The 283,449-nt window shown below is 38.5% G+C and overlaps 2 protein-coding genes and 1 pseudogene across 3 annotated transcripts; 2 read left to right on the top strand and 1 right to left on the bottom strand.

Annotated features, from left to right (window-relative positions):
• The first annotated feature begins 51,594 nt into the window (after nucleotides 1–51,594).
• Nucleotides 51,595–131,939, top strand: TBC1D15 (TBC1 domain family member 15). Of its 2 annotated transcripts, XM_030819981.1 has the most exons (18): nucleotides 51,630–51,682; nucleotides 66,626–66,698; nucleotides 81,827–81,925; nucleotides 82,667–82,741; nucleotides 90,204–90,342; nucleotides 94,551–94,761; nucleotides 102,699–102,801; nucleotides 104,178–104,375; nucleotides 105,414–105,542; nucleotides 106,128–106,231; nucleotides 107,301–107,395; nucleotides 116,440–116,556; nucleotides 121,425–121,525; nucleotides 125,318–125,417; nucleotides 126,071–126,168; nucleotides 128,335–128,451; nucleotides 128,973–129,059; nucleotides 130,610–131,936. In XM_030819981.1, the coding sequence occupies exons 5-18, from the start codon at nucleotides 90,297–90,299 to the stop codon at nucleotides 130,829–130,831; spliced, it is 1,728 nt and encodes a 575-aa protein (XP_030675841.1). In that variant the 5' UTR covers nucleotides 51,630–51,682; nucleotides 66,626–66,698; nucleotides 81,827–81,925; nucleotides 82,667–82,741; nucleotides 90,204–90,296; the 3' UTR covers nucleotides 130,832–131,936. The 2 variants fall into 2 exon arrangements, with proteins under 2 accessions (XP_003259599.1, XP_030675841.1); XM_003259551.4 differs by lacking the exon at nucleotides 66,626–66,698 and having other exon boundaries at nucleotides 51,595–51,682; nucleotides 130,610–131,939.
• On the bottom strand, nucleotides 61,078–81,246 carry LOC115836923 (annotated as a pseudogene).
• A 7,804-nt stretch (nucleotides 131,940–139,743) lies between the features above and the next one.
• Nucleotides 139,744–233,037, top strand: TPH2 (tryptophan hydroxylase 2). Its single transcript, XM_003259553.2, has 11 exons — nucleotides 139,744–139,994; nucleotides 142,501–142,650; nucleotides 145,218–145,401; nucleotides 145,510–145,610; nucleotides 150,500–150,567; nucleotides 172,745–172,941; nucleotides 179,561–179,696; nucleotides 194,988–195,114; nucleotides 223,025–223,120; nucleotides 231,855–231,988; nucleotides 232,116–233,037. The coding sequence occupies exons 1-11, from the start codon at nucleotides 139,890–139,892 to the stop codon at nucleotides 232,288–232,290; spliced, it is 1,473 nt and encodes a 490-aa protein (XP_003259601.1). The 5' UTR covers nucleotides 139,744–139,889; the 3' UTR covers nucleotides 232,291–233,037.
• The last annotated feature ends 50,412 nt before the right edge of the window (nucleotides 233,038–283,449 follow it).

The following is a 283,449-nucleotide window of genomic DNA, read 5'->3' as shown; positions in this document are numbered from 1 at the left end:
TTGACTTTAAATGAAAATTCGGAAAGCAGGTTAAGCATATATGTGAGTTTAATAATTGTTTCTGTATTGTCTTTTAAAAAATTTTAAAACATTCAGCTTTTTATGACTTTGGTTAGTTTCACTCATTTGTTGAGTGCCTTCTGTATGCCCAGTGCACAAACTGCTGTGTGCCCAGTGTACGTACGTGGGAGAACCAGATAGCCAAAGTGCCTTCCTTTATCGTTGGAACCTAGAGATGAGGAGTTGATACCTGTTGCCCATAGTCCAAGATATAAGTAATTTATCTGGGGATATAAGGTCACCCGTGCACACATGTTCACATCCTGTATTTGATCAGGTATGTACTTGCCAAACTTCTGGAGTGAGGTAATTAGAAGGACAGTAGTCGAAGCTGACAGTGAATTTGAGGTAAAGCTGGAAAGAATGTTTTTGAATTTTGCAAATAATACATTTTCAAGCCAGATTAAAATTGAATAACTTACTTTCTAGCTTCAAGGGAGTAATTAAGTGATCCTGTAACCCAAATTGCTTTTCCAAATTTTGTGGTAGCAGTGAATAAACTGATGCCTTCTGCTTATTTAGACAGCTGCCATTTTTGTTTGATTTGGTTTTGTTTTGCGGTGATTTTTTTTTTAACCTAGAGAAAATACAATTTAAAAAGCAATCATATTGTTTTCTTTGCCTTTGACAGATGTGGCCTTGTCACCACGCAGTAAGCCAGAACACAATCCATTCCTGAGTCATAGTAGGATAGTTTGTGTAATTCTAAATGCACTGTCCAGTTTGAGAGTGTGGGTCCCTTTTTTCCTATCTGAAATTGGAGATATAGGTCAGAAAGATAGTTTAATGAATATGAATTTTCTAAACATCTTTTCAGTGTCTTTTAAGGATATTTTTGATATTACAATATAATAAATCATCTAGTCCTCCTGGCCCTTCTGGGCCGAAAATAGAGCGAAATGAAAAAACACACATGCACACACACACACACACACACACAACTATCCCATTAGTTGGTTATAAACAAGTAACTTTACTTGCATTCTTACTAGTTCACAAAAGGTGAGTAAATTTAGTGATTTAATGAGTTCTTCAAAACATAAAACTCCTGTAAAGGAAAAGCTAGAGGACGTGAGAGGAGTAATTCCTCCCCATCAAAAGATTTTAGCCAATAGTAGTGGCATAAGAAATTAATTTATGTGAAAGACATAATTTTGGGTGAACTTTCTTGAAGATGGTCAGAAAGGGCATTGTTAAAGGAAGGAGATGGTAGATTTGGGGTTCTAGGTTCTAGGCTAATAATTTACTACTTATCTTTGGTATGTTGCCTTGAGGCTGACATTTGCTGCTCTGCTAAGACTAAAGTTGGCCCTTTCCAGTCAAAAATGTTAAAAGCTGGCCAGGAGCCATGGCTCATGCCTGTAATCCCAGCACTTTGGGAGGCTGAGGTGGGTGGATGGATCCCTTAAACCCAGGAATTCAAGACCAGCGTGGACAACATGGCGAAACCCCATCTCTATCCAAAAATATACAAAAATTAGCCAGGTGTGGTGGTGTGTGCCTGTAGTCTCAGCTACTCAGGAGGCTGAGATGGGAGGATTGCTTGAGCCTGGGAGTCAGAGGATGCAATGAGCTGAGGTCGCACCACTGCACTCCAGCCTGGAAGACAGTGAAGCCCTGTCTCAAAAAAAAAAAAAAAAAAAAAAAAAAAAGTTAAAAGTTGTGGCCAGGCACGGCGACTCACGCCTGTAATCCCAGCACTTTGGGAGGCTGAGGCAGGTGGACCACCTGAGGTCAGGAGTTCGAGACCAGCCTGGCCAACATAGTGAAACCCCATCTCTACTAAAAACAAAACAAAACATATATATATATTTTTATATATATTTATATATTTTTTATATATATTTATATATATATATAAAATTACCCGGGCATGGTGGTGAGCACCTGTAATACCAGCTACTTGGGAGGCTGAGGCAGGAGAATTGCTTGAACCCAGGAGACGGAGGTTGCAGTGAGTGGACATAGTGCCACTGGACTCCAGCCTCAGTGACAGAGTGAGACTCTGTCTCAAAAAAAAAAAGTTAAAAGTTGTTAACTGGATGTCGAATTATTTGCATAGTAATCACCATGTGTAAGCAATTCTCATCTGTGGAATGTTTGACAGGGATAAGATTATTAAAAATTGGAGGGAATTTTCTTAAATATGGAACTAAGAGCTAAAGCTTAAGAGTTCGATGTTGATTCAGACCACTAATCTGGCAAGTGACTTTTATTTGTCCTTTTCTATTGATAATAAATTCTAAGAATATGGATGGATTTCATTAGAGAAATAAAAATGGGCAAGATTTATGATTCAGAATATTAAAAGTTAAGAATCCATAAATATCCCCTTAAAAAATATTGTCAAAGCATCATGGTATTTGTAGTGGTGCTTAAAAAAGCAGCAGCAGCAGCTGTTCTAAGCCAAGCACTGCTTGAAAACAAAACAAAACAGAACAAAACCTTATATTTAATAAAATGGAGAAATTTGGGAATGTCCCTAGCATAATAATGCCTTCTGCTGACATTATTTAAAGTCAGCTTAAACATCATTAGGGAAGACTAAGACTGTTTCTATGACCTCTAGTCACAAATTTAACTAATTTAAGGTTAACTAATACCTCTTTCAGAGTTGGCCAAAAGAAAAAAAAAAGGTTTTATTTGTGATCAGTAAATTATAAATTACACAGAAGCTTCCAGCTACCTGGTATTTGCATGAAGAATTCTAAATTTTGTATATGCCATGATTTTTAGTAATGCTGTCCTTGAATTCACTGACATCTCTGCTCTGGTTTTTTGAAGCTCATGAGGTTGATGCCTGTCATCTCTTGGAAACACTGGAACTAGAGAACTGGAGGTGTTCACCCCCATTTTTTGCTACACTGTTGAAAACTGAGTAGAATTTCGTGTCCAAAAATCCTTAGTCTGTGATGGGATTTTTTTTTTTTTTTTTTGAGATGGAGTCTCGCTCTGTCGCCCAGGCTGGAGTGCAGTGGCGCAATCTCGGCTCACTGCAAGCTCCGCCTCCCGGGTTCACGCCATTCTCCTGCCTCAGCCTCTCCGAGTAGCTGGGACTACAGGCGCCCGCCACCACGGCCGGCTAATTTTTTGTATTTTTAGTAGAGACGGGGTTTCACCGTAGTCTCGATCTCCTGACCTCGTGATCCGCCCGCCTCGGCCTCCCAAAGTGCTGGGATTACAAGCGTGAGCCACCGCGCCCGGCCTGTGATGGAATTTTTTAAAGTATATGTGAAGTTTTTCACTTCTTCAGTTTTTCAAGATAATTTTGCTGTTTTTGCTTTTTATTTATTTGCAACTAGAAATTGCATGTGCCGGTTACTTAATTTAATACCTCTAATGGGAGATTCAAAGCAAACCATTAAAACTACCATATAAACTCAAATGAAATTTTATGACATTGTAATGTACATACTCGCCAAGAAATGCTACAAGGAGCCTCTCTGCAAATGCCTGATAGGGCACTCTGAGAATTAAACAGGAAATGGACAGGAAAAGAGGCAAAGCATAGAATAGTCTGTATGGTATACACACAGACAATATAAAATCCAAGAAATATAAGGTCCAAGGAAGAATTGGTTATTGAAGTAGAGAAAGAACCTCATCATGAGATTTGAGAATAGCTTTAGAGTCACTCTTGGGATAGTGTCTCATGGCCCTGTGAGGGAACTCTACAAATTTTATCCATTTTGCTGGGCAGTTTTAAGAGCTACTTTTTGTCTGTACTTTCCTTAATTTTCATATTATTTCTAGCTTTTACTTCATCTTATGAAAGATTAACTTAGAGGTTAGAATGCTTACATTTGCAAATAGCCTGAGGAATAAACACATGCTTTATCAAAGTGGAACTTCTGATTTTCTGTAATATTAAGATGGACATGTGACTGGCTTATCCTTTCTATCTAGGAAACTGGTATCGTTTGGAAATATGTTAACATAAGATCCCTGACTATAAAGTAAGACTTATTATCTTGTATAGTTTGTAGCATTTAATCTTCTATTTCAGTGGTTGGTTTGGATCTATTTAATTTTAAGCTTTACTTGTCATTTGTCCCCCTTACATTATACCTAATATGTGTGTAGTTTTTAAATGAAATCATACATAATTTCAAGGAAACTGCTAGAAACAATGTTGAGTATCATCAAGAACATTTAATCAAACCTGTTGACTAAGAACTTTAGTTTGGCTTACAATTTCATATGTAAATCCAAGAAAAAAGACTTGTAAGCTAAAAGGCCTGTTTTGTTCGGAAAAAAAGTACATAACATTTTAAAGATTTGTGAGAGGAAAAAAGCATTAGATGGGATGGAATGGATTAATCTCTTTTTAGAAGTAAATTAGTTTTGGCTTCATTTGTAGGTGGTATTGACAAAAGTGGTAGAAATAAATAAATTGAGCAGATTCAGAATTTGATAGACACTTCGTGTTTCCATTTTCATAATGGGGGTTACTCATAAACCACTCTATGTGGAGCATTTTACAAGGGCTCTGAAAGGTATACAAAATCTACTGCTATAATTAATGTCCTCAAGGAACTTAAAAACCTAGGGAAGATTTATTTAACAGAGGTGAGAGAATTTAGATCCATTAAAAATGGAGGAAAAGGTAAAGTTAGTATTTGTAGATAATAATGCAAAGCTTAAAAGAGTCAACTGAAAGTCTCTTAAAACTAATACAGTCACTGGGTATAAAATTCATCCCAGAAATAAAAAGCTTTCATTTATAAAAACAACAGCCAGTTAGAAGATGTAATAGAAGAAAAGGCCCCATTTAAAGTAAGACAGAGGAGAGAAGATACCTAGGAATAAACAAGTTATATGCGTGACCACAAAACCAAAACTTTGTATTTCACCTGAAAATAAATTCAAACACATGGAGATGCATATCATATTCTTGGATAAGAAGACAACATACACATTCCAGTTCTCTAAATTGAATGCAATCCCAATAAAAATATAAGGATTAAAAAAAAAAAAAACTAGATCGCTGATTCCAAAGTTTCTTTGAAAAAAAAAAAAAAGCAAGACTAGCCAGGAAAACTGAAAAAACAATGAGGAAATACTGGCCTTATGAAATATTTAAACAAGAGAGCTCCAACAATTAAAACAGTTTGGAACTGGCATATGACTAGACAGATCATTCAAACAGAAGGAAAATGAACCCAGATATGGGAATTTGGTGGAGGAGAAAGTTGACATTTCAACTCAGTGGGGAAAATATGGTTTATTAATTAAAGGTAGTAGGACACCTGGGTAGCTATAGAGAGCAAAGCTGGATTCATACCTCATATACCAAAATGAATTCCAGTTTAAATATGAAAACTGAAACATTTAAAGTACCCAGAGAGGTTGTCAGAGAATTTTTAAAGATTTTAGTGTGGTAAAGGCTTTCCTGAATTTGATATAAAATTTGGAATAAAATTTACAATAAGAGATGATAATGTTTTCACTATAAATTTGTAACAATAAATTATTATTATTATTATCATTTTTGAGACGGAGTCTCACTCTATTGCCCAGGCTAGAGGGCAGTGGCACGATCTTGGCTCACTGCAACCTCTGCCTCCCGGGTTCAAGCAATTATTCCTACCTTAGCCTCCCAAGTAGCTGGGACTACAGGTGTGCACCACCACACCTGGCTAATTTTTGTATTTTTAGTAGAGACAGGGTTTCACAATGTTGGCCAGGCTGGTCTCAAACTCCTGACCTCAAGTGATCTGCCCACCTCGGCCTGCCAAAATGCTGGGATTATAGGTGTGAGGCACCACGCCCAACATATAACAATTATAAATTAGATCACCATATAAAATAAATTCCTCACAGCAAAAAACCACCATAAGCATAGTCTAAAGAAAAATGACAAATTTGGAAAAAATATTTTCAAATCATATCAGGCATTGCTTAATTTATAAAGAACACCAAGAAATGAAAAAGTCCAACGATCCAAAAAGAAAAAGGTGCAAAATTGTAAACAGTTTTCACAGAAAAGAATAAAATGATTCAAGCCGGAAAAAAAGTTCAACTTTACTATTAAGGGAAGTATAAGATAAAACTATACTGAGATACCAGTTTTTTAACCTATTAATCAAGGAAGATTTTTTCGTTTTATAAAACATTGTAATATGTAATATAGATATTATTGGTAAGAATGGAGGGAACAAGTATTTTTGCTGATAGAGGGGTAAACTGGAACAACCACTAAGGATGACAGTGAATTCTGGATTTATTCACCCAATGTACTCTTCAAGTTGTAGAGGCTGAGAAATTATTAAACTGTTACCCAGAACTTTTTATGCAGATGGGGGGCAGTCTGAATGTTAATTAAGTTTTCTCAACTATATGCTCTCTCCTCATGATTTGAAAGGCAAAAGTGAGGCAGAGGCCAAGGCCAAGTTTTTGAAGTTCTTGAATGTTACAAGGTAGTGAAGAACGTTTCCATGCAGCAGTGATCAAGTGTCGATCGTTCAGCTTCCTGAATATGGAGAGGCTGTGGTGGTGGCAGCAGCTTCTTAATCTGACATTCCAACTCCTAGATTGTGGTGTTACATCTTCTTTCTCCAGCTTCCCAGGAGTGAGAGGTTGTAGTGGCTGGCATCTGGCTCCCAGCAGGGCTCCATGGTGACCAGAGGTTGTGGTTCCCCCAGTGAATCATGTTTGTGTCACTGTGGGATTCATTCCCACAGGCTCAACCTAGATTCCTAAACCCTGCTTCTTCAACCCTTCCAGTAACTTTATAAGCACCAACTTCCATTTAAAAAGTGCCTTCCTGTTTAAAATATCTATAATGGCTTCTATTTCCTGCATTGAAAACTGACTGATCTGGAGGGCAATTTGGCAACAGCAATCAAAATCGTCTTTTCTTTTGACCTAGCAGTTTCACTTCTTGGACTATATCCTGTGAATATGCTTACGTATGAAGGAAATGAGTTTGTACAACATTTTTCAATGCAGTATTGTTTGTAAATTGACATCAGTAGGGGAATAGTAAAATCAATTATTATGCACGTATATAATAGAATTTTAGGTAGCTATAAAAAAGAGAATGAGAAAGCTTTGTATATTTAAAAGAAACCACCAACAGGAATATTAAGTTTTTAAAAAAAGCCAGGGCAGAACAGTCTGCATACTGTATATTTTAAAATTGAATAAGTATAGTAGACAAAATTAATTGACGTATAGTAAAGATAAAATTAATTGCACAGGCCAGGCACAGTGGTTCACACCTGTAATCCCAGCACTTTGGGAGGCCAAGATGGGCAGATCATTTGAGGTCAGGAGTTCAGGACCAGCCTGACAAATATAGAGAAATCCCATCTCTACTAAAAATACAAAAATTAGCCGGGTGTGGTGGCAAGCAGCTATAATCCTAACTACTTGGGAGGCTGAGGCAGGAGAATTGTTTGAACCCGGGGGGCGGAGGTTGCAGTGAGCCAAGATCATGCTGCTGTACTCCGGCCTCAGCAACAGAGTGAGACTCCATCTCAAAAAAAAAAAATTAATTGCACATAAAGTGTACAAGTTCGATCTGTGAAACCACCATCACAGTGAAGATAATTAACACATCCATCATTGCACAAAATTTCCTTACACTTTCTTGTAATCCCTTCTCCCTCCCATTCCTACTTTCTTTAAACTATAGATTAGTTTGAATTTTCTATAATTTTATATAAATAAAATCATATAACATGTATACTTTTGAGTCTGCCTTCTTTCATTCTGCATGACTATATTAAGGTTCACCCATGTTGTTGTTTGTATCGATAGTTCATTCCTTTTCATTGCCAAGTAATATTCCTTTGTATAGATTAACTACATTTTGTGTATTTATTCACTTGTTGATAGACATTTGTATTATTTCCCATTTGGGGCTATTACAAATAAAGCTACTGTAAACTTTTACATGCCCACATCTTTATAAAGACAGATGCTTTTACTTCTCTTTATTAATCAGGTGAATGGCTGGATTATTTGGTAGGTATATGTTTAAATTTTTGACAAACAGCCAGACTGTTTTCCAAAGTAGTTGTACCATTTTACATTTCCACCAGCAGTATATGAGTGTTTCAGTTCCTCCACGTTCTCATCAACACTTAATATGATCAGTCTTTTCAGTTACAATCATTCTAATAGTTGCATTTATCATTGTGGTTTTAATTGGCATTTTCCTAATGATATATTATGTGAAGCATTTTTTTAAATGTGCTTCTTTGACTTCTGTATATCTTCTTAGTGACATGTCTGTTCAAATATTTGTGCATTTATTAGGCTTTTTAAAATTTAGTTTTGAGAGTTCTTTATATATTTTAGGTATAAATCCTTTATCACATATATGATTTGCAAATATTTCTTTCTTGTCTGGCTTGTCTTTTTATTCTCTCAGTGTCTTTCTTTCTTTCTTTTTGTAAGACAGAGTTTTGCCCATGGAGTGCAGTGGCCACTATCTCTGCTCACTGGAATTTCCGCCTCCCGGGTTCAAGCGATTCTCCTGCCTCAGCCTCCTGAGTAGCTGAGATTACAGGCACCTGCCACTACACCTGGCTAATTTATGTATTTTTACTAGAAATAGGGTTTCACCATATTGGCCAGGCTGGTCTCGAACTCCTGGGCTCAAATGATCCGCCCGCCTTGGCCTCCTGAAGTGTTGGGATTACAGGTGTGAACCACAGCAACTGGCTTTCCAGTGTCTTTTGAAGAACAAAAGTTTTTAATTCAGTTGAAGTCCAACTAAATCTTTTTCTTTCTGAATTGTGTTTTGGTGGTGTTTCTAAGAAATTTCTGCTTAGCTCATGGTCACAAAGATTTTCTCCTATGTATTCTAAAAGTTTTATCGTTTTAGGTTTTACATTTAGGTTTATGATTCATTTGGAATTACTTTTTGCATGTGGTACAAGGTAAGAATTGCACTCCATTTTTTCTGTTCCAGCACTAGTTGTTGAAAAGACTATCCTTTCTCCATTGCAATGCTTTGCCCTTTTTTTTTTTTTTTTTTTTTTTTTTTTTGCGACAGAGCCTTACTCTATGGCCCAGGTTGGAATGCAGTGGTGCAATCTTTGCTCACTGTAGCCTCCATCCGCCTCCTGGGTTCAAGTGATCCTCCCTCCTCAGCCTCCTAAGTAGCTGGGACTACAAGCATGCACCACCATGCCTGGCTAATTTTTTTATTTTTTATAAAGATAAGGTCTCTCTATGTTGCCCAGGCTGGTCTCAAACTCCTGGGCTCAAGTGATTCACCTGCCTCAACCTCCCAAAGTAGTGGCATTATGGGTGTGAATGACTGTGCCAAGCCTGCTTTTACACCTTTAAAAAAAAGAGTTGTTTGTCTCTGAGTGGTTATATTTTGAACACTATTCTGTTCCACCGATTTGTCTATTTTGATGCCAATACCACCACACTGTGCTGATTACTGTAGCTTTATAGTCTTAATATCAAATTGTGCTAACCCTCCACCTTTGTTCTTTTCCAAACTGTTTTTTATTATTATTGTAGGTTCTTTGCATTTTCATATGAATTTTAGAATCAGCTTGTTAATTTTTATAAAATAATAAAAAAGCCAGGCATGGTGGCTCATATCTGAACCATGGTGGTGAGAAATTGAGTGTGATAGGGGAAAGGGTGGGAAGCAAACTTCTATTAATAACTGGATACCTGTTTGTATTTTTTTTGGGGGAGAGGGATGGAGTCTAACTCTGTCGCCCAGGCTGGAATGCAGTGGTGCAATCTCGGTTCACTGCAACTCACTTGAATTCTCAGATTCAAACAATATTCTTGCCTCAGTCTCCTGAGTAGCTGGGATTACAGGCACCTGCCACCATGCCTGGCTAATTTTTGTATTTTTAGTAGAGATGGGGTTTCACCATGTTGGTCAGGCTGGTCTCGAACTCCTGACCTCGTGATCTGCCCACCTTGGCCTCCCAAAGTGCTGGGATTACAGGCATGAGCCACTGTGCCTGGCCCTGTTTGTATTTTTTTTTTTAAGTAGAAGCCATGCAATATATTGTCTATTCCACAAAAATAAATAAATAAAAGACATATATAAATAAATAAATAAAAATAAAACTTAAACAAAGATTAGGTGTAAACAGTGTATACTAAAAAACAGTATTTTTGCAAAGAAAACAAGAAACATGGGATAAAGGAAATGACAAAGTAATGAATTAACAAAGATAAATTTAATCATTTAAGAATACTTGGTATTTGCAATGGACTTTGAAAGAAGAGAAACATGGATCAAGGGTAACATTTTAAGAGGAGTAACATTTTAAGAGGAGAATATATGCAAAGACATAGAAATGGGAAACAGCAAATTTTAACTAGCAAATTAATTCAGCTGGGTCACTGGGCTTGGTAAGGGAAATAAAAAGGAAAGGTGAGTGGGTGCTTTGCAGGAGAATCAAGATTAACCTAAATGGCAATTTCATATGGTTCAACCCAATACCTCAGGCGCATATTTACCTTCAACTTTCTTAATTTGGCCAACAGATATTTGAAAAGTGCTCGTTAATCATCAGGTCGAGTGTTGGGTGCTGCATGTGTTCACAGTGGTAAACCAAATGGACCTGATCCCTGTCTTAATAGAGCTTTTAGTCTAGTGGGCATTTCTGGGCCTCAGGAAAATGAGCAAACTTGATGTTCCTTTTTGTTCCAAAATTCTGGCTATATATTCAGTCTGACATTCTCTGAAAATCCCTAACCCTTTGTCTATTCTTACCTTCGTCTATGTAAAATTCAAGGTAGTCTTTAAACTCTTTGAACCCCCTCTTCCTCACCTTTCTCTCTTATCAATATACAGTAGGGATTGAGACTATGGACTTAAAGGCCAGATGCCTGGGTTTGAAATATTACTTACATTTTTCTGTGTGATGTGGACAATTAACTTTCTGTGTCTCAGTTTCTTCACTTATAAAATGGGGATAATAATGTACCTCATAAGGTTTCTCATAATAAATGAGTTATTACATATAAAGTGCTTAGAATACTCTGACACATGGTAAATTTCAAATAAATATTAGCAATTATTGCTATTAGCAGAAGATCTTGCTTATATCATTCTTTCCCTCCAGGGCTGACACTCTCCACTACCTGTATCCCACCGCTTTCTACCTGGTGGTCTTTTTATAGATTATCCCGTTTTCCCCACAGTATATTGAACAAACATTCTCTTTACTGGCCCTTTCTCTAGAATTATAAACATGATCAGTTCCTTCCACAAAATTCATCTTTGTGAACCTCTCTTCTTTCCTATGAAAGTTCACACTGTTGTTTCCATGTTCTCCTGTTCTCTTCTCAACCTACCACAATTTTTGACTTGATCGCATAACTCCACTAAATTGCTTTTACCTAGGTCGATTACAACGTTCTTCATGATCTCTTGTGTCATCCCACTGAACCCCATAACTTCCTGTTCACCCTTCTTAAAATTATAATTTCTTCAACACTTCCTATTCCCTCTAACATAGTGTACTTTTTAGTCATTCTTTTATGTCTGTTTTCCCTGGTTGGAAGATAAAATCAGGAAGTGATATGTACAGGAGGCAGGGAGATACTGGGTAGAAGGGGGCGGTTCCTTGGCAAAGACCCCACCCTGAAGTCTGGAAACCCATGGCCCTAAATGGGAACATGCATTTCTGTTTTCAGGCCCAAATGTTGTCTTTCGGTCTGCCACACCCCCCTCTCCTGTACCCAAATAAACCCTAAACCCTGGGCTCCATGAGCAGAAGAACAGAGTAGTCAGAAGAGCAGTGCAGCAAAGAAGGAGAGATGAGAAGGAGTGTCTGAACGTTGAGAGGAGTTCGGCTGGGGACGGTCGGAGAGATTGGTGACGGGATGGCCAAACTCTAGGGAAAGGTCATCTTGCCACTCCATTCCCTTTCCAGCTCCCCAGTTATCCTGCTGAGAGCTACCTCTATCTGGCAATAAAGTCCCGTACATTTACCATCCTTCAATTTGTCTCTATGACCTGATTCTTCCTGGATGCTGGACAAGAACCCAGGTATCAAGAGGGTACTGAGCTGGTTAACACTTAAGCTGTCTGTGGAGAGCACAGCTAAAAGAGCACCATAACACGCCCACTGGGGCTTCGGGAATTGCAGGCACTCACCCCTAGATGCTACCATGGGGCCCGAGCCAAAAGCACTCTCATCGGCTCCTGCACCTGCCCATCTACCTTCTCCCCCTTCTTGCAAGGGGTTTGAGCAGGACAAGCCACATCCCTGTGCACATCCTGCGAAGAGGGTCAGGGAACTCTCCTGCTTCAGGACAGTGATTTTGTCCACGTTGTTCACTGCTGTATCCTTAGCATCTAGAATAATACCTGGCACATCCTAGACTGTCACAAAATATTTGCTGAATAAATATTGAATTGTGATGATCTGTTTTCTTCTAAATTAGAGTAGGAACTTCTTTGAAGACTGGAACTGCTGTTCTTATCTCTTTATTAGTCCTGTTGGCTCAGTGCCTGGCTGCAGGTGAATGTGACAGTGACGAGTGCATGGGGAGTCATTATGGTACCAGTATTTTTTTTATTTCAATAGTGTTTGGGGTAGAGGTGATTTCTGGGTGCAGGGATAAGTTCTTTAGTGGTGAATTCTGAGATTTTAGTGCACCTGTCACCTGAGCAGTGTACACTGTACTCAGTATGTAGTCTTTTATCCCTCACCCTTCTTCCAACCTCCCACCTCGAGTCCCCAAAGTCCATCATATCACTCTGCATGTGTTTGCATCCTCATAGTTTAGCTCCCACTTACAAATGAGAACCTATGGTATTTGGCTTTTCACTCCTGAGTTACTTCACTTGGTACCAGCATTTTTGTAAATGCTTCTGGATGATACTCAAAGACCTGAAAAAGTAGTTTTTAAATTCTACTCTACTTTTGAGATCTCCAAAGAGGTGATAATTAGGATTTTGCAAGCAATGGTGATTTAAGTTGCCTAAAAAAACTGTTTATCCCTTTCAATTCTATTATTTATTGAGATTTCTTTGAATTAATTCTATGCTAAAGTAAGTTTGAAATTACGGGTTTAAATTAAAGAGAGGGGAAGGAAAGAAGTACAAAGAAAGAACAGAAGGCATAGTTCTCAATACTGAGTGCATATTAGAATCATTTAGGCGAGTTTCTATACTGATATCAGGACTGCACTCCCCCGATATTATTTAGGGCTAGGGGCTGAGCATAGACATATATATATATTTTAACTCTTTGGATGATTCTAATGTGCAACCAGGGTTGAGAACCACTGGAATAGGTAATTCTTGAGGAATAGGGCAGGCCACAAGGGAAAATGAAAGCAAATGCAGTGAGAGAGGCAGACTGTCCCCAACAATTGCTTAAGGTCCTCTTTAGTAATACGGGACCGTAAACAGTCCCTGTTATTGTTATTTTGTAGTTGTGACCACTAATTGGATCCAGACACTTGAGGGGACATAAGAGCGAGACCAAGTACTTAATGGTTAGTTTATGGGACACTAAAACAACTAAAAAAGTAAAAAAAAAATTCTTCCTTGAAGCTTTCTAAAAGGTTAATTATCAACCAGTTCTTTCAACCCTTAAATTACTTTCTGAGAGTAAATTAGAAAGAGGGGCATGAATTCTGTTAGGAGATTGTGGTACCACTGTAGATTAATTCTTCTTATTAAACGGTATCCTGTTGTTCATTTTTCACCACAAAGAGGCTAACTTAATCCTTATTCTGAGCTTGGATATTGGGCAATTCTGGATAATTGCATGTAGAATGATAACCTTTATAACAGGCACAATTCAATGCAAAGAAAAGTTTGTTCTTGGAATGCAATTTAAAATTCATAAAGTGAAACTTAATATCTTGGAAAGAGAGTATATGAGTTTCATGGTATAGTATTATTATTCCTAAAGGAAATTTCCAATATTCTGTGATTCAATATAGCCTCAGGATAAATATATTTTACTGGCACTACCTCAGGCATGCTAACAACTTAGCCACATTTGACCCATTTGAAGATAAGTGTGGTTAATCAAAGGTTATATAATTTTGGTCACAGGCACCTTGTTTTGTTAATATTCTCTTTATGAAGAATACATTTCAATTGCAAAAACTCTCCATATAAAAAGGACATGTTATAATCCAATTCTTTGTAAAGAGTAAGGCTATTTTCATGGGATTGGAAGCATTTTTTTTTCCTTCAAATTAACTGGTTTTTGTGAGTAAATTTGATGAAATGGTTTACACAAGAATTGCCTTTTAAATTCCAAAACAAAAGCATTAAACACAAGTTGACTTTAACAGAAATGGATGTTGCATTATTTCTTTTGCAAGTGCCTGTACGTTTTATGTTGTAATGATTTATGTTCCCTGATATGCTTTATCTCATGCTTGACTGATTACAAGTGTGAAGGAGGGTTAAATGTATTTGCTGCTGGCAATTTAGCATTAATTGTAATACGCCGTAATCCAAATTACAATCTGTCATTTCCAGTCAAATTGTGAAACACTGTAATTGTATTTTAGAGTTCCACTGCCGTTGATTATAGCTACCTCATCTGTGTTTTAATATACCATGACGAATTTGTGAATGGAAATATAATCTTGTAACAAGCCAGGAAACAAGTATTGTTCTTTCTTCTTATTACAACAGCAATAGAATTATTCCTTAACAAATGAAAAGAGAAGGTGATGATAAGACAGTAAAGAGAATTCATTTAAAAATGAAAAAGACACAAAAAGATTTCAATTTTCTAGCAATGCATAAACATAAGCCATGGATTTTCGGAAAACATTTTGAAACAAAATATTACAAAAATATTTTTAAAGTTAACTTTATTTTTGAAATCTGTTCATACTCATACAAATTGCTCTTGTTCATTCATCTGACAGCCATATAATAGTCTGCAGCTTATTTATTTCCATTCTTCCCTTGATGGTCATTCAGATTGTTTTTAAGAATTTATTATTACAAATAATGCTTCAGTGGATATTCTTGTACATTACCCTTATGGATATAGAACACTCACTAGGGAATATACGTAGAAGTGATAATTCTGGGTTGTAGTGTATACACATCCTCTGTTTTACTTGATGTTGCCAATTTGTTCCTCAAAATTGTTATACCAACTTATACTTCTGTTATAGGTAGATGGATAGACATGAGCAGGGCAGGAGAGGGCTTTCCCCCCACCCATTAGAAATGCTGGGTGATGGTTTGGCAATTACCATATTGCCTCTCTAAAAATAATAATTTGACAGCCAGGGAGAGACAATCCTCTGAGGGTCCACACCTGTTAACGTTAAAATTGTTAATTGAATGCAGGTCCCAGGACGAAATAGCTTATTGGGCATGCGAGTTAAGAGACAAAATGGTAAAGTATGATGTTCCAGGGGCACCTGCCACTTGAAAAAGGAAAAAAGCCTCAGATGGGCATGCGTATAGCTCCCTAAATACATTGTGGCATACTCAATTCCAAAGGGTAAGGAAACGACAGCATGCGGGAAGCCCACCCTAGGGGAAGAATTTTGGGGAAGGGACAAGCCTAGAAAGTCCTAGGATCAAGGTTACAGGCCCTTTCTTTCCTGCTGTCTTCTCCTCTCTCTTGGAGAGGTGTGCCCTTCTCTTCAGGTGCCCGTGTGAGTCTCTCCCAAGAGAATTTTCCTTTCTTTCCTGTTCTAAAGCCTTTTAAAGTAAACTTCCACTCCTGCTCTGAAACTTGCCTGGGTCTCTTTTTCTGTTTTATGTCCTTCAGTTGAATTCTTTCTTCTGAGGAGGCAAGGACTGAAGTTGCTATGGACCGGTAGGTATATGGCACCAGTGACTGGAGGTCTCTTGGCTCTCTTCCACTGCTAACACTTCAATCGGAAGTATAATTCACTTCTCTACATCCTTGCTTTAGTCAGATTTAAAAATTTTGCCTATTTGGTGGATGCAAATGGCATCTAATTTTGGGTTTAAGTTTTTTTTGCCTAGTTACTAATGAGTATGAACGTATTTTCATACATTTATTGGCCATTTGGATCTCCTGTGAATTGCCTATTTATATTTTTCCCACTTTTTTCTGTTAAATTGTTTATCTTTTTAATTAGTGAGAGTCTGTTATACAGACTCATTGGTTTTGTGTATTTCAATTGTATATCTATTCATTCAAATCATCTATTGTGCTTACTACTGTCTGCCAGGCACCGATTTAGATGCTGGGGACACAGCAATTACAGAAAACAAATGAACAGACAAAATCTCTGCCCATATGCAGTCTTTAATCTCAATGAAGTGACAAACTGTGAGCAAATAGAAATACAACATGTCAGATAAATGGTATGAAGAAAAATCAACCAGATTAAAGGCAATTCCAAGTGGTAAAGTTTCCCCTGAATACAGTAAGAGAATTAGCTATTCTATCTGAGGGAGGAGGCTTGTAGGCAGAAGGAACAGCAAGTTTCAAGGCAAGAGTTGGGACCATACTTGACATATTTGAGGAACAATGTGGTTTTCAACCAGAAAATAAGAGGAAGAGTGATAGGAGATGAATTTGGAGAGCGAGATCATTTAAGGCCATAGTAAGAATTTAGGGCTTTATTTAAGTAGAATGGGAAGTCTTTGGAGATTTTTGAGCAAAGGCGTTACAATATTTGTCAAACATCTTAAAAGGACCACTCTGGCCATATGTGGAAAATAGGCTTTAGGTAGGCAAACCTGAAAACAAAGCAGCAACAGCTGTAGTACAGGTGAGAGATTATGGTGGCTTGGATTAGGATGGTGGTGATAGAAGTGGTGATTTCAAATATATTTGGTAGTAGAGATGAGATTTTCTGATTAGAGGATTAGGATTAGGACATGAGAGAAACAGAAATGTAGGATGACTACAAGGTTTTTGGCCTGAGCGGTGGAGTGAGTGAATGTTAGCTCTGGAAATAAACCTTATTTCATCAGTTCGAAGACATACGTATGATCTTAGAAGTTAGGAGGCATCTTCTGATTATAATTCACCATCATTGAGATAGTAATGTAATTTCATTGACTATTTATAAATTGGTCATAGTTGCTATCTTGTCATCATTTCAACTGAATTGTGTATATTATTGGTATTACACATGTTGATTTTAATTTCCACTAAGTAGATTTTTAAAAGTACACTATGATTTATCAGTGAAACTGAAATTAACTTGCTGTTTAGAAAGGCTCAAACAAATCAATTAAGCAAAAAATCAATATCATTGAATAGATATTTGCTCTTAGAGGATCAATCATAATTCCATATTTTTCCACAAAGCAACAACTAGGGACTTTACAGTGATCTCAGAGATCAAGATACCCACAAGTGGATGAAGCTATGCACTGAAATATGTGCACTGAGATATATGCCCAATTGCCTATCACATGCCAGGTCATACAACTGAAGGTGGGAGAAATTAACAAATTGCCTGGAGCAGATGAGGGAAATGTCAAAACACAAGGGTGGTGTAACTGATTTACTCATCATGCAGAATTATCATTAAGGCATTAAGTTATTAATTGGCAGCATTCTTTCCTTTCCTAGTTTTAAGTAAAGTGATGGTGAGATTTAACGACTAATGACTTCTTACATTTGATAAGATGCAGTACACTTAGGAAATTTCAGAATGTACAGATAGTCAAGTCATAGGACTAGATGAGATTCCCTTAGAAAGGAATGTAGTTAGAAAAGAGCACTAGAGATTCACTGGGAAATTCCAGCATTTGGGCATTGGGAAAAGGAATGCATCTGGTGAAGATACTAAGGGAATGGGTAGTTGGGTGGGAAGAAAAATGGGAGAGTGGGGTGCTCTGGGAAACCAAAAGAAGACAGTGTTTCAAGGAGAAAGGAATAATCAATTGAATCAAATGTTATTGATAGGTTGAGTAACATGAGGATTGAGAATTGGCCACTTAATTTGGCAATATGGAAGTTATTGATGAATTTGACAAAAGTGAAACAAAGTCTGGGTTGGGAGAGAGCATGGCAAATTCAAGGTTTCTGTATCTGAGAAACCAGATCTTCTGGACTTACCACTTTTAAATTTTACTAATCAAGATCTCTCAGGGTCGAAATAGGCCTCAGAGATCATAACCCTTAATATTCTATAGCTGAATTAGTCTGGAATCTTTGATTTGTTCTGAATCTAATCACTCCAAAGTTTTCCTGGGTCCACTGCTGCTCATGTTCTGTTGCAATGGCTATTTAGTAGAACTTTTCTGGAAATAGGACATTCATACTATTAATTTGGGCAGTCTGAAAAATATGTCCTGCTTAATTAATTTTAATGTTTAGGGCACATTCAAGGATATTATTAGTAAATAAAAGGAAACCCCAAGTAAATGAAACACTGTACCTAAAAGAGCCTTGTTCTTCTTCATATTCGGAGTTCATAAGATGTAGCAGTGAAATTAGAGGAGCACGTTGCTCTGCATAAAACTGAGGATAATCTTTCAAAAGCCATGGCAAGTCTTTTCCTCTTCTTAAAATAGCCAAAAATATAGGTAAAGAGGTTTTAACATTTTGAGGCTTCATAATCATGTTATATTATTTTAGAGATTATCCCAATGAGTCACATCAAGAGGGTTAATCAAGCTAGATCATGGTGCTAGAATATTATGCCTAGGATCTGGGCAAGGTACAGAAGGAAATGAAAGGATATAATTCTTCAAAGAGCATATGTGCTGAATTACAGAGCTTCCTTTTGGTAGATAAATGATATATAAAAATGACATCACATGAAGGTTACTACCCTCTAATTCCGTGGGCAAAGTCTCCAATTTCCTGATTCATCATTATGACTAGAATTATGAAAACATTCAGATCATGTTTTACTTAACCAGTTTTTTAATCAGTCCTATGAAAAATGTGACTGTGACTACAGAAACAAGAAAAATAGTTGAAGATTAATAGATTATGTGTTTTAATATTAGTATCATTTATTCAAAACCTGACACAAGACAGATAATGTTCGTGGAAAACCCCTTTTTGTGAGTAACAACAGGTCAATTAGTAAAATAATAACAACAGCAACAAAAATTTGTTATTTAGATTTCATTATAAGAAGACAAATTTAGAAAACTTCATTATGTATTAGAGTTGTAATAAACAAAAATAAATTAATAAAAATATATTTAGTTTACTGAAGGCCCCAGTGGAAGAAGTATTTATAATCTCGTGATCAACATTAATTGAATGCTATGTAAACACAATGCTAGGCATTAGTGGTATTAAACATTTTTCTACTATCAGCCCGGCGTGATGGCTCACGCCTGTAATCTCAGCACTTTGGGAGGCCAAGGCGGGTGGATTGCTTGAGGCCAGGAGTTGGAGACCAGCCTGGGCAACATGATGAAACCCCATCTCTGCTAAAATCACAAAAATTAGCCTGGCATGTTGGGCACACCTGTAATCCCAGCTACTCGGGAGGATGAGGCAGGAGAATTGCTTGAACCAAGGAGGCGAAGGTTGCATTAAGCCGAGATCTTGCCACTGTATGCTAACCTAGGCAACAGAGCAAGACTCTGTCTTAAAAGAAAAAAAAAAATTCTACTATTGAATGGTTTACAAACTGAATAAAATTTAAAGATTTTAGACATGTATCTCATTTGGCAAGTGCAATAAAACTCAAAGTTTGAAAGAGGTAGTTCTATCTTTTTCTATTTAGTGATCAAGGTATTTATGAGCTTTGAAACCAATTTATGAGAGGTGATATTGTTGCTCTCCTTATGATACTGAAACAGCAACCAAACAAGATTGCTCACGTCCACTAACAGGAAAAAAATTTCCACATCAATCTATAAGAAATGATAATATTCAATAGAATTTCTATGAGAACGATCTTTACCTACTGCTTTGGAGCGATCTCCAGGATATATTATTAAGTGAAAAAGAGCAAGTTTTAGAATTGTACATATAGCATGTTTTATTTTCTCATTTTATTATCATATTATTTATTTATGTATTTATTTATTTTTGAGATGGAGTTTCTCTCTTGCTGCCCAGGCTGGAGTGCATGGTGCGACCTCAGCTCATGGCAACCTCCACCTCCTGGGTTCAAGTGATTCTCCTGCCTCAGCCTCCCAAGTAGCTGGGATTACAGACGCCCGCCATCACACCTGGCTAAATTTTGTATTTTTAGTAGAGACGGGTTTCACTATACTGACCAGACTAGTTTGGAACTCCTGACCTCAAGTGATCTGCCCGCCTCAGCCTCCCAAAGTGCTGGGATTATAGGCATGAGCCGCCGCGTCCAACCTATTTTATTATTATTTTTTTAAGACAGAGTTTTGCTCTGTTGCCCGGGCTGGGGTGTAATGGCGTGATCTTGGCTCACTGCAGCCTCTGCCTCCCGGGTTCAAGTGATTCTCCTGCATTAGCCTCCCCAGTAGGTGGGATTACAGGCTCACCCACCACTCCTGGCTAATTTTTTTATTTTTAATGGAGACGGGGTTTCACCATGTTGGCCAGGTTGGTTTCGAGCTCCTGATCTCAAGTGATCCGCCTGCCTTGGCCTCCGAAAGTACTGGGATTACAGGCATTTAAGCCGAAGTTTTAATAATGAGAGAGAGCCTGTCATGAGATGAGCCAAAGAAGGAAAACTCCAGTTAGTACAAACATCAAGTACAAAGACTTCAAGGTGGGAACAAATAACTGAAAGAATAACAGAGCAATGGTAGGAAATTTTAATTTATTCTAAGTGCAATACATAGCCACTGGAGGGTTTTAAGTAGGGGAAGATAATAATCTTGTTTATATTTTTAAAAGACCAGCTTTGCAGTTGTGTACAGAATGGATTGGATGGGAGCAAAAATACATTTTGGAGACAGGAAACAATTGCAGGCTTTCAGGCAAGAGATGTGAATGGCTTCAACTGGGATGGTAGCAGTGGAGATAGGGAGAAGTAAATAGAATCAAGACATATATTAGAGATAGATGTGACTTGATAATGGATTTGACTGGGGAAGGGAAGGGAAAAGGGTCCTCTATTTCCTAGAGAACTTCTAGGCTTTATTAAGTTGATGCACGGCAATATCCCTGTAGACGGAATTTTGTAACTTAGGCCTTCATAGTACATTAGGTTTGTGTTTACAGAACGTGTTGTAAAGGTTATTTCATAAAAGTTATTTCATGAAAAGGAAATTTTATTTAATGATAAATTTGATTTATCCTAAGGTTCATTTACCCTACCAACATACAGCAAGTGCTACAAAGAAGCTCCAGGACACTGAAACTCCTTCCAATAAAGGCAAAATGAATTATGAAGATAAAAAGGAAAGAACCTATCCCTGCTCCTCATCTGCCCTTTTCCTCTCGCCACTTCATGTTTGACATTCACTGCAGATGTTTCACAATAATCATTCTCAAAGCTGTTGACAAAACCTGCAGCATTCCTTCAAGAAACCCAGAACACACTCCTTAGAAAGCTTTGCAGTCTTATGAGGAAAAATCTTTTTTTTTTTAAAAAGATGAACTTGGAGGACATTATTCATCTTTTTTTTTTTTAAAAAGATGAATATGGATGAACTTGGAGGACATTATGTTAAGTGTAATAAGCCAGGCACAGAAAAACCAGCTGGGCACAGTGGCTCACGCCTGTAATCCCAGCACTTTGGGAGGCCGAGGTGGGTGCATCACCTGAAGTCAGGAGTTCAAGACCAGTCAAAATTTTGCTGAGTATGGTGGTGGGTGTCTGTCATCTCAGCTACTGAGGAGGCTGAGGCGGGAGGATCACCTGAGCCCAGGAGGCAGAGGTTGCAGTGAGCTGAGATTGTGTCCCTGCATTCCAGCCTGAATGAGAGTGACCCTGTCTCAAAAAAAAAAAAAAGGAAAAGGCCAGCCACAGTGGCTCACGCCTGTAATTCCAGCACTTTAGGAGGCTGAGGCAGGCCTTGCTGTATTACACAGATCAGGATCATGAAGTCAGGAATTCGAGACCAGCCTGACCAACATGGCGAAACCCCATCTCTACTAAAAATACAAAAATTAGTCAGGCGTGGTGGCGGGCACCTGTAATCCCAGCTACTTGGGAGGCTGAGGCAGGAGAATTGCCTGAATCCGGGAGGCGGAGGTTGCAGTGAGCTGAGATCATGCCACTGTACTCCAGCCTGGGCGACAGAGCAAGACCCTGTCTCAAAAAAAAAAAAAAAAGGGAAAAACAAATACTGTGTGATCTCACTCACGTATAGAATCTAAAAAAGTTGAACTCATACAAGTAGAGAGAAGAATGGTAGTTACTAGGGTTGGGGGAAAGGGTACTGTGGAGATATTGGCCAAAGGGTACAAAATTCCAGTTAGATAGGAGGAATAAGTTTAAGTGATCTATTGTACATCATGACTATAATCAATAATGTAATGTATTTTGAAAATCCCTGAGAGTAGATTTTAAGAGTTCTTACCACAAAAAAATAAGTATGTGAGATAATACGTATGTTCATTAACTCAATTGAACCATTCCACAATGTACACATATTTCAAAACATCATGTTGTACGCCATGAATATATACAACTTTCTGTTTCTCAATTAAAAAATAAACCAATTTCCTAAATAATTTTTTAAAAAGCTTGTATTCTTACTCCCTTAGTTTGCCCATGTCCTATCTTACTTTCCTTTATATCGTCTTGACCTTCAGAGATCAGAGATAGTGAGTGTTCTAATTGCCTGCAAGCCTAAGGAGGACAAGAAAACTGTTAGAAGGAAAAAGATTGACTACATTTCTCAGCAACTTTTCACATCAGGGAAAGTTAGTAGAGCACTATTAAACCAGCAATGCTGTTAAACAGGGACTTGAAAGTTTACAAGGTACACTGATGTGTAAAGGATGCACAAACTGCCATAAAGTGGCTAAGGTATACATTACTGTCACCTCTGGGCATCTGACAGATCCAAATGTAAGATTGCCGCAATCATTTCTGTTCTATAAAACTGGCATTTTAGTTCAAATGCCATTCTATAAAATGAGATTTTGCTATGAATTTTATGAGAAAATCTTAATGATACTAAGTGTTCCAAGTAGCAAAACTTTTAGAGCACTTGGCAAGTGAATAACCGTCCCTTTATTTCTGTTCAGTTGTCACCAAACTCTGGACATCACAAAAGATGATCACGAAAAAAAATCCATGAGCTGGGCGCAGTGGCTCACGCCTGTAATCCCAGCACTTTGGGAGGCCGAGGCGGGCAGATCACGAGGTCAGGAGATCGAGACCTTCCTGGCCAACATGGTGAAACCCCGTCGCTACTAAAAATACAAAAAATTAGCCGGGCGTGGTGGCAGGTGTCTGTAATCCCAGCTACTCGGGAGGCTGAGGCAGGAGAATCACTTGAACCAGGGAGTTGGAGGCTGCAGTGAGCTGAGATTACACCAATGCACTCCAGCCTGGTGACAGAGTGAGACTCCATCTAAAAAAAAAAAGAAAGAAAAAAGGAATATATGAAGAAAATCACAGAACAATGTAGTTCAGTGTTCTTATTTTACAAAATAAAAAACAAAGACCTAGAGAAATTAAGCTCTTTGGTCAAGCCTTCTTGGCTTTGATTCCCTATTCAAACCTTTTTTGAAGTAATACATAAAAACCTATGAATAGCCACCCTTCTAGGAGGTGGCAGAACTGGAACTAGGATTCAGATTTCCTTGTCCAAGAGTAAGACTCTTTGTATAACTTCATAGAAAACCACTCTGGCTGTTAAAGCTCCCATGCCCTAAAAGTAACTACACATCAATAATGAAATCTTCCGTAGACTCTCCTGCTGTATTACACTCATAAATGAGTAGACAAATTCCATGGCCAAGAAATAACATGGCTGAAGCAAATGTAATTTGAGTTGTTTTATAATTTCCTTACTGTATTGCCTAGGATTCCTTGGTTCCAGTTGGAAAAAAATCTCAAACTCACTTAAAATGTATATAATTTATAGGTTTATATAACTGAGAAGTCCAATGTCCCCAGGACCTTGCTCTATCTGCCAAGTCTACCCACCATTTGACTTTATTCTTGGACTCAGTAACGAGGTAGTGGTTAGCAGTTCTGACCCAACATTCCAACAGACTCAAATCCAGCAGAGAAGGTGATGGATTTTCCTGGTTTCTGTTACATCAGGTCCCAATTTTGCCTCTGATTGGGCAAAATTTGTTATAACATGTCATTCCTCTATTCAAAATCCTTCAATAATAGCTCCTTATCTTCCTGAGAATGAAAGCTGAAATTCCTATAGTGGCCTACAAGGTCCTACACAGTCTGGTCCCAAATATTCTCTGAAGAAACCTCCTTCTGTTCACCCCTTGCTCATTCTACTCAGTCACATTTGATCCCTTGCTATCACTTGGACACACCACACATAATCCCACTTTAGGCCTTTGCACTGACTTCCCTCTGTGTGGCATATTCTTTTTTTTAATCCAAGGAAACATTTTATCCTGGAAATAAAGAATTTCCACATGCATAAAAGATCAGAAAACATCTACTAGGACAAGGTAGATCTAATGCTTTCTTACCAGGTATCCTGGGAAGGCTTTTGATTTTGCACCCCACCACACACACCAAAGCTTTACTAAGGTGTACTTGACGAATAAAAATAGTATATAATCAAGGTGTGCAAGGTAATGATTTGGTACATGTATGCATTGCGAAATGATTACCACAATCAAGTTAATTAACATATCTTTCACCTGACATAGTTACTATCTCTGTGTGTGTGTGTGTGTGTGGTGAGGACACTTCATATCTACTCAGCAAATTTCAAGTATACAATGGAGTACTATTGACTATAGTCACTATGCTGTACATTAGATCCCTAGAACTTATTTCTCTTATAACTGTAAGTTTGTACCCTTTGGCCAATATCTCTCCAACCCCACTCCCCACCCCTAGCCCCTGGAAGTCACCATTCTACTCTTGGCTTCTATGAGTTTGACTTTTTTAGATTCCACATGTATGTAAACCATGTAGTATTTGTCTTTCTGTGTTTGTCTTATTTCACTTAGCATAATGTCCTGCAGGTCCAGTCATGTTGTTGCAAATGGCAGGATTTCCTTCTTTTTTTACGGCTGAATAACATTTCATTGTGTGTGTGTGTGTGTGTGTGTGTGTGTGTGTGTATCTATCTATCTATCTACCTATCTATCATCTGTGTAGATGGATAGATAAAACATTTTCATTATTCCTTCATCTGTTGACAGAACTCTTAGGTTACTTTCATCTCTGGTTATTGTGAATAATGCTGCAATGGACATGGGAGAGCAGATATCTCCTTGAGATACCGATTTCATTTTCTTTGATTATATTCCCAGAAGAGGGACTACAAATTATATGGTAGTTCTATTTTTAAATTTTTGAGGAACCCATAGTGTTTTCCATAATGGCTGTGCCAATTTACATTCCCACCAACAGTGTACAAAGTTCTTTTCCATTTTTTCATACCCTTGCCGACACTTGTTATCTCTGGGGTCTTTTTTTTATCATAGCCATCCTAATTGGTGTGAGGGTATACTCTTCTTCTAAATATCCATGTGACTGTATCTCACCTCCTTCAAGTCACTGTCTTAGGCACTTGGCCATAAAATAGACACCTTTTCACTTTTCTTTATTGTCTTAGTCTTTCTTCCAGGCTCCTGTGTTCAATCCGCCAGGCCCCGTGCCTGTCAGACAGATTCTTGAATTTTGGTGAGTAGGTCAAGGAGGTTTTTTTCCTATATGTGTGTATAATAGGCATGTTCATGAGCCACTGCCTAGCCTGGGGTCTTGAATTTGCTCAGTTCAAGGCCCCCTATACTCCTCATGACCTTGTTAGGTATCTGGGTCATAAGGGAGGTCCTCATATGGGATGGACTAAGAGTAGGACAAAATCGAATTATCTGACTCGGCAATCAGCCAGTGCTTCTCTATGTGGAGCAGATTTCTCTAAAAGGCGCAGACTGAAGACTAGGCTGATTCTCTAGGCTCTGGATACAGCAATGGCAGACTTTTACTCATCCACAGGCCAGGATTTCAACAAAATAGCACACTTTACCTGGCACTTTTTAGGCAATGTAAGCCCTTTGTCTTGGGCAATTCTGTAGGATCTGTTTCCACATCTAACTATCTCCATCCATGTATCCACTCACCTATACATCAGTTTTCACCTGAGTTCTTGCCATAAAACTTTCATATTTTTATCCTACATCACAAAATTCATATTATTTATTTATTTATTTATTTATTTTTTGAGACAGAGTCTCGCTCTGACACCCAGGCTGGAGTGCAGTGGCATGATCTTGGCTCACTGAAATCTCCACCTCCCAGGTTCAAGTGATTCTTCTGCCTCAGCTTCCCGAGTAGCTGGGATTACAGGCACCTGCCACCATGCCTGGCTATTTTTTTGTATTTTTAGTAGAGATGGGGTTTCACCATGTTGGCCAGGCTGGTCTCGAACTCCTGACCTCAGGGTGATCCACTGCCTCGGCCTCCCGAAGTGCTGGGATTACAGGCCTGAGCCACTATGCCCGGCACTTGCAATCTTTTTAAATATTTGGTTTTTATCTGTATTCTACAAATGGGAGGTAACATACCTTGTGAGATTTTTAAGTGTTCTTGGGCCAGGTGCAGTGGCTCATGCCAGCACTTTGGAAGGCCAAGGTGGATGGATCACTTGAGGTCAAGAGTTCGAGACCAGCCCAGCCATCATGGTAAAACCCCATGTCTACTAAAAATACAAAAATTAGCCGGGTGTGGTGGGGCAGGCCTGTAATCCCAGCTACTCAGGAGGCTGAGGCAGGAGAATTGCTTGAACCCGGGAGGTGGAGGCAGAGGTTGCAGTGAGCCAAGATTGGGCCACGGCACTCCAGCTTGGGTGACAGAGTGAGACTCTGTCTAAAAGAAAAAAAAGAACCAGATAGTTAAAAGATCTTTAAGGTCCAGTCCTTTAAAGGCAGCATCCTCATGATGCTTTTTCCTCATTTGTCCTATTAGTGATATTTACCCTATGTAGAAGAGTTGTCAAGAAATATCAACTTCCTCACACATTGGACCGGGGGTAACACATTTTATCAGCAACATAATACATATTTTCCATTATTCTTTTACACTGGCATTTGTCAAAATGCATTTATGGAACTCTTGTCCTATGGGACACCGAGAGATCTAAAGGCTAGTCCATGAAGCTACTCAGGAGAAATCGTGAGTAGAATTTCTCAGGACAATAACGTGCTAATTTTCATAGTAAATCTCTGGGACAGTAATAGTATAATAAGAATTTCCCAAATTTATTTGACTACCAAACATTAGTGTTGGTGAAATACGTTATGAGAATATGTGTTTTCTCCAGATAAAGACTCAATATTTAGGTAAAGTGCTTTGTACCTAACACTTAACGCTCAACATAATCCCGTTCATACAATAACTGTTTCTGTTAGTTGAGCTAATTCAATCTTGGCCATCATTACAAGTATGGATATTGAAGGGAAAAATCAAGGATTCAGAAGGGCTAGAATTAGGCCTGGAATTACCAGGTGCAATAAATGGCCATTCAGATTTAGTTCTAAAAAAATAACTAAGGCTATAAATAGTTTTACTTATCATCAGGTTTTCCTAGACCTTACACAGTTATCCTCAAGCAACGAATAGCAAGGCGCTTTTAGGACATAAAGAAATATTAGAAATTTCATTATACTTACACTTTAAAATTTGAAATATTTTTATAAACATTTTACAAAAATTATGTGTTATTTCTTTGGACTTAGTCCTATTTCTCTCAAGCTCTTAAAATGGACTAACTTCCAGATTTATTTGTACTTCATTGGTTATTTTTTAGAAATAACTGGGAAATTTCACTCACCGTATCAAGAAAGATTAGGGATCCTTGCACTTCACAACTAGACACTGACTAAACTATACAATTTGAGGCATTGCCGATCACATAGAAGGTACGTGAGTTCTCCAGGAGCATCCACTTTCACAGACTAACAAACACACCTGAGTTGTGTTTACAGTAGCTAAGACAGGCTGGGTCTGGAGAATCAGGACTGCAGGAAAGGAAATCAAGATGCAGCAGCAGTAAGTCTGACTAGCAGGTAATCTACCTAAAAGAGCAAAAAGTTAAGGGCCATGGTTGCTGTGTCCATATACCAACATTGCTGTGGAATACTGAATCTGGGAATGCTGAACCACAGACTCTAGCACCAGCCCAAAATGTCAAGAGCAGCCTGTAGGGGTCCTGACTGGTGCACTCTAACTATAGGCAAAATTAACTTCCTGGAAGGAAGCTTTCTAAAGTTTCTTGTGAGATTACAAGGTATTTGCTATGGTCTGACTGTGCCCTCCGAAATTAATATATTGGAATTATATATATATGCACATTTTTTTTTCTGAGACAGAGTCTTGCTCTGTTGCCCAGGCTGGAGTGCAATGGCATGATCTCGGCTCACTGCAACCTCCGCCTCCCAGGTTCAAACAATTGTCCTGCCTCAGCCTCTTGAGTAGCTGGGATTACAGGTGCGCACCACCACGCCTGGCTATGTTTTTTGTATTTTTAGTAGAGAAGGGAGTTCACCCTGTTGGTTAGGCTGGTCTCCAACTCCTGACTTCGTGATCTGCCCACCTTGGCCTCACAAAGTGTTGAGATTACAGGTGTGAGCCACCGTGCCCATCCCAATATGTTGGAATACTAACCCCCAAGGTGACAGTGTTAGGAGGTGTTGCCTTTGGGAGGTGATCATATCATGACGATGGAGCCCTCATGAATTCGGGATTAATGTTCTTATAAAAGAGGTGTGGGGCCGGGCGTGGTGGCTCACGCCTGTAATCCCAGCACTTTGGGAGGCCGAGGTGGGCGGATCACGAGGTCAGGAGATCGAGACCATCCTGGCTAACATGGTGAAACCCCGTCTCTACTAAAAAAAAATACAAAACAATTAGCCAGGTGTGGTGGCGGGTGCCTGTAGTCCCAGCCACTTGGGAGGCTGAGGCAGGAGAATGGCGTGAACCCAGGAGGCAGAGCTTGCAGTGAGCCGAGTTTGCGCCACTGCATTCCAGCCTGGGCGATAGAGCAAGACTCCATCTCAGAAAAAAAAAAAAAGAGGTGTGAGGGAACTTGTTTGCACCTTCTGCCATGTGAGATGCAGTGAAAAGGCACCATTTATGAGAAACAGTGCCTCACTGGACACTGAATCTGCCTGCCACCTTCATATTGGGTTTTCCAGGTCCGAGAGCTCTGAGAAATAAATGTTTTCTGTTTAGAATCCCCCAGGTTATGGTATTTTGGTTATAGCAGCCAGAATAGACTAAGACAACATTTAACAGTAGGTTCACAGACAGAAAATACCAAATACACTAAAAGTCAATCCATTTTGAGATAGAGAACAGATTTAGACTCATAGATTTTTGATGTTGGAACTGTCAGATACAGGTTGTTGCTTATTAGTTAACAAATGTTTAAAAAATATAGAATGCAGTGACAATGATGAATGTCCATAAGAAATTATCTTATAAAAAATTTAAAAATTTTTAAATTAATATATATACCATTACAAACAAATGATATGTACATGAAAAATACATAATTGTTGAAATAAAAATCACAATGTATGACTTTTTTTAAAAGTAGGTGAGACATATTGAAGACAAGCTTAGTAAGCCATAAGTAGAGCCACATAGAAGCCAAAAGAAAGAGAGAAATGAAAAATACGGATAAGCGACTTGGAGACACGAAGATTAAAATGAGGTGTAATATAGACAATGGTTATAAATTTTCCAGAACTGAAGAACAACACGAATTCACAAATCCCTGAGGCACAAAATATCCCAAATAGGATAAATAAGAAGATATTTATTTCTGGACAAATATTTTTGAATGTTGTTGTTTTATTTTGCTCTTCTGTTTTTTTACAAAACAGCATTATTGAAGCGTAATTTACATACCATACAATTCATCTATTTAAAATGTACAATTCAATGGTTTTAGTATATGGATTTTTTTAAAAATTAGATTTTGTTTTTTAAGTATTGAAAGAAAACAAACTTTTAATTGAGGCTTACATACTCTACAAAAATACTATGCAAGAATGAAACCAAAATGCCAAATCAAGCCATAAAACTCCCAAATAACAACAAAGAAATTACAAGCAAAATAAAAGAACAGGTTAGAAAAATGCTTGCAACTGTTATCACAGACTAAGATTTAATACGTATACGCTGTTGTAAAAATTCTAACAAAGGCGAACCCTACTTCAAAAAGTGGACAGACAGGTTGAATAGGAAGATCACAGAAAAAGAAATACAAATGGCTCTTAAACATATTAGAAAATGTTAAATCTCATTCATAACAGAAGAAGTACAAATTGTAATAAACTGAAGTACTAGTTCTTATATATCAGATTGGCATAAACCCAAGGTTGACAAGTATATTAGATAGGGTTCTACCAGAAAAACAGACAAGTAGGGTATAAACATAAACAGAAATAGAAACAATACACACATTCCACAGACATACATACATAGATAGATTTATTGCGAGGAATAGGTTTATGTGATTGTGGGGACTAGCTGGGCAAATTCAAAATCTATTTTGGCAGGTCATCAGGAAAAGCAAGCTGGAAACTTTGGGGCAGGAGCTGACACTGCAGTTTACAGGTAGAATATCTTCTTTCTAGAGAAAATGCCAATTCTGGTCTTAAGATCTTTCCAGTGGTTAGATCAGGCCCACCCAGATTATCCAGGATGATGTTATTTACATTAAAGTAAAGTGATTTTAGATACTAATCATATCTACAAAATACCTTTGAAGCAACATCTAGACTGATATTTGATTGCATAACTGAGTACTACAGCCTTGCCAAATTGACACAAAAAACGAGCCAACACAATACACTCTGTTGGCAAAGTTATGGGAAAACAGACACTCTCATATATTATTGGTAGAAACACAAAATGCTAATATCCTTATGAAGGGGAATTTGGCTATATCTAGCAAAATTACACAACATTTACCCTTCAATCTAATATTCCCACTTCTAAGGTTATATATCAAAAACATGCTGAAGAAAATGTAAAAAGATGTGAGCAGAAGCCTATTTATTGCAAAGCTATATATAATAGCAAAACACTGAAGTCAACTCAAATATACATCAATAGAAGACTGGCTGAATAAATAATGATAAATAATGGTAACTACAATATAAATTATAAGATGATGATGATGTTGTCTTAGGGTTAAAATAATGTCTTATGGATTAAAAAAAGAAACAGAGCTGAAATATTCGTGAAAAATATGTAAATTTGGTGTGGGAAGGCTGAAGTGAAATTTTTCTGAAATTACTATAATATTTGTTTATTCTGTTAAATTAAGTTTGCATGGTACAGTTTTAATGATAATCAATAAAAAAGTAAAATGTAAATCTCAAACCAGTAGAGACAGTGTAAAGAAAGGCAAAAAAGAGAGAGAAAAAGAAATGCAGAACAAATAGAATTTAGAAAGTAAAGCAGTAGAAAAATAGACAAACCTTGCCAGTTAAAAGACAAAGATTGCCAAATTAATTTTTTCTTAAAAAGCCATATTTCAATGACAAGATACACATTTAAAGCATAACACAAAAAAGTCAAAAGTAAAAGGATGGGAAAATATATATCTAGCAAACACTGACCAAAATAAAACTGGTATCAGTATGCTATTATTATAACAAATAACTTTTAATATGAAGCACTTGATACAGAAGATCATTATATATTGGTAAAATAGGTAATTAATCAAGAATATATAGGCTGGGCATGGTGGCTCATGCCTGTAATCCCAGCACTTTGGGAGGCTGAGGCAGGAGGATCACTTGAGCTCAGGAATTTGAGACCAGCCTGGGCAACACAGGGAAACCCCATCTCTACAAAAAATTTAAAAATTCCAACTCTTTGCTATTGTGAATAGTGCCGCAATAAACATATGTGTGCATGTGTCTTTATAGCAGCATGATTTATAGTCCTTTGGGTATATACCCAGTAATGGGATGGCTGGGTCAAATGGTATTTCTAGTTCTAGATCCCTGAGGAATCGCCACACTGACTTCCACAATGGTTGAACTAGTTTACAGTCCCACCAACAGTGTAAAAGTGTTCCTATTTCTCCACATCCTCTCCAGCACCTGTTGTTTCCTGCTTTTTTAATGATGGCCATTCTAACTGGTGTGAGATGGTATCTCACTGTGGTTTTGATTTGCATTTCTCTGATGGCCAGTGATGATGAGCATTTCTTCATGTGTTTTTTGGCTGCATAAATGTCTTCTTTTGAGAAGTGTCTGTTCATGTCCTTTGCCCACTTTTTGATGGGGTTATGTCCAACAACAATAGACTGGATTAAGAAAATGTGGCACATATACACCATGGAATACTATGCAGCCATAAAAAATGATGAGTTCGTGTCCTTTGTAGGGACATGGATGAAACTGGAAAACATCATTCTCAGTAAACTATCGCAAGGACAAAAAACCAAACACCGCATGTTCTCACTCATAGGTGGGAATTGAACAATGAGAACTCATGGACACAGGAAGGGGAACATCACACTCCGGGGACTGTTGTGGGGTGGGGGGAGCGGGGAGGGACAGCATTAGGAGATATACCTAATGCTAAATGACGAGTTAATGGGTGCAGGAAATCAACATGGCACATGGATACATATGTAACAAACCTGCACATTGTGCACATGTACCCTAAAACCTAAAGTATAATAATTAAAAAAAAAAAATTTAAAAATTATTCTGAAGGTGGAAGTGGGAGAACTGCTTGATCCCTGGAGGTTGAGGCTGCAGTGAGGCATGGTTGTGCCACTGTACTCCAGCCTGTGCAACAAAGTGAGACTCTGTCTCAAATAATAATAATAATAATAAAATTAACACTTTTAAACATAGGTGCATACCTATTAAGATAATTTCAAGATACATAAATAAAAACATTATTAGAGCTATAAAGGTAAATTGACAAACTTACTACCACAAGGTGATGCTTAAATTATTGATATGTCAAGCAGACATAAAAATATAAACAAAGATTACACAATTAATATACTTGATCTAATGAAATGATACAGAATTCTGCATAATTAGATAATACACATTTACCTCAAACATACAAAGAACATTTACAAAAATTGATTATGTACTAGTCAACCAATTTCAAAGAATATGTTTCAAAGACACCATATTTTTTACTATAACACAATTCAATTAAATTAGATGTTATTAGCAAAGGTAATATTTAAAAATGTTTCAAAATATGAAAAATTTAAAAACACACAAAATAACTCATGGGCCAAAGAAGAAATCATACTAAACTAAAAAACACTTAGAACTGGGTAATAAATGAAAACACTATGATACCAAAACTTGTGAGATGCAGCGAAAGTGGACTTTTTGGGAATTTATAGATTTAAAGTTTGTATTAGAAAAGAAGAAAGGAAGACTATTAATGAGTTTACTTATAAAAATTAGAAAAAGAACACCAGAATAACCCCCCAAAAAAGTACAAGGAAGGAGATAGTGAAAATAAAAGCAGAAATCAATAAAAGAGAAAATCTTAACAAACAATAGAGGAAAGTAAGTTCAGAGACTGGTCCTATAAAAATATTAACAAAATGAATTTAAAAATTTTTTCAAGGGGAAAAAAGCACAAATAAGCAATATAACAAATGGGAAAGAAAACATAACTATAGTTACCCTTAGAAATGAAAAAGATAATTAAAACAACTTTTCAACAACTATATGCCCATACAGTTGAAATAGTTTAAGAACTGAGAATATCTTCAATAAGACTATAGATTACCTACATCAACTTGACTTAGCTGTTTGTTCAAGAAAATTTTACCTAGAAAGCATTATGTTGTAAACAATAAATAACTTCACTGCTTCAGAAAATTCCCACAGATCAATTTTTCTGAGACATTAGACTGCTCACTTTGGCAATTGGCTTGCCAGTATCATCAACAGTTTACTTATCAAGAGTCACTCCAAGACCCTCTCTTCTCTGTGTCCACCAATCCTAAATGATTATATCTCAAATTTGCCCAATCCCAATCAGTTCCCTGCCTTAAAAGACTTTGACTCAAAAACTGTATCAATATTCCACTTCTGACTTCCCCTTCTGAGACAGTGCTGAAATTCCGTCAAGGCAGTGTTCTCTTTCATTGCAGTAAGTTCTAGCAACAGCTTTGCTCATATATATATATATATCTTTTTTTTTTAATGGAGTTTTGCTCTTTTTGCATAGACTGCAGTGCAATGGCGTGATCTCAGCTCACTGCAACCTCTGCCTCCCAGGTTTAAGTAATTCTCCTGCTTCAGCCTCCCAAGTAGCTGGGACTATAGGCGCCCGCCACCATGCCTAGCTAATTTTTGCATTTTTAGTAGAGATTGGGTTTCACCATATTGGCCGTGGCTGGTCTCAAACTCCTGACCTCAAGTGATCCACCCACCTCAGCCTCGCAAAGTGCTGGGATTACAGGCGTGAGCTACCGTGCCTGGCCCAGCTTTGCTCTTTAGTAACAGGTTTGGTGATGTTTGGGGAGTTCAAAAGGATATATTTCCTCTTTTTGTGAAACTCTTGATATAAAAAATAAAGATCCTAAAGGCTTCCAAATTTCCCCACATATTTACCTTTTCTAGTGCTCTTCATTCTTTCTGATACATTCTATGTGGCAAAGCAAGTCACAAGGACTGCCTGGTTCAAGGAGTAAGGAAATATTAATAAACATCACCTCTTGATTCAGGAAGCTGTAAAATCAGTTTGCAAAGAGGCATGCATGTTGGAAGGCATGAAGAAGCATGGGTATTTTTGCAATCTACTGCAGGGATGAGAAAATCATCTAACTCAATCCCTGGCTTTCAGTTATGAGGAAACCAATATACCTACGTTAGAGGCTAGTTGATTTGCCAAAGGTTACACAACAGTTAAGTGGTAGCACTTTCCTTGAATCTGTTTCTAGATGTTCTTCTTCAGGGCCTCTCTCAGGTGTTTCTGATTCTCACAGTTTGTAGTGCAGTATATTGATACAGTAGATATTTAGCAAATACAGCATTAATGGATAGCTACATTTTAAAGGGAAGAGCTAAACCAATTTTTAGAATATTTTACTCTGATATTCCACTCTTCAAGCGAAATATTCAGATTTATTTGTATAGAATAAATGGTGTGAGGGTTTGGGGGCTTGAATCCCTTGATTCTCCTCATAAAAGAAGATACAGAAAGAATCACCAAGTGTAATGTCTTTAAAATATTCTGATTATTTTATGATTTGAAAGTAATAGAGAGTCAGTGCCATAGGAGACTTTCTCCAGATTGTTCTTTTTTTTTTTTTTTTTGAGACGGTGTCTTGCTCTGTTGCCCAGGCTGTAGTGCAGTGGCACGATCTCGGCTCACTGCAAGCTCTGCCTCCCAGGTTCACACCATTCTCCTGCCTCAGCCTCCTCAGTAGCTGGGGCTACAGGCACCCACCACCACACCCGGCTAATTTTTGTATTTTTAGTAGAGACGGGGTTTCACTGTGTTAGCCAGGAAGGTCTCGATCTCCTGACCTGGTGATCTGCCCGCCTCAGCCTCCCAAACTGCTGGGATTACAGGTGTGAGCCACTGTGCCCAGCCTCTCCAGATTCTTCTTAACCTCTGACCTTATGGGAGCCTTGTGGGTTTCCTGGAGGAAAAGCCCAGGGTGGAGCGGGTAGGGGGAGACCTCCCTTTATGGGACCCTCCAGCAGCTTCGCATTCTGGAGCTGGCCTCTGGTTGGCCTCCAGGAATTCATCAAGATTTCTGGTTTGAACTTCCTGGTGGCTGTGCCCCTGTTAAGATGCTGGCCTCCTGACTCATAAGAATGTAAGTTCAGGAGCATATAAACCATCACATTTGAAGACGAAGCTTCTGATAGACTGAGGAAACAAATATCAGAAGATCAAGTTTCTTGCCCAGCATCATATTAGTTCTTGTTGTCCAATGGGTTCTTGTTGCCTGCTGCCCTGAAAAAAGCCAGTAAGAGCAGCAGGTGTTGCAGCAAAGAAAGAGTTTGATAATCGCAGGGCCAGCCAAGCGAGGAAAACAAGAGAAACTTCTCAAACCAGTATCTCCAAGAATTCAGAGGCTAGGATTTTTTTTTTTTTTTTTTTTTTAACTACTTTGGTGGGCAGGGGGCTGGGGAACTGAAACAATTGATTGGCTGGGTATGAAATCACAGGATTGTCTAAAACTGTCTTTGTGTAGCTGAGTCAGTTCCTGGGATGGGATCTCGGAACCAGGTGGTGTCTCTTGGTCTGCTGAAATGCTAAGTCTGAAAAATATCGCAAAGACCAGTTTCTTAGGTTTCACAATAGTAATGTTATGTATATGAGTAGTTGGGGAAGTTATAAATCTTGAGACCCCCGGTTACGTGATTCTGGGGCAGTAAGCGACTTAGAGAAAAATAAATTAAGCAATGGCAGGTCGTTGTTTAGCTATGCCTATTCTTTAGCAAAGTTCCAGCCCTTACCATAATTCTAACCCGGTCTCATGAATGCAGCTTCAGTCTCTGAACAAGGACAGGGTTAAGTTTTACTTGTCTCAAAGTTTATAAACTAAATTCTTCTCATAGTTATCTTGGCCTCTGCCCTAGACTAAGAAAAAAAAGAAATTTAGCCTATAAAGTTAGAAGCAAGATGGAGTCCGTTATGTTAGATTTTTCTCATTACTTATAATTCTGCAAAGATGGTTTCAATATTGCTGGTAAGGATTCACACAAGATTGTCTCCAGATACCACCCGCCACTGCCAAGAAGGAATCTGACTTCAGTATAATACAATGAAAAATTGTCTCACAATAGAAAAGCAATATAGACTGATGGTTAAAGTTTCACACAACATAAATTGCCGACGGAGTGGAATTCCTCAGTCCTAGGAGCTTGATGTTTGGTATAGAATCTACTACGCTGCAAACACTTAGGGCTTTTCATTTTTTCTCTTTTATCATATTATGCCCCTAACTTGTAAGGAAATAAAAATAGTTTACTTAAGTCATTGCTCCCATGCATTCTTAAATTCCAATAACAGGTTTAAACGGCGTAATTCTCAAATCTTATCAGCTAATTGAATCAGGTTCCTTGTTTACTGTATATCTTCTCTTAATGTTTAATATTAACTCAACGTTGGGGATGTGGAATGGGGAAACTACACAAATTATGCATGCACATGCTGTTACGTAGGGAACATTCATACAATGCTTAAATAGCCTTTTTCAGGAAATATAACCCCTTAAACTTTGTATGGAGTAATTAGACTGTAACAGCTATTATTTTCAAGGGTTCAGCTTACGCAAATATTTGAATTTGCTAGTTTTGTCTTCTCTTAGCATTATTAGAGGACAAAATGCTGTAGATTCATGCTAATATAAATTTAAATGATTACATTGATATTCTGTTTTATCCTAAAATAGCTTTTAAATTTCCCTTTTCCTTTTTTTCTTTCTTCATTTTATACAAAGTTTAAAAGAAGCTTTTAACATAAGGCTTCATGACATACTAAAGGAGAGAAAGATGTGAGTGGGTAAGCAATAAAGTTGAAAAGGAAAAATTTGATACTGGAGAATATGTGCTTGATAAAGAAAACAAGAATACCTTCTCAGGCTTGAAGAATAACTCTATTTCTCAATAGTTAGCTATGGTATGATTCAGAGATAGTGAAGCAAAACAGTTCATATATAATCAGCAGTTTTGGAAGCTATTTTTAAAAAACTATTTGTCTAATAGGTCTTTCATTTCCAAAACAGCATAGCGTCAGACAAAAAAAACATGGTATGTATAGGCTGTCACTGAGATACAAACAATTGACATTCAAAAATTCGCTACTTATCATCATGCCTTGGGTTTGAAGTTTTTGTTTGTTACTTTTTCAATAAATCTTTATTGCTTCCATAGCTAACTCCTACCATTCTATCAGTGGAGATTCTTTTGCTAGTTACTACTGTAATGAAATAATAGTGTAGGATGGAATTTCTTTCTTCTTTTGAAAAGGACAGTGAAGATAATAAAGGGATTTTTTTTTCTTTAAAATCACATTTCCAGGCCGGGTGCGGTGGCTCACGCCTGTAATCCCAGCACTTTGGGAGGCTGAGGCGGGTGGATCACAAGGTCAGGAGTTCAAGACCAGCCTGACCAAGATGGTGAAACCCCGTCTCTACCAAAAATACAAAAATTAGCTGGGGGAGGTGGCAGACGCCTGTAATCCCAGCTACTCGAGAGGCTGAGGCAGGAGAATCGCTTGAACCCAGGCGGCAGAGGTTGCAGTGAGCCAAGATCATGCCACTGCACTCCAGCCTGGGCAACAGAGTGGGACTCCATCTCAAAAAATAAAAATAAATAAATAAATAAATATAAATCACATTTCCAGTTTTTACATCTTATTCCAGTCTTCCACTTATTTTTTAAATAGCTATTGACTACTTACTGTGTGGTTGATATTAGGATCAGAAATCACCACCCTGAAGGACAGCAATGTCTATATAGCAGAGATATAGAGACAGATTTTCAAATTAATTGAAAATATCCAGCCCTAGTTAGAAATGTGGACATTTGCATTTATATATTTAATTCTACAATAATTTGTATTTATTTTTCAATTTGAAAGTTTTATAACTTAACTTTTAAGGGACAGTGATTTTATTTCAGAGGTTTTTTGGAATATTGAGAAACTCGAATATTTGCAGTCTACAATGTTTGTTTTACTGGAGAGACCACAAATATTGGGTGTATTCACTTCCTTACTGGACACCTGACAACCTTAAAAGAAATAGGCACGGGCACGGCGGTGGTTGTGAGGAGGAGCACCTGATACTTTCTGGGGACTATGTCACCAGAAGCCTTCCAGGAGAAAGACTGAATGTCTGGGCTGATTCTTAAAGAATGAGGAATAATTTCCCAGTTGAAAAGGGTAGGTTTGGGAGTGGAAAGCAAGGGCATGCTAGGCTGAAGGAACCTCATAAGCAAAGAAACAAAGAACACAGAATTCCAAGAACCATAAACAGTTTAGGGTCATTAGCGCATAGAGTCCTGCAGAGGATGGTGGAAAATAGACTGAAGAGTTAGGCTGAAGGAGCCTGGACTTCATGAGTCAGTGGTGACAGAGAAGTAGGAAATGATCTTAAGGGGTTAATGGTTAATGACATGGTCAGATTTGTGATTTAGATAATTTTTTTAAAAGCGTAAAAAGACCACTGTGTTTCATTGTGCAGAAAGAATTAGAAAGGAACAATATTTTAGCCAGGAATTACAAGGAAGCTGCTGCTGTTGTTCATGGGAGACATGATAGTGGCCTGAAGTATGATGGATAACTGTAGAGCTATTATTTTTCAGTTGCATTAAGGGTTAAACAAACTTTTGAATCCCAGCTGTTTATATGGTGTTGAAGACATATAGATTGTTTACCCAATAATCACTTTGCACTCATTTTTATTATTTTTTATTTTTTTGCTAACTATTCCCTGGTATTAAGTGCCCATCTGCTTCAGGAGATACTGGACATCCTCTCCAGCCACAGGGGGGCAGGGGTAAATCTTGATTAGTTGAAGCAAATAATGATATTTCCATTCCTAGAGGTGTACTAAATTTGAGTATGAGAATGAGATGCAATTCTGGCCAATAAAGATTTGAGGAAAAGACTCCTGAGGGTTTTTCATTAGTCTTAAAAAGGAACTGTCTCTTCTGGATGTTGAACAGTTTTGTAGATGTGGTGAATGGGGATGCTGCAACTATTTTGACAAGAGTGGACAATTTTAGGACAAAAGCCAACATTCCGGAAATGAAAGAGTGGAAATACAATGTGAAGCTGGGTCTTTGATTACTATGTTGAAGTGGTGAATTATTCAACCCTAAAACTGCCCTATCTCTTGAATTGTTATGTGACACAAAAACATCCACTTATTATTTAATTCATTTTATTTGGATTGTCTGCAACCTTTAGCCAAAGGCATTCTAACTGATACAAATGTGAAAAGATGTAGCTGAATTTCAAACATATCCAACGTATAAGTAAGCACTGGAAAGCTGCAAAAAAAAAAAAAAAAAAATGTACAGGGAGATCCCATGTAGCTTCAACCAGTTTTTCCCAGTGAAAGCATCTTAGATAATGATAGTACAATATCAAAACCAAGAAATTAACATTCGTACAATCCAAAGAATTTACTCAGATTTTAAAAGTTTTATATGCACTTGTGTGTGTTTGTGTGTGTGTAGTGTGTAGAGTATGCAATTTTATCACATATGTAGATTCATGTAACCATAGTTATAATTAAGATACAGAACTGTCCCATCACTATAAGGCTCCTTTGTGCTCTCCCTTTATGGCCACACCCACCCTCTTTTCCTTGATCCCCAATCCCTAACTCTTGGAACCACAAATCTGTTCTCTATGTCCATAATTTTGCTATTTTGAGAATATTATACAAATAGAATCATATAGCATGTAACCTTTGGGATTTTCTTTTTCACTCAGGATCTTTCCCTTGAGATCTGTCCAAGTTGTTGTATGTAGCAACAGTTCATTCCTTTTTATTGCTATGTGATATTCTGTGGTAAGGATATACCACAGTTTATTTAATCATCCGTCTGTTAGAGGATGTTTGGGCTATTTCAAGTTGTGGCTACTATAAGTAAGGTTTCCATAAGTATTCATGATTAGTTTGTGTGTGAACATAGTTTTCACTTCTCTGAATAAACGCCTAAGGGTACAATTGCTGGTGCATGTTGATGTTTAGTTCCGCAAGACGCTGCCAAACTATTTTCCAGAGTGGCTGTACCATGTTTCATTCTCACCACAACGCATTATTGATTCAGTTTCTTATATCCTTGCCAGCATTTGGGGTTATTATTGCTATTTTTGATTTTAGACATTCTGATAGTGTACAATTCAGTGTCATTAAGTGCAGTCACATTGTTGTGTAACCATCTCCAGAACTTTTAAATTATCTCTAGAACTATTACCAATTTCTAGAAGTTTTTCATTATCTCAAACAGAAATGATAGAGTCAAACAACAACTCTCCATGCACCCAGGCCCTGGTAACCACTATTCTTTCTGTCTCTATGAATTTGACTTTTCTATGCACCTCAGATGAGGAATCATACAATATTTTTACTTTCGTGTTTGGCTTCACTTAGCATAATTTTTTTTTTTTTTGAGACAGAGTCTCGCCCTGTCGCCCAGGCTAGAGGAGAGTTGTGTGACTTTGACTCGCTGCAAGCTCCGCCTCCTGGGTTCAAGCGATTCTCCTGCCTCAGCCTCCCGAGTAGCTGGGATTACAGGCACGCACCACCATGCCCGGCTAAAATTTTTTGTATCTTTTGTAGAGACGGGGTTTCACCATGTTGGCCAGGCTGGTCTCCAACTCCTGACCTCGTGATCCACCCACCTCAGCCTCCCAAAGTGCTGGAATTACAGGCATGAGCCACTGTGCCCGGCCAGCATAATGTTTTTAAGGTTAATCCATGTTGTAGATTGTATAAAAATTTCATTCCTTTTAAAAGCTAAATAATATTCTGTTGTACGTGCATACTACATTTTGCTTATCCATCTGTCAATGGTCACTTAGCTTACTTGCACATTTTAGCTATTGGGAATAGTGCTATGAACATGGGTATATGAATAATCCTGCTTTCAATTATTTTGGGTATATATTCAGAAGTGGAATTGCTGAATTATATGGTAAATTCTAGTTTTAATTTTTGAGGAATCACCATACTGCTTTCCACAGTGGCCATACCACTATTTTACATTCCCAGCAACACTGCCCAAGGGTTCCCATTTCTTCACATCCTCGCCAACACTTGATATTTTCTTTCTTTTTTTTTTTTTTTGGTAGTAGCAATTCTAATGAGTGATAATATCTCTAATGAGATAATATTTTGTGGAGGTTTTAATTTACATTTCCTTAATGATTAGTAATGCTGACTATCTTTTATATGCTTTTGGCCATTTGTATATTTTCTTTGGAGAAACATATATTCAAATCCTTTGCCCATTTTTGAATGTTGGCTTGGTGTTGTTGAGTTTTAGGAGTTCTTTATATACTCTAGATATTAATTCCTTACCAAATATATGATTGCAAATATTTTCTCTCATTCTGTAGGCTGCATTTTAACTGTTGATAGTGTCTTTTGATACACAAAAATTTTAAATTTTTGTGATATCCAATTTGTGTATTTTTGCTTTCGTTGTCTGTGCCTTTGGTGTTATAGCTAAGAAATCATTGCAAAATTCAATGTTGTGAAGCTTTTGCCCTATGTTTTCTTCTAAGAACTTTATAATTTTAGCTATGTTTAGATCTTTGGTCCATTTTGAGTTAATTTTTTTTAATTTATTTTATTTTATTTATTTATTTATTTATTTGAGATGGAGTCTCCCTCTGTCACCAGGCTGGAGTGCAGTGGCGCGATCTTGACTCACCACAACTTCCACTTCCTGGGTTCAAGCGATTCTCCTGCCTCAGCCACCTGAGTAACTGGGACTACAGGCACGTGCCACCATGCCCAGCTAATTTTTGTATTTTTAGTAGAGATGGGGTTTCACTATGTTGGCCAGGCCGGTCTCAAACTCCTGGCCTCATGATCCGCCTGCCTCATTCTTCCAAAGTGCTGGGATTACAGGTGTGAGCCACCGCGCCCAGCCCATTTTGAGTTAATTTTTATATGATATAAGTTAAGGGCCCAATTTCATTCTTCGCATGTGGATAGCCAGTTTTTCCAGCATCATTTGTTGAAAAGATTGTTCTTCCCCCACTGAGTAGTATTGGCACCCTTGTCAAAAATCACTTGATCATATATGCAAAGGTCTATTTTTAGGCTATCTACTGTATTCCATTGGTCTATATATCTGTCTTTATGCCAATTCTATGCTGGTTTGATTACCGTAGATTTGTACTGTGTTTTGAAATCAGAAAATGTGAGTCTTCCAACTTTGTTCTTCTTTTTCAAGACTGTATTGGTTATCTGGGGTCCTTTGAGATGCCATATGAATTGTAGAATGGGTTTTTCTATTTCTGCCAAAAACGTCATTGAAATTTTGATATGGATATGGATTGCATTCTATCTGTAGCTTGTTTTGGGTGGTATTGATATCTTAACAAATATTAAGTCTTCCAACCCATGAACACAGGATATCTTTCCATTTATTTACGTCTTTAATTTCTTTCAGCAACATTTTATAATTTCCAGTGTACAACTCTTTTAAGTCTACTTTTAAGTTTTTAATTTATTTTATTTTATTTTATTTTTTGAGATGGAGTCTCGCTTTGTTGCCAGGCTGGAGTGCAGTGGCGTGGTTTCGGCTCACCACAACCTCCGCCTCCTGGGTTCAAGTGATTCTCCTGCCTCAGCCTCCCAAGTAGCTGGGATTACAGGCATGTGTCACCACGCCTGGCTAATTTTTGTATTTTTAGTAGAGATGGGGTTTCACCATGTTGGCCAGGCTAGTCTTGAACGTCTGACCTCACGATCCACCCACCTCAGCCTCCCAAAGTGCTGGGATTACAGACGTGAGCCACCGCACCCAGCCAAGTATTTTATTTTTTGATGCTATTGTAAATTGAATTGTTTTCTTAATTCCCTTTTCAGATTGTTCATTGATAGTGTATAGAAATGCAACTGATGTTTGAATGTTGATCTTGTATCCTCAAACTTGCCAAATTTGTTTATTCTTTCTAACAGTAGTTTTGTGTGTGTGTGTGTGTGTATGTGTGTGCAGTTAGGATTTTCTAAATATAAAATCATATAATGTTAAAACAGAGATAATTTTACTTCTTCCATTTAAATTTGGATACCCTTTATTTCATTTTCTTGCCTAATTCCTCTGACTAGAACCCCCAATACTATGTTGAATAGAAGTGGCAAAAGCAGGCATCCTTATTTTGTTCTTGATGTCGGGGAAAAGCTTTCAGACTTTTACTATCGAGTATGATATTAGCTATGGGTTTTTTCATATGTGGTCCTTATCATGTTGAGGTAGTTTTCATCTAGTCCTAGTTTGTTCGGTGTTTCTTTAAATCATAAAAGGATGTTTAAATTTATCAAATGCTTTTTCTTTATCAATTAAAATGATAACATGGTTTATTCATTCATTCCGTTAAAGTGGTGTCTTAACGTTGATTAATTTTTTTAGGTTGAAACATTTTTGCATTTTTCCAAGAATAAATCCCACTTGGTCATGGTGTATAATCCTTTGAATATGCTGCTGAATTCGGTTTGCTAGTATTTTTTGCAAATACTAGGATGTTTGCATCAATATTCATAAGTGATATTGATCCACAGTTTTCTTGTAGTATTTTTGGCTATGTGTATTAGGGTAATGCTGGCTTCATAGAATGAGTTTTGAGGTGTTTCCTCCTTTTTTATTTTTTGAAAGAGTTTGAAAAGAATCTTTATTAGCACTTCCTTAAATGTTTGGTAGCGTTCTTCATCTGGTCCTGGGCTTTTCTTTGTTGGGAGGGTTTTGATTACTGGTTCAATCTCCTTATTAATTATAGATCTATTCAGATTTTCTAGTTCTTCATGATTCAGTATTAGTAGCTTGTGTGTTTCTAGGAATTTGTCCGTTTCATCCAGGTTATCCGATTTGTTGGCATATAATTGTTTATAGTACTCTCTTATCCTTTTCATTTCTGTAAAATCAGTAGTAATGTCCATATTTTTATGTCTGATTTTAGTAATCTGAGCCTTCTCTATTTTTTTCTTAGTCAATTAAAGTTTTGTCAATGTTATTATTTTTAAAGAATCAACCCTTTGTTTCGCTGATTTTCTCTATTGTTTTTCTATTTTCTCTCTCTTCTGATCTTTATTATTTCTTTTCTTCTGCTAGCTTTGGGTTTAGTTTGCTCTTCTTTTTCTAGTTCCTTAGGTGTAAAGTTAAGTTGTTGAAACGGCTTATCTGTAAATTGAATTTTGATTTTATTTTTTATTATTTTTATTTTTTCTGAGACGGAGTCTCGCTCTGGCGCCCAGGCTGCAGTGCAGTGGCGTGGTCTTTGCTCACTGCAAGCTCCGCCTTCGGGTCCACGCCATTCTCCTGCCTCAGCCGCCCAATTAGCTGGGACTACAGGCTCTGGCCACCACGCCCAGCTAATTTTTTTGTATTTTTAGTAGAGACGGGGTTTCACCATGTTAGCCAGGATGGTCTCCATCTCTCGACCTCGTGATCTGCCCGCCTCGGCCTCCCAAAGTGCTGGGATTACAGGCGTGAGCCACCAAGCCCGGCCTTGAATTTTGATTTTTATCAAGGGTTGTGTATGTTTGGGTGTGTGTATTTCATAGATTCTAAGACATACCTTTTCATGTTATAATCTTTGAAGTCTGGATTGTTTTACAATTGAAGTGAAAGAAAATATGTCTTCATTTAATTGGCAGAATTTTATTTCTTAGACTATCATTAAAATAATAGTATAATAAAATAATAATATACCTTTCAACTGTGGCATCTTAGATTTGATAAATACAACAGCTATATGAAGCTTATCATGAAAAAGATCAGTCATAAGCTTTTCTCTTTCCACTCTGGTTTCTGCTCATCAGGGGCAATCACTTATAAGTTGTTTTGCTGCTAGTTCTACTTATCTCCAGACTTCCAAATGACATCATCATACTTGTTATTTCTTGATTTCTCAGTTATCCATTGACAGTGGAAGATTATTTAGGTCTTTTATTTTCACAACCCTACTATATAGATGCATTCTCTCCTTTCAGTGTATTTGCTATACATTTTTATTAGACCAATATTTGGTGTTTATGCCATTATGACTATGGTAATATTGTTCACAGCTGAGACTTGGTGCATATTACAAAAACATTCTTTTCTTTTTTGTTTTCCCTGTAGTTAAAGTTGTCTTGGTTTTGTTTTGCTCAGTTTTTGGTGTACATATCACCAATTCATCTATAGACTCCACCAAAAGTGTAAATATCTCAGTATACTCAAATTAATTAAGTAATCTGTCTCTATTTTCCCCCTTGGTGACATCCTTCTTGGAATCCCACATTCCTGATCCAATTTGAACTAGCTTCTTTCTATGCCTGCTGCACAGCTGTCACCCAGGGATTTCCCTCTGCTATTATCTTTGGTGCAGAGAAAAGTTAAAATTTAATTCACCAATTTTCTTTTTTCCCTTATGTCTGTAACTTTGTCTTCTTGCTCTAATTTATGGAAAATTTTCTGTTTACCTTCCAATCCATTTAGGAATTTTTCATATATATTATGTTTTTTGTTTGTTTGTTTTTTGAGGCAGAGTCTTGCTCTGTTGCCTGGGCTGGAGTGCAGTGGGGCAATCACAGCTCACTGCAACCTCCACCTCCCGAGTTCAAGTGATTCTGTTGCCTCAATCACCCGAGTAGCTGGGATTACAGGTGCATGCCACCACACCTGGCTAATTTTTGTAGTTTTAGTAGAGTTGGGGTTTTGCCATGTTGGTCAGGCTGGTCTTGAACTCCTGACCTCAAGTGATCCACCCACCTTGGCCTCTGAAAGTGCTAGAATTACAGGCATGAACCACTGCACCCAGCCTATTATCATTTGTTTTTTCAAGAGTCAAAGCAGAAGTTTATTAAAATTCATTTATATAGTGTTTTACAGAAAAAAGTAGTCTTCAACATTCAGGTAATGACCTCTATTTTCAGAAGCACTTCATGAGAAGATGAATTTCTTTGCCTTCCCCACAGTAAGATATTTCTGTTTATACTCCTAAAAATGATGCCTTTAATTACACCACCTGCATAAGAACAATCCCTTTGTGATCCCAAAATCTCTGCAGAGAGTAAAAAGAGATAAACAGAACCTTTTCTAAAATGCAAGTCCTCATGACAGAGGTGTAATGCAAGAGATTTATAAAATGGCAGCTCTTCAGGGGAGTGTGTGGGCACCCAGCAGGTAGGCCACTGGGCAGCCCTTAGCTGCAGAGTGTAACCAGCCAGGACTGCATGGGCTCCAGAGCCTCTTCTTCCTCCATGTCCTCCGAGGTGGCCATCACTCTTGAAGATTCTGGCTCTAGAAGGACATCAGTCACTTTGCTTTGCCCAAGACCCCTGCTGTAATTTCAGATGAGATCAGATGCATTCAGGGTGGTATGGCCGTAGACCCCTGATGTAATTTCAAACAGCATTTTGTCAATTTCCATTTCTGCTTCTTCCTCTATTTCCTACTGATCATCTATGCTTTCAAAAGTGCCCTCTAACATCTCCTCTATGATCCCAGCCTTCAACATTTCCTTGGACAGCTCCTGCATGGTGGCCTGGACTTCTGTAATCTTCACAAGACTTAGCATCATATTTTTAATTTCTAACAGCTTACTTTTGTTCTCTGAATATTCTTGTTTCATGGAAGCAAAATCTTCTCTTATCTCTCTAAAGACATTTATCGTAGTTAAAAAGCTTTCTTCTTCTGTTCTCTGCATTGTTAATTTGCTTTGAATCACCTTTTTTGTTTGTTTTGGTCCCTGATTTTCAAATTAAAGATTTTCTTAAATGTGGAATGATCTATGGTTAGATGTTCATGTTTAATAGTTGGGCACCTCAACTTCTTCTGCTCTGAAAAAAAAAGTTGGGTACTAGAGGCTGACTGGAAGTTTTGGATATAAAGGCGGGAACTTTGATCTTTAGTATGATGTGGTTGTGTCATTTCTCTCTCTCTCTCTTTTTTTTTTTTTGAGACAGTCTTGCTCTGTCACCCAGGCTGGAGTACAGTGGTGTGATCTCGGCTCACTGCAACCTCTGCCTCCCAGGTTCAAGCAATTCTCCTGCCTCAGCCTCCTGAGTAGCTGGGATTACAGGCACATGCCACCACGTTCGGCTAATTTTTGTATTTTTAGTAGAGACGGGGTTTCATCAGGTTGGTCAGGTGGGTCTTGAACTCCTGACCTCATGATTCACCCGCCTTGGACTCCCAAAGTGCTGGGATTACAGGTGTGTGCCCGCAGCTGGCCAGTTGTGTCATTTCAGTGAGGACACCCAACTGTTAGTAACTAAAGGTCTGATTTCCTCAGCTGGTCAATTTCTCCAGAAATGAATCTTGTAATCACTTGGCTGTCATCAAAACCCATGTTGTCTCCATGGTACTATCTTGATTAATTAAGCACTAAAAGTCTGTAGTCTAACTGTTATAATAATTCAGGAGCGGTAGAGATCAATTAGTGGAAACGCTGGGGAAAACTTAATAGATGAAGTGGGACATGGGATAAGCTCAAAAGACAAATAGGCCAGCCAGAAACTGAGGTGAGAGAGAATCGAAGTGAACAGTAATAAAATGCTGTAGTTCAGAAATAGGAATAATCACTTTTAGCTGATAATGTAGCACAGCTAAATAAGACATGTATATGGAATGAAGTCTCTATTCAGCCGTGAAGCAGCTTGTGACTTCTGCAAGGTATTACTCTGAGACACTCAATTTCTTCACTTGAAAAACTTGGGGAGATTATCTTCAAAGTCCTCCCTAGGCCTAAGGTTTCTTTATGGCATTTACTATCAAGATTTTTTTGCATTATGTAACTTTTCCAGTAATAAATTACAGTTAGTGAGTGACTATATAGTTTACAGGAGTGAATCTAGGAGCTTTGAAATTACTGTCATGAAAACATTAATTTATAGGGAACTTAAGGACTTTATTTACATTAAATCTCATATGCTTTAAATCTCGTATCTCATACTGCTTTAAAACAATCTGTCCGCTTGCTATATGTAAGTGTACTCTGATTATTCCCTCTAATAAAGTAAAAAATTAAAACCTGAAATTAACCCCTTCTGAAATCCTGACCTTGTTTCTTCCCTTTGCATATAGACAGAGGATATCATTGAAGAAGGAAAATAGGTCTATTTCCTCTATTAATATATAACTGTGCCATTCCTAAATGGGAGAATTGATTCAAATTAATTTGTAACACATGACAGCAACACTTCTTGAGAAATTGTGTTCTAGCTACATCTCTTGTTCAGCAAAGTGTACTAATTTTCAGAGAACAAAAGCAAAACAAAGTTTCACTTAAGAGTATGCATCTCAAAGTTTAATGTACATACAAATCAGGGCTCTTGTTAAAATGCAGATTTTTCTGTAGTTCTGGGGTGGGATCTGAGATTCTGCTTTTCTTTTCTTTTCTTTTCTTTTTAGACAGAGTCTAGCTCTGTTGCCCAGGCTGGAGTGCAGTGGCATGATCTTGGCTCCTGGCAACCTCCACCTCTGCCTCCCAGGTTCAAGCGATTCTCCTGGCTCAGCCTCCTGAGCAGCTGGGACTACCAGCATGCACCAACACGCCAGGCTAATTTTTGTATTTTTAGAAGAGACAGGGTTTTACCATGTTGGCCAGGCTGGTCTTGAACGGCTGGCCTCAAATAATCCGCTTGCCTTGGCCTCCCAAAGTGCTGGGATTACAGGCATGAGCCACCGTGCCCAGTTAGATTCTGCATTTCTAACAAGCTTTCAACTGACGCTGGTGCTGCTGGTCTGTACACGTACACTTTGAGTAGTAAAGGCTTACACTTTTTTGACGTATGATTAGGTAATTCAAGTCAGAAGTCCAGTGGCAGTGGACACAGGGATTAGAGTTTAGGAAAGAGAGACTTGGGCTGGGAATATTTGGGAGTCATCAGCACATAGGAGATTTTGATGCCAGAATATGAGGATAATGGCCCAGGAATAGTGTTTGGAGAAAAAGGAAGACAGGCCCAAGGCTAGCCCATGGGTAGCGCCATTATTTAAGGTGCACTTGTAGGATGAAATGTGAGAAGGTCAAGAAGTAGCAGATGAACCTGAGATGCCATTGAGGCTTTTCAATGAGAAGCCTGTAGTTCTCAAACTTATTATATTAAAATATAAGTAATAACTACCATTTATTGAGCCTTTTATTCCTGGCACTGTGCTAAGGGCTTCAAATTTTCTCTAAAACACAGGGTGTAAGAAATGTGACGTCACATTAAAATTTTTCTCTAACCACATCCCAATGCTCTGAGCTGGTGGAAAATGTAATTTGGGTCATTAGCAGGATTTTCCACTCCACACCCAAGATTATATGAAGGTTCTAGGGGTCTTAGTCTCAGTCCAGTACATTTGGAAAAGGCCTTCTAGTCTTCACTCAATGCTGATTACTGCTAATATTCTCATTTTCCCACCTCATTCATCCCTTGTAGGTGACCTGCTTTCTTGATTCACTGCCAAGCTTGGGCATAAGGATCTTGGTCATGGTTGGGATCTCAGATACCTAGCACGCAATCTCCCTAATACGCTACACATTCATTCCCACCTAAGGTTCCACCACTTCCCTCACCTATTAGGTTCCTGATAGTCACATAACCGGCAACTCTCCTTTTCTGTGGTTCAGCTAGTTGCCACCTACCTCAGCCAAACTCAAAAGCCCCTAACCTCTCTCCACTGTGTGAAGACGGAAGTACCTCAATGGGCAAAAGTGTTTTTGGTGAAAGGGACTTTTTATTCTGCCCTGGAGCCAGGGAAATCCCAGATCTGTGCCAGAGTTATCAAGGGGGTAGTATACAATCATTCTCTGCATTCTTTTACAGCACTGAGAACAAGTAAAATTCTTACCTTAGTATCTTTACAAATCATTTTACCACACATGTATTGTCCTATGAAATCCCTACAACCACTCCATGCAGGAGTAATTCCCAGTTTACATCCTGAAGCTTTGATAAATTTAGAAACCTGCTTTAAGTCACAGAGCTAATAAGTAATGTGTAGGTGCTATAAACTATGTGCCTTGGACTCTGCAGCTATGAGGGCGTGGTATTATCACAGTTCCTATCGAAATACCTTGCTGGAGGTCATGTGTGAGTGGCAGTGACCAGACAAATAGAGAGACCTCATACACAGAGGGGAAAAGTCTCCATGTATAGTGCCTGGAATATCTCCGTGTTAGTGCTGGGCTTTCTTGGATCTTCACCGCAACGCCATTATCTCGATTTTACTATAAGAAACTGAGGTTTCGAGGGCATTGGTGATTTGCCTACTGCCACAAAACCAGGCTAATGGGCTGTGCGCGGTGGCTCAATTCTGTAATTACAGCACTTTGGGCAAAGGCTGAAGCGGGCGGATCACCTGAAGTCAGGAGTTCGAGACCAGCCTGGCCAACATCGATGAAATCCCCTAATAAAAATTAAAAAATTAGCTGGGCGTTTGACGCGCGCCTGTAATCCCAGCTACCCGGGAGGCTGAGGCTCGAGCATCGCTTGAACCGAGTGGCGGAGGCTGCAATGAGCCGAGATCGCGCCACTGCACTCCAGCCTGCGCGACGGAGCGAGACTCCTTTTCTACAACAACAAAAAACCAGGACAAATCTTGCTGGCTTCCAGTATGGTATTCGTTTCATCTCCCCAAACTGGCGTGGCCTGCGCTAGCTTCAGAGTCTCGACAAACTCCAACACAAGTAAGATACACATTATTTTAGCAGTCTTCCTTGGGGGAACGTGGGGCAAGCACAAGCGTAGCGTTACGCCTGAGACTCCACCCCAGCCGCCTCTGAGCCCAGCTCAGCACGCACGCGTCAGGCGGCTTTTTTCCGCCCGGCCCCTTTCCTCCACTCCCTTCCCGCCATGCCCCGCCCCTTTCCCGCCCGGATGTTATTCTAGTTTTGCCGGATGTTGTTGTATGTCCGAGAGACACGTGAGATTCTGCTACGTCATTACCAGGCACGCGCAGGAAACATGGCGGCGGCGGGTGTTGTGAGCGGGAAGGTAGGTAACGGCCTCCAGGAAGACCTCGGCTTTTCTCTGGGAGGGGGATGTTTTTGCTCCTTTGGCAGCTGGTTGGGGGAGGGACACGAGGGACTTTCTGTGTCCGGACAACCCGTGACGTCTGTAGGAGAAGACTGGGTGGTACCAGCTGGTTTCCCGAGAATGCCATTTGAGCCGCGGAGTTACAGAGCCGGCTCCTGCTCCAAGGCCAGCTAGGCCTCGGCGCTCTTCTGCCCCAGAGCAGAGAGGCTTTTATTCGTATTACCTTTACTAAGGGACAGGTGGCTCTCTAGTTCCTTTTTTCCCCCGATTCACTCTTTCTTGACTCTAGTTCTTTATGTCTACTCTTCTGACTCCAACGTCTTTTCTGTCTTTGAAGCGTTAACCCGACTTGCCTCTGTCTTCTTTGCTACACTCTGGTGAAGATGTTTATGCTTCCTTCGGGAGGAGCTGAATAGGTGCTAGGCAGCTAGCTGTGCGCTTGGAAGAAACGAGTGTTTTGGGTCTGTTTTTACCAAGCTGCTGAGTTGGTTGGTTGTGAGCAGCAGGACGTGTTTCCTGAGAGAAATGGAGATTTACACCATCCTGTGCTTGTCTAGGAAGGCGTCCGTTCAAATATTTATTTCCTAGGCAGTTCAGTAGGAGTATTGGTCATGCTGGTTTACGGAGGTGGTCAGTGACACTCCTGATTTCGTTGGCAACTAGGATTACGTGCGGAGATTTCGTCTAATAGTGCCTATTCGCGTTCCTAGGGCACATCTTATGCATAGTTAGGGCTATCAGCTTTATGATGTGCCACCGGTAGTATTTCCCAGTGCAAGAGTATTTCATAAACAGCTGGAATCAACTGAAGTGACTCATCTAACACTAATGGTTGTTTACTCATTGCAGATAGCGTCCTCTGTTCCTTGAGTTTCACTCATGTCTCCCTGTTGCCTTCCCTACCCCATTTTGAATTATTTGACAGCGTTTGTGGTTTGGTGTTTGGAGTATTAGACTAGGCGGCTGAATGACAAATATGGGCTTGGTTTTGCTGTTAATCTGAAGTATAACCTTGGAAAATTGGGCAATTGTGACTTGTGTCTTTCACGTTCTTTATCTGCAGAATGGAGGAGATGCCAATCATTATTACTTGTATTGGAGTTGTTAGGGTTATATGAATTTTTTTTTTAAAAAAACATAAAATTACATACTTGTACGTACTGGCTCTTTTAAAGGATAGGTGGGCATCCTTTTTTGGATTATTTGTGCTCCTTGGTTGTCTTGTCAGTTTTTTACTTTTTATATTCAGGGTGGATGCTGATATACTGCTTGACTTACTGCATATTTGAAGGTCCTGTTTGATTTTCCATCTAAATTGATCCAGGCTGGGACTTTGCAAGAGGGGATCCCTTCCGTTTAAACATCTCCCTCTTTCAGGTTTGGATTGATTTTGAAAGAATCCTTGTGGCAATGCAGCAGAGTTGTGAAATGAAAAACATTTTTCACTCTTTGCAGCCACTACCTTTCATAGTCTGACTTCTTAAAATGAGACTTATATTTAGTAATTCTACTTCATAACCTCATTTATTCTCGTTCACTGCAAATTCACACCTGTTGCCATCACTCCACTGAAACTAGTTTTCCATGCCAAAAGCTGCTCCTCTCCCAAGTAATACTATCATGACCAACAAAACCCACTTGTTCTTCTCTCAGTAAGTTCAGATCTGGTTTAATGGCATCATCTTTCACCTGGTTGCATGTTAAACATACTTGGAGGCATTCATTCCTGTAACACTCTAATCAATAACCATGTCCTACCAGTTTTACCTTAAGAGGTTTCTTAAATTTACTGCATCTTCTTTACTATCAGTGCATAGTTCAGGCTTTTAGTCTGCTTCCATTCTTGATTTCTTGGCTGATTTTACTGCTTTTCTACAGTCTCTGCCCTTAATCTTCTCTACACCACAACTGGAGTTATTTTTGTAATGCGCAGACCTGATAATCTCTTGATTTAAAAAGCAAATGAAAACTCTTCACTTTTTTATCGTCAGCATAATAATAATGAAAGCTGGTTAATGAACATAAAAAGACATGTTACCTTTATGTTTCCCTACTTCCTAATCTTTTTACTTTAGGAAAGGGGATGGGGAGAAAATGTGTGTGTATGTTTATTTATTCATCTCCCCTCTCCCTTCAAGTTTTAGCTAAGAGTTCTAGTTTAGAAATCCAGGGGAGTGAATGTTAACCAAGGCTCACAAAAATCACTTGTGACACTTTTTAATAAAAGTACAGATAGTGGGCTACCAGCTCTGTTGAATTAGAATCTCTCAGTGTCTCCACCTAGGATGTAACTTTTCTTACAACTCTACTTGCTTTGAACTTGGAGTTTCGGAAAGTGATGGAGGAAGTTAATCTCTGTCTTGTAGGGAAGCAGCAAAAGGTAATGGTTAAGAGCTTGGTCTCTGAAGCCAAACTAGTTTCAGAAATTATCTTCACACATTTACAAGCGACTTCAGTAAAATTACTTAACCTCTCTGTGCTTCAGTATCCTCATCTGTGATATGATAACAGTACCTACTTTATGCTTGGTATGGGGATTAATGAGTAAATATATTAGAAACTGTAGACTGAACTAATCATCATGAGGTCAGATCCTGAAATGTTTTATCTGCACCTAACGTACATTCTGGCACATAATAGGTATTCAGTAAAGAGGAAGAAGCAAGAAGGTAGGAGAAAATGAGGAACCAGGTGCCGTGGCTCAGGCCTGTAATCCCAGCACTTTGGGAGGCTGAGGTGGGAGGATCACTTGAGCTCAGGAGTTCAAGACCAGCTTGGGCAACGTAACTAGACCCTGTCTCTATGAAAAATAAAAAAATTAGCTGGTTGTGGTGACATGTGCCTGTTGTCACAGCTACTTGGGAGGCTGAGGTGGGAGGATTCCCTGAGCCTGGGACTTGGAGGCTGCAGTGAGCTATAATGGTGCTACTGCACTCCAGCTTGGGTGACAGACCAAGACCCTGTCTCAAAAAAAAAAAAAAAAAAAAAAAAGAAAAGAAAAAGAAAATGAGGAGGGATTAGAGTGGGAGAAATGGGTCCATTAATAGCTCTTTTGTTTCAAAGTTGTAAAATCCTGTTGTAGTACACTTCCATTCACTCTAGATTTTCCTGTTAGTGTATTAGAATTTTTTTCTATTGAAAATTACTGGCCGGGCACGGTGGCTCACGCTTGTAATCCTCATCACTTTGGGAGGCTGAGGTGGGTGAATTACTTGAGGTCAGGAGTTTGAGACCAGCCTGGCCAGCATGGTGAAACCCTATCTTTACTAAAAATACAAAAGCCGGGCATGGTGGTACACGCCTGTAGTCCCGGGTACTCAGGAGGCTAAGGCAGGAGAATCGCTTGAAACCAGTGCAGTGAGCTGAGATGGTGCCACTTGTTCAGACTGGGCGACAGGCAGACTCTGTTTCAAAAAATGAAAAAGAAAATTACTTGAAACAATGGGGAAATCAGCTGTTTTTTTTTCTTAGTTAGAATTTGTGATGTCATTTTTAGTAAGAATTTATTTTGTAGCTTAAAATTGGCCCTAACCAATTCTTTTTAAATATGCTCATAGTCCTATAAAATTTTTGTGCTTTAGAAAGATGAATATTCTTAGTATCTAGATTTTCCTGGAGACTTGTTTTCCTAGACTAGATCTTTTAACATGGTAGTTAACTAGCGTATAATAGGAGTATGTCTTATTTTTAAATTTTTCTGGCATTCTTTAGTTCAACAAACGTTTTAGTACCTGCCATGTGCTGAGTTCTTTGGATACAAGGGTGGTTAAACACAGACTTGTATTATTATTGTTAATTTTATTTTTGGGACAGTCTTGCTCTGTCACCCAGGCTGGAGTGCAGTGGTGTGATCATGGTTCGTTGCAGCCCTGACTGTGTATCTCCTCCAACTCCTAAATTATTCGTGTCTCCTATCTGACTTCGCTTGGCACACCAATATCCTTGAGAAGCAATAATAGTTCTGCCAGTTGCTCTTCCTTGAGAGTTGTACCATTCTCTATATCTCAAAGCGTTCTTCACTTCAGACTATCCGTGATGTATTGCCCCACAACCACCTGTATTGTGCATTTTTTTTAGTTCCATAGTCATTACTCATTAACACATCCCAAATAAAACTCAGTTTGCTTTCTTCTTTCTGTTCTCCCTCTCAGTAAACAACCTCATCTACACAGTTTTGTCATTGACTGTTCTCCCCTTCACCTCTCACATCTAATCAGTCATGAAGTCTTGTCATTTTGATCTTCTAAATATCTTTCTAAGCCATCTGCCTTTCCTCATCCCCACTACCATTGCCTTAGTTCAAGCAAACCATGAGTCTCTCCCTCCCTGGATTACTGCAGCTGTTCGTTCTTGGCCCTGCAGCCACTTTATTGGCTTAGAAAAGGCAAATTTCTAGTTGCTTTTGTCTGTCTTCAGGATAAATTTCAAACTCTTAAATTCTTTAGCATGGCTTATGCAGCCCTTTATGATCTGATCTGGTCTCTGTTTTTGTTTCTAAACTATTTAGACTCTACTCTCTGGTATTTGGGTTTCAATCATGCAGTGAACTACTGCTCTGTATAAAACATACCCTCTGCTAAGAACGTATATCCTCTGCTTCCCTATACCCTCTACTAATTAAAATTGCCATTATTTAGATCTCAGTTTATATGTCGCTCTAAGTAAGTTTTCCTGATTCTCACTCTGCCTGAGCCTCCTAAATCTAGGTAAGATAGCATTTATTAGGGCTTGCTATGGCAGCCTGTTGGTACAATTACATGTTGTAATTGTCTGTTTTCTTGTCATCCCGTTAGATTGTAACTGCTGTGGAGGCAGTGACTGAATCTTACTGATTTACACCTAGTAGCTTGCTCTGTACCTGGCACATGGTAGGCGTTTACTGTATATTTATTGAAGAAGTAACTGAAAATGGTATCTCATTCGGGATTCTCTGCATTCCTCTATTACACTCTACCATATACATTGATTTACTGGCTTACATAATACTGCTAGTTTAGTCAGACACTTTTCCTTGTGTGTGTTTTTTCCACTGACACCTTTTATTTCCAGCATGTGGTTGGTGCTCATAAATGGGCTGAGTGCGTGAGTAAAGAAACTCTAAATCAGATTAAGTGGAATGGGGAGTAGTTCAAAGAATTTAGGCAGGCTATTGCTTATGTTCTTTTTTGAAGGATTTAGTAGAAGTTATTTGCAGAGAGAAAGGATAAAAGGGTGTGTTCCAGGTAGATGGAACAGAATACACCTGAAAAAAGGCACAAAGTTTTCGGGTAACAGAGTTCACAATGGCCCAAGGCAGAAATGTTTTAGGTGTTGGGGAGTATCAGGAAGTATAGCCTGTTGGGGAGTATCAGGAAGTATAGCCTCACTGTAGAGGTAAAGGGTGAAGTCAGAAGATTTTTAAGCCCCTGTGTGGTATAACCAGATGGACATTTTGTAAAGGTTAGTTTGGGCAGTGGTTATACATTATGCACCTTAGACAGATTATTGGAAGGTGACTAGATCAGAAGAAGAGAGATCAGAATGTTATTTTAGTGACTTAGGCTAGAAATGTTAAGGGGCCAGTGTCAGAGGAGAAGGTTTGAGGGACTTAGGATATAGGGTCTGGATGGTGAAAGAAGCATTTAGGATAACTGGGTGGATGACATATCTTTGACAGAATTGGGAATATCGAAGAAGAGCAGGTTTAGATAGAACACATTGAGTTTAAGATGCCTTATTGAAATGGAGATACCAAGTAGGTGCTTAGATATTTGGGTGGAGCCCGTTAGGATGCTCAGTCTCGCATTTCCTGGGGATGCTTTCTGGAACCATATGCTCAAATTATCATCTGTATGCCAAATAGTTTTGAAAGAAACTGAACTTTTGAAACTTTTTTCGTTGTTATATTAGCCTATAAGTTCACATAATTGCTAAAGAATGTATGTTGTGTATGATAGGTGATGGGTTTTCAAGTTTGGAGAATGATTTAGGGCAATAATTTTACCCTAAACTTACTGCTACATTTAAAATATTTGGGTTGAATTTTTCCTTTATCTTCCATTTTTGGAAATAAATAAAAATTATAATAATCATAATGTAAGTAAAAATTCAGTCTTAAGTGTAGGGACAGTATAAAAAATTACTACTTTTTTTTATGCTTCCTTATTTTTTCCAGCTCTTTGTGTCAGGAAGGATGTTCTTGAGTTGGATTGTGCAAAAGTTCATTCTGTCTAAAAGCTGAATTTATCTGTTTTTCTGCCTCATTTTTGCTTTTTAATTAAAACTTTTGCTAAATTAGAGGTGAGAAAATTTATTCTAAAATGTTTGCTCTGGTAACCAGAACTCTTTTAATAAGTTGTATCTGACATAGCTCCTTTGCTAGAGGAGAAAAACAAAATGCAGTTTCTGTTGCTTTCAGCAGGCCATCATTGGAAGTTTTATAAATGTACTTATCTGCTTGGGCATCTGAGCAAATATTTAAGAATAAGTAAGAGCCTGGAGGGCATGAGACATTTTTATCCTGAAAGGAAAACTTTCCTCCTTTTTTTAATAGTATTTTTACACTTAGAATATTCCTTCTTTACCTTTTTAATAATTTTGCCAGGTACAGACAAGCAAGGAACTCTAATACCTTTTAATCTCTCTGTTCTTTATGATGTCTGGCACATAATTGCTTCATAGAAGTTTGTTGAATTGAGTTTTATACAGTCAGTTTAGCACCACCAAGTGGCAAGTCTTTGAATGCTCTTGATATATTTTGCTTCCTGTGGACACCTGATTCCCAATTAAGTGCGGGTATGATTGTTAATTTTTTTCTGAGGCAGGACTAATTTCTTTCTTTTTAGTGAGAATGTCCTCATATATGTATGTATTTATTTTTAAGTAGGTTTTTACTGTTTACAACAATAGACTTTCTATGTAAATTATTTTTTATACAGATTTTTTTTTTTTTGCCCCAAGATGTGGCCTTGGTCCATGGCCCAGGCTGGAGTGCAGTGTGTGATCTCGGCTTACTGCAGCCTCCACCTCCTGGGCTCTAGTGATCCTCCCGCTTCAGCCTCCTGAGTAGCTGGGACTAAAGGCATGCACCATCACACCCAGCTAGTTTTTGTATTTTTTGTAGAGACGGGGTGTTGCCATGTTGCTCCATCTGGTTAGAACTCTTGGCCTCAATTGATCTGCTCACCTCGGCCTCCTAAAGAGCTGGAATTACAGGTGAGGCACCGTACCTGGCCTATACAGCTATTTTTGAGATACAATTGATATGATAGGCCACATATATTTAGAGTATACAACTTTGACATTTGTGTACACCATGAACCCATGAACACAATTAAGATAATGATGTTTTCACCACCTCTGTTAGTTTTCTCGTGACTCACTGTACTCCATCACTCCATGTGTCCTCAGGCAACCACTGAGCATTTTTTTGGTCACTATAAATTAGTTTTAATTTTCTAGAACTTTATATAAATGGAATTATATAGTATATACTCTGTTTTTGTATGGCTTTCTTTATTCAGGATAATTATTTTGAAATTCATTCATGTTGTTGTATGTATCATTAGTTTTATTTATTTATTTATTTCCAAATAATATCCATTGGGCCAGGCACGGTGGCTCACGCCTGTAATCCCAGCACTTTGAGAGGCTGAGGCAGGTGGATCACGAGGTAAGGAGTTCGAGACCAGCCTGACCAACATAGTGAAACCTTGTCTCTACTAAAAATACAAAAATTAGCTGGGTGTGGTGATATGTGTCTGTAATTCCAGCTACTCGGGAGGCTGAGGCAGGAGAATTGCTTGAACATGGGAGGCAGAGGTTGCAGTGAGCCGAGATTGTGCCACTGCATTCCAGCCTGGGTGACAGAGCAAGACTGTCTCGAGAAAAAAAACCCACAAATAATATTCATTGTATGGGTGTACCACATTTTGTTTATCTAGTCATGTGTTTGATAGACATTTGGGTTATTTCCACTTTGACTGTTACAAATAAAGCTGCTCCTAGGCCGGGTGCCATGGCTCACACCTGTAATCCCAGCACATTGGGAGGCCAAGGTGGGTGGATCACCTGAGGCCAGGAGTTCAAGACCAGCCTGACCAACATGGAGAAACCCTGTCTCTACTAAAAATACAAAAGTAGCTGGGCATGGTGGTGCATGCCTGTAATCCCAGCTACTCGGGAGGCTGAGGCAGGAGAATCGCTTGAATCCGGGAGGCGGAGGTTGTGGTGAGCCGAGATCTTGCCACTGCACGCCAGCCTGGGCAACAAGAGCTCGTCTCGAAAAAAAATAATAAAACAAACAAATAAAATAAAATAAAGCTGCTCTGAGCATTGGCATATGTCTTTTATGAAAATATGCTTTCATTTTTCTTGATTGGATACCTGGGAATGGAGTGGCTGGATCATATATATTAGTTGTGTGTGTAGCATTTTAACACACTGCCAAATTGTTTTCCAAAGTAGGTGTAGTGTTTTATATTTCCACTGGCAGTGTGTGAAAGTTCCAGTTGCTTCATATTTTTGCCCATATTTAATATCAGTCATTTTAATTATAGCCATTCTAATAGATGTGTAATAGTGTTTCATTATGGTTTCAGTTTACATTTCTGTAACGACTAATGGTGTTGAGTATTTTTCCATGTGCTTATTTGCTGTCCTTGTATCTTCTTTGATGAAGTATCTGTTTAAATCTTCTGCTTATTTTTTTTCAAACTGTTTTTTTTGTTGTTGTTGTTACTGAGTTTTTAGTGTTCTTTTTATGTCCTGGATTTTATATTCTGGATACAAATCCTTTTAATACAAGTTCAGTTGGGTCCTTTTAAAAAAATTATTTCTTTTTATTCATCTTATATAAAAGGGGGGCCAAATCTAAGAAAATAATGTTATGTCAAAGTTTGCTTTTTAAAGCACAAACTTTCAGAGTTTGTTTTAAGGTTAATACATAGAGTGCTAGCTTTTTAGTCACCTGAGAATCAGGAAATTCACATAGACATAATTCCCTGTGGTGACAAAGAACTATGGCTTCCTATGGGTTTGTCAAGCTCCTAGGCTTCATTCAGCCTGAAATTGTACTTTTCTTGTTATGTATAAATTAAATAAAATCTATACAATGGTCTGTTCTTGTGTTGTCTCACATCATGTCTATAAAAACAGCATTTAAAGTTTGCAGGAAATAGAATTTTGGCCTGTTACAAAGCAAACACTTTGTTTCTTTAACTCAGAATTCTGGAAATGCAATCAAGTTCTAGTATTGTGACTGCCAAAATATTTTGTCATCAGATACTAATTTTTTTCAAGTGTCTGATTCCATACAAGAAAGTAATAAAAGTATCAGAAGTTACCGGTGATTATAAAAAAAAAAAAAAAAAACTTCAGTGTCCATAGGGTTGTTCCTCATGGTTTGTTAGGATACTCCTGCCTGATCCAAGTGCATCAGGTCTGAGGCTGTTTTTCGTTCAACGCTTCTATCTGCCAGAAGAATCTTTTTAGGTAAGGAGGCCATCATAGGAGGCAATGGAGCTTCTAGCTGTCTTCCAAGGAATGAAAGCAGGCGCCTCCAGCTGAGCCACTTCCCATGAACATAATTCCTGTAATCAGTCAGAACACTCCATGGGCCTCTTCAAGGGAGGATTCCAAACTCATTCCAAAAGCAACTCCCGTTACTCCAAAGAGCGAAAGAGAGAAGGTTCTTATGGTCAGCTATAGATTCAACTTCATTATCACGTTACAGTGGCTGTCCAGATTGATGAAAATAATACTTTGTGAATCATCAGTCAGTTCCCTAAGCTCCTAAGCTGCATTGGAGACATCGTCAGCTAGTTGGTAGTAGTTTTCCATCAGCAACTCCATCTCCTCTGCATGGTCAGTCCCAGTACTGCTCTTTTCAAAGACTCGTGGGTCACTCCATTTTGATAGAGCTCTTCTAGCAACTCTTCCTCATCCAAGATCTCCAAAATTGACTCTGAAAATTTTAGTATCTGTTTCTAACTCTAATAGACTTTTGCCATTCTGTAGTAAAATGTGGAGTTTGCTTCTGTCTACAGAAGAATGTTTGGGGTCCACCAAAGCTTCCAACGTCTCGAGGATCAGTGGCTGGAAAATGCTAAGTTTCCCCTGAAGGGTGTTGATCCAGTATTGCAGGAGTGCTTCTATAGCTCTAAACTCAAAGAATTAAAGGGTTTGTAACAAGTTGACCCTCTCCAGACAATTGTGAAGAGAGTTCCCGGAACAGCCATTGCTGTGAGTTTAAATTATGATAATCTAATATCAGAAGACACTCTGGAGTTATCTCAGCTTCCAAATACTCCATTCTCATGATAATCCTATTATTTCTGGCTGTGATACTCATTACATAGTGAAGTCTCAAATCTCTGGCTTGAAGACCTAACTCTTGGTATAACTCAGTTTTCTTCCTTTCAAAAGAAGTAACATTTCTCTGTAAAATTTTGTCATGGTAAATACTGGGGCTACACTGGCTAGAGTGGTTTGAAAGACATCAGAAGTTCTAAGCCAGTGCATTTCACCTGCCATGCAGAGCCGGCGGGGTTCGCACAGTGGGCGACCCAGCTCCTTCTGAGCAGGTTGGCTGCACAGCCACAGGCAGCCGCAGAGTTTTTGTTCTGTTGCCCAGGCTGAAGTGCAGTGATATGATCATAGCTCACTACAACCTTGAATTCCTGGGCTCAAGTAATCCTTCCGCGTCAGCCTCCCAGGTAGCTAGGACTACAGGCATGTGCCACCATGCCTGGCTAATTTTTTTGTTTTGTAGACATGGGGTCTAGCTGTGTTGCCGAGGCTGGTCTTGAACTCCTGCCCTCAAGGCGATCCTCCTGCCTGGGCCTCTTTGTTAGTCAGTTTTCACACTGCTATAAAGAAATACCTGAGGCCGGGCTCAGTGGCTCATGCCTGTAATCCTAGCACTTTGGGAGACCGAGATGGGCAGATCATGAGGTCAGGAGATTGAGACCATCCTCGCCAACATGGTGAAACCCTGTCTCTACCAAAAATACAAAAATTAGCCAGGTGTGGTGCGCACCTGTAGTCCCAGCTACTTGGGAGGCTAAGGCAGGAGAATTGCTTGAACCCGGGAGGCAGAGCTTGCGGTGAGCCAAGATTTTGCCACTGCACTCAGCCTGGTGACAGAGCAACACTCTGTTTCAAAAAAAAAAAAAAAAGCCCTGAGACTCGGTCATTTATAGAGAAAAGAGGTTTAATTGGCTCCTGGTTCTACAGGCTGTACAGGAAGCATGATGCTGGCATCTGCTCAGCTTCTGGGAGGCCTCAGGAAACTTACAGTCATGGTGGAAGGCAAAGAACAAGCCAACACGTCACATAGAGCAGGAGGAAGGGGGAGGGGGAGGTGCTACACACTTTTAAACAACCAGATCTCATTGGAACTCACTATAGTGATGATAGCGTCAAGAGTGGATGGTGTGAAGCCATGAGAAACCACCTCCACTATTACCTCCCCCCAGGCCCCACCTCCAACGTTGGGTATTATAATTCAACATGAGATTTGGGTGGGGACACAGATCCAAACCATATCATTCCTCTTCTGGCCCCTCCCAAATCTCCATGTCCTTATCACATTTCAGAATAGAATCATACTTTCCCAGTAGTCCCTCAAAGTCTTAACTCATTTCCAGCATTAACTCAGAAGTCCAAAGTCTCATCTGAGACAAGGCTAGTCCTTTCCACCTATGAGGCTGTAAAATGAAAAACAAGTTAGTTACTCCCAAGATTCAGTGGGGTTATAGGCATTGGGTAAATACTCCCATTCCAAAAGGGAAAAATCGGCCAAAAGAAAGGGGCTACAGGCACATGCAAGCCTGAAACTCAGCAGGGCAGTCATTAAATCTTAAAGCTCCAAAATAATCTCTTTTGACTTCATGTCCCACACCCAGGGCACACTGATGCAAGGGGTGGGCACCCAAGGCCTTGGACAGCTCTGCCCTGTGGCGTTGCAGGGCTCAGCCCCTGTGGCTGCTCTCAAGGGCTGGCATCATGTGCCTGTGGCTTTTCTAGGCTAAGAGTGCAAGCTCTTGGTGGATTTATCATTCTGGGGTCTGAAGGACAGTGGCCCTCTTCTCACAGCTCCACTAGGCAATGCCCTTGTGGAGGCACCAATCCTACATTTCTCCTCCTCACTGCCCTAGTAGAGGTTCTTCATGAGGACTCTGCCCCTGCAGCAGGGTTCTGCTTGGACTACCAGGCTTTTCCATACATCCTCTGAATTCTAGGCAGAGACTCTCAAGCTTCAACTGTTGCATTCTGTGCACCTGCAGGCTTAACATCATGTGGAAACTGCTAGGGCTTATAGCTTGCACCTTGTGAAGCAGCAGCCTGAGCTTTACCTGGGCCCTTTTGAGTCACGGCTGGAGCTGGAGTGTCTGGGATGCAGGGAGCAGTGTCCTGAGGTTGTGCAGGGCAGCAGGGCCCTGGGCCTGGCCAAGGAAACCATTTTTCCCTCCTATGCCTTGGTCCTGTGATGGGAATGGCTGCTGCAAAGGTCTCTGAAATGCCTTCAAGGCCTTTTCCCCATTGTCTTGGCTATCAGCACTTGCCTTTCTGGTAGTTATGCAAATTTCTGCTGTGGGCTTGAATTCCTCTCCTGAAAATGGGCTTTTCTTTATTGCCACATGGCCAGGCTGCAAATTTTCTAAACTTCTATGTCTGCTTACCTTTTAAATATAAGTTCCAGTTTCAGGTCATTTCTTTGCATACGCATATGAGCATAGGTTGTTAGCAACAGCCAGGCCACATCTTGAAGACTTTGCTGCTTAGAAATTTCTTCCACTGGATACCCTAAATCATCCATCTCAAGTTCCAAGTTCCACAGATCCCTAGAGCAGGGGCACAGTGCAGCCAGGCTGTTTGCTAAGACATAGCAAAAGTGACTTTTACTCCAGTTCCCAGTAGTTCCTCATTTCCATCTGAGACCTCCTCAGCCTGGCCTTCGCTGTCCGTATCACTGCCAGTATTTTGGTCACAACCGTTCAAGCAGTCTCTAGGAAATTCCAAACTTTCCCTCATCATCCTATCTTCTGAGCCCTCCACACTCTTCTGACCTCTGTTAGCCAGATCCAAAGCTGCACCCACATTTTAAGGTGTCTTTATGGCAATGCCCATTCCTGGTACCAATTTTCTGTATTAGTCAATTCTCACTCCCTGCTATAAAGAAATACCTGAGACTAGGCAATTTATAGAGAAAAGAGATTTAATTGGCTCACAGTTCTTCAAATTGTAAAGGAAGTGTGGTGCTGGCATCTGCTCAGGTTCTAGGGAGGCCTCAGGAAACTTACAATCATGGTGGAAGGCAAAGAGCGAGCCAACACTTCACATAGAGCAGGAGGAATAGAGAGAGGGGAGGTGCCACATAACTTTTAAACAAAGTCAGATCTCAGGAGAACTCATTATTGACAGGACAGCACCAAGGGGGATGGTGCTAAACCGTGAGAAACTGCCCCCATAATTCCATTACCTCCCACCAGGCCCTGCCTCCAACATAGGGGATTACAATTTAACATGAAATTTGGGCTAGGGACACAGATCCAAACCATACCACCCTCCCAGAGTGCTGGGATTACGGGCGTGAGCCACTGCACCTGGCCGAGTCTTGAACACATGGGATACACTTAAAATAATACTTTAATATCCTTCACTACTGATTATTTGTGTTGTTTTGTGGTCAATTGTAATTGATTATTTTTTTTGTTATAGGTCATATTTTCCTGGCTGTTAGCATGCCTTAGTGGTAAATTTTTTACTGGATGTCAGATATGTTGAATTCTCTTTTTGGATGCTAGATATTTTTGTGTTCTGTGAAATACTATTGAGCTTTGTGTTAGAAGGCACTTAAGTTGCTTGGAGTCAGTTGGGTACTTTTGGGTCTTGCTTTTAAACTTTGCTAAATGGTATCAGCACAGCATTTAGTATAGAACTAATTTTGCCTCACTGATGAGGCAAGGGAGTGCTTTGTGAATTATGAGATTTCCCACTCTGACTGCTGCAAACAGTTATGTGAGCCTGCAGATAGTTTCTTCTAATAGTTTCCCTCTCTCCTTGAGGAGTTTACTGACAAACACGCACTGTTCCATACTCTGCTGAATACTCGAGGAAGACTGCAGATTTCTTGAGTTCCCTATGTGTTCTTCTCTTTGGTACTTTCTCCTGTGAACTCTAGCTGTATTGGCATCCCCTATTTCCCACATCCCTCTCCTCACTGGACACCTTCTGAGTTTTCTCTCCCTTTCCCATAGCTGGGAACTCACAACAGTAAGCTAGACAATTGTATTGCTCACTTCATTTGGTTCCTTTCTCTCAGTAGTCACTATCCTTCATTGTTTGATGGGGAGTATCGTGAAAACCATTGTTTCATAGGTTGGTCAGTATTTTTAGTTTAGTTTATTATTATTATTTTTCTGGTGGGAGGTTAAATCCAGCCTGTCATTCCATCTTGGCCAGAAGTGGAAGTTTTTATATAGGGTTTCTTTTTCCTTTCTGTTTTTGGTGGAATTAATACCTATCTCTTCTGTACATCTTTTTTCCCCTTCAATCGTAGGCTGAATGTTTGTGTTCCAAATTTGTTCCCTTTGTTGTTATGAACTCTTAAGATGGTTTTTTTCTCCCAAGATTTTACCATTTCCTTCTTGTTGGTCTGCATTAATTCTCTTTTCTGTTCTGTACCTTCTGACAGGCAACATTATCAGCAAGATATTCAAGAATTTTAACAGATGGTATGTATTTAGAGAATGTGCCAGTAGATGTTTGGGTAGCTGAAGGTCATCATCATATACATAGAGTGGTTTTATACCAGTTTGTAATTTGTATTAAAGTGTCTTTTTTCTTCCTTCTCATTGATAGTCTGTATAATCTTCCAAAACAATAGCATTCCTCTCCCTCCCACCTTTTCTTTTGCAGATTCACTTGGTGACAGGTGGTGCTACTTCCTCAAATCTCTGCTTGATCTGTTCTTCCCTTTCTTTTTCTCAAGGTATATTTTTTCATTATTGAATTTGTGTCATGTTTTCCATCAGACAAAATTCCTTCAGTACCCTTGAGATTTGATTTAGATCCTATTTAAGACTTTACATTTTGTGTATTAGTTCGTTTTCACACTGCTATAAAGAAATACCTGAGACTAGGTATTTTATAAAGGAAAGAGGTTTAATTGACTCACAGTTTTGCATGGCTAGGGAGGCCTCAGGAAACTTCATGGCAGAAGGCGAAGGGGAAGCAAGGCATGTCTTACCTGGCGGCAGGAGAGAGTCCTCGGGGGAAACTGCCACTTTTAAACCATAAGACCATGTGAGAACTTCCTCACTATCATGAGAACAGCATGGGGGAAACAGTCCTTACGATCCAGTCACCTCCCACTGGGTTCCTCCCTCGACATGTGGGGATTACAATTTGAGATGAGATTTGGGTGGGGGTACAGTCAAACCATAGCATTTTGTGTTTATCACCAGTAATTTTTAGCGTTTTTGTTGTAAAAATTCATATAGTGAAAATCACATTTAACATATAGCTGAAAGAGTCATAAGGCAAACTTTCTTGTAATCACAGCTTAGGTTAAAAAATAGACCTTTGCCAGGAGATTGAGACCATCCTGGCTAACACGGTGAAACCCTGTCTCTACTAAAAATACAAAAAAATTAGCCAGGCGTGTTGGTGGGTGCCTGTAGTCCCAGCTACTCGGGAGGCTGAGGCAGGAGAATGGCGTGAACCCGGGAGGCGGAGCTTGCAGTGGGCCAAGATCGCACCACTGCACTCCAGCCTGGGTGACAGAGCGAGACTCCATCTCAAAAAAAAAAAAAAAAAAGACGTTTGCCAATAACTCCAGATGACCTTCCACGTACCACCCCTTGTCTACAAAGAAACCATTATCCTAACTTATCATAATCACTTTCTTGCATTTCTTCATTAGTAGTAGTATTAAAACATAGCTATTGTGTCTTTTTAAAAAAATGGTCTTCCATATCTTCTACTTAGTATTACTGGGTACTTAAGAGTTTTGTTTTTCTTAATCAGTTGCACCTTTTGTCTTGTTATTGTATGTGATTTTTTTTTGGGGGGGGGGGATCTTGTTATTCAAATTTCAATTTAAATTCATTTAATCAAATACATTATTTCTTGATTTTAAAAGATTGGACAATACAGAAATTATGGTTCACCCTGCCCCCACACTGCCAGACCACCCAAGTCTTGATTTTGACACTATGTATCCTTTGAGCAGTTTTCATATTCATTGTTCTCTGCCAGATGAACTGGAAGATGAAATGAAAACATCATTTATATCCCCATTAGAGATGTATTTTAGATAAGTTTTTGCCATATAATTTGTTCCCTTGTAAAATATCTCAAATTAGTAAGTTGTTAGGCTTGGGGATCTTATATAGACTTTTAGTAATATCTCAGATATGGTCTGGGAAACTGATTAGGCTATTCTGTTTTTACATATTGATGCCTCTGTATCCCTAAGGTAAGAGTCATGAGAATGTATTTCCTTCTTTTGCTATTTGAGATGCATGGTGCTGATTCTTTGTAGAATTTGGCTTCTTATGGGAGGAGTCTTCAACATGTTGCATATCTCTGGTAGTGTAGACTTTTGTTTCAGTCTTTTTCTTCTTTTAGCCTTCAATTTGCCAGATTCCTGATTGTAATTTCCATTGACCTTTACCTTCTTGGGATATATATATTTTTCTTTTTTTTCCTGACATTTTTTTTTCTACTGTTCCTGTGAGCTCTTCATTTTCTCTCAAATCTTAGGTAGTAGAAAGAAAGGGACTGCTGATGCTTTTTCTTTGCTTCCTGTATTACAGAGGACCTATTCATGTTCACAGCACTGGTAGTTGGTGAATACTACAGATTGGGATGCAAACAGCATGTAGGATATTGGAACAGTTTTGTCAGTGTCCATATATGCTGAGCCTTAAGTTGATAGCCTTTTTTCATTATGTACTCTTTGGGCAAATAAAACTTGTAGAGTAGACCTTCGAGTCTCAGCCCCAGAGTAGTGGAAGAACCTTGAGCAAATCACTTGATTTTCTTGCAGTTTTTTCAGTTACAAGGTGGGAATGATAATATCTATCTAACTGAATTTTGAGGGTCAGATGTGATAATGTAGAAATGTTTTTGTAAAGGCGTAATAAAAATATTACATAGCAGATAAAAGCATTTGAAGCTTTCTTTTAAAATTTTTTTAATTTAATTTTTTAAATTTATTTTTTTTTTCTTAAGAGATGGGGGTGGAGGGGCGTCTTGCTTTACTGCCCAGGATGGCCCTGAACTCCTGGCCTCAAGTGATCTTCCTGCCTTATCCTCTCAGTGTCCTGGGATTACAGGTGTGAGACACTGCAGCTGCCCAGAACCTTTTAGTTTTTGCATTAGAGATCATGAATAAAACCAGTGAAGACATTGAAAGCTTATTCTACTAACAAATGTTATCTGAGATGAAATTATTCACATCATAATTGTTCCCTGTAGCAAAATAATTTTTTTGTGACAAATATGCGTGGAGATAGCTTTTTCAAATGTCAGTTATTATAATCGATAAACATAAGAAGCAGAATGTTCTATGGCAGGATGATACTACTCAGGAATCAATTCATGATAGAGTAATTAAGAAATATCTTCATTATATATTATTGAAGTTTTAATTGGACTTTTAAAAATCTAGATTTTGCTTTTATTTTTAATTGGCAGATAATAATTGTACATATTTATGGGGTACAGTGTGATAATCTGATATATGTATATAATGTGTAATCAAATCTTAGTATATCTATCACTTAGAACATTTATTCTTTGTGTTAGAAGCATTCACGATCTGCTCTATTTGAGAATATACAATAAATTGTTAATTATATCATGTGATGGTGCTGTAGAACATTAGAATTTATTCTTCCTGTCTAGCTGTACTTTAGTATTCATTAACCAACCTTTGTCTATTCACCTTTCCACAACCCTTCTCTGCCTGTAGTAACTGCTGTTCTACTTTCTACTTCGATGAAGCCAACTGTTTTAGCTTCCACATAAGAGTTAGAACATGTGGTATTTATCTTTCTGTGGCTGGTGTATTTTACTTAACATATATCCTCAATGCTCATCCATGTTACTGCAAATGACAGGATTTTCTTCATTTTTATGGCTTAATAGTATACCATTGTGCATATATGCCACATTTTCTTTCTTTCTTTTTTTTTTTGAGATGGAGTTTCGCTCTTCTTGCCCAGGCTGGAGTGCAATGGCGTGACCTCAGCCCACCGCAGCCTCCACCACCCGGGTTCAAGCGATTCTCCTGCCTTAGCCTCCTGAGTAGCTGGAATTACTGGCATGTGCCACCATGCCTGGCTAATTTTGTATTTTTAGTAGAGATGGGGGTTTCTCCATGTTGGTCAGGCTGGTCTCGAACTCCCAGCCTCAAGTATCTGCCCACCTCGGTCTCCCAAAGTGGTGGGATTACAGGGGTGAGCCACCATGCCTGGCCACCACATTTTCTTTATCCAGTCATCTGTTGATGGACTCTTAGATTGACTCCGTATCTTGGCTATTGTGAATAGTGCTGCAGTAAACTTGGGAGTGCTTCTTTGACATACTGATTTTCTTTTTTTTTTTTGAAATATAGTCAAAAGTGGGATTACTGGATCATATGGTAATTTTTTTTTCTTTTTTTTTTTTGAGATAGAGTCTCGTTGCTCAAGCTGGAGTACAGTGATGCAATCTTGCCTCATTGCAACCTCCCAATTTCTGGGTTCAGGCAGTCCTCCTACCTCAGCCTCCTGAATAGCTGGGACTACAAGCACGTGCCACCATGCCCGGCTAATTATTTTTATATTTTTGTAGAGATAGGGTTTCACCATGTTGCCCAGGCTGGTCTTGAACTCCTGAGCTCAAGCTGTCTGCCCGCCTTGGTCTCCCAAAGTGTTGGGATTACAGACATGAGCCATCATGCCTGGCCACTGTCATACTGAACTTTCATACTGTTTTCTGTAGTGCTTGTACCAATTTACATTCCCACCAGCAGTGTATAAGAGTTATCTTTTCTCCATATCCTCACTAGCATTTTTTTTTTTTTTTTTTGTAGTTTTGATGACAAAAAATTAGTCATCAGTTAATTAGCCTTTCTGGGATGAGGTGGTATGTCATTGAGGTTTTGATTTGTATTTTCTTGCTAATTAGTGATGTTGAACATTTTTTTCAAATACCTGTTAGCCATTTGTATGTTTTTTTTGTCATTGTCATTTTTAAATGTAGATATAGTTTATTTGGGCCAAGATTGAGGATTGCAATCTAGTAGCATAGATTCAAGTTGCTCTGAATGTAAACTTTCTGTATGTCTTCTTTTGAGAGATACCTATTTAGCTTATTTGTCCATTTTGAAATTGGAGTATTTTTTTTTTCTGTTGAGGTTTTTGACTTTCTTGTAACTTCTGGATATTAAACCCTTGTTGGATATATAGTTTGCAGGTATTTTCTCCCATTCTACAGCTTGTATCTTCATTTTGTTGATTGTTTCCTATGCTGTGCAGAAGTTATTTTGATGTAATCCTGTTTGTCTGTTTTTGCTCTTGTTGCCAGTGCTTTTGCATTCTTCTCTGTAAAATCTTTGTCCTGACCAGTGCCCTGTATAATTTCCTCTAGTAGTTTTTGAAGCATTTTCTTGTAGTAGTTTCAGAGTTTTGGATCTTACATTTAAGCCTTCAATCGTTTTTTTTTTTGGGGGGGATGGAGTCTCGCTATGTAGCCCAGGCTGGAGTGTAGTGGCACGATCTCAACTCACTGCACCTTTGCTTCCCAGGTTCAAGGGATTCTTCTGCCTCAGCCTCCCGAGTAGTTGGGATTACAGGCACCCACCACCATGCCCAGCTGATTTTTTTTGTATTTTTATTTTATTTTATTTTATTATTATTATACTTTTAAGTTTTAGGGTACATGTGCACAATGTGCAGGTTTGTTACATATGTATACATGTGCAATGTTGTGCTGCACCCATTAACTCATCATTGAGCATTAGGTATATCTCCTAATGCTATCCCTCCCCAAACCCCCCACCCCACAACAGTCCCCAGAGTGTGATGTTCCCCTTCCTGTATCCATGTGTTCTCATTGTTCAATTCCCACCTATGAGTGAGAACATGCGGTGTTTGGTTTTTTGTCCTTGCGATAGTTTACTGAGAATGATGATTTCCAGTTTCATCCATGTCCCTACAAAGGACATGAACTCATCATTTTTTATGGCTGCATAGTATTCCATGGTGTATATCTGCCACATTTTCTTAATCCAGTCTATCGTTGTTGGACATTTGGGTTGGTTCCAAGTCTTTGCTATTGTGAATAGTGCCACAATAAACATACGTGTGCATGTGTCTTTATAGCAGCATGATTTACAGTCCTTTGGGTATATACCCAGTAATGGGATGGCTGGGTCAAATGGTATTTCTAGTTCTAGATCCCTGAGGAATCGCCACACTGACTTCCACAATGGTTGAACTAGTTTACAGTCCCACCAACAGTGTAAAAGTGTTCCTATTTCTCCACATCCTCTCCAGCACCTGTTGTTTCCTGACTTTTTAATGATGGCCATTCTAACTGGTGTGAGATGGTATCTCATTGGGTTTTGATTTGCATTTCTCTGATGGCCAGTGATGATGAGCATTTCTTCATGTGTTTTTTGACTGCATAAATGTCTTCTTTTGAGAAGTGTCTGTTCATGTCCTTCGCCCACTTTTTGATGGGGTTGTTTTTTTCTTGTAAATTTGTTTGAGTTCATTGTAGATTCTGGATATTAGCCCTTTGTCAGATGAGTAGGTTGCAAAAATTTTCCCATTCTGTTGGTTGCCTGTTCACTCTGATGGTAGTTTCTTTTGCTGTGCAGAAGCTCTTTAGTTTAATTAGATCCCATTTGTCAATTTTGGCTTTTGTTGCCATTGCTTTTGGTGTTTTAGACATGAAGTCCTTGCCCACACCTATGTCCTGAATGGTATTGCCTAGATTTTCTTGCAGGATTTTAATGGTTTTAGGTCTAACATGTAAGTCTTTAATCCATCTTGAATTAATTTTTGTATAAGGTGTAAGGAAGGGATCCAGTTTCAGCTTTCTACATATGGCTAGCCAGTTTTCCCAGCACCATTTATTAAATAGGGAATCCTTTCCCCATTTCTTGTTTTTGTCAGGTTTGTCAAAGATCAAATAGTTGTAGAAATGTGGCATCATTTCTGAGGGCTCTGTTCTGTTCCATTGATCTATGTCTCTGTTGTGGTACCAGTACCATGCTGTTTTGGTTACTGTAGCTTTGTAGTATAGTTTGAAGTCAGGTAGTGTGATGCCTCCAGATTTGTTTTTTTGGCTTAGGATTGACTTGGCGATGCGGGCTCTTTTTTGGTTCCATATGAACTTTAAAGTAGTTTTTTCCAATTCCGTGAAGAAAGTCATAGGTAGCTTGATGGGGATGGCATTGAATCTATAAATTACCTTGGGCAGTATAGCCATTTTCATGATATTGATTCTTACTGCCCATGAGCATGGAATGTTCTTCCATTTGTTTGTATCCTCTTTTATTTCATTGAGCAGTGGTTTGTAGTTCTCCTTGAAGAGGTCCTTCACATCCCTTGTAAGTTGGATTCCTAGGTATTTTATTCTCTTTGAAGCAATTGTGAATGGGAGTTCACTCATGATTTGGCTCTCTGTTTGTCTGTGATTGGTGTGCAAGAATGCTTGTGATTTTTGTACATTGATTTTGTATCCTGAGACTTTGCTGAAGTTGCTAATCAGCTTAAGGAGATTTTGGGCTGAGACAGTGGGGTTTTCTAGATATACAATCATGCCATCTGCAAACAGGGATAATTTGACTTCCTCTTTTTCCTAATCGAATACCCTTTATTTCCTTCTCCTGCCTGATTGCTGTGGCCAGAACTTCCAGCACTATGTTGAATAGGAGTGGTGAGAGAGGGCATCCTGTCTTGTGCCAGTTTTCAAAGGGAATGCTTCCAGTTTTTGCCCATTCAGTATGATATTGGCTGTGGGTTTGTCATAGATAGCACTTATTATTTTGAGATACGTCCCATCAACACCTAAGTTATTGAGAGTTTTTAGCATGAAGGGTTGTTGAATTTTGTCAAAGGCCTTTTCTGCATCTATTGAGATAATCGTGGTTTTTGTCTTTGGTTCTGTTTATATGCTGGATTACATTTATTGATTTGCATATGTTGAACCAGCCTTGCATCCCAGGGATGAAGCCCACTTGATCATGGTGGATAAGCTTTTTGATGTGCTGCTGGATTTGGTTTGCCAGTATTTTATTGAGGATTTTTGCATCAATGTTCATCAAGGATATTGGTCTGAAATTCTCTTTTTTGGTTGTGTCTCTGCCAGGCTTTGTTATCAGGACGATGCTGGCTTCATAAAATGTGTTAGGGAGGATTCCCTGTTTTTCTATCGATTGGAATAGTTTGAGAAGGAATGGTAGCAGTTCCTCCTTGTACCTCTGGTAGAATTCAGCTGTGAATCCATCAGGTCCTGGACTCTTTTGGTTGGTAAGCTATTGATTATTGCCGCAATTTCAGAGCCTGTTATTGGTCTGTTTAGAGATTCAACCTCTTCCTGGTTTAGTCTTGGGAGGGTGTATTTGTCAAGGAATTTATCCATTTCTTCTAGATTTTCTAGTTATTTGCATAGAGGTGTTTGTAGTATTCTCTGATGGTAGATTGTATTTCTGTGGGATTAGTGGTGATATCCCCTTTTTCATTTTTTATTGCATCTATTTGATTCTTCTCTCTTTTCTTCTTTATTAGTCTTGCTAGTGGTCTGTCAATTTTGTTGATCTTTTCAAAGAATCAGCTCCTGGATTCATTAATTTTTTGAAGGGTTTTTTTGTGTCTCTATTTCCTTCAGTTCTGCTCTGATTTTAGTTATTTCTAGCCTTCTGCTAGCTTTTGAATGTGTTTGCTCTTGCTTTTCTAGTTCTTTTAATTGTGATGTTAGGGTGTCAATTTCGGATCTTTCCTGCTTTCTCTTGTGGGCGTTTAGTGCTATAAATTTCCCTCTACACACTGCTTTGAATGTGTCCCAGAGATTCTGGTATGTTGTGTCTTTGTTCTCGTTGGTTTCAAAGAACATCTTTATTTCTGCCTTCATTTCATTATGTACCCAATAGTCATTCAGGAGCAGGTTGTTCAGTTTCCATGTAGTTGAGTGGTTTTGAGTGAGTTTCTTAATCCTGAGTTCTAGTTTGATTGCACTGTGGTCTGAGAGACAGTTTGTTATAATTTCTGTTCTTTTACATTTGCTGAGGAGAGCTTTACTTCCAACTATGTGGTCAATTTTGGAATAGGTGTGGTGTGATGCTGAAAAAAATGTATATTCTGTTGATTTGGGGTGGAGAGTTCTGTAGATGTCTATTAGGTCCACTTTGTTTAGAGCTGAGTTCAATTCCTGGATATCCTTGTTAACTTTCTGTCTCGTTGATCTGTCTAATGTTGACAGTGGGGTGTTAAAATCTCCCATTATTATTGTGTGGGAGTTTAAGTCCCTTTGTAGGTCACTAAGGACTTGCTTTATGAATCTGGGTGCTCCTGTGTTGGGTGCATATATATTTAGGATAGTTAGCTCTTCTTGTTGAATTGATCCCTTTACCATTATGTAATGGCCTTCTTTGTCTCTTTTGATCTTTGTTGGTTTAAAGTCTATTTTATCAGAGACTAGGATTGCAACCCCTGCCTTTTTTTTGTTTTCCATTTGCTTGATAGATCTTCCTCCATCCCTTTATTTTGAGTCTATGTGTGTCTCTGCACATGAGATGGGTTTCCTGAATACAGCACACTGATGGGTCCTGACTCCTTATCCAGTTTGCCAGTCTGTGTCTTTTAATTGGAGCATTTAGCCCATTTACATTTAAAGTTAATATTGTTATGTGTGAATCTGATCCTGTCATTATGATGTTAGGTGGTTATTTTGCTCATTAGTTGATGCAGTTTCTTCGTAGCCTCGATGGTCTTTACAATTTGGCCTGTTTTTGCAGGGGCTGGTACCGGTTGTTCCTTTCCATGTTTAGTGCTTCCTTCAGGAGTTCTTTTAGGGCAGGCCTGGTGGTGACAAAATCACTCAGCGTTTGCTTGTCTGTAAAGTATTTTCTTTCTCCTTCACTTATGAAGCTTAGTTTGGCTGGATATGAAATTCTGGATTGAAAATTCTTTAAGAATGTTGAATATCGGCCCCCACTCTCTTCTGGCTTGTAGAGTTTCTGCTGAGAGATCAGCTGTTAGTCTGATGGGCTTCCCTTTGTGGGTAACCCGACCTTTCTCTCTGGCTGCCCTTAACATTTTTTCCTTCATTTCAACTTTGGTGAATCTGACAATTATGTGTCTTGGAGTTGCTCTTCTCAAGGAGTATCTTTGTGGCGTTCTCTGTATTTCCTGAATCTGAATGTTGGCCTGCCTTGCTAGATTGGGGAAGTTCTCCTGGATAATATCTTGCAGAGTGTTTTCCAACTTGGTTCCATTCTCCCCGTCATTTTCAGGTACACCAATCAGACGTAGGTTTGGTCTTTTCACATAGTCCCAAATTTCTTGGAGGCTTTGTTTGTTTCTTTTTATTCTTTTTTCTCTAAACTTCCCTTCTTGCTTCATTTCATTCATTTCATCTTCCATCACTGATACCCTTTCTTCCAGTTGATCCCATCCGCTACCGAGGCTTCTGCAATCTTCGCGTAGTTCTCGAAACTTGGCTTTCAGCTCCATCAGCTCCTTTAAGCCCTTCTCTCCATTGGTTATTCTAGTTATCCATTCTTCTAATTTTTTTTCAAAGTTTTTAACTTCTTTGCTATTGTTTTGAATTTCCTCCCGTAGCTTGGAGTAGTCTGATCGTCTGAAGCCTTCTTCTCTCAACTCGTCAAAGTCATTCTCTGTCCAGCTTTGTTCCGTTGCTGGTGAGGAACTGCGTTCCTTTGGAGGAGGAGAGGTGCTCTGCTTTTTAGAGTTTCCAGTTTTTCTACTCTGTTTTTTCCCCATCTTTGTGGTTTTATCTACTTTTGGTCTTTGATGATGGTGATGTACAGATGGGTTTTTGATGTGGATGTCCTTTCTGTTTGTTAGTTTTCCTTCTACCAGACAGGACCCTCAGCTGCAGGTCTGTTGGAGTTTACTAGAGGTCCACTCCAGACCCTGTTTGGCTGGGTGTCAGCAGCGGTGGCTGCAGAACAGTGGATTTTCGTGAGACCACAAATTCAGCTGTCTGATAGTTCCTCTGGAAGTTTTGTCTCAGAGGAGTACCTGGCTGAGTGAGGTGTCAGTCTGTCCCTACTGGGGGGTGCCTCCCAGTTAGGCTGCTCGGGGGTCAGGGACCCACTTTAGGAGGCAGTCTGTCCGTTCTCAGATCTCCAGCTGCGTGCTGGGAGAACCACTACTCTCTTCAAAGCTGTCAGTCAGACAGGGACATTTAAGTCTGCAGAGGTTCCTGCTGAATTTTTGTCTGTGTCCTGCCCCCAGAGGTGGAGCCTACAGAGGCAGGCAGGCCTCCTTGAGCTGTGGTTTGCTCCACCCAGTTGGAGTTTCCTGGCCGCTTTGTTTACCTAAGCAAGCCTGGGCAATGGCGGGCGCCCCTCCCCCAGCCTCGCTGCCACCTTGCAGTTGGATCTCAGACTGCTGTGCTAGCAATCAGCGAGACTCCGTGGGCATAGCACCCTCCGAGCCAGGTGCGGGACACAATCTCCTGGTGTGCCGTTTTCCAGGCCCGTTGGAAAAGCGCAGTATTAGGGTGGGACTGACCCGATTTTCCAGGTGCCGTCTGTTACCCCTTTCTTTGACTAGGTAAGGGAACTCCCTGACCCCTTGCGCTTCCCGAGTGAGACAATGCCTTGCCCTGCTTCGGCTCGCGCACAGTGTGCTTCACCAACTGTCCTGCATCCGCTGTTTGGCACTCCCTAGTGAGATGAAACTGGTACCTCAAACAGAAATGCAGAAATCACCTGTCTTCTGTGTCGCTCAGGCTGACCGGATCTGCTCCTGTTCGGCCATCTTGGCTCCACCCCCTGACTCCAAATCGAGAACCGCCCTTAAGTCTTATAAAGTATAAGACTTTGTAAGATTTAGTAGCTATTACAAATTAATAAATTTATTTTATTTGCCATTTCTGGCAGAACTATTACTTTGTATCAGTTAACATCACACCCTTCAAAATTAGAAAGCTAAACATGACTGCTTTCTGAAGACAGTATAAATGTGGTTTGGAATTAGGAGTTTTGGGATGTATAATTTGTTCCTCAAAAAGGGCTGAAGAGTTGAGGAACACAGAATATGGAATGAGTGCAGCTTTGACTTTTTTTTTTTTGTTTTCACTTGAAACAGAGTCTTGCTCTGTCTCCCAGGCTGGAGGGCAGTAGTGCGATCTCAGCTCACTGCAAGCTCCCCCTCCTGGGTTCACACCATTCTCCGGCCTCAGCCTCCCGAGTAGCTGGGACTACAGGCACCCACCACCAGGCCTGTCTAATTTTTTCTATTTTTTAGTAGAGACGAGTTTTCACCATGTTAGTCAGGACGGTCTCGATCTCCTCACCTCGTAATCCACCCACCTTGGCCTCCCAAAGTGCTGGGATTACAGGCGTGAGCCACCGCGCCCGGCCAGCTTTGAGTTTTTTGTAAGGTGTCTGTCACTTTAATTCTTATTGTGTTCCCAGCTAAACTACTTAGGAAACTCTCAACTTTTTCTTAAGTGAAAAAAAATAGGCAACACTTAACCAACAAATGTAAGAGGAAGAGTTGCTTAATGTGCCTAAATAAGGTAAAGTGTTTTGTTTGATTGTATAGGGTTCACCTCATTAAGGTTCTAGAATCTCTTTAGTGTCAATGGTATCATAGAACCTTAGATTGCATTGTTAATGATAGCAAGCTTTTCTTGCCAAATTAGTGTCTCTTTTTCCACTATGAGAATTAGGAAGTTCCCGACTATTCTACTAGCTGAGTCTTATGTGAAAATATGCTAAAGTGTTATTTCTGAGTATGTCTCTGATCCATTTGTCACAAAAACTTGAGAATATTTTTTCTCAATATCTTTTTTAAAATAAATTTTATTACATTTGAGGTTTACAACATATTATGGGATACATACAGATAGTAAAATGGTTACTATAGTGAATTAGATTAACATATTTGTCATCTCACATAGTTACTTTTTTGTGACAACAGCAGCTAAAATCTACTTATTTAACTGGAGGATAGCATTATGCTACATGAAATAAGCAGATACGGAAGGAAAAATAATCGTAGGATTTCACTTATATGTGGAATATGTATAATAAAAACTCAGGGCTGGGTGCTGTGGCTCATGCCTGTAATCCCAGCACTTTGGGAGGCCAAGGTGGGCAGATCACCTGAGGTCAGGAGTTTGAGACCAGCCTGGCCAACATGGTGAAACCCCATCTCTACTAAAAACACAAAAATTAGTCGGGCATGATGGTGCGTGCTTGTAATCCCAGCTACTCGGGAGGCTGAGGCAGGAGAATCACTTGAACCGGGGAGGCGAAGGTTCCAGTGAGCTGAGATCATGCCACTGCACTCCAGCCTGGGCGACAGAGCAAAACTCTGTCTCAAAAAAAAAACAACTCAAGTACAGAGAATTAAACAGTGGTTACCACTAGTCAGGGTTGCTAGGAAATGGAGAGATGTAGGTCAAAGGATAGAAAATAGATACATATGATGAACAAGTCTAGAGATTTAATGTACAACATACAGACTAAAGTTAATAAAATTATATTGCAAAAGGTGGAGATTTTAAGGGATTTCTTTTCCATAACCTTTTCATTTTTTTTTTTTTTTTTTGTTCCTAGGTATGATCATCTGGTTCACTCTCCTGTTTTATAAATTGATAAACTGAAGTCTAGCAAATTTAGTTTATACTTCTGGACTTTCCTTTTTTCATGTCACTCTTTAAAATTATTTTTAAATATATGACTATATTTTCACTTTGAAATATTCAAATAAATCAGAGGCATTAACATAGAAAGTTAACAGTTCCTGTTTCAGCCTTTTCTCATCATACTCTCCCGAAGTAGTCTTTGTTAATAGCTTAAAGTATCCTCCCAGAATTTGTTCTGTATATTTCACACAGATAGAAACTTTATAAAAGTGTAAATGTCAGCATACTATATATACATGATGATTTTTCTGTGTGCATTGTCTGTTTCCCCATCCATTTAATCAGCCTCATCCTTTAACTCCTGAATAGTATCCCCCAAGGAATGGATATCCCAGGATATATTTGATAATTTTCCTATTTGTGGATGTTTAGATGCATACCCTCCCTTTCCTCCTCCCCTTCTCCTTCTCCTCCCTCTAAAATTATAAATAATACTGCTGTGAATATTCTTATGCATATTTTGTGCATATATCTATAGGCTTTAAAATTTTTCATCTCTGTACAAACAGTATAGAATTGTCTCCCACCCTTTCTCAGCTCATCCTATCCCCATGTAAGCTGTTTACATGCTGGTCTGATGCTTAGCAACTATTTCAGTAAAGGCCATCTTACTTAGGTTTTTGAAATCAAAACTTCCCTGGTGATCTTAATTACTTAAAAGACTCTTTCCTGACATAAGTCTATATCACAGTTGATTAACATAACAAACCCAAGAGAGAGGCAGTAAAAGTAATGTGGAACCTTTATATTGTAGTGGCTAAGAGCACAGTTTTCTGTTGTCAGACTCCCTGGGTTTCAGTTTCATCACCACCGGTTATTATTTGCCTCATTTGGGCAGTTATTTCACCACTTTCAGTTTTCTTATTCACACAAATGGGCTTCTCATCCCAATGATGCAGTCGAATGTGGTTATATAATCTGTGGTTTAGGGTGGTTGTAAGGATTAAGTTACAACATAAGGAGTTCCTAGTGTATAAGTTTTCCGTAAATGTTAGCTAAAAACAGGAAGATACATACCTCTTTACATTTATGAATGAAGGAGTGATAGACTCTGATAGTGCTTGTCTTGCATTGCTGGCCCATGATATTCTGAAGACTAATATTAATAAAAGGTCTACAGAAATAGAATAATATACTCTATTGACCAGACTTATATATGTCAAAAGTTCTTAGGTCTAGAAGTGACTGTTTTTTACTTATTTTCATAATTAAAAAAATTTTAAATGGTTTGAAATTGGTCTCAAGAATGGAATCTCAATTTATAACATTATGTCTATGAAAAATGAGGCTTAACCTTAAATGTTTAAACTTACTTAGGAGTTAACTTAAGTCTCCCCTATATTCCCATAGGAATTTATTCAAGGATCATGTCTTTATCATCTTCATGTACTTTTAGTCTTTTATGTGCTTTTTACATACAGAAGCACTCAGTTAATATTGTGAAATTGAATTAGTTTAGTCATTTCTAGGAGTCTCCATCACTACTATGTTTATTTTTGTTCTCATCACTACTCTTTAAAATTCCTGTATTATTTCCCGAATTTCTATGCCATGGTGTTTCAAAAACACGCCAAAATGATCTTACAGTAAAAATGTGCTATTATGGGAATAGTTAGAAAGGATTGATTCCTCATTGTGTTTCATTTGTTCTTCTTCTTAGATATTTTCAAGTGCATTCTCAGTTCGAGCTCAGTATTTTCCTTAATGCCCATGAAAAAAAATACTAATTTTTTTGATTTTTTAGAGAGATGAGTTCTTGCAGTATTGTCCAGGCTGGAGTGCAGTGGCTATTCACAGGTGCAATCATAGCACCCTACAACCTTGAACTCTTGGGCTCAAGCCCAGCCTCCCAAGTAGTTGGGGCTACTGGCATGTGCCACTGCATCTGGCGAAAAATATAAATTTTAAGTGGAATTTAAATATTGAGACTTGTTGCAGTTAGTCTGACATCTTTGTTTAAGTGGAGGATCAAGATTGTGATTATCACAAATCTGATAAACTTTCATACATTAACAAAGCAGAATTAATTCCAGTTTATGTTTGCTTGATTGAAGTGCTGTTAACTCTGAGAGGTATTTTTTTAAATAATACATTTATTTATGAAATAATCAGAAACTTGGCCAAGTATGATAAGAAAATATATCTTAATATTTTAACATGTTAACATAGTACTCAACAGAAATTATGTGATTAACTTTATTTTTACTGTTTTAGATTATATATGAACAAGAAGGAGTATATATTCACTCATCTTGTGGAAAGACCAATGACCAAGACAGCTTGATTTCAGGAATATTATGTGTTTTAGAAAAGGTAAGTTTCTAGTAAATGATTTTATTTAATAATAGTTTCTGGTAGTGATTCATCTTTGGAGAATTATCAGAAAGTTTGAATTTCATGTGTAAGTTACAATTATGTAATTGAACAGTAATTGTAAATTTAATACCAAAATGATATAATAGTCAAACACACTCCTTGACTTATGATGGGGTTATGTCTTGATAAACCCATCATAAATTGAAGATATTGTTTATCAAAAATGCATTTAATACACCTAACTTACTGGACATCATAGCTTAATTTCCTTAAATGTGTTCAGAACACTTACATTAGCCTACAGTTGGGCAAAATTATCTAACATAAAGCCTGTTTTATAATCAAGTATCATGGAGTATATTGAATACTGTGCTGAAAGTGAAAAACAATGTTTCTGTGGTTACTTGAAGTATGATTTCTACTGCATGTGCATTGCTTTTATGCCATCCTATTACAAAAAAATCCTGAGTCAAACCATCATGAGTCAGGAACCGTCTGTACTTTAGATAAAATGACATGGAATATTCTAAAACTTACGTAGAAGTTGTAGCAATATAAATTTTTCATAATGAAAAGTAGGCAGAATTTGAAAAATCTATAACATTTTTGATTTACATATGACATTAGCATATTTAAAAAGTAGATATTTAAGAGTCTGAAATTTTATTTTGGGTTCAGGGAATAAAATAAGAATAACATTGCTGAATATTAAATATAGTTCATAATTTCTTTTTCTAGGATGCTGAAGTAATAGTGGACTGGAGACCATTGGATGATGCATTAGATTCCTCTAGTATTCTCTATGCTAGAAAGGTATTTAAGAAAAAAATGTGTTACTAAGGGAATGCCATTTAAAAAATAACAGTATTATTCGTATATAATTCACATACCATAAAATGCATCCTTTTAAAGCATACAATTCAGTGGTTTTTAGTATATTTACAGAGTTGTGCAGCCATCCACCAGTATCTAATTTTAGAACATTTTCATCACCCTCCAGAACTCTTATCAGCAGTTACCCCTCATTTCACTTACTTTCAGTCACTGGCAATCACTAATCTACTTTCTATCTCTAAGGATTTGCCTATTCTAGACATTTCATATAAATGGAGTCATGTAATAATGTAGTTTGTTTTTTGTGACTGGCTTCTTTCACTTTGCATAAGGTTTTCAAGGTTCATCCGTGTTATATAGCATGTATGGTCCTTTTGTTTTTGATGAATAATATTGTGTATACTGTTGTATTGTATAATAGTGTATATATCACAGTTTTATTCGTCAGTTGATGGACATTTGGGTTGTTTTCACTTTGGGGCTAATATATATAATGCTGCTGTGAGCATTTATGTGCAGGTTTTTGTGTGAACATGTTTTTATTTCTCTTGAGTATATACCTAGGAGTAGAATTACTGGGTTTCATAATTCTGTGTTTAACATTTGGGGGAACTGCCAAACTTTTTCAGAGCAGCTGCATCATTTTCTAATCCAGCAATATATGAGGATTCCAATTTCTCTATATCCTCATCAACACTTGTTATTATCTTTTTAATTTTAGCAAACCTAGTGGATTTGAAGTTCTGTTTGCTTCCTAGGGCTACTGTAAACAAATCATCGCAAACTGGGTGGCTTAGAACAGTCTTAATTTATTGTCTCTCAGTTCTGGAGACTAGAAGTCAGCAATCAAGGTATTTAGCAGGATTGGTTTCTTCTGAGGGCTGTTAGGGAGAATCTGTTTGTTCCCTGTCTACTAATTTCTAGTAGCCTCAGACATTCCTTGGTTTGTAGATAGTGTCCTCTGTGTGTTTTCACATCATCTTCCATCTGTTCATGTCTATCTCTCTGTTAATCCCCTTTTTATAAGGACATTAGTCATATTGGATGAGGGCCTATCCTGATAATCTCATTTTAACTTGATTACTTGTGTTAAGACCCTATTTCCATTAGGTTGGTACAAAGGTAATTGAGGTCTTTGACATTGCTTTAATGGCAAAGACCACAATTGCTTTTGCACCAGCCTAACAAATCGGGTCACATTCTGAGGTAATGGGAGTTAGGATGTTAATTTATCTTTTTGGGAGGGGGCAGCACAATTCAAACCATAACTGAAGTTGTATGTCGTTGTGGTTTTAGTTTATATTTTCCTAATGACTAATGATGTTGAACATCTTTTCATGGGATTATTGGCCATGTGGTGTATACACTGTCCTTTGGTATCTGTGGGGTATTGGTTCTATTCGATGTAGCATAGTACTTGGTGCATAGCAAATTTGAGTTTTACCTTTTGGAAGTTTGTGGAATTTTTTTTTCCTGAATATTTTAGATTCCAGGTTTGTTGAATCCACAGGTACAGAACCCATGGCTATTGGAGGGCCAACTGTATCTTCTTTGGAGAAATGCCTGTTCTAAATCTTTTGCCCATTTATTTATTTATTTTTACTTTTTTTTTTTTTTTTGAGACGGAGTCTTTCTCTGTCGCCCAGGCTGGAGTGCAGTGGTGCGATCTCAGCTCATTGTAGCCTCTACCTCCCAGGTTCAAGCAATTCTCATGCCTCAGCCTTCCAAGTAGCTGGGATTACAGGTTCCTGCCACCATGCCCAGGTAAGTTTTGTATTTTTAGTAGAGATGGAGTTTCACCATGTTGGCCAGGCTGGTCTCGAACTCCTGACCTGAGGTGATCTGCCCGCCTCTGCCTCCCAAAGTGCTGAGATTACAGGCTTGAGCCACTGTGCCTGTCCTTGCCCATGTAGTTATATGTCTTTTCTTTTATTTTTGAGACAGGGTCTTGCTCTGTTGCCCAGGCTGGAGTGCATGGTGTGATCTCGGCTCACTGCAACCTCTGCCTCCTGGCCCAAGCGATCCGCCTGCCTCAGCCTCCCGAATAACTGGGACTACAGGCGCATGCCACCATGCCCGGCTAATTTTTATATTTTTTTGTAGAGACAGGGTTTCAGCATGTTGGCCAGGCTGGTCTCAAACTCCTGAGCTCAAGCAATCTGCCCGCCTTGGCCTCCCAAATTGCTGGCATTAAAGGGTAGTTACTTGTCTTTTTATTGTTGAGTTGTAAGAATTCTTTATATATTCTGGATATAAATTTCTCATCAGATGTGTAATTTGCGGACATTTTTTCCCGTATGGTGGACTGTTTTTTCACTTTCTTTTTGGTGTGCTTTGAAGCACAAACAGTTTTAATTTTCATGAAGTCAAGTTTATCTATTTTTTTCTTTTGTTGCCTGTGCTTTCGGCGTGTCATATCCAGGAAACCAGTGCCTAACTCAGGATTATAAAGATACTGCTGTTCTTCTGAGTTTTATAGTTTTAGCTCTTATGTTTAGATTGGCGATTTGTTTTTTTTTCTTTCTTCTTCCCTTTCCCTCCCTTCTCGCTTCCACATCAAGTCTCCATCACCTGAGTAATGTACATTATACCCATTAAGTAATTTCTCATGTATGGTCCATTTTGAGTTAATTTTTGTGTTATGATGTAAGATAAGGAATCATTTGAACAGATTTTTTAATTAAATGGTTGTACTTCTAATTCTGTTATGTTTTTGTGCTTTTCATATGTGTCTGTTCAATATTTTCTCATAACTTTTTATTAAAGGTTTTATTTTTATTTATTTATTTATTTATTTTTGAGGCAGAGTCTCACTCTGTCACCCAGGCTGGAGTGCCGTGGCATGATCTTGGCTCACTGCAATCTCCACCTCCTGGGTTCAAGCGATTTTTCTGCCTCAGCCTCTCGAGTAGCTGGGACTACAGGCGTGCGTCTCCACACCTGGCTAATTTTTTGTATTTTCAGGAGAGACGGGGTTTCACCATATTGCTGGTCTCGATCTCCTGACCTTGTGATCCGCCTGCCTCGGCCTCCCAAAGTGCAGGGATTACAGGCGTGAGACACTACACCTAGCCCTAAAGATTTTATTATTTATAAAATTCATTCTAATTCAAATTACACATTTTCCTACATAAATTCTGGGTTTTAGAAGGTTTATTATGGAAAACAGAGGTATTTCACTTTTCCACCAAATTTTCCATCTCCCAAGGCAATCATAAACCTTGTAGCTGTTTTTTTGATTAGTTATAGCCCTGTGTCTAAATAACATTCTTCTAACACTACTATTTTTTTTTCCAATTTACACATTGTGTGTTGACTCCTCACTGTGGAAGGTAGGGAGTTAGCTCTGTTTTATCTATAAATCACCTTGAAACTCTTGCTCAGTTGTCTACATTTCTTCTCAGAATATTTAAACACATAGATTGTCTTCTAATTTCGTTTTCTTAGATACTCTTATCCTAGAGCCTTCTCACAGGCTTATCCTGGACTGATTGCTCTCTTAGTTTGCAGTGCAGCAGCTTTCCTGGGGGTTCTTTTTTGCCTCTTTTCCATATTTTAATCCCTCTGTTTTCTGTATCCCATGCCAACCTCTGTTTTGATTTATTCCTTGTTTTGGTGCAGCTCCAGGGCTTCCTGAGAAAAAGAGTGCATGGGAACAAAAACATTTCTTTCTTTTTTTTTTTTTTTAAAGACTTGGCCTTATTCTGAATTGGCCTGGCAGGCCAAGAATTACAGTTTGAAAGTAAATTTTCCCGTGGATTTTTTTTTTTTTGAAGTTTTTTTGTTTTGTTTTTTTAAGACAGAGTCTCTCTCTGTCTCCCAGGCTGGAGTGCAGTGGTAAGATCTCCGCTCACTGCAACCTCTGCCTCCTGGATTCAAGTGATTCTCTTGCCTCAGCCTCCGGAGTAGCTGGGACTACAGGTGTGTGCCACCACACCCGAGTAGTTTTTGTATTTTTAGTAGAGGCAAGGTTTCACCATGTTGGCCAGGCTGGTCTCGAATCCCTGACGTCAAGTGATCTGCCCACCTCAGCCTCCCAAAGTGCTGGGATTACAGACGTGAGCCACTGCGCCTGGCTGTTTTTGAAGTTTTGCCCCAGGTTTTCTACTTTCCTTTATTGATGTTAAGTCTAATGCATTCTAATTCCTGATCCCATGTTATGTGTGTTTATTTGTTTTTTTGTTTTAAACCTCTGTAGAAGCTTTTAATTATTGTCTTTTTGTTTCTGGTTTTACGTTCTGGTTATGTGCCTTTGTGGATTTGTTTTTATAATACATTGTGCTGGGTACTTGATGAGCTCTTTTAATATGGAAACTTCTGTCTTTTTTTTTTAATTCTGGAAAATATTTTTGATTTATTTTAGTGATGATTTCTTCCCCATTTTCTGTTTTCTTTCTTTCTGGAACTCTACAATTTCTGGACTGGTCCTGTAATTTTAAAATCTTTTCTTTCCTATTTTCTTTCTTTCTCTTTCTTTCTTTCTTTCTTTCTTTCTTTCTTTCTTTCTTTCTTTTTTTCTTTCTTTTCTTTCTTTTCTTTCTTTTTTTCTTTCTTATTTATTTATTGGTCTCTACTATTTTCTAGGAAATTCACTTTTCTATTGCCTTTTTCATTTTTTGCTATGATTTCATTACTAAGACATCTTTCTTGTTCTGAGTGTCCTCGTGTCCCCTTTTAAAGGAATAGCATTAGCATTCTGTTCTTTGTGGTTGTAATATATTTTCTTATTACTGAGGAGTTTAAGGATAGCTAAGTTCTTAGATGTTCTTCATCTCCCTATGTAGTCCATTTCCAACTCTAGTGACCTTTTGCCCCGCCCCCACCTCATTTCATTTGAGCTCTGTTTTCTGTAGATAACTTGTCTTTGATGTTCGTTGCTTATGTAGTGTGGGGCTCATATTTAACAAATTTAAGAGCAGATGCACAACAGTGATATTCTCTGTAGGTGTGGATAGGCCTGGTAATAGTGAGACTCTTCCTGGGGTGCATGGCTAAGCTGTTTCTTTGGAGAATCCCTAATGTCAAAATCCACGTCTTTTTGGGCTAGTAGATTTGAGAAGAATCTGCAGATTCCTGCCTGGAAAGGGTAAGCTTGGATGGCAGTATTCTGGCAAATGAGTGGAGAAAAAGGGCTGGGAGTCTTGCCAACTTCTTTGTATAGGTTGATTTTCAATTAATTCTCCTGATTTCGGTACATCATTCCTTTGCTCATTGTGCTTGATTTTTCCTAATTTAGATATAAGTGATGTTTTCCAAAACTCCAGCCTTTTGGACTTAGTTGTCCTGTCTTCAGGTTGACCTTTAATCCTTATTTCCCTGATTATTGGCATGACCTACCAATTTGAGCCTTTTTGTATGCAGAGTTGGTAGGGGGAAGTAGATAGAAGTCAGAGAGAGAGGTGGGGAACAGAGTACTCTTGTAGATGCTTCTTAGCTTTCCTCACTACTGACGATAGGGTTAATAGGGATGGTGATGAGGGTTTTTTTTTTTTTTTTTCTTCTTTTTTGGAGAAGGAGTCTCTCTCTTTCATCCAGCCTGGAGTGCAGTGGTGCAATCTCGGCTCACTGCAATCTCTGCCTCCTGAGTTCAAGCAATTCTGGTGCCCCAGCCTCCCAAGTAGCTGGGATTACAGGCACCCTCTACCACTCCCAGCTAATTTTTGTATTTTTAGTAGAGACGGGGTTTTGCCATGTTGTGCAGGCTTGTCTCAAACTCCACCTACCTTGGCCTCCCAAAGTGCTGGGATTACAGGCATGAGCTACTGCACCCGGCCTGAGGGTTGATTTAAAAAAAAACTCGTCAAACAAGAAATGACATTTGAGGAAGGAACTGGAAGAAAAAACAATCTATTTTATAATTTCGTTTGTTCAGTTTCCCTACTGTTTTTTAGTCTGTTTCTATTTCTTACATCTTAATTTTTCTTGTGCCTTTATAGTTTCTTTTCATTCTTAATAATTTTCCTTTTCCCTTTTAAAAAAGAATTATACTATCGACACATGAATACAATCCTGTTACAAAAGTTCAAGTAATAGAAAGTTGAAGCTCTGCTTGACTAGAGTCTTTTCCCTTACCTGTCTCTGTCTCTCTCTCTCTCTTTTTTTTTTTTTTTGAGACGCTGTTTTTCTGTTGTCACCCAGGCTGGAGTGCAATGGCGCAATCTTGGCTCACTGCAACCTCTGACTCCTGGGTTCAAGCGATTCTCCTGCCTCAGCCTCTCGAGTAGCTGGGATTACAGGAATGTACCACCTTGTCTGGCTAACTTTTTTCTATTTTTTGTAGAGACAGAGTTTTACCATGTTGGCCAGGCTGGTCTGAAACTCCTGACCTCAGGTGATCCACCCGCTTCGGTCTCCCAAAGTGTTGGGATTACAGGTGTGAGCCACCTCGCTCGGCCTCCCTTACCTGTCTCTGTTTAATGTATATCTTTCCAGACTTTTACCTGTATGCATTTTATTTTTGTGTATGTATATGTTTAGAAAGACCTAGTTTGTCCTCCTGTGTCAGTAGTAATGAGCACTGTCATCAGCAGTGTGAGATGGTCCATTTCCTCACGTTGTCTTCCATATTTGATATTATCTTTTTTAATTGAATGGGGCAAAAAATAGAAATCTGTCAACTTGCTTTTCATTGTTACTGAAGTTGGACATCTTTCTATGTTTATTACATTATATTTCTTCTTCTTTGACTTGCCTATTCATACCATTTGCCTGTTTTTCTGTTTTGATATTGGTCTATTTCTAAATAAATTGATAGGAGTTGTTTTGTAATTTGGATGTTTTTCTTTTGTTATATATTTTAGAAAAATGTTCTAGTTGTGCTATCTTTAGCTTATATATGGTGTCTTTTGTTGTATAGAAATTAAATTTTTGATTTACTCAAACCATATTGCATTTTAGACTTTTGGTTTTATTATCTTTAAAAATGGAAAATTCTAAGAACTACACATGTGAATATGTTGCTTTTAGCTAATTTTGATTGCCTATAAGAAATTATACAACCATTGATGGCTTAAATAGCCACCATTGGGCTCTTTTCTTTAAATAACTAAAAGTTTGGAGGTTGGGAGCTTTTTGCAGTGGTTCTCTTGCTTTTTCCCTATAGTCAGAAGAAGACTATTTTTAGGCAGCATGGTTACATTCAAAGCAGGAAACAGGAAAAAAAGGATGAGGCTTTTATTATGAAAGCAAAGCCATTTTCAGAGTTGACTTCTGCTTATATTTCATTGGCAACTCTGACTGCAGGGGAGTCTAGTCAAGCTTCTCTAGCTTTTTTTTTTGATAAAGATAATCAAGAGAGAAAAGGATAGGAAATGGTGTTCAGTTTTCCCACCAGTGATGTCGTCTGCAGCCTGCCTACAAATATTGAAGCTGAGATGATGTTGTGGATTGAAATGAAATTTGTTTTAGACTTTAAATATTTTATATGTTATAATTATTTTAGGACTCCAGTTCAGTTGTAGAATGGACTCAGGCCCCAAAAGAAAGAGGTCATCGAGGATCAGAACATCTGAACAGTTACGAAGCAGAATGGGACATGGTTAATACAGTTTCATTTAAAAGGAAACCACATACCAATGGAGGTATGAATTAAGTCTTTTGAAATCTTAAACTGATTTGCTACAATATAATATGCTAATAAACAAAAATGCAGAGAAGATTCTTGAATGCTCCTCAGTGAGAAGGATGATTAATTTCTTTGGTTAATATGTATAAATCTCATATTTTAGTTATATTCCCTTTTCATCTCTTTTTTTTGTTTTATTGGTTGTGGCTTCAAAAAAGATTTTAAAATACTTGCTCTATTTTATAGTTATTAATGGCAGAAAATAGAACCACTTTAAAACATTCCTTTGGCTGTCCTTCATGTACATTTTTCTTAATCTAGTAGAATTGTAATAATCATGTTATTTTATCCTAAAGTAACAGGGGGAGGCGGAGTATACTACTAAACCATACCATTCTAATTTCAGCATCTTGCTGGACTCTTCATGGCTCATTGCAGTTTTCCCTTAATATGTGTTCAGTGACTATTCTCCTTTCTACATATATACAATCATGTGCCACATAACAGCATTTCAATGACTGATCGCCTGTATGTCAGTGGTCCCATAAGCCCGTAAGATTATAATGGAGCTGAAAATTTCCTGTCACCTAGTGACATCATAGTCTTTGTATGGTCACAGCGCAGTGCATCACGTTTTCTACGTTTCGACGTGTTTAGATACACAAATACTTAGCATTGTGTTACAGTTGCCTATGGTATTCAGTATAGTAATATTGCTATATAGGTTTGTAGCCCAGAATTTCATAAAAGAAAGAAGCATTACATGGATGAGAAAAGCATAATCTGACAATAAAGATCACTTTATTAGTGGTTCTCAGCCTTGGCTGCACATTGAAATCACCTGGGTAGGTTAGATTTTTTAAAAATACTACCAAAAATCAGACTCTGGAGATATAGCCTGGGCATCTGTGCTTTTTGAAAGGTCTTCAAATGACTTTAATATGTGGTCAGAGTTGAGAACTTCTCTGTAGCTGTGTAGCTTGGCAAAAAACGACTGATGTAATCCTGCTTATGGCTTGACCACAGAGTGGACTTACAAAGTGAACAGACTTTATTTTGTAGTTATTAAAAGTTAAAGGCCGGGTGCGGTGGCTCACTCCTGTAATCCCAACACTTTGGGAGGCCAAGGCAGGCGGATCACGAGATCAGGAGATCGAGACAACCATGGCCAAAATGGTGAAACCCTGTCTCTACTAAAACACACAAAAAAATTAGCCAGGCGTGGTGGCGCATGCCTGTAAGTCCCAGCTACTGGGGAAGCTGAAGCAGGGGAATCGTTTGAACCTGTGAGGCAGAGGTTGCAGTGAGCCGAGATCGTGCCATTGCACTGCAGCCTGGCAACACAGCAAGACTCCGTCTCAAAAAAAAAAGAAAGTTAAGGAGGCATTTTCTAAGCCCATGAGTTCATTTCTAAGCTTGAGAAATTCCAGAGGTTTTAAATGTATTTCATTACAAAACTTTCTTATTTTCTAAAAGTTTTTTTTTCCCCAAAAGAAAAAGCCTTTGTTTTTCTTATCTTTTACGCTTCTCATTTTTAACTTTGTACTTTTTTCTTTTTTGTGTGAGGCACAAAGGCAATTTGGGACAAACCTTTAAAAAATTGACTATCAGACTTATTTAATTTTATATTTCTTAAGAGCATTTTGCTTTACATTTTGTAAGAGTTTCTACTGCTACATCCTTTGTTGTTATATACCAGACAGGTTAAATGTTTTGGAAATATTCCTTCCAAGAACATCAGACTGTCTCATGTTTGTTCTAGAGATCCATCCAAATAAAGTTTGTCCTTAATGTTAATTCTATTCAAGGCATATAGAGACTTACTGAACTGTTCTGCTCTTACAAGAAGAATAGAGCTGTTTGTTCAGTTCTTCTGCCATTATATTTAGTATTCTCATGTTAGTGTGTTGGAGATAGTTTTTACATGTATTTGGTAACATAGTAAATTCATTAGAACTAATTAATTTTCTTTACCTTTGCTTTGAGTAGAAAGATATTTTGAGTTCACTCTTGATTTGTGTTTTCCTTTGCAACCATTTCTATTTCTGGCTAGCTATTTGCAGCAGACTACTTTGCAGTTTAGTTTTATGTTGACTTGATACTAGGTTGTTAATTCACTTATTCAATAGATCTTTCATCTTTGACTGTTTACTGTATGCTAGCCACTCTTCTAGCACTGAGGATATTGAGGATATCGCTGTGAACAAGATAAAGTTCCTGTTCTCATGAAGCTTTTATTCTAATGGAAGGCCTAGAATATTTGTTTGTCAGGGCTTTAAATTTAAATATTTCTTTGTCAGAGCTTTAAATGTGGAAATGTGTGAGGCATTTTCTTTTGTATGTACTATATGTCTCTTCTGTTAATGAGGGAAAAATCTATGTAAAACCTTCACTCTTGAATATGCACAAACTCCTGATAATTCATATAGCATACATACAGTATTTAATATACTTCATATGATTTTCTTGCATTAATTTAGATAAAATACTCTGTGCAACTGAAGAATTTAATTTAAAAAATTGTCCATATGTAGTTTTTTGGGTTTCTTTTTTTCATTGCTGTTTTTCTGTGAAATATTTTTGGTCTTTGCAGATAAGCCAGCAGTATGTATCTGTTCTAGGTAGTCTAAGTACATTCACACTTAAATGATTCATGAATAAGTTGAAATTCTAGAACTGTTCTCACTTAGATATCAGCTTGAAGTGGTCTTATGAGCTCTAAAATATAAATACCAGTGAAACATTATGTAAAGTAGTCAAGTGGGCACATGGCACCTAATTTGGTATATCTTACATGTGAGTTCGCTGTCCAAACTGGTGTGAAAGCTGCTGGTCATTGTATATAGATAAATTACTTTAGCTTCCTTCAAATGATACTTGTTGAAGTGTCCCTGAAATAATGATGGCACATGATTTCCTTGCAGATAGAGGTTTCTGTAAGCTGTAGATTTCTTTTTGTGAGTTCAAGAGATCTTATTGGAGATGATTACAGATAGGAAGGTGATACATCCATGCAGGTCAACACTGATTAATATGTCCTCTGATCTAGTCTTGTAAGCAACTTCCTTCTAAGTAGTTTATCTTTGTGGGATTGGTAGTGTGGGACAGAATTAATAAAGGTCTTGAGTAGCAGGATAGTATGACACTTCTTAAGAAATAACATTTTAGCAAAGGTTTTTTAAAATTTCAGAGACACGACTTGCTTATGTTGTAGTTAAATTGTTAACATGGTGTTTTAGATTAGAAGTGAATTGTAAGTACTAGCATCATTAGTGAGAAGAAATAGTTTTTTCTCTTTCAGTTTTTTGTTTAAATAGTTGATATTTAAGTTGCTTGTTATCAATTACGATAATGTTCACAAACCTGGAATTTTCGCTTCTATAAAGAGGCCACAAACTCAGAACATGCTGTATTTTACATAACTATAATTTGATTTGAACTGAGGTCTTAATTTAGTAGACAGTTAATTTAGCAATTGAATGTATTCATTATTTTTGAAGCATTCACAACTTTTTATCTTTTCATCCTCAATTCCTTGCTGTACTTTGTTTTTCTGCAAATAAAATGTCTGTATATTCACTCCAGTGTTTTTTTTATATCAGTATGCTTACTTCACTGCTAGTGTAGTGTCCTAAAAATAATTACAAAAGGAAATGAAGGAATAAAAGTTTTTGTTTTGTTTTTTGACTCTTCAAGAGAATTAAGCTATTCTTATTTCGGGGGGAGTGGGACAGATAAACATTTACTGAGAATTTTCTGTATACTTGGCTTGTACTAGTAAGTTGAAAAGTATTATCTCCTAATTCTTATTAATAGAATTACAATGGGAGGTAAGTATAATTATCTCCATTTTACAAATGAAGTAACTGAGGCTCAGAGAAATTCAATTTGTCCCAGATCATTCAGTTAGTAAGATGGTAGTGCTGCAATATGAATCCAGTCTGCCTGCTTGCAAAGCCATGATCAGTTTTTTTGGGCAAAGCTTATATTTTACATAGGAATAACATTTAAAACATTTATATGTGGTAGGATAATTATTTTAAAAATCATTTTTTAAAGAACATATAAGTTGCCATATCTAACACAGGTGGAAGCCATAATAATATGAGTGCTGTACTGATTCCCTGGGTTCAACTAATTTATGTTAGGCAGTCATGGAGAGCACTGTCAGTACCTTTTAAAAAGGTGAACAAAAATATTTTGCCCCACTTTCTTGTTTTTAAGATGCTCCAAGTCATAGAAATGGGAAAAGCAAATGGTCATTCCTGTTCAGTTTGACAGACCTGAAATCAATCAAGCAAAACAAAGAGGGTATGGGCTGGTCCTATTTGGTATTCTGTCTAAAGGATGACGTCGTTCTCCCTGCTCTACACTTTCATCAAGGAGATAGCAAACTACTGATTGAATCTCTTGAAAAATATGTGGTATTGTGTGAGTAAGTATCATATTATTTTCTACTTATTGAAACCGGATCATTGTATTAATCCCAAAGCAAACTATTTTTACTTGACCTTGGGCATCAGTGACCTATTTGCATACGAGGACATGAACAGCTTTGTTTTTTCTGGGATACTGATTTCTTTGGAACAATGACTGAATAATATTGTGTTATTTTAGTAATTTGAATCTGAGACTTACCACCTAATTACTGTTACGGAGAAGAGAGTAGTTTAATATTTTTTATACATTTAAATGAATGATAATGCATTAGTAATTTATGGCCTATGTATTTACCTAATTTACCGTTTATTGTGTATTTTCTATTAAATATACAATTTTACTTGTGATATTGCAACTTTAAGTCAGGCAAGTCCTAAGTCCTTTATAAAATTATTTCTCAGTTGGAAGACAAGGCCTTACCACTTTCCAAAAATCTTGTCTCTCATTTAGTTACCTGTGTGCATCTATACACGCACATGCTGCCTCACTGTTACTCTCAGCAAATATTTTTTGGGTATCTATTACATCCCAACACTGTAGTAGTTGCTTGATATTTAGTAGTGAATAAAACAGGGGTGTTCCTGGGTCTTAGAGAATTCATAGTCTTGTGAAGGATGTCAACAAGTAAAATGGCAATTAAAACTGAAGGACTAAGATGAAAGAAGTGTAAGCTGCTTTGGGAGTTCCTGGGAAGGAATGAGGGGCACTTAATTCAGACTGGGAGTAGGGATCAAGGAAGACTTCCTGGAGGAAGAAGCATCTAAGTAGATACCTGAAAAATGAGTGATCACTATAAGGAACGGGAAGGAGATATTTAGAGGGAAGGATGTTTTAGATGAAGGAAAGAGTACGAACATGATGTGGTCACACAACAAATTAATTCAGTATTACAGGTCTGCAAAGTATGAGGAGGGGAGGGTAATACAGTTAAAGATGAAGCCAAAGAGCCAAGTAAAGTCCAAAGCACAAAGCATCTTTTAAGTCGTGTTAGCAGGTTCTTCCAGTTACCCAGGTGAGATTAAAGTGGCCTGAACTGGGATAGTGATAGGAAAGATGGAAGTATTGGAGTATTTAGGATTAGATTTTGTGATGGGTTGGATATATGGAGGTAAGAAGGGAGAAGTTGAGGTTTTGGGCTTGGGGGAACTGCAGGGAATGATTGCTAACCTTCGTTCCTTCCTTCCTTTCCTTCCTTCCATGCAGTGGTGCAATCTTGGCTCACTGCAACCTCTGCCTCGTGGGTTCAGACGGTTCTCCCACCTTAGCCTCCTGAGCAGCTGGGATTACAGGCATGCGCCACCACGCTTGGCTAATTTTTGTATTTTTTTTAGTAGAGACAGGGTTTCACCATATCGGCCAGGCTGGTCTTGAACCCCTGACGTCAGATTATCTGCCTGCCTCTGCCTCCTGAAGTGCTAGGATTACAGGCGTGAGCCACTGCGCCTGGCTGCTAACTTCATTTATAATGTCCTCACTTTATACTAGAATTTAACACCTTGCCTAAATTTAGATTACATAAAGCTAGAAGTGGTACAAAAACTGGAAGATTCTTGACTGTGTATTTTCTGGCATGAGATTCTCCCCTACTATGTTAATCACCTCTGGCCGGCAATAGGCAAGCTGTTCAGTGCCAGTAAGTGTAAGAAAGTCAGACCTGCTTGGTGGTATGTGGATCTTAGATCTCGAAGTGAGAACCTGTGAATAGGTTACCACTGAGAGGATGAGTAGATTTCAGGAGAGACAGTATCATGATTGGAATATAAGGTTATGGTTATTGAGTAGCAGGCATTAAAGACTTGGGAGTTTTAGCACCATAGTAAGCTCGGTATTGGTGTTGTGACGTAACTCACAAATGAGATCATTTGGTCTGAGACTGTTGATTAAAGCGTAATATCTAGGATGAGGGAGGTGGTAGCTCCTCTCTCCTTTTTACTGATTATATTTTGGAGAAGTAGGCTTGAACTGCAAGTAGTAAACACTGCATTTTAAATGTGCTAGACTACCTATTCTGTATTAAAGAGATAACCAGTGTAAGGAAGGGGATCAAAATGGTCCTATGAAAAATATTTCATTGAAGGATGTGGTTTAACTTGAAGAAGAGAAATTTCAATGCAACATTAAATAAAATCCAAACTTCTTCACTGTCATCAACAAGGGCCTGCCCTGTCTTAGCTCTTAAAACTGATGTCATGCCATTGTCTTTTCCATTCTACTCATGCAGATTTCTTTCAGTTCCTAAAACCCTCTAAACTCTTTCTTGTCTTAAGGTCCTTTATGCATACTGTTTTTTCTACTTGGAATATTTTCCTCTCTTTCTGATCCCTGAGGTCTCCATTTAAGGTCACTTCCTCAGAGGGGCTTTCCACGATGCCCTCTTTCCCCATCTAATGTAGTTTTCCTATCTGCTCCTCGCTATCTAATTTTCTTGTTTGCTTCCTTCATGGCATCTAACAGCATACAATAATTTTGTCTATTCTTTTGTGTTTTACTCTAGAATGTATACTTCTGAAGGATAGGGATTGTATCTATCTTGTTTCCATATTCTTCCTAGTTCCTAGCTACAGTGTCTGATACATAATAAATGTGCAATAAATATTAGTTGAATGAATAAATGGTATGATAATTATCAATTTGACAAATAATTTTTGAAAGGTTATTGTGAGAAACAGATTGGAGATTTGCTTTATGTGACTCTAAAAAGAAATTAGAAGACAGGTTTTAGCTCAGGAGATAGAGTTATCTATCCTGGATGGGTTCAAGGATAGTCCTGATAACCACTTAAGCAGTTAATAGGGGTATATGTATCTTGAATGTGTGGTGTTCATGTTTTCGTGAGAGTAGCAAGTGAAAGCTTGTTTCCTTTTCTAAATTTGTAAACAAATGAGAGGTATGAGAATCAGAGATGGGGATGGGCACACTGACCCATGCCTGTAATCCCAGCACTTTGAGGGCTGAGGTGGGCGGATCACTTGAGGTCAGGAGTTCAGACCAGCCTCGCCAACATGGTGAAACCCCGTCTCTACTACAGATACAAAAAAGCCAGCTATAATCCCAGCTACTCGGGAGGCTGAGGCAGGAATATTGCTTGAACCTGGGAGGCAGAGGTTGCAGTCAGCCGAGATCATGTCATTGCACTCCAGCCAAGGCAACAGAGCGAGACTTTGCCTTAAAAAAAAAAAAAAAAAAAAAAAAAAGAATCAGAAATGGTGATGAAAATACTGTTATTAGAGGGGTTTAGACATATGACATTATAATAATTCACCCCAGATTAGTTTTGAACTAAACTGGTTGTTGTTACTTCTTGACACCCACAGGCTTTCCTAATGAGGACAGGCCACTGAGGATGTGAGTGAGAGCAGAATGAAGGCACCTCCTCTGTTGATAGGCAGATCTAAGAGAGAGGGAAAGAGAGAGAGCTTGGAAGGAATTATGCCAAGCATGCACCCTACTCTTTCTCAGTCTCAGCACTTAAGTCCCTGGGAAGGAGAGTTTCTTTAGAAGTGCTTATTTCCTTTTGGAAATGTGAAGCCATGGAACGGTGTTCCTTATACATGTTTTTTTTTTTTTTTCTTCATTTAATTCAAGTATTTTTTTGAATGCCTACTGTGTCTTAGATGCAGTAGTGCTATTTTCTGGAAAGAAAGCAGTAATCAAAAAAGACATGGCCCCTGCCTTAAGTTGCAGCTATAGTAAGTGCCGTGAATAAGACATATGGCAATATAAAAGTATATTAGGATAATATGTAAGTTTTCCGTAAGTGGGAGTGATTGAAACTCTGAGAGAGAATGAAATCAACTAAGGGGAGCATAGAGTTGGAGGAGATGTGAGCCTAAGTAATTAGTTGCACCCTTTAATGATCTGGTAAAAGAGAAAAAGCTTTGTACACTTTGTTCTCTTCTCATTAGACTTAATCATTAAGTTTTTAGTGAACCAGGATGTGGCTGCTCTTCTTGGGGAAGGAGATAGTGTCTAAAGTGACTACTTCAAAAGCTGTTCTTCTAATGTCAGCCACTGCTTTGTGTATTCTCCTGTGACACTGGGAGGGCAATTTACGTTTTGACCCATGAATGGTCTGAAATGTGTAAAAACAGTGCATCAAATATTTATCTCCAAGGCCCCTCCATACTCTAGGCTGAAAATAAGTGCTCCCTCCCTATTCTCCTTCCTGTCACAAATTATGCCCAATTATATTATGCCATGTAGCTCACCATAGATTTTATAGACTCCAAGTAGTAGAATAAAGCTATTCCAAGTAGTAGAATAAAGCTATTCCAAGTAAATATTCACCAGTATTTAAAAAGTCCCAAATTTATATAAGCCATCCCCCACTGTCAGATTCTTTTTTGTTTTAACTTTTATTTTAGGTTCAGGGGTATATGTGCAGGTTTGTTAAGTAGGTAAACTGCATGTCACGGGGTTTTGGTGTACAAATAATTCTGTCACACAGGTAATAAGTATAGTATCTGATAGGTAGTTTTTCTGATCCTCTCTCTCCTCCCACTTTCTACCCTCAAGTAGGCTCTGGTGTCTGTTGTTCTTCTCTTTGTGTCCATGTGTTGTTGTTTAGCTCCCACTTATAAGTGAGAACATGTAGCATTTGACTTTCTATTCCTGCATTAATTTGCTTTAGGAAAATAGCCTCCAGCTCCATCCATGTTGCTGCCAAGGACATGGTCTCGTTCTTTTTATGGCTGCGTAGTATTCCATGGTGTATATATACCACATTGTCTTTATCCAGCCCACCATTGATGGGCGTTTAGGTTTATTTCATACCTTTGCTGTTGTCAATTACAAAATTCTTAAAGAGAAATTTAAAGGCTCTTGTTCTTGTTAGTTAAGATCCAAATAAGTGGAATTCCCAAATTTTTAAGTTAAAGTTCAAATAAATGAAAATTTCTAAATATTATACCCAATTTTTATTCTACTAGGTGTCAGCCCAGGGGGTCTCATTTCCTGTCCCTGGAGCAGTTATCCTAAGTAAAACGATGTTTCCAGAGTCTTATTTCTATGGTCAAATATTGTTTTAGAGACCACAAAGAAGAGTAGTCAAGGAAATCTTGGTTTCAGCCTCATTGGGATGCCAGTGGTCACCCCTCCTGTCTTCTTTTGAGTTCAAAACCAAGAGAATTAGACCAGATAACTTTTTTTATTTTTGATTAAGCTAAATTGAGGAATGTGGCTTGCATTTGTGGCCATGTTGTCTTCTCAATCCACTTCCTAGTGAATTAAGTTTGTCTTCATAAAGAGCTGACCTTCCTTTTACAGGAGCGGGGCCTTACCATATGGACGAGCAGAGATGGCCAGTAATCTAGGAATGGGCAACCTAGATGGCTCACAAGTGCCAGGAAGAGGCTCTGCTAGGCTAGTCATGTGTAGTTCCTTCTTTCAGTCTCAACAATCCGATCTAGTCAGTGCAACATAGGCCATCTTCTTGATGCTTAATATTTTTCAGATAGTTTTCTTGTTTACCAGGAAAACAAATTGTCAAATTTGTTCATGTTTGTAAGTGTTCTTTGATTTATCATCATTTAAAATGTGATATTCACTTGGATAAAAGAATGAGCTACAAATATATTTTTCTTACCTTTCTGAAACCAAGTTGGTTGCTAAGATGTGAATGAGACCTGTTGATTCCATTAAGTTATTTTGTATATTGGGCCATTTTTATATTGATACGCAAATATCCAAGCAGTAAAATATTCCCTTAAAAAGCCAAATTTGTTGTATCGTTAAACAGCACCAACCATTTAAAAGATTAGGTTCTAGATGTAAAATTTTGTTATTGTACCTTTCTATATTTTATTCCCAGTTTTGATTGATAATCTCTGCAATGCTGCTTATTTCTTTAGCCTTACATATTGGTCATTCTCAACAGAAATATAAAATAGTTACTGCTACATTTGGGTATACAAGCATTATTCAGTTTATAATTTCTGAGTTTATTATGAGGTCTTTGGCAGAGGCTCACACCAAAGCCTGGGATATACTTCAGAATTTTCAGGAGATATGCTTCTATAGTTGTGATACTAGACTATAGTTTTCTTCAAATTGTTTAGCAGGCTGTAATAGAATTGCTGGGTTAGCGTCATTAAAAGTTCATCTTACTGCTGCAATGAGTTTGAAAGTCTTGAATAATGTTAGCATGAGAGATCAACTTCCCAGAATATATATTTATAGATTAAATCAGTGTGGTGACCCAGCAGGTGGAAACATTCTGGTAATATTTTGGAATACCAGTCTTCCTTATGGTGAGCTCTGCAATTACCTAGCAGTATAACAGTATACTACTTGTCCCTTGACCGATGTACTTTTTAAGTGTTTTGTTGATTTCCGTTGGGGCAGTCAGGTCTTTAATTTCTTCATATCTTCCCTCCTTCTTAGAGCTTCCTCCACCCCCCATCACAGAGCAATAGTTATGAGAAAAGAAAAGAAGGAATTTCTTTTTAAAAAATATTTGTGGTTGCTTGTTGGTAAGGCAGTCATTTCATCTTCTGATCTCCAGTTTAGTGGCCACTGTTTAAGATATGGAGCCGTAGAGTTATCTGAGCCCAGATAGCTGAAAGTTGCCTGTTGGTTCCTCTTTTATATGTATAGGCAGTGGTTTGACTTTCATGAGCATTTTTTATTTGGGTTTTAAAGAAATAATTTGACTTGATTTATTGTTAGAAACAAAATGATGGCAGTGCCAGCAGCACTGTGCTAGGAATAAAATTTTGTTTCTTTATTAGCTACTTTTCTTTTCTGATGCTGCATTTCAAAGTCCATCATTTAAAAAATGCCTTGTGAGAGAATCTGTAAGTCTGCCTATTAATTATGACCCCTCAAAATATTCAGAAAAGTAAATGTTTTAAAATGTATGTTTTTTTTCCTTCTATATCAAATGACTCAACCTCAGCCCCTTTTAAAAAGCCAAGGGGCTTATTAGCTACTATTGTATATGCAGATCGAGTGCTGTTTCTGACTATGTAAGAATATAAGATCCTGTTTTGGATTTCATATCCACTCTAGCATTACTGTTACATCCTGTTATGTTAGAATTGAGAAGAGATAACTGTTATTAAAGATCTTATCTCAAACATTTATAATAAACAGGAGGTGTATAGCAGCAAAATAACACATTTAATTTTTATTTTAAACATAGAAAAGTTGTAGAGTTATTAGAACTGACTAAGTCATAAAACTCACTAAATAGAAAAAAGACTGGATAATTTGTCAGATGACTAGAAATTAGATGTCTGTTCTGAAAACATGTTGTTAAATTCTGTCATTACTAAGAAATGTGAAGAGACTTGCTTGTAGAGTTTAATAAGCAAGAACTAATAAGCATAGTATTACCCAACCATACATAATAATCTTGTTAAAATATGTTCATATGTGTGTTTGTAATTATGGTTAGCATGATTAATGATCTTTATCAAATAACTAATATAGCTTACGTTTTTAACATTTTATATTGCAGTATTACTAAGCTGTGAATGAAGGTAGAAATCATTTCAAAATAGGACATATTTTCTGTATGTAAATATTACATACTGATGACTCCTAATGTCTGTTTTGGCTTTCTTTAATTTTTATGGTAATAAAGCCAGATATCTTGTAATGGTTTTCTACTATAGTTCTAGAGAAGAATTTAGGTTCATTCCAATTTAATCCTTTTGGCTTTACCTGGAATAAAAATACACTTTATATTTGTTTTATTTATGTTATAAACAGTGTATTTAGTATTTGTTAATTTTGTATTTTATGTTTCATGTAGTTTTGAAGCTCCTTTAAAATAGTTACTAAATATTTGCTAATGTATTAATGGAAAACTGTTAAAATGTTTTGGGTTTTGTTTTTTTTTTTGGTAAGGAACATTTGTGTTAGTAATTGTTCATGTAGTAATTGATACAGTATATTAGTATTTTCTACAAATCCTCTTTTTTATTATAGATCTCCACAGGATAAAAGAACACTTCTTGTGAATTGTCAGAATAAGAGTCTTTCACAGTCTTTTGAAAATCTTCTTGATGAGCCAGCATATGGTTTAATACAAGTATGTTTCTTAGATCTATCCTGTATTATTCTGACTGCATTATTTTATATACCCCGTACTTCTCATCTTCTCAGAGAGTATGCAAAATGAGACAGGTACATATATATACGTATATATACGTGTATATATGTGTGTGTGGGTGTGTGTGTAATCTTTTTGGAACTATTCTCTGTAATTTTACAGAAACAGTAATAAGTTTTCATGTTATTTGCAAGACTCAGAGGCTTCCTTGGTTCTTGGTTACTCATAAGGCAATTTCTCCATTTATTATAATACTAAAATTAGACATCAGTAGATTTGTATCGTAACTTTTATTGATTAGGCCAGGGATCACAGAGTAGGCCAGTTTGAACTCATTAATGATCAGTTTAGCCAAAAATCTGGTTTGAATTTAAGTAGGTTGTTTTGACGTCATGGCAATCTTATTCCCCTAAGAATATTTGAGTACTGTTCTTGCATTTGGCTAAAAATGTGCACTTAATAATAGGCAGAAGTAAATTTAATTATCACTCAGATGACTATGTAAAGTAATGAGATGGTTTATTCATTTATTATTCACTTATTCATTTAACAAATATGTGAGTGCTTGCTGTGTCCCAGCTATTCTTTTCCTGGTTTTGAAGATGTAAAGATTAATAAGGTATAGAGGGAACTTTTTAGGAAAGAGGATGAGAGAGAGAACTAAACACTGTTTAAAATGGAAAATAAGAGGATAATTTTACTTACTGTGAAAAACATTATTTAATAAATAACTATTTTTGCTAAATATGAATGAGCAAATAGTTTGGGCTTCAGAAGTTACCCTAGCACTTAACAGTAGAAAAACCTTTTTCTGTTTTCCAGGGTAGCACGGTCCTAGAATAAATTATTCTTGTTGGCATGATTTACTATTCATATAATTAGATTAAAATGTCAGCTAATGTTTAAATATGACTTTTTAAATTTAGCCATCACATATTTTGTGTCAGAATAGCATGGTAGTACACACTTCAAGACATATTTTTTTTGTATGAAGGCAGGACTGCTAGACAGAAGAAAGCTGTTGTGGGCCATTCACCACTGGAAAGTAAGCACTGCGTATGTTTTCTGATGTATGCAGATTGAGTGAAGCCTGCAAATCATTTGTTTATCTGCAATTCAATCAGTAGCATTAACTTGTCATTTATTATGCTATTTTAACCAAATGAAATGATTGGCTTAGAAAATTTAAATTTTTCTTCCAAGAAAGAAAATACAAATTTAAGATAATCTTAGAACACTCTGTTTTAGTCCTGATTTCTTTTCTTTTAAAAAGCTTTGCTTTTTTGCCCATGATGGAGTATTCGTTTTTCTTTATTTGAATTAATAATGCTAATATTTTTCTTCCTACTACATAGAAAATTAAAAAGGACCCTTATACGGCAACTATGATAGGATTTTCCAAAGTCACAAACTACATTTTTGACAGTTTGAGAGGCAGCGATCCCTCTACACATCAACGACCACCTTCAGAAATGGCAGATTTTCTTAGTGATGCTATTCCAGGTCTAAAGATAAATCAACAAGAAGAACCAGGATTTGAAGTCATCACAAGAGTGAGTAAAGATTAGTATTAATATAGCTCTTATATTTTAACAGGAGAACATGTACTATAATTTTGGTTATATCTGCCTCTTTCCTTACAACTTTTTGCTGGTATATCTGACAATGAGTGCTTGTCCTGCCACTAAATTCTTCATTTGTTCTCTATCTTATACTCTTTCTTGATTAAGGTTGGATCTCTCTTCTTTGATTACCTTTTGATAATAATGAAGTTTGTTTCATTGAGTGCATAGCAGAGTGAAGAGCGAACCTTTCCTATTGCCTCTTAGTTCTGTTCCTTACTTGCATGTTTTCTCATAGCCATCAGAGACAGCTAGTCAGGATACTACTTGTAGGGCTTTTATTCTCATGTAATACTTCCTTTTTTAAGTAAGATGGGTTTTGGCCTGAATTATGGCAGATCTTTATATGTGCTCAGTAAGACTTAAATTTGCTATAATTCCAGGCTTGTACATAGTTAGAAAACTATAAATATCTAAATTTTAGTGCTTAATTAAAGGGTTTATCTTGCAAATAGCATCTTAAAATTACCAACATCTGTTAATTGAATAAAACACTATAGAAAATGCCGAGTGAAGCTAGTGGGTCGTGAATCAATTCTGAGAAATACAAACTTTAGAAGAAAAGCTAATTTTAGAATATGGTTAAGGGAATAATTATATATTCTCTCTTTTTAAATAATACAGCATATCATTTGGTTTGAAGGTTTCTTACAGAATTTACATGTTGAATGTTCTATACTTATGTAATTGAACCCAAAATAGTAAAGAACTTTCTTTTAATAACAAATATTTTTAGTCTGTGGGGTTTCCTGTTTCTGAATTTGTAACTCAGTTTGTTGTGTGTTTAATAGAAGGGAAATACATGTAATGCTAACTATTATAGTTAAACTAAACATGGGAAAATAAGGGACGATCTTAAAAGTATTAGAAGTCATGTCTGAAAAATAGTATTTTAAATTTAGTTTCTATATGCCTTTATTTCATTTCACTGGTTAAGTATGTACTTGTTATTGCTTATCTTATTTTTAGATTGATTTGGGAGAACGGCCTATTGTTCAAAGGAGAGAACCAGTATCACTGGAAGAATGGACTAAGAACATTGATTCTGAAGGAAGAATTTTAAATGTAGATAATATGAAGCAGATGATATTTAGAGGGGTAATTTAAACACTCTAATATGGCTTGTCTTATAAACTCCTAGTATTTAGGGCTTTTGTTGTTATTGTTACTGTTTTGGTGTGTTTTTTTGTTGTTGTTGGTTTTTTTTTGGTGGGGGAAGTAGGGAAGAATGAACTCTGTTATTTCTTTGATGAATGATGCCTTCAAATTCCTGGATTGAGTAGGACAGAGTGAGGCGCTTGTGATGTTCCTGGGGGTTGGGTAGAGGGATACCCTTAACTCTGGGGGAAGAATTCTTCCGTACTTAAAGTTCTGTGGGTTTTGTGAAGGAGGCCTGCATTCCAGTGGCATTTGCCTTATTCTGTAAGATTGGGCTTAGACTCACCAGTCCCACTGTCTGTCTGCTGTAGTCTACTGTATTCTGTGCACTGTTTAAACTTTCTGGCAGCTGCTTACATCTTTTGGATCTAGAAGTAAAAAACAAGATGGCATTTACTGAATTGAACTATTTACATATATAAAACTACCTCTTAAAGATTAGTTTTCCTTTTTAATGCAAGTTTTGTGAATTTACAGTATTACATTCTTTTTCATTCATGTGTTTAATATGCATGCTTTCTTCAGGGACTTAGTCATGCATTGAGAAAGCAAGCATGGAAATTTCTTCTGGGTTATTTTCCCTGGGACAGTACCAAGGAGGAAAGAACCCAATTACAAAAGCAAAAAACGTAAGTAATGGTCTTTTGTACATTTATCAAAGAGATTCAAGTAACCCACTCATACAAATTAGTACAGGGTTTCTAGATGAGGATTTGGAATAGACTGGGGAATGGAAAAACAACTTCATTTTTATTGTTTTAACTTAAAAAATTATGAGCATTCTAATTATTTTAAATCAGAAACACTTATTAGAAGCACCTCGTTGCATTTATTTTTGTGAATATGTAAAAAGAAGATAAACATATTCCCTTATATAAGCCTTGTACAAGCCATTTGCATACTTGAAAGATAACTATATAGACATACACTTAAAAACATCTCTCATTCATCTTGATTCATTTTTATAATTCATTACGAAATTATAAAATTGGCTCATAAGAAATATATTTGCTATTTAGATTAATTACCTTTAAATTACTTTTCTGATACTCTTATAATGGATCCTTCGTTCTTTTTGGAAGAGTATTTCTATTTTAAGTTATTTCTCAGACTTGAAAGGAAACACAGACCAACTTTCCAGGTACAACTTCTTGTTCTCAGTTGTCAGTCTAGCCTTTGATTTAAAGCTATTTTCAGTCATTATGTGCATATTTAAGTTATCTGACAGTCTTCTCTTTTCAGCATGTTTACCAGTTCTTCTAAGACATTTTTACATTAACTAGTTTCTGCAATAAACTGCTTGGAAATGGAACTATAATATCACATTTTTTTTTAAAAAAAAGTCACTTAGATTTGTATTTACAATTATTTGGTAACTTTATAAAATATTTCATGACTAGAATACTTTTAGAGATGATTTTAAGGATGAGATAAATGTTTTTGTAAAAGAATACCTAAAATTATTCTAGTAGTTGAACAAAGTTTATCACATAAACTTTGTGATATGTATAGGTTATTTTTTTCTTTTGTTTTCACTTATTTGTCATAACTTTAAACATTTTGCTATTGTTTTTATAAACTTACATTCCACTAGCATCATAAATGCTTTGATATACTGTTTATAGAAAAACCCAATTAAACAATGTTAAAAATAAAGTTTTCAAATAGCTTTCTTTGGTGTCAAATTGTTTTCTATAGTGATGAATACTTCAGAATGAAACTGCAGTGGAAATCTGTCAGCCAGGAACAAGAGAAAAGAAATTCGAGGTTAAGAGATTATAGAAGTCTTATCGGTAATTTTTTCTTAACAACTTTGGAAATGCAAGAGGGGATTACATTGAAATCTTGATAAGAGTAAAGAAGTGAAGATACATGCTAACAGCACTAGGGCTCAAAAGAGAAATCAGAATAGAAAAGTACATTGCAGTGTGTGTTTAATGTTCTTTGTTGTTCCTCTTCCAATAGGCATATTAATTCAGTAAGTTTATTTATAAGTGTTGATATATTTAATTTTCAGTTCCAAAGTATGAATTTCTAAAAAGGATTGTTTACCTGTATTTGCTTGTTGAATTAATTTCATTTTTAAAAAACTTTATTTTCTTTTTTATTATGAAAGTCTGTTTATTGTAGAAAAATTAACTGTAGATGAGCAAAAAGAGGTAAATAGAAATTATTTTTGTTTCTGTCACCCAGAGCTAATTATGGTTAATAGGTATTGGCTTATATTCCTTTAGAACTTCTTTAAATATACATGTATTTCATTTTTAAAATTAAATAAATGACTCCAGATACAAAGTTTAGCATTTGAAAATAGAGTAGTTACCTGGGGATAACTATTCTCTAAAACACAGAGATGCTTGATAGAATTTTATCATAAAAGCATTAGTTGCATTTCATAATCTCCATTTACAAATGAGAAACTGAAGCGTGGAGAACATAAATGACTTGTCCAAGGTCACATGGTTTAAATAAGTGCAGAGCCCAGTTTAATGTTCTTATTACACTGTCTCTGTAATTTTAGGATAGCATTGGATAGTACTGGAACTTAGTTTTGAAATTCCTATATTGTATCTGGATTTGTATATCTGTGGTTTCATAAAGAATGACAGAGGGATTTGTTACTGCTGTTAACACCCTCCCATGAAAGAAATAATTTTTTAAATTATATTTAGAAAGTCCAACATAACAGGCTGATTTGGTACCATTTATGGACATAAAAACAGGATCTTTTTGGCAGTGATACTTTTGATCCAAAAAGAATTTATTTTTCTGAAATGTAAATTATACCAGAATAAATTTTGTCCTTTCTCTGATTAAGGCAAAAGGTTGGGAGTCCTGAGTTCTGGAGTTATCTAAAGTTTCTAACTGAAGCTTCTTGCTATTTTCATTTTCAGTAGGAAAAACAATAAGGGATTCTGGTGTTTTACTCCTGCTTGAGCATAAAATATTTGAACTGGAAGGGAAGTTAGAGGTCAGCTAAACCTGTGTTTTAAGCCTCTTCTTTCTGCATGCCATATCCTTTTCCCTTTATATCAAGCATCAGTGTTGATGTCTCTGATATTCTCAACCTTTCATGTCCTTTTCTCATCCTTTCCAGGAGACTGGTAAGAAAATTTAGATACTTAAAGTCCCCATAATGTAATTTGAATTGAGACATACTGTAGCCTACTTTGTTCATTTTTAGCAGATAAAATTGAAGCCCAGAAAGGTTAGTCAGTTGTCTTAAGCCGTCTATCTGGTTAGTTTTATAGCTCAGACTCATTCATACTCAGATCTAATTTTAAGTGGCCTTTCGGCTATACAATGCTTTCTGCCAGTAGAAGTGTATAAAATAAGTTAGTTTTAAAGCATTCTTTTTCTATAATGCTTTTTCCCAAATGTATTTTGAGAGTGCTTATCAAAAGCTTTTTGGGTGGTATAAATTTACTTTTGTTAAAAACAAAACTACGCAGTAAGCTTTAGGTCTTGCATACATGCCAATAAGTTGGATTTTACTTTAAGTATGATGAGAATCTATTGGAGCACTTTAAGGAAGAGTATTTTATGTATATTTTAAAATCATTTTTACTGCTTTGTGGAAATTCCATCAAAGTAAGAGTAGGAATAGGGAGACCAGTTAGTGGAAAGTAGAAGTTCAGGCAAGAAATGGTAGCAGAGGAGGTAAAAAGAAGTAGGTGAACCCGGCCATGGTGGCTCACACCTGTAATCCCAGTATTTGGGAGGCTGAGGTAGGAGGATCACTTGAGCCTGTGGAGTTGAGACCACAGTGAGCTGTGATTGTGCCACTACACTCCAGCCTGGGTGACAGAGCGAGACCCCTTCTCAAAAACAAAAAAAACCAAAAAGCAACAACAACAAAAAAAACAAAGTAGGTGGATTCAAGTTATATTTTGGTGATAGAGTTGATAAGACTTTCTGATATATTAAATATGGGGTGTGAAGGGGAAAGAGAAATTAAAAAATAGGACTCAGTTTCTGACTAGAAAACGGGCAGTTAGTGATACCCCTTATGGAGATGAGGAGAAATGGGGTATGGTGAAATTGAATTGTTAAGGTATATATACCTTAAGGTGAAACATACAAATGGAATGTCAAATAGGTAGTTGAATAGTCTGGACTAGTCTGGCAGGAGATAGAAGTTTGGGTATTATCAGTATAAATATCCATGGAAACAGATGTGCCACTTAGTGGAAAAAGAGACTTAGTTGTTAGCATAAATTGGAACACTAAGCTTGTGGGAGTTATTTCTATCCTACTGCTCAAGGTCTGATTTTTCACACACAAAAATTCGCAACCTCTGGCATGAATGGGTTTAAATCACCAAGGGATATTTCTGAAAACCAAATTGATTATTTCAAGCGTTCATACATTCATTCATTCTTTCAATAAGTATTACTTAGTGCCTATTATGTAGTAGGCTGTCCTCTAGGCATTGGGGATTCATCAGTGCACAAAACAGGCAAAATTCTTGCCCTAAAGGAGTTTTCATTCCTGTGGAAGAACAGACAGTAAACAATTTAAGTAAGTAACATATGTGGTATGTTAGTGATACATGCCAAATAGAAAAATAAGGCAAGGAAAAGGGTTAGGATGTTTGTGTGCAATGTTGCCATTTTAACTTGGGCAAGCAGAGACAGCTTTTAGTGGGAAAGTGATATTTGAATAGAAACTTGAAAAAGGGAGGGGGCTCTCTCGCCACTCCTGTTCAGTGTGGTATTGGAAGCCCTAGCCAGAGCAATCAGGCAAGAGAAAGAAATAATAGGCATCCAGATGGGAAGAGAGGAACAGCAACTGCTTGATATAAATGGAAGAGGATATGGCATATGGATATTGCTGGGTTTTTTGTCTTTCAAGAGACAGATTCTTGCTTGTCACCCAGGCTGGAGGGCAGTGGCACAATCATAATTCACTGCAGCTTGGGCTCAAAGGATACTCCAACCTCGGCCTCCCAAGTAGCTGGGGCTACATGCACGCACCATCACACCCGGCTAATTTTTAAATTTTTTTGTACAAATGGGGTCTCACCATGTTTCCCAGGCTGGTCTCCAACTCCTGGCCTCAAGCAATTCTCCCATCTCAGTGTTGCAAAGCATTGGGATTATAGATATGAGCCACTGTGTCCAGCCAATATTGCTGTTTTTTTGTTTTTGTTTTTTACTAAGATGGGAAAAACTGTTAGAGAAGAAAGTTTGGAAGGGAATATTTAGAATTCAGTTTTAGACTTTAATTTTGAGATGCCTATATTGAATGTCCATAAGTTAATATGTTGAGTTGAATGTGGATATATAGGGCTGGAATTCATGGGACTGGAGATAAATTTAGGGGTCATCAACATAGATAGTATGAGATTATATAATACTATGAATTATGAAACTAGATTACCTCAACAAACTAGGCATCAAAGGTACATAACCTCAAAATAATAAGAGCCATCTATCACAGACCCAAAGCCAACATCATACCAAACAGGCAAAAGCTGGAAGCATTCCCCTTGAGAACCAGAACAAGACAAGGATACCCGCTCTGACACTTCTATTCAGCATGGTACTAGAATCAGACAAGAGAAAGAAAAGGCATCCAGATAGGAAGAGAGGAAGTCACCCTCTCTTCACAGGCAATATGATACTATACCTAGAAAACCCCATAGTCTCTGCCCAAAGGCTCCTAGATCTGATAAACAACTTCAGCAAAGTTTCAGTATACAAAATCGATGTGCAAAAATCAGTAGCATTGGTATACACCAACAGCGTCCTAGCTGAGAGCCAAATGAAGGATGTGATCCCATTCACAGTAGGCACAAAAAGAATAAAATACTTAGAAATACAGCTAACCAGGGAGGTGAAAGAACTCTGCAGTGAGAATTATAAAACACTGAATTATAAAACTCTGAAAGGAATCAGAGATAACACAAATAGAAAAACATTCCATACCATGGATTGAAAGAATATTGTTTAAAATGGCCGTACTGCCCAAAGCTATTTATAGATTCAGTGCTATTCCTGTCAAACTACCAGTGACATTTTTCACAGAATTAGAAAAAAGTTCATATGCAACCAAAAAAGAGCCCAAATAGCCAAAGCAATCTTAACGCAAAATGAAGAAAGTTGGAGGCATCATACTACCTGACTTCAAACTATACTGCAAGGCTATAGTAACTAAAACAGCATAGTCCTGGGACAAAAAACAGGCACATAAAGCAACGAAACATGTTAGAGAACCCAGAAATAAAGCCCACACACCTGCAGCCATCTGATCTTCGACAAAGCTGACAAAAACAAGCCACAGGGAAATGACTCCCTATTCAATAAATGTTGCTGGGATAACTGGCTAGCTATATGCAGAGGAATTAAACTGGACCCCTACCTTTCACTGTATACAAAAATCAGTCAAGATGGATTAAAGACTTAAATGTAAAACCTGAAACTATAAAGACCCTAGAAGAAAATCTAGGAAATACCATTGAGGTTATTGACCCAGGCAAAGACTTCATGAAGAAGACTCCAAAGGCAATTACAACCAAAACAGAAATTGACAAGTGGGACCTAATTAAACTAAAGAGCTTCTGTACAGCAAAAGAAACAACAGAGTAAACAGACAACCTACAGAATGGGAGAAAACATTTGCAAAGTATGCGTCTTTCAAAGGTCTAATACCCAGAATCTGTAAGGAACTCAAATCAACAAGCAAAAACAACCCCATTAAAAAATGGACAAAGGACATGAGCAGACTTTTTTTTTTTTTGAGACAGAGTCTTGCTCTATTGCCCAGGCTGGAGTGCAGTAGTGCAATCTCGGTTCACTGCAACCTCTGCCTCCCGGGTTCAAGCAATTCTCTGCCTCAGCCTCCCGGGTAGCTGGGATTGCAGGCGCCCACCACCACAGCGGGCTAATTTTAGAATTTTTTTTTAGTAGAGACAGGGTTTTACCATCTTGGCCAGACTGGTCTTGAACTCCTGGCCTCGTGATCCACCTGCCTTGGCCTCCCAAAGTGCTGGGATTACAGGCGTGAGCTACCATGCTTGGCTGCAGACATGCCTTAAAAGAAGACATACAGCCAACCAACATATGAAAAAATGCTCAATATTACTAGTCATTATGGCAGTACAATTCAAAACAACAATGAGATACCATCTCCTACTAGTCATGATGGCTGTTACTAAAAAGTCAAAAAATAACAGATGCTGGTGAGGTTTTAGAGAAAAGGGAACGCTTATACACTGCTGGTGGGAAAGTAAATTAATTCAGCCACTATGGAAAGCAGTCTAGAAATTTCCCAAAGAACTTAAAATAGAACTACCATTCGACCCAGCAATCCCATTACTGGATATATGTCCAAAGGGATATAAGTCGTTCTACCACAAAGGTAAATGCGCATGTATGTTCATAGCGGCACTATTTGACAACAGAGAAGACATGAAATCAGCCTAGATGCCCATCAGTGGTGGACTGGATAAAGAAAATGTACATATGCACCATAGAACGCTATGCAGCCATAATAAAAAGATCATAGCCTTTGCAGCAACATAGATGGAACTGAAGGCCATAATTCTAAGTGAATTAATGCAGAAAACCAAATACCACATGTTCTCACTACAAGTAGGAGATAAACATTAAGCACACATGGACACAAAAAAGGAAACAGTAGACACTGGGGCTGTTTGAGAGTGAAGGGTGGTAGGAGGGTGAGGACTGAAAAACTACGTGTTGGGTGTTATGCTCATTACCTGGGTGGCAAAGCTATCTATACACCAAACCCCCATGACACACCATTTACCTATGTAACAAACTTGCACATGTACCCCTTGAACCTAAAATACAACTTGGAAGGAAAAAAAAAATAGATTAAATTGCCAAGGGAGTAGTACAGTTATAAAAAAAGAACTGCGCCCTGGGGCACTTTAATTTAAAAGTAGGAAAAATTAGAAGACAGCAGAAGAGACAAGTAAAGAGCCACAGAGAAAGATTGAAAACATGAAAGTCTGATGTCCTAAAAGACAAGTGAAGAAAGTATTTCAAGAAAGGATAATTGGGATGCCAAGTAAGATTATTTAAATTGACCATTGCATAGAGGAATAAGGAGATCACTGGAGATTTTGATTAAAGAAGAATTTTGATGGATTGGTGCATGTGATAACCTGATTAGAGTGAATTGAAGAGAAAATGGAAGAAGACTTGGAGACAATACATACAGCTCTTTCAAGGAGTTTTGCTGTAAGCAGATGTAGATAAAATGAGCTAGCAGAGGGAAAAGTAGGATTAAGAAAGGTTTTTAATGATGTCGAAAGAAATAATATAAGGTTGAATACTATGGGAATGGTCCAGTAGAAAGGAAAAACTGGTAAAACTGAAGAGGGAGGTAATTACTAGAGTAACTAGATAGAAATTACTAGAGTCCTTGGGTAGTCAATAGGGGATGGTTCTCATGCACAAAAGGAGGGGTTGGTCTTTGCCACAGAGTTATGGAAACTCATTTGTAGTGTTAGGAGAGCAGGGAGACTATATAAATTCAAACATGGTTGTGTGGTTAGAATAGTGGGAATCTGTGGAAGTTCTCTAATAGTTTCATTTTCTCAGAAATAGGAAGTAGGGTCCTTATCTGAGTTAGGATGTGGGAGAAGGTGGAGGCTTGAAGAGAAAGGAAGTATAAAATAATTGTATGAATGGGGAGTGAATGGACAAGGGAAATAGAGCAGGATTGCCAAACAGCATTCAGGACCCACTTGATGTTAGTGATGGTGAATATAAAATGGGGTCAGTCAACGTGGTTGTATTTTTCTTCAGCCTTTTTTTAGCTACATCGGATTAGATGGAGAGTTGGATTTAATAAGAGGTTTTTGTTTTTAACTGAAGTACTCCTTTTCAGAAATGGGGTTTCTAGAAATAATTATAAAATAGCATTTTTATATATTATTTTTTATCCCTTTTCTGTTTTTCACCTGTCTTGTCACTATTAAATATTTATACAAGAAGAAATACTGATAGTTCATGAGAATACAAACAACTTTTTTTTACTATGTTTAAAATACGTATTAAGGCAGATATTCTGTGTTGGCATTATGGTAATATAAATTATGCTTGAGTTAATAAACATTAACTTATGAACTTTTATCAACTGTGAAATGAGACAGAAGCAGTTTGACTATTTTTTTTTTTTTTTTTTTTGAGGCAGGGTCTCACTGTGTCGCCCAGGCTGGAGTACAGTGGTGCCATCATGGCTCACTGTAGCCTCAACTTCCTGGGCTCAGATGGTTCTCCAACCTCAGCCTCCTGAGTAGCTGGTACCACAGACAGGCGTCACCATGCCTGGGTAATTTTTGTATTTTTTGTAGAGACAGGGTTTTGCCATGTTGCCCAGGCTGGTCTTGAATTCCTGGGCTTAAGCAGTCCTCCTGTTTTGGCCTCCCAAAGTGCTGAGATTATAGGCATGAGCCACTGTACCTGGCCCATTTTGACATTTTAAATTGCAATTTTATATAAATAGTATGAGTTTTTTGGTATTACTTTTGCTTATTTGAGAAATGTATCCACAATTCTGTATGTATTTGCTTGCTTTTTAAAAATCAAGTGTAGTACATTTTAACAGAAAGCTAAAATATTTGAATAATTTTTTTAAATGCCCTTACAGAATCTAATTAAGCTCAGATCATACCCTGTTGTTAGGTTCAGCTCTGTTGTATCTCCTTATCTTTTTTTTTATTATTACTATTTTTGAGACAGTCTCACTCTGTGACCCATGCTAGAATGCAGTGGTGGGATCTTGGCTCACTGCAACCTCCGCCTCCTGGGTTCAAGCGATTCTCGTGCCTCAGCCTTCTGAGTAGCTGAGATTACAGGTGCACACCAGCATGCCCAGCTAATTTTTGTATTTTTGGTAGAGACCGGGTTTCGCCATGTTGGCCAAGCCGATCTTGAACTCCTGACCTCCGGTGATCCACCTTCTCGGCGTCCCAAAGTGCTGGGATTACAGGTGTGAGCCACCACACCTGACCTCCTCATCTCTTTGTAAAGAGTTTTGAGAAAGTTTTCAGGTTACTCAGTTTAATTGGGGGGAGGCAGTTATCACTTTTAAACAATTGATTCTACAGTAAATTAATCAAGAGTTTGTTTAAGTTACTTCTTCCTGATTTACTGAGAGATTCAAATTTGGAGAATGCCTTGTTGTAAAGTCTCTCACATCGTGATGCACTTAGTAGGCATTAGTGTTTGTGAATTGAATTGTCAGTGCAACTTTGGACACACTGATGATGATGTTTCCAAATCTGTTTCTCATGAAGTCATTTCCAGCTTATAATGATATCTAAAGTAAATGGTGTAGATATGAAAATAAGAAAATAATTTGTCCTAAAGATGATTGAGACATGACAAAGAACTTGATGATACTTCTTATAATAAATGCAGTAATTGTGAATGAAACAAATCTCTTTGATTATGCTTGATTAGGTGGTAGCTTTTTTTTTTTATCAGTTTACAAGTACTAGTATCTATGACATGCATTAATGACTGGCATTTTTGTTGCTAATGCAAATTATTACTTAGTGTTGCTTTTAATTCATTGAAAATGTTTTCCACTATGCAGTTAAAAGGTTTCTATGTTTAGATAAAAATTGAAAAATATTTTAAAATCTGCCCATGAGGAGGAGGACTGATTGTTGAAAAAATTCTGAAACGTTACTTTATTGCATATTTGAAATAGAATTTGATGAATTTTTTCTTCATTAAGTAAAGCTTGGTGAGTGAAATTAATAGCAAGAAAAATGACTCTGTACTTGTAAGATGTGAGCTTTATCACAGTCTGTTTTTTGGAATCTTTTCAAATATGTGATGATTTTCCTCTTCAGAAAAAGATGTTAACAGAACAGATCGAACAAACAAGTTTTATGAAGGCCAAGATAATCCAGGGTTGATTTTGCTTCATGACATTTTGATGACCTACTGTATGTATGATTTTGATTTAGGTAAGTTCTCTGAAGTCCTAATTTTAAAAGATGTAAATATATTTACTTCAGAATTTACATTTTTAATCCAGTTAGACATGGGTAATAGCTTTGTAGGCCTAGTTTTAAGAGAATTTGTTCTCCAGGGGACTGGAAACTTACAAGGCTATGGTTCTCAACCAAGGAGCCCTGGGTTGCTGCAGCAAACTAACAGGAGCACCATGGGATATTTAAAATTTTTAAGGGAACTATAGAGACATCTATAGGACACCACTCTACTAGCTGAAATAGCTAAAGGTTTTAACATTAGATCATTACATTCTTTTTGATGAAGTTATATCTTTGCAAAGCTGGGTTTTTGGCCTTGCTGTGATAAGTACTGTGTAAAAATAAATGATGAAAATAAATGAGGATGGTGATAGCCAGTTGAATTTTAAGGTTTGAGAGGTATTGTAGTGCTCAGTAGGTGATAAGCACATAGGATATGAATACTTATTCAGTTGTTTTGAAACAACTTATTCAGTTGTTTCAGTTTATTAACTGCTTAATAAATGGAGTTGTTATTTCTTTGAGACTTGGGAGTGCCTTGGGAAAAATTGCCGGGATACTAAGGATGAAAACCATGAACTGAGAAAGTTTGCAAACCATTGTTTGATTTGCTTTTCCCGTTGTGAAGAAAAATACTGATTTGATATTTTAGACAAACAGTGCAAAAATTTTCTAGGGCATGTAGAACTTACTCTTTTTTTGGTAAATCTCTTTACCAGAAATTTGTTGTAAGAACTGATGCCGGGGCTGGGTGCGGAGGCTCACGCCTGTAATCCCAGCACTTCGGAAGGTCAAGGCAGGTGGATCACCTGAGGACAGGAGTTCAAGACCAGCCTGGCCAACATGGTGAAACCCCGTCTCTACTAAAAATATGAAAGTTAGCTGGGCTGGGTGGCACACGCCTGTAATTCCAGCTACTCAGGAGGCTGAGTCAGGAGAATCGCTTGAACCTGGGAGATGGAGGTTGCAGTGAGACGAGATCACACCGCATTACACTCCAGCCTGGGTGACAGAGTGAGACTCTGTCTCAAGGAAAAAAAAGAACTGACGGTGGAAGTAGAAGTGTGAAATTACCTGGGGAAGGGACGCTAAGGGGTAGAAAACTTAAGGAACCATTATTTTAAGGGGCAAGAACCAACAGCTTGTCTAACCATCAACCTTTAAATAAGTATAAATACTAGAAGTGTTTGAGTTGCCTGCTATGTGAGTGGCTTCTAGCTAACGGATAGTGGAAATAGATGTTTTCTAGATTAGTAATGCTTGAGACATCCTTTAGAGAAGGTGGTTGGATACTTAGCATATTAAAACTAAATGAACCTTGAATTACGGGCACATTTTCTTCACTGTTCATATGTATGTAAATTTCTCTTGGTTTTCCATATGTAAGTTAGGGGAAGATATAATCTCTGTTTTGATCTTGAGGTATCAGCATCTTTGGTGACAGTAAGTCAAAAGTTGCAGTTTTCTTTAAAATGTAAAATGTAGTCAGTCCTGTCTATGACAACCTATGATGAGCTTCAAATTGAATTGTTGCAAGAATATTAGTAGAGTGCTTTTCAGGTTACAGAGTGCTTTCATACTTGATTTGATTTTTAATTCTCATAGCATCCTTTTGAAAAAGTGGGGAAATAATTCTCACTTTATGAGTAAGGTTATTTTGATTTAGAGTGTGACTTATGGTCACACAAGTAAATAATTGGTCTGGGAGTAGAGACCCAGGTTTTTATTGCAGGCTGGGATTCTTACCTCTACACCTTCAGCGCTTCAAACTCTTGCCGTTTATTTTAGTTTCTGTTACCACTGTAGGGAATAGGACCATTCTCCTTGGGAACAGAAGGCTTTGCTCCATTCTCTCAGATGGTAATTTTGAGATAGAAATTCATATGTATTCTGTAGCAGGAGTTCCTGAATGCCTAATTTTCTTAGGACATTGTCCCAAACCAGCTAACTGGATAACTTACCATCTCCATTTGTTTATACTAATGTCACATTCTTTCTATATAGACATTTCAGTTACCTAAAACATAGTCAAGCTTCCTGTGGATAACTGGCCTTATAGAAGCCAAGATACTTTTTATAAAAGCAATAAACAACATTTCTTACGCTTTACTCATAGCAGAGCAACCTGGACTGTAAATTTACTCTGTCTTGTAGGTGATTTCATTATATGGAGTTTGGCTTCTTAACCCATAGGTGAGGTATAGGTGTATTTGCATTGAATACAGTCTCAGTAGGGAGGAGTGAGACAAAAATTATCAAAAGCAGGCAAAAGAACTTAAGGAAGGGTGATTTTGAGTTAGTGAGTGCAGATACTACAGAAAGTTTCTGTGGGTGGTATCATTGCAGGGTATGTAATGATGATACTGAATAATCAATGAAAGGTTAAATTAGGAGAGTGTCTAATGTTTTTTAAGAATGATTTCTGATCCTCAAGATTTTTGTTCTTTAATTTGATACTCTAAAGGATAAGCTTCAATAACCTGGAAAATTGAACTATATGTTGTTTAAATTTTTCTTTTTGGTGTAAGCAAGTGTACACTAGGATGATTAGGTGTTCATTTCTCACTTCCCCCCCACCCCCTGCACTGAAACAAATTTGCTATGGAAGTAATTTTAGGGAAGTACTTTAGAAATTGTGCTGGTGCTGATTAAGATGTGCATCATTCAGCAGTAGTGCAGACTCTGAGATCACTAAATGCCAATTTAAACATATTTAATTTTCTTTAATTAAAAGGAATTTGTACATTAATTCCACCCCCTACAACCCATGACATACCCCAAAGAACATAATGTATAAAATAAAATAGATTAAAGGCAACCAGAACATGAAGATTAATTTGACAACTTGCTTCAGCTAAGACTTAACAGAAGAAATATGTAGTGATTCCATATGAAAGCTGAAGACTTAAAGGATTAAATTGGCTTCTTAGGAATTTTTATTCATTATAACTTAATAATAAAGCACTTTTTAAGAGAGGAAAGGTGCTTTGTAAATCTTTTGAATAGCACACTTTGAAATATTTCTGATGTAATCATACACAGTCAGACTCAGTAATGTACTCTTGCACTTTGTTGAATTCAGATTAGATTGCCTTCATGCTTTAATTGGTTTAGCCTTTATTATTTGTCATTGATTTCACTGTGTCAGGTAGGAAAGTTCTGATGATAACAATTTAGTCTTCCATCTATCTTATTCTTTTTTAAAAAGTGTACATTATTTTAGAAACCATCTGTGTAAATTTGTAGAAATGATTACATTTAGATATCTTGTTGTATGTCACTTTTGTCTAGCTTTTTTCTCTAAATGTCTTGGTAACTTCATTGTCTGGTACTGTAATAATTGGATGTCCTCCATGAGAACCCAGGTGCCCTTTTGTGCTAAATTGAATAGAGCTGTATTTTCCCACAAGGTGCAGTGTAGACAGAGTGAGGTTAACAGGACTGTGGAAAGATGTGGTGGTAAGATGATTGAACAGAGGCTCACAGCAAATTGAGCTGAAACTTTATCTGTAAGGAGATTCTGAGGTGATCTGACTGTCTCTGTCTGTTGTGTGTTTGATCTGAGTTTTCTCAAGAGATTTAGTTTACCTGCTTTCTGAGATCATTTTTTAAAGTTTTCCTCCAAAACAGAGTAATGCGTAATTATGTATCATTTATATAGCAGAACTATTTCCTCCCTCTTTTATTAAATGTTTACTTTTACATGGCTTCAGTGCAGATAGATTTTGGTGAATAAAAATGTAAGCTTTGGATTTGCAAATGAAAGACTATTTTCCAGACTTCCCAAGCTACCAATAAAGAAATTTCTACATGATTTTAATAAATACACAAAAGTTACCAAAGTTGAATGATAACGTTTAAGTAAAAAGGCTTAGTATAAGCTCGTGTCCCTTCATTGGTTCAAGAACCTCTTAAGTCTGAAAATTTTTCAAGTCTTGAAAATTGTAAAACAAGGATAATTGAGGGTTTTATAAGAGGAAGTAAAAAAGCAAGAAGTTTGACATGTTCAGGTGAAAAAGTAAAACTAACACTTTTTCTTATTTTTAAGTGAGGGATCTGACTCCTTAATTTTCTAGTTTTTCTTTTAATCAAGGGCTCTATTACTGTCACCGTTGAGAAATTATAATAATATCAAGAGATATGTAGGTCAGTGGTCACTTTAGGTACAAAATATTGATTGGATTAAGCCCAGTTGCTGGCATTGGTTGGGTGTAGAGAGTAACAAAAAAAGAAAGAAGGACATAGAGATATGACTATTTAAAAGAGGCTCTTAATTTTGTAACTCCTGTTGTGTGAATCTAAAGGTCTGATTGTTAAAGCAGTTGAACCCAAAGTTCTTGTTTTATGTGGCTTACTCGTGGTAGTTTGGCATTGCTAACCACTCTGGGCTTGCAACTTTCTTCTTGATTTTTGCAACATTCTTCTCCCTTGATTTTTTTCTTTACTTCTATAACTGGTCTTTCTTAAACCTGTCTTTGAGTGTATACTCTTACATTTGATGTTCCTCTGGATTATCTCTTCACCCCTCTTCTTTCTCATGATGCTCTTGCACATTATTTTTAAAAATATTACCCGCTATTGATAGTGTATCTGCACTGAGACACATGCTGGAAGCTATATATTGCTTGACATCTCAATCTAAAACAACTCATCTTTCTTACTTATGACTAGAGTTCCTCCTCTTCATTTATATTCTTTTCTTGGTGAACATCAGTGTCTACCAGTTTCCGAATGCAAAGGAGAAAGATACAATTTTAAGCGAAATGGTGGTGATATGCACAACTTTCAGAAGGATACATAAAACTTGGGTTTTCAGAGACGATTTTTTCTTTTCTTTTTAGGATATGTTCAGGGAATGAGTGATTTACTTTCCCCTCTTTTATATGTGATGGAAAATGAAGTGGATGCCTTTTGGTGCTTTGCCTCTTACATGGACCAAATGGTAAGAACAAAGATTCCTTCCATTAAACTGATTTTGAAAATTTTAGTTGTATAATTTTATAGTATAAGGTTGATTTTTATATTTAGCCAACTATGATGGAACTTAAAAAATTACCTCATGCCTTTTGTTACTTTTTCTTTTTAGTAGCCTTTCAAGGGCTTAGAAATACTGGTGATGTTTTTAATACAGGAAATAGTTTGTGCCTGTAGTATAGGAATAATCAGGATTTAATATCAGTAAATGCTTATGTTCTACTAAAGATCCATGCGTCATTATAGAATATTGATAAAATAGATGAATTCAATTTTATGGAATAGTTGAACTTTTAATATCATCTGTTTCAGAGATAAAGCTTAGTCGTGCCAAGTAATATCCTTACCTTTTGTGAAGATTTTGAATTTTGTCATTATAGTAACTGATTTTTCTCCAGATGCATTTGAACTATTTGTAACTCTGACACTTTCTTAGGAATTCATTGTTATTTTCCCAGAAGTATGTGATTATTAGAATTGAACTGTCTATATATACATGTTAGTACAAAGAACATTTTTGTCTGTTACCATTGTTAAATCTTTGAGACAGAGTTCTAGGATAATAGTGCAGAGAATATTGACAGGGAAATAAAAGAAAAGTCTCTTCAAGCAATCTCTTAGAAAAATAAAAGCAGAAGGGGTGAGACTAGATAAAGGCACATGAAGTCCAAAGACCTGACTACATAGAGGTGCTGTGTTTTTTCAGAATAACACTAACATACTGGATGCTGGGCCTTTATGTTGGATATTGAAATGGCTTGCTTGCAAGGAGATAAACATTTTGAATCTAACCATCTGAAATATTTTCCTGTAATACAGGGTTTAACTCAAGAGTCTCTGGGATATAAATGTGAAATTTGGAAGTGGTACCCTTCTCCTTTTTTCTTTACTTCTATTCTTTCCCTTTTGCTTGCCTATTCTTTCTCCTTCAGATTTTCCCTGCTTGTGCCTATTTCCCCAAATCTCTTGTCCATAGATTCAACTTGTTTTCGCTTCTTTCAGTTTTTTTCTAAATGTATACTTGGTAAGATTTGATAGTTTTAAAATGTTCTTTTACTGTTAAATTCATGAATATTCAAATTGGTTTTTTTTGCCATAAATTAATTTTTTTGATTATTTGGAAGGATTATCAATGCAGTAATTTGGTAATGTCATAGTTTGTCTTCCTTCCTTTTTTGATTGATTGATTTGTCTACCTTCTTAGTTCCATTTACTCCCAAGTGCTCTAGAAACCTGAGGCATTTGTTATAAAGGTCTGTACAGCTGATAATAATTACATAAAAACTGTTGTCTGCCTTCCTTGTGTTTTTGTTGTTTATCCTCTTTTCACCAGAGCTAGTATGTTCCTTGATAAAAGAGATTATATCTTTGTTTCACTGGTAGCATACCAGAATTTTCCTAATGCCTGACATGAGGTTGTTCAACAGGTTTTTGTAGAATAAACATGTGAATCTTTCCCCAGTGATTAGTTTAAATTGCTATAGTAGATATTCTAAAAAAAAAAAAAACAAAAAGCTAAGATGAACATGCTGCATTTAGTAATGTGCAATAAGTTTTCAATAAAACTAGTCCAATATTGGCATGTAAATATATATTGACATATAATGCCACATACATCCATGCATACATACGTGTGTATATAGGTCCCATATGTAAAGACTACCTTCTGAACATGTGTAATAAACACTTTACAGTCCGTCATTTTTTGTGTATGAAGGTTCAATTTCTTTGTCATTTTCACAGTAAATGCTCTCTGTGTTTGCCTTTTGCATTAAGGATGTTCTGGGGATTTTTCTAGTCTTTATTCTAAAAAGATATCTTCTTAGTATATTGTCTGCTAACATTTTTTCTTTCATAATATTTGAATGAGAGGGAAATACATGGCAATCAAAATAACCTGTATGATTGTTTTTCACTGCATTGCCCTTGTTCGATGTCCCCAAATCTGTGCTACTGTTTCTTGATTCTTTGTTTTTTGTTTTATAGCTTTACTTCATGTAAGTTTGTACTACTTTTGTGGTGACTGAACCTAATGTCCATAAATTTACTTTTGTTGATGTTTACTTACATCTAGTATCAGTCTAGGCATAGACTTTGTCTATTATTATGGAAATACAAAGTACAGGTGATCTGATGAACTTTGTTATACCCATCATCCATTTTGCCGTATAGTTTTAATTCCTTTCTCCTCTCCATCTCCCCCTTCCCTGCCCCATACAGACACATTTATTTACAGACATATTTGAAGCCCTTTGTATATCGATTGTTGATCACAGTCTCCCTTCTCCATGAGTAACCACTTTTTCGAATATGGTGTCTGTCATTTATGGACGTGCTTCTTTTTTACAGCAGAGTGGGTAGCAAATGGCTATGCCATGCTGGTATTCCCAAATCAGCTCTAGTCTTTGACTGTGTCACAGCAAAAATGATCCTGTTAATCAGAGTTGATTCTGCCCCTTCTCTATAGATCTCTCTGGTAAATGTGGATGAACTATATCCTAAAGCCTTGAGTTAGTCTATTAATAAACTGGTTTTTAAAATTCATTAAAGAGAAACAGCTTATTGAGAATTAATAGACTTTAATATTTTTTAACTAAAGAATGAATTGTTTCTAATATGATAGTTCTAATAAAGCACTATTGTACTGTAAAAGTGAAAAAGTAAGTGTGAAGGAGGAAATGTGTTTCTAAGGCTTTCACTAGGGTTAGGGCAGTAGGTTACCACAGAGGGATCGGGACATATGAGTTAAAGGGATCCAAATCATTTAAGAAGCCTTTCAGAGCATCAGTTTTGGTGCCTTCTGGCCCCTTGACTCAGGTGTTGGTAGGGAGTCTACTCAACTATGAAGTTTGTTCAAAGCGTATGAATCCCAGCAGTTCTCAAACTTTGTGACCTCAGGGCTGCTTCACACTTTTCAGTATTATTGAAGACCTGAAAGAGTTTTTGTTTATGTGGGTTATATCTGTTGATGTTTATGTGAAAAATTAATACTGAGAAACTTGTATTCATTTATTTATTAATTCATTAAATGACAACACATTCTACCTTAACATAGATTACGTTTTTTTAATGAAAAGTAACTTTTCCTAATGAAAAATTTACTGACACAAGAGATTGTCTTAAATTTTTCATTTTTAAAAATGTGTGGTTTAATAGAAGACAGCTGAATTTTTATATTTGCTTCTGTGTTCAGTCTGTTGCAGTATCACGAATCATACAGCCTTTGCACTTGCGAAGGAATTTAAGTACGAAATCCAGATAATGTTTTAGTATTGTCCTGAAAATGGTTTTGGCTTTACAGATTCTCCAATGTCAGCAAACCTAAGAAGTAATTCTTTAAAATGAAATACATATTAAAACTAAAATTAATTTTGTTATGTATAATTTGAAGGAATCTTTAACAATAGAAAGAATTTGATAAATATTTATTTCCCAAATGTGTGTTTCTTTCACCAAGTCTTTTATGCTGTGTAAGAAATAAATATCTCAGTCAGTCTGCAGTTGCTATGTCTGCATTCTTCTTTATCTAAGTCAAATGAATAGAGGAAAAAATAATCCTTAGTTTTGAGAGCAAGGATTCTTTCTCTTTACCCTCCCTTTTAGTGTTGCGTTAGATTTTTGGTTAGTTACACATTTTTTAAGATAACCAGTGTGGTATAAGTTTAACATTTGTCCTTAGACATCGTGTTTTAGTTATCAGTCATTATGTACTATAAAATATTTATTAAATATTACTTGTAACAATTATTTCCATTTAAAGCATCAGAATTTTGAAGAACAAATGCAAGGCATGAAGACCCAGCTAATTCAGCTGAGTACCTTACTTCGATTGTTAGACAATGGATTTTGCAGTTACTTAGGTAAGTTTAGTGAATCAGAACTATACCCAGCAAATTGTAGAGTAATGCATAGAAAAAAATGTAAAGAACTCTTTAAAGAAGCCAGGTGCAGTGGCTCATGCCTATAATCCCAGCCCTTTGGAAGCCGGGGAGGGAGGATTGCTTGCACCCAGGAGTTTGAGACTAGCCTGGCTAGCACAGTGAGACCCCATCTCTACAAGGAAAAAAAAATGCTGGCTGTGGTGATGCATGCCTGTAGTCCCAGCCACTCAAGAGGCTGAGGTGGGAGGATTACTTGAGCCCAGGAGGTTGAGGCTACAGTGAACTGGGATCACTCCACTGCACTCTGACCTGGGCGACATAGCAAGACACTGTCTCAATAAAAAAGAACTTAAAGATGTATATACTCTACTGCACTTTCTTCGGTTCCATAAAAGTGTGGAACCAAACTCTCTTTGTATAATTCTGCCTTAAACTTGATTCGTAAAATGTATTATTTGTTAGTTTTTAAAAAGAAGTCAGCCTTCAAGTTTGAAATGATTCCTTAACGTAGAAGACAAATGTATAGGGCCTTGAATTGCCTAAGATGCACAGGAAAATTAGAGAAAAGTAACTGTATTCTGACATAATTAGCATAAGGGTAAGTCATATGTGTGTTTTTTTCTTCTGCATAGAATCTCAGGACTCTGGATACCTTTATTTTTGCTTCAGATGGCTTTTAATCAGATTCAAAAGGGAATTTAGTTTTCTAGATATTCTTCGATTATGGGAGGTAAGTCCTTAAATTATTATGCAAATGTGATATTTATTATGAAAAGAAACAATTTATTCTGTAGAGTATAAATGGATTATGATAGCCTTACTGAAATATCTAAGGCAAATATGTTCCAAAATTGTGATGAACTGGTAGCCTCTTCTTAAAAATTGGTCTCACACTGAATATTTGGTCTTTTGGAGCTTCATTCTTCAAATCACAATCTCTGTGAGATTTGGGGCCAAGAGGTATCCCAGAACAAGTGCTCTAGACCATTTGCTGCCTTTGTTCTTCCTTTGAGAGACTTGACTTTATGTGAGGCTTTGCACATCTGTTACAGAGGATATTCTTATGTTTTTGGTGTGCTCCTTTTGTTCCGTTTTTTACCCAAGGCAACTCTTTATTTTTTCAACTTTTAGGTTCAGGGAGTACATGTGCAGGTTTGTTACATAGGTAAATTGCATGTTGCTGAGGTTTGGTGTGTGAATGATTCTATTACCCAGGTAGTGAGCATAGTACCCAATAGGTAATTTTACATCCCATGTTTCCCTTACACCATCCCCCCCATGTGTAATCCCCAGTGTTTATTTTTCCAGGGCAACCTTTAATGAAAAACCAAGTCATTTCACATTTTCTTAATTATTTGTTAATAATAAATCAGTGTTTTTTTTTTTTTTCTTTAAGAGAAGGGGTCTTGCTGTGTTACCTAGACTGATCTCGAACTCCTGGACTCAAGTAATCCTCTTGCCTCAGCCTTATAAGTAGCTGGGACTACAGGTCTACAGGTGTATGCCACTGTGTCCAGCCCAGTGTGCTTTTTCATAGAATGCTGGTATAATGATTGATCATACCTTAGGATAACAGAAATTCTTCCAAGGAAAGAATTGGGAGATAATCCATTTTGATTGTAAATACAACTTTAAACAGTGGAACAGTAGTGGTCTCTGAGGTTTTTACAGCTGGAAATGGATTCCTATACTATTGATGGCTGTGCTACCATTAGACAAGGCATTGTGCTGATTACAAGTTAAAAGTGGATTGCTTTATGCTCCCTTCCTCTGTTCTCAGATTAGAAGTAAAACTCACATGCTCTCTATCTGGAATCATACTTAAATGTTTATCAGTTTCGTTAAATTAGTATCTTAATTTTGGGGTTAAAAATGGGTTAATGCATTTATGCCTAGTGTTCCATTATTGGAACGCTAAGCATGTGGGAGTTGTTTATATCCTACTGCTCAACAAGGTCTGATTGAAAAATTCAAAAAATTGCAACCTCAGGCATAAATGGGTTTTAAAGGATGAATTAAGAATATTATTACCACATAGCTAGAATAACTCCTCAATCTGTGTTTACTAAATAAATTCAAACTTTTAATGAAAGCTTTGAGGTTAATTGCATTGTAATTAAACTTTCAACAATTGGGTTTAGTTTGCAAATTACTCAACTTGATTTACTCCTTTTGAAAGAAGTAAACACATTTCGGGTATGATCTAATGGTATGGTTTGTGTGCGTGTTTTTATCTTTCTGGAAAAGATATTATTAGGTACATGAAGCAGGGAGAAATTAAGACCCTAAATTCGAGGATATTATCTGTATTTAGGAACAGCTGAGCTGTTGATCAAGCGTTTTATGTTTGGTTATAAATTTGGGGCAGTTAATTCAGTTATTGTCACAATCAGGGATAAAATGTGATACAAGGGTTTTACGTATTTAGAATGTAGAGCTACCTCTGGGTGTTTCTCCTTCCATGTACTGTGTAACTGAACCTTTTTTATTTCCAGGACTTAGCTTTAGTCTTTTCTCAGATCGAAGTGAGAAACTGATACTTCAGAAAAATATTGAAAATACATCTAACCCTTACATCTTAACCTTGTGGCTGTAGCTCCTGCATTAATAACATTTATCATACTGGTTAGGCTCAGTAATTTACTTACTGTAGTTACCTTAAAGAGCCACATTTAGACTATATCATATTCATATAATGTTAAACTTGATGATAATTACTTTGTAGCTGAAGGTAAGACTCTCCTTCCCCTCATTTCCTAGCTAGAAAAGCCCTGGGCTACCCTAAACAGGCAACATCTACTTTGCGTAGAAGTCATTCAGTGTTCAGAATTGTATCTGTGAGGAAAATGTTTTAGAATTGATACAGTTTGCAAAATGGTTCTTCTGCCTTCTGTAGGTAATGTGGACCGAACTACCGTGTAAAAATTTCCATCTTCTTCTCTGTTGTGCTATTCTGGAATCAGAAAAGCAGCAAATAATGGAAAAGCATTATGGCTTCAATGAAATACTTAAGGTAGTTATTCCTTTAATTCAGATTTTAGTGTTCTGGCTCTTCTACTTGGTGGTCCTGATACACAGAACCTTTCCTTGGAACATTATTAAATCTCTTGAATAACTTAAATTGTGTCAATAACAGTGCTAGGAATGACTATCTGAGAATGACAGTTGAAATACATATTGGCCAGTTATTTTTACCTGACCAATTAGCAAGAAAAGGAAATTCAACAAGTGCTCTTTTATGTAGTTTAGTTTTTCAAAAATTAATTGTCTTTTGATTATAACTTTGAGATATCAGACTTGGAATAGCTGCTGGATTTAATGTTCCATAAGCTTATTAGCTAGTCTTTAGCTTTAAAACTTGAAATAATCTAAAGAAAGATATATTGAATTTCTTATGTATTTGTAGTATATGAATGTTTTTATTTTAAGGATTTTATCTGCAGTGAACTATAACTGGTAATAAATTGTTTATATAATAGAATATAAGAGTGTATTCAGTTTTGATTATCATTTTATTTTGTTGATACTTTTTAGCATATCAATGAATTGTCCATGAAAATTGATGTGGAAGATATACTATGCAAGGCAGAAGCAATTTCTCTACAGATGGTAAAATGCAAGGTATACAGTGTTTCAAGTAATTGCAAGATTTGTTTGTTTTTGGTGGGTTGAGTTCAAGAAAGATTTTTCTTCTTGGAAATAAAATAGCAACTTTAGTAAGTTGACGGCAGACACAAAGTATTGGCTGGATTTTTGTTTGCTGTTCTACATTTACAGCACTTAATTGAAAACAGTTGACTATGGCAGAGAGGAAACAGCTAATAATAAGGCAAAATGGTAAAAGTAATGAAAATATTTCTATAACAATTAAAGAGGCTGTAGAATTTCGGCAATGATATATTACCCAGTTGAGCTCATGAATACAGAATAGGCTGTCATATTAAATATGCAGAATCTCTAAACAAAAATGAATGCTAATCAGAAATAATTAAATCAATATTATTTAGCCTGTGTCACTCACTTATATTAGTCAAGTTATTATTTTAAAACAAGGCAAATTTGATGTATTATCTGAATTTGAACCAAAGCAGTATACTTTTGATGTGTTTTGGCTTTTTCTTTCTTTCTATTAAGAGAAAGAGCCTTGCTAAGTTGCCCAAGCTGGCCTTGAACTCCTGGGCTCAAGTGATCCTCCTGCCTTAGTTTCTTGAGTAGCTGGGATTACCGGTGCATGCATACCACTGTGCCCACCTCATGACTTTGCTTTTTTTTTTTTGAGATGGAGTCTTGTTCTGTTGCCCAGGCTGGAATGCAGTGGCATGACCTCGGCTCACTGCAACCTTCTCCTCCTGAGTTCAATTGATTCTCCTGCTTCAGCTTCCCGAGTAGCTAGGATTACAGGTGCCTGCTACCATGCCTGGCTAATTTTTGTACTTTTAGCAGAGACGAGGTTTCACCATGTTGGCCAGGTTGGTCTAGAATTCCTGACTTCAGGTGATCCACCCACCTCGGCCTCATGAAGTGCTGGGATTACAGGTGTGAGCCATCACGCCTGGCCATGACTTTCCTTCTTTTTTTTTTTTTTTTTTTTTTAATACTTCAAGTTCTAGGGTACGTGTGCACAACGTGGAGGTTTGTTACATAGGTATACGTGTGCCACATTGGTTTGCTGCACCCATTATGACGTTGCATTTTTATGAAAATTCTTGCTTTGTCCTTGTATCATTTGTTCATGGATCCAAACTGTTACTTGGTTCAGTTGTACAAACATTTATTTGATACCTGTTGTCTTCCAAAGCATGTCAATGAGATACTTCTTGCCTTTGAAGAACTTTGTTTACTGAGAGAGACAGATGGTCTAAGAAAGATATTATTACAAAAAGTAGAAAGAGATAAATGCCAAATATTAGGACATGCTATGTTTGTGGGAATGTGGAGGTGGGATGGAGAGTGACTAATTTGGAAGGTAACCAAGAACCACTTAGGGCGAAAGGTGGTTAGCATTTCATTTGGAGCTGAGAAAAACGTTGTGAGAAGGGTACATGACATTTACACTGTTAGGACAAATGCTCAGATTCTGGAATCAATGTAGTCTTAAACAGAAGTGTTACTTTGTGGTTATTTTTCCTCTGTAGTGAAATATGGTTTTGAGTTTGATTTTTCATATCCAGGAATTGCCACAAGCAGTCTGTGAGATCCTTGGGCTTCAAGACAGTGAAGTTACAACACCAGATTCAGACGTTGGTGAAGACGAAAATGTTGTCATGACTCCTTGTCCTACATCTGCATTTCAAAGTAATGCCTTGCCTACACTCTCCGCCAGTGGAACCAGAGATGACAGCCCAACACAGATACCAGTGTCCTCAGATGTCTGCAGATTAACACCTGCATGATCACTCTTCTTGCTTTTTTGGGAAGAGACACTTTGTTGCAACTCTTTTTCAAGTACTTGAAAGTTGAAAATTTAAAATCTTGGTATTGATCATGCTTTAAGGTTTATGTAAAGAAAGTGTACTGATGTTCTTACATTAAAGCTTTACAGAGATTTAAACTAATTATTTTTGTAGTTACTTCTACCAAATAGCCTTTCCTTTTCGATAACATTCCTGAGTATTTTTATAGCCAAGTACATTTTATTTTCTTGCTGATGAACTGGAATTGGATAAATACTGCAAGTGGATGAGTTGGAAATTATGCACTTTGAAAAACATTCACTTTGTTTAAGTTTATTGGGTTTTGGATTTGATTAAATTAAATGTGGAGGCTTTCTATAGCATTCTAAGCTGAGAAGTAGATTGTTACCCAGTAATGAAATAAAAAATAAAAATAAAAGGATTTTTTTCTCTATTGTTTACGACAGTAGTCAGCTTAAATATTTATGCTGGTCAAATGTGATTTGAATTGGACATTTTCATCAATGCAGTCTAATGTGTAGATAAATAATTATTTCAACCATAATAAGTGGATTGGCAGTATAGTTTTTACATTGAACTTTTCTTCACTTGTATATAAAGATTATATATAAGTATTTATGAGTATAAGAAAGGTTAGGCATATTTTCATTAACTGAATAAATGACTATTGATTTATATAACCTGGTTTATCAAAATTTAACATGGCTTCAGTATGGGATCTTTTTCAAAACTATTTTCTTAAACATTTATTTCATGAGATGTTCAACCCTGTACCTGGTGTAATTTTAAAATTAATTGCTTGTAACCTCACTTTACTAATAACATTTATTATCTTTCCTAATGCATTAACTGATTAATCAAGTGTTTAAATTTTTATAAAATACTCTTGCAAAAATTTTATTTGAAAAATTTCTAGATGCTCTTATGAGTTTCAAAATAATAATTTTTGTATATGAACAAAGCTGTTGTTTTTACCATGCAGTATTGCATGATTTTAAGTTATGTGGAATTAACATAACTGATTTTGTTTTAATTGTAAGTTGTTAACTCCTGTATATATCATTAAAATAAATCTGAAGTTGAAGTAGTGTTTTTAGTTAAATTATACTTAGAAATAGTCTGCATTTTAAAAAATTTTTTTTCTTGAGAAAGAATCTTGCTCTGTCGCCCAGGCTGGAGTGCAGTGGTGCAGTCCTGGCTCACTGCAGCCTCCCCCTTCTGGGTTCAAGCGATTCTCCTGTCTCAGCCTCCCGAGGAGCTGGGACTACAGGCTTGTGCCATCGCGCCTGACTAATTTTTATATTTTGAGTAGAGATGGGGTTTCACCATGTTGGCCAGGCTGGTCTTGAACTCTTGACCTCAAGTGATCCACTCACCTCAGCCTCCCAAAGTGCTGAGATTACAGGTGTGAGCCACTGTGCCCGGCTAATTCTTTAATAGAAGAAAAAACATCCAAGATGGACCTCAATTCATCTCTTATTTTTATGTGATTAAAATGATCATCTGAATAAGTTATGGAAATGAAAAACATCCCTTGTATAACTGAAAAAAAAAATTTTCATTAGCATGGAAATGGGCAGTGTTGCCTTGAAAGATATAGTTATTTGACTCAGTAAAGCAGCTTATTACAACTGATGCTAATAGTGTAAAGAAAAAAGTTGTGCAGTTCTAAAATGGTCTTAGAGATTGACTTTTTTCCCCCAAGAAAGTTAGGGAACAAAACGAACTTTTTTCCTGGTTGAGCATTAACAATCACGATAGTAGAACCATTAGATTTTAGTTTTTAATATTATGTGTGTTATCTTTCATCAGTTAATAATGAGTAAGCCTATTCAGAAAAAGAACATAAACTGATCAAAAACCCAGCATCTCCAGCCTTTCATTTCCTGCTATTCAGGAAATTGCTTAGAACATCTTGATGTCCTCCTTGTTCTTCCTGGACAGTGACTTTTTGGGAGTTTTTTCCTACTGCATAATGTGATACCCACTTCAGATTTTTTTTTTTATCAATACATTCAGTAAGTTGAACTGTCAAGTTTTATTACAAAATTACGTGTTAAAACAATTTTTACTAAACTGCATTTCTATCTAGCATATTTTTGATATGGAAGTGATAGTATGGTATAGTTCCAGAAGAAGTCTTCAATCAGTCCACAGAGTCCAGTTAGCAAATACTATGTCCTATTAAGATTGCTGAAATACACAGTTCAGGTAAATTTACTAGTGTTTTTTAAAGGTTTGTTTGTTTTCACAAGATGCTCTGTCCACACCCTTATAACATGTAAAATATTATGTGCTATATTATGTGGTAAAGTTGTTAAAATTCAGTTTCTAACATTAACTTAAAAGTACAAACAATCTAACATGATGATTTGACTTACAAACTTTCAACTAAATTTATGATGGTTTTAAAGCAGTGCATTGAATAGAAACCATACTTTGAGTACCCATACAGCCATTTTTCACTTTTACTACAATATTCTATAAATTACATGAGATATTTAACACCTTATTATAAAATAGGCTTTGTGTTAGATGATTTTGCCCAAATGTAAACTAATGTAGTGTTCTGAGCATGTTTAAGGTAGGGTAGGCTAAACTATGTTTGGTAGGTTAGATGTCTTAAAAGCATTTTTGATTAATGATATCTTCAATTTATGATGTGTTTATCGGAACATAACCTCAATATAAGTTGAAAAGCATATGTATTTTCAATTCTGGCATGAACCTATGGGAACCTTTTGCATTTAAGAACCTCCCCATTTTAATAATTTCATGGGTCTAAGATTCTTCATCTGTTTATAAGGAACTTTAGTCTTAGTGATTAGAGACTAAATTTTTTTTTGAGCAGTAAGAAAACAGCCTTTTGGGACAGATAATGAGTGATTCTTATGAACTCGACATTGCCAAGAAATTTTACTTCACATAAGAGTTCTTATGTGAAATTCACATAAGCATGCCCAGTATTAAAGACAGTTTGTATCAAGTAACCCTAAATGTTTATTGAAGAACCTACAGCTTCAACTGGCTTACGTGCAGATATGTACCAGGAGAACATTTTAGCTTGGGCATCTTTACTTGGGGTTTTCAGAGGATCCAGGAAACTCACTGTATGCAGAGTCTTGTGGATGTACCTGAATGTTTTTGGAGGCAGGTCACATAGTTTCTGAAAGTGTTCTCTTATTTTCCTCAAATGTAGGGAACCATTGTTACAAGTTGTTTAACAGGAGAATAGTAACAATGTCTAACTTAACGCTAATGATTTTGTGTGCTGAGCTCCCATTAATTAAAATATCTTTAGAGTGCTTGTTTCCAGATCCTTGGTCTGTATTACTAAGATACATGTCCAGGTGCTACTTCAGGCTTACAGAATCAGTCTTTGGAAGTCTCCTTATCTGACAGTATCTCTTTTTATATTTTCCCACTCAATTTTTCGCTTCCTGACTCCTAGCCTCTTTAGCTGCTTGATCCAAGCCAATTCTGTTGGCTCACCTTATGACTATTGATTTCATACTTATCATGAATTATGAGGGCAACCACCTCATTAAAACCTAGATATCCACATCTCTTAAATTTCTGTCAAATACTGCAAACCAATGCTCAATTTTATATTACTCTAGCTTCTGAATCAATGAGGCATAGGGAGATAATTAACACTTTTGAGTGTCGAATATCTGCCAGCCACCATGTTAATCACTTTATACGTATACAATACAATCAGCATAACAGCCCTACAAGGTTTAGATATTATTGCCCTTCTATTACAGAAATGGAGGCTGAAAAATGTGAAGTAACGTGTCCTGATTAAACACAAGTAGGCAAATAGCAGAGCGAAGATTTAAACTTAGTTTTATTTTTAAAAATGCCTTATTTCCATGCAGTATTTATTTATTTGTTTATTTATTTATTTACTTAGAGATGGGGTTTTGCTCTGTCACTCAAGCTAGGGTGCAGTGGCATGACCATAGCTCACTGAAGCCTTGAACTTCTTGACTCAAGCGAGCCTTCTGCTTCAGCCTCCTGAGTAGCTGGGAATACTGCCACATACCATTATACTAGTAATTTTTACTTTTATTTTTTTTCTTTTGTAGAGATGGGGTCTCATTATGTTTCCCAGGCTGGTCTTAAACTCCTGGCCTCAGCAATCATCCTGCCTTGGCCTCCCAAAGTGCTGGGATTATAGGCCTGAGCCATTATGCCCAGCATAATTTATTTTTAAAGTTTATATTTTTGTAATCAATATCACACATGTACATGGTTTTGACAAGACTTTTTGTTATGAGAAACTGTTCCTCTCCTTCTCCCCACCATCCATATCCTCCTACCCTCCTCATCCCCCACCAGTGGCAAGACTTTCAACAGTCAGGTCATGCTTGTGGTATTTACTTCCATATGTCTCAATGCTGTAATATGTGTATGCTGCTACTACTTTGATTTTCAGCTCTAGGCATTAACCATTGATTTTTCATCTTGGAAGACAAGAATCTAGCTGTTTACCCTCTCCCCACAGCCCCTATGATTCACATACACACTTTATTATCGTCTGTCTTCCAATATCATTGATATAATATTGGTTAGGTCAATATTTAGTGCTTATGTTATGACTTTGTAACTAATCCCCAAATGAGACATGCTCCCCTTCAGCCCTAATTTTCATTTTTCTTGGGGAGTTAGTTCTTATCAAGGTTTTTTACTGGCTGATTTTATATATAGTTGTCACTAATCTAACCCCACACTCTGTACCAAATATTTAAATTGAGGCTTGTCAAATGTGAGCTTACCCACAGGGTAATCCGATTGCATTATTTTGTTCAGAGCTTTCAATATTATCTGAGCTTTCAATGTGTTTTAAGATCTTGCCTTTGCCAGATTCTCCAAAGATATTTTTTGTCTTTATTTGGCTGGAGAATAAATGCCTGGCTGTCAGCCTTCTGAGGTTTGGGAGTCTCCATGTCATGATATCATGAGTCTAAATACCTCAATACATTCATTTAATCAGAATGGTACCCCTAGTCTCAACTATGCCTGATGCTCGTAAGTACAGAGACCCTTTGTTTTACCCTTTCCAGAGAGTAACCTTCAATTTTCTACCTGGGGGCAAAAGAGAAGGTGGCTTGGCTATTTAGTCAAGGGGAATATGGAATTTTAACTGCTTTTTAAAAATAAGATAACAGCTTTATTGAGATATGATGTATATGCCAAAAGATTCCCTTCTTTAAAGTGTACAATTTTGTGGTTTTTAGTATATTCACAAAGTTGTGTAAATATCACTAATATTTAATTTTAGGAAATTTTCATACAGAAACTTTGTACCTTTTAGCAGCTATTCCCCACCTCTTCTTTTTTTTCCAGCCCCTGGCAGCCACTAATCTACTTTCTGTGTGTGTCTCTCTCTCTTTTTAAAACGATCTCTTTTTACATCTTCTAGACATTTCATATAAACAAAATCTTACAATACATGCATGGTCTTTTGTGACTGGCTTCTTTCACTTAGCATAATGTTTTCAAGGTTCACCCATATTGTAACATGTATCAGTACCTTACTTCCTTATATTGCTAAATAACATTTTATTTATCATATATCATTTTTTGTTTTTTTCATTAGGTGATAGTATTTGAGTTGTTTCTACTTTTGGCTATTATGAATAATGCTGCTATGAACATTCATGTACAGTTTTTGTGTAGATATATATTTTCATTTTTCTTCGGTGTATACCTAAGAGTGGAATTGCTGAATCATGTAGTAACTCTAGTTTTACCTTTGTAAGGAACCGCCAAACGTTTTTTCAAAGTGACTACACCATTTTACACATACCTAGGAGTGAAATTGTTGAGTCATACAGTAACTTTATGTTTTGCATTTTGAGAAACCACCAAACCGTTTCCCAAGGTGACTGTACCATTTTATAATACCACCAGCAATGTGTGAGTGTTCCACATTTTCTGCTTCCTTACCAACATTTGTTATTGTCTGTCTTTTTGATTTTAGCCATCCTATTCGGTCAGAAGTCATACTGTGTTTTTTGATTTGCATTTCCCTAATGACTATTGGTGTAGAGCACCTTTTCCTGTTTGCACTGGCCATATCTTCTTTGGAGAAATGTCTTTAATTTTTTTTTTTTTGCCCAGCCTGAGCATGATAGCAAGACCCTGCCTTTACAACAGCAACAAAAAATTAGCTGGGTGTGGTGGCCTGTGCTTGTAGTCCCAGATGCTTGGGAGGCTGAGGCAGGAGGATCACTTGAGCCCAGGAGGTTGAGGCTGCCAAGAACTATGATTGTGCCACTGCACTCCAGTGTGGGTAACAGAGCCAGCTGTCTCAAATAAATTTTGTTTCCCAATTAAAAATTGGTCTATTTGTTTTTTTAATTGCTGAGTTGTAAGAATTTTTTATTCTGGATACTGTTTCCTATGAGATATGTGATTTATAAATATTTCCTCCCACATTGTGGGTTGTCTTCGCTTTTCTGAGGGTGTCCTCTGAAGCACAGAAGTTTTTAATTTTGACGAAATCTTATTTTTTTCTTTAGGTACTTATGTTTTTGGTGTCCTATCTAAGAAACAATGGCCTAATCCAAAGTCAAAAACATTTACTCCTATCCTTCTAAGAATTTTAATTTTAGTTCTTACATGTGTATTTGTGATTCATTTTGAGTTAATTTTTGTGTGCAATGTGAAATAGAAGTCCATCTTCATTATTTTGCATGTGGATATCCAAAGTTGTCCCGGGACAGTTTGTTCAAAAGATCACTCTTTCCCCATTAAATTGTCTTGGCACTTTTGTTGAAAATCAATTCCCTCTACATGTAAGGGTTTATTTCTGGACACTCAATTCTATTTCATTTACCTATATATCTGTCCTTAGTACCACACTGTCTTGATTATTGTAACTTTGTTACAAGTTTTGATTTGTCTTACTGCTTCTCACACTTCGAACCACTCTTTTTCAATCTCCTCTACCTTCAATTCCAGAGGTATTTGAGCCTTTAGGGTATTCTGTCATGTAAAGTGCGTTGCTTCTAAGTCTTCTTCATTGATAGCTTAAGGTTCAGCTTTCCCATGACTGCAAAGCCTTTGATCATTTTTTCTTCTTTGAAGCTGCTAATTTTTTGTTGCCGTTGTTTTCCAATTTATGCGACTCGTGTACCTTGAAAAGGAATTTTTTATCTTGTTTTAATAGGGTTTCCAGGGTGAGCAAAAGTAGTTAAATCTTTAATATTCTAAATATATATTATAAATAAATTACTTTTCATATCTTTTTTTTCCCTCACTTCCACATCCAAGCAGGGACACTATCTAGTGGATTTTATCCCTTCACATCTCTGGTTCTTTCATTACATCTCAATAACATTAGCTACTATTATTGTCATTACTTCATTTGTCTTATTTAAACTTGCTTCTCCTATTAGCTGATTAGAGCTGACCCTTACAGAAAATGTAAGCCAAATAATATTTTCAGAATTAGATCAATTAATAATTATGTCCCTTCAAGACTCCAGAAGCAATTAAACTTCAGTCAATATTAGTTCATCCCGACTTGTTTTGAAAATTTTTTTTCTATATAGACAATCAGTGCCAGCACCAGATTTTGTTTAGATTTTCAGTCAAACAAGCACATTTGGTCAAGAGTTTTTCATTCTTCAGGAGGTTGGTAACATTTTCCTGTGGCCTGGTGAATTTCATGACTTTCTAAGGTTTGAATAGTAAGAATATTGATTAATCTATGCATATCAAGTTGCTGGATTTGATCTAGTTGGCATTGATGTTTGACAGTATGTGTAGTCATTAAAAGCTCAAATGTCATAGTACTCTTAACCTCTGTGTCCTCCTCACCACATAACACACAGATCTCATATATTTAGCACTTTTTATATGAAAGGGTCATGTCAAAGATTAAATTTCCATGATTTCCAGTAGAGAGAAAAAATTCAGTAACCATAAGAGTATTAAAATGAATGGCTGATATATGGGAATCTAGTTTCCTTTTATTTCTCATTTAGTAAGGAAGATTCCAGGATTAGTATCTGAGCTATACGTAATCTACATGTAGCTAAATCAAACCCTTACGTTTCCTTTGCAATACATTTTCCTCCATATAACTCTACATAGAGGCATCACAGGATTAAGAAGAAGCCCTTTTATGAAAGCCATTACACATATATACACTCACGTTTGCATGCACAAAATTATAATATGTCAGGTCAGAAAAAGCTTATTAACATAAAATGGAGTTGGTCAATGAGTAAAAAAAATATAGGCTGATAGGAGGGATAAGATCTAGTGTTCGGGAGCACAATAATTTATATTCTTTTGTATTTTAAAATAACTGGAAGAGTGGAATTGGAATGTTTCTAACACAAAGAAATGATAAAAGCTTGAGGCAATGGATATCTTGATTACCTTATTTGATCATTGCACATTGTACACTTGTGTCAGAATATCACATGTACCTTATAAATATGCACAACTATTAGTTATCCATAAAAATTAAAAATTAAAAAATCTGTAAAATGGTTTAAGCATTTAGCAGTGCTGATCTTTCTTAAATTATTTTTCTAATTTTGGAAACAAAGCACAAAATCTTTGAATTCACAGTTGCTTAAAAACTGAGGTTAACTTGCGAGTGGCAGGCTTCAGAGATGAGAGAACTAACGTCAGAGGATAGATGGTTTCTTCTACAAATAACACCCCCTTATGTATTGTTCTCCACCACCCCCGCCCAAAAAGCTACTCGACCTATGAAACAAATCACACCATGAGCACAGATAACCCCAGGCTTCAGGTCTGTAATCTGACTGTGGCCATCGGCAACCAGAAATGAGTTTCTTTCTAATCAGTCTTGCATCAGTCTCCAGTCATTCATATAAAGGAGCCCAGGGATGGGAGGATTCGCATTGCTCTTCAGCACCAGAGTTCTGGACAGCGCCCCAAGCAGGCAGGCAGCTGATCGCACGCCCCTTCCTCTCAATCTCCGCCAGAGCTGCTACTGCCCCTCTAGTCCCCCCTGCTGCAGAGAAAGAATATTACACCGGGATCCATGCAGCCAGCAATGATGATGTTTTCCAGTAAATACTGGGCACGGAGAGGGTTTTCCCTGGATTCAGCAGTGCCCGAAGAGCATCAGCTACTTGGCAGCTCAACAGTGAGTACTACGTACCTGGCACTATGGAGAAGTATTTTCTAGGGTGTGACCATCTTCTCCTCACCATATGAATCCCTTTTGTAGTGTAAGCACGCACACCTCAACTTTCTCCTTCTTTATAATCCGTCTACCCTACTTTCCTCCTGTCTGCCTCCAGTCTTCCTCTTCTCTCCATAAGTAAAGCGAATGTGCCAGTCACTGCGTGCTAAACTTTTTTTCCGCAAAGTTTAGAAGTAGAGTTAAGAAGTTCCTGAACATTAAGAACGAGAGATTGTATGAATCAATGTCTTAAATCTACAACCAAAAAAAAAAAAAAATAGAGTGTGAAGAATTTTGAAAAGCCGTTTATTATGAGGAGGAGGAGTAGGGAGAAAAAATTAAATAAATTTCCACGGTTTTCAGAAGATCATTGTGTCTCCTACACCCCCTTCAGTTTACAAAGCCTGGTCTTTAAACATAGAACTATTATTTTCTGTTCTTAGTTATGGGTGCAGTTTATTGGAATAAAAGAAAGATTGGATTCCTTTCAAAAGTTTTTCTGTGTTCCACATTGCTCAATTTTTTTCAGTTTACTTGATGGAATAATGAAAGCAATACACCACTTGCTATAGTATTTAAGGGAGTTTTATGTTTATAATATCTACAGGATAAAAAAGCAGTATTTGCAGGATTTTAGATCCTGCTTTCAGATAATAGTCATGGGATTTAATAAAAACCATGAAATAAAAATGTATCCAGGTCCTAGTCATTAAAAATATTAAATGGTATTTTATTACTGTACTATCAGAGTTTATCAACCAAATCCAATTCAGTCTGTATCATAGAATAATGTTTTAATATCGTAGCTCCAAATACGTGCCAGAGGGCTGCATTGTACTGACATATTATTACTGATAAAAATGTTGAAAAGTAAACATGACAACTTCTGTAGAATTATTTAAATCAATTTGCAAAAATGAGACCAAAACATAAATAGATTTTCTAACATTTAAATATCATGAATATTTGGATGTGATATTACAATGAAGAATTTTGAGGTCATAATTAACTGCTAGAAGGAAAACAAAGAAAGCTCAGGGTAATGGTTAATGTATGACCCTTTTATATAAAAAATGCTACTTATATATGCGAGATCTGTGTGTTATGTGGTGAGGAGGAGGCAGATGTTAAGAACACTGAGACATTTGAGCTTTTAATGACTAAACATACTGTCAAATGTCAATGTCTGCATAAACTTCTTCCCTCCCTCAAGTCATAAATAATAAAATCTCCATCTCTGTTATCTATAAATCTAGTGAGTAAGGCAATACTGATGTGTGAAAATAAAGCCAGTAGAGAAATCAGAAGAAGACAATGGCAGATAACTATTCACTGGGTTCCAGAGCAAACCTACATTTCTCAGTTTCATGAGGATGTAGTAGATTGGTATGATTGCATTAAATCACCATTTGCCAGGAGTTACTTCTATGTCTGCCCGATGCTGTATTTGCATATAAAGAATATAAAACAGACCATCATAATTTTGCATTGTCTGTCAAATGAAAGTTTCTAGCTTGTTGTTTTTGTTTTGTTTCCTCCCATTCTATTACTAAATAAAGTTTCCAGCTTTTTATTCTGCATCTCTGGCAATGTGACCTGAGTTACTGGAATCCATCATTTTTTTCTTTAGCCAGCAGGACTAATAGACATTACTTCATCAGGCAATATAAAATCTTAAGTGGCTAATGAAGTGTTAATCTTTTTCAGTTTCTCAGATTTTTACTGTTTGCTCCTAATAATTAGCTGGCCAGGTTTCTTTCTTTCTTCCTTCCTTCCTTCCTTCCTTCCTTCCTTCCTTCCTTTTTTCGTTTTATTTGTCGCTGAATTTTAATAGTCACTTTTCAAATATTATCTTCTGACACAGATGGCCTTAGAGTTATACACTTGTCTGTGCTAAACTTTTGCAGGCAGATTCACATTGACAATGTAGATCTAATTGAAGAAAGTAATATTACCCATTAATCTCTGGGCATGTGCTGACATATTTTGGAATGAAATAGATATTTTGTTTTTAAAATTTAATTGAAACTGAAATTATTTTCAAAAATATGTTTGATCTTATTTTTATTATGGTTAGTAATTAATATAGTTTCCATATGATTCAACGAGGCTAAGAGATCAAATTTTGTGATGTAAAATAATCCTAGAAAGGCAGGAATTGTTCATATATGATACTTCAGGCTTTTTGACAGTCAGGTTTTTGATGCTATTAAAGTGAAGCAAATCTGATCCCCTTTTAATTTCAACCACTAGATGATGTCTTAGACCACTGGAAAATAGTGTCTCAGAGTAAATTAGACCAATATTTATGAGTGAAAGTTATGAGTGACATGGTAACTTCACCTTAAGTTTGTATGATTGGTGGAGCTTCCAGCTTATGAATGAAATGTGTGGGAAAAATCTAATTATGGAGGATTCTGGAACCTTAACTAATATTTTGTTTTATTATGCTTCGACATTCCTGAAGCTAAATAAAGCTAACTCTGGCAAAAATGACGACAAAGGCAACGAGGGAAGCAGCAAAAGTGAAACTGCTACCGAAAGTGGCAAGACAGCAGTTGTTTTCTCCTTGAAAAATGAAGTTGGTGGATTGGTAAAAGCACTGAGGCTCTTTCAGGTGAATGTAAAATATCATTACATAATTTTAAAAGTGACTGTGTGCCTGGTTACAAACCTGTTAATCTGCTATGAAACATTACTGAATCAATTTCTGGATAATGCGGTGAAAGATTCAAAGGAACAAAACTTCACGAGGCTTTAAAAGGGGAGTTGTCTGTCAAGCAATGAAATAAGCAGAATTGCATAAGCTGTGGCTTATTAATGCAGAGTTAGCTTGTTAGGAACTCTGAAGACTATTGCCAGGTTAGGAGGTCAGTACTTCAAAAATGTGAGCTTCACACCTGAAAATGAAAACACAAGAGGAGGTAAACAGGGTATCTTAAGTAGCAAGAGCCTGCAGCTTGATTTGATTTGTTCAAATTTGAATTTACACATGTCCTAGGAGCACGTTTATTATGAAAAGCTGAGATACACGAGTATAGGCACTCGGTATTCCCCTAAGCCTCGTTGTTTATGTGTCTTAATGTATCTTTTTGCGAAGATGAGTCACTCTCCTTATATTATATATTGTTGGGCTAGCTCTTCCCTTATAGAAATGTTCATAGCATCTTCTCAGGTCCAAATCTGTAGTTTGAACCTTCAAGAAAGATCCTGGTTAGGGATGAGGCTGGAAAAGCCAAGAAAAGCTGTTGTGTTCTTGCCAGCATATACCTAATGGTTTCTCTACCCTTCAGCAGACACCCTCCCTTACAAATGCATTTTGTTTGGGGGCAGTGGCTGTTGATGAAAGCTGTTAAGATAAGGAGCCTAGCTCTGCATGACGCCTTGGGCTGCTAGTGCAGTGGAAAGATAGCTGGAATTGTAGTCAGGGGATTCAGACCTGTGTTCTCCTGGCTTGGCTAAACACTAGCTGCTTCTTAGGTTCAATTTCTTTATTTGTAAAATTGCAATAATAATTCCTACCTAACAGGATTGCTGGGATGACATAATATGAGTGAAAGTGCTTTGTAAAGTGTACAACTATGAGGCATTATTATGATGCCTCTATGATGATTATAGCAGGAGAATTAGAAGCCTGATTTGGCAAATAATTTCTTGTTCTCTTTTGACCTTGAAGAAAGGATCAGGCACCATAAACGGTGGTAATGGAAATCCGAGGAAATATTTTACAGATAATTATGTCATCCAAGGCTGTGTCCATACAGTGCCAAAGGCAGGCCAATTCAATTAGACAGCTGGGTACAGTGGATAAATTCCTGGAGAAGGAGTTAGCAGCCCTGAGTTTTCACTCTGCCATCAGCTAGTCATGGGGCCTTAGCTAAGCCATTTAACCCATCTGGAACTCAGTGCCCCTAAAAACATCTACTCTGCTTCAACCAAAGGTCATTAAAAGCCCAACGTGACACAATGTATGTGAAGTCTATTGGGCCTTGAACTTAATCTTAATATTATTATCAGCCAACTGAAAAAACATGCATGATATTATTGTAAAGGTTAATAAAAACAGAAATAGGATGTTTAGTTTCCCCGTCACAAGACTAGTTTCTTTATATAGGAGAGGGTGCTGTTTGATTTGATACTATTCTGGCACTGGAAACTACCTATCCTGTTCCTATGTTGAAAATTCTGAGATCATCTAGGATTGTATCAGGAATTGTGTTGGTAATCACAGTGTATCATCTGGAGTGAGAAGATGTCTGCTTATTTGGAGGTGGGTTGGGATGGAGATAACAGAGTCTTCAATTAACTTAGAGGAAATGAAGAACACATCACTGGGGGAAATTCTAACCTGATTTTTAAATATTAAATCACTGCCCTTATCTCTGAGATCCATCATAGAGTGATAGTTGCAGCAACACATCCTTGGTTGAAGCTAGTTTGAAGATTGCCAAAAAAGAACAATTATTAAATGATCCCATTTAGGGGGGTTTTTATCATTATTTTTTTTACCTTTTTTTCACCCTCCTTGCAATCGCCTAAGTTGTTTGTTTTCCTTTTGCCTTCAAAGATCCTCTCTTGACTACTTATCTTGCTCCTATTTCTTTTTCTACCATATGGATTACAGTTTGGCTAGTGTTTCCCAAACCTCAGTCATTTTCATGCCACCTCCCCAATTTCTGCTTGCCATTTGTACTGTTTACTTATAAAAAGATTATAAAAGGTTATTTCGAAAAGATTATTTTAAAACTTTGCTTATTTTAAAAGAAAACTTTATATTAGGGGTTTGAGTTTTAGTTATGTTTTTCAGAAACATTTAAATCTGGATATTACATGATAATAGAATAAATAATTTTTTCCCCAAATAATCATGTGCCACCTGTGGGATGTGTACCACTCTCTGGGAAATGATGATGTTCATTTTATAGGGCCATTTTATATTTTAAATGCCCCTTCTATTTTTTTATGAGGCAGGACAACCTATACACAGAAGTATAAATATATAGATTTTTTATTAATGGAAATAATGGTTGGAAACATTTCCAAGTTTTATTCAAAGAACAAAGAGATTGTCTCTTCCTCTTGTGTGGGTACTTGGCACCTTGCTTAAGATGTGAACAATAAAAGCTCATGGCATTTCTTTTACTGTCCCCTGAAGGTGATTTTCAGATGCTCATGTTTCCACAGGAAAAACGTGTCAACATGGTTCATATTGAATCCAGGAAATCTCGGCGAAGAAGTTCTGAGGTTGAAATCTTTGTGGACTGTGAGTGTGGGAAAACAGAATTCAATGAGCTCATTCAGTTGCTGAAATTTCAAACCACTATTGTGACGCTGAATCCTCCAGAGAATATTTGGACAGAGGAAGAAGGCAAGGGTGGTCTTAGCTTGTCGGGTAATTTTGCAATCTGACAAATATTGCAAAGGGGAAAACACAATCTGTGAACTAATATTTTTGAACCTGCACTGTTTTCAACAGAGCTAGAGGATGTGCCCTGGTTCCCTCGGAAGATCTCTGAGTTAGACAAATGCTCTCACAGAGTTCTCATGTATGGTTCTGAGCTTGATGCCGACCATCCAGTAAGTGTCCAGTAAAATCTATTTCTCACATGCTCTCTCAGCTCCACCCATGTGCCAGGCACTGTGCCATGTTCTGTGCTGCAAAGCTTTATTATAGAACAATTTATTATTTATTCCCCATAACTGAGAGCAGACTTCCAAATGATAAAGCTTCCCTGTACACGTGTTGACTGGAAGCAGGTTAGAAGGATGGTATTTTCACATAGCATTTATTTTTAAAAGGGTTGGAGAGAGGAGGAGACTCTAAACCTTGGAGAATATTTCTGTGGAATTAGGCAGCCTGAAATATACCTGCAGATGGTGACCCTTGGAAAAACGATGAACTGAAATTGATCATGCCTCTGGGAAACTAGGGAGGACTAGGTATTACAGGGCTCAGTGAGAGAATAAAATTCTTCTTGCTATTTTCCTTGACTGGAGGTAGTTAGGAGTAGAGTAATGTAGTTGACTTCAGTCTCAATGGAAAGGTAGAGAGTTTTAGAATAAAGGCTATGATGGAAGACATATCTCTTCCCACATCTACCCTGAATCTAACTACCATCATTCTTTCCTCTACTCCAATAAAAATGACCATCTGTAAAGAAATATGATACTTGGGTAAGCATTTCCCATTATTCTCCCCTTCCCCCCTTTACATCACTTTTTATTTAACACAAGAGACCTGGAACTTCTTTATGGCCAGAGTGAAGTACAGTTAATAGTCTGGGAGAAGTAAGCAATGCACCCATTCATTATGGGCATTTTTTCCCTCCCCCGGCGCCCCTTGTCTAAAAATGGGCAGATAAAAGAGTGAAACCCAAGCAGATCACTAATGCTTGCAGGACGCCTCTGCAGTCTGCAGGTAATAGTTTACAGACATTCCTTGCTGTTTAAACTGAGGAAATCTGGGGGTTTGGCAGTGTGGCTATACTCTGCGCAGTGGCTCTCTAAGTACGACCCCAACATCAGCAGTGTCAGTATCACCTGGGAATTTGTTTTAACAAGCCCACCGTTAAGTTTGAGAACCCCTGTTTTAAAGGAAACTATGACAACTTTAACCCTAGGGAAATTTTCAATTAAACCAGTCATTTGACGTAATATACCAACTCAGACCAATTCAAATATACCATTCAAACAAATGGTCAAACAGACCTAATTCAACTGCATAATTTTCAAAAAGCTGAATTCTCTCAAAGAAACAATGTGTTATATTTGCTAACATAGCCTAAAATTTCAGAATATTTTCCAGTAATTCACATGTAAGGCTTCTGAATATTAGAAAAACATTATAAAATAGCTTTAATAATCATCCATTGTTATCTTTCCCCTCTCTCAACTTCCAGAAGGCATCAGAATTAGCACAGGAACCTGACTTAGGAGCTAAGCAGTACCCGAGCTGCACAGACACCAGCTGTTAACTTGCAGAATGACCTTGGCCAAGTCCCTTTACCTCTGCACCTAAAGTTTTTTTATGTAAAAAGTGGAAATAAAATTGTTATTGACCTCAAAGGGGTGTTTGAAAAGCCTAGTTAATAAAACAACTGGAAAGCATTTGGCAAGAGTAAATGCTTAATTCTAGAAATAGAAATGCTGTATTAAATCATCCAGATCAATGCCTGGACAGTAAAGGATTTTTTGATAACCTCCTATTTCCAAATGCTCCCCTTAGTCTAGTTTGAAAATTACTCAACCTGGAGAAAGGAGTTCAGCCATTTTAATGGAACAACCATAGGAACCACTGACCTTACTGAGAAAAAATTTATTCCAGTACCCAGCATAAATTTTCCTGTGCTTAATTTTATTCCATTACTCCTAATTATACCCACCTTATGATACCTTCTCTTATTTTCTGTGCAGCCACTTGAAATAATTGCAAACACTTAGCAATCCCCTCTCTTGTCATTTTTTAAACCGCATATATTTCTTTTATAAGCACATCAAATGTTCATTATACAGAATGTGATATTGGCAAATTGGTGTTTTTGTAAGTTGTTTGATGAGGATGGAAAAGTTGTCTAAGCACTTTTTATGCCTGGGAATAATCCCAGTCCTGAGACAAACACAGGGACCCTTGTGATCGGATACTTCAGAAGGGGCTTGGAATATAAGAGTAAGGTTGCTGAGGCTCCCTAGAAAGGGTTAAATATCTAGGTCAGTGCCTCTCAAACCTCAAGGGGCAAACTAATCACCTTTGAGATCATTTTTAAATGCAGATAATGAGTCTGTAGGGCCTGGGATTCTGTATTTCTGGTGATCTCCCAGATAAGGCTTTCACCAGAGGGTCTTGGGACCACACTTCGAGGAGCCAGCATCTAGACTGGGAAGGTCTTTCGAAGTGGAGTTCAAGGTTCACTTATACGGTGTTTGTTAAAAATACAATATCTTGATGCTCATCTGAAGCCTACTGAGTCAGAACTTTCAGGGATGGCCCAGGAGTCTGCATTTAAAAGTATCCGCAGGGGATCCTGATGAGATCTAAAATTTGAGAACTAATGTCTTAATTAATGTTCTAGCTCAGTGATTCTCATCCCTAGCTTTCCATTCAAATCACATGTGGAGAATTAAAAAATACTGATGCCAGGGCCTCTGGGAATGTGGCCAGGTTTGATGTATTATTTAAAGCTCCCAGGTGATTCTAATATTCCATCACAGTTGACCTATTTGGGATAGCTACTTGAGTGTCAACATAAATTTAGCTGAGCACTTTAGAGTTCAGGATGGGTCTTCGATTTCCTTTGATTTCAATTGAAAGAGGGAGGGTGGGTACTCTCTGGGTGCTAGGGTTGCCAGAGTTAGCAAATAAATATCTAGGATGCCCAGTTAAATTTGAGTTTCAGATAAATAAGGAGTAGTTTTGTGGTATAAGTATGTCCCATGCAATACTTGGAACATATTTATACTAAAAAGATTATTTGTTGTTTATCTGAAATTCAAATTTAACTGAGTGCCCTGTATTTTATCCGGTAACCCTATCCCTGGCTTCAGTTCAGAATGGATGGCCAAGGAATGCTGTTTCTCTGTCACTACTAGCGCAGCTAGCGTCCCTATTTCACTTTGCCAGTCCATGGTTCAATCCAGGAAGTTCTGGATCGCCCACAACATTTGCGTAATCACTGCCACACTAAGCTAATGAGGCATGATGAGTAAATCACTCTCTTGCGTCCTTGGAAAAGGTGCAGGTGTTTGCAGAAGAGACGCAGTTGAGATTCTTCAGGAGGCCCAGCAGATTATGATGCCGTTACCATGGTGTCCAGTCTGGCAGGAACCGGGGAACAGATGCTGTGCTTTTCACAGGACGTTTTTCCTTTTGTCATGGCCTGTTTTCTTTTTGAATAATAAAGGTGCTTGGAATTCTTTGGTTTTACCATCTCAAGTAGCCTGGTTTTACTAGTGAGTGTTGAAACAAGTACTTTCTAGCATGACTGCATCTACCCTCTACAGCAGGAGACCTTTTTAAAGGGCACAGATCTATTTGTGAATGTAGTAACTGTTTATTTTATTTTATTATTATTATTTTTTACCAAATACCCAAACTTCAAGGACAGTGGTAACTATTTTGTAAGATTTTTTATATAGACATTTTAGGACTTCACAAGCCTGCCTATGAACCTCAGTTTAAAAACTCCCAATTCACAGTAAAAGAAAGTGCTAGTTTCTTGGACAGAGGATACTTGATTTCTACATGGTGTTAAGGTGGTCTCAGGGCATCTTCTCCTCCCCTTAGTAACTCTCTTGTCATTCCTGAAAGAAAAGTTGTTGACAATGGAAGTTCTTCATTTCTGTCCAGCAGACAGCCCCGTGAAGATTTCTAGCCTCGAGGCCAGTTCTCTTCAGCCAGGCAAGAGAGGGGCGATTTGCTAATGAGTTTGAGGCTCCTCTTGAGCAGCGCATCTTGCAGAACTAAGGTTCAGCAGAGGTAGTCTAGGCCTTTGTGGGCCTCACCCTGTTCTTCACTCTCCAATGCTATGATCCCAGTGGCTTGTCTCCTTGCCTGGCCTCCATTCTTAGCAAGCCATTGCTTCCTGGTTATCCTTCCAGGTTGTAGGGCTGTAGCGGTAGGAGTCAAATTGCAATAACTCCTTCTGAGCTTCCAACAGCTAGAAGAAACAACCCTGGAAAGAATTGATTGTCTGAAAGTGCTTAAAGGAAAGGAAAATGGAACGTCTGTTGACAAGAGGAGATATTTTTGAGTAAACCAAGAAGTCCTCTCTGAAGGATTTCACTTGACTGAAAAATGACAGACATAATGTTTAATTTCCCAAGTGGATGATGATGGATAAAAATCTTGAAGTTGGCTAAGACTAACTAGAATTACAAGAAGTCAGAGTGAAATGCTGCTAGGCTTCTGTCCTGTGCATGAATTCCCTAAAATCGATTTTGCCTTATGTGGCTGTAGTCATAAAATACAGCAAAACCTCTTAAATTCATACTAATTTGGGAATGTGTTGATTATTCTAAATGATGGAATTTATAATAAATGTCACATTTATTAGTTATTTATACAAAGCAATTAAAATTAGGTTAAGTTACTGAATAATCATGTTAAAGGGATCTGTTTTAATGAATAGGATAGGATTAATTTGTGATTAAGATCAATTACATGCAAATGATATTTGAAAACCTAAAGGTATTGTTCACAATATCAATTTGCTCAACTAAGCCATTCTGCTTACTTAGTGGAAAGGTAAACTTTAGCCTGAATTGCCACACATCCTAAATTAGTACAGCCCCAATTTAATGAGGTTTTACTGTAAGCACAATTTGTTTCTGTCTGTGTCATCAAGATGGCTGTCCTAGGATAAGATTTACATATGAATTGAACACTCAAACACCACAGTGATTTTCTTTTAGGTCTTCTGCAGCTAATTTTCAGCACTGTGTTAAATAACTTAATCTTTTTTGTGTTTAAGGGATTTAAGGACAATGTCTATCGACAGAGAAGAAAGTATTTCGTGGATGTGGCCATGGGTTATAAATAGTAAGTACCTGTGTAACTCTTTCTTGTCACTGGCTAGTTAGGAAAAACACATGCTGTGTTAAACTAACCTGTCATCTCTTCACTTTAACTTTTGCAGAAGGCAGGCATGAACCATTTTAAGCACTCACCAACTCTGTAGGCTTTAAATGCCAACGTTGATGTTTGACATCTGGGTATAATTGTAAAATAATGAGACCTGCGGGCCACATGACAAGTGCTACATTTACACCATTGTGTTCCCAGCTCCACCAAGACAAAGACCATTTCTGTGCACTCCGCAGGCCTTAGAAACTGTGTTTTAATTTTAATTTTACTTTAGCCTTGACTTTTCAGTAACCCCCTTCAATCTCCTGCTTCCCCAATGAAAGTAGAGGATTCAGCAAGAACAGTGAAAGGGCTCAGTTAAGGAGCCGTAATAGAGAAGACATGTGTTTGCTTTACATGGAGAGGAGAACTTCCTGTAAACTGCAGGGGTTATGAAGGAGTTTCACACCCATTCTCAGATCAGGGTTGGGATGGAAGAGGAGGACCTCACTTCGGGGTGAGGACTGTGCATAGTACATGATGCTAAGTGGCAGTGACAGGATGTGTTTGCGACTGGAAATGGTGTATGTTGACTGCAGGCCATCTTTAGAAAAATGCTGTGGTGGTTAGGCCTGCGTTTGTTCTACTCACGCTAGTATAACTCATAGATCATCACAATGCTATCTTTCCTCTGTCTGGTATGATTGATCAGCTACAGGAAACTTGTCATCAGAACAAAATGTAAATCCATATCTCATAAGGGAAAGATTCGTCCTACCCCAATTGAGAGTAGGTGTGAAACTTGACTGTCCTGAGAGGCAAATTTGTCATTGGTGAAAGTTTAGAACGTTATGTGTGTTATAGAGGGTCTCAGTGTGGGCTTTGTTTATAAAAAGGAATCTGACACACAGGTGCCTAAGACAGATGAGAAGATTCTTCATCCCACCTCTCATTGGGCATCCCTAGCTTCCTTTGATGCTTAGGTGCTCTTCCCTTCATCCTCCCAAGTCCCAGGCATCCTTCATCCTTTCTCCACTACATTTAGGAAAACAATGTTCTTAAAAACCAGGACCACATGGCACATGCCCTTTCACATGTGCCTATTCTCATCTCCTCTGTTCTAAGCAGCTTCTTTCCCCTCTCTACTGTGAGTTTCCACACCTTGCAATGTCAGCATGCACTTGCCCTAGCCCAAGCCCAACCTCAGGCCCCCTTCTTACCCTTAGTACCACTCCCGCTAGCCCCATGTCCCAGTGTTTCCTGATTAAATTGCCAAGAGAGGACTCAGATGGGCTGAGCTCACGTTTTCACCTCAGGCCCTGATGATGGTTGTGAGCCTTATGATTGGCTCCCCCTGGTCCACAGGCTCTGTGGAATCAGGTCATGACTGTAAAGTTGGATCCTTAGAGGTGTAGGCAGGGCAGTTCTTTGTAGCATGACCTGCCAGAAGCTCAATGTCTGGCAGAGCCTTTTCCCTTAGATAAAGTAGATAGCTTTGTCACTCAGTCTGACTCCTGAGTAGCTGGGACTACAGGTGTGTGCCACCATGCCCAGCTAATTTTTAAAATTTACTTTTTGTATTTTTGACAGGGTTTTGCTATGTTGACCTGACTGTTCTCAAACTCCTGGGCTCAAGTGATCCTCCTGCCTTGGCCTCCCAAACTATTGGGATTAAAGGTGTGAGCCATTGTGCTTGGCCAGAAAATGTATTTTATAGGTAGATGCTATATGTTTTATATAAGTGTGTGTGTGTGTGTGTGTGTGTGTGTATAAAATGACATGATTTCGGCCGGGTACAGTGGCTCATGCCTGTAATCTCAGCACTTTGGGAGGCTGAGGCAGGCAGATCACCTGAGGTCGGGAGTTCGAGACCAGCCTGACCAACATGGAGAAACGCTGTCTCTACTGAAAATACAAAATTAACCAGGCGTGGTGGTGCATGCCTGTAATCCCAGCTACTTGGGAGGCTGAGGCAGGAGAATCACTTGAACCTGGGAGGTGGAGGTTGCGGTGAGCCAAGACTAAGGGACTAGCTCAAGTGTTACTTATTTCTTCTTGATAGAATTCAAAAGCTAAACAAAGGCAAGCTGATGTTGTGGTGATACAAGTAGGATATATGAGTCGACCAGTTGCATGGAACTTTGATAATGAGGAGTCATTTGGTTTTAAAGAAAACATTATTTATATGGAGAGGACAGAAAATGAGCATATAGTCAAAATGATGGAGAGCGAGGTTCTCAAAGTGTTAACAAGGGTTTGCGTTTGCCACCTTTGCATAGCTAAAGAGTAAGATGAAGCTGTGATGTCTGTAGAGAAAAAAAGTAGAAATTGGAGAAACTGGTGGACATTTACACAAAAGAGGGCTGGATGGAGCTGGGACATTCCAGGATCTGGTCCCAGTTTGGCGGGCTGGGAAGTGCTAAGGTTCAAGGGGCTTGGCTGTTGGTAACTGAATGTTCAGGAGGCCAAGAGAGCCAGGAAATGGCCAATTCATCATTTTATAGTGAGAAACAACCCTCAGAGGACTCACAAAATGATCCTTATAGTCATGATAGTAGAGGAGGCCAGATTATAACCTTAGGCTACTTGGTGGATGCAGAGTCAAGTCATAAACTCTCTTAGGCAAAGGGTATTTACCTAAGAGAGTTTAGAATCCAGGGAATTATAGCCCTCTCCCCTGGATGGTGCTGAGCCCAGACTGACCAGGCTGGATAACAGCATGCTTAAAAACTGCGGCACTGGACTCCAACAGTCTGGGCTTGTGTGCACTCCTTTGCTCCAAGCCAGATGTGCAACCTCATTGTGCCATGGCTGCTTCATCTGGGAAGTGTGCCCAACAATAGGACCCATTTCACAGGCTTGTAGTAAGGACTAAAACAGAGAATGCATGTGCCGTACCTCACACATTGCCCAACACATGACCAATGATTATAAACGTCACTTATATTATTAGGTTTACTACATCTCCCCCGACCTTTTCCACAGGCTGTCTTCCATTTCCAGTGGACCTACTGTTTTCTTCTTTAGTGATGTTAATACCATTGTTTATGTACCATTTACAAATAATGTAGCTCAAAACATTCTTGGAAGAAACTGTTTAGTTTCCCATTGAAGGGCTGTTGCATATACAGAAGTATTTTCTGTTGACCCACATTCCTCTTTACAGAGAGATTTCATAAAAAGCAGTCATATTCCTCCCCACCCCCTTTTCCCTGCCTTTTTTTTTTTTCTTTTTTTGCACATGGGAAGCTGCCAAAATACAGATTGCCAGTACTTCTTGTGAGTGGATGAACTGAGGAAGGTGCCTACCAAAGGTAGTTAAATCGGGAAAGCACGAACCCAGGACTTGTGGGAAGTAGAGCCAAGGATCATTCCTTAATGCCCCGCATGCTGTCATTGCTAAAGTTTCTCTGAGTATGAATTTGAGGATGGATAAGAGCGAGACAGTCCTGTGTGTCACTTTTGGGCTCATGTGCTTGCTATGGTGCTGGTGGGGGTGGGGCACAGATACTAACAAATTCCAAATGGGCCTTGTCTGTTGTCTCCAGGCTGCCATGTAGCAAGTAAGGTTTCCCTTCAGTTTATAGGAAACAGAGATGCAATTTCTAATTGAAATAGGTATTTTTCTAGTGCTGATGGTTTTCTGAGTACATAAAGGAGAGTGATGTGAATACCATAATTACTTAAAATAATCTCATTTAAGTGTGCAACAACCTGATTTTCCAAACTGACGTTTAGAACCACTTTGTCCAAGGAATAGATCATTTGAGATTGGGGTAGTTTTGAAAAATCTGGCATATGCAGTCCTCGCAAATATAGTTTGGTGATAAAATTAGGGGCCACGCTGGCAGGTGGAGAACAATTCAATTCCCTGTTGATAATTAGTTAAGACTTTCTGGACAATGAGAAGAAGTCAAACATGTGGTCAGAAATACAGAGAAAGATGGAGTATAGATATTTTGGGGTTGTAATAGGGGTTAGCAGGATGTAGTTTGAGGTGTCTAAAGGTAAGGAGAAGAAAAAGAAATGAAATACAGAATAATACATATTGAAACCACAGCCAAGAAGCCCTCTGGGGGATTCGTGTTGAATACTATATTTTCTGTGATATTCTTGAAAGGATAAAGCAGGGGGGAAGAATAAACACAAGCAGAGAAAAATGAAAAAATTCCACTCTATGATGAAAAAACAGCAGGCTCAAATTCTGTATTACCATGAACCCGAAAGAGGAGAGGGAGCGGGAAAGCGCCGGCATGCTGAGAACTGTCAATAGATGCCACTCAGGCGAGCTTCTGATTGACAGTGCTGCCGAGAAACATGATTGATTACCCAGAGGCCCACAGCAGCTTGCAGACATGAGTGTGGGAAGGCCTAATTGCCTCACCAATAATAGCACAGGAAACATTCATTAGTGTAAATATCATTCTTCATAGAAGATCTGAGAATGAACGCCCTGGATCGAGAGGACACTGTTTTTAAAATCATCTGTGAGAGAATGTCTAACATGAAGATCACGCCTCTCCTCCCCCGCCCAAATAAAATAAATTCTAGTATAAACAGGAAAAAAGTACCCCATGATTAGATAATGTAATGTGCATATAGACTTGCAGTTCAGAGGAAATGGAAGTGCGTGGGGGGCAGATAGCATGTGGAGGAAGAGGAAATTATGACTGCGATGTTGTAGCTCTTAGGTTTGTCTGAAACTGTCCAGTTTTCTCTCCTTAGTGCCTTCATATTTGAACCTCAGCATTAACTTTGCTGCATTTCTGTGGACTTCACAATTACTGTATTGTTGGGGGAACAATCAGTGATACATTTTTTCAATTGACTAGAAATAAACATATTTTTCTTTTGGGGGCTGTTACAATGATTATTCCTCAATAATATGCATGCATATTTAATTTAATTATATTTTTCGTGGGGATGGTGGTAGTTATTTCAATCCATCTTATTCTCTTGGAAAGAGGCCCTGAGCTCTGACTTTAATTATGCCACTCTTGTTTGCTTAAATTGATTTTGAATGTTATTGTGATTGTGTTTTATTATGAATGTACTTACTCCTGGTTGAAAGTAAGGTAGCACATGAACCTCATGTTCTTCTCATGGGGCTGCTTCCTCTTTGATTTATTTATTTTTATCCATGGAATCTGAAATGTAAATAGGCAACTACAACTGTCAATAGGTAAGGTAAACAAGAGAGTTTCAACATGTCAGAATTTCCAACTCTAACCTAAATTAGAGTTGGACAATTCCTTAATTTGCCAAAACTCATTTGATTTAAAATTCACAGATTCAAATCATCCCTTAACATTGCTCAGCCTCAGTTTTTCTCCTCTGTAAAATGGAGATAAAAATGTCTCTTCTGCCTCTCCTGGGAGTTTTTTTTAAGGATTAAGTGAAGTAAGTGGGGCATTGCTATACAATGTAATTTATTATCCTTATTAAAACAATAATAAAACAATCTAGACCAAAGGCATGGGGTTTACTCAGACCCCTGACAACATAAAGGCCTTGGCTGCTTTTCTTGTTTTTCTTTAGATCTGAGAGGCAGCGTGTGAAGTTGTTAAGTGTCAGAAGTTGGAGCTGCACTGCCTGGGGTGAATCCCAGCTTTACCATTTACTAACTGAGTGACCTGGGCAAATTGTTGAAATCTTCTGTACCTCAGTTTCCTTATCTGTAAAATGGGGATAACTCTAGTCCTACTTTATAAGATTGTTATGTGGATTACATGAGCGAATATAGTAACAAAACTTAGAACACTACATGTGCTATATAAATGTTTGATAATATTGTTATTTTCTCACTTCAAATGATCTCTTCTTTTTGTCTGTTCTCATGCTCCAAATCATTTTATGACCCTTTGGTTGCCAGTCTTCTCCACTCCCCTTGGCCAAGGCTTTTGTACCATCCTGACTTCTGTCTGATTTTTACACTATATTAGTTATTGCTACATAAAAAATAATCCCCAAATTTAGCACCTTAAAACAACAAACATTTATTATCTCACATAGTTTCTGAGTGTCAAGAATTAGGGAACAGCCTAGCTGGAGGATTCTAGATTAGGGTCTCTCGTAAAGCAAACTGTTGGCCAGGGAAACAATCATCCAGAGGCTTGACTAGGGCCAGAACACCTGCTTCCAATATGGTTACTCATAGGGCTGTTTTGCAGGAGGCCTCAGTGTTTTTAGCAACATGGCCTCTCTACCAGGCAGCCTGAATATCTTCAAGATATTGTAACTGGCTTCTCCAAAATCATGTGATCCAAGAGAGAAGCAAAGCAGAATCTATAATGCCTTTTATAAGCTAGCACTGGAAGTGACACACCATCACTCTTGCTGTATCCGTTAGATTCATAGACCAATTGTGACACATTGTGGGAAGGGATTACACATGGGCATGAATATCAGGAGTCAGGGTTCACTGAGGACCATCTGGGAGGTTGGGTACCACATTCATTTAACTTGTTCCCTCCCTCCCTCTCCTTCCCTCCCTCCTTTCCTCCCTTCCTCCCTCCCTCCCTTCCTCCCTTCCTTCCTTCTCTCCTTCCCTCCTTCCCTCCTTTCCTCCTTCCTTCCCTCCTTCCCTCCTTCCTTCCCTCCTTCTCTCCTTCCTTCCTTTTTTTGAAACAGGGTCTCACGCTGTTGCCTGAGCTGGAGTGCAATGGTATGATTTTAGCTCACTGCAACCTCGACCTACCAGGCTCAGGTGATCCTCCTGACTCAGTCTCCCCAGTAGCTGGGACCACAGGTGCATGCCATCATGCCTGGCTAATTTTTGTATCTTTTCTAGAGATGGGGTTTCCCCATGCTGCCCAGGCTGGTCTCAGACTCTTGGGCTCAAGCAATCTGTCCGCCTTGGCCTCCCAATGTGCTAGGATTACAGGTATGAACCACTGTGGCTGGCCCCATTTCATTTCTTTATGACACTTTTTAACTGCTCTCACACAGTGGGTGCTAATGTGCTATCTGTACAACTAATCTCTATGAAAGAAGAGGTAGCATGGTATAGCCGAAGATGTGGCAGAATGTATAGGCTTTGGAGCTAGACAGAATTAGGTTTGAATTCCCGCTCTACTACTTAAAAGCTCTATGGTTATGGGCAGTGACCTAGTCTCTCTAATTCTCATGCTCTCATCTTAAAATGGGCACAACCTCTACCTTGCATGATTGGGAGGATTAGCAATGATTACAGGACTCAGAATGCTGACTGACACAAGGAGATATTAAATCTATGATAGATACGATTATGTGTCACGTGGTAAATAGCTAATTGTTTCTCAATTTCATATAATCAGTTGTTAGGTCAATGTGTCTCAGCCAGAATAAGGTTGGAAGATAAGCTCGCAACAGGGCTATGTTGGACTCATCCCTGAATGGCTCATGGTGGTAAAAATGTTCATTATGTTGACCTCTCAGCTAACACTTTCATACTGTATTGGGTTCCTTTTCTTAGATCCTGCACTGTGTTAAACGTGTCACTTGATTTTCTGTCATTTAACCACACAACGAGACCTTGAGGTAGGTGCCATTATTGTACGCATTTTGAAGATGAGGAAACTGAACTTCGGAGACATTAAGAAACTTACTAAATGTTACACAGCTGATTGTGCCTCTTGCATGAAACACCAGGTATAGATGCTTAAAATTCCTCTGAAATGGCGCAGTAAATTGAAGAGCAGAACTGAAGCAAATATTTATAGTACCAGGGTCATTTCCTGGATGGCCAGAATAATTTCTGAGTAAGGTCACTTTTAGAGGTTTCAAGAATGCCTCCGGAAGAATCTAAATGTCTGCTCAAAATTCTACACCCTTTTCTTTTTTGTTTTCTGAAGTGGCTTCAGCAACTTCCACTTGACATAGGTGGTTTCATACACAAGTTGGGAATAACAGTGACAGAACTAAGTGACTTGGCATTTGTAAAAGTTATTTGCCTTACAGAATTCTCAGCATATTTGAAATGCGCAGTCCTTGTAAGTATTTAATACACTTAGAACTTTATGGACTCAGAACTCAAACCAGCCCTGTGACACTGCAAAGCCATGCTGTTTCTCGCAGGTTGTTGGGGACATCTGCCAGTGTCTGGCATGGCAGAACCATGTCTCCATTCCGTGTGGTGATTTTTCCCTCTCTCCCAGGCCCCACGCTCTTCTCCTCCTACCCAAAGCCTGACCCTCGTGAGATATAGAATGAATGGAAATAAACACAGCTGGGCTGAGGCTTGAAAATCAATTGCCAGGGATGTGTCACTGGTTTTTACTAGTTGCTAGCTTATTTATTTCTTGATTTTTTTATTTATAAAATTGCACCCTTTGTGATTCATTTGCTCTGAGTGTAAGTACACAGCTAAACAGAGACCCTAAAACAAAACAGCTCCAAAAGAGGACTAGCATATTTGAAAAATGCAATCACCAGCTCAGCAGGCACATTCAATTTGGGTGAGCTTGTGAATATTCCACTCAGCTCTATCAGAGAGGCAGAGAATTTTCTCCTTTTACATGGAGTGGTGTTGATTCTAACCTTCTATTCTCATCAAAGCAGAGAAGGGCATTTTTTTTTTACCCTCCTCTTTCTGCTTATACTGCCAAGCACTACATAATGTCGAAACAAGGCCTTCTGGGACTGAGATTCGGTAATATGCAGTGCATTTTAAGATATTTGAGTAGATACATAAATATGGAATGGATGTGCCTTAGAATGAACATATTGGATTTCCAAGCCAGCATCTCACTTCTTAGGATGTCTTCTCAGTTTCCTCTTTCACTAGATGACTCAGCCATAGGTCTGCAAAGAAAAGGAAAGAGACAGATGATCAGAGACTAATAAGGGTAGATGCAGACTTGGAGTAGAGCTGTTTTGCTGCCCTGCCTCTCGCGTCCTAGTGCTAAGTACTGTGCACACTGGGGCTTCTCCCGCTTGCAGGTAGCTGTGACCGTTTAGCTTTGTGTCTGAGCTAGGGGATTACTGATGCTGAGTTTTTCCTAAGGGGCATTTGCAATTATTGCAACTTACAGAAAAATAACTGGGGTGGCTCTACCTCTCCACCTTTCTAGAAATTTCAGTTGACCTTAGCATTTCTCATTTCATGAGAGAAGAGGCATGATTTATGGATCCTGCTTGGTTTCAGAATGTAGCTTAAAGGAATACATTACAAACAGGAGTTGTGAGTGCCACATTACCTATTTTTAGATAGGCGAATCTTAATTGGAAACATAACAAGTAGAAGGTAGAGGAAGAATGGAAGGGAAGGTTATGCCTTCTTAACAGGGAAAAAAACTTAACTGGGGTGGAGGGCGTTGCAAGTTTTTCTTTTTAATGATGTTTTCCTCATCAATTTCATTGGCAGATGGTCACCTTGATGAATTGTAGGCTCTGCTGTGATGTGAAACCAAGCTTTAATTTTTTTCCTTTCTCTGCCCTTTTGAGAAGAGGCACCTTAGAAGGCAAATATGTTTTCTCCCTGACTGAGCTAATTTTATCCCATTCCATTATCTTCCATTGATTTGCTTTCCCAGGTTTTGAATGAAACTGAGATATATGTGGCTGTTTGGGCACTTTGTGACTCCTGCATAAACACCAGTTGTTGATGCTTTAATTTCTCTGAAATGAAGCGGTAAATTGAAAAGTAGAACAAAACCAAATATTTGTAGTAGTGGGGTCATTTCCCAGATGAGTAGGATAGTTTCTGAGGAAGGTCATATTAGGGATTTTTAGAGTGCTTCTCTTGTTGAATTCAAATATCTTTCTCTGCCCAAGATGCCACATCTTTTCTTTTTTAAAAAATCTGCTTAGCAACTTCCATTTAACATAGGTGGTATCACACACAGGTTGAAAACAAGACCAATAGAATTAAGTGACTTGGGTTTTTATAAAGTTATCCTTCTCTTTACAGAAGTCTTAGCATATTTGAAATGCACAGTTCTTATAAGTATTTAAAATACTTCAGGCTTTATGAGAGAATCATTTTCATGCCAAATGTTTCTCTCTACCTGAAGCGCAGCTCAATGGCTGAAAGGAAGGGAACGTGAGAGTTGCAAAGAAAGACAAAAGGGAAAATTGATTTGGAAAAGGTTTCTCCATTTTGCTTTTTGAGCTTGGTGGGTTTTTTAGATGTGTGTGAATGCCTCAGTAGGATGTTGTCTGATTATAGCATGGCTCCCACAGCTGTGGAAAACATTAACGCAGTATGATCCTGTATCACTTACTGACAAGGACAACAGTTGCACCAAATTCTAATGTGTTTCACAGGGAAAGAGGTATGAGTATTTTTACTTTAAAATGATTTTCATGAATATGAAGGATTCGAATTACTTCCACAAGTCCTGCTTGAGAGGTGAATGGATTTATATGGAACAGTGCTGTTTTGTCCTCTCCAGACCTGTTCCCAACCCTGCAGGGAAGTGATGAAATTTTATTCATTTTTATACACCTGGAGGAAGAGAACCAGCTATATTGAGTACCTATTAGGCACTAGGCACTGGCCAGGATGTTTTACAGATGACCTCTCATTTGATCCTCACAATGTGAGAAGTCTTATTTCCCTCAGTTTCGAATGAGGAAACGGAGGCCAAACCTTGATGCTGGGTACATACTGGGTACTCAGTACCTTGTACTGATGTGTATTGGTCAAGAGTGGGGTATCTAGAGCTAGCCTTCCTACATCTGAGTCTCCACTATTGCACTTACTAGCTGTTTGATCTTGGACAGATTATTACATTTGTAAGCCTCAGTTTCTTCAACAGTTAAGTGAGGACATGAATAGTCATTTAGTCACTCTTTAAGATAAGCATTATATGATATAATCCATGTAATGAACTATTATAGTATTGGTACTGTTACAGTGAAGTGGGTGGGTGAATAAATGAATGCTATTATTAATTTGCGCAGGACCATGAGCTGTAGGATAATCACGCTTCTTCATCTATCACTCTGAAAAAGATCAGGGCCTAGTAGTTAGCTGTGTTCTGTCCCTTTCAAACAACGTGCAAGATGTATCTCATTAAATCTGTGACTCTTAGAGATTCTACCTCTGTGACTCTTCATGCTAGTGGCCCGACTGTTAGCTGCTATTGGTGACTGGGAATTTTAGCTCTTTTCTGTATCAAGTTCTTTGAGCTCAAGCTCCTTGTGTATGTTGAGCATGTACATATTGATGGATGCTAGATCCATTGTTGTTGCTGTTGATATTTAATTTCATGATAGTTTTTGCAGATGAAAATCGCTTCTCTAGAATATGAAGAGGGCTTTCTGCAAGGTGAGAAAATAGTGGGAAGCCCTATCCTGTGGTGCACAGGACAAATAAAAACAAATAATTTCTAGGAGTTAAATCTTTGTTCTCCCTGAGGCTCCCTAGGTGCAGTAGTTTATTTTCATTATGTCTCTTGTAAAGGCAGCACCAATATTAACAATGTGAACAAAACAAACTAACGTTTTTGTTTGCTCCCATCTGAAAGTTCCTTAGGGCCCGTAGACTCATTTACAAAAATTCATGTGCGCAAAACTCATTTGCAAAAGCAAATAAAATATGTGATCGCAAATGCTCTTTACCTGACTGGCCTAGGGGACTAGCTGAAAATGCGTTTATGCTTTTATGTTTACTCTACGGCGTGGCTTAGCAGTCATGGGGCTCCTAATCTCCTCTACAGATGAGTCCCCGTCAAGCCACGTATGTCAGATGACTTGAATGTTTTGAAATTTAGGCATAATTTACATGGTTGTTAAGTTGCTGTACTGATTTGTGAGTTTTTGTTTGTAAAAAAATATTATTAAATCATTGTGCTCTGTAGCTTTGAAAATGTTTTTGAAGTTCATTCATGACAATGTCCAGCCAAGGAAACATCTCTGTATTTAGTTAAGTTTGGACTTTTCTGTCCCTTTGGGTTTACATATGCTGCTTTCTTTCCTGGTGAAGATTTTGGTTACAAGTGTGACTGAGTGATGATGTCTAGACAAGGGTCAGGAAAACTGAACTGAGAAAATTAGAAAAAAGAAACCCTGATATATAAATCGTACATAGGAATAATTGGAAGCTACCAGAAAGTTTGTTAAAATCCTGAATCTTTGCTTTTTGCATAGTAATTGAAATATATGAGGCAAGACAAATACATATCTGCCAGACTCTCTGATGCATAACTATTTTTTCCCCAACATTTAAATCTGTGTTTTGCTTTAGGCTGATTGATTGATTTACTCACTCAACAAATATTATTTTTTTGTTTTGTTTTGTTTTGAGATACAGTATCTGTCATCTAGGCTGAGGTGCAGTGGCACGATCTCAGCTCACTGCAACCTCCGCCTCCTGGGTTCAAGTGATTCTCCTGCCTCAGCCTCTCTAGTAGCTGGAATTACAGGCACACACCACCATGCCTGGTTAATTTTTGTATTTTTAGGAGAGACGGGGTTTCACCATGTTGGCCAGGCTGGTCTTGACCCCCTGACCTCAAGTGATCCGCCCGCCTCAGCCTCCCAGAGTGCCGGGATTACAGATGTGAGCCACCGTGCCTGGCCTGAACACCTCCGCATTCCAGGCTCAACACTGGGTAGCAGGGATACAAAAATGAACAAAGCAACAAAAATCTCTGCCTTCAAAAAGTGTATAGCCTAATAGGGAGACACATTTAGCAGAGTAATATTTTGAATATTTTACTTTTTGCTTTTTTACCCCTGGGCATTACTGATAATATTTTATCATAAATTTCTTGAGTGTCCTTTATGGTCTAAATTCTGAAGTCTAATTTTATCAAATGCAGAACTCCCAGACTTTTCTTATGAATTTTTGGAAGTCAGTAAATAAAAATTACATTTGCCTTCTGGTTAAACCTTAATTAGAATTCATCATCAACTCCATTTAGTGTGTGTATATATATATATAGCCACATATATTATATATATATACTAATACTATGTATTAGTGTATGTATATATATATATATATATATATATATATATATGTACTGCTCAAGAGGCCACGTTTTCTTTTTTAAAAAATCTGCTTAGCGGCTGGGTACAGTGGCTCACACCTGTAATCCCAGCTCTTTGGGAGGCTGAGGTGGGCGGATCGTGAGGTCAGGAGTTCAAGACCAGCCTGGCCAATATGGTGAAACCCTGTCTCTACTAAAAATACAAAAATTAGCCAGGCGTGGTGGCAAGCCCCTATAGTCCCAGCTACTCAGGAGGCTGAGGCAGAAGAATTGCTTGAACCTGGGGGGCAGAAGTTGCAGTGAGTCGAGATTGTGCCACTGCACTCCAGCCTGGGTGACAGAGTGAGACTCTGTCTCAAAGAAAAAAAAAAGAAAGAAAGAAAAAAAAATCTGCTTAGCAACTTCCATTTGACATAGGTGGTATCACACACAGGTTGAAAACAAGACCAATTGAATTAAGTCACTTGGATTTTTAAAAAATTATTCTTCTCTTTACAGAAGTCTCAGCATATTTGAAATGCTGAGACTTCTTGTTGAAACCCACCAAGCCCAAAAAGCAAAAAGGAGAGAAACCATTTCAGAGAAATTAAAGCATCAACAACTGGTGTTTATGCAGGAGTCACAAAGTACCCAAACAGCCACATATATCTCAGTTTCATTCAAAACCTGGGAAAGCAAATCAATGGAAGATAATTGAATGGGATAAAATATATATATATATATATATATATACACACACACATATACATACACACACACATATATACACACACACGCACATACATACTGGCAATATTCTGGGCATATATATACACATATATATATTAGTATATATATGCTTATTATATATTATATATTAGTATATATAGTATTCTGGCAACATTCAGTTGTTTTGTTTTGAAACGGAGTCTCTGTCGTCCAGGCTGAGGTGCAGTGGCGCGATCTCAGCTCACTACAACCTCTGCCTCCTGGGTTCAAGCGATTCTCCTGCCTCAGCCTCTCTAGTCGCTGGAATTATAGGCACACGCCACCATGCCCGGTTAATTTTAGTATTTTTAGTATTTTTGTATTTTTAGTTGATGCAGAATATATACATATATATTCTGGCAATATTTTTCCAGTCTCAGAGGCATAAGCGATCTTCTTGAATACTCATTGAGTATTTGGCTGTACTCTGTAGACACCTGGATGCAAGTGATACTATTTCATGAAGGTGGTACCAACTAATATAGTACTAGGTAACACTATGGTCACTGGCTAAAAATGAGAGTCATCAATTACTGATTGAAATTTCTACACACCTGGTGTGACACCTCAGTTGTGAGACATGCAACAAATGCTTGATAGCAATTAATTATAAATTTTGTGATGATGAATTCTTTTTTTTAACTTTTACTTTAGGTTTAGGGGTACAGGAGAAGGTTTGTTACATAGGTAAACACATGTCATGGGGTTTTGTTGTACATATTATTGCATCACCCAGGTGTTAAGCCTAGTACCCAATAGTTTACATTTCTGCTCCTCACCCTCCTCTCACCCTCCACCCTCCAGGAGACCCCAGTGTCTGTGGTTTCCTTCTTTGTGTTCATAAGTTCTTATCATTTAGCTCCCACTTACAAGCGAGAACATGCAGTGTTTAGTTTTCTGTTCCTGCATTAGTTTGCTAAGGATAATAGCCTCCAGCTCCATCCATGTTCCTGCAAAAGACATTATCTCATTTTTTATGGCTGCATAGTATTCCATCGTGTACATGTACCACATTTTCCTCATCCAGTCTGTCACTGATGGACATGTAGGTTGATTCTGTGTCTTTGCTATTGTAAATAGTGCTGCAGTGAAGTTTTGCATGCATGTGTCTTGATGGTAGAATGATTTATATTCCTCTGGGTATATACTCAGTAATGGGACTGCTAGGTTGAATGGTAATTCTGCTTTTAGCTCTTTGAGGAATGGCCATACTGCTTTCCACAATGGTTGAACTAATGTAAACTCCCACCAACAGTGTATAAGTGTTTCCTTTTCTCTGCAACTTTGCCAGCATCTGTCATTTTTTTGATTTTTAAATAAAAAGCATTCTGACTGGTGTGAGATGGTCTCAGTGTGGTTTTGATTTGCATTTCTCTAATGATCAGTGATGTTGAGCTTTTTTTCATGATTATTGGCTGCATGTATGCCTTCTTTTGAAAAATGCTCATGCCCTTTGCTCACTTTTTAATGAGGTTGTTTTTCTCTTGTGTTAGAAACTGCGATTACTTTTGCACCAATTTAATAAATTGGTTTAAGTTCCTTATAGATGCTGGATATTAGACCTTTGTCAGATGCATAGTTTGCAAATATTTTCTCCTATTCTGTAGGTTGTCCATTTACTCTCTTGGTAGTTCCTTTTGCTGCACAGAAGCACTTAAGTTTAATTAGATCCCACTTGCCAATTTTTGCTTTTGTGGCAATTGCTTTTGGTGTCTTTGTCATGAAATCTTTGCCTGTTCTCATATCCAAGATGGTACTGCCTAGGTTTTCTTCTAGGGTTTTTATAGTGTTGGGTTTTACATTTAGGTCTTTAATGTATCTTGAGCGATGAATTCCTTTAAAAAGTTACATTAGATTGAAAATAAGGTTATTCTTATAATAATAGAATAATGTCAACCTGTCTTCTATATTCTTAGGTGCTTTCTTGAATAAGAAGGAAAGGGGATAAATTTCAAATAGCTTTCTGGAAATTTTGCCAAATTCAGGGTATATTTATTGTGGAGTGCAACAAAGTCATCCCATAAATCAAGAAGGAATAAGAGACCACTAGCCTTGATGTTTCCATAATGTTTCTTCAAAGGCCCTGTCTAAATCTTTTTTTTTTTTTTAAGGATTCTGTGGTTTTATTGATTCAACACCATAAATTACACTTTAGAAATTAAGATATAGTATACATACAGTAAAATTATATATGTATTTTATTATCCTTTAAGTTTTGGGATACATGTGCAGAACATGCCGAGGAGCTGCTAGGAGTTGCAAGGTTGATGCATTTAATCTCTTCTTATTTGTTTTCTGCAACCCCCAGGTAGAGATGTCAATCAAGACAGAAACACCAAAGGTGGGGAAGGAAAGAAAAGATGAGAGGGACAGTCTATTCCAGGCAGATAAACATCTCTTGAATAAGTGAGGCATCTCCTGCCCTAAGGAACATGTAATGAAATAAAATAGTAAATGAGTTCATTCTTAACTGTTTCTATCAGATTCACCCATTCCCTTACCCAATTCTCTGTTATCTTCTGCTCTGTTTGGTTCTTGCCACTGAGAAAATCTGGCTGTTTTCAAAGAACACAATTGGTGTGTGTTTCAGACAGTCTTGCCATCTTGATGTAAATACTATCAATTGCAGCCTGTCACATCTTCCTCCAATGAATAAGTGAATTGCTTCCCCACACTGAAGTTCTTCTAAAGATAACACAAGCTGAGAAACTGCATCTCATATTAGGAATTCCAGCAGCAAGAACTCCAGGAGGCAGCCAGGATATAGCATCAAAATCGAGTATTTTCCAATTCCCCTAATTAAAAAAAATGTGTAAGAAAAATAGCTTGCTGTTGGACCGCTGGAGGAGAAGATCAAATAATAGTTAAATAAAATGAGAGCATTGTTGCTTATTCATCTGGCTGTAGAAAGAACTTCCACAATTTCAGTCTCAGTGGGGCATATGTCCCTGGATTTCTAAGTTAAAAATGTGTTTGTTAAACAACTTTGGTCTAACAAGCTCAGGACTCGCACAGAATAACTATATCTATACCTGCCCTCAATTAGATTTGTCTATGCACTTTCCACTCCCTCTTCTCTGCAGGCACAAGGCTGGTTTTTCAGAATCATCTCCCTTTCTCTAGGAAGAGTGGGGTTTAACCATACAGGCAGACAGATGCCTCCCACAGCCTTCAATATTTTCAAAGAAAGTTCTTAGTCATCTCTGAGTAACATAATCCACCAGGGAGTTTTCCCTGTTTTCAAGTTGACATCCCCATGGTGACCAGTTTAGCCTCTTTATAGTACTGCCATCACTGAACACTGGTTCCCTATCAATGCTCATACAATCTTAGTTTGCCATTCTTTGACAAGAGGGCAGAATCTACAGTGAATGGAAACTACTGAAAGTCCCATTTGTTTTTCTCCAGTAAATTAAGAACCTGTGAATTATAATTTTGGTGGTTGTTGAGAATGCTGTAATCCCAACAAATTCCATATAAATGCAGGAGACTCTCTAGATATCCAATTATAATATTTACATATAATTAGTCTGTTGAGGAGTATCATCTTGTAGCAACATAAAATGGTTTTATTTTTCCCACTCTTCACTTTCAACTGTATTGGGTTGAATTCCACTTTCCTGCTGGGAAGCAAGTTCCTTAGCAACATCTAATTTCCTGTCATTTTCAATTATTAGTATAGTCTCATTTGGGTATTTAAGACCTGGTCTTGTTCATTTAAAAAATATTAATCTCAAACTTGATTCAGAGTGTATCCTCCCTCTCCCGCAGTTATTTGGAGTGAACGTGTGTGGACGTGCATGTGTTTGTTGGGGAGTTCTCTGGTTCTGAGACACTTTTCCTTCCCTTCTGTAAGACCTATTTCTTCTAGAGTTGGGGGCTGCGAGGAGGAAGGGAGGAGGCTGAGGCCCTTTTACATGCTTGCTGGAATGTCAGTGGTGAGTAGGTCTCAGGCCACACTCACCCTGGTTCTGACAAATCGCTTTTGATAGAGTGTTCTCTGCTGAAATCGTGTTAGGCATAGTTTTCTTGGGGGAGACCATTCCCTCACCTCCACAGCTGCAGAAATGTGCTCTGCCTCCCTTGGCCTTGTCAGTGACATAACATAGCTGGGGCAGCCCTCAGAGCTTCTTCATGACGGTGATAGGGACCACTGTGGTGTCTTCTGCCTCCTGAGAACTGAGCAGAACTGGATGGCGTGGGACTTTTCCATCTTTCTCGCAGGCACACCACATTGGGTCCCACATAAATGTCTAGATTTTGCTGGGCATTCGACTTCATGTTCACGTGAACCTCAAATTTCAGAGGACGTATGTGCAGGCTCCCCATGGTACACCATCCTCCCAGGCCTCCAGACACTCTCCCAGGGACTGTCGGTCCCCTGCTCTGCAGTGGTGGCAGCACCTGGGGGCCTGGATCCAGCTGCCCAGTAAGGGTCAGTTGGGAAAGGAAGTGCTCTACTCCACTTCTCGCAGGTGCGCTCTCAGAGGGCAGCCTGCTGTCTTGACTTTGAGAGGAGGAAATAAACTGCCCTTTCCCTCAAACACCGACCTCCTCACAATGCTGAGCATCTCTGATTCCCCAGTAGGCTGGTGGATGAGGTCTGGGGAGAGTGTGGTACAGGTGGTACAGGAGGAGTTTGTTGGTGATAGGGCCATTTGTGCTGCCTCTCACCAAGCCCTGTAAGGAGATGGTTGGCTTCAGCTGCTGGAGAATTTCTCTAGAATGTGGAGTCCTTACGTAACTTTAGTTTTGGACCATCTCTACTAAAAATACAAAAAATTAGCCGGGCGTGGTGGCAGGCGCCTGTAGTCCCAGCTACTCGGGAGGCTGAGGCAGGAGAATGGCGTGAACCCGGGAGGCGGAGCTTGCAGTGAGCAGAGATTGTGCCACTGCACTCCAGCCTGGGTGACAGGGCAAGACTCTGTCTCAAAAAAGAAAGAAAGATACATAATGATATACAGGGATATATCGAAGGCCTTGAAAAGACCAGGGCACCCCTCTGGCTCCCTTCTCATACGTGATTTACAAAAAACCCACTAACCCATAACAAATTCAAAGAAATACAACACATTCTGATTTTCCCCATGACTATGATTTTTTTTCCCAAATGTCAAATTTCAAAGTCCTAAAAAAATGTGAGTGCCTTGCATTCCTGGTGCCCCAAACACATGTTTATTTTGTTGAGGAGCCTTGTAAAACCTCATAGTCTTACTGAGAAGGTTAAATAGTGAATAAAGATGAAAGTACTCTTTGTGATCTACAAATATATCCTAGTATCATGATGACATATAATTGTATATGAGATTCTCTACATATGAATACATATACCTATAAACCTTATTTTAGCTTGGTATGTGAAAAATAAGTTGGGATGTGAAAAATCAATTTTACTCCATCAGTCTGGAGTACAATTTTTCATTTAATTTGTGTATACTAATCCATTAAGATTACAGCCAGTCTTCAGCTAGACTGACTAGGTTTTAAGCCTGAATCCATGATTTTAGACAAGCAGCTTAATTTCTCTGAGCCTCACTTTCCTCATCCATAAAATGAGGGATAATAACAGTATCTACCTCATGGAATTGTGAGAATCAAATGGGTCAATTCATATAAAAACACTTAACCTGAAACATATGCCTGGCACATAGTAAGCTCTCAAATATCAGCTGTTACTGTATGCTTGTATTAACTACATAGAAAAATGGAAAATTTCTTATTTTTTCTGTATTTTGGATATTTTCAACAGACATGAAGTAGATAAAACTAGTATTTACTTTGCGATCAAATTGATTTTTAAATATTTACCTTAAAGAGTTACCTGGGGTGTGGGGTTAGAGTGGTATGAGAAATCTGTCGATATGACTGGAGGCCAACTTACTTGGGTTTAGGGTAGCAGCAGTACATTGCACCAGTTTTTAACTCAAAGAACAGGACAAGTTATCCAGGAGAGACAAACAGAACAGCTGACAACATACACGACCACTCATATTCCCAAGACTGCGAGGCTGGAAGTTCATTATTAAGTAACAGACCTGTATAACTCTTTCTTCCTATCCTAATTTATACTTGATCTCATTCTGCCTCTTGAATATTCAGCTCCCCTTTGAAATGCTGCATGTTTGCAGATTGATGTTGAAGGGAAAAGTTTGACCTAACGATTCTTCTCAAATGGCTTCTCAATATTTCCTTTATTGTCTCAGCCTCATTGCTTTCCTACCTTCTGATAATGCACAGCCCTTATTAGCTTTACTGGCTTACCCATCTCAAACAGACTTAGCTGCATTTTCTCGAACCAGAGGCAGACCATTTATATACTTATTTCCTTACATCTTTTCTATTTTTGTCTTTTCGTTTCAAGCTTTCATTCTAAATTCATCACAGGTGCGAGGTCTTAGAAGCCTTGATCTTCCCAGCAAATATTTGCTAGGTTGTAATTTTTTATTTGTTATCAACAGCCAAATTTAAACAAGGCTAATCGTGTTCTAATTTGGTTTGTGGAAGACCTAGTCTTGGTATTTAGAGAAAGCAAATGCGAGTTTCTGTTTTTTTCTTCAGTATGTGTTATTCCCTCATCCCTCATGTACTGCAATTAATTTTTTTTAAACAAAAATAATTTGGGGGCAGGAGAAACTCCATTTGGACCTGAACTTTAAACAGAAAGTATTTTGCCGAGAACACTGAAATATGTAGAGGGTTGAGGAGAAGGAAGGCAGCTAGGGGATCCGTTTGATAGCCTATTCTTGTTATAGTCCTCTATCTCATTTTTCTCTACCTCAGGGGTGCCCCTGAATGATCCTAGCTCATTGAAGATGCCCCTCTCACTGCAGCAACCCTGAGTGACAGTTGCTGTCTATGCATGGGTTCCTGTAGCGACCACCTGCTATAGGCTGGATTTGTAGATTGCAGGGGTACAACTCCTAGTTTTACATGTATATGTTTGGACTTCCGTATGTTGTACATGTATATTTGCTAATTGCAGAGGCAGAATTTCTGACGCATTGCCAGGGTGGGAAGTGAGGGCGTGCTGCAGGTGGCCGTTGAGTATGTCATGAGAGGTTTTCTCAAATCCTAACTGAGTTTCAGAATAGGTATCTTAATCAGAGGCTAAATTCAGATTCGGGTCCCTCAAGCAATAGCTTACAAAAGCAAATATTTGTATTCTCTTCCGTCTACCCATCCCTGGTTGCATCACGAGGTATGTTCCTTGCCTGTGGCTGCTGGCTGCTATTATATTAGAGCGCCAGTTTCCCCTGACTTTCTTTTTGTCGGAACCTGTAGGTCTTTACCTGGCCAAAAAGTCTCAGCTCAAGTTGTGCCTCCTCCAGGAAGCTCTCTCTGAACACTTCAGTCCAGCACGGTGTCTCAATATTCTAAACCAGTCACTAGCACACTACTGTTTATGGGCCAAATAAAGACAAGTTTTATTAAAATACACCTACATCCATTTGTTACTGTGCATGGTTGCTTTTGAGATATAGTGGCAGAATTGAACAGTTGTGACAGAGACCATATGACCCACAAGCCTAAAATATTTACTTTTTGGCTCTTTACAGAAAAAGTTTGCTGACCTCATCCTAAATTGAGGGGGCTTAATGTGTGTTTCTTTCAGCATGACCTGCAATGAATGCTCCTTATTTTTTGGTTTGCAAAACTTTCACTTTTAAATTCACCATAGTCTTTCAGTATCTCCCAGACATTTTGGACATTGAAGATATAATCTCAGAATTACACTTGAAGATTGGGGTGAGTCTGGGCAAGGGACAAAAAGAACCCATAAAGCAATTTTATTTTTAAGAGACAAAACATTTATTTATTACTGTCGTTAGGTGTTTGCAGAAAATGCTCTCAGAGAATAGTTTTGTACCTAAACCAGTTCCTTCCAACCCGGAACTATTACTTGTTACTGACCTCAGTTTAAGAATATAAATCTTTTTTTTTTTTTGAGACAGAGTCTTGCTCTGTCGCCCAGGCTGGAGTGCAGTGGTGCAATCTCCGCTCACTGCAAGCTCCGCCTCCCGGGCTCACGCCATTCTCCTGCCTCAGCCTCCAGAGTAGCTGGGACTACAGGCGCTCGCCACCACCCCGGAGAATTTTTTGTATTTTTAGTGGAGACGGGGTTTCACTGTGTTAGCCAGGATGGTCTCGATCTCCTGACCTCGTGATCCACCTGCCTCGGCCTCCCAAAGTGCTGGGATTACAGGCGTGAGCCACCGCACCCGGCCAAGAATATAAATCTTATCACATTTCTCTAAGGATGTGTGAAGATATAACTGAATTAAAAAATAATTTATATGGAAATTCAAATACACATGCACAACATTAGAAGGTTAGCATTTGCTTTAAAAAATAATACTTAATGGGATCCTTTCAGAAGCTCATGTGCTCCACTTTGCCAGGGTCTGACTTGCGATAGGTATTGAGGTGAGAAAATACTTAACTCAGTGATTCAAAGCTAGAGTCATTTAGTTTTCTTCTCTTCTGCCTAGTGGTCAGCCCATTCCCAGGGTGGAGTATACTGAAGAAGAAACTAGAACTTGGGGTGTTGTATTCCGAGAGCTCTCCAAACTCTATCCCACTCATGCTTGCCGAGAGTATTTGAAAAACTTCCCTCTGCTGACTAAATACTGTGGCTACAGAGAGGACAATGTGCCTCAACTCGAAGATGTCTCCATGTTTCTGAAAGGTAAGATTTCACACAGACTGCTCTTATTAGTCAATATCCTCAATTGCCTTCCAAGGACACAGGTTGCAGCAATGGCTCTTCTTCCAAAAAAGGAAAAATAGTGATTTAAAAGGTTGTTGGCTTTGAGCCAACAATTACCTGTGGACACCTGTGGGAAGCAGAGCAGCAACTCAGCTGTATTTGCAGCTCAGGGGCTTGCTGAGGCCTCTTTGTGGTTGGCTGTTGTAAATGGTAAGGCCCAAAGGATATTTGCAGGTTCAGCTCTGAGCTTTTTCTGATCCAGGAGCTGCTATGCTGGGCTACATGAGTATGAAATGACCTCCAAAATTGCCTCTTTATTTGCTTTGTTAAAAATTATGTACTGAATGATGATATTTTATGGATAATGTTGAATATTAGTGACTTTCCTGTAGGAGAAATCAGGCAACTGTCAGAGGCGTTTGGACCAGAGCAACTCCATCTTGGATAGGGGCTGGGTAAAATAAGGCTGAGACCTGCTGGTCTGCATTCCCAGGAGGTAAGGCATTCTAAGTCACAGGATGAGCTAGGAGGTCAGCACAAGATACAGGTCATAGAGACCTTGCTGATAAAACAGGTTGCAGTCAAGAAGCCAGCCAAAACCCACCAAAACCAAGATGACAATGAGAGTGACCTCTAGTCATTCTCACTACTCGTTATACACAAATCATAAGGCATTGACGTGCTAAAAGACACTCCCACCAGTGCCGTGACAGTTTACAGATGCCATGGCAATGTCGGGAAATTACCCTATATAGCCTAAAAAGGGGAGAAACCCTCAGTTCTGGGAATTGCCCACCCCTTTCCTGGAAAACTCATGAATAATCCATTCCTTGTTTAGCATATAATCAAGAAATAACCATAAAAATGGGCAACCAGCGATCCATTCCACAGCTCTGCCTATGGAGTAGTATTCTTTTATTCCTTTACTTTCTTAATAAACTTGCTTTCACTTTAATGGACTCACTTTGAATTCTTTGCGTGAGATCCAAGAATCCTCACTTGGGGTCTGGAATGGGACCCCTTTCTGGTCACACAACTAGTCAATCAATCAATCAACTAATTGATCAATACTTTACATTATAATTTGTGTGTCAGGAATTGTACTTGTTGCTGATGTTACACTAGTGAACCCGATGAATCATACAGTGACATCATTTCACACTCTGTGGGTTCCTTCACTGGCAACACCCCCTTGAAACAATAGCTGGGAAATAGGCTTGTGAGGGGTTGGGGGAAGAGGCAAAGTTTCATGGTGGTCCCGCCTCCTCCTCTGTTTTTCCTTGTGCTTAAGTCCTTGGATTCTCTGCCCTTTTCTCTCTCTTCTTTCAAGTGCAATAGTTCCAAAAGCAAAAACTTCATTGCCTGCTCTCTTTCCTGGAACTTGCTTTCTTGCTTGTCTCCCCAGTTTCTATCAGTACTGTTTTTTCTAAACTCATCAGGCTTGCCTCTAAGGACTCCTCTGAATTCCTGCCCACTTTATCCCCCAATCCCATACTCAGTCCTTCTTTGTGTTAGTGTCCAATTATAGCTGTAACACATTACCACAAACTTTGTGACTTAAAACAACACAAGTTATCTAACAGTTCTGGGGCTCAGAAGTCTAAAATCAGGGTGTTGACAGGGCTCATTCTTTCTGGTGGCTTCTGTGCCCTGGCTTTTCCCAGTTTCTAGAGTTCTCCTGCATTCCTTGGCTCATGGACTCTTCTTGCTTCCATTGTCACATCTCCTTCTCTGACTCTGACCCTTCTGCCTCCCTCTTATAAGGACTCTTATGATTATATTGGCCCCACCCAAATAATCTAGGACAGCCTCTCCATCTCAAGATCCTTAAGTTAATAACATCTGCAAAGTCTCTTTTGCCATGTAAGGTCACATACTCACAGATTCAGGGGATTAAGATGTAGGCATCCTTGGGGGGCCATTATTTAGCCTACCACAATCTCCCCCTGTTGCCACTTATGGCTTCATGACATGTGGTAAATCTGTCCTTTTCTTTCCATTCTACTGCTGGCATCCAAATTGAGGTCCTCATCATTTTATAACCTTGATACCTATATTTTCTTCCCTTAACTCTCCTGCCCACTGCCCATAAATGTTACTTTCTAAAACATTACTTTTTTTTCTGACATCTCTGCTTAGAAACTATCATTGGCTCCCTCTTGTTTTCACTGGGACTGGCAAACTTTTTTTGTAAAAGGCCAGATGGTAAATATTTTAGGCTTTTTGGGCCAAGAGGCAAAATCAAGGCTATTATATAGGTACTTCTATAGCCATTTAAATGTGTCTATTAAAAAATATAAAAACTGGCTGGGTGCAGTGGCTCACACCTCAGCACTTTGGGAGGCCAACGCAGGCAGATCACTTGAGGTCAGGAGTTCGAGACCAGCCTGGCCAACATGGCGAAACGCTGTCTCTACTGAAAATACAAAAATTAGCTGGGCATGGTGGTGGGTGCCTGCAGTCCCAGCTACTTGTGGGGCTGAGGCACGAGAATCACTTGAACTTGGGAGGCAGAAGTTGTAGCGAGCTGAGATCACGCCACTGCACTACAGCCTGGGTGACAGAGTGCGATTCTGTCTCAAAACAAACAAACAAACAAACAAGCAAAACTATTCTCACTTTTGGGGTGTACAAAAACAGGCAGTGGGCTGGATTTGGCCTGCAGGTGATAGTTTGCTGATCTCTGTTTTACATGCTCAAGTCTGAACAGCTCAGCCTCAATCTGAGGCCCTGACCCAGGTTTCCAAGTTAGTTTCCTGCTGCAACTGCCCTGTACAAACCCTCTGCCCTTGCTGTGGGCTCTCTTTACCTTTGCTTAAACTCTGTTCCTTACTAGAAAATTTCATCTCTTCTCCACCTACTCACATTCTACCTATTCTTCAGGACTCAGAGCAAGTCCTGCCTCCTTCATGAATCTTGATCATAGCAGCCACCATGATCTCTCCCACTCTGATTTCATTCTGTGTTATGCGTGAACGTTATCTACTGTATTTGTTACTGAGGAAAAGAGATTGAGAACTACTGATCAGTGTCACTTAATTAGCACCTAATTACCTCATGCCTTATGTTGTTGTTTAACTAGACTGTATTCTCCTGTCATCTTCTTCTTTGTTTCCCACAGAGATATGCATATTACCTCTTCACCAAGAGCTCCTTATGTTGAGATGGCTTTTTACTGCATTGTTCCCCAAACCCCAATAGTTAGAATATCACCTCATAAATATTGCTGTATTCACCCCCCAAATTAATATTCTTATGAGAGGCAGTATGGTATAGTGGCTTGGACCATAGACCCTGGATGTAGAATGTCAGGGCTTGAGTCCCCACTCTGCCCCTTCCTAGCTATGTGACCTTAGAAGAGTCACCTTAACCTTTCTGTGTCTGTTTCCCCCTCTGTCAATGGAGATAGTAATTTTATCTACCTCACAAGGTGGTTGAGAGGAGAAATTAATTGATATACCTTAAAGGTCTAATGTGCCTAACACACATTAAGCATAGCAGAGTCTTAGCTATTTCTTTCATTATTGGTTTCCACAACCCTTGGTGAACTGGATATATCGCCTAGTTTGTATCACGCACTGGCATGTAGATAGTATGATGTAAGTATAAGTGTCATTATATCATTTCATTGACTCACTTTTAAAATACCTAATTTATTTAAGACAGAAACTTTTAAAGCAATGGTATCTACAGATTCAAAGTTCTTGATGTTATGGTTTTATATTTTTTCTAATTCACATAAAAATAAAATACATAACTATTAAAAAAAATGTTCCTCTGTGTACTGTTACATATGTCCCACATGTGGGATATACTGGCTTAATTGATGTCATATGGAAAAAGAAGAAAATACACTTATCTTTTTGATATTCACCGGGGAATAATCCAAAGTGAAGGCTTTTGGAATGGACATAGTGCTGTTCGAATTGTGGGTCTGAGGAGGCCTGAGAACAGGTTATTTCCAGGAGGTACCAGAAATCCCAGGATGAGCCTCTTTTATAAGCTTAGTTGGTTCTTGCCTCTTAAGATCATTTTCAACCATTGTGTGGTACTCTTCTAATGAGTTAAAGGAATAGCCTTCCAGGACATTATGCTAAATGAAATAAGCCAGACACAGAAAGAAAAATACTGCATTATCTCATATGTGGAATTTGGAAAAGTTAAATACACAGAAGCAAAGAATAGAACAGCGGTTACAAGGGGCAGGAGGTGGAGTAAGAGGGGAGATATTGGTCAAAGGGTACAAAGTTGCAGTTAGATAGGATGAATAAGTCTAGAGATCTTTTTTTATAATTATTATTTTTTAGATGGAGTCTTGCTCTGTTGCCCAAGCCGGGGTGCAGTGGCGTAAGCTCGGCTCACTGCAACCTCCACCTCCTAGGCTCAAGCAATTCTTGTGCCTCACCTGTATTCCCCGAGTAGCTGGGACTACAGGTGCATGCTGCCTATGCCAGCTAATTTTTTTATTTTTAGTAGATACAAAGTTTTGCCATGTTGCCCAGGTTGGTCTCGAACTTCTGGCTTCAAACCATCCACCCACCTTGGCCTCCTAAAGTACTGGGATTACAGGTGTGAGCCACAGTGCCTGGTAACCTAGAGATTTAATGAACAGCATGAGGACTATAGTTAATAATATCATATTACATAAGGGAAATTTGTTACTAAATTTTATGTGCTCTTACTACATACACACACACACACACACACACACACACACATAGACACCCATACATGCATGTGCACAATAACTATATGAGAAGAAAGATATATTAATGAGCTTGAATGTAGTAATCTTTTCACTATTATAGTAAATCCTCACTTAATGTCATCGATAGGTTCTTGAAAACTGTGGCTTAAACTGAAATGATGTATAACAAAACGAATTTTTCCCCTCATCAACATTATGACAATACAATGTTGAAGGAAATGATGCTGTTCTGGGCACTGCTTTATGTCATTTCACTTAAAGTCACAATTTCCAAGAACCTATCGATGATGTTGAGGACTTACTGTATGTGTGTACCAAAACATAAAGTTATACACCTTAAATATATACAATTTATATTAAAAAATAGAACTGCTCCTGTGAGAAGAGAACAAAACTAAAGCAGCCATTTAAAAATAGTCATGTGCTGGAATACTATGCAGCCATAAAAAATGATGAGTTCATGTCCTTTGTAGGGACATGGATGAAACTGGAAAACATCATTCTCAGTAAACTATCGCAAGGACAAAAAACCAAACACCGCATGTTCTCACTCATAGGTGGGAATTGAACAATAAGAACACATGGACACAGGAAGGGGAACATCACACTCCGGGGACTGTTGTGGGGTGGGGGGAGGGGGGAGGGACAGCATTAGGAGATATACCTAATGCTAAATGACGAGTTAATGGGTGCAGCACACCAACATGGCACATGGATACATATGTAACAAACTTGCACATTGTGCACATGTACCCTAAAACCTAAAGTATAATAATAATAAAAAAAAAATAAAAAATAAAAAATAAAAAATAAAAATAGTCATGTGCTACATATAGACTGGTCAACAATGGACCTCATGCATAATGGTGATCTTATCAGATTATAATACTGTATTTTCACTGTACCTTTTCTATGTTTAGATATGTTTAGAGACACAAATACTTACTAATGTGTTACAGTTGCCTACAGTATTCAGTATAGTAATGTGTTGTACAGATTTGTAGCCTAGGAGTAGGCTGTACCATCTAGGTTTGTGTAAGTACACTCTATGAGATTTACACAACAAAATCACCTAACAATGCATTTCCTAGAATGTATCCCCATTGTTAAGCAATGCACGACTCTATACAACATTTTAATAAAATGCGTATTTGAAAAAAAAAAAAAGAATAGCCCTGCTGTTGTAAGTTTTCTGGGCCTTCCTGAGACGAAAACATTAAGTAGCCCTTAGACTGAGAACACTGATGACTCACAACCTAATTGAATTAGTGGTATAGGGTAGGTTTATAGACTTTATTGCATTCTTGCTTTGTTTCCTCTTACCATAAGCCAATAGAGCATGTAGGGCTTTGGTGTACCTCTTCAAATCATGATAATTGATATAACATCACAGAAAACAATATAGAATGAAGGAGTTAGTGGGTATTGGCAATAGAAAGCCTCAGTGTGAACTGATTTGAAGATGCTAGTGAAGGGGGTGCTTAGCTGTGTGTCACTGAAAACATGCACACAGAAGAGATCCCTAGGTATGTCTCTTAGAAAGATACCAGGTAACATGTGGTAAGCATCACTTTTGATTGTAATCAGTTTATCTGAGATTTCTTATCCTAATTGGGCTTCTGAATTGAAATCTCTAAATACTTTTTTCACCCTTCTTTTCGTTTTCTTGAATGTCTTGTTCTCCTGGAAACCATCATTTGAGAGTGATTTTAGTCATCAGAAGCACCAAACATGATAGCTGTTAACATTATATGTCACTCAGTTGTCAAGAGGTTTATGACCTTGATTACTTTGTTTCTGGATCTTCCTTATAAATAGTAGAAGCTCCTGCTTGGGCCCTCAAGTCTTGCTGGGTTAATATTTAGTTGGCTCTTTCTGTTGCCTTTTTAGAAAGGTCTGGCTTCACGGTGAGGCCAGTGGCTGGATACCTGAGCCCACGAGACTTTCTGGCAGGACTGGCCTACAGAGTGTTCCACTGTACCCAGTACATCCGGCATGGCTCCGATCCCCTCTACACCCCAGAACCGTGAGTACCTACATTAAAGCCCAGGCTGGACAGAGACCACCACACCATAAAGTGGTCAATGATCACTTTACCTGAAAATGACTTAGGCCCTGTTTTACCTCCAAACTAATTTCTTTGAGCTAGTGAGAGTCATGTCACTCACCTAAAGAGAAAAGGGCTCACTGAAGGATCCTCAGCTGGGTCCGTGGGGGCCCCTGATATTCCAGCTCTGGCTCGATGCTCTAGCTTTATCCCAACACTGAGCCATCTGCTTGGCTAGACCTCCATTTCTGATAAGGAAGAGAAGGCACAGAAGTGTAAAGTAGATGCTGACACATGGTCAAAACATGTGAGGCTCTCTCATTACGAGGCCTCTTTCATGTGAAGGAGGTTCATGTACACACACCATAGCAACTCATTACTAATCCCCTCTCATCTCTTTCATCACCTCCAAACTCAAACTCTGTGCTTTGCTCTCCCTGCCATTTTAGTTTCTTGAACACTTCTCTAGTCCTGCCCATCACCTCCAGATATAGATGAGGTTTGTGATTCTTCCCTGGTTCTGTCAGTTTTTCTTTGGGGCTTTTATCCATTCTCTCATGGACAATGGGTAAGCTAGAAGTGGGGAGAGAAGCTAAGAGGTGATGCTATACTGCTCTGACATGGGTAGGAAGCAGGAGTAAGCTGGGAACACCCACATGTTAATCATTTGGCCTAATCACACGTGGGACCGTACAGTCTCCAAGTGTGAAATGCCCTGTATCATATTTCTTCGAGTGTTTTAAAATATGTAACGAGCATTTACTGGGAGACAACTACATGCTTGGATTGTCTGGGAATGAGACAGCATTCCTGCCCTTCCAGGTGAATGGTGAAGACAATGGTTAGCGTACAGACAGACAGACAGGGAATATGGTGTCAGGTGTAAGTGCTTCCGTGAAGTGCTAATAAGTGCTGTGAAGACAAATGGGGAGGAGATGGAGAGTCCTGGGTGCTGTTTTTTTGGATTGGGTCAGGACACCTTCTTGGTAAACAACATCTGAGCAAAGACTTGAATGTGTATATGATGGGGTGGAGAATTTCGGGCCGAGAGAACAGCAAAAGCAAAGACCCTGAGGCTGGGAGCTCTGGGGTTCTTTTGCCTTCCTGAGTTGCATTAAAATGAGTGCCTTGCTTTAATCTTACCCCACCGTTCTTCGGGCCACTCAGGGTATCGCTTTGCTTATGATGCTGCTTTACTTGAATGCACTCGTGGTTAATGGGTTGCCATGGTCTTCACTGGGGAGCAGAGAAGATTTTGAGGTTCAAGCAGTTAAGTAGCTGGTGGTAGTAGAAGTGAGCAAGGGTAAGTCAAGTCCCTGAAGCACCCTTCCTTTTCCTAGGCGGGCATAAGGCTCACAGTCCAGGTAGGTCCCTGTCAGGTCACTACATTTTTTTAAAGCTTTTTTCAGCTTCCCTGAAAGTGTTTTCAGGGTAAACAAAGGTTACTTACAGGACCCCAGACATTTGGAAAAGAAATGCTTCTTTCAGCGGAGTGAGTGCTCAAAGAAGCACTGTCAGAGTTAGAAAGGCAATCTCTAAATCTAGCCCAGAGGGTTTACAAATGGCCCTGTTTACAAATAGAAGGCACTTTGTTAGTTCCCTTTGAATAACTGGCCCTCCTGAGACTGTGATAGCGTGCCAATAGGTATTCGGAGAGAGAGAGAGGCAAATAAATGAGATTTTAGCCACAGAGGATAATGTGTTACATTTTTACCAAAGTACTTTCGGCCAATTCATTCAGCAAACATTTATGTGCAATGCTAGCAGGGCAGTGCAGTGGATTCAGAGATAAATAAAATATAGTAGCTTTTTTTTTATTTTTTATTTTAAAGTAGCTCACATTCTGGCAGTGGAGATAGAAACATAAATAATTAGGAAATAGTGTGGTTAGGGTTATAATTAGTGTGTGTACAAAGTGCTGGAGAGCACAGAGGAAGGCACAGTCCTGAAAGGCCTTTCAGAGAACGTATAACCTGTGTGGGGGTCTGGAAGGATGAGCAGAAATTTCATTTTTGTACAAGGCTGGATGGGGAGGGAAGGGGAGGCTTTGCAAGTCAGGGGAAACAGCAAGTGCAAAGTTGTGGAGACGTGCAAGAGGCATACATGTGCAAGGCTTGTTAGATCAGAATAGCCAGGGTACAGTTTATGTATTAGGGATGAAATGTATCTTCAGGCCATGTTATAAATGATCATTTGTCCAACTAGGACACTTGGACTTAATTCTGTAGGCAACAGGGAGCTATCCACGGTTCTTAGGCATAGTCAGGTAAGTGTATTGGAGAAAAATGCCTGGGGGTGAGGGCTGGGGAATTGTTGAGAATGAACAACATGGAAAACCAGTTGGGGAGCTCACATTCTATGAAGGAATATAGTTCATAAGGTGTGGAGCTAGATGAGGTCAGAGGTATAGTACAAGAGGGCACCTATTTAATGCCCTCTTAACACCATAGAGATGGAAGTAACAATATCCAGTGACTACAATAGGGGTGAGACGAGGGGAGGGCCCCTAAGCTAGGGCTAAGGTTTTTGTTTGGTAAGCTGAGTGGAAAGTCATTTCTAATAATGACTGAGAATATTGGAGGAGGATCAAGCTTGGAGGGAAGAGAAAAGGAAAGAGGGAGGGAAGAGGAGGATTTGGGTTTGGGGTATGGTGTCTGTGAGGTGCCCATGGCTGGAACCTCCAGATGGAGAAGTTTCTGGTGGTTACAAGTAAAGATTATAAGCTCAGAAGTGAATGTAAAGCACCCACAATAGATGGAGTAGTCATTTTTCTTCCAAGTCTCCTATGACTACACAGATAAGAGGAGACTAAGTCAGAGGATGGAAACTTGGGATTCACTAACTTGGGGTTGTTTTTACAAGCCCTTTAGTTTTTGTGGGTTTCATATCATTCGTATTTTTTTTTCTTTTTATAGACAGAGTCTCGCTCTGTCAGGTGTAGTGGTGCAATCTCAGCTCACAGCAACCTCTGCCTCCTGGATTCAAGCAATTCTCCTGCCTCAGCCTCCTCAGTAGCTGGGATTACAGGCGTGTGCCACCATATCCAGCTAATTTTTTTGTGTTTTTAGTAGAGACGGGGTTTTGCTATGTTTGCCAGGCTGGTCTTGAACTCCTGACCTCAGGTGATCCACCTGCCTCGACCTCCCAAAGTGCTGGGATTACAGGCCATTCATTTGGTTTTTAAAATTATTACTTTATGAATAGGTAATACATATGCATAATTCAGAATTTAAAGTGCACTTAAAGGTATATACTGTGAACAGTGAGTTTCTTTCCATCCTCTGTTCCCTTGATACCCAGTGCATCCTCTCCAGAGGCAACCACTGCTACTAGTTTCCATTTCATCCTTCCAGAAATATACCATGCAGACAAAATTCTCTGTAAAGATCTTTTTAATCCTTGTATATTGTGAAGTCCTAAGTCCCTTCTCAGCCACATAGTTTGAATCTATGGGTACTATACTGGGAGGGCTGTTTCCTGCCCAAGCACTTTCACAGGCATTGTCTTTGTAATGAAATCCCATTTCCTCAATTGAAAACCAACTAGAGGGCAGATTCTCCAATTTATGAAGTTCAACTTGGCTACTGTGTTTGGTGCTTGTACTGTGCTTCCAAATAACTGCTTTCAATTGCTGAACTGTTGTAGTGGAGGCTGCGCTAATGAGACAAAGGTGAGCCCTGAAGACCCAGTAGAAATGAGCATGAAGCAACAAAAAATACATTATCTGAAAAGAGAATTTTATTTTCCCTTTCAGTCTGGTAGAACATATTTTGCCATCACAGCTTTCAACACACATTGGATTTTAAACATATCTTCGACTCTTTTTACATTTTACAATTTTAAAGACTCTGGCTTCTCTAAAGCTGGTACACTAGAAACCAAACCTCGCCTTTACACAATATATTCCTGCAACAGATCTGCACATGGACTCCCTGAATCTATAAAAAGAAAAAAAAAGTGATGGCAGATTAGACTGGTTTCCTGGGGGAAAGTTTTCTGGCCTGGAAGACAATAAAGAACTCCTGGCAAACTAGTGACTTCTGGTTTTCCTGGTGGGAGGAGTTGCTTTTCTATGCATTAATGCCTGGATTGAAAGGTCACTGATCTGCTAGAAGAGGAAATGGACTCTTGCTTTTTCTCCCTTTGAGCAGTGCCTGAGGCAATGAATCTGCATTTCAGTATTGCCTGGCCCCATGCTTTGATCGGCTGTGATTGCAATGTTCTCACTAATCGGGTAATAAAGTTTGCAAATGATTTCCTTTAAAAAAAATCAATTGGGCCAAATTCAAAGTTATTCCAATAATACCTTCCCTCTCACTCACTGGAACGAGAGGGAAAGATGCAGAGTTCCAAGTTATGTAGGCATGTGAGCATCGCCTGGCATGTGTACAGTGGCAGAACAAAATCGTGAGAAGTTCTAAATCTCCCTGATCTCGTTTTTGTCTCTCTGGGAAGTCCATTGTGTGCTCTCCCATGCTATGCCCTCCGTCCACCTCATCTTTTAGAACAGGGTTACTTGCAGATCCTAGACAGAGAGGGTGCAGTGTATCAGGAAAGCAGTCCTCCTTCAACCCTGGGTCCTGTGGATCAGGAATGGAGAGTCAGGCAGAAAGAGAGAGAGAGAGAGAGAGACAGACAGACAGACACACAGAGAGAGAGACAGAGATAGAGAGAGAAAGAGAGAGATAGCACAAACCCTGGCAACTAGCAGTGTGTGAGCCCCTTAAGGTTCATGGTCAGATGTTTCAGTGGTCTGTTTAAAAGGCAAAGTGAGGGCCCCGTCTGCTAGGTAGGAACGATAACTCACAGTTCTTATCACTGGCTGCTAGCTTGGGCCATATGGGTGTGGTGTTCTATTTCTAATGCCAAGGCAGCACCCTTTGCTGTGTTGTTCTCATTCCACACATCTCTTCTTTTCTGCCGGCGTCACTTTTCAAATCAAAGAGCAAACTTTCAGCATTGAGGAATAATTCAGGGCACCAGTGACTAATATTGCAACTTATATTGCCATAATACAATGAAATAATTTGTGTTAAGGAACATCTTTTTTGTTGCAGTTGACCAGTTTAGTGGCAATTAATGTTATTTTTAAATATAACTGTTTAAAGGCTTTGCAGTCAGGTGATTTTTCTAATTGCCGCTGTTTAATTTTATAAGAAAAATAAAAGTGAATTATTTCTGACACATTTTTCATCCGTTTCTAAGTAAAGTAAATGAATTTTTTGCTTATTAGGAAAACTTGGTTGCTCCTCTCTTGATTGAACAGATGTCTCTCACTAGGTCCATAATGAGAGGAAAAATATGAATTTTTTCTTTCCCAACTTTTCCTCCTTGTTCCCACTCGAGAGGTTCTGGGACTTGGGCCCTGGCTGTTGTTGGTGTTTTTAATATCAGGCCTTGCTGAAGTCGTCTCAGCATGGTCTTCCTGGTTTAACCTGCATGCCCACGAGCTGTGTTTAGCTTAAATGTGTTCTTTCCCATAGGACATGTGAGCTTGGTGCCAAGCCTCCTGCTCGTGCACCTGGCTTCCTCCATAGCACTATTACCATTCTTGCTGCCCAGGATTGCAGTGCAGCATTATTACCAGTGATTCTTGGAAAATGGCATGTTCCCAGAAAGCTGGTCATCTGGCCTACCTTTCCTGCTTTGTAACTGGTGCATATACCCTCAGTTTGGTAGCCATCCTCTCCCTTAGGAGAAGTCTGGTTTGGCTATACCGAGGGCCAGTTAAGATGTTAGAGGCCCCAAGACCTGAAAATACTTTAATTCCTTCCATCCTTCAGCGTAGATAATCTTGACAGCAACCACAACAGCAGTAGCGACAATACTTTTACTATGAATAGCAAACATGTCTCCTATATATCAACTGGACACAGGTTTACTGTTAATAGCACCAGACACTATTTTAAGTGTTATGTATGGACGAACTCACCTAATACTACAATACTTTGAGTTGTTATTATTATTATTCTGAGTTTATAGATGAGGAAATGAGACACAGAAAGGTTAAGTACATTGCCCAAGGTAACACAGCTGGTAAGTATGTGAGTCAGGGTTTGAGCTTCGTGAGTAATGCCAGCACCTGTGGGCTTAGCCACTATTTTGTTAATCAGTAACACTAAACAAAAATACTCAAAACTTATTTGTAGGCTGAAGCTGAATAGCATTTTTGTTGTTGTTGTTGTTTTCCAATGGCACATTTTGTAGAAGGGATTTGAAAAGGCTACTTTCTTTTTTTTTTTTTTTTTTTGAGACGGAGTCCCACTCTGTTGCCCAGGCTGGGATGCAGTGGTGCGATCTCGGCTCACTGTAACCTCCGCCTCCTGGGTTCAAGCGATCCTCCCGCCCCAGCCTCCTGAGTAGCTGGGATTACAGGGGCCTGCCACTACGCCTGGCTAATTTTTGTATTTTTAGTATAGATGAGGTTTTATCATGTTGGTCAGGCTGGTCTCGAACTCTTGACCTCGTGATCCGCCCACCTTGGACTCCCAAAGTGCTGGGATTACAGGAGTGAGCCACTGTGCCTGGCCTTGAAAGGGATACTTCCTTACTTTTATTTGGTGACCCTGATTTGCCAGAACCCTAAAGACAGTTTATGGCTATTATATAGCTTAGTGCTCTGCTGCCCCATCCAGTCCTTGGCCCAACTTCCAGGCTCCTTAGAGGCCCACCCTCCCCTTTGATCTTCACAAGGTCACAGTTGGTCTGCCCCATTTATCAAGAGGAGGAGACATCTGCTATCTCACTGGGAAAAAGAAGGGGACAGTACCTCTCTACGGTATTGAGCATAGCTTATATGCTAGGCTTTTCTAAGCACCGCAGACCCAAATATGAACATGGCCTAACCTCTGTCCTGGAGAAACTTACTCCTTCTTAAGTGATAAAGTACCTTCTCAAAGGGCAGTAATGCAGATAGGAGACTGTTGTGTCCTCAGGCAGAAGGACCTAAGGACTGCTCGCCCAGAAATGCAGGCCCCACTCTCAGCTCCCAGTGTGACTGTCGGCAAGCCATTTCACCTCCCTGTGTGAGCGATGATGAAATAACACTTTGATCTTTGGAGAGGAAAAAGCTTTATAAAAACACCAAATAAGTCCACCCTTACTCGGCACCTCTTAAATTCATGTGAAGGGCTAATGTGCCTCATAAAATTCCAGTGCGTCCTTAGTTACAAGGCCACATTCCTAAACCTGGACTCCCAAGTTTTCAATTGTAATATTGTGTCTAGTTTTGTGAAGTGCCTAAAGCAAAAATAACCCCTGAGATTTCTTATAGAGCCTTTTGTCTACAGAGCTTAAGCATTCTAACAATATACATTCTATTTTTTAAAAATCCTATACATTATTTAAAATGTGCAGTTTGAAACCAAAATTGTGTCTAAGTGTCTGCTGGAGCCCTGTTTTTGTTCTTTTAGGCTGTTTTCTGTAGTGACTTGGGATAAAGCTTCAATGCTTCAGCCACCCTTCTTTTTTTTTTTTTTAGCGGATTCAAAGCAGGATTCCTTATGTCACTCTCCCCTGCCCCTGCACCCGGTTCTGTTTTCCTTGTGCAGAGCCCATAATCCAAAATTAGCACCTAGAAGCACCTGGCCCAAATCAAAATTTATATTCCTTCAGCACTCTGTAGTCAGGGAGAGGTTCATTATGTATTTTCAGGTGTGGAAGACTGAGATGACCAGGGAGAAATTTTTCCAGGAGTATTTGCATTTTTAAATTGCAAGTTCAGAAGAAGAAATCCAAAATGATTGAATTTTATGCAAGAAAGAGGAATCACTGTTCATACCTCTTTACTACCGTGTAGAGAATTGCGTCTATGGATGGGCACAGAAGCACCACAAGAGAGAAGGAAAGAGGGAGCAGACATTTCCCACACACATTCTGTTTGTCTGGCATCATCCCACTCATCTCTATTAGGTGGACAGGATTGTCACCATTTTACAGATGGCAATTCCAAGGTTCAAAGAAGTCTGGTAATTTCCCTAAGGTTACACAACTAGAAAATAGCGAAACCAAGTTCTGGTCCAAAGCCTTTATGTGACACTGGAAATTAGGAAAACCATACTTGAGTTTCACTTGGATTCACTTCTGTTTGGAGCAACAGAGCCCCATCATCTGCTCTATTCAGTTGAGTTAAAAAAGCAGTTATTGAGCATATCTTATGTGCCAGGCTTTTTTAAGCACTGCAGACCCAAATATGAACATGGCCTAGTCTCTGTCCTGGAGAAACTTACTCCTTTTTAAGTGATAAAGTACCTTCTCAAAGGGCAAAACTTATTCACGTATGATAGGCTTAGGTATAAATACAATTTAATATAATAAGTAATAATACCTAACTTAACGGGAACTAAGATTTTCAATGCATTCTCTTACTACATTGTTTAATAATGTAAGAGATGGCTGGGTGTGGTGGCTCACGCCTGTAATCCTAGCACTTTGGGAGGCTGAGACGGGCAGATCACCTGAGGTCAGGAGTTTGAGACCAGCCTGGCCAACATGGTAAAACCCCGTCTCTACTAAAAACACAAAAAAATTAGCTGGGGGTGGTGGCAGGTGCCTGTAATCCCAGCTACTTGGCGGGCTGAGGCAGGAGAATCGCTTGAACCTGAGAGAGAGGCAGAGCTTGCAGTGAGCCGAGATCAGGCTACTGCACTCCAGCCTGGGCAATAAGAGCGAAACTCCATCTCAATAAAAGAAAAAAGAAAAAATAATGTAAGAGAGAAGAAATCTTACAATCTCCATTTTATAGGTGAGAAAACACTATGTCTGTGCTGTCCAATATGGTAAGATGTGGTTATCTACATTTGTTAATTAAAATTAAATGAAAGTACACATTTGGTTCTTCAGTAGCACTAGCCACATTTCAAGTGTTCAGTAGACACCTGTGTCAAGTGGCTATTATATTGGATGGTGCAGATACAGAACATTTTTATCATTGCAGACAGTCCCATTGGACAGTGCTGCTCTAAGTAATTTGCCTACATGAGAATATGAGAGATGAACTTAGGTCTGACTCTAGGGTATATGCTTTTGACTGTTGTGTTATATTGCTTTCTTAATTACACTGAACTTGGAGAGGTGGAGAGAAAGTTAAATATCTCTTATTTCTTCAAGAAATAAGAAATACTTCAGAAATGGTGGGTGTATTAGGTCATACTTGCATTGCTATAAAAAATACCCGAGACTGGGAAATTTATAAAGAAAAGGGGTTTAATTGGCTCGCAGTTCTGCAGGCTGCACAGGAAGCATAGTGGCATCTTTTGCTGGGGAGACCTCAGGAAGCTTCCAATCATGACGGAAGGCAAAAAAGGAGCACTTCACATGGCGAAAGGAAGAATGAGAGAGAGAGTTGGAGGGGGTGTGCCACACACTTTTAAATGACCAGATCTCGGGAGAACTCACTCACTATTCCGAGGACAGCACCAAGAGGATGGTGCTAAATCATTAATGAGAAATCTACCCCTGTGATCCAGTCACCTCCCACCAGGCCCCACCTTCAACATTGGGGTTTACATTTTAATGTGAGATTTTGGCTGGGTACAAATATCTAAGCTATATCAGTAGGGAGCTAGTGACATACCAACAGAATTTCCATTGCACTCTTTCTGCGGTCCCTCTAAGAACTGGAAATTGTTTCTTTTTATGCATCAGGAAAGTTTGTACTTGCTATTTGATTGCCTTTTTCTGGAACCAGATGGTGACTTTTGCTAGGAGTTATTCTAAGATTATGCCTTAGTTACTTTTAAGCCTCGGTTCCTAATATAGCACCTGGTACAAATAGGCACACAATGAACTAAATTTTAAGAAAGACAACTATAATATCTGCCAGTCTTAAAAGAATTGTAGTAAAGGAGAGAAACATCAGTGCACGTCCTTGTGATTCCTGAGGGGAAAAAGCAAGGAAGATTTTCTCCAGGGCAACATCCAGATTCCTGGCTTTATTAAAAAAAAAAAAAAGGTGACTTTTTGTAGCTATACTGTGATAGGGATATAAGAAGGAGTGATCATAAGAATTGCCTAAAATCTTATCTGGGTCAGATTTTACAGTATGCTATTTTAAATCTAAACTAAAGAAACTCCGTATATGGCTCCAAAACAAGCTCTGAGAAAAAGTTGCCTCACTACCAAGTTAATTCCCCTTATCATCTTATGCAGTGAAAGCAAACTAAGTCACCTGTCTGCAACGCATCCCAGTGTGTTATCCCACATTACTTGCATTTACCCACCAACTGTTGTGTGAAAGCTGAAAAACGCACCCTATTTTGGCTCCCAGCTCATCCTCCTGCTTCCTTTTATTAATGCAAAGTCTTCACCTCTCCCGCTCATCTCCCTTTCCTTCTCTTCGTGATTTAGATAAAGTGTTGGCTTCTGTGTTATTTAGAGCAAACAAAACCTATAGAAATATGTTTTAAAAGACAGTTGTGCAGATTTGGGATGGGAAGCAAATGTTGGATGCTCACTCAATTCCTCGTAAAGGCTTTAATTTACAACAAAAATAAAAAGGAGTTGTTCGACACGTAGTGTGAGGAGTCAGCTTTGAAAACTGATAAGAGGAGAAAAATGCAGACTCATTTTGAATTTGAACTTAACAACCAGAACCCTTATTTCTTCATAGCAAAATGATGGCTACTTTCTTGGACTGAGTTAAGAATTTCCCGGAGACATTTCGCCGAGGCTCCTTTGTGGATCTGTTTCTGCAGGCTTTAGAATCCCCCTAGCAGGGCTTATCAGAGAAGATTCCAATTTAGAGCAGCAAAAGTTTAGTGTCTGATATCAGCTCTTGCTTTTTTTCTTCTTTTTTTAAATAAAAGGAGATATGATGTTTTACAGTGTTAACAGCTTTGAAAGGTCTTGTATTTCCAGTGAACAGAGCACGTTTGTGAAAAGGACTCTAAAAAGCAGTATTCAGGCAAAAATGTATCAAAGGGATGGGAGTTAAAAAGAGAAAAGTTTGCTGATCTAGAGATTGGAGGCAGCATGTACTGACAGGTGCAATTATGGCCAAATAATTGAATCTTTTCGGAGAGATCTGGTGAGATAAGGCAATAGTTGTGAACTCACATCAGAAACCTGTTCATAATTAGATACTCAGGGGTTCGGCTGTGGATGATACAACCAAAGTAGGGATCTCAAACTACTTTACATGCAGGACACAGCACAGTGGTATTTGCACTTTGTAAAATAGAGTTTAATAGCATAATTTCAGCCCAACAGACCTTAATTGGTACAGAGGTTAGAGAGAAGGCTTTGCAGTCTGCATTCTCCTTCAGACTCCCCATAGCCTGGAACCCCTCTCTGCCCCAAAGAATGGAGGTGACTTCAGCTTCTAAGTCCTCTGGTCTCAGAGAATCTAAAAAAATGTGAACTTTTCAAAGTTAATGAATTGCTTTTATTAGTAATGTTAAAAATCTTTGCTCTTTGGTTGAAGAGTTTCCAGTCACTTCAATTTCCTTCGTCTACATGTACCTTAGCCAAATACAGTGGGATAGAGAACCATATGGTGTTTATTTCTGAGAAAGTTTCACCAAAGACATAAAATATAATAAACTTGTTCCTGGTCTTGAAATATAGGTGCTTAAAGCCTTGGCCCCATGACATGCTGTGTCCACACTTTGTTCAGGAATCTGAAGGGAAGTTCTTTCTCAGGGTCTCTGCATGGAAATGGAGCTGAGAAGAGGGCACAAGCTAGCAAAATAGCGCACGATCATTTCTACTTATAACAGAGCAAAGAGTATCTCTGAGGTTCTGTTAATAATTCTGCTAGACATCTCGTTTCAGGCTTTCATTCTTAATGAAATAATATAACTTACTCTGCTGTATTGTATGATTTTTTTTCTTCCAAATTTATAATTTATTTTATCCTCTTCTATGTGTAGTTAGATTACTTGTCATTGTAATGGTATTAAAGGTTCTTAAGTTGGCTAGTGAGTTACAGGTTTCTGATAATGACGTCTTAACACTCAGGTGATAGCTCCTTTTTCTACCATGGAGAACTGACTCCTGAATGTCTTTGGATCTCTAGTATTTTCCTAAGTGCTAACTTTTCACTTTACTTTCTACCAGTAAGCTTTTGGACTCCATTAGTATGTAAGTAGACAGAAGACTGTCTTTTGGATTGGCCTTCTTCAAGTATTTAACAAGTTCAAAGCTAAATTCCATACTGCACCAAGCATCTCCCACCACTGTAGCTTTGACCTACCCTATTCTCTTCTTACATTATGAAGCATTTAGCACAGTGCCTGGCTCATAGTAAGCATTCACTATAATTGTTACTTTAGTTTCTGCTCACCTTGCTTATGTCAATGAGAGAATACTCATCATCTTCAGTATTTTCTTGGAGTTTGATATAGTGACTAATTTAAAATTATTGTTGCCACATCTTCTGCCTGGATCAGTGGGAGTTCTTTAGCATTTACATCATGAGCCACAATGGAGGTTTTCAGATTTTTCCATGGTAGGTTACTTGATCTTAATTCCAATATTGGTGCAGGTGGCCTGACCTTTTAAAAAAATTGATCACAAGAATGAGTCCATGGGGTCCACTCCCGGCTTAGAACTATTGGACTTGTAACTGAATCAAATGCACATGGAGAACGAATTAGTTACCCATCTACCTCTCAGTCACCACCTTTCATTATTCTTCAGTATCATGATGTAATTTTAGTGGAATTAAACTTGAGCAGCTCTAAATAACATAATCACATTCAGATGTAGTTTTAAGTACTAGTTGCTTGAAGCTTGCTAGGAGAGCTCCTAAAGTCATCAGTTATCACAGTGAATCTCAGCCCTGGCTGTATCTTATTATCACCTGGTGAGAGTCTAAAAAAAAAAAATGCTCAGGTTTATCTCAGGGAGCCTGATTGAATTAGTCTAAGGCAGGGCCTAGCCATTCGGTATTTTTAAAATGCTCCTCAAGTGATTTGGAAAGTTGAGAAGCACTGAGTTGGAGGAAAAGAGACTTAGGAAATACTGACTACATTTTTATTTCTGCTAGCTAGCTTGGCTAAACTCTCTTCCTATGGCCTAAGCTATGTACGTCCCAGCCCCTTTCTTGCTTACACCCTATCTACAAATTGAAACAACAGAGAGCAGAAAGAGTGTAGCTTTGGAGTTCAAAAAATTTGATTTCAAACCTTGTCTCTGGGCTGGGTGCAGCGGCTCATGCCTGTAATCCCGGCACTTTGGGAGGCGGAGGTGGAGGATCGCTTGAGGTCAGAAGTCCAAGACCAGCCTAGACAACATTGTGAGGAACCACCCCCCCACCCCTGCCCCTGACATTTCTACAAAAAATTAGCCAGGTGTGGTGGCATGCGCCTATAGTCCCAACTACTTGAGGGGCTGAGGTGAGAGGATCGCTTGAGCCCAGGAGGTCCAGGCTGCGATGAGCTGTGATTGCACTACTGCACTCTAGCCTGGGCAACAAAAGGAGACACTGATTTTAAAAAAAAGGAATTGTCTCTGTCTTTGCCAAAGGTGTGGTAGCCTAGGAAAAGATTCTTAGATTTACTAAATTTTAGCTTCCTCATTTGTTAAATTGGAATAAAAAGTTTCTCTTATTTGCATTTATTATTCCTTTATAAAACATGTAAGGAAAGATTCCGTTACCAACGTGACATGAAAACATTTAGCACAGTACTTAGTACGTAGTAGGAGCTCGGTGTATTCTCTCTCTCTTCTTTATTTTTCATTTCTTCATCTGTAAAATGAAGGGCTTGGATTACATTTAAATGCCCCTATACCCTAAAATCCAGTGAATCTGCTTCTTTGCCATAAGCAATGTGATTGAAGAATAACCACCTCTATTCCTTTTTTTTTAAAAAACAAATTCAGTTCAGTTCATGTACAAAAAAGGAAGTTATTGATACTGTTGACAAGGGATGAATTTGGAGTTTGTTTCAGTATCCTGTCCACTATTCTCAATTGGCTGTCCTTTCAACCTGCTCTCTATGAAGTAACTGGCCAAGGTTGGGGATATGGTTTGAGCTGTGGGAATAAAATTTTTTGATTGAGTGATTGAGTGATGCTATCTGTTTTATGTAGGCATCAATCTTGGCCATTGACCATCATTCATTTGCTTCAACTGTGTGACCATCCAACATATTTTATAATTGTAATAATGGTAGCACCTGGTATTTGTATTCTAGCACCTTTTGAAGTGATGTATTTCAGAGGAGTACAAGTGAAATCAAAAATATCTTTTAATTACTAGCTAGGTAATTGGTGTTTCTTTTAGGTCAATAATTTAAAATGTTCCTGCATCTCAATCCATTCCCAGACAACCATAGGGGAATTCATTCCATTAAAGCTTGGTATCATGGAACGGTTCATTATTCATGGCAATGACTCAGGAAGGCATCTGCCATGTATTGTTGTGAAAGATACCTGTCTTTTGCCCACTTATCTGGCTCCAAATGAAAGCTCAGGCAAATGAGAGAGGTTCCAGCTTCTGTTATTGCCTAGTTCAGGCTAACCAAAGCAGAAAACTGGGAGATTCTTCTAATGTGTTATCACAAGACAGTTGCTTATATTAGAGCTATAAATCATCTACTGGAAAAGCTACTTTGATGATGATGACAATAGAATTCTCTGCCGTTACCCATTACCTGGCAAAGTGTAACAGAGTTGCAGTGCAACTTAAGGGTTAACAGCAAGAGTTTAAAAACATGACAAATTGGATTCCAATTTTGCCTTCCTCACTATCTATAGCAAGAAACAGCAAATTTTTTCTATAAAGTGCCAGCTAGTTAATTATTTTAGCCCTATGATCTCAGTCACAACTACTCAACTCTGCAGTGTGGTCAAAAGAAGCCACAGATAATATACAGATGAATGGGCATGGCTGTATTCCAATAAAACTTTATTTACAAAAACAGGCAATGGACCAGATTTGGACCATGGCTGTTGTTTGCCTATCCCTGATCTACAGGATCCCGTGCTAACAAGTTACTTTAATTCTCTAAGGTTGTTTTGAGAATAAAAGATATAACGTGTACAAGAAAACACTTACCATGTACTTGGTGTATAGTAAGAGCTTGAAAATAGAAGTTGCTTTTATGTTATTAAAATATTGTATATCATATGTTTTAAGTGCTGTTGATTATGAGATACACTGGGATTTCAGACATATTAAAATGATTAAAAAGTCCAAGCATCGATGAACTGTAGTAACTAATTAATTATAGTGACAAGGTCTTATTTAGGATTTTAAGTCTTGTTCTACCAGTGGTAATTTAAAGCTTCTTATATAACACGTCTTTGTGATGTCTTTCTTGTCAGAGACACATGCCATGAACTCTTGGGACATGTTCCACTACTTGCGGATCCTAAGTTTGCTCAGTTTTCACAAGAAATAGGTCTGGCGTCTCTGGGAGCATCAGATGAAGATGTTCAGAAACTAGCCACGGTGAGTTCATTTTCAACTTAAAACCAGTTCTATTTATGTCCATTTGTAAGGTAAAGAAAGCTTCAGGATTATTGACTATGAGTTACAGGTAAATGTTCTGGAGAAAACATGGTGAACTTACCTTTTCCTATGTTGTATTCTTTTGAAGCACAATGAGTTATCAGCTTATTGACCACCAAAAGATTTGTATTTTATCATTCTTGTTCAGGGGTCAGCTAGAGATAAAGGGCTAGATAGTAAACATATTAGGTTTGTGGGTCGTAAGGTCTCTGTCAGAATTACTCAGCTTAGCCACTGTGGTATGAAAGCAGCCACAGACAACAACAAATAAGTAAATAAATGAGTGTGACTTTGTCCCAATAAAACTTTATTTATAAAAGCTGGTGGTGGGCCAGATTTAGCCTGTGTGCTGTGGTTTGCTGACTCTCACAGAAATATTAGTAATAGTAAAAGGTATACATATATTATAAAGTAGGGGTTGCACCTGAAACTCTCTCTGATTATTCTATGGTTGTAGTCAGACATAATTTGAGTCAACAAGCAGTATGACTGAGGCTCAAAAATTATTCTAAATACAAAACCAGGAAAAGATTTAATGGATGTTATAGTATCTTCCTAAAACTGAAGTTCTTCTGAAAACAAGCAATATGAGAGGAAAGGTTTAATGTTGGCTGCTACCTTTAAGATGCTGAAGAGCCAGATCTAGCATGCTCATATGCTGTACCCTAGCTCCCTTTCTAAGGGCCCAGGAAGAGAAAAAGCAGTTTTAGCCAACCCATTACCTACAGGGACCAGTCAGTTAGCCTAGTGATGAAAAATGCGATCTTAAATTGTATGTATTCAGCACAGGTACACCACAGTGGCATATTTGATATGCAGGAATATGCTTCATTTCTGCCCAGAAATAAGTTTTCTCCTAGATTTCTTAAAAACACACAGACCTTTCAGTACATCTTTTGTTTCCTACTTTTGATAAAAATATAGGAACTGGGAGATATTTCTCAACTAAAAGATAAATAGCAATGCAGAAGCCATCTAAATGGCAAGGACCTCTGGGATCCGTTTGGAGATGAATAGGCTCTGGTGGGGGCTGTGGTGGACAAGGACAATCCTCTCATATTGCTTGTTTTCAGAAGAACTTCAGTTTTAGGAAGATACTATAACATCCATTAAATCTTTTCCTGGTTTTGTACTTAGAATAATTTTGTCTCTTGTGTAGCAGGTTCTCAGCTTCTACTGCTTGTTGCCAGAGATGGGATGCAGGACTTTGTGTTGCTAGAGATCTCCTAAATTTTTTAGAGAGACTGGCAATCTAGATTTCTCAATGAAATTTAATGATTTTTAAATGTTGGCTTATTAAAAAAAATCCCACCGTTATGAGCTGAAGAAAATATATTTGTAGACTGAATCTAGATCTTGACTTCCAATTTGTAACTTCTGGTATAAGGATTGTATCTCATTTGTACTGGCTATCCATCACAATATAATAAATTATCTCAAAGCTCAGTAGCTTAAAAAAACAAACATCTATTATATCATAATTTTTATGGTTGGAAATTTGAAAGCAGCTTAGCTGAGTGGTCCTGGCTCAGGGACTCTCAGGAGGTTGTAGTCAAGATGCTGGCTGGGCCTGTAATTGTCTGAAGGTTTGGGAATTGGCTTCCAAAATGGCTCACTCATGTGGCTATTGGCAGGAGGCCTTGGTTCCTCACCGTGTGGGCCTCTCTTTAGGCTACTTATGACATGGACACTGGCTTCCTCCACAAGAGATGAGAGAGAGTGAGAGCAAGGAGAAAGCTGTGATGTCTTTTGTGGCTTGATCAGATGCTGTTCACATTGGCCATATTCCGTTCATTAGAAGGGACTCATTTCAACCCACGCTCAACTGGAGTGGAATTAGTTTTCACCATTTAGAAAAAGGATTGTCAAAGTATTTGTGGATATATTTTAAAACCACCATATCATGAGTTGTTTAGTTCTGAAACCTTGGTTCTGGTTTTAAATGCCTTGTTTTGGAACCTTTTCTGTGTATTTCAAACTTGCCTTGAAATTTTCCGGTTTCAGTCTTTGACTCCCTTCTGCCTATACCCTTGATCATGGAGCAAGATGTATTGCTCAGTTGTCTGACCTTGAATAGCCATAAACTGATACTCAATGGCCGGGCTGTGTGGAGCTGACGTGTGTGTGGGTACGTGCATGTGTGCATGTGAACATGTGCATCTAAATAGAGGAGAAGAAGAAATAAGGCAGGAGTTTATGGATGTAAATGTAGGTGGATCCTCGTGAGTGCTGTTAATCCTTTTTTTAAAACAGTGACATGAATACCGTTTTATTGTCTTTTATTTTTACAGTCCATCAAATTATGACTAATTAATTTCATCATTCAAATTACATTTATAAGGAATATGACATTGTCCTCCTCACTTTTTGGAAATTTATAGCTTATATCAACAAAACAGATTTTTTAAGATGATAGTTTGTATTGAATCTTTAAAGATGAGAAAAGATAGTCAAGTGGAAAAGAGTGAAAGAGGGAATAGAGGAATAGTCTTAGTCAGAATAATCTCTCTGGTTTGGCAGGGATGTGTTCCTTTATGGGGGCTCTGGGGTATGATCCGTTTTGTTGCTTTTTCCACCTTTTTGAGGCCATCTGCATTCCTTGGCTCATGGCTTTCTTCATTCCTCTTTAAAGCCAGCAACGCTGCATCTCTTTGATCTTGTTTCTGTCATCACATCTCTCTCTCTCACTGACCAAGACTGGGAAAGGTCCTGTGCTTCTAAGGGCTTCTATGATTAGATTGGGCCCACCCGGATAATTTATGATAATCTTCCCATCTCACTATGTATGGCCATCATCAACATCTGCAAAGGTAACATATTCACAGGTTCTGGGGATTAGGGCATCAAAATCTTTATAGGATCATTATTCTTTGTTTCTACTTTTACACTTTCTGGAAAAAACAAATACTCATACCTTGAAATCTATTTTACTAGGCCAGCAAATTTGTAGGATGAATAAATTTTCTTTAGGAGCTTACATTCCTTAAGATAATTCCAATACTCTTGGCCTTGGGTTGCTTGAGCTCCAACAGCTAAAAACACTTCCGTCTAGTAGAGAACATTAGGCCATTAATCATGTTTCACCATCTCTTTTTCTCTCCCTCTCTCTTTTATTGTCCTTTCCCTGAAATGTACCTGCTTTTTTGCAAAAGCCAATTTAAACTACCAAGTATTCTTTAAATGGCTAAAGGATCCTAGCTACCATGAGGTAGGGACAGGAGAAAAAAAAAGAGGTGGTAGTTTCTTTAAGAAAGTCACAGTCTAGTACCCCAAAATACAAAAAACCCAGAGTCAGTATTATTTTTTATTTATGTACATGAGTAGTTATGTAGAAGAAATGGATTTAGCTGAATATTCACCATGTGTGAGTGAGTTCTGAGTTCAGTGTTGGAGGCTGGGCTTCAGGATAGGGGGCAGGAGCTAGAAGAGATGGTCTTCTCTATATAGGTCATGGGTAGGAAGGATCAAGTGTCCACCAAGGAGGCCAACCTACCTGCAGTCTTATGATGACTTTGAAAGTTTAAAAAAAAGTGTAAACTTGCAAAGGACTTAACATAAATGCTTTAAATGCAGTGAAAAATTTGGGATGGAGTAGGGGTGAGTGTTTGCCTCACCATGGTTTTGCCTGATTCACTCATTTCTCTTTTCTTGATATTGATTTAGCTCCCACCCCAACTCACTCTGGCTTTCTGTCTCTCGTGAACCTTCCAGTTTCAAATTTTCCCAATTCTATAGACTGCCTATTTACTTCGAATAGTGTTTTGCAGACTAAAGAGAAATTTGGAAGGATTTTTCCGTATGATGTGGAGAGTATGGAGGAGGATAGCCTCACACAGTGTGAGAAGGGTAAGGGAGATTGTTCCTGAAATGATACTAAAACTGCTATTGACTTCAAGAGCCACATACCATCCATCAATTAAAAACAAACTGAATAGAAAATTGCCAGAAGATAGTCTTGAAAAAAAAGACACACAGATTCCAACCAGGCAATTTCAAAGTAAGCCCTGGAATATATAACCTGTTGGACACCAGGCATATTAATGAACCTCAAACCATATACTGAAACTAGAAGGCAAATTTAATGACCCACTTGCAGAAACAAAAATATTAAGAGCTCAGGTCTTACAGGCAGGGATAAAAAGTCCATGGCAGGGGGATAATGGTAGCTAGCAAGGCCAGATGGGAAATAGAGGCATTATTAGCTGATTTCCTCGAAGTTGTTCACATTAAGTCTTCTGAAGAAGTAGAGGAAAATGAGCAATGAGATGCACCAAAGGAGAAAAATCTATAGAGAGGACAAATGGAAAGCCATGGAAATCACTATTTACGCAGAACAATGAGACAGGCCATATTACTCTTTGACTCTAGGTGAGATTTATATTATTAATGATTCTCTTTCTATAGTGCCTGTTTTTCCTTGTTTAGTGAATTTAAGCACTTATGAAAAAGAGAGTCATGCCTAGTGAAAGCAGACACATAATAACTTTCTGTGATGTACTGTCAACAAATCCGTCTAAAGAAGAAAACAACCTCCACTAGGACTAATCGGCACCACCAAACTCTTTGTCCAAAGCAGCTTTTGAACTTCTTGGTCTGATTTCCTGAGGTACTAGACTATATTGCCTATGGCTCTTCTATCTCCTTGCTATATTTCTATGGAATATTTATTTTGACATTTTAATAATGCTCAGTTTTGAGAATAAAGCTGTCTCTGCTGTTTAATGTGGGCAATGGTTTCTATGCCCTGAGAACCATTTAAATGAACTCTTTTGTATCTGAAGAAAGTGATGACAATGCTTAGAAAATGTATTTCAAGTGCATTGTTATACATGTAAATAATTTGCCCTCTGGTGGATAATAAATAAGACCACTGGTTGTGGCAGCATTACTCTTTTTCATACTCATCATAGCTGTCCAAGGTCTGTGTGTGATAGATATGCAAAAATATTCCCAATAAAGGCTGCTTAGAGTGTGTTAGAGTGAGACCAGCTATTTACCACTGTAGCACTAGTGGAAGTGAATTTAATAGATTAGTGTGTATGTTAGGAGTTGTAAACTTAAATGTTACTTCAGTGGCCAGCTAGGTAGCACACACGTGTGAAATAGCCTGATACAAGACAATAAGGAGTATCAGAGCATGTGGACAACTGGAGAATGTACATATTATGCTGAAGGGCTTCAAATTCCAAAACTAAAACAAGACAAAAGATTCTTTGGCTGCAAGTGGTGTCTGCAAAAAGCTGAAACAGAACTACAAGGCTCTCAATTCTCTGTCCTTGTATCTAAAATTAAATTCTACCTTAGACCATACTATCCTTGAGGGACAAGCCCATGGTAGATTCTTCTTTATATCACATTGTACATTCTCAGTTACTGTTTTCTGGACAGCACAATATTTTTCCTAAGAAAAGACAGCTATTACAGTGTTCAGTAGAGATAAGTATCTTACCGCGTTGAGAGGTGGCTGCCTTTGAGTTATAACTTTAAACCTGTTACAAACACGACTCTCATACATATGCACTGAACATGTGTCAAAGATTTATTTAAAACCCATTAACGAGGGAGGGAAAAGCAGGATGGTAAATCTAGTTCAAAGAAGAATTTGATGGACCAAGAATATATAGTCACTGAAGGAAAGAATCTTGAAATAAGATGCAAAATGGTTAATGTTCTACAGGGCAATAAAACCACAACCTTGAGGTTATCTTTTCTACTGGGCAGAAATTATTTGCATGTCTTGTGGACAAAATAATTTGCAATTTATCAATCTTCACAAATTAACATTGAACTTTACAGTCTGTGGACCCTAATCAATAATAAATAGGAAGTCAGACAAAGATTATATCCCCTGGATCAGTGCTTCTCAAACTGTGATGTATACGAAGTAACCTGAGGATTGTGTTAAAATGCAGATTCTGATAGAGTGGGTCTGGAGTGAGGCCTGAGACTTGGCATTCCTGACAGATCTCACATGATGCTGATGCTGCAGGTTCAAGGACCACACTGTGGTAGCAGGAAAGGTGGGTGGCATTTTAGACATGAGGATCCATTAGACAGTAGGAGAGTAGGTCTTTCAAAAGGCACATAGTAATCTTTCATCCTTATTTCCATATTTTGCCTGCTTTTCTAACAACTGGATGAACAGGATATCACCAGATAAATATCACGCAGTATGAGATGAGTGTATTTATGACTTACTCAAGCCCTGAAAACAGACCTTTCATCTATGAGAGCCACGTCATTGCTTCTGTTTTGTGTCTCTGCTCTCATCCTCTTCTGTCTGCTGTTTTTCCATATGACTTACATTATTTATTTTTATACAAATACACAAATAGAAATTTACTGATCAGATGAATTTAGGAACTAGTCCCTGAAATATATTGATTTCCCTTCCCCCAAATGTTAGAAAATGTAAAGGGGCATCTTTCTTCAAACAGTACATCCCATCCTATGATGCAGATGGCTTCAATTCAGTCTATTCATTTCTCATATCATAAAGGCATTTGAAACAGACAAAGCTGTGCATCATCTGTGGGGGAAGCAATCAGTGTGAATACACCACAGATGTTTCCAAAGCAGAATAAATCGGCCTCTGGCCCAGTTGAAATTTTTCCTCCACAAGAGTTTTAGGTGATCCATTCAGTTCTGTCACCCCTGAAACATGTTTACCTTCAGTTTCTGATTGAAAGATTCCTGTTACTGGGTCTCAGTAATGCTGATGAGAGGAGTCTTGGCTAAGGGTAATGAGGGAATAAGGAGTCTTTCCCAGAACCGGTTTCTGGAATGTTAGCCTTATAAAATGGCATTATGAGTTCTGTAAAAGGAGGGACCCATGGGCAAATATATTTGGACAACACTAGCTTAAATAAACAGCTTCGTGTTCTTCTTCTTTTTTTTTTCTTTTCTTTTTTTTTTTTTTGAGATGGAGTTCTCTCTTGTTGCCCAGGCCAAAGTTCAATGGCATGATCTCAGCTCACTGTAACCTCTGCCTTCCAGGTTCAGGTGATTCTCCTGCCTCAGCCCCCCGAGTAGATGGGATTACAGGCATGTGCCCAGCTAATTTTTGTATTTTTAGTAGAGACGGGGTTTTGCCATGTTGGCCAGGCTGGTCTCGAACTCCTAACCTCAGGTGATCCATCCATCTCGGCCTCCCAAAGTGCTGGGATTACAAACTTCTTAGAACCTTTAATAACATAATATGTGGAGTGAATCTCCAAAAGTGATAGAAAGTTATTTTTCTAAACTTACCATATCTCCTTCATTTGAAGGTGCCATTGGTTGTAAACCATATTGTTAATTTAATAGTGGCTCTTTTTTTTAGAGGCAAAAAGATTCAGCTAGCTAAATTTTTGATATTGTAAGGTGAAGCTCCATTTTGGAAATGTTAAAGTACAAAAAAAGTGAACTTGAGAATTGTTGGTCAAAGGGTACAAAGTTTTAGATAGAAGGAATAGGTTTTGAGGTCTATTGCACAGAAGGATGACTATAGTCAATAATAATGTATATTTCAAAATAACTAAGAGAGTAACTTTCAAATGTCTCACCATAAAAATAGTAGGTAGGTAAGTGAGATAAATGGACACGTTAATTAACTTGGTTTAATCATGCATGTCACATACAAATACCAAAGCATCACATTGCATCCCATAAAAATATATACAACCATGATTTGTCCATCAAAAATAATATTAGAAAAAGATAAATACCATGCAAAGAGGGTCTGGCTGTTTATACTCCCAGCCGAGAAAGAAAGGGTGGCCAGTGCTTACAGTTATAAGCAGAACCACAGATGTCACTGGATGGGGGGGGGGGGGGGAGAGACAGAGACAGAGAGAGACAGAAGGGGAAGAGAAAGAGACAGCAAGAGACAGACAGAGAAAATGAGAATACACTGTAATCGTAAATTAGAAATTGGTTCTTTATCTGACCAGGAAAAGGGTGGAAGAACCGTGGCTACATCTGAGCTCCGATAATGGCAAGGCTAGAACCCTAAACATTTAGATACTGATTGCTATGGAGTGCACTTGACAAGTAATACAAATCTTAGAAACAAAACAAAACACAAAAAGGAAGAAAATACATTATATGGTCACAGTGATCTCCTTTTATGAAATGCATATTAGCATCCCAAGCTTTTAGTATTCCAAGAAACACATTTTAGGAGATATAAATCTAGAATTTTTTTGAAAGGGTGAAATTCATTGTGAACATGACCAGACCATCAGCTATTTTATTTTATTTTATTTTTTGCAGGAAGGAAGTGTCAGGAAATTAATAATACAGGGTTCTGTTTGTACTTTCCTTGATTAAAACAAATAATTTATTTGTTCCAAGTAAAAGAATTTGCATTGATTGGGACTTTTGGTGGTCATGAATCACATGTATTTGAATTTTCAGGATAACCAGTACTTTCTCATGCTGAGAGTTGTAATGAAATGTACAGCCAGTCTTAAACTAATAATCAACTATAATTTATATTAGAAGTGTAATTATAAAGGTAACCTTAGTTTATAAATTGCTAATTAATATTTTCCTGCCTGCTGAGGATATTAGCTTGTTTCCTGGTCCCTCTTGTCTTTGCCTACCTGGCTGGGGATGGGGAATCTTTGGATGCTAAAAGACTTATGCACAGCTGTAGTTCTTTCTGAACATGGATGACATTAAAAATGACCACTTTAGTATCTCTACAGAAAGCTTGAAGTAAGCCTCAGGCTTATTTATTCCATGTAGAGTCTTTGAACTAGTTCAGCTGTTTGGATCATTTGATACAAAGCTGACAAAGGGCTGGGAGGAATGCACTTTTATACTTTCTTAATTGAGATGTTTGTGTGGATGATCAGTTTGTGTGTTATTTTTAAGAGTAACTTAATTAAAAGTTAATAATATCTATTCCAAGTCATTACTTTCACTTTTATGTCTGCTGTGCATACAGAAGAGTAGTAGCATCTTGCAAGAAGCACTTGAATTCTTTAACTAGTCACATAGACCTTAACTTCTGTCCTTTTTCACTATTTTCACCACTACCTTTTCTTGGTCTTTTTCTACCTGGGTGCTCTGAGGCCACACTTCCTGCTGACTAATTCTGTCCTGATAACTTTGATATTCAGCCCAGGCTGTTTTGTTCTACTCATATGTGCGTGTTTCCCTTATGATATTTGTTGTTGCCATTATGAGGTGTTTGCCATCTATTTATATTATGATGAGAACACCACAGTCATCTTGAATTGGAAAACAAACAGGAGCTCTGCATTGCCCACTATGTTCAGAAACAAATACATTTGCAATCTGGAATAGTTACATATTTTTGCAGCTCAAATCTTTCTTTGTTATTTAGAACTGTATGCTAGGGCTCTCAGAGAGCCATCATACAATTGCAGATGAGAAACAAAGCATCACAACCCTATTTTAGATATTTGGAAACTCATAAAGATAGTACTACCTTGGTAACTCTTCATTCTCTGTTCGTGTGCTGAGTTGGGTGCTGAACCCACCATGCTCTGCACACACTTCATTTTATCAATGCAGAAGCACCATAGTCAACAGCTGGGATCTCTCAGCACTCATCCGAGCTCAATGAAGATGCAGTCTGGGATGTTTGATGTGCAGTGTGTGGTGTGGTGCAATGTGGTGAAAAGAATCTGAACTTGAAGTTAGCACAGCTGGGTTTGAGTGTTAGATTTGTTACTTCCTAACCTTGTGCTCAGCTTAGGCACAAAGAAACAAATTATATTACCTCTTTTTGTCTCAAATGTCATCCTTCAAATGAAGATATTCTTCTACTGCCCAATGTTGAATAAGGAGTAAAGGAGATGGCATACTTTAGTGATGTACGTATGACATTATCTACATCATACCCAGGCCTGGAAATACTTTTCACCATTACCTAAAAAATTCTAACTGCACCAAAGGAGGTGTGTTATTGGATATATAATTTTTAAGTCATTTTAAGTTCCCCAATTCTCTAGTTTTTCCCATAATTCAAAAGTCCTGACATTGAGGACTTCTTACTTTTTCTTCTCAAAGTAAGCTAGAGTACATTCATCAAGCACAGAAGATTTCTGCAGTCATTTTAATTTCCATAAAGATGTACAAAAGAAAGAGTTTTCTGGTTTAACTACAATGGAGTAGGCTCTCAAAATCTTTGAGTTGTATTAACAGAAATATGTGTGGTGTAATTCCATTTCTAGCAAAAGCAGAAAGAAGATGGTTGGGAATTTTTTATGAGCTAGAATAGCAGAGGTAATGTTATATCAAACTATAGGGATTTAATTACCCCATTCCACAAATGTAGTTTTCAAATGAAGGAGTCAAAAGGATTTCTAAAGCTGTTCTTCTGAACTGTGAAATAAAAACCCAGAATACATTTAGTAGATGTAAAATGTATTACTGTACATTATGAGCCACCACAATGAATGGTATCACAATAAGAAACATGACATGAGATTGAACACACAGTGATTAGAAATCTCTTTGCTCTCTTCTTAGAAATATTGCAATTTGCTTAGAGTTTTATATGCTTGCCACTGTAAGGATGGGCATTTCTGGACTGTTTCTGATGGGTGAATTTCACACTGGGGAAACATCTCCTAGAAAATGGAAATGCTGTCATTTGAGGGCTTAAATCCAGACTAGGGGTAAGTAAGAAATGCTGTTAGGTTTGGGAAGAACAAATCACCTTGTGAGGGGAGTGCTTATCATTTTTTTCAGGATCTAAAAGTCTGTCCTTTAGAATGTCCATAAAAAAATCATCTCTTCAGCAACGAAGAGGAGGCTAATGCAGGGTGACTCAGGGACTTCTTTACGGACGGGACTTTAAAGTCTTTACAAAAACCTTTTTTCCTCTTTCTTATTAAAAAGATAACATATATTTATTGTAGAAAAAATTTAAAACATAGATAAGGAAGGAAAATGAAGATCACTTGCACTATCACAACAGCAATAAACACTCTTAACATTTTGGCATATAGTCTTCTAGCTTTTCTGAAAAGTCATTTTGCCAAGTGAAATAAGAACTTAGTAAATGGAAGTTCTGGCATTGGAAAAAGGAGCATCAAGGTGTGCATCCATTTATCAAACACTTGTGCTGTCAGGAGAGTCTTTATCTTTTATATCCCAAGAGGAAAGAATAAATTGGGTATATTCTAGAAATATGGGGTTTGTGACTTTCACTCAACTAAGTTGCAAAGTGTTTTAGTGAACATTATCTGTGGCGAATGAGTTTTGTTTGCTTTTCCTTCTTTGTTTTGAGAAAAAATTGAGCAGATATCACTTTTTAATTAAAGAATTGTTTTCCATACATATTTCCTCAATCTTCAAATTTTCCTTTAGTTCTGTCCCCATTAGTGAGAGCTATTTTCATCCAGTCTAATCAATACTCACCCCTTTCACTGTTCTCATTTTGAGTTTAGATCATAAACATACGTCTGTCAGTAGCAAAAGTATTCTAAAGCTCCCCCACTGCACTTGGTCCCAGATACTCATACTGTTAGGGTGTAAAAGGGAAACTGGAATCCATAAAACAAGGTTAACTCTACTGTATATGACACTATGCGGTTTTCCTGAGCTGTGCAGCATAGGGACCTGCTAGTGAGGCAGTATAGTATAGTGGGTAATTCAGAGTGCAGGTTTTGGGGTTAACTTACCTGGGTTTATACCCAGGCTCTGTCACTTACTGGCTGGATGAGGTTAAAGAGAAGATTATTCATAACACTTGTTAAAGAATGGTAAGGAAGACTTTATGCAGGACTATCATGATAGGTGCAGAAACCACTGCAATGGGGTTTTGCAGTAGGGAAGAGAGATTGGGTTCAACTCCTGATACAACAAAGAAAAGTAAGAATTTATAGCCAAGGAACAGGGTTGGGGAGGTGGTGGTCAGTGCATGGAGAGTTACTAAGAGGAAACCTCAGGGGCAAGGGAGGATTCTGGCTAAACTGACCTAACAGGACTCTTGTGGAAGGCAGGCCAGGATGATTCAGACATCATCTGGGGAAAGGTAGGGAATGAGGAATCTGATCAGATACTGAGGGTGATCAAATATCAAGGGTGATTCCAGTCAGATATTGAGGGTGATCAGATATCAAGGGTGAGGGATTCTGGCTAAATTAAACAATTTAGTAGGATTCTTGCTAACATCAGGCAATGTAGACATGAGCACAGAAGCACCAAAGTCAAGGTGTTGCTGGAAAAATGTCTCAGAGAAACCTGATTAGAGTTTGGTTAAGATAAAGATCTTTGTCAGTAACCTTGGACAAGTTACTTAACCTCTCTGTGCCCCAGTTTTGTCATCTTTAAAATGAGGCTAATGATACTATACCATCTTGTAGAGCTGTTGTGAGAAGTGACGAGATAATGCATTGCGAAGCTGCTTAGCACAGTGCTAAGCGTTCAAAAAATGCCAGCTAGCATGTTTCACATGACTGTACTCTCAGACTTCTGGGTGGCCATATCAGAAAGCACTCATGTCCAGGAAAGGCCCCTGGAGAGTTTCTTACTTTCTTCTGTGACCTTGGGTAATCCTCTAACTTTCAACAACTCACGTTTCCCCTTCTGAAATGCAGACCATGCAGTTTATATTACAAAATGGTTTTAGATGGAGACAGCATGCTACTTTGCAATGTAAAGTGTTTTAACCACAGATAATAGAGGTAAGGCCTCCCCTAAGAGATGTCGAGCTTCTCCTTGGAGATGGAGGAGGCTTCCCCTGAGTGAATAGCACACCTCCCCGCGAGCATAGAGAAAGGCAAGTCACAGGAAACAGCTTGGGGAAAACAAATGAAAAAATATTGTTTGTGCCAGTGAAGGCCTGTGAAAGATGAATTCCTGACTAAACTTCTTAAGTAGATTAGGAGTGATGCTGTTCATAAGTACATGCAGCCCTCCCTGAAATAAAGCAATAAATTTGGGGTTTCAAATCTTGGCTGCTCCTCCTTATGAGTTCATGCTTCTGAGAACTCCAGCCAGGTGTTTGCAGTTTGGCTGTAAGATGGCTTCATTAATATACAAGTATGCAAAGAAGCCATTGGAAGAGTTCCAAAAGATGTTGTTTGCTCTAGTTTTGATGTATTTTGGATATGTCTTCATGTTTGTACACAGGGGTCCTATGTTGGTGTCTAACTAGCAAGGTTTAAAAGTTCTCTGTAGAAAACAAGGGGATGTACCTTAAAATGACATGCTTTAGAAACATCTAATTGTTTAGCTCTCACAAAAACTTTTTTTTTTGGCTGTTCACTTTTTCCTCTTTCAAATCTAATTAAAGAGTCTTAGTTCTTCCAAGAAAAAAGCCAACGGTATAATAGGCAAGGTAAGGGCATTGGATTTTGCTTCTTTGGAAAGGTGTTCTAGCAAAGGCACACTCTTATTGTATTCCTATTAAATATCTTTTCCACAGCGCTGATAGAATCAGTTATGGCCCATTCATTTATTCATTAAGTAATATTTACTGAGCAACTACTATGTGTCAGGACTTAGGAATTCAATTGTTAAACAGCTAGTCCTACTTTTTGGGAGCTTACAGTCTACCGAGGGATATAGATAAGTGAATAGGGACTTTATAGCTTGTGAAGGCAAAGATAGAAGAAGGAGGGCACTCACATCAGGTTCAAGGAGCAAGATGGCTGATCAAAGGTGGCTTCCTGAGGGGAGGCTTCTCTCAGCAGTCAAATCGGTAAATTTTAATTTGCTGTTACATATGCTTGCTGGTAGAATAGATGTTAATACTTCAGGAAACTTTTGCATCTAATGGGCTATCTCTACATTGGAAAACTCCTTAGGTTGAGATTCAGAAACTGTTGACCTGTAATTAAGGCCATGCTTGCCTAATCACAATGTAATTTCTTTGCAGAATCAGAATCCTGAGATGGGATGAGTCAGCCACACAGACAATGCTGTTCCTTATTGTCCTAGAGCAGGGAATCTTCACCTGAGTTATAGCTCTTACGTTTATTTAGCATCTAACGTATGTTCATTCATGTGAGTCTCACAATGGCACTTCAAGGGAGGCAGGACTCATATTATCCCTTAACACAGTCCTGGTATTCATTCACATGATGCTGCACACACATTTGGTGCCTAATACAACTTTGGTGAGGAAAGGAATCCCCATTTTATAGGTGAATAAAGGGAGGCTCAGACAAGTTAAATGTTGTGCGTAAGACCATAATGCAGAATCATGGCAGGGACTGAGCCATTAGTTTTCTGAGTCCTGGTCCAGTCTAGCAAACTACTTCGCAGGAGTTTAGGGTGTTAGGGTAAGTTGTGACCAGGCGAGACAGCAGAAGCCCTTGTTCATTGTCCTGGAGAGCCAATTTGTTGCTACAAAGTGGATTTCAGGGTCTTTAAATCATGCAATCCTCTAGAAAAGGGATTACAAAGCAGCATCTTCTGGTCTGGCTAATATCTGAGCAGTGTGCATGCGTGTGTGTGTGTGTGGGTGTGTGTGTGTATGCCTGCATCTTGCTTATAGTGTAAAAAATTGCCTATATTTACACATCAGAGGATATCTCATGACATCCAGATTCTTAGCTTCTCTCAAAAACAAAAAGAGAAACAAAAACAAAACCAGCTTCTCTGGCAGTCAGATTGCTTTATACCAGTGGCCAATTGATCAGAGCTGAGTTGCTGTTGTTCCCTTAGATGGGGTTCATGATCCTCCACTGGGAAGTGGAACTTCATCTTCAATCACCTGCCTGTCCTGCCTCTACTGATTGATTAGGGGAAGGGAAAGAGAAGAGAGGGATTGTCATTCTAAGCTTGGCATTGTCATTCTGGCTACCAGCTCTCTTGGTAGCCAAAGCCAGAGAGTAAGTTGGCAAAATAACTTGTCATGAGACACCAGAAATATTTCAAGTCATCATCCTTTATTGTCTCATGAATTTTCACTATCCTTTACCAAATTAATTTTGTGTCCATCAAATAACGCAAACATAAGTAGAATGCTGTAAAGTAATATTACATAGTATTTTGTTTTGTGCTTTGTAATATGGCTTTTTAATAGAGACACAACGTATTATATTTCTAAACTAGCCTCATTGATTGTAATCTCAGCTCTCTTGAGCAGTGCTAATTAGAGTGCCATTTCCAAATGGTGAGACTAAGAGGACTAGTCTTCCTTTTGTGACTTGTTTATAGTGTGTGTTCTTCATTGGCTTTCAACAGGCCTGTGTTATGTTTCTTAGGATATCCAGGAGTCACAAAGGAAATGAAGGCACCTACCCCAGGGCAGGACATGGCAGAATGGCTGCAGGAAAGCTAGACAGACCCCTGTCTTTTCTGGCACACACCAAGCTCAACTATCAAGAACACGATTTAAACATCAATTCTGGGGGCCTGTAATGTTCAGTCACTCTGGGGACAGAAGAAAGATAGTGTGGTATGGTAAAAACAGCATAGTCTTTGGGGGTTAGGCACATTTGATTCCAATCTACTTCTATTACCCTTAAATTTGCAGAAGTTACTCAAGCTGCATCTCAGTTTCCCCATCTTTGAAATGGGGGATTTAGCACTGGCAAATAATAAAACTTCAATAAGTAGTAGTTATTTTATTTTCTCCATTTTACACACAGGGAACCTAAAACTCAGAATGGTTAGATAATATCTCCAAGGTCAAGTAAATGGCAGAGCATGCCCTTGAACCTTGGTCTCTCACTCCAAAGTCAATGCTCAAACTACCACATTACATCATCACTTTCATAATGTCTGCCTCTCAGGGTTGTTGTGAATATGATGTAAAGTGCTCAACACTGTGTCTGGTGGAGTGCAGGCTTCAGTAACTGGCAGTGATTATTATTAGAGATAGGTGAGCTCAACTGAGCTTAAATGCCTTCTAGAGGTTCCATTGCTAAAAGACCCTCAACGTGACAGGGACCCCAGTTCACAGGTATATCTTTTCAGCCCCATTTACACATATAGATGCTTGGTGTCAACTCGAGTATGAGAGATGATGATGCTAGTGGTGATGGTTAGTGACTAGAAAAGAAACATGACTTCATTAATAAAAACTTAAAATAGAAGACTGCTCAGTGCAATGGAGTGGCAAGAATGACTCTCCCTGCCAAACATACCTTTCTCATCAGTTTTCAGACATGAAATCATCTTCCAGGATTCTCTGTCTTGCCCGGAGAGAAACAGGCGAGAAAGTGCAAGCTCCTTAGACCTAATGTCTAGGAGGGAGTTGCGTTTAGTAATGCAGGAATAAAAATAAGATGACCCTCTAAAAGGCAGTGGTGACTACCCACAGCTCATGTGGGAGTCAGTAAAAACCTCATTTTTCATGCTAGCATTCGAGAGCTGACCTTTAAAATCACCACATCTGGGGAGAATGTGTGATTTGATGCAGAACATTTTAGGGCATGCCAAAGGATGAATGGCTGAGAATGCGCTCATCAGTTTTCTTCTTTTTCAAGGAGCTCAGAATTGCTTAGATTATAAAAGTCAGTTCCTGGGCACTGCCAAAGCTATAGCATTTGCATAAGCAGGTCTTCTGTGCAAAGTAGATTAAGCACATATATAAATGGAATGCTGATCCATGCACCTGATATGAAAATGATGTGTACCTGTGTGTGTGTGTCCATGTCCTCACAGTGAAGTTTAGCTATTTCAAGGTAGCTAGTTATGTTAAGTTCAGCAAAGGGTCATTTGGAAAAAGATGGAATTGCTTTAAAAGAAGAGCCAAACTCTGTCAATTGCTTTGTTATGGAGATGTTGCCCTGAGGCTCATGCACTATTTCTAAGGTCCAATGAGCGAGACTGCTGAATATAAAACTAGCTTTTGATTTGTGAAATGCAAAATACCTGCAGGTCCAGAAGGAATAAAGTAAGTCTGTTTGTATTAATAAAACCAATTTTTAAAGAGCCATGGAATTTTGTAAAAAACAGAATTGGATGGATGGACATCTCACAGATTCATCTCCAGGAAAAAATAGCATCTGTCTGATCTTGTGTTTCATCATCTGCTAAATGAAGGTCTGGACAGTGATGCTGACAGAAATTCCTCGTAGCTGCTAATTCTGAGCAGGTTGGGCTGTGAGGCACTTTGGAGCTTGGATCTGTTACAAACTGGTCCATTCTCTGGCATTTTCCCTGGCAACTCTCCAGTTGGCTACAACCTTCAAAAGCAGCAAACTGAAAAGCTTTCCCCCTGACATTTTTGGATGAGAATCCAGATGTCAGAATCAATGGGTCTTCAGAGTTGCTACTTGTAATGAAGGAGACCAGAAACCACTTAACTACAAAACTGCTGCCTGACTTCTATAGGAGCTACCTGCCAACCAACCTTCATCCATGCTCCAAAAGGCGTGTGGTGTCTTAGGGCCTGACTGTGGCAAGGAGGCTGGTTCCACCCTTCCTCACTGACTTGGGGACCACTGGCTATTGTTTAAAGGGAGTAGAGAGAGAGGTCAAAGAGCAGACCTATTTCTAAACCTATAAGTGAAAACCACTTTGATGGCTACTGTAGACTTTTACAAAGTCTGTAATACTGGAAAATTGGCTGAGGTTAGTAATGACTCACTCAGAAGGCTGGCATTGACTCTGTTGGCATGGCCTGCAGGGCAGCTCTTCTTGCTTATCTATTTCCTCCCTCCCTCTCTTCCTTTCTTTCCACCTTAACTATTTGCTGAGTACCTTACGCACGTCAGGCAGGATGATAGAGAGCAGGAATTCAACAACAACAACAACAACAAAGCAACAACAAAAGTCAGACCCTGTTCCTGATTCCAGGAAGCTCAGGGTCTAGTGGAGAGGACAGGCAGGAAGACTGGCAGTTTCTGTGTGGATTCGTATGGGCTACCTTGGGGATGGGAGGAGGGCCACCTAACCTGCCAGATGGACACGAATCAGACAAAGGGGCTGGATAATGACAAGAGCATTCCAAGCAGAGAGAACACAGTGTGCAAAGGCCCAGGTGGAATCTGCAGAGAGCAGGATCAGTCTGTGCAATTGCCACTAGTTCCCCGTGGGGTGGACAATTGGGAGGAACAGGGTTGAGCAATGAAGGTTGAGAGAAAGCGGTGGCTAGACAATGGAGGGCCTTTTCTGCCACATAAAGAAGTTTGGACTTTTACTCTAGAGCAGTGAGACAATGAAGGTTTGTCATTGGGCTACTAGATGGTTGTCATGACCTACCACTGAGTCTTGGAGATGGGAGTATCTTAGATGGATCTTGCCAGAGTCTTAAGTGTGGGCCAACTGCTTGGGTGGCACCAATGTCAAATGGATGCATGACATTCCTGTTAGTCCTTAAGTGAAAGGAAGAGATTGAGGTGTATTTCTTTCTTCTTCTTTTTTTTTATTTTAGAAAATACCTTTAAAGGCTGGTATAGGAAGTAGTGTTAAGTAAGAAGTCAGGTGGCCTTCTTTGCAGTTGAAAATGCTCCCAGATAAGCTGAGGAAGGGGCAATAAAACTGAAATGGCCAGAGTACACTTAAACACAATCATCCATTTATTCTTGAAAGCAACCCAAAAGATATAGGAAGCAATAGTTAAGAAACACACAGAAAAATTCAGACTAAAACAGCGCTGCTGAAAATCGCCTATGTCGACGTATTCTTCAATAAAAGTTGTTTTCTGCTGACACTTTTTTTTTCTTCCTACGGATGTCCCTCTTATATTTGATGATCAATTTTCCACAAGGTTTGCCATAATGTTTCCTCAGAGCTTAGGTTTTTACATTTTCGTTCATTCGATGGCTGTTCTTAACCTAAGACAATGTATGCTGTTTTCACAATTCAGGGTCATCTTTTTCTAGCTGACAAGATGTTTCTCAAATCCCCACTCTTTTCTCCACTTGCTTTTTCCCTCTCTTGTTTTGAGGAGAATCACTGGTAAAAGAGGCCATCTCTGCTGGTCTCAGTGGAGCCTGTGATCTGGTACATTCTGTAATTTGACTGACCTCCACCTTCCTATGTCGTGCCTTTTGGGTTCCCTGAAATCACCCCCACCCCTCCTAATACCTCAGGCCAGTGTCCTGGACCATTTACTTTTCCCAATAACTTCTTTTCTTGCAGTCCTTCTAAGATCCCATTTCTCCTTCAAAATTCGACCCAAGCTTCATATTCTTCACATCCTGAGACAGATAAGCAAAGATGATTTCAAGATAGAATGAGATGTTTGTGGTAGGAGTAAAAACAGGAGAGATTTATTATTATCATTAGTCTCTCTGTATCCCTATCGTGCCTTTCTTGAGCAGAGAGACCACCTCTTTAGCTACTTTTGTCTTCTCAACTAGAGCTTAGCACAGCGGAATTTAGTACGTTAAATTTAAAAAATGTGATTTGATGAAGTTGTGACCTACTGATCGCTATGGACCAGCCCTAATGTCTTCCAGCTCTAAGTTTCTAGCATTTTTTACACTCTAGCTGGGGTAGGTGGTAAACAGGTTAGAGTGGGAGGGGACCCTGCGGGGTCTTCACCTTTTCAGCAGCTTTGCTATGAAACCCAGTGAAATGGTGGGTTTCACTGAGAGGCTCAAAGAGAGTATATGGTAAAATATGAGAATAGAAATCTAGGTGTAGCTGCAGTTGCAAAAGGCATTTGGACCAGTGGTACTTGGAATCTATATAATGACTGCCTCCTAAATCTGTGAATGCTCGATTAGTGGCTTCCTATTGCCAAAGGGAAGCTTCAAGATGTGACATGAGTGGCTTGTGATTACAGAGCAGCTGCATCCCCAGGATTGCACAGAACCATGTTAGTGAGGACTAGAACTCTGGACCAGCCCTAACATCTTCCATCTCAAAGTTTCTAGCACTTTTACATTCTTAATTTACATTTTACATAGGACTAGCCCAGGGCAAAATAATAGAGCATGAAAAAACCTGTTTTCTGCTATCTCTCGAAGCCTAGTCCCAGATTTTTTTTTTTTTTGAGAAGGAGTCCCACTCCTTCACCCAGGCTGGAGTGCAGTGGAATGATCTCGGCTCACTGCAACCTCTGCCTCCCTATTTCAAGTGATTCTCCTGCCTCAGCCTCCCGAGTAGCTGGGATTACAGGTACCCGTCTCCATGCCCAGCTAATTTTTGTATTTTTAGTAGAGATGGGGTTTCCCCATGTTTGCCAGACTGGTCTCAAACTCCTGACCTCAGGTGATCCACCCGCCTTGGTCTCCCAAAGTGCTGGGATTATAGGCGTGAACCACCGTGCCCGGCCCAGAAAAATTTTTAACTCAAGAATGCTTGCTCTGCCAAACAAAGCATTGGGGTAGTTGTTGATGCCTTAATGTGATTTGGCTTTATGTGTGATCCTTAGGAGTATTTGGAGTTTAAATGATTGAAGAAACAACAAAAGTTGATGTCTGGTGGGAGGTTTGGATGAATGATGTTGGGATAGATATTTCAGAGGCAGTGGGACCTCCATAGTTTAAGCAATGCAGCCTCTGTTTTCACTTTCGATTCCCAATGTTGATTTTTATCACCTTAAAACTTCTATTCCAAAGCTTCCTGTTTAGCTATCAAGCCTCATTCTTATTTCAGTACTATTGTCATTTGCAATTTAATCATGATTAAGGAATCTTGGCTAAAGGTGGGAAAACACTTGCTGCTTGTAAACTGACATTTGGATGTAGCAAAATTCCAACTCCAGTAGCTGGGGTAGGTGGTAAAGGGGTAAGTGCAAGCGGACCTTGAGGGGCCCTTACCTTTCAACAACTTTGTAAGTGTATACATTGACATACTAGTTGTCTCAAAAACTAGATGGAAAAATGTGAGCAAAAACACTGTGAAAGGAAGGCTGTGAGCCACAGAGCCCTTTTTATGTGTTTTTTTTTTTTTTTTTTTTTTTTGTTGTTGTTGTTTTTTGAGACGGAGTCTCGCTCTGTCACGCCAGTGCAGTGGCACGATCTCGGTTCACTGCAAGCTCCGCCTTCTGGGTCCACGCCATTCTCCTGTCTCAGCCTCCTGAGTAGCTGGGACTACAGGTGCCCGCCACCAGGCCTGGCTAATTTTTTGTATTTTTAGTAGAGATGGGGTTTCACCGTGTTAGCCAGGATGGTCTCGATCTCCTGACCTCATGATCCGCCCACCTCAGCCTCCCAAAGTGCTGGGATGACAGGCATGAGCCACCGCGCCCGGCTTTATGTGTTTTTATCTGCACTTACCAAAGCTACAGCCGCTGATGTTAGAACATCATTGAGTGACAGTCTTCTTTTCTGAGATTTATCTTTTTGTTATGGTGTGGGCCCCTAATAGCACAGGTGCTTGCTAGACTTGCATCTGATCAGGATCCTGGAATTCCCAGCTTTATAGACATTGAGCCTTTATTTGCTAGCTCATGAAGAAGTGGCAGTGGTGGGGAGGGTGCAGGGGATGAAACCTAGAAAGGGATGGGGCAGTGTCAGTGGCTGGGGTCATGGGGAGCATAAGGTGATAGCTATTTATACTCATCCTGGAAATATTTCAGTATTTCAGCAACAGGAATGGCTGTGCCAGTGTGACTGACTGATAGTGGCCCTGTACCCATAAGTGCAGTTACTGATAAGAAAAAAATGCTGGATTCGTAGAGGGGAAACTTGTGTGTGATTCCTAGCTCTGGCAACCACTGGTTTTGGAACCGGGCAAACCACTTGAACTTTGAGTCTCAGTATTCCCATCTATAAAATGGAAATAATAAGTGCTGTATCTACTTTACAATGGGAAGTAAGATAACATATGTGAGAACACTTTATTAAATGAGGAGGCCTTCTTCTGGTTAAGTTTTCCTATTATTTTGATATTTCTGTATAATTGATGAATTCTGTTCTTTAGTGATAACGTCAATATGAAGCGTTTATTTACTCAAACACCAAATATTTGATGTTTGAGTATTGATGAATCACCAAAGTATTGATGAACTTTTTGGGTTGGGCTGTTTTTTGCACATATTTTTCTTGTTCCCCTCCTAAGTGAGGATGTGGGTTTGGAAGCTGCGTAACTAAGCTTTGTTAGAACTGTGTACAAGATAAATATAACTAGGGTCTGAGGACCTGAGGGATTATCTTATAAGTGAAGTACACTAAATTTAGCGTATAACTTTTTGTTATGTTTGGCACATCTCAAACCAATCTCAAATCCATCTTAAAAGGGCCCTTTTAAGTTCTCTTTGATAACTTCTTGCTTCCTGCCTATGTGCTAGATCTATAGTTAATGGAATTCTAGATGTGGAATGATGTATGTGATTATTTTAAAATATATGCTACCAATATGCAAGATCAAATTTTTAGGGAAGGCGATAGAGAAAATATATCACTCAGTCACTTTCTCACTTGCTTACTCAGGAATTTATTTCTTAAATGACGTGTGTAAGCCAATATCCTGGAGAAAGTGAAAGAAGTAGGCAACTCGGGCTTCCTCCTAGAAGTTTATATGTATCATTTTGATCTAATTTATGAATATTCAAGGACCCTCAGGAAGAGGCTGTGTAATTATTTCAAGGAGGGATGCAGAGGGAGTGACAGGAGGGAGGCAAAAGGGCCCTTCAGTAGGGAAATGGGAATAGTAAATTTCTTTCCCATCAAGTGTTCCTTGACAAAGTTGTACATCTCTTTAATTGTGACCTTAGCAAGAACTTCAGGTGCCTAAGGCCAAACATAAGAAGGGTTTTGCAGAGTGCTTTTATAAGTCACCAGGTGGCACCATTACATATTTTATTGGTGTGATTCCGTGTCTGTGGACTTGGTCCCTTCAAGCTTTTGCCACTGCCCATTTGGCTAGGCTGGAACTGCTGCGAGAATGGTGTACTACCAGTGGTGATCTGAAGATGGCAGCATTGGGCGACCTATCTCATTTTCCTAAGCACACTCACTGCAGCTCGGGTCCACAGCGTGTTTGGATTTCAGATTGTCACTCAGACTTTCTTCTGCTTAATAACTGCATATATGTAAATGCCTCTGCCATTCTTCCATAAAAGAGGTCCAAGCTATCATTTCTGTTTTGTTTTTTAATGATTATATGTAATTATATCCAAATAAAATATTTATAAATAATTACATGTCATTAATTGTATGTAAAATTTGGAATTCATGAACACCAGTTGTGATGAAAGATACCCTTCAATTTGGGAGGTGTTAGTCTTAGTATTATTATTTGTTTCTGTTTAAAAGACATTAGTGGCCAAGAATCTGCAATTTTCTTTTACGGGTGTTCTTACAAGTCTCAGAGTATTTTTATTTTTTTTGTTTTCTTGATAATAGGTAGGATTATTCATTTGGTAAATCTTTAGGGGATATATTATAGATACACATCTGGAGAATTCTCTGAGGAAACCAAATTATATTTTCTTAAACGTTCATGAAGCAATTAGTTATCCTCAACTTCTGAAGGGTCTTCAAGGGGTCATCAAGTGCAACTCTAAGTAGGCTTTGCATTTAAAACCAGACTGTAGCAATGTGTGGTTGCCCCCTCCTCCTGATTAGTGATCATGCCCTGTGCGTTCTGAGGTCTTCACCAGTACTGAAAACAGAAAGAGAAGAATTATCCTGAGCAAGTGTGTGATTCAAATTTTGCTAATAACCTAATTTCAGATGCAACTTACTATTTCTCTTTATCTGTTAGCCACACATGGAGCTGCAAATAGAAAGCTGTCTCAAACCAAAAGGTCTAATTCTCTAAACAGAATGGGCTGTAGAAACAGCATTTAGGGACCTTCCTTGGTTGAGGACAACAGGAAACCAAAGGGAAAGGTAGATAGGGAATGAGCAGATGGCACTGTGTAAGGCCAGAGTTTCTGGAAGGACTCCCAGATGAGGTCTGGGGCCAGAGAGCATTCTGAGTGATGGGAAGGAAGAGCACAGGGGCTCTTTCCCTCTGAGGTTGCTCTGATTCTAGAAGCACATTAACCAAAGACACACTGGGTGAGAGATTTAGCTTTGAATCTTTAGTTGAACTGATGCAGACCTACCTTTTAATTCCTACCTAAACTAGAATTGTTTGCCAAATCTATGTGAAGACTGTGTCTGTGGCACACCAGATTTTTTCAGAGGCTCTCTTAGCGTGTTTTGGTTCAGATCATAAATGTGACCATGAATTACGTATGCATTGATTCGGCATAAAAAAATTAAACATGTGCTTAATAGGCTGACCCAAATGCTCCTGTAGCTGGCTCTGAATGTGTATTTTGGATGCTTTTGAATTTGACAGCACGTTTTTTCCACGAGCTCTTCTATATTCAATGTTAAGGCTCCAAGGATTTCATGTCAGGTGTTGTAAGTGCAATATAAATTAGGAAAATCAGCCAAAGGCACACTAAGAAGATACTGTGACATTCTAGTTTTCCTCCATTTTTGACTTTTATTTCTCCATTATTTGGTTGTGAAGGAAAATTATGCGTCTATTAATTTTTTATCTAGAAACTTTAAAATGTGACAGATGTTGATGTCAAGCTCCTTAAAATCCTGAGCTCTAGATCTCTTAAATGTCACTGTCTAGACTGCTCCTGGGTAAATCACTTCATCTTCCTCAACTTGAATTTTCCTTTTGGTAAAATAGGAGAGCTGAACGTCCAGGATGCTTCCAAGCCTTTGTGCTATATTCTATGACTGTATGATTACTTCCCTTCATTGCACCCAGAATTATGCAAATTTTTTGGAGGATATACTTGAAGGCTGTATTTTAGCTTTTCAACATGCATTTACATTTTTTATCTTGGTTCTTCTCCTAAGGGCTCTGTGATATTTACTTCTCCCAACCCCCTGCCATCCCTAGCCCAAATCATATTCCTGTTCACTCACCACTCTTGTGTGCCACTGCCTTCTAGCTGGTCTGTTTCCACTCACTGTTGCTGCCCTACGATCTATTTTCCATGCAGTACCTCCATGACCTTTTGAAAGCTAAGTTAGTACATGTCTTTCTCCTGCCTAAAACCCTCCAGCAACTTCCCATTGCTCTTGGAAATAAAAACCTATTCCTGCCTCAGGGTCTTTGCACTTGCTGTTCCCTCTTCTAGGGACATCATTTTCTCTATATCTTTGCACAACTGCCTTTTTAATTTCTTAATGAAAAGCTGCTTTTAAAGCTGTTTGCAGCTTAAACATTACCCCTTCACTGAAGCTGTCTCTGACCCCTTTTCTAAAATAGTCACATTCCCTGCTTAATATTTGACATATTATATGGTTTTGTTATATACAGAATATATTCCACCTGACATTATCTGGCTATTGATTTTTGTTTTTGTTATTGCCTGTCTCATCCCAGTAGCATATATGCTTCATGGGATCACAGGCTTTGTTGCCTTGTTCATTGCATATCCTTAGCATCTAGGGCAGAGTCTGGCATGTAATAGTTGCTCAAGAAGTATTTGTAGAATAGGTGAATGAATGAATGGATGGATGTCACAAAATAGATGAATGAATGGATGGATCGATGTCACAGGCAGGAAAACTACAACCCTGGGGTTGGAGTCACGTAGCTAATTAGAAGCAGGGCTCAGACTAGAACTTGGATCCCTTTGTGTGCTTCTTTCTTACGGGTCATTCTGCCACATGCCAGCTTAACTTAGAGACCATTAATTCATTCACCATTTATTTATTAACCCAGTGCTTATTGAGCTCTTATTATCTTTCAGATGCTAGTCTAGATCAGTTGTTCTCAACCAAGGATGATGTTGCCCTCCTGGGAACATTTGCCAATGTCTGAAGACATTTTTGGTCGTTACAAAGGGGGTGAGGATGCTACTGGCACCTAGTTAGTAGAGGCCAGAGATGCTGCTAAACATCCTACAATGTACAGGACAGACTCCCACAATTATGTAGCCTAAAATGTCAATAGTGCTGACTTTGGAAAACCTTGTCCTAAATGAACAGATACCTGCTTTTGTGGAGTTTATAGTCTAGTGTGGGGGGATAGATGATAAGCAGCATGTATCATGCATACAGAAATTGCAGTCTATGTCAAAAAGTGGTTCATAGAAAGAACGAAAAGGTGGAACAGAGTAAGGAGGAGTGCCAGTAGGTGCTGTAGGTTGTAATGGAGGGTAGGAAGGGCTGTTACTTTATTTTATTTTATTTTATTTTTGAGATGGAGTTTTGCTCTTGTTGCCCAGGCTGGAGTGCAATGGCACGAACTCAGCTCACTGCAACTTTCGTCTCCCGGGTTCAAGCGATTCTCCTGCCTCAGTCTCCTGGGTAGCTAGGATTACAGGTGCACCATCATGCCCAGCTAATTTTTGTATTTTTAGTAGAGACGAGGTTTCCCCATATTGGCCAGGCTGGTCTCGAACTCCTGACCTTAGGTGATCTGATCGCTTCGGCCTCCCAAAGTGCTGGGATTACAGGCGTGAGTCACCATGCCCAGCCTAGGGCTGTAATTTTAGCCTCTTTGGGAGGTGAATCAGGAAAAAATATTTTACTTCTGGAGGTTAAGCTCCATGACCTGGAAATGATCAGTCCTTTGGGTCCAGCCCAGTGCTGCAGAGCTTTGGCTAATTCAACTTCAGAGATCACCCTCACATCAAAAAAATATATAACCTTCCTGAACCAAGGGACATCTTAGCCTCCAAATAAAAATAGAGCAAACTGCCACGTGCTGGAAATAATGATTATTTTCTGCCCCTTTTCAGGAGTGTTTAAATTCTCTTTCTTAACACCTTCAGTGCTCTATCATCACTAATGCAGGACAGTGTTAATTGATGGAATTTTTATTGCTTGTTGTCAGCATCTCACTTTTCTTTCAGAGCAAAAATAGTGTGAGTTCAGCCTCTCTCAACAGCACTGTGAGATTTTTGTTTTTGTTTTTTTTCTTCTCGTTGTGCAGAGATTCCTCTGTCTGTTTACGTTGATTTCTTAAACCCAACAGAAGCAATTGAAGATATTAATGTCCTGGGGAAGTTGTAGTAGTTGATGCTGATAAAACTTGGGCCAATAAAGTGTGTGTGTGTGTGTGTGTGTGTGTGTGTATAACATCCACCCCACTGCTTTCCAATTTATATTAGATCAACTTACAGTTTTTTTGACTTCATGATGGTGAGAAAGTGACATGCATTCAGTAGAAAACACACTTCAAATTTGGAATTTTGATCTTTTCAACACTTTCTTATGAAATAGGCTTTGTGTTAGATGATTTTGCTCAACTGTAGACTAATGTAAGTGTTCTGAGCACTGTTAAGGTAGGCTAGGCTAAGCTAGGATGTTCAGTGGGTTAGATGTATTAAATGCATTTTCAACTTAGAATATTATTTTCAACTTACTGGGTTTATTGAAATGTAAACCTATTGTAAGTCGAGGAGCATGTACATGCACAAATACATATATAAACCTACACATGCATATACATATGCAAACATAGATATACATTTAAGATTTTACTAAAAAATTATATTAATATTGTGGTTTTGGTAATTTGGTAGTCATATAGAGGTACTTGCTTTCTTGGTTGCTCTCTTGTTTCTTTACCACAATTCTTTACCAAGCACTGGCACCAACAAATATTTGTTGAATAAATAAACGAACTGCCAAAAGCAGTTAGTGATTACTGGATTCCAACTTATTTTTCCACATTTGCATAAACTGATTTATGTCACTGAAACAAAATTTGGTAAAGATATAGCATATTGTTATGGAGGTATCATTGTGATATATTTATTCATTTCTATATCTGTGTTTTTTGTTTTTAAAATGATTACAGGGGATATAATTTGACTCATAGGACTTCTGAATTCAGGAAGCATAAGACTCTTAGTAGTTAATACTTTTTTCATATACATTCAACCTAGGGAGAGAATACTGAGCAAGAGAATAGATTTCAATAAATGCTCTTGATTTAAATGTATTTAAATTGATAATATTGAAGAAATTATGCACAACACAGCATTTTGATTTGGGTGCCATTTTATCCTATCAAATAACTCATTGACCAGTTCACTGGATATGTGTTCATTTTTTTTCAGTGCTATTTCTTCACAATTGAGTTCGGCCTTTGCAAGCAAGAAGGGCAACTGCGGGCATATGGAGCAGGACTCCTTTCCTCCATTGGAGAATTAAAGGTATGAAGCTGTGAATGAAAATAACCTTCCTATGCAAACTGGTTCAAGGTCAGGGAAAATATTGATTTGTTTGAGCATTTCTACTCACAGATACTCCATAAATATTTAACATAGAGGATTTGGCACCTTGGATGTGGGTGCCGACCTCACTTTTTGCACTTCTGAAAATGGGTCATGCCTTTCTGGGTTTGTGGTGTGACTCAAATGGATGAGCAGCCATGTGTACAAATCAACAGCAATGACAAATATATGCCCAAATCTTGGGTAACAAATGGCTGGCCTAAATTTAGTGCTGAAAAGTGGGCCGTGAGCTAGCAGTGATCCTACTGATTGAAATTCACTTGTGAGTGTGGCTTGGCTACTCTGATTTCCATCACCTCCCTGGCTCCTTTGGACTCCCCAGCTTCTACTTCCTAAAGGAGAATTTGATGTTATTTCAGCTTCTTCAAAATTAATGTGCATTAAAACATGTGTGGACATAAACAATTTGGAAAAACAAACCAAATAAGTATATTATCAGAGAGGTATCTATTATGTGTAATGATAGATAAGATAAAGAAAGTCATTTTTTGTTTTAAAATACAATAAATACAGTAAAATACAATAAAGTACAATAAAATGGTCTTTTTTTTTTCAGAAATGTTGAGACTGGAATATTCTGATAATTTAAATATTCTCCCATTTAAGAATTGCCATTTATACCATGGGAGCATAGCAAGTTTTGGTGAATTTTAAATGCAGTGTGATATACAATCTAGAATAGTACTGAAAATAATCTTTCTTTGACTATTCAGACTAAGGTCAGGATTGTGGATCATTCTTGAGTTTTTATTTTGAGCATTGATTATCCTTATGTAATATAAATGGGAAATACATAGTTATTGGTACTTTTTGGCCATTTGCATTATTGAAAGATGCAAAGTAATTGTAGTTTTATTGAGTCTGGTCATTTTATGACTTCATTGGTTCATTCATTCATTCCTCAAACATTTGGTTGAACACCTAGTGCCATGTACTATGGTGGTCACTGGGGATATAAAGACAAATAATAATGATGAAGAATAAGAAGAAAGGCCAGGTGCATTGGCTCATGCTTGTAATCCCAGCACTTCGGGAGGCTGAGGTGGGCAGATCACCTGAGGTCAGGAGTTCAAGATCAGCCTGGCCAACATGGTGAAACTCCATTTCTACAAAAGTGCAAAAATTAGCCAGGCATGATGGTGGGTACCTGTAATCCCAGCTACTTGGGAGGCTGAGGCAAGCACTTGAACCCAGCAGGCGGAGAATGCAGTGAGCCGAGATCGCACCACTGCATTCCAGCCTGGGAACAGAGGAGACTCTGCCAAAAAAAGAAAAAAGAAAAAGAAAAAAAAAGAAAATAATGATAACAGCCAGAACAAGCATTTAAATAGACAATATTTCTAGTGCTTTAGACATATTAACCCATGTAATGCTCATAAGAACCCAATGAGATAAGGGATATTTATATCACAGATGAGAAAACTGAGGCATAAAGACATTAAGGAACTTGCCTAAGCTCACACAGTTAATAAGTGATGATCTGGGCTCAAATCCCAGCCATCTAGGCTCTAGGATCTGAGCTCCTAACCACTAGGCTGCACTCCCTGGGATCCCTGCCATCAAAAAGTTTACAGTACATTTTAGTGCAAGAGATAAACAACCGATCACATAATACAAAAAGTGTGACAATGAAAGAAATGTGCCTGGCTCATATTAGTCCATGCCTGAGAAGCCTTCCTGTCAAGGGCCCTGCTGTCCATGCTGATTCTTGAGGAATGGAAAGGGTAAATAATGAAAGGATAGGGTGCACCAATCTGTCAGTGGAGAGCCACGTGTGGACCCTCAAGATTCTAGGTGAAGCCTGGTCCATTGAAAGAACTGTCTGGGGTTCACTGGAAAAGAGGATAATAATACTCAGCCTAACAAAAACCTGATGACCTGATGTAATGTGGTAATTTTTTAAAAAACTAAATTCTCAACAAAGAATCTATTTGGTGTTAATCTTAGTGCAGTGGGCAAAGCCCACAGCAACAACATAATGTCATATCCCCAATAAGACCATGCACTTTATAGAGTGTTTCTTGATTTCCCTGAACAAAAGAGTCAGAAAATGATGTAGCTCTTGAGCTGTGTCTATTTACATCCTCCTCAGACGGTTTATAAGTTACACCAGAAACAAAGGAAACAGATCTCTCTCATGGCCTTGACTTTCCTCAGGGTCTTCTGGTCTGGTTAATGAGGCATGTGTGGGCAGCACTAGGATGAATCTGTTGTTTTTGTTCCTACTGGTGTGGACAGAATAGTCTGGAAATGGAAATCAGCCAGAAATACGTACCAAGAAGGGCATTGTTCACAGAGTACCTTCTTGCTCTGGTCCATTACCTCCAGTCATTAGCGTTCTTCCATTCTCAAATTTCTATACCTCAACACACCTATGATTGCTACATTGGACCATTTTTACAATTCAGAAATACTTTCTATGTGAAATATCTTCTGATTTTTCACAGAGAATACGTAACACAGGATGCTTTCCCTAGCATCTCTTCCCCCACTTTCTCCTTGCCGTGCTTGTGAAAGTACCCAGAGCCCTCTCAAAGCACTTCTGAGTACTTTTAACCTTTATTTGAATGAAAAAATGATAGTCCTGGACCCACGTAGGGATAACTTTATTAATAGTGTTATCATAATTCCTGTGTAAACAAGCTTACAGTTTTGAGTGCAGTTACCTTTTGCAGTAAAATATTTTATGCTGTTCCAACTGCAGCCCAAATGTAAGTCCCAGCTACTGGAGGGTTTTGGGGTCATCTTTATAACTTTTACATAAGTATCCACAATCACCTTCTCTTCTTAAACAGAACACGTTCCATACTTTGTGCTATAAGGGGCTAAATTTTCCAGAGGCATAGATGTTGCTCTTTAGAGATGGCCAAGTACTTCCAAGTGGTATATCTATAGTTCAGATAACTTTCATTTTTTCCTCTTAACTTTTGACAATACTTATTCTTTTTGAAGATAGAAACAAAATAAATATGGAAAAGCTTGTAAAAGTTAGCATAAACCTTATAAACATAAACACTACATTTTCCCCCACAGCAATGGTTGCCCCACTCTTATTTTAATCATCTGTTCTGTGGTGTACTTACAGGAATGCCAAAAAGTGCATTTGGGTGGGGCTTTTCCACACCTTTCATCACTGTGGAGAACAATTAACAATGAGCTGAGTCACCTGGAACACTGACTTTAAAGAGAAGGTTGAAAGTAGGATAATTGCTTTACCCACAGTCTAGCTTGTGTCTTTCCTTTCATACTTTTTCTCTTTATCCTGAGTTGATCTAACCATATGTCTATCATTTTTTGATGTATTATTTGCTTGCTTATTCATTTATTTTGTTGAACAAACACAAAATTGATGGTCCAAGATTTCAAGAACTTGGAATGTAGTAGAGAAATTCTAAGAAAGTGATGATACAGATCTTTGTTGAGTCCAATTCTCTTGGAGAAGTGACAGTAAAGTTTGTTCAGTTTAGGTGGTGAGGAAATGATGGCTAGTCAATGAACTGGCTGAGTCTTATATCAAAAAGTTAACCCATCTCAAAAGCAAAAGGCAATTTCTACTCCTTTTTCCTGAGTAGGGGTAAGGTCTAGGTATTTATATCTTTCAGGCCAGAGATTAGATTTTTTTTTTTTTTTTTTTAGCATCCACCCCATAGTAGTTGCTGACATATTACATATAAATACATCTGTTTTGCTCTCTGGGTTTTGAAAAAGCTGATGGTTTAAACAAATTTACTTATTATTTTTTGGCTTTAGTTTTAGGATATCTTGTATGGCAAATTTATTGTGTTGCCTTGATATAGCTATTAATCAGTATTCTCAGAATAGCTTTATATTTATTACAAGCAATTTGTATTTATTACCACTTGCAGCAACTCTGGGAGGTGGTCAGAATTACTGCTCGTCTGTATAGAAGAGGCCCAGGGGCCTTGCAGGTTCTCTGATGTCATCTGTTTGGTCAATGGTGTGACTAGAGTAAGGACTCGCTGCTGCTGAGCTCTCACATGTTTACCCTGTTCAGATGGCTTTCGAGTCCCTTCCTCCTGCTCTTTCTTCTCATGAAGTTAGCCGTGTTGGTAATGACAGAGTAAATGCTGGATGTTGGGAGCTGGAAACTGTGTCTTTGGATTTTGTGGAACGATTGCTTTAAGATGGATGTTGTTCCCTCGACCCTGCAGCTTATTCAAGTTGGTGAAGCCTAATTGCTAATTTAAAAAAGTGTAATGCATCATTGCCTACTTTGGCAATGGGGATATAGATGTCACATTGTGCTTGTTTAGCAGGATGAGCCTTTGAGGGAGGCTCAAAAATATTATATACACACATAATGCATTTATACATATACTTATTTATATATTTGTTGTTCTTTTGATGTGGGAAAAGATGATTGTGATGTGAGTGTAGAGTGTTTGCAAAGTCTTATTCAGAATCTAGGGCCCAAACTATTCACAAACCTGACTTCACACTTGAGTTTTTTTTTTTCCAACTTTAACCAGTCCTAATATAGACAGTGAGGATCACAAGGTTTGCATTTAGAATAGATGAGATAATAACTGTCATTGCAAAAGCAGGTATCTGAGAAGAAGGAAGATTTTAAACTGATGAACCCAGGGCAGGCACTATCATAGTCTAGGACCTGAAAGCCTCAGAGCTGGGGCTGTTTAATTCTCTATGGGTTTCGGACCCCTGAGGGAGAAGGACTGCACAAATGGTGGAAGGTGTGGCTGAACACATATGTACACAAAGCATCATCTCTGGACTGAATTAGTGATGATAACTAAATATACTGAGCACTTCCCATGCCAGGCACTTTGCATCCATTACCTTATTTAATTTTGACCACAACCCCAGGTTATAGATATGACTATTAGTATTTCCATTTTCCAGATGAATACTCAAATAGGCTTACAGAGGTAAAGTAATTTGCCCAAGGACACGTAGTTAGGTAGAGATGGAGTCAGATTTAAACCTCAATTCTTAACTGTAAAGACCTGTATTCTTAACCATAAAGACCTGTATTTTTAATTACCTTGTAGTATTGTCTACTAATAGTTGGATTCTGGGAAATTTTTGATATTGAAAAGAAATTTTTATATTCGAAAAGATGGAATGGCAAATAAGTCTTAACTTGTGCACCAAAGTCAATTAATTGGTAGTAGCCACCTCTGCGGAGAAGGGTAGGAAGTCCATCCACAGGCCCAGTGAGAAAGGCTGCTGTAGTCAATTTATTGTGGCTGGTGTGGAGGGAGGTAAAGGTGGTATGAGTGCTGTGTACTTGCAGCCTGTTAAAATTATATTTCAAGAAGAGTCTTAGAATTCATCTAGGTCAATCTTTTCAGTTTATCAAAGATAAAGCTGCAGCCCAACATGGGGTAGTTTCACTCATTTGATATTATATGTCTAGCCTCTGGGGACAGCTACATTTAGAACCCAAGTCTCCTGGTTCCCAGCCCTGTGCCCTTGTCTCTAGCACTATGGGTAAATCCAAAATAGTCCTTTTAGAGGGTGTTCTGATGAGAGAAGGTGACTCTCAAGCATTCCTGTACTTTAAAAATGGCTTCAAAGTAAAAGATTGTCAACCAGATTCTGTCAGCATTATAAAGCTCTCTCTGCAGGACGTTGGATTAATTCTTGCAAACTTCAGGATATCAGACTGCTAACATTTCAAGAAGGAATTACTGCAGAGTTCCCTGGGGACATCAAGTAGTTTGGTTCAATGTTTACAGAGAATCCACTCTGGACATAGAGAAGAGGGTACAATAGCTGCTCCCCAAAACTGAGGAGCTTAGAGAGAGACCTGGATAGAAAATGAGAAGCAAACTCAGTCGGACTTCTCCACTGGGCAATAGAAGTTGGAATCAAAGACATGGATGCTATTTTATACCCCTTGGGACACACTGTAGTATTCAGAGATAGGAGACTTCGTGGGCTGCATGGATGTTCCTGGAACTCAGCACACAGTCAGCTCATGGTCAGGTAAATGAGGCCATTTATATGGGTGATCATCACTTCATTTGTTGACTTCATTCACTGGCTGCTCCCCCATCTCCAGGTTCTTGCCATTCTCCAGGCTAATCCATGGGTACCATTATTACCCGCATATTCATTAACAGCCAAACAGCAGCACTGGTCCCATACTCCATGGGTGGAAAGGTCTCCAGCAGGTGACCAGCATATCACATGCATAGCAGGCTCCTGAGGGTAGGCTGCATTTTTGAGAACTTAAGACAATTAAGTTTTTCCTTTAAATACATTGGTCAAGTGTGATCTATATTGCCTAATGGTCTGCCTCAAATTACATGTGTGTGAACCCACTGGTTTTTCTTGAAGTCTGGGGCAGAGCGCCGTATGCTCTGGGCCTTTTCTTGATCGACTTTAATCCTTTTTAGCTGTTAAAATGACTAAATAAGTATCTGGCTATCCAGTGGAATTGTCACAAAATGATTTTTTTTTTCCAAAACCACACTGATTTCAGTCTCTGTCATTGCATACACACCTCTGGAGGCATCCTCTATACATAGTGACTGCTAAGGTTGGTAATGTCTTATAGAAGCAATGGAGACACAAACAGATGAGTTTCACTTCTTTCTTGTGCTTGTCCTTGACCCAGTGAAAGGTCTTTAGCTTAGCAAGGATGTCCCAAGGGAGCCATGGCTTTAATGTTCTTACAGCCTGTTCTGCTACCACTCTGGCCATGCCCCTGAATGCAGGGATGAGAGAGTAGGAAGACTGAACACATTGAGCCAGCCACAGTCCTTCTTTCCATATGTACTGATGGATGAATGCACTATTAGAACAACATAGTACATTAAATGTAACTAGAGTGTATGGATGCAAAGAAAGCTAATTCGAATTCTGAAAATCATGGCAAGCCAATAGGAGGCCAATTGTTTGCAGAGGAGCAACAGCTTTCATAAAGGGACATTTTGTTTCTTGAAACTGTGAATATGTTTCTAAAATTGTGGACAGAATTATTGGTCATGTGGAACCCAAATCCCTTGATGTTCACTGCCCTGCATTGAATCTAGCACAAATGCATTTGCAGGTGTAGTGACCTTCTCCTTATAATGAAGTTGTTCCGTGGGCCAAAAGAAATGAGTTCACGGTGAGAGGCCCTCTGCATTCTGTGATTCATATATGCATTTATCTGGACAACGGAACTTTACAGGAAAGCAAATCACATGCAGGGTGCCCTTTCTCTTACATGTCAGTCTTTTGGTTCTCAATTGCATTTCAGACTTAGGGAACCACAGACTTCTTCATGGAGGGCTGTAAATCATTCCATGCATTTTGAAATTGTTGGAGGAATGCACGAAGAATATTGAACAGGAAAGCGTTTTCAGAATTTCTCCAGGAAACCTTAGCTGTTAGAGACTGAGAAGGTAGAAAAGTATAATGGGTGGAATCCAGAGGCTGGGATAGAGATTGTCTTCAGAATCTTCCCATCTAAAACTCTCATTTACAGTTGAGGAAATGGAGGCACAGGGAGGTTGAATGATTGCTGAGGTTACCCAGTTAGACCTGGACTAAAGCCCCAGTTTTCCAACTCCCAGTTCATGGCAGTTTCTGCTACCCCATTTTTTCTCTCTGCCTCTCTCTCCCAACTAATTTCCCCCTTAAATTAAGAAAAAGAATCAAGAGGAGTATTTCTCAATATATAGTTCACAACCACTTATGTTGGAGTCACCTTGGATGCCTTTAAAATGAAGATTTCTAGGTTTCATCCAGACCTGCCAAATGAAATTGAGACCCTGGATATCTGCATTTTCATAAGCTCCTCAGTGATTCTTATGCACATTGCATTTTTAGAACCATCAATCTAGGGTCTATAAATAGGCAGCACATGGCAGGAAATGACCACTAACTTTTAACATCACTGAATTTATCTTGAGAATATAGTCATTCATTGTTCCCTGCTGTTCTTAGTGCCAGTCATGTAGTGAGCTGAACGGAGCTAATGATGGTTCAAAGAGTAATTACACCAGCTTTCCTGTTTTTCTAATACCTGCTCTTGGCATAACTCTATTAATATTAGCTCCTTTTTTCCTCAAGTGGCAATATTTATCTGCTATATATTGCTCTGCTGTACTTGGTGGAAGGTAAATGAATGCTTTGTAAGTATCCTCAAATATACAGGCCCACTCCAGACTCTGTTGATACACAGTACCTGGCCTCAAAATATCTCGCAATGAGTCGAAAAATAGTTTAGTCAGAGCCCCAATTACCCCTCCACGCAGATAATTATTACTTCTGCCATTTAAGTGAAATTTTAGTACATTGCTTATAGCAATAAATTTAGGAGCATATTTATGCTGTCCCTGCTTCTATTCATAGCATAGATTTAAAATCCCATTTCTGTGGGGGAATAGCTCTGAACTGTCCTTCAGTATGAATTTGGCTGGTAATAAATTAAATAATACCACAATCTCATTTTCTCCCACAGTACCTAGTATACTTAAAAAAACAAACCAACCAAACAAACAAAATCCTAGTGTCCAATTTACCCTGCACACAGGAGAGTTCTATATTTCATGACAGACTAGTAACTGAGCAGCTCTGTAGGATTACCGAGCTATCACATGTGTTGTAAAAATGTGATGTCATGGCACTTCGGAAGTCTCATTACAGAGTTTAACGGGTTTTGTGGTATATTTTGCAGCATGCCCTTTCTGACAAGGCATGTGTGAAAGCCTTTGACCCAAAGACAACTTGCTTACAGGAATGCCTTATCACCACCTTCCAGGAAGCCTACTTTGTTTCAGAAAGTTTTGAAGAAGCCAAAGAAAAGATGAGGTAAACTTTTTTTCTCCTAGCTAGAGCAAATAACTTTTTATTTTTCTGTCTCTATTCCTTCCTTTTATCTATCTCTTGTACCAGTGAGGGTTGATCACATCTCTTTCTGTTTCTGTTTATTCTGCAGGGACTTTGCAAAGTCAATTACACGTCCCTTCTCAGTATACTTCAATCCCTACACACAGAGTATTGAAATTCTGAAAGACACCAGAAGTATTGAAAATGTGGTGCAGGACCTTCGCAGCGACTTGAACACAGTGTGTGATGCCTTAAACAAAATGAACCAATATCTGGGGATTTGATGCCTGGAACTGATGTTGTTGCCAGCATGATCTTTTTGGGGCTTAACAGCAATTCAGTCAATGTCATATAACACAAATAACCTTCTGTGTCATGGCTTGGCTAATTAGCATGCAATTCTGTATATCTATACCATCTTGTAACTCACTGTGTTAATATATAAAGCACCATAAGAAATCCAATGGCAGATAACCACTCATTGTATCAAATAATGTAATATGTTTAAACATCTTAAAAAGATTTGACATTCCTGCTTAGTGTCCTTAACCAAACTGCATCTACTTAAAATTTGTAACAAATAGGCCTCTTATGAGTCTAATTTATGCCCTTGTCTTTTTCAGATCCAAGCCTTTCCTCTGTGTTCATTAGATAAAATGAAAAAAAGCAGTGAAGCTGTTTCCGTTTTCAATACTATCAGTGTTTTCACGCATTATCTGAGATAAACCCAGAATTGTAGGAAACTTCCCATCACAATAACAAAGGTTCAATATTCTGTTTCAAAAATTGTTGAGGTAACACAGCAGTTGGAATGATTTTTAGGTTGAGTATTTACACAATGCAAGAAAGCACCTTTTTACAAATGGAATTATGTAGGTTGCGCTGACCTTGTAGAACCTGAGTTATGACAAGCTTCCTGAAGTATTTTGGAAGATAGTACTTCCTGAAAGGACATTAGGAAAGACTAAACAGTGGACAATCAATCTTGGGACTATGAATTTTATGCTGGAATAAAGTAAATTATCATGTTCAGGTGTTTAAACAATTTTTTTCTGGTCAGAGGAGAATAAAATCACGAGCTATAAAGATCATCTTTGATTTCAGAGATGCGGAAATTGAGTCACAGAGAAGTTGTGATTTGCCTGAAGCAGTACAGTGAGTTGTACACTAACATTCACAGTCCATTGCACTTTCGTTTTGTTTTGCTGATAAATTCGTCCCAGCGCTTGCATGTGTTTCTGTGTCATCCGAGATGGGAAACTTCATCTTGGTGTGTGCATGTGTTAATATGTCATTGGAGATGGGAAATAATGCCTGTCCAAACTAATGTTTATCAGTAAATAGAACTTGGTTTGTGGTCAAGGGTTGCCGACTGTATATATGTTGTTTCCCCTCACAGCTGCAAATCAGGCCAAATCTATGGAAGGTTTTCCACTTTCCTAAAGTTTGGGCAACTTTGGGTAAACAGTGGTGATGCAACACAAAGTTTTGGTGGTCTTTGCTGTAAAAGATGAAATTGAGTGGTTAAGTGAACAAAAACTGCTGAGAGTGAATGAATTTCTTTGGATTCCCTCACTGAACATAACTACTATTCTTCTGATTCTGCATTTGGTAGTAGGGAACACTGGACGGGGGAAGGAGGGGGCAAGAAAAACTAGAGAAAAAAATGACAAAATAACTTTTAGCAATTTAAAATATTTACTTGAGCAATTTCCAAAAATGTTCTTTTAGTAAGAAATTACGTATAATTTTAAACTAATTCATACTCTTATATGGAGCCCACTAAGGGTCAGAAATCTTTGGACTAAATATATTCAGAAAGAACATGAGAAAGAACTAAAAGACACATCAGGGAGAGATCAAACTAAAATGAAAACCTAGAGGTTTGAATATTGGTTGTCTTAACGATTGAGGATCTTTTATCTCTGAAGCATTCTCAGAACAACTGAATTTTGAGAAATAATTTGGTGGATAGAATGTGAGAGTCACAAAATATAAATGCTATTCCAGGTGAAGGGAATAGTGCCTTGAAAAATTGGTGGTGGAGAAATGAGGAACAAGCTAAACCAAATTTAAAAGATCTAGATTGATCAAGCAGTCATATATTTTGATAGTTTCATAGATCCATAAATATATAGCTACTTATATCTTGCTTTGCTAGCTTTAGATGACCCTGAATAAATTACTTATAAATTAGAATCCAGGATCATAATCCAGAATAGCATATCCACAAATTTTCAGAACTGGTTGCTGAATTTTCTCAGAGAAGAAAATTGGCTAAGAAATGCTCAATGTCTGCCTTCGGTGTTGTTTTCATAATTTGGTATTGCTTTAGACACAAGTCCTAGAGTCCTGTCATATATATTCATTAAAAAACCCCTACAAGTAGCCATCAAGCTTTCCCCTTCCAGTCCCATGAGATTAGAGTTTCTTAATTAAATATACTTGAGAGAGAATTATATTTAATTGAAAACAAATTCCCTCAACAAAAAAATAGCATTTGAGGTGTCTTCTGCTTGGCATGTACTGGAATCCAGTTTTCTAATATGTGCAAAAATCTATCTTGTTTCAAAAATAAAAGAGTTGCAAAGTAATTGGGCTTTCCCACAGAGCTTATACAGGTATCATACAAGGAAGTGGAATTACTTGATTCTTTTTAGATTTGTTCTCTGTTTGGAATAGCAGTAACCGTGGTTTTCCCCCTGTGAAACAATGGATTCATGGTTTTCATTTGTTGTGAGCATTTAACATGCAAATGCCATTACAGCTAATGGTGGGAAAAATCCTATAAAATTTAATAGCCATCATAGGAAAAGTGTTGGCAGAAAAATTCCCTGTAAGGAAATAGTGTAACAAAATAATCACAGCCAGCTTCTTGTCATATTTGATACCTGCTCAGTGTAACCATTTATCTCAATTATGCTTCATGACTTAAAGCTAAATTAAATAGATCCAAGGGCAATTATAAATTTAAAGACACTTGCTCACTGTCATCTCACTGTGAGTTGTTACTTTATTATGGCTTTGCTGCTGACTGTATGGCTTTGCTGCTGATTCTGTAATCAGCTAATCAGAAATCAACACAAAATTCCTGGCAGGACCAGGGTGCTTACATGTCACACTTTGCAAAAGATAGCCAAAATCTGATTAGTCCAGTTTTATTCTTGAAGCATTTTAGTCTATTATGAGTTAGAATATGGCATACAGTATATTCTTGAATGTTCATTTTATTTGGCATAATAAAAGCATAATAGACTATTTATAAATTATACCTTTTAAGAGTGGGAAAATTTGAACTGAAATTTCTTCTTTTTTTTTTTCTTCCATGTTAGTGGTGAAAGTTGTGAGACTTGGGTTTCTGACTTAGTCTCATTTATTTACTGTGTAATTTACAGATGATGCTTTATGGGCATGATATATCTGTGCTTGTCTTGCTTGCTTATAGTAAATGGGCCTGAGCCTAATGATTGTGAAGTATTGCAACATTTACCAACATGGAAAGTCTACAATGAAAAACAGTGTGCTTTAACGTGAAATCGAATAGAAATACAGGGTTTCATTTTCAAATGGAGTCATGGCTCGCATCACCTCATTTTCTTCATTCGAGGAGGAAAACATTAACACAAGATGTAGTTGTCCTCCAATTCATTTGATCTAATTTTCAACTTCTAAAGAATCAAGTCTTGATGTTTATTCTCACGAACTTGTCTTACTTATAATGAAGAAGAAAGCAGTCCAGAGTTTTCTGGTGTGTCTGAGGTTTTTTTTTCCTTTTGGGAAATGATTCTTATGCAAATTGTCATGTTCTGGGGAGAGTCAAGGGAATTAACAATGGGAGATTGCTTCTTGTAATATTAGATTTGCAAATGTTTGAAATAAAACCAGTTCTAGAACATAAAATGGTGGTTCTTTATAATGCGACTTGGAGTTTCAAGACATTCATCCAGTTTCTTGGAACATGTCAGGCACAACATCAGCATTATTTTAGACACTGAGGATGTAGTGGTGAATAAAGCAGAGGAGGTTTATACCCACTTTGAACCTACATTCTAGAGGGAGATACAGGCAAAACAAAACAAAACAAAAAACAAATGAGTTGAAATCACAGCAAGTTCTATGAAGAAAATAATCACAATGATTTGATAAAGAGAAATGGGGAGATGGTGTTGGGGGACTGGAAAGGCCTTTCTGAGCAGGTGGCATTTGACCAAGAACCAGGGATGAGATGGAGCTGGGCCTGAAGAGGGCCATGGTTAGCGTGTTCTTGGAAGAGGGAACAAGGACCGAAGGCTCCAAATCCAAATTGGGTTTATGTTTGAGGAAGAGACAGATTGTCAGCGGGGGGAGTGGAATTATATGAGGGCAGCATGGAAGACAAAGACGAGATAATAGTACAGGGTTCCACAAGAGGTCAGGTGCACTCTCTGTGCAGCGGAAGGTCACTGGAGGGATGTAAGGAAGACAGTGACAAGATCTGATTTACGTTTTTAAGAGCTTACTCAGGCTGCTCTGTGGAAAGGGAGTGTAGTGGGGTTAAAGGGTGGGTGTGGGAATAAGAGTAGAAGTAGTGAAACAAATTAAGAGGCCATAGCAATATTGGGGATCTGCAAAGTCAATATCTTACTTGATCATGGTGGATGTTATTAAAAATAGTTGTAATTAAATAAGTTACAAAGTTAAGAGGGTGGGCGCCATCGGGTGAAAAACAGAGAAACTGGAATGATCTGTACCTGGGTTGAATCTCATTTGGCTGGAAAAGAAGGCATCCAAACATATCCTGTGTCTTTCACAAATACTTAAAGCTTCCTTTGACAAACATCATGTCAAACTTTCTCTGGCCAGCTTTTAAGGGAAAAAAGCTACACTGAAAAGCAAATGCATTTTTTTTTCTTGTGACTCACAGATATTGACAACAGAAGCAAAAATGACACAGAAAATGAGGTATTATTGGTGAATGTTGGTGGTGCTGACATATCGGGTAATTCAGGAAAAAAAACCTCTCTTACCTCCAGGCAAACTGAATAGTTGTGTTCACTGTTCACTCTGCTATTTCTGTAGGAATAAGCCATATAAATGTTAGTGGATTAGTTAAGTCTATTTCGACTCTTATCTCTGCCTCCCATCTCCCCAAATGCATAGTTCAGATATTCCAGAAAAGGTTCACCTGCTGTGATTTTGTCCTCTTTCCAAGAAGGATGGGTCTGGTGCAGCAGCTGGAAGTATATTTCCTTCTTTGGGAAGATTGCAGTGAGCCTGATGTTCAACCCAGGGGCATCTGTGGTTATGGTGCCTGCAAACAGCATTCTCATAATCCAGTCTGGATACAGTTTTTATAATTGAACAACAAAAACATCTGACAGATGTGGGCAGGGTAATTTGAAAGCTAGATGGCACAAAGAAATCAAGTTCATTTTCTGTCAAAATCAAATCTTTGAAAAACGGTAAAAAACTAGTCCTTAGTTTACAGGTTGAGAAAGATAATATTAATTACAGGTAGGTGGGAGGAAGTTTCTGGTCCCTCCTTCACCCCTAGATCTCTTGCAGTCTCCTTGCTTTTTAGCTTGTTCATTTGCATGGAACTAGCAAGATTGCTGATTCAGTAGGTCTATTATTCCCAAAGGTTTGCAAACCACTGAACACATCTAATGTACAACTTGCCCAATTTTAGCGAACAGCTAACTTCACAGACGCTAATGAGGCCAATTATTGGCAAGTGAATTTGAAGTGAAGAACACATTAGATTTGCCGCTTATAGCAGTTATTTGTTTATCAGGATTGATTGAGGCAAACTTTCTTTTGATCATTACATCTGATTGATTACTGCACATGGCATTATGAAAGAATGAGGTTTCCAAGTTAGATAGCTACTTGTTAGAAAAATCTCTACCTTGCAAGGGCAGAACATGTTTCCCTATCCATTTCAGTGTGAAAGCCTAGCCATTAAATTGGAATGGATCCTAATTAGTCTCCTTGCAAATCTCTAAAACTTTTTGGTCTTTCCTGTTGAGCAGAACTTAAAAGAAGCCTAAATTTCTCCCTTGCCCACGTAGAGTCCATATCAAAGAAAATAACTTGCACGGTGATACTGCTGAAAATGAGTGCAGACATAGCAATCCTGATTTGAAGAGGCATTGGAAAGTATAATTTGATTCACCCAGCCAAATGATTACTGCAAGTACAGATCATCAGCAGGGCCCACTCCAGGACATTTGAATTGGTGATGAGCTGACAGCTAATTGCCAGACTGAGTCTGCCTCTTGAGCTTCTGCCTGAGAACAGAGGGAAAAAGCCCCATAGCTCCTACAAACTCCTAACCTGGACGGTGGCTATTTTTCCATGTTGGAAACATGTCTTTTAGGATGATTGTCTCTCTGATCATACCGACCAGCTGTTGTTAGCCCAGTATCCATACCTTCATTGTCCTATAATTGCACCATAGTTTTCCTTTTGTGAATCCTGTCCCTGGCTCTTATTCCTTACTTTGGGTGGGGCTGATTCCACTTCTCAGTTCTAGGGGTGGGCTTATGACCAATGTTTAATCAGTGAGCTATTATATTCTTCTGGTCACAATGATTGGTTCATGGGTAGGCCAGGACCTAGGTTGGGCCAATTAAAGCCAAACCCTGGACTTTTCTGAAACCATTGAGAAAGAGATAATGCTGCTTTCTTCTGTAATTGTAAGGTGGTGGAAAGTGAGTCTGGAACTTCCCTGGACCGCCAAATAGAGAATGTAAGGCCAAGAGTAAAAGATAGAGACAGTGTCTTAATGACATTGCCAAGCTCACAGATTTAGCTGTGCATGTAGCTAGATGTACTTTTAGACTTTCTAGGACCATGAGCTAATGAATGACCCCTCCTCTCTGCTCTCATTTTCCTGCATGCTATCACTGGCATCAAAAAAGTGCTAACATCCATGATGAAAGCAAGAGAGAAGGGGTAGAGGATTTTAGATTTGCTTTCTTCACACTTTTTCAGTTGGTTCTGGGAATCATAACTTCCTGAAGAAGTACAGGCAAACCTCAGATATATTGTGGGTTTGGTTCCAGACCACTGCAATCAAACAAATATAGCAATAAAGTGAGTCACACAAATTTTTTTTTGTATTTTCAATGTACGTAAAAGTTTTATTTATAGTACACTGTAGTCTAGTAAGTATGCAATAGCATTATGTCTAAAAATGTAGATATCATAATTAAAAATACTTTATTGCTAACAGATGCTAACAGTCATCTGAGCCTTCAGTGAATCATAATCTTATCGCTGGTGGAAGGTCTTGCCTTGATGTTGATGGCTGCTGACTGATCAGGGTGGCGGTTGATGAAGGTTGGGGTGGCTGTGGCAAGTTCTTAAAATAAGACAACCATAAAGTTTGCCATATTAATTGACTTTTCCTTTTATGAAATATTTCTATGTAGCATACAATGCTGTTCATAGCATTTTACCCATGGTAGAACTTTTAGAATTGGAGTCAATCCTCTTAAACCTTGCTCTTGATTTAAGACTAATGTTTATGAAATATTCTAAATCCTTTGTTGTCATTTCAATAGTTCATAGCATATTCACCAACAGTCAGTTCCATCTCAAGAAAACACTTGCTTTGCTCATCCATAAAATGCAATTCCTCATCTGTTCAAGTTTTATCATGAGTTTGCAGCAATGTAGTTACATCCTAAGACTCCACTTCTAATTCTAATTCTTGTTATTTCTCCCACTTCTGAAGTTGCTTCCTCCACTGGTGTCTTGAACCCCTAAAAAGTCATCCATGAGGGCTGGAATCAACTTCTTCCATACTTCTCTTAATGTTGGTATTTTGACCTCCTCCCATAAATCACGAATATACTTAAAGACATCTAAAATACTAAATCCTTTCCAGAAGTTTTTCATTTACTTTGCCCAGATCTGTCTGATAAATCACAATCTATGGCAGCAATAGTCTTATGAAATGTGTGTCTTAAATAATAAGACTTAAAAGTCAAAATTACTACTTAATCCATGGGCTGCAGAATGAATGTTGTATTAGCCGGCCTGAAAGCAATATTATTTCCTTGTATGTCTTCATCAGAGCTCTTGGGTAACCAGGTACATTGTCAACAAGCAGTAGTATTTTGAAAGGAGTCTCTTTTTCTGAGCAGTAGGTCTCAACAATAGGCTTAAAATATTCAGTAAACAATGCTATAAGTAAATGCTCTTTCATCTAGATTTTGTTACATTTCTAGAGCACAGGTAGAGTAGAATTAGCATGAGTCTTAAGGGCCCTAAGATTTTTTTTGCTGTGGTTAATGAGCATTAGCTTCACCTTAACAGTCACCAGCTGCATAACAAAATAGTCAGCTTGTCCTTTGAAGCTTTGACTTCTCCTCTCTAGCTGTGAAAGTCCTACATGGAATTGTCTTCTGATAGAAGGCTATTTTGTCTACATGAAAAACCTGTGGTTTGGTGTAGCAAACTTCATCCATAATCCTGGCTAGATCTGTATAACTTTGCTGCAGTTTCTCCCTCAGCACTTGCTGCTTCACCTTGCACTTTAATATGATGGTGATGGCTCCTTTCCTTATGTCTCATGAACCAACTTCTAGCTTCATATTTTTCTTCTGCACCTTCCTTACTTCATTCAGCCTCAAAAGAATTGAACAGAGTTAGGACCTTGCTCTGGATTAGGCTCTGGCTTAAGGGAATGTTGTGGCTGGTTTGGTCTTCTATCCAGACCACCCACACTTTCTGCATACCAGTAATAATGCTGTTTAACTTTCCTATCATTTGTGTGTTCACTAGAGTAGAACTTTTAATTTCCTTCAAGAATATTTTCTTTGCATTCCTTACTCGGTTAACTGGTACAAGAAGTTCAGCTTTTGGGCTATCTTGGTTTTTGATATGCCTTCCTCACTAAGCATAATCATTTCTAGCTTTTAATTGAAAGTGAGAGATGTGTGACTCTTCCTTTCACTTGAACACTTAGAGGTCATTGTAGGAATATTAATTGACCTAATTTCAATATTGTTTTGTCTCAGCAAAGAGTAGGTTTGAGGATAGGGAGAGAGATGGGAGAATGGTTGATTGGTGGGGAAGTCAGAGCACATATAACACTTCTTGATTTAATTTGTCTTATATAGGTGTGATTCATGGCACCCCCAAACAATTACAATGCTAACACCAAAGATCACTGGTCAGAGATCACCATAACATGTAATAATAATAAAAACGTTTGAAAGATTGCAAGAATCATCAAGATGTGACACAGAGACTGAAAGTGAAGACATATTGTTGGAAAAATGGTGCTGACAGGCTTGCTCGATGTAGGGTTGCCACAAACCTTCAATTTCTAAAAAAATGCAGTATTTGTGAAGTGTAATAAAGTGAAGTGCAATGAAACACGGTGTGTCTGTACTATTTGTGTCTTTCTGTCCTTCGTATGCTACAGAAATATGGGGCATCTGACCTGTTTATACTCCTCTAATGTTGGGAGTGGTGTGACTTGATTCCAGTGAGATGTGGCCAGCAAAATTGCTCGACAGAAGTGTTTAATTAGATTCCAGGTGACAACTTGAGATTCATTCTGTAAACAGTAGGTTACTCACTGGTTTGTTCCATGGAAAAAGAAAATCAAAGTGAATTCAACTTACGATGAGAGGCAGCTTAGATAACTGGATAAGACTTTTGCTGTCCCAGTTTTTCAGCGTAATTCTTAGGATGATCTGGTTTTCATTAGGTCACCTTTAAATAAAACTTGTCTCCCAGAGTATAGGAGAGAGAACATGGGCACTGACATCATGTAAACAGAAGTACAAATTCTGATATCTCTACTTACTGGGTGATCGCTATAGAATTATTGACACTTTCAGGGTTTCATTTTAGTTGTCTGAAAAATAGGAATGAAAATACCTCAATAAATACCTCATTTACAGACTTATGATTATTTTATATATATACATGTATATACATATATACATGTATATATGTATATATATGTATATATGTATATACATATATATATACATATATACATGTATATATATAAAATTGAACTGTGGCAAGTGGGCTCTGAGCCATTCCACAATTGTCTTTCTTAGAAAAACGGAAATACAGGGCATAGTGGTTGGTGGGTGTTATGTTCTAGTCACCAGACCATCTACTAAAAGGAAGGCCAAATCAATCCCCTCTATATGAGAGGTACTGCGTTCCCAAGGCTTCATTTCACAAAGCAATTTCTTAAGTTGTCTCTAACTAAAATAATCTCCTGGTCAGAGGGAACAAATTAGGTCCAGAATATAAATGTATATTATTTGCAGAGCAGGAAAGAGAAATGCTAAGTAAAAACAGGAAATTGGAATATTATGTGTTGAGAGAGCAATTCCTTTCATCCTTGCAGCTAATGGGCTGAGCAAAAGTGAACAATTTGTTTCATGTGATGATTCGCTAATACTAACTGACAAGGTTTCCATTTCTGAGTACCATTCCACATTCAGCTGCTTGTTTTGTAGTGCAGTAGTGCAATTATCCATCTTTTGCATTGCATAAACAGAATGGCTCAAATGTATGTGAGGAATAACCATAACTGCTTAAGTCCTTCCTGTTAAAAAAAAGGAACAAGGGAAAGGCAATATGGAATGTCTCCTACTTGCCTTAAAGTAACCATCTGTTTCCTTTCCGATGTCCTCTTCGCTGGAGAATTCACTTTTAGAAAAATATCCTAATATGGAAGGGGAACAATGGTTGGGTTCATTTTCCCTTTGAGCTTTATTTTTGTCTCCATTTTGTCTTTGTTGTAAATAACATTGAAAGGAGCACTAATTCTAACCATCAGCCTAGACACAGAGCAATTACGCTTGTGGCTTGCCTGAACATGGGGAACTAGGGTAGGCCTTGGGAGAGGTGACATGACAGCCTACCTCATTTCAGTAGGGTTTATAATTAAAGCTGGTTCAGTCTTAGCTTCATTTTCCATTTCCTACATTTATTTTGTTGACTTTTATTTTTGTATCATTTGTATAATTTGGGCTCGCTTGGCAAACTAAAGGGAGCTTTATTATATGTGACTCATGGAATCCAAGAGCAGGGATGTAGTGGCCTTCAAAAGGAATGAGAGCTGGGAAGTGAGAAGATTTCAGAATTTTCTCTCTGCCTCTACTATGCCTTCTCTGCACATCTGTTTCACTCTACTGTCTGTGACTCTCTTTTCTTCTTTTTTCTCTGCAGATGGGAGTTTTCTACTTACCCATATGCATGATGGAATATGGTGATTTTATAACTTCTGAGTTACGGGTTATAGTTTTAGACAAAGGCAGACTTATTGCCTCTGAATTCAAATTCCAAAATCTTGGGAAAGGGAATCTGATAGATCCAGTGTGGGTCAGCTGTCCATTCCTGGTCCAATTGACTATGGCCAGCATAGAAGAGTAAAGTGGCTTAGATATGACTGCAGAGACCCTCACCTGTGGGTAGGGAGGCTTTCCTGGAAGCAGAAGGGCTGGGCAGAAATCTGAATAGATCTATAGAGTCCAGACTACAACCATTGTCCCTTTGGAAATCACCATGCCTAATCGAGCTTGTCCTTGGATTCTAAATGATCAGACTAAAGGGGTTGAATTTATGAACCCCTTTTGGATTTGCTGGCTTTTCATCCAAATATTCTAGTTTTTAGAGTGGGTAAAGTGAACTTATATTACAGGTAAACCAGCTTTAGCCCATCCATTCTTTCCTTCTCCCTTTCCTTCTCCCTTTCCCTGACGTCAGCTCAAATGCAGGCTGGAAAGGCTTCTGGTAAATTGGTGGCTGAAGAGGAGGAATGATGCAAACAGGAGGAGCATCAAGAGAGGCAGGAGGCTTAGCAAGGTGTGGTCCCAGAGGCCTGAGGAGAAGCATCTTAAACAAAGGTTAAGGAGCTATGGACTGTGCAAAACTGAGACTGTGGTCTCTCCAGAGGTGCTGGTGGAGACCCTGGGCACTGGGCATAATGATGAGCAAAGCTGGACAAGTTCTATGCTTGTGGAGTATGTGTTCCTACAGAGATTCTTGCCTTATTCTGGGAGTGGTATTTTTCTTGTTTTTAAGAAGTGGGTAGATTTTATTGCAGCCTGGTTTCTATCAAGATACTATCAGGGCCAGGCGCGGTGGCTCACGCTTGTAATCCCAGCACTTTGGGAGGCCGAGGCGGGCGGATCACGAGGTCAGGAGATCGAGACCACGGTGAAACCCCGTCTCTACTAAAAATACAAAAAATTAGCCGGGCGTGGTGGCGGGCGCCTGAAGTCCCAGCTACTCGGAGAGGCTGAGGCAGGAGAATGGCGTGAACCCGGGAGGCGGAGCTTGCAGTTAGCCGAGATTGTGCCACTGCACTCCAGCCTGGGCGACAGAGCGAGACTCCGTCTCAAAAAAAAAAAAAAAAAAAAAAAAAAAATACTATCAGAAAAACAGGCTGACACAACAGATCTAAATCTCATTTGACTAGCTAGATTTCATATATGTGAAAGGTTTGTGGTACCTACTGTGGGAAAATTTGGTCCTGCTTATTTTCTCTGTCTTAAACTTTTCCAAAACTTTTTTCCTTTGTATACTGTGACCTTGTGGTTATGATGGTTTGTGCTGTATAACCTAGAAAAATGAGGGCAGAGGCTGAAGTTTAAGAGGTCTACACAGTGTCAAATGTCTTCTTCAGTGTTAGAAAGAAATTGACTCATTAACTTCACTCAATGCTTCAGAGTTGAAGCTTCTACCTACACTAAAAATGTTGGCTTCAAATGACCACACTCGAGTTTTAAAGATATTTATAACTTTCCTCTCTCTTTTTTTGAAACGTGTAGTATTTTTTTTAAATGAGTTAAAGTGTTTCACTAATCATAGTTTATCATTTAGAATTACCTATCTCAATCCAGAGAAAATTAGATAACTGAGCACTAATATTAATTAGCTTGTTTTGTCAGATTAGTTTAATATCCATTATTTTTAGTATAATTGCTACACATAAAATGACACCAAAGAGAATGTAACTGGATTTGTCCGAACACAACATCACGTTGTCCTATATTTCAGAGGCACACACACATACAATTAAACAATGTCTCTCTTTTGGTTTATAGAATAATTTTCTTTTTCTTCTTCCTGAATCAGATTTAAAGTTTATCAAACAATCAGTATTCTTCCAGTATTGATGAAGATCAACAGGTTTGCTTAGGCTTAGCAGATATGTGGATTTTTTTTCTCTGTGAAATCAGGGCTAAGAATGTAGATGCTGGGGTTAAAGAACACAATTGAGTACTCAATTCTGCTATCATCAGGGGTAATTGGCCTAAATGCTCTATTTTTTTCTGTGAAATGAGAACTAATAACGGTACTGATATTATAGAGTGGCTGTGAACACTAAATGAGATGATACATTTAAAGCACTCAGAATGGCACCTACCACCTATCCCACAGAGTTTTTGTGAATAGAATAATATATGGAAAGCATTTGGCCCAATGCTTGACACATGACATTTGCAGACACTCAATAAATGTGAGCTATTATTATTTTATCCGTTGTTCATTTTTAATTGTATGGTTATATCTTCATAACTTTTCTTTTTTCATACAATTAATGTATCAATACATTGGACATGAGCCAAAGACATAAAAGAGTGGAGAACGAAGTGTGAACATTTCCCTTTGTCACCCACCTCTGTCAAACTCAATTAACTGCCAACCTTTGCTTTAGGGAGATTTTGGTCACCTCATAATCTCTATCAGTCCTTCCACACCATTCTTTAACAGTGACATTTTCTGTTTTTTTTTCATTGTATTCAAAGGCTCAAGCAAACACAGCTTAGAGCTGGGGATACTCTTAAAATGTCTTATTTCTATATCCACTTTCTATGCATTGTATTCACAAACATACACCTTTCTTGGTGTACTTGTATTTGGGACCATATTATACATAGTGTTCCTCTACTAGCATTTTAAAACTTGGAATTACTTCCATATCCAAGTGTGTAAGTCAATCTCATACATTTATTAAACAACTCTGTTACATCTATAGTACAAAAAAGTCACAATTCATTAACTATTTCTGTTTTAATGGATGTTTTTATTTGTAATTTTCCATGATCACACATGATATGGCAATCAATATTCTTTATATAGTTTATATGATTTCTGAACATATGTGGCTATTTCATGGGACAGATTTATTTCTGGAAGTGTAATTTCAGCATCAGGGAATGTGCACATTTACAATTTTGATAGCAATAGACAATTCAGAAAAACTTAATGAAAAACATATCACCAATTTAAACTGTCACTAACTGTAAGAATCCTCATTTCTTATAAACCTACTAATATGCAATGTCATCAATCATAAATATTTTTTGCCAATTAGAGAAGCAGAGGATAAAAATGTCATTTTATTATTCAATTTGCATTCTTAATTACCAATAAGTTTACATCACTTTTTTTTGGAAGTTTTTAGCTATGATTTCTTTGTGTCCTTTTCTTAGCCCCGCCCTTTTTCTTCTCTCCTTGTAAGACTCCAGTGACACGAGTGTTAGATCTTTTGTTATAGTTTCATAAGTCCCTGAGGTTCTTTTAATTTTTTTTAGTCTATTTTCTCTCTGTTATTCATACTGCTTAATTTCTGCTGCTCTGTCTTCAAGTTCATTGATTTTATTCCTGTCTCGTTTATTCTGCTGTTGTCTTTTGTTTTGGCTTTTGTATTTTTCAGTTCTAAAATTTTTATCTGGTTCTTCTTTATATCTTCTATGCTTCTGCTGAGACTTTCTATTTTTTGTTTGTTTCAGGTATGTTTGTAATAGTTTATTTCAAACATTTATATAATGGCTGCCTTTAAAATATTTGTCAGATAAGTCTGCCATCTCTGTCATTTTGATGTTGGCATCTATGGATTGTCTTTTTCCATTCAAGTTGAGATTTTCCTGGCTCTTGATATGAGTTTCGATGGAAATCTAGACATTTTAGTTATTACGTTATGAGACGTTCAGTCTCATTTACACCTTTTGTTTTTATTGACTTCTTCCAACACCACTCTGGCAAAGAAAGGGGTGGAGCCTGCGTTGTTACTACCAGGTGGAGGTAGAAGTCCAGGTTCCCACTCAGCCTCTGTTGACACCTGGGATGGAGAGGGGGCTCCTCTTACTGCTGAGAGAGGGTAGAGGTGCCTTGTCACTGCTTCCATGTCCCCATGTGGTCTTCACTGACACTGTGGGAGAGGACAGCCCCAGTTACCGCTCAGTGATGATAGAAGTCCCAGCTCCCTACTTATCCTTCTCTGACATCGTCCTGGTAGGGGGTTCGAGGTGCTTCCTTACAGCCTGGCAAGGAGGAATGTCTAGGCTCCCCTCTGGATTTTGCTAGGTGGGGTGGGGCCACAGTTTTTTCTGCCATTTTGGCTGCAATCAAGTGGTATTGTCTTGGAAGGCTGCACATTTCCTGGTTCTTTCGGTGTAGATAGTGGCATTTGCTGGGGCTTTTTTCTTTCTTTTTTGTCTGTACCTGTTGTTGTGTCTGTCTAGGTTGCTGGCTTCTCCAGCACCCAGTTTGGGATATATAAGCCAGAAAGGAAACCCAGGGAACTCACCGCTATGTTGTTCCTCAGATCCGAAGGTCTCCAGATGATCTAACTTCTTTTCTCCAACTTTCAGAGTCTTCTTTTTTTTTTTTTTTTTTTTATTATACTTTAGGTTTTAGAGTACATGTGCACAATGTGCAGGTTTGTTACATAGGTATCCATGTGCCATGTTGATTTCCTGCACCCATTAACTCGTCATTTAGCATGAGGTATATCTCCTAATGCTGTCCCTCCCCCGTCCCCAAACCCCACAACAGTCCCCAGAGTGTGATGTTCCCATTCCTGTGTCCATGAGTTCTCATTGTTCAATTCCCACCTATGAGTGAGAACATGCGGTGTTTGGTTTTTTGTCCTTGCGATAGTTTACTGAGAATGATGTTTTTCAGTTTCATCCATGTCCCTACAAAGGACATGAACTCATCATTTTTTATGGCTGCATAGTATTTCATGGTGTATATGTGCCACATTTTCTTAATCCAGTCTATCATTGTTGGACATTTGGGTTGGTTCCAACTCTTTGCTATTGTGAATAGTGCCGCAATAAACATACGTGTGCATGTGTCTTTATAGCAGCATGATTTATAGTCCTTTGGGTATATACCCAGTAATGGGATGGCTGGGTCAAACGGTATTCCTAGTTCTAGATCCCTGAGGAATCGCCACACTGACTTCCACAATGGTTGAACTAGTTTACAGTCCCACCAACAGTGTAAAAGTGTTCCTATTTCTCCACATCCTCTCCAGCACCTGTCGTTTCCTGATTTTTTAATGATGGCCATTCTAACTGGTGTGAGATGGTATCTCACTGTGGTTTTGATTTGCATTTCTCTGATGGCCAGTGATGATGAGCATTTCTTCATGTGTTTTTTGGCTGCATAAATGTCTTCTTTTGAGAAGTGTCTGTTCATGTCCTTTGCCCACTTTTTGATGGGATTGTTTGTTCTTTTCTTGTAAATTTGTTTGAGTTCGTTGTAGATTCTGGATATTAGCCCTTTGTCAGATGAGTAGGTTGCAAAAATTTTCTCCCATTCTGTAGGTTGCCTGTTCACTCTGATGGTAGTTTCTTTTGCTGTGCAGAAGCTCTTTAGTTTGATTAGATCCCATTTGTCAATTTTGGCTTTTGTTGCCATTGCTTTTGGTGTTTTAGACATGAAGTCCTTGCCCACGCCTATGTCCTGAATGGTATTGCCTAGGTTTTCTTGTAGGATTTTAATGGTTTTAGGTCTAACATTTAAGTCTTTAATCCATCTTGAATTAATTTTTGTATAAGGTGTAAGGAAGGGATCCAGTTTCAGCTTTCTACATATGGCTAGCCAGTTTTCCCAGCACCATTTATTAAATAGGGAATCCTTTCCCCATTGCTTGTTTTTGTCAGGTTTGTCAAAGATCAGATAGTTGTAGATATGCAGCATCATTTCTGAGGGCTCTGTTCTGTTCCATTGATCTATGTCTCTGTTGTGGTACCAGTACCATGCTGTTTTGGTTACTGTAGCCTTGTAGTATAGTTTGAAGTCAGGTAGCATGATGCCTCCAGCTTTGCTCTTTTGGCTTAGGATTGACTTGGCGATGCGGGCTCTTTTTTGGTTCCATATGAACCTTAAAGTAGTTTTTTCCAATTCTGTGAAGAAAGTCATTGGTAGCTTGATGGGGATGGCATTGAATCTATAAATTACCTTGGGCAGTATGGCCATTTTCACGATATTGATTCTTCCAACCCATGAGCATGGAATGTTCTTCCATTTGTTTGTATCCTCTTTTATTTCATTGAGCAGTGGTTTGTAGTTCTCCTTGAAGAGGTCCTTCACATCCCTTGTAAGTTGGATTCCTAGGTATTTTATTCTCTTTGAAGCAATTGTGAATGGGAGTTCACTCATGATTTGGCTCTCTGTTTGTCTGTGATTGGTGTACAAGAATGCTTGTGATTTTTGTACATTGATTTTGTATCCTGAGACTGCTGAAGTTGCTAATCAGCTTAAGGAGATTTTCGGCTGACACAATGGGGTTTTCTAGATATAAAATCATGTCATCTGCAAACAGGGACAATTTGACTTCCTCTTTTCCTAATTGAATACCCTTTATTTCCTTCTCCTGCCTGATTGCTCTGGCCAGAACTTCCAGCACTATGTTGAATAGGAGCGGTGAGAGAGGGCATCCCTGTCTTGTGCCAGTTTTCAGAGGGAATGCTTCCAGTTTTTGCCCATTCAGTATGATATTGGCTGTGGGTTTGTCGTAGATAGCTCTTATTATTTTGAGATACATCCCATTAATACCTAATTTATTGAGAGTTTTTAGCATGAAGCGTTGTTGAATTTTGTCAAAGGCCTTTTCTGCATCTATTGAGATAATCATGTGGTTTTTGTCTTTGGTTCTGTTTATATGCTGGATTACATTTATTGATTTGTGTATGTTGAACCAGCCTTGCATCCCAGGGATGAAGCCCACTTGATTATGGTGGATAAGCTTTTCGATGTGCTGCTGGATTCGGTTTGCCAGGATTTTATTGAGGATTTTTGCATCAATGTTCATCAAGGATATTGGTCTGAAATTCTCTTTTTTGGTTATGTCTCTGCCAGGCTTTGGTATCAGGACGATGCTGGCTTCATAAAATGTGTTACAGAGGATTCCCTCTTTTTCTATCGATTGGAATAGTTTGAGAGGGAATGGTACCAGTTCCTCCTTGTACCTCTGTTAGAATTCGGTTGTGAATCCATCAGGTCCTGGACTCTTTTTGGTTGGTAAGCTATTGATTATTGCCACAATTTCAGAACCTGTTACTGGTCTATTCAGAGATTCAACTTCTTCCTGATTTAGTCTTGGGAGGGTGTATTTGTCGAGGAATTTATCCATTTCTTCTAGATTTTCTAGTTTATTTGCATAGAGGTATTTGTAGTATTCTCTGATGGTAGATTGTATTTCTGTGGGATCGGTGGTGATATCCCCTTTTTCATTTTTTATTGCATCTATTTGATTCTTCTCTCTTTCTTCTTTATTAGTCTTGCTAGCGGTCTATCAATTTTGTTGATCTTTTCAAAAAACCAGCTCCTGGATCCATTAATTTTTTGAAGGTTTTTTTGTGTCTCTATTTCCTTCAGTTCTGCTCTGATTTTAGTTATTTCTAGCCTTCTGCTAGCTTTTGAATGTGTTTGCTCTTGCTTTTCTAGTTCTTTTAATTGTGATGTTAGGGTGTCAATTTTGGATCTTTCCTGCTTTCTCTTGTGGGCATTTAGTGCTATAAATTTCCCTCTACACACTGCTTTGAATGTGTCCCAGAGATTCTGGTATGTTGTGTCTTTGTTCTCGTTGGTTTCAAAGAACATCTTTATTTCTGCCTTCATTTCATTATGTACCCAATAGTCATTCAGGAGCAGGTTGTTCAGTTTCCATGTAGCTGAGCGGTTTTGAGTGAGTTTCTTAATCCTGAGTTCTAGTTTGATTGCACTGTGGTCTGAGAGACAGTTTGTTATAATTTCTGTTCTTTTACATTTGCTGAGGAGAGCTTTACTTCCAACTATGTGGTCAATTTTGGAATAGGTGTGGTGTGGTGCTGAAAAAAATGTATATTCTGTTGATTTGGGGTGGAGAGTTCTGTAGATGTCTATTAGGTCCACTTTGTGTAGAGTTGAGTTCAATTCCTGGATATCCTTGTTAACTTTCTGTCTCGTTGATCTGTCTAGTGTTGACAGTGGGGTGTTAAAATCTCCCATTATTATTGTGTGGGAGTTTAAGTCCCTTTGGAGGTCAGTCAGGACTTGCTTTATGAATCTGGGTGCTCCTGTGTTGGGTGCATATATATTTAGGATAGTTAGCTCTTCTTGTTGAATTGATCCCTTTACCATTATGTAATGGCCTTCTTTGTCTCTTTGATCTTTGTTGGTTTAAAGTCTATTTTGTCAGAGACTAGGATTGCAACCCCTGCCTTTTTTTGTTTTCCATTTGCTTGATAGATCTTCCTCCATCCCTTTATTTTGAGTCTATGTGTGTCTCTGCACGTGAGATGGGTTTCCTGAATACAGCACACTGATGGGTCCTGACTCCTTATCCAGTTTGCCAGTCTGTGTCTTTTAATTGGAGCATTTAGCCCATTTACATTTAAAGTTAATATTGTTATGTGTGAATCTGATCCTGTCATTATGATGTTAGTTGGTTATTTTGCTCGTTAGTTGATGCAGTTTCTTCCTAGCCTTGATGTTTCTTTACAATTTGGCATGTTTTTGCAGTCGCTGGTACCGGTTGTTCCTTTCCATGTTTAGTGCTTCCTTCAGGAGCTCTTTTAGGGCAGGCCTGGTGGTGACAAAATCACTCAGCGTTTGCTTGTCTGTAAAGTGTTTTATTTCTCCTTCACTTATGAAGCTTAGTTTGGCTGGATATGAAATTCTGGGTTGAAAATTCTTTTCTTTAAGAATGTTGAATATCGGCCCCCACTCTCTTCTGGCTTGCAGAGTTTCTGCCGAGAGATCAGCTGTTAGTCTGATGGGCTTCCCTTTGTGGGTAACCCGACCTTTCTGTCTAGCTGCCCTTAACATTTTTTCCTTCATTTCAACTTTGGTGAATCTGACAATTATGTGTCTTGGAGTTGCTCTTCTCGAGGAGTATCTTTGTGGCGTTCTCTGTATTTCCTGAATCTGAATGTTGGCCTGCCTTGCTAGATTGGGGAAGTTCTCCTGGATAATATCTTGCAGAGTGTTTTCCAACTTGGTTCCATTCTCCCCATCATTTTCAGGTACACCAATCAGACGTAGATTTGGTCTTTTCACATAGTTCCAAATTTCTTGGAGGCTTTGTTCATTTCTTTTTATTCTTTTTTCTCTAAACCTCCCTTCTCGCTTCATTTCATTCATTTCATCTTCCATCAGCGATACCCTTTCTTCCAGTTGATCGCATCTGCTACCGAGGCTTCTGCAATCTGCACGTAGTTCTCGAAACTTGGCTTTCAGCTCCATCAGCTCCTTTAAGCCCTTCTCTCCATTGATTATTCTAGTTATCCATTCTTCTAATTTTTTTTCAAAGTTTTTAACTTCTTTGCTATTGTTTTGAATTTCCTCCCATAGCTCAGAGTAGTTTGATCATCTGAAGCCTTCTTCTCTCAACTCGTCAAAGTCATCCTCCATCCAGCTTTGTTCCGTTGCTGGTGAGGAACTGCATTCCTTTGGAAGAGGAGAGGTGCTCTGCTTTTTAGAGTTTCCAGTTTTTCTGCTCTGTTTTTCCCCCATCTTTGTGGTTTTATCTACTTTTGGTCTTTGATGATGGTGATGTACAGATGGGTTTTTGGTGTGGGTGTCCTTTCTGTTTGTTAGTTTTCCTTCTACCAGACAGGACCCTCAGCTGCAGGTCTGTTGGAGTTTACTAGAGGTCCACTCCAGACCCTGTTTGGCTGGGTGTCAGCAGTGGTGGCTGCAGAACAGTGAATTTTCGTGAGACCACAAATTCAGCTGTCTGATAGTTCCTCTGGAAGTTTTGTCTCAGAAGAGTACCCGGCCGAGTGAGGTGTCAGTCTGTCCCTACTGGGGGGGTGCCTCCCAGTTAGGCTGCTCACGGGTGAGGGACCCACTTTAGGAGGCAGTCTGTCCGTTCTCAGATCTCCAGCTGCGTGCTGGGAGAACCACTACTCTCTTCAAAGCTGTCAGTCAGACAGGTACATTTAAGTCTGTGGAGGTTCCTGCTGACTTTTTGTTTGTCTGTGCCCTGCCCCCAGAGGTGGAGCCTACAGAGGCAGGCAGGCCTCCTTGAGCTGTGGTGGGCTCCACCCAGTTCGAGCTTCCTGGCTGCTTTGTTTACCTAAGCAAGCCTGGGCAATGGCGGGCGCCCCTCCCCAGCCTCGCTGCCGCCTTGCAGCTTGATCTCAGACTGCTGTGCTAGCAATCAGCGAGACTCCGTGGGCATAGGATCCTCCGAGCCAGGTGCAGGACACAATCTTCTAGTGTGCCGTTTTCCAGGCCTGTTGGAAAAGCGCAGTATTAGGGTGGGACTGACCCGATATTCCAGGTGCCGTCTGTTACCCCTTTCTTTGACTAGGAAAGGGAACTCCCTGACCCCTTGCGCTTCCTGAGTGAGGCAATGCCTCGCCCTGCTTCGGCTCGCGCACAGTGCGCTGCACCGACTGTCCTGTACCCACTGTTAGGCACTCCCTAGTGAGATGAAACCGATACTTCAAGCAGAAATGCAAAAATCACCCGTCTTCTGTGTCGCTCAGGCTGGAAGCTGTAGATCGGAGCTGTTCCTATTCGGCCGTCTTGGCTCCATGTTTAGCAGATATTTGAGTCTTCTTATACTTGTTTTACATATAATGTCCTGGAGAGTAAGAGAGAAACCAAGAAATAGAGCCAGCGAAGGAGAGTAAAACACAGACACACAGAGACAGAGACAAAGAGGTGATATTTGGTCTGCTAATTAGGAACTGATAATGGTTAGTAGGGCAGTAAGAGCACTATGCTTCCCAGTGAATTAATATTCTGACCAAAACAGGGTGAGAACCACAAAGATATAGGTGGGTTCTTACCACTTCCCTCTGCCTTTTTTTCTTTTTCTTTTTTTTTTTTTTTGAGACAGAATCTCGCTCTGTCACCCAGGCTGGAGTGCAGTGGCATGATCTTGGCTCACTGCAGCCTCCACTCCTGGGTTCAAGTGATTCTTCTGCTGCAGCCTCCCAAGTAACTGGGATTACAGGGACCCATTGCCACACCCGGCTAATTTTTGTATTTTTAGTAGAGATGGGGTTTCACCATGTTGGCCAGGCTGCTCTTGAACTCCTGACCTCAGGTGATCTGCCTGCCTCAGCCACCCAAAGTGCTGGGATTACAGGCATGAGCCACCATGCCTGGCCTGCTTTTTCCTCTTGATGAGCTACACAATATACTCCCTGTTCCTTGCAGGTACAGATTGGCAATATGGCCCGTACAAGCACTGTTTGGGGTGCTGTTGTTCCAGAAACAAAACTGATGTCTCCTAGGGGTGGTAAGACAACAGGATAAGTGGTAAGTTGGAAAGTTTCTCTGCTTATGTATCATTGGAATGACCCAGCCCTGCTCTCAAATCTTCCTTTATGATTCATGGGTAAAATTTGCTGAATTCATTCATTCAAAATATTTACTGAGCACCACCTATTCATTCATATGTATAGATTATGGAGCAAAGTGTCTTATGTGAGGGCATATATGTTTGTGTCGTGTGTGTGAATATATAAGTGTGTGTGTATATACACAGACACATAAACAAGACACATTGCTCTGTGATATAAACGTAATCATGTACAAAGTGCACACATATTATGTTCATACGTGGATTTTACAATCGGAAACAAGACAGTAACGAAATAATCATAAAATTAATGGAAAATGTTAGTCTATCAGTTATAATGATTGCTATTCAGGAGAAGTATTGGCTCTGGCAGTATCACAGGCTGTCTGGGAAATCTTTCCTGAGGGAGTGAAGTATAAGCTGAAATCCTAAGGATGACGATGATGAGATAATGTGGTGAAGGAAATGGATGGACATGATGTGGGGAGGGAAAAGCTTTCCAAGAGGAGGCAGCAAACAGCATACGTGACTTGGAAGGATGGACAGGTCATCAGCAGAGTGGCCGTGGATAGCATTGTTTCTTTCCTAGTGTGTGTTTGGATCTTATTCATGCCTTGTGCAAATATTAGGTCCATATAGGCCAGCTTCTTGATTACAGAGAGTTACATTTAAGCCATAATTATATGGGGCTTAATTAGGAAAATATACTGTCAACAAATAATTGAGTCTGTTTATGACTGGGTTTACCAGACCAAAGGGGAAAATTATAGAATATCAAATATGAAAAAATATCCAACTTTAACAATAATGTTAGCTATGTATAATACACTACAGATATCCATTCCATTCAACTGCTATTAATTGAGCCCCTGTGTATGATATGGAAATGTGCCAAAATAGGGACATTTCCCTTCACCAATGCCCAGGCTAGCTGGGAGACAGATCTGCAAATAAATATATCATGTACTGTCAGAAGATTTAGCCAAATTGAGATTTTAGCCAAACTCTGAGAAGAGGATAGGATGTATTTCTGAATTTTTCTGGATCTGATCTCTCTTGCTCTTAAAGAGTAACTACTGAACTGGTCAATTCCTGAAAGATCTCTATTAGTTCTACAAAAAAGCTACCAACATTAGTGACTAGCATGAGCAATTGAAGGTGCAACCTGGCCAGACATGGTGCCTCACGCCTGTAATCCCAACACTTTGGGAGGCCAAGATGGGTGGATCACCTGAGGTCAGGAGTTTGAGACCAGCCTGACCAACATGGAGAAACCCCATCTCTACTAAAAATACAAAAATTAGCCAGGCATGGTGGCACATGCCTGTAATCCCAGCTACTCGGGAGACTGAGGCAGGAGAATTGCTTAAACCGGGGAGGTGGAGGTTGTGGTGAGCTGAGATTGTGCCATTACACTCCAGCCTGGGCAACTAGAGTGAAATTTCGTCTCAAAAAAAAAAAAAAAGTGCAACTCATTTGGACTGTAGTTGGTATTTATTCTATGCCACTTATTATGTTAATTATTTTGCATGGATATATACTGTCTCCCCAAGTAGACTCCAAATTCCTTGAGAATAGGGATTGTGTATTACATGTTTTCGTGTTCACAAGACCTAGCATTGTGCTTTGCTTAGTAATATTTTTTTTGATGGAAGGCCAAGATAAATCAGGTTCTGGAAACTACTATCATATAAGTAGTACCTGTAGGAACAGGGAGATTTATGCAACAGAATATCTACTGGTAGATAGAACTGTCTTCAGCCATGTAATTAACATCTATGAATTAGCTACCTTAATACACTCCTATAAACATTCACAAAACTGTATGTTTTGTCAATTATTTTCCGCTGCTACTGCCAGTTTTACCAAATTATAGCCTAGGAGAAGCTTCAAGGGAATCAAACTTCTTTTGAATGATGTTTTTTTAATCCTGTTTTTTTTTAAACTTTAATTTTTTTTTTCCTTAAATGGACTTTTCATGATACTTGGGAGGGGACTTGGGAGACATTTAGGTTTTTGGAACATTTAAAAAATAATTTTGAAAAGCAAAGAAAGATGACAAAAATAACTTCCAGTTGTATGGAGTCTCATTTATTATTTATCAAATACAATGCTAGGCTAAGCCTTTGAAATGTGTTATACCATTAATCTTCACAACAGCCTGGTGCGATAGATAATAAATAATAAAGATGTCTCTTTTTATTACGCTTTTTCCTTTTTAAGGTAAACAATCTGAAATTGAGAGAAGGTAAGTAACTTACCCAAGGTCATACTGAGTGCTGGTGTCGTTTTTAAAAACCTGGAATGACTGACCCCATAGTCCAGTCTCTGACCTCTGTGCTATACTTCCCTATTTGTGCTGAAATGGTACCAGGCACTGAAACTGCATAGATGAGCAAGACCTAATTCTTGCCCCTGTGTAGTCCATTGTCTAAAGCAAGAGGGAAGCCAAAGCCTGTCTACAGCTTAGCTCTGGAGTCAGGCTATCTGGGCTCAGATTCTAGCTCTACCACTTAGTAGCTGAATAACTGTTGACAAGTTACTAAACCTTTCTGTGCTTCAGTTATCCTGCATGTAAAATGGGGATAAAAATTTTCAGGGTTACTGCAAGGATTAAGTGAGATAATACGTGTGAAGCACTTGGAATTGTACATGGCAGTGCACACAGCAAGTGCTCAATAATGCTAGCAGCTATCATTACTATCCTTGGTCATTATTACTGAGATCGGCTGAGACCAACTGGGCCGTCATACCCACTGAAGGAACAAGACTAATTTGAGGGTCTCAAAGGGACTCCTCCCATTCACAAAATGTGGGTAGATGAAGGGCCTTGTTTGGGACAATTACTTGGAATTTTCCTGGTGCTTAGCTACCACAGCTCTGAAGAAGTTGCTTTTCTCCTGAGGACATATAATGCCTCTCAAGCTTAGCATGTCTCCTTCTTCCCATCCAACATTAATATCCCATTTTGGCTGGGGCTTTAATTTATTTTTTCTCACTAACCAGCGACAATGATTTTGGTCCTACAGTTTATTTTTAGAGTTTATTAGGAAATAGAATAATTATGGAGTTGTAACCAGATCCTACACTTTTTAGGCAAATCTACTAATTTGGAGAACTGAGTTCTTGTATTAGCTGTGACATAAACTAATATCAGCAAACCATTGTACCTCACTGAGCCTCAGTTTCTTTTTACATATAAAATGAGAATTGGATTTATAGTTTCCAAGACTACTTTCCTTTCTAAAATTTATTTAACATGATTTTGTAATTTTGTTTCTATGTGTCAATATATAGAGGTTGGATTTTTCCCCAGAGTACAAAAACCTATATACTCCTCTGTCATACATGGTTATTAAAGGTTTTTAGGTGTTTTAAGAGCTGATTAGTCTGCCAGGAAGTGTGTTAACACTGTGGAACATCTCTCAGTGTCCTCCCCTCGTATTACATTAGTCACTTTCCTTCTACACCCAATCACTAATTGCAACTCCCTCTAATCACTTTTGGGAAACCTCCCCAGAGGCCTGTTTGAACCACACAGGCAGATAGATATTCTTTTACCTCAGTCACCTTTTAATTTTTGCTTTCTCATCTACCCATGTTCACAGGCAGATTTCTCACTTTAGTAGTGTATTGTTTTTTATCATTACCAAAAATTACCCCAAATTAGTGGCTTAAATTAACACAAATTTATTACCCAAGTTCTACAGGTTAGAAACCCAACACCACTCCCATTGTGCTAAGTTAAGATGTCAACAGGACTGCACTCCTTTCTGGAGGCTCCAGGGGAGAATCTGTTTTCTTGCCTTTTCTCACTACTCAAGACTGAACCATTCCTTGGCTCATGGCTCCCTTTTTCCATCTTCAAAGCAAGCAATGGCAGGTGGGTCTTTACATTGCATCCATTCCGTCTGACTGTGCCTCCATCATCACATCTTCTCTGACTCTTCTGCGTCCCTTTTCTACTTACAAGGACTCCTGTGATTACATTGGGTCCACCTGGATAATCCATGATAATCTGCCTATTTCAAGGTCAGCTGATTAGAAATCCTAGTCCCATCAGCAGTTTCAATTCTATCAGCAACCTTGATTCTCTTTTGCCATGTAATTAAAAATATTCACAGGTTCTGAGGATTAGGACATGAACCTGTTTGGTATTCTGCATACCACAAATAGACAGAGACATCTTCTAAAACCATAGTTCTACCATCTAGACTTTATACACTGCTTCACCTACATCCTACACTTCCTAACAAGATAAAACAGTGAAGAGTTTTAAAGAGATCAATAGTGGCACTGGCTAAGAGTTGCTAAAAATTTCAGGTTGGTGATATTAGGTTTGAAAGCCTTCTTCATATCCCCTATTATTCACAAGCTGAACAGATTTACAGTAAGAAGGGAATTCCTTGCTTTCTGCTCATACACTCTGTCCTAGAATACAAAGCTTATTCGAGCAGTTTCTTTTTTTAATGGCCTTAGAGATTGCAGAGTCTTCATTAATTAATTAAAAAAACATTTATTTTAGTATCTTTAATCTGCATGGCCCCAAATTATCAACTACAAAGATAAACATTGATAGTGGAAAAATATCACCACATTACTTCCTGAAGTCATTCATTCTCCCTGACCAGCTGCCTTTTATATGCCCGGGGTAACAGAGATAAACTAGATTCCCAGGTGCTCCACTGTAAGACAGAATCAAAAGAGAGTAAACATCTTTGGTCCCTTTGTCAATGACAAGGCTTCCAGCTGGGCCAAAAGTTGTTCCCTGCTGAAAAATATGAAATAACATATTAGAAGCTCCTAGTAGAGTGCCTTGCATATGCTAGAGGCTTGGTAAAGAATGTCATTATTCTTTATGTAATATCCGGTACACCCAGACAAAGATTATGGCTAACAGAGAATTGTATAAGAATTATTTTTCTGATTTGCCCTCTGTTGTATTAGAAGCTTTTTCGATACAATCTTTTTCCAGCCTGGGTGAAAGAGCGAGACTCCTTCTCAAAAAAAAAAAAAAAAAAGTCTTTTCATTACAGGATATTTGATAAAAAAAATTAAAAAGTAAATAAAGTGGCATGCTGTATTAGTTTGTTCTCACACTGCTATGAAGATTTACCTGAGATGGCCGGGTGTGGTGGCTCACGCCTGTAATACCAGCACTTTGGGAGGCCGAGGCAGGTGGATCATGAGGTCAGGAGATGGAGACCAACCTGGCTAACGTGGTGAAACCCCATCTCTACTAAAAATGCAAAACGTTAGCCAGGTGTGGGGACACGCACCTATAGTCCCAGCTATTCAGGAGGCTGAGGCAGGAGAATATTTAAACCCAGGAGGCAGACGTTGCGGTGAGCTGAGATCGCACCATCACACTCCAGCCTGGGCAACAGAGCAAGACTCTGTCTCAAAAAAAAAAAAAAAAAAAAAGAATTACTTGAGACTGGGCAATTTATAAAGAAAACAGGTTTAATTGACTCGCAGTTCCACAGGCTGTACGGGAAGCATGGCTACGAGGCCTCAGAAAAATTGCGACCATGGTAGTAGGGCAAAGGGGAGGTAAGCACATCTTCACATGGCAGCAGGAGAAAGTCAAGGCGGAAGTGCTACACACTTTTAAACAACTAGATCTCATGAGAACTCACTATCATGAGAACAGTAAGAGAGAAATCCACTCCCATGATCCAATCACCTTCTATCAGGTCCCTCCCCCAACATTGAGGATTACAATTCCACATGAGATTTGAGTGGGGACACAGAGTCAAATCATATCACTTGCATATCTACCCCATAAACATGACTACTTTTGACATTTTTGTTTATTTCTTGCTTTCATTCTTGCTCTCTTGCCACTTTAGAAATTTTTGCAGCTATAAACAACAGAAATTCAAACTCTCTTAATAAAAAAATGGACATTTATTGATAGCATATTTATGAAACTCAGGAACTTTAAGAAAGAATGTAACCAGTAACTGAACTGACAGCAGTAACAACCTACTCTCTTCACTTCTCGAAGGCAGAATGTATTTCCAACTTTATTTCCTTTTGGTGATTTTCTGCTCTTGAAGACTGGCTTTCTCAACTTTGGCCATGCATGTGGCTACCCCAGTTCTGGCTTTACATAGCCTTTGTATAGGTTTCAGAAAAGGCAACAAAGAACCCTCACAATACAGTGGTTTCAAAAGAAGGTTACTCAAAGAAGTTATCTCACTCTAGGTTGATGAGACAGGCCTACTCCATGCAGTTATTCTGAGATCTAGATTCCTTACATATTTTTTTTGCTCTGTCACTCCCTAGAGCATTGCCCAGTTTGCCTGGATGAAGCTGGTTCAAAGGCATGCCCAAGTTACAATTCATGGGAGGGGGTGGAAAGAGCTAGTTCGGGAGAAAGGGTTTACCTTTAGGAGATAATCCAGATGTTACACGCGTGACTTCCATTCATAGTCCTTTGACTTGAAATAAACCAGATAATTGTAGCTAGCTGCAAGAGGCTTGGAAATGTCAGATCTAGCTGGTCTTAAATGTGTCCAGCCATAACTGTGTTGCTATGGACAAAAGAGACTGTTGGACAACTGGCAGCCTCTGATATGACTTCCTAGTTCAAGAACAGAACTACAGCTCCTCTGCCTCAGTTCCAAACTCTCTTGAATGGGGCTCTGATTGTACTAGTTTGGGTAAGGTGTCTACTCCAGTTTAGTCAGTCCTTGTCTTGGGAGACAGGATCATGTGGGCTATGGCAACATCATAGGGGTTCTGGGAGAAGACTAAGAAGGAGCAAGTAATACAAAGTGCTCCTCTGTATCTGAATATATGTATTCCCCTCCCAAATCTGGACACATACAAACACGCAAATATTTGGGAATTATCTCTTTTTTATCTTTCTTTTCCCCCACATCAGTCTATGGATTTTATCTTTATTCCATCCATCCATCCATCCATCCATCCATCCATCCATCCCGCCTCCACATCTTACCTAGTTCATTGAGATTTAAATAAATTTGGCTTGACCCCACTAAGTCAGAGAACATAGTTCTCCTTTCCTCCTGGACATACATCTAGATTACAATTCTTAGCCTTTCTTACAATTAGGTGTGGCCATATGACTCAGTTATGGCTAACACAATGTTGAACATAGAAATATCTTGCATGGTTATCCACTCTTTCTCTCTCTCCTGCCAAAAGCTAGCTGATTGTCCAGGTTGACCTTGGAACCCATGTGATGTACCCTTTATCAGCCTGGGAACTTAAATAACTGTGTGGAGCAGAGTTCATACCTTGTTGCTCGCCACCCGTTGAACTGTGATATGACACAGAAATAAATTTCTATTGCTTTAAATCACTGATATCTTGAGATAGCAGGTAGGGTTACCTTAATACACTGAATAATTTCTGTCTTATAGGGTGTCCAATACCCTAGCTATATTTTCTATTGCTTCTTAGAAAAGTGATATTATATATTTTATGGTACCTCTCTTTTCAATTTCTTATTTTCTTAAAGCCTTGAAACTCACTCATCTCTCAACTCCTAGAGTGATTCTTTTCTTCCTTGCCTGCACCAACAAAGGGGGATGTACAAATAGCTACTGTCCTTTGATTTTCTCAAAATACCATCATCCAAGGCATTTATATGCATGGCATAGTTTACTGAGGGTTCACAGCAATCCTAATGAATTGGATATTTAGAAATCCATATTCTTATAAGTCCTTCCTTCACCTACTGTTGTGTTACTTTACTTCCTATTCCCTCTCCTCTTTCCATTTGTCTACTTTTCCTCCAACCCCAGATTAACCTTTTTTGCTGAATAGTTTGGTCTAGCCATTCTTTGGAAATTTTTTCTAGCCTATCCAGGCTATCCCTGGAGAGCTTCCTTGTTCCCAAAAACCACAGTCACTAAGGGATCTTAATTTATTTTGACCTCTAAGCCAGATGCAGGAAAAAACAAAAAACAAACCCTCTGGCATCCCTTGGGTTAATATGAAATGGCCCTTTAGACTATTGACTATGAGGACACAAAAAGCATAGCAAAATCCAGGCAGTAAGCTCCTTTAGAAAAAAATCAGAAGAAATGGCAACAATGGGTGCACATTATCAGATACAACTGGGCTGGAGCTGAGTTTTGGTTGTCTGTATAGATTGGCAAGTGATAGTATGCCACAGATGCCCCTACTATCACTCTTCCATGTTATCTCTTATACAGGGACTATTTCACTCATTTATGTCACTTACCTGCCTCCTTTAGGCATATGAGCTTGCTACTTCTCTTCCATCTGGAAACAGTTTCTATCCTGATAAGAACAAAGTGCTCAACTCTCAAAATAACAAATGTTCTCCCCTGTACACATATACATTGCCCATTTTGCTATTTATCTTGTCCATGGAAGACCCAATAGTAACATATAAATGTATCATAATTTATCTATTTCTTTAAAGTTGTTAATTTAGGGTGTCTCCAAACATTTGTGTATAAGTGTTTATTTATTCTCCATGTTCACAGACCACATTTCTTGATGTAGTATCACTTGATGAAGACGTATGAAGAATTTATAGTACCTGTTACAGATCACTAAATTGTTCTGAAAAAGATGATATCCATAATGGGTATCAGAATTTTGCTTGCAGTGGTTAACAGGGTTACAACTCAGTCTTCAATCATGGCTTCTAAAATACCTAGAGGGGTTTTTAAACTTTGAACTTTAATTTCGACTGAATTAATTGTATGGAATGAAAACTACATAGAGTTTAGTATCTAGTTAACTTAAGTATAATTACATATGATAAACTGTCAATGATGATAATGAGACCAGCATTTTAATTCACCTTTACTAAAGAGTGAGTACAAACCTGAGCTAAACATGTCTGAGAGAACAGTTTTGGTTCCAGTTTTTTCCTCCTGGTCCATCCAAGTTTTGTTGATTCTTTCCCATGTATTTGCTGGTGTCCTTGTTCTACATTAGAAGGTTATTTCCTTAAAACAGGACATTTCTCACCATCTGCAGCAAATTTGTAGTTTCCTTCTGCTTCTTAAAACTATACAGTCTAGGCTGGGCACAGTGGCTCATGCCTGTAATCCCAGCACTTTGGGAGGCTGAGGCAGGCAGATCACGAGGTCAGGCGATCGAGACCATCCTGGCTAACACGGTGAAACTAAAAATAAAAAATACTAAAAATACAAAAAATTAGCTAGGCGTGGTGGCGGGCGCCTGTAGTCCTAGCTACTTGGGAGGCCGAGGCAGGAGAATGGCGTGAACCTGGGAGGCGGAGCTTGCAGTGTGCCAAGACCACGCCACTGCTCTCCAGCCTGGGTGACAGAGCGAGACTCCATCTCAAAAAAACAAACAAAAACCAAAACCAAAACCTATACAGTCTATTTTAGTGTTCAGAAGAGACTGGTATTCTCTTCTGTCATGCTAAATACTTCTCATCTGCTCCATCCTACCTTAATGGTATTTTTAAGGTCCTCTCCAGAGTCTTTGTCTGTTCTATGGATTGCCTAGTTATAGTAGTTTCATCTAGTATTTTGGATTTAGGCAGACATATCGGGTCAAATTGCCTAGTAGCATAATCACCAGGATGTTTTCTGTGTCACACTGTTAAGTGTCACTCAGGACACTTACCTTAAAACCATGTATATTTGTATTCACTCATCAATATTTTGATGGAGACCCACTGTCTTCATTTCTAGTATGAGTCCCCTGGTTGAAGCTCTGCATCATCTTTCTTGCATCAACCGCACCCATAATTCATTGTCTGTGAGTTCTGGTTTTGCTTTTGTAAGTGAAACAATAACCCAAAGACATGGGTAAAGCAGCCTGAGTGCTGACACCTTCTACATTTTTATGATTCTTTAAAAATATTTTACGTTTGTCTCACTCACACCTAATCTGATAGCATGTTTCTTAGTGACTCACCTTTATTAAATCTTTCTAGCATTCCACGTGGTTTTCAAAGAAACCACATTTTTGCATTCATATATCATTGACTTATGTAACATCTCATGAAACTATGTCATTATGTAATTATAACATTGAATTTAAGGGGCACTAACCGTGTTGGAAACAAACATAAGTGACTCTTGGCAAGCATCCAACTCAACCTGTGGGAGTAGAACTGAGTGAGCAGACCAGAGAGCAGTCTCTGCCAGGGGCTTTCTCTCATCTTTGGGCTTCAACAGAAAAGATTTGCAGAGAAAGGGAAGCATGTGGATAGATAATCTGGCAAGTTGGCTGAGTGGAAATGGGTTAAGAGAGTTCTACTGTACTTTTAAGATCCTTATTAAATGTTTTATAGAACAATTTGAGTGCTGCTTGCTGTGATTTCAGTTAAGGTATGAAATATTTTACAGAAACGCAAAATCTTTTACTTTGAGTTTCTGGAAAATTTTACCTTTTACATAATTGGCACTCTACCAGTACTCCTGCCCTCATCTTGGCAATTTCAGTGTCTGGATTGGATATTGGAAGGTGAACTTTCCAGCACATTGACTTCTCACTTCCTTCATCTCCCCTCCTCCACCTCTCTTGTCCTCCACGCTTCAGGTAGTTCTTCATTCTCAAAGTCTATACCCCATCTTTGTGGTTGTTGCTACCCGCAACCTCTCCATAAGCTCTGTTTCAAACAACTGCTTCCCGCCATCACCACCCTGACTGTGAAGCTTCCTTCAGTAATCACAACTCTAAAAGTGCTTCCATCCAGTGTTTCACTTCCCCTCACTCCCCTCTTCTACACATTTCCCTTCCTCTCCAGTTTCAATTCCATGGTCATTCATCATTATTCCCTTGCCTGTGCTCTTAACTTCCCTCATGTACCCTTTTTATAAGTTTTGTTTGGGAGAATCCTAACCTGTATAAATCTAATTATCCCTCTACTCTATGGCTGCACCTATGAGACAGAATGTGATTGCAGATAAGCACAGAATTATGTGATTGGTCTCACTTTAAATTTGTGATCACTCACCTCAAGTGGGTCTTATGCAGCCTGGCTTTATGTAGTGCATTCATTTTTCCATTCTCCTATCTGATTATTTCATACTTTCTCCTTTCTTATTGAATGCTCAGATCTCCTCCCTCATTCTCTCTTAGCTGACCTTGCTTCCTGTTCCATTTGGAAAGTATAAGCAACCAAAAGACACTTTCCTTATGCTCTTACTCAACACTGCTTGCCTTCTAGCATGAGTTTCAATATACTCTGCCTTCTCTCCGGCTTATCAGTCTCCTCTCTTCTTCATCAAGTTTTCTTCTCTGCTGGTTCATTCTCATCAGTAAATAAAAAAAAGCCATTCTCAATGCTATTAAAAAATCAAAAACTCCTTTTTAAACCTAATTTTTCTCTCTAGCTACTTTCCCATTTCTCTGTTCCTCTATATAGCAAAACTTAGTAAAGTAACCAGACCTTCACATTGCAGGATCCAATGGTACTATTTCAGTCTTCATCTTACTTGACCTATCAGTATGTAATTTGGTCCAGTGGACCACTAATACGGTTTGGCTCTGTGTCTCCACACAAGTCTCACCTTGGATTGTAATAATCCCCGTGTGTTGTGGAAAGGACCCAGTGGGAGGCAATTGAATCATGGGGACAGGTTTTCCCATGCTGTTCTTGTGATAGTGAATAATTCTCAAAAGATCTGATGGTTTTATAAAGGGGAGTTCCCCTGCACATGCCCTCTTGCCTGTTGCCATGTAAGGCATGGACCTTCTCCTGTACCTTTGTCTGCTCTTGCTCAGTCTCTTTTGCTGGTTCTTTCTCATTTGCCTAACATCTTCACATTGAAGTGTCTCAAGATTTAGATTTCATCTATTCTTTATCTACATTCACTTCCTAGAAGATCTTAACTAGTCTCATGGCTTTAAATACCATCTAAACTCTTATGATGCTTACATTTATACTTTAGCCTATACCTCTTTCTTGGTATGTGCAATTCCTATTCAGTCTCCCCTTTAACATCTCAAATTTAATATGTCTAAGACTAAAATCCTGTTTTCTCTCCCAAAACTTGCTCTTCCTGCAGAATTTCTTATTTTAGTAAATATAACTTTATCCTCTAAGTTGCTCAGTGTATCGGCTAGCTATTGCATCATAACAAACCACTCCAACCCTGAAAGGCTTAAAACAACAATCATTAACTATTACTCATGTGTCTGAGGTTGATTTAAATTTGGCTGATCTGGGTTTGGCCAGGTACCTCTGCTTCAAGCTTCAGAGGCCAAGGCAGTTCTACTTCCTACTGCAGGTCTGTCGGTCACTTGAGCAGCTCTCTTACACCTGTTTCTTATCTTCTTAGAACATGAAAGCTGGTTAGGGTGTATTCTTTTCATGCTGATAGAACAACTGTAAGAGGGCAAGAAGTAACGTGCAAGGCCTTTGAAGTCCTGGGCTCAGAATGAACAGGCAGTGACTTTCATAAACATGTCATTTGCCAGAGTTAAATTTGTGTTTGAGTCCACAGTTAAGGAGTGGAAAAACAGATGCTGCCCACAATGAGGCCACAGGGAGGGCATGGATGCTGGGAAACATGAAGAATTAGATTCAATCATTTGGCTGATTACGCTCAGCCAAAATCCTTGGTGTCATAGTAAATTCCTCTTTCTCACATTCCTCTCCACTCCCCCTACATCCATTCAGTAAATCCTATGGACTTTACCTTCAAAATATATCCAACTCCTGATCATTTGTCACCACCTTCACTGCTTCCACTCAGGTCCCAGCCACCATCATGTCTTATTTGGATAACTGTAATAGTGTTCTATCCAGTTTCCCTGCTGCTATCTCTTTTTCTTCATCATATTTCTTGACGAGGTAACCAAAGTGGTCCTGTTAAAATGTCAGATCATATCATTCTTTTTGAACTCTTCCAGGAGCTTTCTAACTTAGGAAAAAAGCCAAAATTCTTACTATGGCCTAAAAGAATGTACCCTGATCTTAATCCTATTCCCTTATCTCTATGATTTCATTGTTACTTTCTTCTGCCTTGTGTTGCTCCAGGCTTATTGCACCTCTTCATGTTTTTTGAAAATGTCAACCATACCCGGTGTCAGGATCTTTGAACTTGCTCTTCCTTCTACCTGAAATGCTTTTGCTGCAGGCAGCAACATGTCTTATTCTCTTACTTTCTTAGGTCTTTGCAAAAACGCTCTTTTCAGTGAGGCCTTAATTATTCAATTTGCTTCTCTTCACTTATCCCCAAATCTTGCCGTCCCCAGCATTCTCCATTATCGTTTCCTATATTGTTTCTCCATAGTACTTATTACCATCTAACATACATATGTTTTATCTTTTTGTTCATTTTTTATTTTTCTTTACTTGAGTATAAACTCTCTTCTTACACTTTTTATCTGAGTTTTTCCCCCCATCTTGTTCACTGCTGTATCTCCAGTGTTTCAAAGAATGCTTGGCACATAGTAGTCCCCTAATAAATATTTTGTGAATGAAAGAATTATTGAATGAATTTTACTGTTTTATCAGTATTTAGTTTATAATGGACAGAAAGATTACTCATTTGCTTATTTGTGAATAATTACCAGTAAATATCTTAGGGATGTTTAACTTTTGAAATATTATTGATTATTTATAGTTTTCCGCAGTCAGCTATGGATTTAGGAATTATTTTGCTGGAATATTTTTATCATTTAGATGTTGAAACATTGTTGTTAAAATGGTAGAGAATATATTCATTGAGATTATTTCTTTTCACCTGACCTTCATTTTTATTTTTTCTTCTTCTTGTTTAATCCATGTTATTTACTCTGAACAGCACAGAATCCATGTGATTTGTCCCTTTTGTAAAATGACTGTTTTTGGAATTTCAGCAAAAATGACCTCAGTTGTAGAAATAAATAAGTTTAATTCTCCTTTAGATTTTGAGATGATTAAGATTGAGAATAGATCAGATTTTTTATCTGTTATTTTTTCAGCTTTGAACATTTATTTTCAAGCTAGTTTATTTTTCTAAGCCCCCCCTCTTTTTTCCTCCACTGAGGGCAAAGTAAATTTCTTTACTTTGCAGAAATGTGCCAGGAGCATCCTGCAAAATCACTGAGGAAGCTTATCCATTGCCATTAATTTTGGAAGATTCATGGAGCTCTGAAAAGACATAAAAAGTCTTTGCTAGGAAGCTGGTTATTATTATTTCCTTTTCTTTCCTTTCATATGCAAATGAAAGGTGGGCATATTGCCTCAGTTTTAATGATAGTGAGACATGATCAGAGATCATGATATTCTTCTCAAGCTCGAATGGGAGGGAGTGACTGCTCATCTGAGAAAATGGAGGCTGGTCTGCAGTCAGAATTGTGTGTGCCTCGATGAAATGAATTGGCTTAGGTCTCCTAGTATATATCAATAAGTTTACTTTCCTTTGTATATTTTACGAAGTTCCTTTCATTTCTTTTACGTTATGAAAGGTGATTTAAGTAGTGGTTTAAAAGAACTAAATGTATTGCTGCAATTCTCTACAACTATTATGTTTCCTTCCATATGTCAGGCTGAAGACAATTATCAATAAAATGTACAGAATTATTATTTAGCACCAACACACCACTTCTCATGCACATTTGTAAAGGCACAAGAGATGTGTTGGGTTAGGTTTTTCAAGTCTTTATAGATAGCTCTTTTGATCTTTGATTGTTTTCATTCAAATTTAAATGTTTTAAAATTCATTTTTGATCTTCAATTTGTATAGGAAACAAAATCCTCGTTATGCTGCTTCTTCATGTTCCACATCCCAAAGGAGGATTTTTCTCTTTTTTTTGGGGGGGAGCAATGCATAATCTTGTTTTAGTTTTTTGTTTTTCCTCCAAAATCATCAAATGAAAATTTCTCTTTATATAAAAAAAATTGAACTTAAATGTCATTTTTAATGGCTGGCATATATTAAGAAAAATACTTTACATCTGGTATTTAATTAATCTCATTCCTAAAATAAAAGCAATAGATCAGTGGGTCTATGAGAATGAATAGTGACTTTAGTATTTTCTTACCGAAATGTTTTCAGTTTGTCAATATGATCTTCTCACATTTTCTTTGGGGCCCAGTGATCCTTTGTCCCCACGTCTCTTCCAGAAAATAAATAGGAGACTCCACCTTAAAGAAACAAATGGGAAGGAAAATGAATGGACATATCACCATGTACATACCTTGTAGATATTTCCAAAGTTAATTTCTCCCCAAGGAAGGGCAGTGAGCAGTCATTCACTTTGGAAGGTCAAAGTCTTATTTTTAGTCATTTAAAATGGGAATGTTAATAAGAATACAATTAGAGTAAACAGTCTACAGCCCATGTGAGAATCATCAAAGTTATGAACAAGAGGAGGCATTTAAGTGATAAACATAATTGCTGAAATCAGGTTGCAGAGATAAAAGGAGATTAGACTCAGAATATGCTGTGGGATTTTAATCGGATCTTTCCTTTTTTACAGCATTCCACCTCCCATTTCCTTCCAGCCCAAGTATTGGGCAAACTATGGTCATCCTCTTAGGCTAGAGGACAGGGCGTGTAAAGCTTCATAGACAAGATAGTGAATATCCACTGTCCCTTTCCACTTCCCACCTATGACAACCTATTGACCCAGCCACTCCTGGTGGGTTAGGATCCTTGCTGTAGCCACATCCACATGCCTAGGAGGGAGAACCATTTTCCTCCACGTGAGGGCATACAGGGCGTGAAGTGCTGTTAAGACTTTCTCTACCTCAGGGGAAAGCTAAAAAAAGGGGATTGGTTGGACCTCAGCACACCTTTTTTAAAATGTAAAAGCACTAGGATAGGCACTATTGTAGAAAGAGGTTTTAAGTTTCTGCTTTTAGAGATTGTCAATGAAAACATTCAGTTAATCAACAGCTATTCACTGAGGCTTATTTTGTTTTCATGTTCAGAGTTTTCACATCTGCTGTCATATGGCTACACCAGGACATTGAGGGCACAAGGAAGTTCTTATTCCGCATCATTTAGACTTCACTTGTCTGAAGGCGAGATGCCGCACCCAGTCTGCAGAGCCAGGAGACAGCTGGCTGGTAAAGAATGTGGCCTCTGTAGTCACATTTCCTGGCTTTGAGTCCCGGTTCTCTTGCTCGCAAGCTGTGGGAACTTAGTAAGTCATTGAATCTCTCTGTGCCTCAGTTTCCTCATCTGTAATATGGGGGACATAATATCTCCCTCATGGGGTTGAGGTAATGTTCTTAGAACAGTGTCTGACACATTGTAGCTCATGAGCTGTGAGTGGAGGAGGCTGAGACTAAGAATGATTCTACTTTTTATTTAATGTGAGATGTGACTGAACCACATAAAATTAAAGTGACTCATTAAAAAGTGCTACAGCAGCCGTGAATTTTATTCCACCCCAACACTTAGGTGTAAGATATTTCTTTTACTGGCATACCTCGATTTTTGCACTTCACTTTTTTATACTTCTCAGATATTGCGTTTTGCATTTTTTTTTTTTAACAAATTGAATCTTTGTGGCATCCTTGTGTTGAATAAGTCTATAGGCACTATTTTTCCAATAGGATGAGTTTGCTTTTTGTCTCTATGTCACATTTTGGTAATTCTTGCAGCATTTCAAGTGTTTGTATTGTTGTTGTATCTGTTATGATGATATGTGACCCCCACTCTTTGATGTTACTATTGTATTTGTTTTAGGATGCCATGAACTGCATCCGTATAAGTTGGCGAACTTAATGCATCAATGTTGTATATGTTCTGACTGCTTTACTGACTGGCCATTTCCCCAACTTCTCCTTCTTTTCAAACCTCCGTGTTTCTTGAGATACAACAATATTGAAATTGGGCCAGTTAATGACTATAATGGCCTATATGTGTTCAAGTGAAAGGAAGAGCCACACATCTCTCACTTTAAATCAAAAGCTAGATATGATTAAACTTACTGAGGAAGGCATGTCAAAAGCTGAGATAGGCTGAAAGCTAGTCTTCTTATGCTAACAGTTAACCAAGTTATGAATGTAAAGGAATAGTTCTTAAAGGAAATTAATAGTGCTACTCCAGCGAACACACAAGTGATAAGAGAGCAAAAAAGTCTTATTGCTGGTATGGAGAAAGTTTTAGTGGTCTGGATAGAAGATCAAATCAGCCACAGCATACCTGTAGGTCTAAACTTAACTGAGGGCAAGGTCCTAACTCTGTTCAGTCTTTTGAAGGGAGAGTGGGGTGAGGATGCTACACAAGAAAAGCTGAAAGCTAGGAGAGGTTGGTATATGATGTTTGAGAAAAGAAGTTGTAACATGAAAGTGGAAGATGAAGTAGCAAGTGCTGATACAGAAGCTGCAGCAAATTATCCAGAATATCTAGTTAAGATCATAGATGAAGGTGGCTAAACAACAGATTTTCCATGTAGACAAAATGGCCTCCTATCAGAGGATGAAGCCATATAGGATTTTTATAACAAGAGAGGGGAAGAAGGCAATGCCTAGCTTCAAAACTTCAAAGGACAGGCTGACTCTTATTAGGGGCTAATGCAGTCAGTGACTTTAAGTTGAAGCAAATGCTCATTGATTATTTTAAAAATCCTAGGACCTTTAAAAATTATGCTATATCTACTCTGCCTATGCTTTAGAACTGGAACTACAAATCCTGGATAAAAGTCCATCTGTTTATAGTATGATTTACTGAATATTTTAAGGCTATTATTGAGATCTACTGCTCAGAAAAAGAGACTCCTTTCAAAATACTACTTGCTCATTGACAGTGTACCTGGTTGCCCAAGAGCTCTGATGGAAGCATACAAGGGAGTAATATTTTCAGGCCTGCTAATGCAACATACATTCTGCAGCCCATGGATCAGGAAGTAATATTGACTTTTAAGCCTTATTATTTAAGACATACATTTTGTAAGGCTATAGCTGTCATACATTGTGATTTATCTGATAGATCTGGGCAAAGTAAATGGAAAACCTTCTGGAAAGGATTTAGTATTCTAGATGTCATTAAGAACATTTGTGATATATGGGAGGAGGTCAAAATATCAACATAAAGAGAAGTATGGAAGAAGTTGATTCCAGCCCTCATGGATGACTTTTTAGGAGTTCATGACTCTGGTAGAGGAAATAACTGCAGATGTGGTGGGAATAGCAAGATAATTAGAATTAGATGTAAAGCCTGAAGATTTGATTGAATTGGTGCAATCTCATCATAAAACATTAATAAATGAGGAGCAGCTTCTTATGTATGAGAAAGAAAATGGTTTCTTGAGACAGAATCTATTTCTGGTGACAGTGCTATGAACATTGCTGGAAATGACAACAAAGGATTTAGAATATTTTATAAACTTAGTTGGCAAAGCAGCAGCAGGGTTTGAAAGGATTGGCTTAAATTTGGAAAGACGTTTTACTATGGGTAAAATGCTATCAAACTGTAATGTATGCTACAGAGAAATCTTTCCTGAAAGAAAAAGTCAATCAATGTGGCAAGTTTCATTGTTCTTTTAATCTAAGAAATTGCCACAGCCACCTGAATCTTCAGCAACCACCAAAATGGTCAGTCATCAGCTATCAGTATGTAGGCAAGACAATCCGCCAGCAAAAAGATTACAATGCACTGAAGGCTCATGATTTTTTAGCAACAAAGTATTTTTAATTAATGTGTGTACTTACTAGACTACAGTATAGTGTAAATATAACTTAAGTATGTACTGGAAAACCAAAACATTCATGTGACTTGTTTTATTGCAGTATTTACTTTATTAGGTGATCTGGAACAGAACCCACAGTATCTTCAAGGTATGTGTAAACTTCTCTAAATCAAACTTAATCTGATCCAAGCCTTCATCTCATTATATTGGCTGAAAGTTCAATTTCAATAATTATTGGAGTTTTTTTCCATTTCTGGATTGGGCAAAGGTGCTATTTAGGGTAGATGGGTGGAAGGTGGATCTTGATGTTTTTGGTTCAAATGGATTTCTGCCCAAAACTCACATCAGCCCTTGAGTGGGAAGGGATCTTCTACTTTTGTTTCAAGCTTCAGCCTGTGTCTTCATAAGGCTGGGTGACCAGGCACTTAGTGTCCAATCTCCCTACATACACAATGCAGTTGTTCCTTTCAGAAGTCTGCCATCTCCTCCTTTTGTAGAACTTCCTTGTAGAACCCACAGATCTCAGTCCCTATTGTAGTCTTGGGAGAAGCTTTCCCTTGATATATTCACCTTATTTTCTTTTCTTCTTACCCCAAAGACCTAGCATAACTCCCCAGATGAGTTTAGGCTTTTAGGAAGAAAGAATCCAGAAAAATGCATAATCTTTAGGCAAATTCTTCTTTGGCCATACAACATGAACTCCTCTAAGAAGAAACCCTAAAGACCCAGTGACCCTCTTGGAGCCAGGAAGCAAAATGACAGGAGAAATAAGACACATATTAATCTGTCACCATCTTGGTTCAACACTGGCTTCAGAATGTAGAACATGGGAGTTTTCTCTGAAGTTTGTGCTGACACTTCTTTCACACTTTTACGAGTCATCTTTTCAGTCACTCACTGAAATCCAGTCATGTTAAATGGCAGTCTACACAGTTTTAGTAATTTCTGGCCTATCTTATGGCCCATATATGTTCTTTCATTGGCACATGCAGTATGATTCTTCCCACAACAGAGATCTCAAATGATGGAGATGCAATGCACACCAGCACAGATCTTGAGGGGCCCAAACACACCAAGATAATAATATGTTAATTATATTTGGTCTGGATTTTAGAATAGATTTTTTGATTCATAGAATTGAAATAAGCCAATTATCTTTACTTCTGTAAAAATACTATGGAATGGATTTTTAAAAGTACAGTGAAGCAGGCTTTGGTTGTTCATGACTTTGAAATCTCTCCCTGACCTTGAAGGAATTACTGAGAGTCTGCCACTTCTCTTGCAGGCTCATTGGTCTCTTCCTCTTCTCTTTTATTCTCTATTTATTATTATTTCTTTCTCTTTTTCTCCTATGCTCTTCCTCATTACTTACTCTTTCTATTTCCCATAGCTCATTTCCCTAATTTTTTTTTAAAATCATAGAATAGTCATTTTGTAGCCCCATCAAGAACATTCAGGACTAAAAAGACAACTTCTATATTAAGGTATTTTCTTTTTTTTTAAACTGAAGAGCTTCTTTATCTTCCCATTAAGAGAACATAGATATGTTAATACTTTTATCTATATATAAAAATTGTGTTTGTTATTATTTTTTTTCTACCTCAAGGAACTAAACTATAATTTAGGGAAGCAACATAATCTCAGTAAATATCATTCCTAGAGTTCACATCAGAAAAAAATCAGGTCAATTTTGTCTACACTAGTTCTTATGTTTCTAAACTGATATTCCCTTGGATCTTTTTAAGACCAACTGGTAGTATTGAGGTCAGGACTTTAATTGTGAAAATCCAGAGATTTTTGTTTTCATTAAGAAGCTGTGTAAAAAAGATGTCCCATCCTGTTTCCATTTCTGCAGCAGCATTTTTCTAAAAGTGGTTAGTGTTAGTTATCATTGCTCCGTATCTTGCTTTCTCTACTGCTCTTTCTGCTTCTCTTTCTCTCTCTTTGTGGATATGTGTGCAAAGATAAGACTCCAAAATCAAAATAATAAAGTTCTCCAAGTGGTTCAAGTCAATTCAAAAACTGCAAGGAGGATAAAAATTGTTCCTAGTCTCTAGAACAATGTTCAGCAAACTATGGCCCATGGGCCAAATATGGCTTGCTGCATGTAAATATAGTTTTATTGGAACATAGCCATGTTTGTTTCCATATTGTCTATGGCTGCTTTTTCACTTCAATGACAGGGTTCAATAGTTGCTACAGAAATGATACTGCCTGAGAAACCTAAAATATTTACTCTCTGGCTCATTATAGAAAACATTTACTTACTCTTGCTATAAAAGCTTACATTTAGTATGGGAGTGCTGTGGAGAGTAATGGGCAAGGAGACATAGATGCCTGTTTGCTCACCTTTATTATATGTTATGCTGGATGAGGAGACAAAGTCATTTGTGTTTCCATTGTATCCTGTATATACTTCTTTTAAGGCACTTGCCACTAGGCAATTGCAGTTATTATTTCTAAATACTTGTCTCTGCTAGTATTTAACTGTGTTTCTTTTAAAAACCACTTATTGAAGACCTACTTTGTGCCAGGTATGGAAGATATGGTAATAAACAATAACAGCAAAATATTGACTCTCTTTCATGGGATTTCCAGTCAAGGCCAATTGTTGCAAATCCAAATGTTTTCAGGGAACAGGTTGGTAATGTAAATGAGTGAAGCAGCCCAGGTATAGGCCACTTTCTTTGACTATTAAGTGTGTAGAAACAACTTTCACTTCCATGGAGTTTGTGCTGTTTCTTGGTTTTATTGAAACATGAGTTTCTCTTAGATTATCTTTCACTTTTCCAATTATGATAGAGACATCTTTGAGATATATTTCTCTTCTATGAGAAAATAACAATGTGTGATGGCTGAGGGGGGCTGACACTTGGCTTTCATGTCAGGAAAACAATAAGGAATGATGGGGACTATGACACACTGGAGACCACTCACTTCTTCAAAGGGAACTCCAGCTACTCAACTCCAGAGTATTATTGTCATATAGGAATGGTAAATCCTTCTTCTTCCTCCCCTTCCTCCTCTTTCTCCAGCTTTTCATCTTCTGCTTGTCCTTTTTCTTCTCCATCTCCTTCTTTTGAGGGGAGAGAGAGAAGCTGAAAAGCTAATCTGAATTTTATGTGAACTTCTAATTTTTAAATGTTGACTAAATTTATAAAATACTGGGCAGGCCAAACTCAGTATATGTGCTGGTCAGATTTTGTTCACAGTCCAACACTTTGTGTTCCCTGTGTGAGAACGGTTTAAGGTCCTTGGGAACAAATACCTTGGTGTAAAAATGACAATATTCTCAGTGATTCTTTAATTGTGTGTTATTAGTTGTATTAGTCCATTCTCATGCTGCTAATAAAGACATACCTGAGACTGGGTAATTTATAAAGGAAAGAGGTTTAAGGGACTCACAGTTCCACATGGCTGGGGAGGCCTCACTGTCACAGTGGAAGGTGAAGAAAGAGCAAAGGGATGTCTTACATGGCATCAGGCAAAAGGGTATGTGCAGGGGAATTCCCTTTATGAAACCATCAGATCTCATGAGGCTTATTCACTATCACAAGAATAGCACTGGTAAAGCCCATCCCCATGATTCAATCACATCACACCAGTCTCTCCCACCACACGTGGGGATTATTATAATTCAAGGTGATACTTAGGTGGGGACACAGATCCAAACCATGTCATTTTGCCCCTGGGCCCACCCAAATCTCATGTCCTCACATTTCAAAACCAATCATGCTTTCCCAATCATGCTTTCCCAATTATATTAGAAAATTTGCACTCTGCTGATAAAGACATACCTGAGAGCAGGTAATTTATAAAGAAAAAGGTTTAAGGGACTCACAGTTCCACGTGGTTAGAGAGGCCTCACAATCATGGCAGAAGGCAAAAGACACGTCTTACCATATGGCAATGTCAAACCATATGGCAACAGACAAGAGAAAAAAATGAGAGCTTGTGTAGGAAACTCCCCTTTGTAAAACCATCAGATCTCATGAGACTTATTCACTATCATGAGAACAGCAGTGGAAAGACCCCCTGCTCCCATGATTCAATTACCTCCCACTGGGTCCCTCCCATGGCACATGAGAATTGCGGGAGCTACAATTCAAGATGAGATTTTGGTGGGGACACATTCAAACCATATTATTCTGCCCCTTGTCCCTCCCAAATCTCATGTTCTCACATTTCAAAACTAATAACGCCTTCCCAAGAGTCCCTCAAAGTCTTAACTCATTTCAGCATTAACTCAAAAGTCCATAGTCCAAAAAGTCTCATCTGAGACAAGGCAAGTTTCTTCCACCTAAGAGCCTGTAAAACCAAAAGCAGGTTAGTTATTATCTAGATACAGTGGGGGTCCAGGCATTGGGTAAATACATCTGTTCCAAATGGGAGAAATTGACCAAAATGAAGGGACTACAGGCCCCATGCAAGTCTGAAATACAGCAGGGCAGCCAAATCTTAAAGCTCTGAGATGAACTCCTTTGACTGCATGTCTCACATCCAGGTCACACTGATGCAAGAGGTGGGCTCTCATGGCCTTGGGCAGCTTCACCTTTATGGCTTTTCAGGGTACAGCTCCCCTCCAGCCTGCTTTCCTGGGCTGGTATTGAGTGTTTGTGGCTTTTCCGGGTGCACAGTCTAAGCTGTTGGTGGATCTACCTTTCTGGGGTCTGGAGAATCGTGGCCCTCTTCTCACAGCTCCACTAGGCAGTGCCCCAGTGAGGATTCTGTGTGCAGGCTCCAACCACACATTTCCCTTCTGCACTGCCCTAGCAGAGGTTCTCTGTGAGAGCCCCATCACTGCAGCAAATGTCTTCCTGGACATCCAGGTGTTTCCATATGTCCTCTGAAATCTAGACAGAGGTCCCCAAACCTCAATTCTTGACTTCTGTGCACCTGCAAGTTCAACACCATGTGGAAGCTGCCAAGGCTTGGGCTTACACTTTCTGAAGCCATGGCCTGAGCTGTGTCTTGGCCCCTTTTAGCCATGGCTGGAGCAGCTGGGATGCAGGGCACCAAGTCCCTATGCTGCACAGAGCAGAGGGGCCCTGGGCCTGGCCCATGAAACCATTTTTTCCTCCTAGACCCCCAGGCCTGTGATGGGAGGAGCTGCAACAAAGGCCTCTGACATGCCCTGGAGACATTTTCTCCATTGTCTTGGTGATTAACATTTGGCTCCTCGTGACTTGTGCAAATTTCTGCAGGCTGCTTGAATTTCTCCTCAGAAAATGGATTTTTCTTTTCTATGGCATTGTCAGTCTACAAATTTTCCAAACTTTTATGCTCTGCTTTCCTTTTAAACATAAGTTCCAATTCCAAACCCATATCTTTGTGAATACATCAAACTGAATGCTTTTAACAGCACCTCTTGAACACTTTACTACTTAGAAATTTCTTTCACCAGATACCTTAAATCATCTCTCTCAAGTTCAAAGTTCCACAAATCTCTAGGGCAGGAGCAAAATGCCTCCAATCTCTTTGCTAAAACATAACACTAGTCACCTTTGCTCCAGTTCCCAACAAATTCCTCATCTCTATCTGAGACCACCTCAACTTGGATTTCATTGTCCACATCACTATCAGCATTTTGGTCAAAACCATTCAACAAGTCTCTAGCAAGTTCCAAACTTCCCCACATTTTTCTGTCTTCTGAGCCCTCCAAACTGTTCCAACCTCTGCCTGTTACCCAGTTCCAAAGTCGCTTCCACATTTTCAGGTATCTTTACAGCAACACCTCACTCTACTGGTACCAATTCATTGTATTAGTCCATACTCATGCTGCTAATAAAGACATACATGAGACTGGGTAATTTATAAATGAAAGAGGTTTAATGGACTCACAGTTCCACATGGCTGGGGAGGCTTCACAATCATGGTGGAAGGTGAAAGAGGAGCAGAGGCACATCTTACATGGCAGCAGGCAAGAGAGTATGTGCAGGGGAACTCCCTTTATAAAACCATCAGATCTCAGGAGGCTTATTCACTATCATGAGAACAGCATGGGAAAAACATGCCCCCATGATTCAATTACCTCCCACTGGGTCCCTCCCACCACATGTGGGAATTATTATAATTCAAGGTGACATTTGGGTGGGAACACAGAGCCAAACCATATCATTAGTATTTCTATTTTACAAATAAAACTGATGTTCAGATAGAAGTAACTGGTCTGAAGTCCTGAAAAATGCCTCCCTCTCTCTCCAAGAAAATACTGCCAAAAACACAGGACATTTGTAATCATTTAAAGAGGCGATATATGTGAAAATTATTTTGTAAACTATAAAGCATTGTGTTTTATGTGAAATATATGTGAAAGTTATTTTGTTAACTGTAAAGCTTGTGCTTATATTGGTATATATAGGTGCTTACATTGGTATATAAAGTGATAAAAGAGAGTTCCACATAATCTATAAGAGTGAGGGAGAGAGGGATTTATTTGCTGCCAGAGACTTTGATGTGGACTTCCACAGAAGGCTGGGACTTTGAACATGTGGAAAAAGAACATGTCCCAGGCAGAGGGAACTGCCTGAACAAAGGCCAGAGCATTCTTTCCTAAAAGATTTCTGGGAAGCCCACTGAAGCAAAAGCGTTTGAGAAATGCTGGCCTAGAAATAAGTAGCTCTAACTTCCCTTGGGGAACTGAGCATAATTGTGTGATGGAAACACAGTTGTGCCTACTTAACACATGTTTGGAGAGTTGGAAAACTGCCAAATTGCAGATGGCCTGAAGGGCAAGTCTGGAGAATCTGAACTTTATTCTGTAGGAAACAGGCATTAGTAGGGGTTTTAGTCAGGCAAGAGATATCTTTATACTTGAGTTTAAGGGGAAAATACACTCCTTTAACAGGCGTAGGCATGATGGATAGCTTTGGGGAATTGACCAGAGGCTGGGAAACAGGTTTGTTCATCTAGGAAGACAGCCAACAAGTACAAATGATGGGTAGGATTGGGAAACGTTTTCCATAGTCATTCTCGTATCTTTGATAAAGGTGGATTTTAATAAGGAGATATTTAGATCTGGCCTATAGATCCATTCCAGAGAACTTAAAGAATTTTTACATCACTAAATTTGATCCTTCTGTCACCAGCAGTTTAGAGACGTGAAAGCACTGGAGAGAATGATACACATTCATTTTTATTTAGAAAAATTTAAGTATGTGATGAAAAATCCATTTGGTGGTACCTGATGTTCTGATGTTCATGAAATATGGTGAACTGGGTTTATATGCTGGATCTGCAATAAGGATATGTTCTTCTAGGCCATTGGTAGGAAGCTTCTAATACCTCCCTTCTCTTTTTTTTAGTGGCAGTGTTTAGACTTTACTCCATTTACTTGCTTCAGAATATTATCCAGTTTAGCAACTCATACCAGCTTGTTCTCTTGTCATTATTTCCAGATTTCTTAGGCAGATTGTTTTTTTTTTTCTTTTCCTTTGTAGAATTCTTTACCTAACAGGTAATAACTCAAATGCTTCTGTCAAAGGTTGGTTTTCCAGGCCTACTGGAGACAGACTACTTGGATAAGAAACAGTCAAGAGACTTTATCATCTGTTTCTCCCGTGTCTGAGTGAGTAGTCTGTATCCACAGGTGTCTGATATCTCTTTGTAAGTCTCTAATTTCTACTTTAGCTTGTAAATAGCCATCTCAAGAGAAAACTAGAGAAAAAAATCTGAGTAGATGGAGTTTATGCAGATTGATTCAGATTAGCATTATTCATTAACCTCGGCAGTTTGTGCTGGTTAGTAATCGCCAACACACCACACTTTGGAAGGTTACTTAGGTGGTGTAAATGTCCTTTCAAAGACGTTCTTGCTATTTCATTTAAAAGGCAATGAATTAGCACTGGACATCTGCCATCTATAATTTCTAACTAGTAGAAGTGCTCTTCTATATAACATATTAGATTTTAGTGCTGAGAAAATTTCACCATCAAATAATATTTTGTTTCTCTAATGGGAAAAATAATTGAAGACCAGAATAATGTCAGGAGTGATAATAAAATTTACATATGATTTTTGGACACAAATTGTTTACAGTTTATTTTTAAAGTACCAAGTAAATACACATTTAGATCAGGAAATATATATTGTTGATGTGACATTATTTTAAAACAGACTCAATTTTTATGGTCTGGAGTGTGATAGCTCAAATTCTGGAGACAGACGGACCTGGGTTCCATCTTAGTTCAGTCTCCTGTTAGGCGTGACATGGATAAATTACTTAACCTCTATGAACTTCAATTTCCTCAGTGCAAAATGAGGATAATAACAGCTACTTTATAGAGTGGTTTTGAGGATTAAGTAGACAGTGCTTAGAAAGCACTTAGCAGAGTACATAGTACAGAGTAGGCACTTCTTAAATGGTAGCTATAATTATTATTGAATCAGATCCTTCCAAAAATTAATCTATTCCTTGATTTTAATTTTGACATATAATTTTGAAATAAATTCTTTCAGGCATTTCTTTGCAGAGTTTGAAATAAGAATGAATGGTTTTAGAATCTATGATCTGCCATTTACTTAACTGCGTGACCGTGGACAAATCATTCATTCATTCATCTACTCATGCATTTATTCAATGTAATTTGGTGCCATTATATGCTAAGTTTTAGGCATTGGAGCTAAAGAGGTGAAGAAGAAAGACAAGTTCTTTATCCTTATAACTCTGACCTTCTAATATCACATGTTGACTACCAAAAAGGAATGAAATAAAACATGAAATGATAATAAAACATAAAATAATTTAAAATGGTGTTAAAGGAGTGTAAAAATAGACTATTATTTTGGAAGGTAATTGGGAGGGGCAGATAGTGTGGCCAGGTCTGAGAAGATGTATTTCATTTAGGACTTACATCACAAAACAGTTGAACATGCAAGGATCCGTGAGAAGAACATTCCAGACAGAGAGAACTGTATGTGCCAAAGCCCTGACAGGGTAATAGCCTTGGTGGGGAGGGACAGGAAGAGGCCTCGTGCAGCTGGAATGCAGTATGTGAAGGGGAAATGGTGGGTGATGAGAACAAAAAGGCAGATAGAGCCAGATGAGGAAGGCCTGGTATATTATGGTAAAGAGTTTGGATCTAATGTTAAGATGAATAGGAAGCCATTGGAGAATTTTAATCAGGAGGAAGGCATGTTCTGATTTTCATTATTTAACCTTTTCCTGGGTTCTGTTTCTTATGTATAAAATGTAGACAATAATGGTAGTTACCTGATAGGATGTTGGGGCATTAAATGAGATATTGTGGGTAAAGCACTGGCATATATAACCACAAAATAAATGTTAGTTTTTTTTAAATGTATTATTACAGCTGCTATGGAATGAATTGTGTGCCTCCAAAATTCCCAACTGAAGCCCTAACTTGTGGTGTGACTGTATTTGGAAATAGGACCTGCAGGAGGTAATTAAGGCTAAGTGAGGTCATAAGGGTACGGACCTAATCCGATAAGTCTGGTGCCTTATGAGAAGAGGAAGAGACACCAGAGCTGTCTTTCTACCATGTGAGGACACAGTGAGGCTTGTTCCTGTTCATTACACGGGTACGTTTGATTTGTGATAATCCATTAAGCTATGCAGTTAAGTTCTGTGCACTTTTTTGTATAATGTTTTACCACAACAAAAATGCAAATTCAGGAAATGAAAAAAATTAGATAAAAAATAGGCTACAACGTAGATTAAATAGAGAGCTTAAGATAGTTTATCTCAAATGTAAAAGGAGCATGAATTCTTTGCAGAACTAAGAAGCAATATTAGATCCTTGTGCTCGTGTCAATGACCACGCCCATGGCAGGCCCAGGTTTGGGCTGATTGTCCGGGATCTATAAGTAGGATTGGCTTCAGCTGGGCAGGAGAGAACAGGGCCGGGCTTTCACGTAGGCGCACTGTGAGGTAAGTCGGCAGGGGGCTAGCTGGTATCTGGGAGGCCTGGCAGTGGTCTGTAGACAGATGTCCTGGCTAGTGGGTTAGGGCTCTCAAACTGGCAGCAGGCAGGCAGTGAGTGTCCAAGCCGGCAGGTGGTCAGTGCGGGGAGTCCTTACAGCACGTAGTTCTGATCATGCCATGATAATAGGGTTCAGGGACTGGCCTTCACATCATGAGAGAGTTGGAGGAAAAAGACTGAATTAAAGTCTCAGAGGAAGAGAGTACAAGGGAGAAAATCAGGCAGCGGCTTAGTTCTTGAAAGTGGGGTACAATGCGGAGGTTTGGTCTTAAGAGTCTCAGAGCCTGAAGCTATTTTGAGCCTACAGGTGGGAGTTAAGTGTTTGCAGCTGTACAGCTTGCAGGCTAGGAGAGGGAACCAGACTGCTA

The sequence above is a fragment of the Nomascus leucogenys genome, chromosome 10 (genome assembly GCF_006542625.1).
Source record: "Nomascus leucogenys isolate Asia chromosome 10, Asia_NLE_v1, whole genome shotgun sequence".
Classification (NCBI taxonomy): domain Eukaryota; kingdom Metazoa; phylum Chordata; class Mammalia; order Primates; family Hylobatidae; genus Nomascus; species Nomascus leucogenys.
This window is presented reverse-complemented; position numbering and strand designations above follow the sequence as displayed.

Coding starts and splice junctions, on each gene's coding strand:
- TBC1D15 (XM_003259551.4), top strand. CDS start 51,653: ATGGCGGCGGCGGGTGTTGTGAGCGGGAAG. Junction 82,742..90,203: donor GTATTCTCTATGCTAGAAAG/GTATTTAAGAAA, acceptor TAATTATTTTAG/GACTCCAGTTCAGTTGTAGA. Junction 104,376..105,413: donor GATTTGAAGTCATCACAAGA/GTGAGTAAAGAT, acceptor TCTTATTTTTAG/ATTGATTTGGGAGAACGGCC.
- TPH2 (XM_003259553.2), top strand. CDS start 139,890: ATGCAGCCAGCAATGATGATGTTTTCCAGTAAATACTGGGCACGGAGA. Junction 142,651..145,217: donor AAGCACTGAGGCTCTTTCAG/GTGAATGTAAAA, acceptor ATGTTTCCACAG/GAAAAACGTGTCAACATGGT. Junction 172,942..179,560: donor TGTCTCCATGTTTCTGAAAG/GTAAGATTTCAC, acceptor TTGCCTTTTTAG/AAAGGTCTGGCTTCACGGTG.